The sequence below is a fragment of the Paramormyrops kingsleyae genome, chromosome 15 (assembly GCF_048594095.1).
Source record: "Paramormyrops kingsleyae isolate MSU_618 chromosome 15, PKINGS_0.4, whole genome shotgun sequence".
Classification (NCBI taxonomy): Eukaryota; Metazoa; Chordata; class Actinopteri; order Osteoglossiformes; family Mormyridae; genus Paramormyrops; species Paramormyrops kingsleyae.
In genome coordinates, this window is record NC_132811.1 from 15,459,236 (window position 1) to 15,747,593 (window position 288,358).

At 39.9% G+C, this 288,358-nt stretch overlaps 5 protein-coding genes and 1 long non-coding RNA gene across 19 annotated transcripts; 4 read left to right on the forward strand and 2 right to left on the reverse strand.

Annotated features, from left to right (window-relative positions):
* Positions 1-11,146: 11,146 nt before the first annotated feature.
* dennd1b (DENN/MADD domain containing 1B) lies at positions 11,147-89,654 on the forward strand. 5 transcript variants are annotated; one of them, XM_023794680.2, is made up of 23 exons: positions 11,147-11,453; positions 11,974-12,038; positions 37,919-37,971; positions 44,767-44,816; positions 45,610-45,729; positions 49,883-49,952; positions 53,538-53,618; positions 54,573-54,632; positions 56,023-56,076; positions 56,534-56,644; positions 60,923-61,023; positions 62,415-62,460; positions 63,480-63,581; positions 71,616-71,741; positions 73,429-73,530; positions 75,445-75,535; positions 76,098-76,138; positions 76,741-76,809; positions 76,901-76,957; positions 77,991-78,074; positions 84,113-84,183; positions 84,921-85,131; positions 85,401-89,654. In XM_023794680.2, exons 1-23 carry the CDS (start codon positions 11,437-11,439, stop codon positions 85,941-85,943), a joined length of 2,325 nt encoding a protein of 774 aa, XP_023650448.2. In that variant the 5' UTR covers positions 11,147-11,436; the 3' UTR covers positions 85,944-89,654. The 5 variants fall into 5 exon arrangements, with proteins under 5 accessions (XP_023650448.2, XP_023650449.2, XP_023650450.2 ...); XM_023794681.2 differs by having other exon boundaries at positions 37,919-37,962; XM_023794682.2 differs by lacking the exon at positions 54,573-54,632.
* On the reverse strand, positions 89,629-113,030 carry crb1 (crumbs cell polarity complex component 1). Its single transcript, XM_023794679.2, has 14 exons — positions 112,934-113,030; positions 111,687-111,742; positions 107,057-107,647; positions 105,920-106,115; positions 105,547-105,650; positions 105,099-105,281; positions 103,284-104,222; positions 101,882-102,435; positions 100,943-101,108; positions 99,363-100,269; positions 98,644-98,685; positions 97,557-97,679; positions 97,005-97,131; positions 89,629-90,913 (listed from the first exon to the last, which is right to left on the reverse strand). Exons 1-14 carry the CDS (start codon positions 113,011-113,013, stop codon positions 90,695-90,697), a joined length of 4,287 nt encoding a protein of 1,428 aa, XP_023650447.2. The 5' UTR covers positions 113,014-113,030; the 3' UTR covers positions 89,629-90,694.
* Positions 113,031-113,255: 225 nt separating this feature from the next.
* Positions 113,256-132,837, forward strand: aspm (assembly factor for spindle microtubules). Its single transcript, XM_023794678.2, has 28 exons — positions 113,256-113,717; positions 114,055-114,198; positions 114,287-115,802; positions 115,900-115,992; positions 116,172-116,273; positions 116,513-116,659; positions 116,816-117,055; positions 117,435-117,502; positions 117,590-117,731; positions 117,827-117,957; positions 118,157-118,332; positions 118,579-118,724; positions 118,904-118,989; positions 121,731-121,937; positions 122,052-122,244; positions 122,337-122,476; positions 122,647-122,775; positions 122,865-123,059; positions 123,211-127,344; positions 127,466-127,615; positions 128,330-128,647; positions 128,823-128,972; positions 129,090-129,281; positions 129,401-129,593; positions 129,802-129,956; positions 130,056-130,232; positions 130,323-130,495; positions 132,562-132,837. The coding sequence occupies exons 1-28, from the start codon at positions 113,445-113,447 to the stop codon at positions 132,662-132,664; spliced, it is 9,873 nt and encodes a 3,290-aa protein (XP_023650446.2). The 5' UTR covers positions 113,256-113,444; the 3' UTR covers positions 132,665-132,837.
* Positions 132,838-134,053: 1,216 nt separating this feature from the next.
* Positions 134,054-152,161, reverse strand: LOC111834911 (complement factor H-like). Of its 5 annotated transcripts, XM_072700044.1 has the most exons (18): positions 152,039-152,161; positions 151,070-151,240; positions 150,861-150,966; positions 150,480-150,556; positions 150,109-150,291; positions 148,560-148,730; positions 147,706-147,876; positions 147,235-147,423; positions 146,726-146,884; positions 144,979-145,143; positions 143,909-144,064; positions 141,826-141,942; positions 141,354-141,542; positions 139,459-139,623; positions 136,355-136,495; positions 135,966-136,097; positions 134,776-134,882; positions 134,054-134,596 (listed from the first exon to the last, which is right to left on the reverse strand). In XM_072700044.1, exons 1-17 carry the CDS (start codon positions 152,124-152,126, stop codon positions 134,791-134,793), a joined length of 2,472 nt encoding a protein of 823 aa, XP_072556145.1. In that variant the 5' UTR covers positions 152,127-152,161; the 3' UTR covers positions 134,054-134,596; positions 134,776-134,790. The 5 variants fall into 5 exon arrangements, with proteins under 5 accessions (XP_072556145.1, XP_072556144.1, XP_072556146.1 ...); XM_072700043.1 differs by having other exon boundaries at positions 134,054-134,882; XM_072700045.1 differs by lacking the exon at positions 144,979-145,143 and having other exon boundaries at positions 134,054-134,882.
* Positions 152,162-160,040: 7,879 nt separating this feature from the next.
* Positions 160,041-163,732, forward strand: glrx2 (glutaredoxin 2). 5 transcript variants are annotated; one of them, XM_023794424.2, is made up of 5 exons: positions 161,079-161,403; positions 161,936-161,972; positions 162,084-162,147; positions 162,272-162,448; positions 163,170-163,732. In XM_023794424.2, the coding sequence occupies exons 1-5, from the start codon at positions 161,388-161,390 to the stop codon at positions 163,317-163,319; spliced, it is 444 nt and encodes a 147-aa protein (XP_023650192.1). In that variant the 5' UTR covers positions 161,079-161,387; the 3' UTR covers positions 163,320-163,732. The 5 variants fall into 5 exon arrangements, with proteins under 5 accessions (XP_023650194.1, XP_023650195.1, XP_023650192.1 ...); XM_023794426.2 differs by lacking the exons at positions 161,079-161,403; positions 161,936-161,972 and adding an exon at positions 160,041-160,098 and having other exon boundaries at positions 162,081-162,147; XM_023794427.2 differs by lacking the exons at positions 161,079-161,403; positions 161,936-161,972 and adding an exon at positions 160,045-160,098.
* Positions 163,733-166,106: 2,374 nt separating this feature from the next.
* LOC111834737 (uncharacterized) lies at positions 166,107-195,505 on the forward strand. 2 transcript variants are annotated; one of them, XR_002836064.2, is made up of 3 exons: positions 166,107-166,528; positions 186,478-186,546; positions 195,175-195,505. It is a non-coding gene; the product is annotated as an uncharacterized lncRNA (long non-coding RNA). The 2 variants fall into 2 exon arrangements; XR_002836065.2 differs by lacking the exon at positions 195,175-195,505 and adding an exon at positions 191,027-191,286.
* Positions 195,506-288,358: the final 92,853 nt, after the last annotated feature.

Genomic DNA, 288,358 nt, shown 5'->3' on the forward strand with positions numbered 1-288,358 from the left:
CGCCTAACATTTAACTATTGCATAACTCTGCCTAATTATCTCGATTAAAAAACACCCAGAAAAGGTGAAAAACATTTTCCTGATGAAAGAACCATTTTAATATTAAGCACTTTAGTCTTCCCCTCTAAGCACCGCCTCCTTTCATGACACTTAAAGGAAACAATGACAAAGGCAGAAAAATATGAACATGTTGCCAAGTGGAAATAGCCTGGCTTGCCTGTTAATTCTGGCTGGCTGTTAAATCTTGCCGAAAATATACATAAACACAATATGGATACAAATATGAGACATAGTTGTGAGACACTTATAACATCCTGAAATGCAAACAAACAGTTAGTTTATCCTCTGCTTTTACAACACGTCAACCTTCCAAATCAATTTTTTTTCTCAGCACTTTGGAAGCACACATGTTATTCAAATGGGGTGTGTAGTGAAAACTGAACTCCCTTCTGAAAGTCCTCCCTTAGCTTCTGAGCCTCTGACCTGACCCAAGCCCTGTCCTACTGGACTTCAGCCCACACCCCCCCCCCCCCCCCCAAAACTGACGCTGCCACCCCCACTCCTCATTTTCAGCGGGAGGCCCTCTTTGAGCAGATCTCTTGTTGCCAAGCGGGTTAGCATTGAGGTTCAAACCCATAGCAGCTGCCCCGTTCCCCTGGCTGCGGTACACGATCAGTCCTTCACTGGTACCAGCCACAGGGGTCCATGTGGGACTGGACACAGCCGCCATGTGTATGCTGAACAGCTGCTGCAGAAATCTAACAAAAAAAAAAAAATCCTGGTTATCATCCTCCTTGTGCTGGCAGGGGTTAAACAGCACGTCTGCCAGACCTCCTGAGAGGGATTCCTCCCCACCCAGCCCCCCGCCCCATCCTCCACAGTCCAGGGAACACCTGAATACCCTCCCGTTCTGTCGCCACACTTAGGGATAACTTTTGGGAATATTCCGACTGCTGGCATATTCGATTTTAGAGCTTGCTCATTTGACCAGCTCTGGAAATCTCCTGCTCGGCAGGACGGCTCTCAAGCCTGTCCAAAGGAATCGGTTTGTCTGACTGTCACTCAGTTGCACTTTGAGATGTTTTTGCCAGACGCAGCCACAGGAGCTTGGAGCCCATCTGACCACCGCTGGACCTTTCGGCAGCTCTGCCCGCGGCTGGCTGACATTGTTTCCACTGCGTGACCAGACACCGAAACAGCGGCTGCTCCGATGCCGCTCGAGTGCCGGTCCATAGCGCCATGTGCCCCCTATTTCCCTCCAGATGTTGGGGCCATTGCCTCGATGGGCTACTGCGAGAGGCTCTTCCGTGTCACCTTCTCCTCAACGGTGGATATTGGCCCGGTGCAGGAGATCTGCTGTGGTGCTCTGCATCCATTCTGTCACCGGTTCCTCGTGGCAGCTGGAGAGGGCAGCCCGGCTTGGATTGGGCTGGAGCGGCAATTCCAACCGGATGTCTTTCCTGCTGCTTCTGAAGTGGAGAAGCAGTGATCTTCCATAGCATATGCTCCGTCTGAAGGTCAGCTTGCGAATTCCACACCGTCAAGTGTCCCCCCCAGTGTCTCATCTGTGGGAAGAACCGGTCATGCTGAATTGGCTATGGTAGATTTAGGACTTATTGCTAAATTCTCAAATATGATTCAATTTCATTTTAAAGAAAAAGAAATGGCAACATACATTGAAAATTAACGACATAAATTTGATTTTTGCAAGAAACGTTGGCATTTGATGCTATAAGTCTATGTTAACTAAACAATTAACTAATTAAGCAGCAATATAAACACTAAATAAGGGGTAATTTTAGGTCAGTTTGTGGCAAGTAAATTTGCTTAGTTTGTTATAAACATCATTCAATATTTTGGAAACATTTGCTTAACCTTTAAGTATGGATCATTTCATCTCTGTAGAACTGAAGAAGGTGACAAATGTGTAAACATATTGAAATGGTGCATGGCTGGTCAGTGCTCAGGAGGTGATAGCTTGTAAAAGCTTGCAGCTTTTGTTCCATACTATATGTTTTTTGGGATCTGTCGATTCATTTGACAGTGACAGACAAGCTCTAGACGCTTTAATATTTTAAGCCGAGAATCAAGCAGAATGTCAAAATGCCAAGAGTGTCACATGATATATTGGACAAGAATGAGAAATATTTATATTTAGAGAACCATTAGAGAGAAAAGTCAAAAATGACTTTACATCAAATATTTCAAAATAATAATCAAGATGGTTGGTTTAATAACAGTGTAAAACACTGAAAATGCTCTCATAAAACTGACATATAGGGAAAACGTTCAATATTCCTTGGATTATTTCATTGAATTTCTAAATATCAAATGCTTTGCAGCTTATTGACCTACAGTTCCAAACACATGTAACATTGGTGAAGCTCATTAGTGTAAAAAATAGCTGTCCTCTCCTTTCATCGGGTCCACTGAAATCTGTCAGGAGGATGGCTGGTATTGTGCGCTGCTTGCGTTCCAGTCACGAGTTTCTGACCAGGGAAAAAAAAACGACATCACTTAAGTCAAAAAAGAAGCAGGAATGCGATGGACGTACATGTTGGCCTATTTCATGGTCAGCTACGGGACGGGAGGCCCCAAACGCCGATCCATCTCCTTAATGTGACAGATAGGTCTCCAGGCAAGATCAGCAAACCCGTCACAAGCCGACCAGGTACTTGACGAGCATGACACCGTGACCATTCCGGTGGAGTGTTATTCCTGCACGCTTCGCTGCATTGCTTCAGAGCAGGGCCACAATAAATTTGCCTTTCATCCCTGCCGACCACACGCCTGTGGACCTGTCCTCCTCAGCACTGTTGTGATCATGAGTCTCCTTGTAGATGCTCACAGGGGTTTTGCTCCTGATCAGTAAGCAGTTTTTCTTGCGACCCGCCTGGTGCCGAATTGCGACCAAGCCAAACAGGCGCCAGAGCGACAGAACTCGGCCCCTCAGAGGCGCTTCCCGCATCCGGTCTCTGCCGCCTGCTCATTCAGATGCACCGGGACGTGTGTGGCAGGTTTGAGCGATGGCCTGAGGGGATAGTCCTACCCACATTTGTGAAACACAATTTTACACACACAGGTTTACACATCTTCAGTGTGTAGTGGTGCTGAGAAACGGAACTGCCACCCCTTAAAAATAACATGACACAACCTTCACAACATTTTCTGCTATCAGCAAAAAATCATTAGGAGTCAGATGATCTCATGGGTTAATAATGACCGTGTTTTTGGTCGGTTTTGTGCTGATGGCGGCAGGATGTGATCTAAAGGTCTTACTCTGAAGGAATGAAAAGGACTGCATTGTTAAATACTTCAGAAACATACCCCGGGGACATTTGCAGTACGGCAACTTTGAAAGTTTAATTATTCCATTTTTTAATCATCACTTGTTCATTGGAACATCACTTCAAGGTCATGCAACCCACATCACTCACTGTTTTTGTACACATTTCCTCTGCGCTCCTGCAGTGCTGTGCATTGCGCACGTGATTTATACGTCGGACTCGTTAAAACACCAAAACATCAGAAGCCTTGCGTGACATGGAGGGGTTTGACTCAGAATGAGAGAAGTTGTTCTGTCAGCCAGCAAGGGCCCAGGTCAGAAAAGGGGCGTGGCTACAAAGAAAGGAAGTGAGCAATCATTTTTTTATATAATTAATTTTGCATCAAAATTGTCATAACATGCACTGAGGATTTATGTACATCTAAACATGTTTCTCCACATTTTTAAAGTACTTAAACCATTTCTTGATAAACTAGAATACTATGCATCCCGTATATAACCAGGAGAGGTTTACATACTTCGTTCCTGACTGCTTTTGAAATGGTGTATTAATTACGACTTCTTTTTCTGGATAGGCTGAATGTTATTCACTGTCCGAAAGTGAACCCAGGTCCCTGCTTATAGCTATCACTATTCAGTTATCTAGTCCCTTGTTTAATCGATATTGCGCAAAAGCAAAACGGGCTTTTTGTAACTATATGTTGCTTTATGTATCTGGCAACGCAGCTGACGATATTTTTCTGCTGTAGATACTTTTAACGACACGTTGATTTTCTTTCCAGTATTTTTGCCTTCAGCTTGTATTCTTCAGACATTATTAAATGCTTTTGCTTAGTCGTTGCAAAGAAACAGATTTTTTTTTTCATTTAGCAGATACACATGACTCAGAACAACGCTCTAAGTCGACCAAAACATCGTTTAAATAGGCCAAACAGCATAAGTTGTTTCAGTATAAGGTGTTTCATCCATTTTGACTGTTCAGTATAAATAAACACAGAAATACAAGCAGAAACACCAAAAGACAGAATGTTGTAATTAAATGACATCTTTAGCTATTACATGAAATTACGATGTTGTTCTTGTCATTCTAAAACAACCATCTGACATTCATTTTCGTGTGCACGGAAATCTATTAACGCTAAACCGACGTGCAGGGGCAGCGCGCAGAAGACAGCTGAGAATAACATGTAATCTAGCATTAACTGCGCACGCAGGTAACTGGATGTTCGTGCGACCCTAGGAGGTCGCGGCTGGAAAATAGCCGTGAGTCATCATGAAAGCATATATTAGCGTTTCTTCCTGGATGCAGACGCTTGGCCGCGGGAGCTTCTGCAGGCTGTCCCCAGAAGTGCCGATGTCCGTTTGCGAGCAGCGCAGTGGAGCCCCGCTGCTGGGACAACACGCCACAAGTTCCATTTGCACCACTGGACCCGTAAAATAGCTGTTGCCGAGGTTTACGAGAAATGTTTGTAGAACAGCTCCGCAACGGCACCTATAAACATTCATACGACAGAAGCACAGATGGAGGCAGATTCATGTTTTTGTGCTGTCCCTGTAAATCAAATGCATCAATATCACCTATAAGTCCCATATAATGAATGCATGAAACTACCTAATTGCACGAAATATATTTTTAGAAGTAGGGGTGGCTCAGGTGCGGAATACTTCCAGGGTGTGAGGTTTGACTTCCAGCTCTGCTCTCTATGTGTGGAGATTGCATGCTCTTTCCATGTTGTGGTGGTTTCGCCTCACAACCCAGATACATGCATATAGGATAATTGCCTGTGGCATATGTGCCCCATACTGGACTGGCACCTTGCCCAGGGAGTTCCCCTGTCTTATTACCTATGCTACCTGGAACAGGCTCCAGGCGACCCTGTCGAGGATATGCTATAGGAAAATAAAGGGAGTTTTGTAAGGAGAGTGATGTGTTACCACCCAAGGAAGACTGAGCACTATGTACCATTCAAGAGTCACAGATTAAAATGTAAAACACATTGCTAATTAGAGTATTTTTACAGCCAACCATCATCGTTTTGCTCCAGTATAACCAGATACATGAACTCCATGGTGCAACGAAGTCACACAGGGTTATACGTTTCTTGACTTGATTTATCATGCACTGCTCTCCGCCAGTGTAGAATAAACACATGCTCTTTATGCTACTGCCGCTTGCATTATGGAGCAAAGGGAAGCTGAGGGAGGGCTGAACATTTTAATATTGAAAGCAATACAGTTTATATGTATCTAGAGGTCCTGGGGCCTGTTTCACAAAGCAGGATTCATGCTTAGCCGGATCGCTTGTCAGATTTAAGGTCGTTTGGGCTAAATGTAAGTGAACAGAGATAAAATCCATTTAAATTAGTGTACATTAAATCTAACAAGTCATGCAGAAAAACAAGAAATGCTGCTTTGCGAAACAGGCCCCTGCTTGACAAGACAACAACAACAACAACAACAGCAAAACTGTCTGGACCCATTTTGTACTCTTTCTTTATAGAAGTAGCAGCGAGAATGGTGTTACAAATATCTGTAAACCACAATAATAATGGGAAAATGTCAGTGGAAAAGGATAGGTAAATGGGGTCTGCACTCCCACAATGCCCTGCCATTGTATGTCATACAAATACAATGCATTCTCTTTTCTTTTGAAGAGCCAGCAGCCTGAAACTGACCCATGACATTCACTGTTTTTGACCCCTATCTTTGGACTATAATCTTCTGGCAGCACTGGATGTCTCCTTCTCCCTTTTGTGGCTTAGCTGTCTCATACGAAACCAGCAGGATCTTGCACTGAACCTCTGACATGTCAGTATAGATAGGTGTTATTGCTGCAGATACTGTTCACTGTCTAATAAAATGCGACCAATGAAAAAAATGAAAGTAAGGGTGACAATTCAATAAGGGTGACAATTCAATAAAGGACAATTTTTTTCAGTGGAGATTTCTCATTCTGTTTTTGATTCAGCGTGTATTTAAAAAGATCATACATTGTCACGGTTTATCGTGTGCACTAAATATCCCCACTCTGCATGTGACAATAAAAGAAGTGAATTGCAGTGACTGGACAGTATGCAGTGAGGTGTACATTGCACTAACTTCTACACATAAAACACTGAATTGAATTTTTTCTTCTTAGCTGGGTCTTTCACGTTCACTTGGCCGTAAGGACACTGTTGATAGAGCAAAGAAACAAAAGGTTTACATTTAGTACATCTATCCATTTTCCATATCCACTTTGGCTTATGCAGGGTCACTGAGCCTTACGTGTCTGCATGCACTTCCACAGCATTTTCCCCTCTGAAGATGAGCGAACTTTGTGAACACCTTGTATCCTGTCGCTGGATCTATGTAAATTTGCTCCTTAGCCTTGAAACAAATAATAAGTTTCAACTTAAAATCTAACACAGAGATATAAACTAAAATATTTACTGTAACGTACTGCATATACACACCACCATATGACTTTGAACATGGATATACAAGTTAGACAACTAAGACATGGAACAAATCCATTTCCTGGCAGAACTAATGGTTAGAGGTTATAGACGTAATTATTCTCAGGGCCAGAAGTTAAGAAGGCCCCCACCTTTAAACATCAAACTGCTGGATTGTTGCTTTATCAGGCACCCTGGTCGTGTGACTGGATGAGGCTCACAATCATATACACACTCTTACACTCTAAACCAAGTTCAGATTGCAGGAGAGTTCCAGGATGTGAGGTCAACAAAGATCTGTCCAATTGTAAACAGATAGCTATGTTACAGTGGAGCGATGAACCCCACAACAGAACAATGAAAAGAGGGGTGGAGATGGAAACTGTATTTCAATTCCTTAAAAAGTCTTCTCCTGGCCAGCATTACTAGAATGCCAACTTGTACTGCATATGAGGGAACACACCCCGCACCCCCGCCTAGTACCCACATGACGTCTACCTTCACAAATAAACTTGTCATCTCTATGTGATCCTGTTAGGCCTTACAAAGTTATTTTATCAAGTCTTCGTTCAAAAAGATAAGACCACTTGTTTCAGCTTCGGAAAGCTACTATACAAGAAGAGCCCGAGGCTCTTTTATGACATGACTTGTCATTTCAAATGGCATCTCTTTCTTCCATAGCAAAGCTGGCACAGTCTGTGTACTGGAAATCTTTAACTCTCCAGAACTAAAGACTAGCTTTAAAACATGAATGCTTCACAACACATTACGGTAGGCATTTTGAGGGGTATTTGAGGGACAATCACCCTAATTTGTCCCAAATCTTTGTTTCCAATGGTTTGGAAACAAAGATTAATATATAATGCCAACTCTTTACATTCTCACTTATTGTATGGTTAGCAGAATTTAAATTATATGGGATAGTTAATTTTATTAAAGTAACAATCATTTGTAAAGTCCTGAAAACATAATTTAATCTTACAAGCAAAATAAGGTCTGTATTTGCTGAGTTTTGTGCAAATCGCCTTTACAAATGACTGTTGATCTCAATTATTTCATTAAAAATCATTTTATAAGAGGCCTAAACACTGTGTGTCCGGTAGTAACAAGCTTTTCGTGACCGGTACCTAAGTGGGAGGGGCACGGCGCTGTACGGGTTCCTTTAACTGCAACACCGCAAACAGTCTTACCTCACATGCCTTTTGGTGAAGGAATGCAATTTGTCTTTCATTTTCTTGCATTTGCATTTCTCTTGTATCCGTATCTTCCTTTCTACCATTTTCTGAGTTATTTTGTGATACTGCGTTTGTTACTTGTTCAGTGTAGCAGTATTTTTCGCAAGACGACATAATCACCTTTCGTTTCAGATTCCCAAGTAAAAATGCGTCAAGTCTGTTGAAATTCCTCAGTGACTGAAAATGCGGAGATAGCATGCTCTAGCGATTCTCGTGTGTTATCTTATCAGATTCCTGCATGAGGAAAAAAAATAAACTAATACTCGCGAGCGACCTTGTTCAGGTTATTTGAGCGATATACTTACATATTAACAATGGAATACATATTCCTAAATAATATGTCGCATATACGGGATTATTAACTTATTTGTTGCGAGAGGCAGGTACCGGCTCACGTTCTTACCATTTCCATCTTGTTTTCGCTGTCACGCGCGCGCCTTTGCGTTCCATTCGCCCGAGGCCGGTATTACGGCACGCGATTCTGCTCCTCCTCTGCTTCAAGATTCAAGATTCTTTATTTGTCACATGTAGTTATAGCTGGTACAACATGTACTTGTAGTTCAATATCATTGACCGTGCTTGAAACGACATCGCATTTTCTTAACTTTCTGCACATTACATAAGCAGACGTTAAAATATGTGAAAGCGAAGATGGAAGTTGTATGACTATTTGCATGAATCTTGATTGTTTTCCTTTTGTACATTTAACCTGCCATCAATAGTGTTATAATGTCTGCTTATCTGTTTCAATGATTTTGGATTAAGCGCCTAGGTATTAACTGTATGAGTACTTTGGGTGCTATGGCATTATGTTTATGTCTATGATGTACGCATTTATATTAAACACATGAAAATATATAATTCAGTTGAAATAAATATAATAAATACACTTAAGTGTTTTAACTAGTGTTAAGTTGTAAACAAGAATATCCTGCTGCAGGTATCCATATGAAATTGCAAGGATCCCTGCTATAACATAATGACAGTTTTAAAATCAGCATTATATATTTACATAATATACACATATGTAATTTAGGCTCACATGCAGTGATTAACTACTAAAAATGTTAGCTATGCTCTCCAAACATTTCTGTTTAAAACTGTCTGCCGTCCAGCTAGATTGATCAAATGATACTAATCAGAGTTTGTGTAGGTCTTAACTGGGACTACATGCAAACTCCATAATTCCAGACCAGGGGATTGTTCCATGAAGCAAGATTTCTTGCTTAGCCAGATAACTTGATGGATTTAAGGTAGTCTGGCCTAAATGTAAGTGAACTAACGTAGACCAGACTACCTTAAATCCAACAAGTTACCCGACTAAGCAAGAAATCCTGCACTGTGGAACTCCCCCCCGGGAGTATAAGACAAAACCATGAAGGCATGAAACCAAAGAGACATCTACTGAACCACCATATGGCCGTTTGCAAATACCAAACAGTTCAATAAATATTTATTCACTGAATTTATTTGAATTGTTTGCTGTATGCTGGCTGAAGTGTTGTATCCTAGGAGAAAGAATTATTTAGATGACTTGGTTCTGTTTGTTTTTCTTCCGTTTTCCATACTATATATCCAGTATGGGCTGTAGTAAGCCTGGAACCTGTCACTAAAAACAAGACATAAGGCATCGAAAACCATGGATGGGAATTATTGAGAGACACCAGTTCACCTAAACCACATGGCTTTGGAGTGCTGGAACAAACACACAAACATGATCAATGTGCAAAATCCACGCAAGTACAGCAAGGGCTGGTGATGTCCACAGGTGTGAGACCACCCTCTGAGCCACCACACTGTCTAATGTGAAGCTGGTATCATTTATATAACTGCAAAAATAGCTACATTCATAAACAAATATACAATCATCCAATTTCTCGTGGAATATTTTCATTTTAAACCATAACAGCAGATTAAAGTGACAGCGTGCAAACATGATATTCAGGAAGAAAAAATGCCTTGGGTTTTTTTTTTTCCTGAAATTGACTTTCTTGAGAAGTTAGTGGCTTGAACAAGCAGCATCATCTCAACAAACTTCCAGAATTGCTCTGTGCATAAAAGGCTGGCACATTGCCCCTATGAGTCCCTTCCCAGGATTGGATCTGCGAGTCATATTGCCAGTCAAAGAAAGTTTGCCTAACTACGTTATTATTTACCTGTGGATAACTGCCTCCCTAAATGCATATGGGACTAGTGCAAATGGACGATTAAAAATGGTTGACTTTGTTATCCCATCTTCTGTTACCTCCTATAGAAGAAGCATTGTCTTCTTAGGACAACGCGAAATAATATCCAATTCAAACATTAAAAATTATTTTTTTAATAAAAAAGGAAATTTGCAGTGCCATCTATTCATTACCAGCTAATACAACACGGAAAACAGGATGACTCTGGCCTTAAGTCAGAAGCTTTGAAGTCTTGCAGTGGTGAGTCGTAGGGCATACTTCATTTAATTTGCTTAACTGATACTTGGATTCTTTGCCCACATACCCACTTTGACATGACACACCTAAAATTAAGTTCAGTAGAAAATATGGATCCAAACTCTGGTACTTCAATTTACTAGTCATGTTTCTTAGGTATCATTTTTATTTAGGTCATCCTCTACATTCTGCCCAGTGTACTCCTCTGCTTTGTGCCCTGTGGTACCTGGGTCGGGCTCCAAGCTTTTCATAACCCAGTATAGGATGAGTGGCTGGAAATTAAAATGGATGGATGGCTTCTCCACTTAAATTCTCTGTCATTGTTCTTTCACCTGGTTCTATTATGGTTCAAGTTATGTGTAGTAGCAAACAACAATCTAGCCAAGTTATGCAGTGCTATGTCTCCCAGCAGAGCTACCCAAGTATGTGAATAATAAATGTCTTAACATGTGTAGCTCACCATCTAACAAATAACTCTTAGTGTTCACCTTCATCTTCCACCTTGTGGGCTCACCTTGTGATTGTGAGCCCACCTACAGTATACGACGTCAGTTCACATGACTCAGCTGCATCACATCTGGGTTACGTAAGCATCGACTGAGCGACTGATTACTTATTTCTGAAGATGCTCCTTGTTAGTAGCAGTCATTCGTGGTGGTCTGGAGCGACCCCAGACCCCCACCATCAGCCGGCGAAAGACGACCTTCGTGAAGAGCATCGACCGCGGACATGCAAGCAAGTGGTGAGCGCGCCGATGACGTCACACTGTCGTCTCGTGGACTTCCTGGTTTCACGCTCAGTGAAGAAATCCGTAGGACGAGAAAGAGAGCGAGAGAAAGCCTAGATATCTAAAGACAGACGTTTATACAGACAGCAGGAGGCATGTGGGCTCTCTCTGAAATGCGCACTGAAATTGAGGAAGCGACTGACTAGCGAAAAGTATTGAAAAAAACTCGCGCTTCACCTCCGTGGACGGTTTGCCAGTGTTGGCTGTCCTCCCGATCTCGGACAGCGGTCAGAGCCGGTTTTGAGGGAGCTGCCGAGATGTTGTAACCATGGACAGCAGAATAAAGTAAGTCTTTTAGCTGGGCATGACAGCATTTGCTACAAATAAATGCGTGAAAAGCCTCAGAGAGTCTGTCTGCGAGATACACGTCGGTGATCATACGTGCGCTGACAAGTGCTTTCTTCCTGAGGCGACTTGGGAAAGGTTGAAGCCGGTTTTAATTTTACTTTGAGCAGGGCTGGCTCTGGATAAACACCACGACACGTAGGCCGGAAGCCTTAAAATAACAAAATAAACTCCAAAGTGTCTGGAGTTACGACTGTGTGTAACGTTATTATCATAACAGTTCCCATAAATACCTGCAGCCAGCGAAGGATGGACTTGTTAAATGCTGTCAGTACCGGGTAAAGGCAATGCCTTTGCTAGCCTCTTAACCAGCTAGCTTGATTCTTATGTGTTTTCGGTGCAGTGTATCCGTACGCAGAAACACTTAATGTGTGTACCAGTGCATGTTTTTCTTTTTCTTTCCTTTAAATGACAGATGTCGTCTTAATGGCTTTTGAATGTCCCTCTCTTTTTTCCACAGCGAAAATCCAGGGAAGACGTTTGATCTGGTTCTACAGGTGCGATGTCCGGCTACAGAAAATGAAGGTAGGACACGATTTGCAATTTACACATTTAACTTCAAATAAATTAGCACGACGCCCACCTTATCACGTCAGTCGTCATTTGTGAATCACAAGTTTTTATCAGTTGTGACGGGTCTATTTGTGTATTAATATGTGAACACTTGGAACCGTGTCGTAGAGTACGTATGCTCAGAAAACATTGGAAAAAAATGCATAGGTGACTTGTTTGTTTGCCTTATTTCGAAGTGCTGTTTTGCAGACATTCTGTAATTTAACTTTCCTAAACTGGGGGTGTATCAGGTGGGCATATTAGTTGATGTAGGAGACTTGGCCAAAAGATCACAAATGCCAGACAGTTGTGTGTTCAATTTTTTTTTACCTGCTTTCAGTGATTGTTAACTATAGTAGCTGGTTCATGCTTCAATATCCCTTAAGCACTTTAGGTAATATGTATGCTGCCAAAGGTTGGCCTTTCATGTAATGTTGTGTGACAGACATTGATTGGATAGTCACTGCTAACCTGAGATGATTTCACTGCTGCTATCATATGTCAACTATAAATAGAATTTCTGAGCTAAGCTACTTTTGGCTATTAAGACAAGAGTCGATATGTTACTAAAGCTTAGCGAAGTATGATTATACCGTTTAACTGTGATCATTTGTATTTCCCTGCAGTATTACTATGAAATATAGTACGGTACAGATGGTTTGATTTGCTAAAAGTCACCATCTATAATAGTTAGTACACATGTAAGGAGTAATAGTTCATTGCGATTTTTATTTGGAAAATAAGTTAGAGAGTCTTGAGCATGTAAAGATGCATCGTAAATCATTAAATGTAATTTCCTCCATTATTTTAGCAATTATGTCTTTTAACTGTGGTGCTGCTAAGTCTGAATATTGATAAAGTGTAAATATTTGCCAAGACTCACATATCAGACCAATGCAAGTATCTTGACGTTTAAAGAATATCGAATATCGGCAAGTACCGATACGTTAACCGATATGTATCATGCTTAGTGTATAAACTACTTAACTGTTTTTGTTTATACTTTTAAGTTGCTAACACTATAGGATCATGCCCTTAATTTAGGTGTTGCCGAGGCAACATGGTTGACTTGGGCGTGAGCTTCCACTTAAACCTGAGAAAGAAAGCCTTGCCTCAGGTTTTTTTTTTTTTTTTTGTTCTTTTGAACAGGAAGTCCTCTTGTGTAGTATCGGTTCAGTCATTGTGCATCAAAATGACAGGCCTGTGGTCAGTTAATCATCTGTATTTTAAAAGTCCTAAGGACTGCTTCTGCCTGCAGTATCTCTATTTATATGAAAAGGGGTATCGGGCCAAGGTATTTCAGTACCCCTTATTTCTACAGTATTTCTTAACACAGTTCACAGTTTAGGATCATTTTGTATTTTGTTCCGTTTGCTGAGCTCCACATGAGCATATGATCCATGCTTGAAAACGTGCATTGTTTTTGCTAATGGTCTGCAACTATTTAAATGTGAGCTTAGCTGAAAGCAAACACTGAATGATTATATTAGTTCACCTATGTTGCTTGACCCTTTGCATAACAGAGTAAAGTTTTAGGGGTTTGCATTTCTTAATGATTTCACTGGCTTCATTATTGATCTTTATCAGCAAATAAACATGAGCTATTGAAGTATATTTCTGAGTATTTGCATCTAAATTTCTCATTTGGTGCTGTCACTTGTGTATGTAAAATATATGTATAATGACTTGGGAGATTCTATTTTTGTATTAGTGTGTGTTTTGTGTTGGAATGAGGAGGCAGGAAGGAAGAAAAACTCTGTATTTAAATAAAAGTGCCTTAACTGGTTGCTTAGGGTTGCTTCCATCTTGGAATATGTGCTCTAAATCTCAAGAATATCCTGGAGATGCTAGAGACTGTTTTTCCTCATTCCCACACTCACAACACTGTCAATCTGTGGGTGTGCCATTCATTAAGCTCTGTGCCTTTCAGCATTGTGTACTGCTCTTAGTTTCATGCAAGCGCCTTTTAGTACCTGTAATATAGGGAAAAATAACTTGCTGTAGTTCCCCATTCTGTGATAGTGAAAATGTGCTACCTACTTGTGTTCTGCCAGTACTTTTGTAAGCTTCCTTGTTATACTTATGTGAAGAAATGTACCGTGTATTTATTAATTAAGCTGTAGGAGTTAAAATGATAGATATCTATACTAAAACTGCAGTACTGGGAGTGATAGTTGTTCTATATTTGTTTGCTCAAAGCTGTAGTGCATTCCTTTAAACCAGCCGTACGGTAAAGTGTAAGAACTTAAAGGGGGATTTGGTTAACCCAATGATTTTAAGGTAGATCATCTTTGGTATGTGTAGGTAAGGAACCTGGAAAATTCAAGATCTTCATGTACTATTCCTCACATTCACAGTAGTAGAAATAGATTGCATATTTATGTATGGATTTCCTGAATACTGAAGTAGCACTTTATTTTTGTTTTCTGGTGTACAGACCACAGCTAATACTGAGCAACCTCCTGTTTGATTCCCAGTGGGTAGTTTTTACAGTTTCAAGGGTTTTTGGAAAGCTATGGCCTGAAAACTGGAAATGATCAGAAAGCATCTGAAAATATCTCAAAATAAGAATGCTTTAAAAAGGCTAATTGTGGGACGTTAATATAATGAAAATTCTCTTCTCAAGGTGGTAGAGGGTTGATAAATAGTTGCACTGCTAGAGATGGAAGCATATCTGACTGGATCCCCAACTCAGCCCAATCCAGTTATGTTCCAGGCCGTTTTAGGGCCCTTTTTGCTCAGAGGCCCTTGTGATCGTCTTAACCTCCCCCCTTCCGACATCACTTTTTCACTTTTGATAAGACATAGTATTAAATCGCAAGGTTCTAAAATGGTAATGTTGTATTTTCCTAGTGTGCAATTGTTTATGTTTATAGGTGGTGTGCTAAAAGGTACTGAAAACCATAGAACTTTATTCATATTAACACATAAGTTCTGCGCTAATGAGGTGAAGTCGTCTTGGACGGTACCTCTCCGGTCTGTAAAACCTTCCGAAAATTTAGGCATCTTTTGACTCATCTTCCACATTGATGTTTTGAAGTATCTTTTAAAAGCCTAAAAAGATAAATGCACAATTTTGGAGAGGCCTGTGATGTGTTGAGAATGTGGCTTCACCTTCTCAACTTGTTGGAACTAGCTACAGAAAAACTGTTGTTAATGCATGTGCTGATTGTGTTGACCTTGAACATATTTATACGGTGCTGAATGCAGGTTTACCACACTATCTGAAAGTAGAGCGTTCCTATGAAAACTTCCGTAAGCCAAAATGGGATAAAGTGAAGAAGCAATTACCATTAATTTATATGAGATAAAAACTTGGGTGTCCTCAGACTTAAAAAATAACATGCAACATGATGCCAAATAACACAAACATATAGTAAAAAAATAGGAATCTTATGATAAATACACAGCTTCTATAAAATATAATATGTACATTGTAGTTTCACTTACCTGAATCAATACAGGTTGCTTTGCTTAATGCCTGGGATACGTTCTGAGAAATGCATCATTAGGTGAGTTTGTCATTGTGAGAACATCATAGAGTGTACTTGCACAGACCTAGATAGCATAGCCCACTATACACCTAGGCTATATGGTATAACCTAAATAATGATAAACGTACACTGATTAAACACGACTACCGTTTTATTAAAACGCATCAGTTTAAAAATTTCCTTCTCGATTACTCAGCAGTATGGTGGAAGGAAGTCCAAATAAAAAGCATCATTTCTGTGGAGGCACTTCACATTAAAAGTGAATGAAAATGCAGTCGTCCGTCAGTATTGCAAAGCAGAACTTAAGTGTCACCACAGAAGGACTGCAATGCAAATATTTCTTAAAAGAAGACATTTGATTTTGACAGACTCACTAAATAATGTGAGATATGTGCCATTTAGCCTCACGGTGTAACCTGGCCTGTCTTTGTCATCACGTTGACTTAAATTATTCATTTACTTTCTACGATTCTGTATAGTAATTGCTGCTAAAACGAAGGTTACCCCCATCACTTAGCCACATCATCTTAGGGCTGAACGATATTGGGAAAAGTTCACATTGAGATATTTTAAGTTATTGCAATATTTAGGAGTTGAAAATTAACTACACTGCTCAAAACAATTAAGGTAACATTTAAATCACACATCCAATCTCGAAGAACAAAATAAAGTTGAAAATCTTAATTGATAGTCATTGAGAATAAAATGACATAAGCACAGTCAATAGAAACCAAAATCATTAACCCACTGAGGGCTGGATTCAAATTCACACGGAAAATCAAAGTAAAAAACAGAAATCACAGACTGATCCAACCACTCATAATGTGGCTCAGTAATGTGTATGGCCCTCACATGCCTGAATGCACTTCTGACAACATCTGGGCATGCTCCTGATGAGGCAGTGGATGGTGTCCTGGGGCATCTCCTCCCAGACCCAGATCAGGGCATCAGTGAGCTCCTGGACATTCTGTGGCGCTGCTTGGTGGCTTTGGATGCACTGATACATAATGTTATAGAGGTTCTCTGTTAGATTCAGGTCTAGGGAACGTAGGGGCCAGTCAATAGCATACAGACCCTCGTTATCCAGGAACCGCTTGCACACTCTCACCACATGAGGCTGAGCATTGTCCTGCACCGGGAGGAACCCAGGGGCCACTGCACCAGTGTAAGGTGTGGCAGTGGGTCTGAGGATCTCATCTAGGTACCTAACAGCAGTCAGGGTACTGTTGGCTAGTAGAGGGTCTGTGTGACCCTCAAAGGATATGTCTCCTCAGACCATTACTGACCCCCCGCCAAACCGATCATGCTGGATGATGTTGCAGGCAGCATAACATTCACCACGGCATCTCCAGACTCTTTCATGTCTGTCACATGTGCTCAGTGTGAGCCTGCTCTAATCTACGAAGACAACGGGACACCAAAGGTGAACCTGCCAATTGTTGTGTTTTCTGGCGAATGCCAACCGAGCTGCACGGTGCTGGGCAGTGAGTACAGGTCCCGCTAGAGACGTCACCCTCACACCATCCTCATGGAGTCCGTTTCTGACAGTTTGGTCAGAAACGTACACACGAGTGGCCCGCTGGAGGTTTCAATTCAAATCAATTCCAATTTAATTTGTATAGCACATTTTCACAACATGACGTTGTCTCGAAGTGCTTTACATTATCCCTGCCCAAAATCCCCCAGTGAGCAAGCCAGAGGTGATACTGGCAAGGAAAAACTACCTAGAAGGAAGAAACCTTGGGAGGAACCAGAATCTAAGGGGCAGCCCATCCTCCAGGGGCTTAAATGAACAAGATGGCAAAGTCCTAATTTACACTTTCCAAATATTAAAATATGAGTCTCAGTGTAGGGGGCTGTTTTGTAGGGCTCTGGCAGTGCTCCTCCTGTTCCTCCTCACACAAAGAAGCTGACAGTGGTCTTGCTGCTGGGTTGTTGCCCTTCTACAGCCCTGTCCAGCTCTGCTCATGTAAAGGCCTGTGTCCTGGTATCTCCTCCACGCTCTTCAGTATGCGCTGGGAGACACAAAAAACCTTCATGCGATGGCATATATGGATGTGCCATCCCGGAGGATCTGCACTACCTATGCAACCTAAATGGGCTGCAGGTACCGCCTCATGCTACCAGTAGTGACAAGGCACTAGTAAAATGCAAAACTATAGAAAAATCTGTGAGGAAGGATAAGGAGAGAAATAATCTGTGGTCACCACCTGCAAACCATTCCCTTTTGGGGAGTTTTCTTGCTGTTGTCTCTCCCGGTCACTTTTTTCTTGCTTTCATTTGCACCAAAACAAGTGGAATTGATTCATAATTGCTCATACTTCCTAACTGGACAGATTGATATCCCTAATGTTTCACAGTGTTATATTGTGATAATAAAGTGTTCCCTTAATTTTTTTATAAGCAGTTTATATAGACAAATGGTACTTATCTATCAATAGAGCCTGTCAGATACGTTGATGGTGAGTTATTCTAACAGACACAATTCAGTACTTTACATGCTCTTTCTCAATATTGTGTCTGTGGCATAGAAAAGATTTCCATACACCAGAAGATGCATGTTTTTTCGAGACCTGTTCTTATTTGCTTTTGTCCTCTTCACTCAGTTTTGTTTCATTTCTCGTAAACGTACCACACAGTCTGAGTGAATCCACCAGCAAGGACGAGAATCATAATGAATGACTTGGAGTGTATAATGCAGAGATCATGCAAAAGCAACGATGGTAAACTATAAACTTTTAATTTAATTTTTTTAACATTTATGATAGATAATTGTGAAAAACCATCATTAAAATTACAAAGCTTGCAAAATTCTGTTTCCAGTAACTGAGTAAAAATGTTTTAGCATAACTTACTCATGTTTTGAACCCAGCAGACTATTGCGGTTCTTGTGATGTGACAGTTCCATGTGCATGAAATGCCATGTCTATATTAAAATAGCTCTTCGCACAAGCCAAGGGAGACACAGTTGGTGCAATGTGTATCGCTGTTGCCACACACTGCCGGTGTGTGTGTCTGGATTTTGCATGTTCACCGTGTGTGTGCGTGGCTTTTTGGCGGTCCACCGGATTTCACCCTCTGTCCAAAAACATGAAACTTAACTGAATGGCTAAAGTGGTCATATTTTAACTGAGCATGCATCTTGCAATACTTGGTTAGTTCCTGCCTCATGCTAAATTATATATTATATTATGCTATATTATATACACATGATTAGTCAATGAATCGTCAGATTAATTGGTAGGTTGCTCAATCCATAATATAAACTGGGTAAATTTTTACTGTGTATCTTTAACTGGCTCACGGATAAATGCTGAAACCTATTTTTGAATTTCTCCTTTTTCTGTAAAAGGGAAAATTCTTTTGGCTACCAGGTGCTAATGTAGTTCTCTCAAAAAAAGCAAAGTGACATAAAATGGGGGATACCTGTATTTAGCAATTTGCTAATGGAGTCAACGTGATTTAGGGAATTTGATCTACACTAAGTTTTTCAGACCCTGCCGCTGCTGGGTTTGCTTGCATAAGGTATTGTCATCAGAACCTGTGTATGCACTCAGCTAAGTCTTGTGCCTTTCATAATATGTTAATGTCTGATGCTCATATGCCAAAAGGTTTCCTCTTTGTATGGCAGGAATGGCTGTTTTCTGGAGATTCCCCTGTTAATAAGTCGTCACTTGGATTTTGGGTTCAGATGTGTCCCTTCAAAGTGTATTTCATTCGAAGAAGTCAAGGCTGATCTTGCCACCCCTTAATTTGAGAATAATGATGGGTGGATGGAAGAACTATACCTGTATTGCGGCAGTCTTAATTATCAGTAATAAAAGGTGAATTTGCACCTTGATTAACAGGTTATTCAGGGTGAGGTATCAAAGAACTTTAATTGGCCTTTTATATGCTGACATTTTCCTCTAGTGACAGGAAAAAAAATTGAGCTCACTGAACTTGTAAAACTGTATGTTTCTTTCTACACGTCTTGTCAAATTGTATTTAGTTGTCTTGATTAAACTTTACGTTTACTTCAGTGTGGCTTGTTTAATTTGGGCCTATTACACTCGAACCTGGACTCTGGAGAACTGAATGCTTGTATGTTTGTGTAAATTACAACATCCAAGTCCAAACCTCAAGTAGTCCTTTTCCAGATTACTTGGGGTTTTCGGAATTGTGGTAATATAACATTTTTCCAGGGCTACTTCATATAATGGGTGCAGCAGTGTTGCAAAACTGTTTACCAGTATCACAAATATGTGCTAACCTTCGAATGAGCCTACCCAGTTTTTTGAATATGTAGTTTCTGTGGTAGTTTATTATTTAAATGACAACCCAGCTTCTGATCTGTGATTTTTGATATGCTGTATAACAAGCAGCCTCTGACATTAAGAGTAAAATGGCATTGGCCCTAGGGCCAGCAACATTTTCCTTTTTTAGCTCTGTTGAATACAGTACGCAGATGTAGACATGCCATGAATATTGAAAGGCTGAGGCCTTTCCTCTATATGGGATTTTGGGGTTGGGTAATTGGTTACTTTTGCACTCTGAGACCTAATATTATTCATGCAAAAACATTTTATCTCAATGTGTTAATGATGCCACAACTGTATCTTACATACTTTTTGAGAGAAAGTTCGACTTAAAGTGATCAGAGTCCTCCAGCTGGAGCTGAAATGGTGCTGGAAGGGCTCTCCACAGCTGTGAACATAAAGCTGATGTGTGTTGGACTTGCCTGTATGTGACATGATCAGCATATCAAGTTGTGCCTTTTATCTGCTGTTCTGAAGGCTGCTGGCCATGCATATGTAACTATCAATTCGAAAGGATATTGTGCAACCATTAAACTATCGTATCTGACTACCGCATCCTGATATTTATTTGATCTTGTAAATATAAATCAACTGCTGTGATGTTTCCTGGCTGTTTGATATTTGCAGCACGGAAGATCAGTTGATTGCCCTTTTCCTGAATGTGCTGGTGTTAGAAGTTAAAGGCAAGATATTTTTAGCTCTTTTTAAATTTGAAAATGTATACTGTATGCTAAAAATTCTAATTAAGCATGAGTGTGTTTCGCGTTTAGCATTTCATTTTTCAAAGTATGTTCTTTGCTAATGAATCCATTTGTCATTTGTATCATCTGATGCTGTTGCAGGTGCTTTAGTTTGTTTTGCTCTGATTCTGATAAAATTAAGTGTGTGTCAGTTTTCATATATTCTATTCGAACCCGAATAGTCACATTTTCTTCCAGGGGACTATATTTTGTGATTTTTTTTTTTCTTTCATTGCCAAATATGCCATACCACCCATCCATAGCAAAGATTGCTGAAGGATTTCTTAGCAACAGGGTAACAATATTACAGGGTTAGCATATCCTCTTTAACCAGTTCACTTGTCTCACGCCAGTGTAGTGAGATGCATAAATGCATTTCACACTGTGTTTGCTGGCCCTACAGTAGTGATGTACTTTGCCAAAACTCAATGATGCTCTAAGGTGATTTGCAGGATTTGGCTGAAGGCAACAACGTTCAGCTTGTGAGGCATATAAGGCCCCAAACCTTAACTTTACAAAAAGTTTTCTGTTATTTCAAAGTAAACAGTGAATGAAGTATATTTCTCAAGTTTTGGTTTTACTTTACATTGCAGATATTGTCCCACGCTTTATATACAGATGTAAATGACCTTCTGAAGTGCTGCGGCCTTGTTTGTCTTGTGATGTCCTGTGAGCGACGGCAGTTTTTTTTTTTTTTTTTTTGTTGCTGGTGAAAGGCTGACAGTGTGGTGGGGAACATGGGGGCGGTGTGTGAGTAATTCTAAGTGGCGTAACTGGAAACGTATGCTACGGTAGCATCATTAATTTCTGCCCCTTTGGTATAACTGCAGGCAAAGCTTTGCTTGTTGCCCGAAACCTTGCCATTTTGGTGCAGATGTCTAGCTTGCAAATGGTGATTTTTAAAAATTAATTGCTGGATGGAATTGATGGAAAAAGATACATGAACCACATTTACCAGTCGTGTGTAGGGGATAATGTGTAAAAGCATATATTCAGTGCATGGGAGTTTTGTTGCCAGTATTTGTTTAGTAGATGTATTTTTTTAATGTTAAAGCTATTGCTGTTGTTTTGTTTACCTTGTTGTTGCTTTGATTTGTATCATTTGTGTTTTAGATTTCAAATCATTATTGTTGAAAATTAGCTGTTACTAATAATGTCAAGCACCAAAAACCCCATATATATATATTTGTTAAAATGACCTGTCCAAAACGAGATGTTGCAGATGGAGTTAATAAAAAAACAACATAACAAGAGAGAGGTTCTTCAAATTGAGAAAATCTCTGAAAATTGTCAATGATTTAGATGTGAGTGAAGAAACAAAAAAGAAAGAATAAAAATAGGGAAAAATTTCTGGGTTTATTGATCACCAACAATTTGTTACACTAAAAAGGGTAATCATCCATTTTGAGCTAATAAGACTGGCCTAGCTTGTACTGTAGGCATGATCACTCCATCATGATTACACTAAAACAGTCCCGCGACTCATGCAGCTGGAAGACAATGGAATAGGTGTAGTGTGTAATATTTACAAAATAACACAGCTTACCCTAACTTTAAATAGAATAATAATGTTATGATTTACATGCCTTACAGTGTTAATTATGAAATTAAAAATCAGTTTTGTAACTTAGAAATGTAACGAGAGATGAACAGCATGCACCTGCAGTGGTGGCAGAGGGTTATTAATTAATGAACTTGGAGGGGAATCACATCACGAGATGAACATTAGTATTGTTGTTTCGGTTTCCATTTCAGAACCTTTACACCACTATTGTATGCCTATTATGTTATATTATATAAGATGATGAGGCTAAGCAGTGGGTCTAATCTTAATTTTGGCAGTGATTAATCTGATGTACAAGAAACGTAGAAAGTAAGTTAAACAAAATGGTATGTCAAAGTCATGACAAAGACTATGCTACTCTGAGAGGCTAAATAGCACATATCTATGGCTAACCTGTCTATTTTGTCCTTCAAACCTGAGTATCTTCTTTTAAGGCATTGCAATTGAGCTGTGGTGATATTTAAATTATGCTTTGCAATGTTGACAGACAACTGCATTTTCATTCAGTATTAATGTGAAGTGCTTCCACACAACTGATGCTTTCACTCTTTGCCATCTTCCTTCTGCCAAATTGCCAAATATTTGAGAAGGAAAGTTTTAATCGATGCTTTTTAATAATTGAATAATTGAGTTTAATTGAGTAATCATCAAAGCTCCGTTAGCAACCAATGTGCTGAGTGAAAGGTATCTGGAGGAAGTTTACTTTCCAGTACCACGCTTTGCAGTGTTTGACAGACGTTGACAATTTGCAGATAGTAACAGTAACAGGGCTGCTGTTTTCTCCTGAAGTGTTTATTAAGGAAAACCGAGACACTAATTTCAGAAACAAACACATTTTCCCATTTTCTGTGTGAAAAAAGGAATTCTAATGTTTAATGGATGAGATTTTCTTTATTTTTCTTTGAGCAAGTCACATAATGCCCATCTTCGGACAATATGTGACTGTACAAAGCATCAGGAACAGGAGAATTTGTAGCATGTAGTTTTCTGTTGTGAAAATAAGCATGTTCAGAGGATGTGTTGGTCATAGTAAGTGTTAAGGTACCTCAGAATGATGAAATTAAAGGCAACATTCGGACCTTAAGTTTTCTGCACAAGAGTTTTCTGGTTAGTAATGCCTGACTAACATCACTGCCACATAAATACTTTTAAAAGGAGTTGTGTTGCTATTAATCTACAAGAGAAGACCATTGCACAATCAGTATTTTACACGGCTGCTGCAGAGAAACTGAATGCTAGCCTACAGGCTGTCCCTTTTGTTGCCATCTTGTGCTCTTCATCAGCTGGATCCATCTGTGCATAATGAATCGTATGAATGAATGAATCGTAATGTCAATGTCATGTTGGCATCAGATAACTTGTGCATATCGAATGAAATGACTTTCAGTTGACAAAACTAGCTTAAGTAGCACCAATTTCATTGTCTGCATTTACTTCTGTATACTATACTGTCGTGAGTTTGATAAAGTTTGATTTGATTTGCGGTGCCTGTATCGCAGTGCCAGTGCAGGTGATTAACCCGATTATACATGGAAAATTGGACATCGCCGCAAATGTAGTTTTTACGTTTTTCTGTTCAACTACAGCATAGGGAAACATACTGTAGCGCTGGGTGGACCGAGGCATTGCGAGAGCAACGAAGAACGAGGAAACTTGATTGCCGAGGCAGAACATTTTTATTGTAACTCTTTATTGTAATCCTCAACAGGACTGTTGCTGGCAACTACTAGAACCGAACAGAGTACAAAATCGGGGAAGATAGACACTGGAAGATGCACACGCACATACACACACACATGTAGGGGAAACATATCCTTATGGGGACCGCTCGTTCATTTCAATGGGAAAAATGCTAACGCTAACTATGACAATTTTAACCCCTACCCTGCCCTAACCATAATCATAAGTAACCTAACAAAATATTTTAGGTTTGCATTTTTAGTTTTTTCATAGCAGTCACCGATTTTTATAAAATACAGTTTTCCCTTATGGGGACCAGGAAACCGGGAAAAAAAACAGATATTTATCACGTTATGGGGACATTACGTCCCCATAAGGATAGGTAAACCCGCTCAAACACACACACGGTGGGTAATTTACACAATAACTAGAGACAGGCGAGGATGGAACAGAGTTCACACAAGACACGGGTAAATGTACAAAGCCAGAAATGTACAAAGCCACAAATTATTAACTTTAACAATGCAACATTACAATGAGGCCTATTTACAATAACACGCGGGGCATGCTGGGACATTCACGCCCTGCCGGCGCTACAATACATTTAATGTAAAACCGACTAAGTGCAAAGACATTATACATAGTGCAAATGGTAATCAAAATATTAAAAATAATCTTTATGGTCCATTAAAGCTTTTAATCTTTCTGTTTACATATGCATTAGCAAGAACGCCTTTTATAAGTTGATCCATGCATGCAAATGTCTGACACCTTATTCACCTGTAGCGTAACTCGTGACAATCGCAGATATTTGGAAAGAGGTGACAAGACGTAGTCTTTGATATTGCAAATTAAATTATCAAAGGCAGATGACTCGTCTTTGGCTTAAACGGAGTCAGTGGAATCAGCACTAGCCTTACATACGTTGCACCCTGCAGTGTTTTGCTTTTTTCTTCTTTCAGCATAAAGTACAGTAAAGGTTCGGCGGCAACCAATCGGAAGGTAGAGATGCTCCGCTAAAGAGAGTTCACACTCTTGTGTTCTGTGGAACTTTTGTTCCTACCAAACAATTCCCAAGCACAATGGAGGGGCTAATGTATGGAATGCCGCTGGGGTATAAACCATGAGAGAGAATACATCTCCACACAGCATTGTAACCTCTAGTCACAGTAAAAATGCCCGTGTTTAGGCGGTATTAAGCTACGGGTTCAAAGAACCGTTTAATGACATTTTTAATCAGAAAGACGTTTGAAGACGTGTTTTTGTGTGTACGCAACATTGATAAATGAGACCCCTGGTGTATAAATGCCTCCAAGTGTAGATTGAAGTTCACTAATAATACTGCCTTAAAAGGAATAATTTCTCTAAGTTTCAGTTTACCTGTTAGCTGAGAGGAGATGGTCCTGGTTACAAATAAAACATAATGACTGAAGAAAACGTCAATAGGAAGTTTTGCATCCTGCCTACATCAGTCGCTGGAATTAGAGGCAAGTGTATACTGTTCTGGGACTGTTCTGAAATGCTGGGGGGTGCTTCCTTGATGGGGAAGTATATAGCATGAGATTCTACGATGTGATCAGACGGACTTGCTAGGAAGAATGTTTTTCTGGCGTGGAGGACACTTGCATCTGTGGAGTGGGTCAGTTTTCCTTCATTGACAGGAGCATTAATACCCGGAGTCTCTGAGGATCTAAGGTAACATTGTAGAACTGCTCACATGAAGTCAGGTAATGACGGGTATTTTTCAAAAGCATGAATAAATAAACTCATTGTACTACTTACTTTCACTGGAGGTGTTTGTGCTTGTGCAGTGGTTAGGTCATTTAGTAATTTAGATTGAGCTGTGTCCTTGTGACCGTTGAGCTCAGGAGCTTCTGAATGCAGGAACATAATTGGCACTTCTTTTGCCACATGGGGTTTAAGCACCTTCTCCAGACCTGTCAGATGCCTGCTGGTTGGTGGTCACTAGCAGCTCGAGATGCGTCAGGCTTCCAGTTGGCCCTGCTCCCACGCGAGGGTACTGTGCCACTTGTAATGCGTAAAGAAAGCGATCAGCTTGGCAGAGACAACGTCGTGCAGCCTACCTCTGTTACGCTTGGCTTGTGTCTGAGTCCGGACAGGTAACTCAGTGGCTGGCTGGATTTGGGGAAGGAATCGCTGTTATGTTCCTTCTCTTGGCTGTATTTCTACTGCTCTCGCCAAAGGTTCTGTCAGCATCACGAAATGTATTTTGTCTTGTAGCATGTGAGAGCAGTGTTATAGAAATAAGACCATATTTCTGTTACAAACATTAGAAGCGCAAATAGAATTTGAGGAATATCTGTTGCAGTGCTATGATGCTGTTGATTGGTCATCTGTGATTTCACAATGCAGCTTGGAGCCAAAACCCTTCACTAGATTGGCTGCCTGTTATTGGTGTTTTAGTACAGTGTATGTATCTCACACAGCTTCTGTCTCTTTATCAAACACATTGAAGGAAGTTCATATTTCCTCATTTCAAAGGAAGTTCTCTCTGTAATTTCTGTGCATAAATGTTTTTTCTAACCTAGCTGTTTGTGCAAACCACAGCAGTATCATTTCTATTTTACCTTTTTTGGGATGAGGTGACTTTATTTTGTAAGGATCTGAGTATGTCTAACACTAATTTGTTTAACAGTGGTAGGGCATAGTGAACATGATGTTATTTTGTATTGGATTGTTATTATATTAATTTTTTTCTTGTATGTGTCAGTCAGACTGTCAGTTCTCTGGCAATGGGCTGCTCTCTTCTGTTTATAAAGAACCCTGTGCCAAGAGAGGTCTGTGGCATTCTGTGCCCATGTCCGTCACGCTAACGAGCCCTGGAACAATGGAGGGGGTTTTGGGGGGGTACTAGCCAGACTGGTTTCTGGCCAGTAGCCGTCTCGGGGCCCAGTGCCAAATGGCCGCCACATGAATGAGGTGACCTGGAAGCTCTCCAGGCCCCCTTGAAGCTCATGAATAGTGATGGGGTCGAACACGGATGCCGGGGGGTGGGGGGTCCTAGCCTCAGGTGTTTTCTCCCCTTCCCTTGGAAATTGACTGCACAGGGCCAACAGGCCAAGGGATGTGCCAGCTAATAAGCGCATGGGACAGAGGCTGGCATGGTTCGAGGAATGCCGAACTTGAGGGAGGTCACCGTTCTGGTCTGAAGCAGTATACCAGAGAGGCGTGTACACTGGTGTGTTTCTGAAGGCACATGTTGTAAACTTGATGAATGTCATAAACTTTCCTGATAGTGTCAGAGACATTGTCTGGTCAGACAGAAAAGTAACAGCATGACACGAGAATTGGGCAAGAGAAGTACAGCTTATTGGGGTTTTCAACCCAGGAATACTGGGCTGGAAGGGGTTAATTGAATACAGTTTCTGACATGGAAAATGAAGGAGCTTTGTCAGTGGACAGACGAAGAGAACAAATTTGAGCAGACTTGTCAACGATAGAATAAGTCGAATGGGTCTGATTTCCTTGAGACTGGCATCTTGGTTGGGGTTCAAGTTCCTTCGGGTGAAATAAAAAAACACCGCAATTTTACCTTAAACAGGTAAGGAGGAAGTATGGAAAATAGTTACTAATATAAACCCCCGATACCTGACACTCTGCCCTGAAGATGACAGAAGCCACACCCTTCCCTCACAAACATTTTTTTTTCCAGTTTTTTCTGTCATCTGTTAGATAGTGATAGATACACCAATGCTTCCAATAAACAGGACAAAACATGAATCTCTTTACTGTAAAGGATAGTTATTCTTGACTTCCATAGTTGATTTCCAGCTAGCTAGCTAGCTAGCTAGCCAGTCAGCCAGCAAGTGTCAACTTGGGTCAACTTCCCACTTGCCTTCTTGGTTCCTGGTTGAGAGAGCATGCTGCTGCTCCTACCTTCAGGGTTTTCAGTGGGCTGCCAGCGACCAATCGAGGCGTGAACAGAGGGCTTGGAACCATTCTAGTTTGCATGTCTTTTCTAGTTGGGACCCCACCCCCCCCATACTAGAGCGTACTGCCGTCATTGTGCATTAGGTTGCATGCCTGCCCTCAAAATTATGAATGGTGGTTGAGGTTGTTGGCTCCTGCTGCCCAGCAGCCTTCTGGGTACATATGGTATTTGCCTTCCAGTGTCGACTGTGAGGTGGTGCAAAGCGTTATTTTGCATATAATGACTCCATGGCGGTTCATCCACAAAACCTCATAAATTAATTTTGTAATTTCTTAGTTAACACTTTTAGCTAAGTGGTTTAAGAATTTAAACCCTGGAACACACAACCACATCACATTAAAGGTTTTCTATACATAATTTAACGCTCTATGGAGTATATTTTATGTACATTGTGGAAGTGACAGTAGTTACATTCATCTGTGTCGGCAGATGCTTGAGGAATTGGCTTGTTTTAATATTAGGCTACTTTGCAGATTTTCATAGATGATTTTTTTTCCTTTTTATATCTGATCAGTTGTTAATGTGTTAACTCTGGATGAAGTCCTAAGAGTCTCTTAAGACTGTATGTCTAATAGTAAATTTTCCATACAGAATCAGAATCGCTTTATTTCACCAATTATGCTTCACATACAAGGAATTTGTCATGGTGTGGGCACACGTGGTTAGGAAATGCATGAAAACAAGGTTAAGAGATAAACATACCTATACATATACATATGCATACATATATATAAACAGATTCATGCACACACACACACACACACACACACACATATACAACTACAAATACAAATACCTATATACCTGCTCTATGAAGCTGGCCAGAATGTTTGGTTATTTGCTTCAACATATGCAATTAATTATATAAATGATTAAAAAAGTGGTCCATTCTGCCCTCTTTGTATTAAGTAAAACTCCAGATCTTCCTAACTACACATTAGAAGTTGAATCAGTAACTGCTGCATTCTGTATCACTTTTACAGATTATTTGTATCCAGAGATTCAGTAGGCCTACTTTCCACAACAAACAACAAAAAAGAACTCACTATGAAACACAAAAGGAGATTCATGAAAATGTTAATGATATTTAGCCAGATTCTAAGGAATTATTTTCTGTAAAATGACGGTCATGTTTTTTTGTGCACCTTTTCTGTTTGTATGCAGGCCCCTTTTCACTGCAGCACATCAGTCCCAATAGACGTTTGACTCTGGACATCATGCAGCTGGTCCCGCAGTCTCTCTCTGCATTAGCATACTGTTTGCTCATTACGCGTGTGCTGTTTTATTTATTTATTATTTCATATTTCATTGGCAGAAGGGAAGCCCTATACAGAGGTTCTTCCAGTTTCAACATAGCTATTGTTAATTTACTATGACCATTTCTGATGACAGAATTGCTAACATTGCTAACAATGTTTTTGGTCGTAGTAACATAATTCATAGATAACTTTAGGGTGTCCAACCTGAAATATTAATGTTTTCCTTTGCAGTTGTGCTCGTTTACTGTACATGCCGCTTCTGTAAGCGCAGTTTTGCCGATGGTTGATAGACATGCATCCATGCAGGGTCTGCATTAGGCAGCAGCTCCAGGCTCGATAAATATCTGGCCTCTTCTTTAAGTTTTAGCACCAACCTGCTTCTGGCCTCCTGGGGTGTAGTAGATCTTTTCCAGGTCGCGTGGTACTTGCCTCACCAGTGCCACCCCTTCAGAAAGGGATTTTGGTGGCAATTTTCATGTCTTTGTACAGATAATTGACTTTTACTCCTGTGTGCCGGTGTTGTGTGAAGCAGATGGTAGGAACATATGGCTTTTTTGGTACCTGAAGTAACACTTTTTCCTGTCTCCTGTTTCTCCAGTTGCAAACTTGAATGTTTCTGACCTTTGAATTCAAAATCATAGCATCCATTTCTATATTAAATTCGCTACCTTACCCTGTTCGACTGCATAAGCTAATAGAAGATGTTAATGACATAGATATGAGACATACAATCGGAATCCTAAATATTGTTATTGATATTTTATATATTTATTAAGGAGTGAAAAGAAGGAGCCCTGTGCCCAGTACTCCATGGTGTAAGGTTTAGGTTCACAATGACATTGTCATGGATAAGTGCTATTGAGGATGAATGCATGAATGAAATGTTAGTGTTTATACCACAAATTCATGCAGCATTTTAGATGTAATATAAAATGTTAAACCTAAATGTCTGGGGTTGTTTCTCATAAAGTGCGGTAGGTGAGATGTTGTTTTAATGATGCTTTGCCCGATCTTCAGTTATAAAATTAGGTTATCATTGTTATTTTTGTGTAGCATCTATAGATGGCATAGATGTGATTGTCAGCATTGTATATCAGCGTTTTGGAAATTATCATTGTGATTTTCAGTGGCCATTGTCTGGTACATGATTCTAAAAATAGTGCAGCAAAGTTACTCCCCTGTGGATCTGACTAAAAGGCAAGCATTTGTCATAAAAAAATGAGGCACAGTTTGTGTGTGTCTGTATCCTTGATTCAAATTAATTTATGGGGTTTTTCCAGAAATGATCTTGTCGAGGACTCTTTGAAGGCAGTTCCTTGTGTAGTTGACAGGAATCGTGGTGCACTATGCTAAATCTTGCAGGAATCTGTAACTTATGGTGCAATTAGTGAAGACAAAAATTTGCTTTGCATTGCATTTGCATTGGTTCTATTTCCATAAAATACTGTCAGAGTTAATAGTTAATGTAGAAAAGTGACATAAAATACAGGTTGATGAAGTGATGTAAATTACGTTTAATGTTATTAATGATTTGTATAATAATAACCCACTAAAACTAATTTTAAAAGCTTTGAAAGACCAAATTTCGCGCTCAGGTTTTGTCTTTTAAAATACATTTATTGAATTAGATTTTTAATTTGGCATTTTGTTGTACTGGTTTGAAGATGGTGTGCCGTAGAATAAAAAAATGAGAGCAATAATTAAATGCGTGTTTCGGGTGGCTGCTCACAAATGATCACATGGATCCCTTCGGTTTACTTTTAAGAGTCACACAAATAGACGATGATTGGAATGATACACTTTAAATGGTATATCAGTGGAAAGAACTATATTCTTTATCAGCCCCTTCTTACTAAATTAGCATGAAATGTAATGCCATTTGTGGCTTGCAGCCGGGAGGGAAAAAACATTTTCAAACGATTCTTAGATTTTTTTTTTCTTAGTTTTTTTTTTTTGCTTCTTTTTTCTTTCAACAGATCTTGAAAGATGCCCGTTAATCTGCTTACCCCTTTAATTGTGAGTTTTTCAGGGGTGGAACTCCTTGCAGCTAGAATAAACTTACTGATCCAGAAGTAAAGTGATGACTGCAGTTATTCCATGCTTTTGGCTTCGTAAATCCCCCCCACCCGTTCTTCAGTTGGGGGGGCTGGGCATCTTGCTCAACAATAGAAATTTCTGCCATATGTTCGGTTGACATCTTCATCAGGTTCACAGCGGGTTACCTTAGTTAACTTTCACTTGGCTGCTTGATAGGATTTTCCCCCATTTCTTGACCAGCTAGCTCAAAGTCTAGACACCTTAAAAACAGGCCCCGTTACCAAAGTCAGACAATACCGTCATTGTGAACATTAAGTACAAGCAGCTTCCTCTTAGAGGCAGCTTTTTACACGAACCGCTGGTGCTAGGATAATGGCTTTGTGCTGGGAAAGAGGGGCTAATCCAGACCACTACATACTGTGAAATAAATCTTCCATAGATAAGAAGAGAAATCATTGCCAAGGAGGTTAGAGTTCAGCAGTTTAACCTCTGACCAATGCAGGGAGAAACGAAGGAGGGAGGCAAAGGAAAGGATGGAGAAAAAAAGAGAAACACAAGGAGTGGCAAGTCTGACAAGGTCCTTCATCCTGGGGATCTTAATATAACGAGTGGTGTGAATGGTCCAAGGAGCTCCAATGGCACGTGAGAGGTGTGCGATCGGGGAAATCGACCTTCTCATGCAGCTCCAGCTTACCTGAAGGGTGCAGGAAGACGGTGCATTGTCCTGATCTTCCACTTGCAGACATTATTTTTACGTACCTGAGCAAACATGGTCATAGAGGTTTTGATCTGGTTTTTGTGGGTATTGCCTGGCCCCCCTCTCCCCTTCCGGTTTAAACATCATGCTTTTATAGATAAAGTGTGTGTGTTGTGCCTACATATGACAGAGAGATCATGGCTGTGATGCCCAGCCATATTTCTTTTTTGCAGCTTATATCTTTTTATGAAGTGCTGCTTATCTGTCACAGAAACATCAGACACCATTAGATATTTTTGAAATGTTCCTATTTTTGTTGATGATCTGAAATGAGACGAGGTAACGAGTCCCAGACATCATCAGAAGGTGCTGTTAGGTGTATGTGACCTTAATGACAGACCTTCTCTCTTGATGGGGAAGCTTGTCCTTCAATGCACTCCGTAGTCATGGGTTGATGATACCACATGACGTTTCTGTATAGTGGTTGCGTCAGTTTGATTGGTGTTTTATCTGTTTCTCACATTTTTTTTTTCCATCCCCTTCGCATCTGCTGATACTTTGTAAAGAAAGTCTTAAGAGCCACCCTGATATGGCTACCTCCTGCTCACCTGCTAACCCTGGTCCCCTACCCCTCATGCGTCAAAGCTCAGGCGTTGACATTTCAAAAACAAGCGTCTGTGGATCATCACAACATTGAATTGCAACAGGCCCCATGTCGCCACTGGCTATGGCGGTGTCTGGCCAGGCGGCGGTGTCTTTGTTAAAAGGTTTCTGCTCTGTTCGTACCCCAGGGATGTGGATAGGGTTCGGGGGGCTGATGGCCCCTCACCACTCAGGCCCCTGTAGCTGTGATCACTCACAGCTTCATATGGGTGCGAAGAAAAGAAATTACTTACTCCTGCGAGGTGATTTCAATTCAATTCTCACCCATTTGCCCTGTTTGCTTTACTTACAAATTACTATGTCTCACAGAATATTTTATTTTTTTTGTGTGTGTATGTGTGTGAATGTGTACCTCCCCATAAGCAGATGTCTATAAAACTTATCTCCTTAAGCCTTTTTAGGTATTTTTAACTATAATTAAAATTATAATTGTATTCATTCCTTTTCTCTTTGTCTTTGCCGTGTTTTAGATGAATTACATTCTCTGTGTGAGAAGGGGCATTAGTTTATTAAGCCTGGTAAATGGTGAGGGTTATAGGCAGTCTAGTTTTCAGTAATAATGAAACCGTATAATCAAAAATGAACCATCAAAACGTGTTTTGTCATGGGACCCAATCGTACATATCTGTTGTAATTGGAGGCTGGCTTTTTTGCCCAGTATCTGGTCTTAAATGTTTTGCCATTGAAGTAAAACTTGGGGAAATATTGTTGTGGAGTACAGAATTTAGCAAGCTGGGCTGTTTCCGTTAGCTTTAAACATGGAGTTTGATGGTCACGGAGTGCATGTTGTTTTGGAGCACAGTGAGATAATAAGGAACATTTGGGGTGTGTATGAATATTTACTGTGTTGTTTTTCTGGAGAGATCAAATGCTCTGGTGTGGGTGTGTGATTTTCACGTCATCTTCTAATAATTTTTTTATGAAATGGTCAACATACTGAATTTTATGCATCACTGTATATATGAACCACCAGGCTTTGTCTCTCGTAAACCCTGGTAAAGTGTCATGAGAATTAAAAAAACAATTAAAACAAGTGTCATCTTTGTGTGTGTGCGTGCCTATGTATGTATTACATTGTGGGGATAAAAATAACAGGTTTTTTTATATCACATTGTGGGTACATTTTTCTGGTCCCCACTCAGTTTTGTAAAAATCACTGAATGCAAAAAAAAAAAAAAACGCCGCCCAGTGTCTCATGCAGACAGTCCCTGGGTTAAGAATGTCCGACTTACAGACAACTCGTACTTACGAACGGACTGCCATAAAGTCTGAAATTTGGTTTAAGTTATGAATGCACACACTACTTTGTGACATTCGTGAAAATATGCATGGCTTCAGTGATTCGTTGACTTGAGGTACAATACAGTGCCATGTGTAGTTACTTTTATTATTACTGTTTGTTTTATTATTGTGGACGGTATTAGTTTTCCAACTTGCCTACAAATTCAGCTCAAAGACAGACTTAGAGAAAGGATCTAGCCTGTATTTGGTTACTTATGGTTAAGGTTAGGGCTGGGTAGGAGTTAAGGTAGTCATAGTTGGGATTAGAATTTTGCTCATAGAAATGAATGGAGAGTCCCTACAAAGATATGAAAACAAAGTGATTGTGTGCCTGTATGTGTGCTTGCGTATGCGTACTTGTGTGGCAATAGCTCTCAAGCAGACATCTCTGGGCTTTATAGGACCTGCTGGGAGCAGGATGGAGCTTGGTAGGTAGATCTTCAGTGGGGGTCTGTCCAAGCAAGTGTCGCGAGGTGGGGGATTAGCCATAGCCGGTCTGTCATGGTGGCGTCCGCCTCGTGGCTGAACAGCAGGCCTGGATTTACCTTCGTAACCTTCAACTTCCAGCCATAACCTGTTAATCCCTTTTGTGTCTGCAGACTGCTTTCTTGGATTTGCACAGTCAAAGTGTAACCATAGGAGTCAGTCAATTTACAATATACATGGTTTTTTATATGTATAAAATTTGGTGTAATATTTATCTGGATTTTTATAGTTATTCATAAAATTTTAGAAAAAGTAAACATAATTAACTTCAGAAAAACTTGCAGAAATGCCTCTGGGAATTTCATGCTGGCCAAGCAGTTCTTTGGTTTTTTTGGTCTTTTTCTTGGGAACTGGAGTGAACCCTCGGTGAGCTAATGGCCAGTTACAGCAGCCTCCGAGGGGAGTGTGACACCTTCGAAGAACAGAGGAACATGTGCGTTGCCTGGCAGATGCGTGCTGTGTAAATATGCTGGCCTGGCAGTACAAAACGACTGTTCTGCACAAGGCGCCGTATGGTACAGGAGTTGATTTCCTGTGTTCTGTAGCTTATTAGAACACAGCAAGGGAGTTTTAGTGCCCAGACATTCTGACTGCACAGCTCTTGCAACTTCTGCAGTTGGACTCAACAGGCGCACGGGCCCCCATGTACGTGAAAAAAGTGCCGCGCCTTTGTGTCCAGCACTGGCCTCAGGAGGTGTGGGGTGTCGAGCATCTAGAGAGTGGGATGGGTGGGTGATTTTTCCAAAGCCCTGGCCCCAGCTCGCGCACCAAAACACTTCTATTCGAGCCTATGTAATACGGGTCATAGTCCGGGGTTCACCTAAATTTGTGCTCCCCGCGTGAGCCGTCACAAAAGAGACGTCCCGCGGGGGCTGTTGTTCTTTGAGTGCCCCTCCTCCGTATGAATGCGCATGTGTCCTGTGGTATGTCTGAATGGACAAGCCTTAATTCCCAGCCTTCAGAAGGGGCTGGCTATGGATCGGAGTGCTGTAGGTGTCTGCTGTGATTCCCATCCCCTCACCCATAAAATCGGCATAAAATTGACCTAACTCTGGAGGATCACATGGAGGGGGGATATCCAGGAAGTAATCCCCAAGAGAACTTAGTCTTCGTAATTCTTTTAAGATGGAAGTGTGTGAAATCGTGGAATCACATTATGTAATGCCCCCTCCCACATGCAACAAAAATTGCACTTCATTTCTGTTTTGGCAAAAACAAGTGATTTAAGTATTTTTATTTATTTATTTATTCTTGGGGGGTATAAACTACAGAAATACGATATACAAGCTACTTAAGGCCGACCTGCTACCTAACTCTGTACTTCTCCATCCACTCCCTGTTGTGGCCTTGACGCCTTATAGCCCCCGAAAACAAAGCTCATTTTCATGTCTGGTTATGTTTCCCTTTTTAATTTTGCTTGCTTGCTTGCAGAGCTGACCAAAAGGGAAGTCGTTCTGGGTCTGATTACAATACATCAATGAACTAAATATTTGCAGCATATTGTAGTGTAAAATAGTGCATACATTTTTAACTCATTTTAAACTCTATGATTTCAGGGTTGCTTTGCCCCCTTTAGAAAGTGAACTTCTTAAATTGTCAGACTGCTGTTACCGTTACCTTAGAGATAAATGGGTACAAATGTGGAGTATAAACAAATAGTTATGTGAGAGTGTGGCGATATTGGCCTGCTGTTAAAGCCAGGTGACACAGCCCATCTGGATGGAGCATAATGGAATGACCCATACTGACTGAAATATAGGATAGTTCATGTCTAAATCTTAAGCATTATCACACAGCTGAGCTTTGCCTTGTGTTCCTTAAGAATCAACATACTTTTGCTTCTTGTAGTTGACAACAGTGGTGATATCAGTTCTTTGAGTCTGACACGATCCCTTCTTGCAAGGGTTGTTCAGTGTTTTTGTAATGTGTGGGCTGAGGATTTGCTGCAGTGTTGCAGGCCAAAAGTCAGCTAATGTGGCCATGTACACACAGCTGGATTGCCACAACCTTCACCGGTCCTGATTAAACTCTCTGATGTTTGAGGAGAAATTTATTATTCTTGGAATTTGTCTGGATGTTGCATGAATTAGAGTAGCAGAAAGACCTATGAATTTGAATTGGCTGTCTCTAAAATGTTTGAGGAAGTTTTAAAAATGTCACTTTCATATTGTTAAGCAGAGGTGAAGAAACAATAATGAATTAATGCTTTTGGCTCCATAAATGATGAATCATACTGCAAGCAGATACAGGTATAATTTATTATTATGCATAGATGTGGACAAGGGCAACACAGTGGCTCAGTGGGTGGCACTGTAACCATATACCTGCAGGATTAGGGGTTTTAATCCTATTTCTACTCTGTTACTGGAGTTGGCACATTCTTCCTTTGTTTGCATGGGTTACCTGTGGTTGCTCTGGTTTTCTCACTTCAGTCAGATAATTTGGTGTGTCTAAAGTTGCATCCAAAAACACATAATAGCACTGTATGTACATTAGAAGCCTACTAATAAACTATTAATGTAGCCTGTACTACATGTATGAATGAGACCAATACAAATGCTTTGGGATATACTGTGGTTGCCGTCTTGTAGGTTACCTGACCCTAATGTTTACCAGTGATGTAGTTTGACCCCTGTGAAAGCACTTATGTACATAGGTATTGTTTTCTGCTGACATTTGTACAAAGTCTCCTGCCATCTTGACACAAATTTCTGCACGAACGACTTCTTCATCTCTGGTTGCAGCTTCAGTGATCTAGTGGGACAGTGTAGTGTCCATTGGTTGCACAATTTGGAATTGAGCAGATACACAGATATCTGGATACCATTTGCCTGCTTTCTGATCCATACTGAGGATTTGGACAAACTGCTCACTTTACATGTTATATTTCATCTACTATATAGGAAACAAGTATTTGAATCTGGACGCCCCATAAGTTTCAGTGTGAGGGACTGGCATCTTAACCAAGTTTTTGCACCTTCCCTGAGGCCCAGTCTGATTGGGATAGGCTGCAGGCCCCAATGTCATCTTGCGATAATGACGATGGATGGCAGGACATTTTTCTTTTTCTTGGGTACAGTTCAATACCTGACTGAGCATGAACTTTACTGCAGCAGCTAGTGGTGAGTGTTGCTAGCATTTAGCATTGGTGTGGCCCCCTCCCCCACTTCACATTTAACAGGCGACTGCAGTGGGCCGTGGGAGAGTGGCTAGTGTTCATAAGGACTTCTCTCTGTACGCACCTGGGGGGGTCATGAGTTGCTGTAAGGCATTTCACTACAATAATTCTCAAAACTGTAATAGAAAGCTTTTCCTGAGTAAATTCCAGGGAGAAATTATGTATACAGTGCATCAGACAGTTGCAGTTCTGTGAAACTTTCATTTAAGCTTTGACCTTTCAGGCGTTCTGTTATTTATTTTTTTTTAAGCAAAATAATGAAGGATCCTACTGCTAAAAACCCTTATACTTTTGAAAGTGCAAGTGCTTTGTCTGAGTATAAATATAATCTTACCTATATGTGTAATTAAAGTCAACCTGCATAATCAGGCGCATTTTGAGAGCAGCCCATCTCCTTTTCTGTTTATGCTATGGTTTATTGACTCGTAAGCATCCGCCCCTGCCCCCACCCTCAGCATTAATATTCATGTCTTCATTGTGTTGCGTTGTTCTGCTGATTAATGCTGTCTGTCAATTATTTACAGATCCAGTGGTGTTGTGGAAGTTCCCCCAGGACTTCGAAGACCAGGTTGGCAACGTAAAATGAACTTTCTTTTTATGTTAAAATAAACTCCCCTCCTCCCCCCACCTCTGAGCCAGCCATGCTAAGGCAGACATTAATGAAAAGCATCAAGAGGGTCTTCAGTAACTGACGTACGGATAATTATCACGCAGCCGTGGCAGGAACATGTACCCTCTTGCAGTTACAGTGCTCCCACTGCAATGTGGTTCATGCGTTTGTAAGTCTGGGCACCCACTCTTTCCACTCTCCACCCCATGGTCGGACATGGGACGGTGTCTGCGTTGCATTGGCTGGTCTACCAGTTTCTCTCTAAATATAGATATCATGCCTGGTTTTGCAAGTTGATGGTTGTTAATTAAAATAAAATTCTTTGTATGAGTCATGTTGTCTACTTTGGAGGTGGTGGTGGTGAAGCGTAGGATGCATTTGTGCACCATGTTCACTTTTGACTCACTTTGTGGATGAAAACAAAAACACCTTCCTATCTGTTATTGTGAGGGTGAGGTTTAATTTGCATGCAATGATTAAATAGTGATCAGAGAGACACATTATGATTATAAAACCATTGGAACCCCAGTTCTACTCAATTTCCCAATACTTTTATCTTAGTGTAGTTATTATTACATTAGCTATGTGAAGTATTTCATTGCTAAATGTCACAGTAGTTTATTGCATCCTGTTATTTTTAAGCACTCGAAAGATCTGCATATAGAATAACTTTTTATAGGAATAAAGTATAGAATGAGAAGGCTTAGCTGACCAGTATTAAAGTTTTATTTTTTAATGCCCTTCACATATAACTAATAGTTTGTTAGCCTGGTGGTTTGTTAAGTAGCCTTGTTTTATTTATATTTATTTCCGTGGTCTTGCATTTATGTCCCACCTAGATACTCCCCTTCGTGAAAAGCCCCCACGGCCGCACGCTGTGGCTGGCCAAAAGCGGGGCAGCCGGCGTACTTTTGACAAGATCGTTTTGGGACGAGGTGGCCATTTGCATGGCTTTGTACGGACGGATCGGCCTTTTGCGTGTGAACATAAAGGCTCCCTCCGCTCGGCTCATTATCGGGATTATGCCGCTTCTCGCTTTTTCCTTTTCTCCTTTTCTTATGGCTCTGCCTCCTCTGTAGCTGCAGAGCTCTTTTCTCCCTAAGTTAGCCAGCATATGGCAGCAGCAGACCTGGGCTCTGCAGCCCTCTTTTGTTTGTCTTGTTATTGTTGCTGAATGTAATGACAGTTGTAGGCCGTAGATCGGGGTGGAGGGGTTAGCTTACCCTGGGGAGTGGAGAGAGGGAGACAGAAGTGTGGATTATGGAAATATGAATTGATTTTTTTTTTTTTTTTTTTACGTAAGCAGCACTCCCTACTCCGTTGAGATGGGGCTCAAAGGAGAACAGACTGGGGACTGGAATGTTGGGGTGACGGGATGTGAAATAAGGAGGAGCGGCGAAGGGCTGCGGCGGCCTGGCCGCTCCCAGCTGCCGTGCGGGAGAAGCGCAGGCAGACGTTTCAATTGTGACAGGGCAACTTGCAAATGAAGCAGACAGATGGAAATCCATCCCTTCCCTTTAAGATCCCTTCCTGAACATCAGAAAATCCCTGAATAACGTTGTGCGTGCCGACTGACAGTAGGGTCAAATCCCTACTGTGTTTTTTTGTAGTCCACCATAATCCACATAACGTGCAAAAACAATCTGCACTGGTCAACGTTCAGTCTTTCAACATGAGAAAGAGTGAAGATCCCATGGAGGGTTAAGAAATACTGTAGAGAGCAGCTTGAACATGGAGCAGGAAGGACTGGGGTGCCAGCAGCACTTTCACACCAAACACAACAAAAATATCTTTGTATTTCTGTACAATAAAAAATTAAATATATGCACCACAGTCCAGGAGAAGCAATTGTGGGATGTATGAACAATCAAAAGCAATAAAAAAAGAAAGAAAATTAATTTATCAACAACAGACCACACACTGACCATTTTATTAATGTCAAATTTGAAAAGATAAGATATATGAAGGCACGGCTATCCCAGACAGTATGTGTGGTGTGTGTGTGTGATTTTTTCATATATATATATATATATATATATATATAATATATATATATATATAATATATATATATATATATATATATATATATATATATATATATATAATATATATATATATATATATGAAAAAATCACACACACACACCACACATACTGTCTGGGATAGCCGTGCCTTCATATATCTTATCTTTTCAAATTTGACATTAATAAAATGGTCAGTGTGTGGTCTGTTGTTGATAAATTAATTTTCTTTCTTTTTTTATTGCTTTTGATTGTTCATACATCCCACAATTGCTTCTCCTGGACTGTGGTGCATATATTTAATTTTTTATTGTACAGAAATACAAAGATATTTTTGTTGTGTTTGGTGTGAAAGTGCTGCTGGCACCCCAGTCCTTCCTGCTCCATGTTCAAGCTGCTCTCTACAGTATTTCTTAACCCTCCATGGGATCTTCACTCTTTCTCATGTTGAAAGACTGAACGTTGACCAGTGCAGATTGTTTTTGCACGTTATGTGGATTATGGTGGACTACACAGTTCTTCATGCATCTGTGGTGAAAAGTGCATGTGTGTGTGTGTGTGTCTGTGCGCGCGGGTGTATTTTCCACCCCCATGAAGGCCATCTCACACTATAAGGTTTCCCAATACTATAACATATTTTATCATCATGTATTACCCTTAAAGCAAAATTGGTTTTGGCCTGTGTACTAGGAAGTTCCTTTTTGCATTTGCACTAAACAGGAAGTTAATTCTCATTGTATTTCCCATATCACATAATTTGCTTCTGTCCTTTACATTACTTGTACAGATCAGTTTTGGTTATATAATATTGGAGAGAGTGGTCAATAGTGTGATGTATGGGGCACTGCTTCATAGTTCGGTCCCATGTTGGACTCCGCTTGATTGGTTCCTCTTCATGGTGCAGCAAACTTCAGGTCACTGTTGGGATGAAAAGGAGAATGATTTGGACACAACAGGACTGCCAGTGATGATCCTTTTCATTGTGGCAGTGTGGGCTGACCCATGTAAAATAAACATTGTGATGTTAAAGTAGGAGATCTGTTGTGTCAGTGCATACTGACAGCCATGTTTGGATGTATGTGTGTAATTACACGTTTTGTATAAGCATTCGGGTCATTTTGGAGTGTGACCCCGCTGTGTGGCTCACACAGGTGTACTGAGCTTCATGCTTGGTGGAGATGCCTTGTTGTTCATGGAAGGTGATCATGGGTGATCAGTGGTAGTATGTGTGCAGGGAATGTTTGCACTTAGAAAGCATGTGAAAGGTTTTTATTTGGTTCATCTTGAAGACGAGATTGTTTTGGAAAAACAAAATTTCTCACAATTGGTTCCATTTGGGAATCCTTGTTTATTTCTTTGTAACATTCTGGTTATATTTAGTGACGTGATGTTAGTCACACTCTAGAGAATGCATGACAATATTGTGTGGTATGGAGGAAAGAAGCAAATGAGTAGGAAACTCATGTGTAATCGTGGCACCAATGTGGAACTCAAAATTGTGATGAGGTACCCCAACACAAGGCTATGCACTTGCCGTGAATGAACCCCACCTAATGCCAAATGGATAAAACCCCAGCAGCCATGTCACCATTCTGTTTTTGTGTTTATTTATTTACGTTTGGCTGTTAGTTTCTGGTTTGATGTTGAAACTGTATCTTTACTCAGCATAGAAAAATACCAGCTGTATTCCAAACAACCATATTCCACTGAGATCTGTAAAGTGTTTTCCTCTTTGAAGGGTATTTGTGGTCTGTAGGTACAGAGGTAGTGTTTAGTTAGAACTTCTGTTAATAAAAAAGGAATTTGTATAAATACAAAAAGGAGCGTATTCAAGGAAAATACACTATTTAGCTAGCTGTCGTGAATATTCTGATAACAATAGTAAATGTGGTGTTAGGATAAAGCAGTAAGTCTATCTGAGGGCTGCCTTTCCCAGTATGGTTATATCACAAGGTCAAACTTCCTGCTTACCAATGTGTTGTTCCTCTATGAGCAAGGTGATTTTTCTGGTGCTTGGATTCCATATTCATCCTGAAAATGGACTTGATTTTTCCTTATCTGACAGTGCATTGTCGACACTATCGTCTAGAATAAAGGTTAAGATAGTGCTGTACATGGAAATGTGCTTTTGTTTATTCATTTAGCTGTGCAGCAATGCGGACTACATATTTCTGCAGCAGGAGGGAAGTGAGAAATATGGCGCAGTTTCAAACTGATGCTCTGGCGACTAGCTTAACACTTTCCGTCTTTCTAGATGTTATTTTGATGGCCATGTCAGCTATTTGCAGTACCTCCAGTTGAAAGCCTTTTTTTAACCAAAGGCCACGTGTTTCCCTGCACCCTACAGTAACAAATTATTGTTCTAAATTCACCACGTTTTACATGGTTATTAATATTGCTGCATTGACCATGTTTATCCTTGTTTTATTCTTTAGGTAGAACTGTGTATGTTTGTCGAGTGGCTTCCTCCATTTTGTGTCTAAACATGCAGCCTTTCAAAATGTCATGTAAACTAGGTTCATTGTCATTGTCTGTAGAGTGTGCTTGGCATCGGTAGGAAATTTTTGGGATGGGGGGAGGCATGTTGTCTAATTGGAGATGGAGAGAGATCCTGGTGCCGGTCTGTTTGGACCTAACAGGTCCTATCAGGGGAGCTTTTAGCATTAGCTTCAGCTTCACACTGATACTGACCCAGAAAATGTGTGTGTGTGTGTGAGAGAGACAGACAGACAGAGAGCATTTCCTTTCTACTTCTTCTCTCCACACCTATTATACAGCAGTCTATAGGCCTGCTGGCTGCTTGCATTTTAAAGAGTAGAGGTTTAAAGACAGGAGTCCCAGGGGAGGGTTTTTGCCAGTAGGGAGAGGGGTGAGAAGGGAGGCCGACCTCCCCCAAGCACGTTTGACAGAATGATGAACTGACTATCACTTACCCTAGGTGTACACTCAAAACGCAACTGCGGCTTGTTTTGGGGAACCTGTTATATAGCATATTCAGTTACTGGCCGTATAGCTCAGAGCTGGTGGTGTTCTTCGTGTGGGACCTCTCCATGTGGCGTGTAACGTTTCCCAATTTCAAGATGATTAACTGCAGTGCTGGGGACAGTCTCCAGACAGCTCTGGTATATGAGCTGCTGCATCTCCAGAGGAAGTCCCTTGTCTAAATACATAAATAAGGCAGGAGGGGGTTGTGATTGCAGACCTCTGCTGTGGGGGGCTCCGCAGAACGAGCCGGCTGTCTTGCTGAGTGATACCCTTGTCTCTACAGTAAATAATTAATCCTCATACTTAGCCCTCAGCCTCTGGTGAGCTGTAAATGTATTCAGCGTCTGATATCCTTTTTCCCCTCTCAAGGAAATTGATAGGGAAAAACAAACGGGCGCAATTGCAGCGGTCACGGGAATGGAAGATTATCGATTGTACTGTTTGCCCGTCTCGGAATTGGCAGCTTGATCACCTACCCCTTAATGCCGGCGGCTAGTCACCGGGAGCTGCCGGTTTGAGGAAGGCGTCTTAATTAGTGCCTGATTCACACTCGAAACATCAGCTGAGGTGACGCAGTGCTAAAATTAATTCGTTGATAATGCAGTTAATAACCGAGCTGGGCCGCAAACCAATGAAAGACTGGCGTACCTTTAAAGCCTGGAGTTACCGATTTCTTAACTTTTTTGACCAATGAAAATAGTGCAGTACTCATACTTTTAAATATTCACGCGTTTTACAATCATGTGTTTTCTTTGTCTAATTTCCTCACAGTCCTATCACCATGTTAAAGTTTTGTAAACTGTACATCTCATTTCTCTAATAATGCAAGACGGCCATAGGGAGCACTAATCGGCTGAATTGTGCACGCGGACACTCCGCACCCTTGCAGCTCCGCCGCGCGACTGGCCGCATCCCTTCGCGCTCGCGGTACGCTCGGCGTCTCCAGGGCGGCGCTTAGTGTTAACAAATGGATGGCTTTGATGGTGAAAGAGAAACTGTGATTTTCATCCTGGCAGAGTGTAGTTTTTTTTTTATTTTCCCACAGAAGCCGATCTTGGGCCTTATGTATCACGAGGAGCAGAGCGCCGGCGAACATCTTGGAGCACATGCGTAATAGTTTTTAATAACATGCGTGTGTATGACAGCTTAATAGCCGCCCAGTAATCCAGCGTGCCATACAAGACGCTGATGTACCGCTGAGTACTGCCTCTCTCGGTTTCATTTGCCTTACTCATCCCTATTTTCCTATTTTTCACCCCGATTCTCTCACTCTGGTGGCTCAATTTATTTATTTCTCCAGCAGGGATCAGGCGAAATTCCCCGTGGCTAGGCTACGGTGCGAGTATCGGCAGACGTAGCTAACCCATATGGTGAGGCGCTCCTTGTAAAATCCATATGCTGCTGGTGAAGGGAGTCTCGCTAGGGAGGTGTTAAGAAGTAATACCCTTTAGGCTAGGCCTCTTACTCCCGGCGCTGCCGAGGCATTGTCACCGCAATCTGGCATCGCCACCGTCTTCTTCTGCTTTGACAGTCATCTCTGACACACATACGTAATCACGGCTAATTATTTAGAAACTCATACCACGGAAACGGCACCTTGCTCTTTTTGTCGTCTTTTAGTAGTAGCACTATGTGATCCCCTCGCACCAATACACTCTACTCCCATCAGTCTTTTATTATTATTATGAGTATTTGTACTGCGCACGTGGTTGTGAAATTAGTTTAATTTTTTTTCTACCCCCCACCCCTCGCAGGAAGTGCTGCAGACTGTGCCCAAGTTTTGCTTCCCTTTTGACGTTGAACGGTAAGTCTCCGCCCCCGGTCATGTTTAGCTAGCCGTGTAAAGTGAAATGCCTCGTGTATGTAGATCTCACCAAAAACCGCAATGTCATTGCATTGTGGTCAGTGAATGCTCGCTGCATTTCCCCCCATTTTTTATTGAATAGTGTTCCATGCAAGACTTAATTATGTTTAAATGAGATTTTGCAAATAAAACTGAACTTGACATTAAGATATGGCAACATAAGTTGCAATAAATTAGTATAGTAAAATGGAAAGTCTTTTTTTTTTAACACGTGTAGTTCCGCCATGGGGGGCTGCACGTCTACGAACATAAACACTACTTCTATTGGCGTACTAAACAGGCTTTGCCGAGTACATTTGTCACATAGTAAATAGTCGTTTTAGTACCACTAGCCGTTCTGTGGGGGGCGGGGAATTGCTTTCTGCTAGAGCTTTACTGCTGCCATCTAGTGGGCGCAGGAAAATTCACGCAACCCCTAAGATGTCTTGCTTTATCTTAAGTATTTCCAGTAATAGGTTTTTGAAAAAGTTATGAAAATGATAATGTTAGGATATTTGTTAATATAGGGAAGTTTTGCTAGTTTATTTATTATATGTGGGCTATGAAGAGAATTAGATTATGGATGGAAAATTAACACTGCACTATATGCATTTATGTTTAATGCTTTGGTATGACCATCAAGAGAGTTAGTAGGTTAATATTTTGGTATGATTTTTGAAAATGATGGACCTCATTTCAAGGTACCTTTTTTCCTTTCCTCCCCCTCTCCTGTTAATCTCTTCTGCATTTCCAGGGTTTCCCAAAATCAGGTCGGCCAGAACTTTACCTTTGTGCTGACAGACATTGAAAGCAAGCAAAGGTTTGGATTCTGCCGTCTGACTTCGGGTTGCAAGGTCTGCATTTGCCTTCTCAGGTATGCAAATGAATGAGTCACTTTAATTAGTCAAACTTCAATTCAGAGAAATGTAAATTTGCATGTAATTGTGAAAGTGCTACTGTCATTTCTGGAAATTATTCAAGAATTCTCTGTAAAGCCCTAGTTACACACATGCTGTGTGACTGACCGTTATACAATATCTAGCTCAAAGACAGCTGCTTGACATTAAATAGCAAGCTGGTGGCAAAATTGTTTCAAGTGTGTAAAATTTATCTAGAGAAATAGACATTTCTGTCTGTTCCATCATTTATTTTGTTAATTTATTTTTAAAAGATTGTTAAAAGGTTTAGTGTTTTGCCTAGATGTAACATATAAAATTATTGCGTGCTACTGGTAGACAGATGCCCCCCCATTCTCTTGATGAACTGTTGTCCAGATTCCTTCTCCAAGTCCAGCCAAGACAGCCTTTTATTTTTCCCTCGTTATGTGGTTACTGGCACAAGTGTGGTAGAGACAGTTCGAGGATAATTATGCGCGCGTCTCGCTGCCAATTAGCAGAAGGTCCCCCTCGCTGATTTTTTACATGGTAATTCATTTGACATATGATGTATAAAATGCATTATGCATTTTGAGTAGCTTGCTAGGATTACCAGATTAATAATACAAAATATGCAGGAAGTTATAAAATGCTTTTTGAAAAAGGCATTGAATTTTATCCCCCCCCCCCCCCCGATTCCTTATTTTTGTTGTGTGTCTTTAATTTTATTAATTTAAAAGGATATCCTGACAATATCAATTGTTATTTTTTAGACGTAGCTGATTACTAAAAGGGAAATCACAAAAAAATATGAACAGGGATAAAAGTAGCGAACAATAAAATATGTATTTATAATGTAAGAAATCTAAAATTGCACAAATTTTTATTATGATTTGTGAGTTACCGTAAATTGTGCCAGTTTTGTACCAGTCCTTAAATGCCATTTAATTGCCCTGTAAATAACCCAACGTCTCTGAGATGGGAGGCCCAGCAAAAAAAAAATCCTGTGCGATTCCTCTTTTCTTTGGATTCAGATAATGTATATTTTAATCTCAAAAAAATCTTTTGCCAACAAAATGAAAAAGACAGACTTTTATCCGGCGTAATGTAAATGTGAGCCATTAAAGTGTTCTTCCGTGTTTGATTGTTGAAGCACTGGGGACTATGAACTTGTCACCTGTGCTTCCACCAGGAAATGCCCTAACGAGAGGGACAGTTTTTACATGGGCGGGCCTTTGTGGTGGTTCGCCTCGACCGCAGGCTGAAAGGCTGGGGTCCCTTTAGGCAAAACCGCTTTAAAAGGCAAATGTTTCCATTTTGCACTTTATATGTATTTTTTCTGTCATTCTTTTGCACTGAAAGAAAAGGCCCCCAGACATTTTTAAGTTTGTGGATGAAAAAGCCCCCCCCCAACAATTTTTATTTGATTGCTAAGATTTGGAAAACTGTTACAGATCATCTTTTTGTAAGTGGTCCCGTAGCAGCTTCACATAAAACACCTCAGTTTCTTTGCTTAACATTTTGACCCGGGAGGAAAAAATGTGTAATCGGATCTGAGACGGAATTGGTAACAAGGTGCAAGCAGACTACCAGAAAATGTCCCTTTATAACAAGTGATTTAAAACCTCTTTAAAGAAAAAAAAAGAAAGATGTAAAAGATAATATTGTGTTAAAGACTTTGAATACTTTGTTTCAAGGAGGGGGAGAAGTCACATCTTTAATATTTATAATGTGTGATGCTAAAAATAATAGAATATGTAAAAGTCGCAATACTATGAAACTGACACTGAGGTATTTTAAGTATTTAGCAGGCTTTTGCTTGCATTATTGTACATGCATAATTCAAGTGAAAAAATATAGTCTCTTCTGTTGGGTTAAAATAAATGCTGTTTTTCTAATTGGCAGATATATATATAATGCCAGGCCTTATGAAACTTCACAGAGAATCAGATGCCAAATTAAAACAGCTCGGTCATTTTTAAGCTAAAATGCATAAAGTTTTCTGAGCACCACTTCAAATGGGTGACTTAGAATTTATGGTGTCATCAGGTGGCTGACAGGGCCCCAGAGAGGTATAGGGTGAGCTTGTTTTTGATTGGCTGATAGCTGTTTGTGTGCGCATGTGGGTCATGTATATATCACATTGAGGGGACCTTATGTCCCCATAATTTGATAAAAATCTTATATTGACATTGTGGGGACCACAATAGGGTCCTCACAAGGGGAAACTCAATATTATAAAAATTGGTTACTGCAATCAAAAAACTAAAAATGTCAAAATCTTGTATTTTGTTTGGTTAATTATGGTTAAGGTTGGGGCTGGATAGGGACTAAGGTTGTCATGGTTGGGATTAGGGTTTTTCCTACAGAAATCAATGAATGGTTCCCAAAAAGATATGGATAGAAGTTTGTGTGCATGCGTGCGTGTGTGTGTGTGTGTGTGTGTGTGTGTGTGTGTGTGTGTGTGTGTGTGTGTTTTTTTTATGTAGTTCTGAAACAATGTGTATTTGAAAGTGCAGGCGGGACTGTGGCACCAAACATACTTCAAGATGATAAACGTTCATGATTTGTAGATACAAGTGAATAGTAGGAGTGTTGGAACTTTTAAGCCTTAAAGAAGAAATATGTTACATTTGAACAGAGCTGCACAGCATATTTTACTGTAGATATCTTGCTAAGTTAAGGTTCGCTGCTCATATTCCAGTAATTTATCATTTGTTTCGGCTTTAAAACAAAAGATTTACTACCCCTTCATTTAGGAGTATAATGAGTCAAGGCTTTGAGGCTTGGTGAGCTTATTTTGGGGGGAAGACTTGCTTAAAGACCCCCTCAAAATGAAAAATGAAGGATTTAAATTCAAGATTCAAGAGCCTTGCATTTAAAATGGAGGACGGGGCGGGGACAAGATAATGATTTGGCTCCATTTCTAAACCCTTAGAATCTGGATACCTCTGCATCTTTACATTTATGCTGGTACTTTACCGCCACAGATTTTTAACAAAATTAATTTTACTATAAGCCTGTATGAGACTGATAGAGTAATTATAATATGTATGTCAAAAGTTTCTATATTTTTTGTGGTTTAAATTTTTCCTGATTGGGTGATTTTCCCTAGAAATAATTTAATATAACATGTCATGTATGTGTATGTTTGTGTGTGTACCAAGCTGTCTACCAAATTTTATTTTCATTATTTTAACATTTTATTCAGACTTTCTTAACAGACATGCACCACACAAATCTGAAATAAAATGCTATAGCTGAATAAAAGATCAGTTGTATTTTCTTGATTGTGGGTATAAACTTTGCTTCAAATTAAACCGCAAATTAATCTCATTATAATATCAGCAGTAAAACAGCACCTCTTACCTCCTTGTTAATATAGCAACAGCAGCAAGTAAAATCATCATTATGCTGTTGACAAAAATACCCTCCCCAGCACAAAATATAAGATATGCTTTTGCAGTCTGGGTTCATATATTTTGGGTTCCATTGTGGCCATTTCAAAAACTAATTTAATGTAAAGCGGGAAGTGCTTTAATGTGTTTTAAAATTGAAATCCAGCCTTTTTCAGCAGTGTGTCATGCACAAGTGTGCTGCTTGTGTCGTTACATCTGGGAGCAACATGCTTGTAAACAGTAGAATCTGTTCTCATTTACTGCAGAGCACAGTGGCCTACTGATGTGTTGTTGCAAGGACAAACTGCTCCTCCTTTAAATGTACAGAGATGACAGGAATTCTAAAAAAATACCACTGATTTAACTGTACATTAATAGGGAGCAGTATAGCGTAACTCCTCTGGAATGATCCGATGCCAGGCCAAATGGGAGAATAGCACAGATACGAGCTAAGCCTGTGATACCATCAAGATATCAAATGAAAGATGGTGTTTTGAGTTGAACATTTATGGACTGGGTTGATGCTCTCACACAGTATTATTTTTTATAATTATATGTTTGTTCCTGTTTTTGTTTTGTTCATCCTATACCATTGCAATCACAAGGGTGCTGTTAAGGTGATTATGGAGAGAACAAAACTGATATCCAGCAAACTGGAATGGAAAGGTCAAAAAATTTCTTGTTTGTTTTAAAGACAGAAACTGCTAAATGTGTGTGTGTTTAACTGAATGCAATGTGTTCTCTCTCTCCTCAGTTATCTCCCATGGTTTGAGATTTACTATAAGCTGCTAAACACACTGGCAGACTACTTATGTAAACACCAGGTGAGCACTTTGAGGTTATTTTGATACACAAATGGGTTTAATTGGCCTCTGTACAGTTTATCCATTCAGCAGGTAAACTTCCCTTGTAACAGTAGCTCTGTGTTGCCACTGCAGCCCATCCCCACCCCATGGCAAACACATATAATTTAATTAAAACATTTATTTACATATATCATATTCCAGAATGCCGTTTAGATTTAGCTAAGCCTGCTGCCATTTAAAGTTGTTTTTTGCTAAATTATGTGGCTTAACATGGCAAGACTGATTACGATTATTCATATGACACCTTGGAGGGGAGAAAAAGTAAAAAGTGCAGATAATTACTATTTGAGTGGGGCCTAAATACACGTTTGAGGTCACCAGTGGTGTTGACTTTTCACAGGCCACAGTCAATAAAAGAATTAAATTTGGGGTTTATTGGGAAAGAGAGTATTGGGGGGGGGGTTGTGTTCAGCACTGTTATTCTTCATATAACAAGAAATGTATAACTGGAATAATCTGATTCCATGTGAGTAGTGTGTCATGTAGCTGCATATATGAAATGTCCTGATAATAAAAGGTGTTGGGGTGTAGTAAGAGCTTCATTTCCTTTTCTAAAATCCATTTGTAGACTAACGGGTCGATTCTCCCATGCACTTAAGTGAAACAAGTGCTTAACTGCACTTGTTTCAGTGTACATAAGTGGTAGATACACACTTTGGGCAGAGAAACGCCAAAATATGGGCGTGTGGCTCGTTAATGACCCTTAAGCACATTCTGCCGCTGACTTAAGTGCACTTAGGTGTATTTTTTACTATATACTCTGGAGAGCGGTATTAAGTCACGCGCCTCTACTTGGCGAAACACAATATTGCAGTTTTCAGAAAGTCGAACATGTAACAAAACAAAACTTTCTAACATGTAGCATTTGTTTCTAAATGCATGATACAATTCAAAATGTATATGAATAATTTACATAATTGCATAAGAACATTATAATGCAACAGCATATATAGAAATATAGAAGTATATGTAAACTATATTACCATTAGGCATGATTCAAGTGACATTTGCCTTGTCAACACGCCTAGTAGGTGAATCAACTAGGCTAAGACTGGTCAATTAAAAACATAATTCTTTCAGTTAAAATGAGTTAAAAAAACAGGTTCAAAAGTAGTGTGTCCTTGCAGTAATTAGCTGCAGTGCATGTAGTTGCAGTCCTGCGAGAGTGGAACAGAGACACCTTCGTCTTGACATACTTCTGCTGACCGATACATCGCATGTTTCCAGGTGGATCACCAAGCACTGTTTTGAATTCCATTTCATCCTGTATTTTTGTACACTTACATACAGTTCATACATAGCCTACACTACATACATTAAGACAGGTCCCCGTGGAATTACCTGACTAGGACACTCACCTAATTGGTAACCATAGTATGCTTAATGGGGTAGATGGTGTGGGTATTTAGTGACAGTCACTAACAATTAATGACTCATATTATATTATTGTTGTGCTTAATCGGTTGTGGAGTAAAACAATTAACAATACAAAACAATTGAAGAAATGAATGTACATGTCATTATACTAATTGGTTACGTGCAATAAAGTTGAAAGATTTAAGGGCACTTTATCTAGTTTTGTGTTATTTGATCTTAAAATTGCATGTGATTTTAATTACTTTAACCTATTGGGTATGTAATTTGCTCTGCACAAAATTCAAGCACTGTAACATTTTGTGTTTTGGAGAATGACATAGTAGGGTACTACCATGCTTTCATTTTTAAAACAAAAGTCTTTCTGCTGATTTCAGTTAGGATCACAATGTAAATGAAATAGTCCATGTTCCACGTTCTGCTTGTTGCCAAAATCATTGAGGGTGTAACCCCCTTTTCTTGCTTGATGTATTAATTATGCTTCTTGTATGGCCACGCCTTCTTTTTCGGGTGATGTTCACAATGAAGAATATGGTTTACTCAAAAGTGTGTAACTTTTTAAGTGCTTTTTGACTTAAGTGTTTTGTAAGTTCACAGTTGTATCAGTAGCTTGTGATGTGAAAAAGGTAATCTATACTTTATTGATCCCAGAGGGAAATTCTTTTACATACAGCCGCAAGATACAAAGAGTATGTTACCAATATGCAGAGGTCTGTTTTTTGCTGTCTGTGCTGCTTATGAAAAATGTGTTATGTCAAATGTCCATATTAGTTCTCTTTACAATTTCTTTTTGCTTGTATATGGGCAAACTGATGCAACAGAAGGATTTTTTTAATAAACAAATGGCATTTGGTGATTTGTCAGCTTGGGCGAGAACATTGCCCACTTTATACCTGCTGCTATTAGAGTATAGTGAATCCTCTGTTAGCTCGTGTAGCTTTAAAAGTGTCACAATTCTTCCAACATTTTTATGTTTCAGCTGCAAAATGCCAGTTAGTTAGTCTTTGGAGTGCTTTTAGCTCCCAGCTCCCTGCCAGACAGTCCACATTTTTGCTCCCTCCCAGCTCCCTGCCAGACAGTCCACATTTTTGCTCCCTCCCAGCTCCCTGCCAGACAGTCCACATTTTTGCTCCCTCCCAGCTCCCTGCCAGACAGTCCACATTTTTGCTCCCTCCCAGCTCCCTGCCAGACAGTCCACATTTTTGCTCCCTCCCAGCTCCCTGCCAGACAGTTCACATTTTTTTCTCCCTTTCAGCTCCTGGTAGCTGGGAGGGAGCAAAAATATGGACTATTTGGGGGTCCCCAAGGACCAGGTTGAGAAACGCTGATTTAGAGCCACATAAAAATGAAAGGATTCATTCTGACTTAAATCCATAGTCTATGACAAGTGTTGCACTAGAAGATTTTCCCCTCTTCTTTCTGTTTTTTTTTATAACAGGAAAGTGATGTTGACAGATGAGGGAAGACGTGAGCCAGCGCGGTTTAAGGCCAGGGTTAATTAAGTGTTTCCTCAGGCTGTGTTATTGACCAAGCGTGTGAGCGTCGGGAGCCCATAGCTGGGGAGTCGCAGTATGGGGGCTGTGCTGTGTTAGTGCTCTTAGACAAAGCCAGCAGCCCAAAAAATGCCCGGTGTGTTTGAGGAAAAGTTCTCCACCCTCAGTCAATTGAAATAAGCTGAAGTCAGTCATAGATTAGTACAAATATTTTTAAATCCTCAGGAATTCCAGTGCACATTTTTACAAGCGATTAAGTACGTACAAAGGGGTTCTTTTTGGAATGTGTTCCACTGTTTAGATGCAAATTTTGATAAATGAGAGTATAAATCTGTATTGGGAAAACTTTTAAGAACATTAAAACACTGAGGGAAGGAATTATAACCTGTAACCCAAAAAAATGTTACATTTTCAGTCTGTTTCTTTTGTGGTCCAACAAAATTACATCTATTGACACAATTTTTTTTAGTATGTTTGTTTGGTTAATCGTGTACAAAGAATTTCATTTAGCAGTGCCAGGGTTGTGGATGACAGTAGGGCAAATGTGCAATTTTTGACCTTAGAATTTCATGTTAAACATTTCTGAGTTATTTTCCGCGTGTGTATATGCATACTGTAGACTTTGTAACAGAGCAGTGGTCATGAAATGATATATTGTCTTTGTTCCTTTCCACAGGAAAATGACTTGAATGACATGTTAAAATCTTTGTACTGCCTCCCAGTGCCAAAGCCAAACAGTCCCGTCAGTCTAAGTGTGGTAAGTATTATTATCATTGCCATTATTAGGGCAAATGAAAGCAGTCATTTTGTGTCCAAACAAAATGGTTTTTAAGAATTGGCAGGATAGCATGTGCTGAAGGGCCACTTCTCCGATTCTGCTTTGTGTCCCCTCACTACAGTCTCTTTACTTTGTTTGATGTTTTGTGCCAGCAGTGATTCTGACCCCTGGGAAATGTTAATTGCCCTGGGCTTCTTCGTTTTGTAGATTCTGCCATTTAATGTGTATTTCTGGCATGTAAGGATACAGTTAAAGTGGAGCTGAATTTTTAGTTCTTAATAAAGCCTCCCTTTAGTAGTAACGAGAAGAGACACCTAGTCCCATATTGGTTACGTGTCCTGTAATAAAAGAAGCCGGTAATTGATATGAAAATGTATATTTTAAATGTAGTGTCTTAGCAAAGACAAGACCTTTATATTATATAAAAATCTTTACAGTTTTGGCATTGCATACATGCTATGAGCTTTTAAAATCATTGAGCTCTGTGCTCTTGCTTAATTTCGGAGTTAAGCATGTTTGAAGGCTTTTGTGGTATCGTAACATTGTAACAGCCCCTTAGGGACTGAGCCAGTTTTTGTGGAGACCACTTCGTGGCTCTTAACAACCTAAATGTAGTGTCTGTGTCCCCTGGGAGTGTTTTATCTGGTTTTTAAAACTGGGGGGTGGCGGGGGGGATTAAAGTTGATTCAGAGTCCAAATGCAAGCTGTTGTGTGTGTTTGAAGAAATTGCAGATGGTTTCTCCACAGAAAGGTTACTATAGGAGGGAAAAAAGCTGGTACTACATTTAAATGTATACTATGGGGAGGGGCTTGATTTATAATAGATAGACTAGAATATTGTGAAGCTGATTTCTATTTCATGACGCCAACTAGAAATAGATTTCTGCCCTTTCAAGTATGAACCTTGTTTTGCTCTCTTCCTCAATGTGAAAGAACGAGCAGTTGCACATTGCCACTGGGCAGGTTGCAAAAGACCCCCGAAGCCAGAAGCCGGTGAGTGAGGTGTACGGGGGTGCGCAGTGTCTTTGAAATCCAAAAAGTGCTGCTCTGTTCAATCGTAAGCTGAGGGCCCATCCAGCGCTGCCCAAATCAGCCTCTGTCTGTTAAATATAACAAAACTAACTGTCCTGGGTCTCAGTGTCTGTCTCTCCTCTTTTTTTTTTTTGTTTTTTAGAAGACAATCATGCTTCGTTAATGATTGATGGTGTTCTGACTGCTGCAGTCTCTTTTTGAATATGCTAGGCTTCTTTACTTTGCCAGTAAATGGGGAGGGGAGAGAGATCGGTCTTAGTTATCAAGTCTCCTTGATGCTTGACTCGTATTTAACGTCGCATCGTATAAGGCGGGTTCTGAAATAATGTCTTATGGGCGAGGGAAAACGGGCAACACTGTTATTGAAGTGCAGCGGTATTTAGGAATGATCAGAGTATGCCTTGTGTTTAATTTAAAGTGAGTTTATATAGATTAATATTCCTGTAATGCATTGTTGCCCTTGACTTCACGTAATTTCTCCAGGAGTCCAACAGGAAATGATGTAAAAAAAAACGAAAAGAAAACGTATATAAAAAATAAAATAAGTCCAGGTTTAAGGTTTCTATAAAAAGGCTTTTTGTGCCCCCAGAGAGCTGGTTGATTATTAAGTGTAGGTGTGCTGTGCTGCTCTTGAAACCAGCTGTGGGCAGCTCCTGCTCCTCTCTGATAATTGACAGTCACGGGACAATCGTTTCATTGGTGCGCTTTCACTTGCTTTCCAGGCGGTGGGCATTCACATGCTATGGCACAACCACTAACTGCATGACAAGCCGTCTCTGTTGTTGTTATTGTTATTGCTGTTTCTTGTTTGCGAAAGACCAGTTTTGTTGCCCCTTTAATGCAACTCTGGTTGTGCAGAAGAAAAGAGGTGGGTGTGTGTGTGTGTGGGTCATGATCAGAGGTTGGTTGCTCCCTTGTTTTCAGGTAACTTGTTGTGCTTGTTATAGACATTCGGGTTGGTGTAATGGGGAAGGTTGTGGAGAGAGACAGAAAGGAACACATGGTTAACGCAGCGGACTTTGACAACGTGCGGGGACTGGTGGGCATGTGTGCGCACTACAAAAGGTGCCCCTGCAACTTGGACCATGACTGTCCTGCCTTACGCTGCGGTGATCCAAGCACTTAAACATATGTTGTTGTCAGGAGCTGTTGCCCTGTTTGTATGCTGCACCTTAACCTGCAAAGAAGACTGTGCTTGTGTGGCCTCTTGTCAGTTTATGAAAGGTGTAGGCATGATAAAGTTATATGGTCCTTGAGACAGGGGAGAATGAGACGTATGGAATGTAGCCATGTCCTTTTCTGCCGATTTATTCCATTCTTATTTTTCTCTCCCAACCCCCCCCTCCCCCAGCATTCGTACTTCATAGCTCCTGATATTAATGGACTTCCTACCATTCCTGAAAGTGTAAGTAGTTTTGCCATTAGAGAACCTCATAAATCAACGAAATCACTCTGGTAATAAAATACCATTTTAATACATTTATTTTTTTTATTTTAGTTCATTTGTTTGTTTGTTCATAAGGGTTTCAGTGATACATTATGAATTACCAGAATCATTGTCTTTTAACTTATTGGTGGTTTTTAACAACCCATTTGGGGTAGCAGAGTAATTGGTGTCTGGCTGCTTTTTAAAACTTTAACTGTTCGGAAAACTTCCCACATTTTTTATAATTAGCCAGGAAATGCATGTCATTATTTGTTTGTCGGTTTGTTTGTTTTTCATTCATACATTCATTTATTCATTTACCTATTTTTATATAGTTGTTTGTTTATTATTCTTCTACCATGGTGTCAGTCTCTCCTCCCATGTGCTGTGGTGTCCTGAGCAATCCATGGAAAATATTATTCCATTTCTTTTACAGAGAAACCTGACTGAATACTTTGTTGCTGTGGATGTGAATAATATGTTGCAACTCTATGCCAGTATGCTGCATGAACGACGAATAATTATTACCTCAAGCAAGCTTAGCACTGTGAGTACCTCCTCTCTTAACAGCCTCTTATTTAATTATGTATTTAAATTTGTTTCCTTGGTAATAAAAGCGTGTTGAGTGGCACCTTTTGTCTCCTTTAACGTGCTTCAGGAGTGTCAGCTGGCTTTCAAATGTGCAGTATGCAGAAACTTTAAAACATGAGTTTTTCCATTGCATCTTTTTTGCTCATTTAAGTTTAGACTCGTTGAAGAGGAAAAGCCAATGTATTGATCGAAAGCAGAACAAGGGAGGGATCTTATTTTTTTTTGGTATGAAGGGTTAATAAAAAATACACATTACTCAAAGGTTGAATGAGGTTATTTGTCTCTTACCTGCGCTGTTTTATATCTGGCAGCCCATAAATGAGGAGTTATGATTTGCGGCAGGTCAGCTTTGCCTGCATAGGGAGTCGTCGCTTATCTCCTATGCTGGCTTCAGTCCAAATGTTTATGACAGTTCGCGGCGGCGGGGGGGACCGAGCGAGTGATGTCATCCGCACGCTATCTCATACCGTTCCAGTTCACTATCTCAGAGCAGAGGCTGTGGTCCAGCAGGATCTGAGGACTCCCCGAAGGCGATGCCGTGCTGGGGGGGTTTATGAAATTCACCCCTCTCACATTTGCTACACCCATACTTCACATTCCATGACACTGGAGCATAGAGTATAAGGTGTATGCTATTTAAATACTCCTCCTGTTATTTTTTTTAATGCAGGTACATTAAAATGGTTATATTAAGCTAATGTACAGATGGATTGTAGGAAAAAGCCACCTTTACTTTGTATTGGTTTGAATAAGGTGTGTGTGTGTGAAACCTTGGGATGTGTGTATCTAGATCGGTGTAATCTGTACCTATACATAAACATGCACTTTGCTTAGGCAATAAAGTACGCAGTGAGGTAAAGTAATAAGCAATACTGTGAATACTCCCCCCTCCTTGGCTTGGTTTCCCAAGTGAATGATATATAAGAGGATTCAGTCCTGGCTGCTGTATTGTCCAGCTGGACAGGCCACCGTCGTTCCAGTGAGTTGCCTGGATGTGGAAAAAAAGAGAGAAATTTAAAAAATAAATAGCAGAAAGTGCATTTATTATGCATGCTGTGGGCCGGACCTCAAAGTCGAGGCCCCTGGTGAACCTGCTGTGCCAGTGTAGCAGAACATCACTGCACGGCTGCGCCCATTCAAAGCGGAGGCATAAATCATGATTTTACAACAATGCATCAGTTGACTTATTGCTGGTCTGTGACCAGAGGTGAGGAGTTACCACTCTGTTTATACACACACGCACACACACACGCACACACACCTTTTAAAGATGTGTCGTTGGCTGCAGAGGCAGCCAAGCGTGCCGGCTTCTCGTGTGCCAGTATAATTGTACTGCATGAGATTTCCCCTAACTAGCCGACTGGGGCCCGCCACACGTTTTCTTGGTGGGGGCCCGGCTGGGCCCGGGTCTGACAGCAGCCTTCTCATCATGCTGTCAGTGTTATGCTAACGAGAACTGATCCTCCATGGCCTGTAGTGGTAGCCGTAGAGGTTGCTCTGCTTCAGACTTCTCACTTTTTTGTTTTTTTTCCCTTTAAACCCCCCTTTTCATTCTCCCCTCTTCCCTGTGGAGTGCTGTCTACAGGGCGGCGTTCTCTTCCCTAAGGTCTCCTGTGAATCTGGGTTATTTTCCGATCCATGCCACCTCGCTCGCGGTTCCTCCCTTTTCTCGTGTGTGTGTGGCCTCGTCTAACCCAGAGTTCCCAGGCTTGCACCTCCTTCTGGTCGCTTTAATGCCACCTACTTGTTACTGGGCCCACCTGTGTCGGTACCTGGCTGGGCGCAGGCATTCGTCAGCGGAGAAAGAACAGTGGTAATTGGAGCCTCAGAAAAGACTAAGCGGAAATGTCTCTCCTCTCTTGAAGTCGTGTTTGATTGCGATATTGTCAAGCTATTGGTAGGAATTCTTCCTATTTACCTTTTTTTTTTTTTTTTTTACATTTTCTTCCAAAGAATTTTTCTTTTTCCCTTTTTACTCATTTCTAAACCCAAGAATGCCATTTTGTAAATCAATATGTTGTGTATTTCCACTTCTTATTCAATGGGTTAACTGTTTCTTTATTTCGTAGCAAATCTCCCCGTTCTGCTCTTTCGCAAAACAGGTTGTATTTATTTGATTACAGAAAGATGTCAGAAAAACATCTATTAGTTGTCAGTGTAATACTTTCTCCATTATAATTAAGATTTGCTCCTTTGGAACTATTTTAATACTTAATATTTCCCAAAAAAAAAAAAACCTCTGATTTTCACGTTAACATTTATGAGGTAATATCATTCATGTTGTGCATCTGTTCTTGTGTTCAGTATGGTAGGTATATAGATTTGTAAATCAATGTGTATAATCATACAAGGCTTATGAGAGAACAGTATTTGTATTTAAGTAGTTGATGTGGTGTAGGATTGACCATTAGCTTTTGATAGCCTAATAACTCATTTTTCATCATTTTTTCAGTGTAAGTTGTATACCGTTTTGGCGGAAGAGTAATCCGCTTGTGCAGATATCTCGTTAATGTGTAACTCATCTCAGCAGGTGAAATCTAGCCAGTTGTTCCAGTGAATTGTTTATATAATTCTTTACTGAAAGGAATCTCTCTGTGTGGAACATACAAACTATTTGACTTCCAACATTCATTATTTGTCTGGCAAATCCTTTATCAAGATACTTGTGCTACTGGATTTTAGAAAATGTGTTCGGGGGGCCAGAAAGTTACCAGATTGTCTTATCTTTTTGTCTTTTGATTCAGGCTTTACTAATTAAATAAAATGCCACAGTTGAATTTGGTTACCTTCATTGAAATTATTTGTGCTGCAAACCAAAGCCTTACCCTCAAGCAATGGGTTTTGGAGTGGGTGGGGGGGGGTCTAGGAATCAAATGCATGATGTGCTTTTAACTGTATCTTGGTTACACCCCCACCCTGTTATCTGAAGTCCAGAATCCCTTTAAACCTCTGAATAAATCAAGCCAGTTGGCCTAGCCTCGGTGCCGTGGTGAAGGAATTGGCGTTAGTAAGCAAGTGTTGCGGGCCGTTACTTCATGGTACCAACCATTGAATTATTTCCTCTGAGAGATGAGAGGCAAAGTGTTTACACTGTCATTGGCAAGATGAACGTGTGAAGCTTTTCCCTTCTTTGTTTTTATTCTCTCGTTAAATTGCAGTGTTCTTAAGATCAGAGTTCTTCACGGGATTAAAAATAAAATATTTATTTTATTTATTCTTAATATTTTTTTGTTCAGATATGTCACGTACGTTGTTTTTATATAATTGTGTTTAGAATTTAATATAGGTCTGTATTACTAACGTGACAAAAAAACAGAACATGATCTTTGCTTGAAAATTGCCCCAAAAGAATATGTCATAGGTAACAAAAGTGTGCATATGAAAAAAGACATCAGTCGTCATAAATGTTTAGCAATTATGAGGCTGGAGCTGTTCTTTCCTGGAAAATGGCAGCAAAAGTGAGTGATTTCCCCCCCCCCCCCCCCAAAAACATACATAAATATTCAGTCGGCGCACCAATGGGCAGGCAGGTGCTGAGGGTGTATTTTGCTTACTGCAGCACAGCATTTAGCTCGGCCAGCGTGCCGGACAATCGTGACATTGTGCGTGTCAGAGAGTCGGGTCTCCTGATAGCCCGAGCTGTAGTTCGCACATTACCGGCGCTCCAACTGTCGAACATACTGGTCCCCTGGTATCATTCCAGTTTGCAGTCTCTCTCGGAGAGCTCATGTTTCATTCTTTGGCAATTTGCCCTAATGATATCCCTGAGGAGCCTTCAGACCTCTGTTCTTTTTCCATATTTAATCATGTTATTTTAATCTGGGAGATGAGCAAACAGAAGTGCGCCGGTCATTAGGATCCACAGGGCGAGGGGGAAGCTCCCTCCAAGTACGAGGCACAGGCATCATCGATCACACTGACATGGTTTACAACTCTGGGTTTATTTGTATATATCAACATTAAACTCATTTACAGATATATTCATATTTTGAAAGCAAGTGTGGTATTTTAATTTTGTTTTATGAATGAAGTTCTGGCCCATTCCCTGGTACCTGCTCGCACAGGGGTTTATATTTTGTTCTGTATATTGTGTTGTTGTTGTTGCTGCTGTTTTCCGTACACCCAGTTTCCCTTAAAGCAGTCTGTTTCATGTTGTAGTGCATTCCTTTTTTGACCCAGAAGTTGCTGCTTCTCCAAGCGTTTTTTTTGTTGTCCTTTTGCTTCCATCCTTCAGTTAACTGCATGCGTTCACGGGTCCGCTGCCATGCTGTATCCAATGTACTGGCAACACATTTACATCCCTGTGCTTCCGCCACATCTCCTGGATTACTGCTGGTAAGGTCACTGCTGCCTCCTCAGCGGCTTTCACGTGCCGCGCTCTGCCGCTCGAACAGAGCCCCGTAGTCAATGACTGTGCAACGCGCAGGAGAGATCTCATGGCCTGTTATAAATATTCATCTTAATTCATGTGTTTCGCACATGCTGTTACTGTTAAACCACGTGCTTAATACCTGCTCTAGCTTGCCGTGCATTTAAGGACAGACTTTGGTTATGTAAGTCAGTGTATTTCTTGGATTTTTTGCACTTGTTAAGCATGACGTTCAAGCTTTTTATTTTTTTTATTTTTTTTAATCAGTCATGTCTCTAGAAGGCTGGTTTTGGAACATACAGTACCTTGATGAGATGTGCACTTAGAAAACACATGCACGCCACGTGCACCGTCCTTCACTGCAATTAGTGTTGACGTCTACAGCTACGTAATGTCAGATACAGCTACTGAGACTGCTTGTGGATATGACAAGGGGCTGGTTCTTTCGCCAATTTAAATACTTGATTTTTAAGCTCCTCTTTCTCAGTGCACTATGGCTATGTATCAAAGTGAAATATTTATACATTTTTATATTACCACTAAGTGTTTGAATTCAATTATAATTGCATAAATCTGCTCAACAAGCATGACCAGTTTATATAAAAGTAATTCACAATAAAATATTAAATTATTAAATAGAATAAGCAAATAGTATTTAAATTTCTATATCCTTACAACTGAATTACTGCCGATATTTCAGAAATTTCATGGCAGGGTAAGGCAAAGGAGGCTGTTGAATACGGTCCTTTGTGTACACAGCTGCGCAGATGCTACCGGGGACTTGTACGCATCTTATTTACAGTGAAACCCGATTGCACAACCACAGCAACAGCTACCACACCAACTGGGCTACACAAGGCACATCTAATTACCGAGTCCAGCAGCCTCTGCGCACAAACATGAGAAGTAATGCTCTATAATTAATTGCATTTAGAGCGTAAAATAACGATTTTAGGAATACTGCATTGGGCTAACAAAATTTCATTTTGCAGGCTGCCTTGCTTATGATTCATTTTGCCCCCAGAATACACATGGATTGTTTGTTCAGCTACTGTCAATGGATATGCTCTTTCTCAGTTGTTGTAGTTTTATTTACTCATTTCCAATCCTCCTCCACCATCAAAAATAGGCCTGAAATACACTAGTGCTTTTTACTGTAACAAAACCCAGTCTTCCCATTAAGATGGCAGGAAACACATGCGTTTAAATATTTTGTACACTAGTAAAATTTGTGAATAACAGAAAATATGTAGTCAAGTGAAATGTGCTATAATGTTTCTTTTATCAGTAGTGGTTTTAAGTCATTAGTGTATTTATAGAGCTTAATTTTTTATTATTTTCTTTAAATTACCCGCAGTGCCCCCATGCCGTATCTCATTGGAGTTCATCTCAGTTTATTGGAGGTATGTAGCTATTTTACAACATTGAATTTTTAACAATTTCTTCTTATCAGTAAATTTTCCTGCCCTGCTTGGCACTGCCCTCGCATGTTCTCCGCCCTCGCATGTTCTCCGCCCCTCGCATGTTCTCCGCCCCTCGCATGTTCTCCGCCCTCGCATGTTCTCCGCCATGCCTGTTGAACGGTATTCATTGCAGTGTTTAGCGAAACCTAATTTTCATTTCTTTAGTTGTAACCCCAAAACCATTCTTGAATGTGAAAATTTTAAATTACTGTATGCATAAGAAATTATAAACATATTTAAAATGAACGATGAGGTTTCCATGGCCATAAAACGTGTTTAGAATTGAACCAAAGCTGCCCCCCTCCAAAAAATGCTATTGTTTCATTATTTTGAGACACTGCCTTGGTTGGCAGTTGATTTATGGCCCTGTTCTTTATGTGAATTTGATACACCTGACAGTGCTGGCGATGGCTGTGTTTATCCCACGTGCCATTAGTGACAGTCCTCCTATCTGAGTGCATATAATTAAATGAGATCTGCATGCACGTCTCCATAGCAGTGACTGTCAGAACGTGTCAAGCCAGGAATTTGCACTCTGCTTTCTTCCACCTGCAGTATAAAAAATAATTGTTGGATTAGTAGCTATAGGAATAAATACATAATGATTTTTTTTTCTTCTTCTTGGGTGCATTGAAATATTTTTGCTTTGAATGAATGACAATAGAAATCACTCTTCAGCTTTGTGGTTGCATTTGTTCTATATCGTTCTCAATATTTATCTTTTTAGCTTTCATCACTTAAATTGGCATAATAGATTGATATAAGCTGTGGTATCAGATGGTAGTGGTTTAATAATTTTGCTTTTAACCTGAAATATAAGTTATAATTTTATGGAGAGAGAGAGAGAATATTTGTTGTAGTCAGAGGTAGTCTTGGGTCTATGAAATAGAAAAGAAAATGTAACATTGTGTTTGCACAGGAACAGAAACCAGCTTAGTATTCTTATATTCTTGTTACAGAGAGTTAAGAGTAGATCCCTGGAAGATGTGGTCATCTTAAACGTCGATACAAACATGCTGGAAAGCCCCACGGATGACCTGCAGAACCTGCCAAGTGATGTGGTAAGTTCCTTGAATCTGTCATCTTTCCTGCTCATCCAACATTTCATATTATTCAGTGGTTCTCATGCAAGACTCCACTGATATGTATTGCATATGCACACACTGTATGTATATATAATGTGTACATACAGTGTGCATGTATGTATCTACTTACCTAAAATACACGCACCTTTGGCTACACAGCTGTGTTGTGACTCATGCAGGGAGTATGACATTGACAGTTTTGCATCACTGTAATAGGGGTTAAATATTATAAATATATACAGTGTAATAATAATATGACATTTATTGTAATATTTACGAACTCATATTACAATTATTCTGCCCATGATAACAGCATAGTTTAATAAATTGTCATGCTTGGAAATATCTATTAACCCTTATTTCTAAGTACATTTCCAATCTTAACTTGGCATAAGAACCAATTTTGGAAAAATGCCACTGTAAAGTAGTTCAGTAAGTTCTGAAATGGTAGGCACAGCTTACTATACTTTAAAGGAATTATGTAACGTGACAGAAACGTTACAAACAGTAGCTTTTTCAATGGCTTACTTGGTCTGCTTATTTGTGTGTGATTTCCATCCAAGACGCTGTTTACACATCCAAGGCCAGCTCTGCAAGTGGGGCTGACAAATTTAAGCAGCGTTTTCCCAAAAACATCTCCAGCACTATTCAGCTGCTTAAAAAAAAAATGAGGGTGTGTGTGTGTGTGTGTGGGGGGGGGGTATCCAGTCAACTGCATATCGCCTTTTCTTACTATTAAAATGCTGCCTCGCAACATCAGTAGCGCATTCCAAATCAGTGCTTAGAAGTCGTGTGGCATGTCATTAAAAGGCCAGTGGTATTCATTAGCCAGCAAAGCCACTGAAATGCCGATCTCTTCATCTTCATATTAATCATTATATAACAAAGTAGGCATATTTCTGTCTGCCTAGTGGCCTGTCTCTCTGAAGAAAAGAGCCAGAAATCTGAAAACAGGAGGAGGAAGGGAGCCAATTACTAGTTCTAGCTTTCCAGCCACCTGCCAGCACTTTTCCCTTTAATTAATGATCTGATGACACCGGTCAGTAGAATGGGAAATGGTGCTACCATTAGGGTCAAAAAATGCCTGTCATCCATGCGCAGACATAAAAAAGGACCCCCCCCCCTTCCCTATACACACACTCTTTGCTGTGTGTGTTTTTGGATGGATTGGTTGTATTGATCACCCGTGAATTTATTACGAACACGCTGCCTCTGCCGAGCTTAGATTTTGTTTATAAACTATTTTGCAAACTGCGCTGTGAAAGGGAAGGGAAGCGAAGCAGGGAAGAATCCTTTATTGTCACCATTTTAATGAATGAAGCAGCAGCCGAATGCTTTCTTTGATCTCGGGTTGCCGTCATTCACCAGGTAATGATAAAACGTACCCTGCACATCATGTTAAATCGTCAGAGCTCATCACATGCAAAAAGGCGCTTAGCTGTTTGTGTGCATTCCTTTTCAGCTTTCAGGTAAAGTTAATTAGCAACTCAGTTACTAACCAGGAACAATGCAAGGTTATTTCTTAGCTTCCAAAGAGAGTGTTGCTAATCAGTTTAATTATGTGCCTAAACTGCGATTTGAATTATAATGAACGTGGTGTGTTATATTCTACTCTACTCCTTTCCTTTGGCCCTAAATAAGATGTTTTTTTTTAGTCAAAGTCCAGTGCTGTAAAAGATCCTTTTAGAATATGATATTGGGAGAAAATTATTCTTTACAATTCCAGCATTTTCCTTCCTAACTGCAAAATTACAAAACAGGACCCTGAAGCAATTGATATGCTTTTGAAAAGGGAAGAAAAAAAGAATTTGCCCATATATTAATTTAAGTAAAAGCTTTTGAGATCGGGCTAATTATGAGCTGGGCAGGTTCGTCTCCATGTGGATTGTGTTAAGATGGTCCGGCCAGTGGTCCTGCTTTTAGAAGGGTCAGAGGTCACAGTTGTCCTGAATTACGTGCCTCCTTTTTAATGCAAGTCCCTACACTAGGCTGCGGCGTGCCAGGCTTAATGGCCATTTTTCCGAAATTCACACATAATATTTTAGATTTATTGACTATTAGAAATGCTTCCACGCCAGTAGCGGTTCCGTTCTTCAAAATCCTAAAGATTTACAAATAGGAAGAATAATTGGTCTGAGCTCGAAACGGATGCGGCCCTCTTTTGATAATTATTTCGGAGGTTCTTTTTATTGGAAACAGAGCATGCAACATGGTTTAAGTACACTTCTAATTGTATTTTTTTGTTAGAAATTTGTATTGGTACACATTCTAAGAATGTCAAACCTTGAGAGTAGTTGTAAATAAATTATCTGTGTAAATCTTTTGGGGAAAGAGTAGTTTTACATTTTATTTGAATTGGTATTAGAATGAAGTTTACTTAGTGACACGAAAAATTGCCAAAAATATCCATAACTTTTTTTTTGTGAAATATGTAAATCTTTATAGTGTCTGTGTTGTAGGACTTTTTTTGTTATTTCATATAACTGCACATGGTTTTTTAGAGTTAGTATTTAATGCAGTATTTTTAATTTAAAAAATATTTGTAGAACCCATTTAATGATGTGATATAATTGATTTAAGAATCAATACAGACTTAATTTTACAGTTTAAAGTTTAAGTTTCAAATTTTTATGATTAGTGTGACTTCAGTATATTGCCTGTGTATTGTTGATGCATTGGGATATTCGGGATTATACTTCTCATAGTAGGCAAGTCAATTACTTTAGCAGTGTTTTTATTAAAAGCCATCAAACTTGCCTTGTCCGACAGAGATTAATACTACCATTTGGCTTGTTCCATAATCATCTTGCCAGACTGACTCTGAGCAGATTCCAATTTTTATGCTTTTGCAATCTCATTATGAAATATACACGTAACTTTGTATATCTCCTGAACTCCCAAAAATTAAAGGTATCTTGAGATTTGTATAGTATGCTGAATTTTTAAAGACATGTGCATATACAGTGAATTTTGGTATAATAAAAAACGATTCCTTCTCATCTGAACATCCAAATTGGTAAATGATTCCAACTGATTATTAACATGCCTATTAATGAGAATAAAATATATTTAATCAATATTTATAAGCTTTGTGCATGTTAACGTCTTAATAAATCTTATAAAATTAATACTGGTTAACCCGTAGTGTATTTTGTTCACTGATTTTAGATTTTTAACAGACCTATTTGAATCATATTTGAGTTCTTTTTAGCATTATTGAATTGTACGAAAAGAAACTTAAAACCCGAGATCATCAATCTTTCCGTGCACGGACAAACGTGTCTGTGGCAAGACTCGTCTATGACTACTGCAGAATGATCTGCGTGAGGAAAACTGTGTAGGTTACGTTTTTAATTACAATGTACGTGATGAAAACTGCATTTTGGTCAAAATGTCCGTCAGAATCCACCATGGGGTTGATCACTATTTAAACCCATAAATACATTTTAAATGGCATTGTGCTGCTAATTTAACTATAGAATTTAGTTCACTTATTTCCTGTGCGCGATCCTGATGATTGTAGGCTACAAGAAAATCATTTAATTTCATCTTCCAAGTCAGTAATTCTCGGATTAATCGAGTTACTTATAGTAAATGAAGGTCATACAACCTTCGTGAAAATGTTATATATAGGTTACATATTATAACACGACATTGTTTGATATTTGTTTTAGTCGTTTGAGTACAGAAAGTACAGCTTTCCATTATTAAGTGAGAATATGTCGCAATCGCATTAAAACCATTCAAAAATTGTCCAGATCACGGTGCATGACGAATGTATTTGTGTTGCTGCAACTTGGAGTTCGAATTTGAATTATGCATGATATGTTTATTAAGAGGCTAAAGTTTGCGTTTTAAACTGGATTTTATAGATGGGTCTCATGGCTAAAACAGTACCAACGCCTGGTATTTTTAATATATATGATATTTAAATAAACGTAACTGAAATACGTATTAAATCATCTTTGGGTGCACACGTTTAGTTTAATTCCTTGAGTTGAAGTTGGCGAATATATGCATATACACACAGAATTCCCATACGGCTTTTAATGGTCGCATAAGTCAGTTGTCATCTTTACAGCGGAAATGCACCGAAACGTCGTATTTGTGTAACATCTCGACTCGGCGGCGCTACACAAAACGTCATTCTCTCAATTTCCAGTGACGGTGTGTGAAAGAAGCGGCTGGGAACATGCTGTGCGACTCCGCTCAATGGCGAGCTAATGCTGCACCGAGGCGCTCCGGCGAACTTAACGCCGAGTGTAGACGGCAGTTTGCGGCCGCGAAACAGCAGTTAGACGTGCTGCTTCATCTCTCATTGAAGGTTTCCTCACCTGTTGCACATTTCTGGGCGATCTGCAGCACGTACATCCGGCGTGGGAAATCCGGCAAAAGCCAACTCTTTTTAGTTAATGTGGCCCTTTAATATTTAACGTGCACTTAAGATACAGAAAGGCAAAAATAGCGTTTGAGTTTCTCCATTTCAAAGGCCTTGAATTTTTGCCTCCCTATCCTGCAATTTCTAAGCAATAAAATGATTTGTTTTCATGAGCAGAACTCATTTTCTTCCTTCTAATTACTGTAATATAGACAGTTTTGAATTGCAAACTATAAATTCACATATCTCACCAGAAGTCTATGTACATGTTTTTTTGAGTGTGAGTCTGCAAGAGGGCAAATTACAATATAACAACTATATATATAGATATATAAACACACACACCACCAATTGTTAATATGTGGGGGTTTTGTACTTGTGCATTTACAATTTTGGAGATGAATGTGTATGTGCAGGATAATGGAGATTGCTTTCGATAAGCAACTGGAAGACGGACAGAAGTATATATGTACAGTTTGTACTTATTTTCAGTAGTTATTTAATTTTTCAGCTACTATTTACAGTAGCATTGTGTTGTAATTGTTCCGTAGCATTTTATCTTAAATTAGCGATTTAAGGTAAAATTGTATAGGAGAAAGCTCCCTTTACATTTTTATTTCTGTTGCTGTTGAAATCACAAGTGTTATTTTACAGTGTACATGTTTCTCCCACTAATTTTAACCATACAGTATTTACCTAGTTTTTGATGAACGTGATATGTTTGCTATATGGCATGAAAGCAGTTTCGTTTGGTTATAAATACAGGATATCAAGGTGAACTGATAAATTGTGAAAGTGGGTGTGTCTAAAAGTGCATCGTCAGCTCTTTCCTAAATCCACGAATGCCACAAATACTGCAGCACAAATTAATGCTGTAGCTGGTAGACAGTCTGAGTAAGACACGCTAGCTGCCGTTTTTTTGGCCTGTTGACATTTCCACTGACAGACAGCGATGAGTCACCGATCCGAATAAGAACATTGCAGCAGGTGACGGCGTTTACAAAGGTGGAACTGTGTCCGCTGGTCTGTCAGCATCTGTATAAAGATTAATAACTAAACGAAGGATTTGCAATAATATTGAGAAGGAGAATATCCATCCATTTTTAATACTGATCAGTGTTGTATGATAGATGGGGATGTGGTGGAGTACAGCCAAGATGCTACACTGTTTCTGCACTAGCGTAGAAATACACCACCCAGGCTTGCTGGATGCTGTGGGTCATCTTCAGCAGTCTCCTATCTGTCCTGTCCCCCACAGAAACCTCACAGCTATAGAGGAGTTTCTCAATGTATGATTTTTCATTTTAGCATTAATGGAAAAAATGACTGAATATGCAACTTTTGCATCCAGTAAATAACTTGGATTAAAAAACAAACCAGATTAACAAATGGTTTGTGTTTGATCGTAATTTAAAATGTTTAAAATTGCTAAAAAAAAATCAGCAAACCCCGCATGAACTTTTAAATGTAACACTTGTTTTTTTTTGTTTATCTTTAAAAGAAATCCAGAAAGGGGTATTTGTTGATGTACATTTTGTGGGTATCTGTAGCTGCTTTTCAGAATTGTATCAAGCAGTGGCTGACATCTAGTAAAACCCCACGGCAAAAACGCCTGATATCCTTTAAAATGACAGTGATGCACCTGCTAATTACCATCTCCAGCTGGTGAGTTAAATGGAGATCTGTTTTCTGAGCGACCCCTGACCCGTGATCTTTACGTGGTGCACTTCAAACCCTGTTCAGAAGTTAATGGAATAGAGTTTAATGAGGCTCAGTGTATGCCCTCCACGGGCTAAGCGAATTGGACGGCAGGCTTTTATCTGGCTCCGTCCTCCCTTGATGTAAATTGAAAAGATCACAGCTATGGGGAAAAGACCTATACTGGAAAGGCCTCCCTGCATAGATTATGAATATCATAACTCAATGATCCTCCCCCCCCCCCCCACTTCGATACCGTAGTTATAATTGGACCCAATGGGGGGAATCTTTCTTTGATCAGATCATAGCTGATGTGACTTTACACTAAAAAAATGTCACTGCCAAATAGGTTTATCACCTGTAGTGCTAAGCTTCTCTCTGATGCCTCGTTTGTGTCTTGTTAGTATTATTCAAAAGGTAATATTTAATTAACAGTGCCGGCGGTAGCACTGCATGCCAGATAATATACACGTGACGTTGTCAGAGCCAAATCGTTGGTTTTGATTTTTAAATGTCAATGGTATTACAGTTTTGTCACTTTTCACTCTGTTTTTAATTGGGTACTTTTTTTTCTGAGACAAGTCTTTTTTCCCACCCACCTTTACCTACATATGATATCTCTTTATTCATTGCCTGGTGGTCGGTTCTGTTCAAAAAACAGTTTGTTCTTTTTACAGTATGATTATATTAGAATGACTTTGACAGTGGTGAATTTTATTCTCGTTGCTCTGTCTTCCCGTAACGTGACTCAGATGTGTGCCAACTGTGCTCAGATGTGTGCACGTGATATGAATGAAGGCTTTCAGAGGATCTTATTTCCGGCCCCCCCCCCCCCCCCTCTGCTTGCACACAAATCAAGCCCTGATGGAGGCATCACACTTGAAGTGCGTTTCAGTTTTCCAGTTTATTCCGTATTAACAGGGATCCCTGTATAATAAGAAGCTAGTTTTGAAAGACGCATGCAGATGATCATAATTACAGATTCATCGGTATTTTCGGTAAGTTACTTATGAATCATGAAGTTAATAGTGTTTTTGTCTCCTTCTGTCAGCTCATGGTTAACCCTCACTGGAAAGTGACTTGCACTGGTTGTCCAATCAGCTCTCCTCCAGTGAGAGTCATATGCTCTGAAAGCCACGCTGGTCAAATTCATGGTGGAGTGGCTTGGATCAGATTCAAGGGCATAGGAGAGAGTTTGATTGGGGGGGGGGGCAGCTTAATAATTTCGATTCAAAGGTCTGTTTATTTAGCAAAATTTCCACATTAAAATCTATACAAGTGAATCCTCTGCATTATGCAGATAATTGCTTAAGTTTCTTTTTGTGCTTATAATGATTATTTGCACAATTTCGCCTTGGACCTGACTGTACTGTTTTTGCTACCAAGGTAGCACAACCAAACCAGACTTGCTGTCCGCCTCGACTCAAGCTGTATAACAGGCAGTGTCTGACAGCACCAGCATCTAGGAAGGAAGCCCTCTGTTACTAACGAGGAGAGCCGCTTCCCTGTGTACTGTGCTTGCTTTTGTTGTAGTACTGATTCTGCGGCAGACTGCACTTGAGTGGCAAATGGCGGACGTTATAATTAGTGCTTTATTTATGTTGGGCTTATTTATGAAGCCTTGAAGTGCTATGGACTATGCCCCCCCCCCCCCCCCCCCCCCCCGTCACCACCACATGCACTGCAAGCCTCCCCTTTCACACACACACACACATACACACACGCACACACAACTTCGCCTCAATTAACAGACCAGCAGGTGCTCCCTGCAGCACAAAGGATAAGCTATCTGGGAGGAGGGAGGCTTTTTTGGCTGACCTGCAAATGTGACACTTCACACCCCGATAGGGATTTGAGTCTTTCCACCAATTTCAAAGGTGTTAATTTAACTTTTCTCTTCTTCCTCTCTGTCCCCATCCTTGTCGTTGGCCCAGATCTCCACGCTGAAGAGCAAGCTGAAAAAGCAGTCGACGGCGACAGGCAGTGGGGTGGCCCGGGCCTTTCTCCGGGCTCAAGCTGCCCTTTTCGGATCCTATCGGGATGCCCTGCGATACAAACCTGTAAGATTTCACCTGCTTGCTGTCAATCAATGAATGCATTTGTTGGAGATGAATTAAGGCAGTTCAGGCAGGAATAATGTAGGTACTTCTGCTCCTGGGCTCCAGTCATACGTACATAGCAGGGCGCAGTTAAGGAGGAAGAGATCCAGGGCAAGTGAGATTCCAGCACAAGGCAGACAGCCTCTCTTCTGAATACCTTTATGGAATAACTGCATGGTCCAGTTTCAATGTCAAGATATGTAGTGTATCAGAAGGTCTTTCTGAGCTGTTTATAAATTGCCAAACACCATATACCTCTTTAGTATTCAGTATATTGTTTCACAGTAATGGAAAATGTCAGCTTTACCACATAATTAGAATTAATGTTTTGCTCACGCATTTTTTTTCCTTTTTCGGTGATATAAGTTACGTAGCTACTGTTCAGAGTATGCCTTTAAGTGGCAAGCATGGTATGCAAATGTTCCGGTTTAATAGGGCCAGCTCTGAGACTCATGGAGGAAGAAGATCAGATATGCCCAGAAACACAGTTAATAAGGTACTCAGTCAGACCACGGCTTGAGAGACGATCCCTCACCAGTCACACGAGATACAAACCGATGCCAAAGTTGAGAGATGCTCCCTACTAAATATTCTGCTGTAGAATTTATTCGAATAATCCTTTTGTTGTTTATAAAAAGGACACGCACTCCGCTTTAAATTGGCTAGTTAAGATCCAGCTGAAGGAATGAATAATGTGTTCATATAAAGACATAGGTAATTACTGTTTACTGTTGCTCATTAAGTTCTGCCCCTGGATGTCATTGTTAGGTCTTCAGTATTGACAAACCTGACAGCAAAATTTGATTTGATTGCTGTATTTTTATTTTCTGTCCCACATGTTTAACATTCATTCATGACTGATTTCTGAGTATGAGGGGTGTTTTCAAGGGCAACCTTCTCCTAAGTCTGCTTGAGTTTACTAAGTTTTTGTTGAGTTGTTCCATTCTGTGCCATCATCTGAGTCGCTGCTATTTATCAAAAGGTATTAGTGTTCCATGCTTCCACAGCCTGACGACTGTGAGGTGTTAAGGTAGATGTTTAGAAATATAACATGGAATCAGTTTTGAGCTGCCTAAAACAGGGGTGGACAATCTTATCCGCAAAGGGCCGCTGTGTATGCGGGTTTTCGCTGCAATTCCCTAATTAGATAACTAATTAGAGGACTGATTAGCTGAAAGAGTCCTCAGAACTGGGTTTGAACAGCTGACCTACAGGTTATCCCAAAAACCTGCACACACACTGGCCCTTTGCGGATAAGATTGCCCCCCCCTGGCCTAAAACCAGTGCATAGGGGGAGAGCACAGACTGGAAGATCTGAGGTTTAGCTGGTAATCCAGTGCACTTGCAGATGATCATGTCCGTCGCCATTTGATATTCCATGGGCATCAACATTTTATCGGATTTCTGATTGTAAATCTTGTTTAAACTAAATTAAGTTTTCCCCTAGGAAAAGGGAATATAAATAACTGTAAAATATGTAAATAATTGATTAAATATGAATGGTAGAAGTTTATCTGCACACTTAAAAGGCAGCGCCAGACATGAAATGCAAATCCTTTCGCCTAATCACGTGTGTGAGGATTTGATATTGAAATTTAGATTGTCATGATTTTGTTGTTGTCCCCTCCAAAAAAAAAAAAAAAAACAGGGAGAGCCGATCACCTTCTGTGAAGAAAGCTTTGTGGCACATCGCTCCAGCACTATGAGATGCTTCCTCGAAATGGCCGTCAACCTCCAGCTTTTCAAACAGGTATGCGTGTATGTAATATATATTTACATGTAGAGAATAACTATTTGTTGTGTGTCAAGGAAATTCATAGCTGTATGTTTACTTTTATCTCTTGCTGGATTTTCTCACAGTGCTTCATGTTTATATTTGTGTACTGGTAGTGTGAGGAGTAACACGAAAAATGATTAAAAATAACATCGACAGCTATCTGCATAATGTAATGCTCACATTCTGGACTTCTACTTGATATGTTTGCTAAAGGCTTTGAGGGGGGTCTAGTGTGTAATGGCTTTGATGGAGCTATAGTCAGCCAATTATTTCCTGTAATATCATTTAGTTCTAGACTCATCTTCGGAAATGTACTATCAGTGGGAACTGTCACTGATTGTGGATGCAAGCTGTCAATGCGTCTTGGCAGGCTGACGCTTTGAGAAACTCTTCCTCCAGTAAAGCGTGTAGCCTTAAACCGGATGTACACCAGATGCGCCTTTGTGCCGGGGAATGAATTCTGCAGTTTATAAAGCTGTGCTTTGACACTCAGCACATGCGTAACCTTCCCGGAGAAGATAGTGACCGGCAGTTCAAAGATATCCCTCTTCTCCCCCTTTTCTGCAGTAGCTCGGGGTTCCTTTATCATTGCTGCCTCCTCTTTTTTCCTTCTTTATAAGAGAGAAACATGGCCGCTGGTTACCATAGACCGATCTGACCATGAACTCTTTAGAAGCAGTCCTGCCCAGAATAGACATGCCAGTAGCAGTCTGCTTTCTTTGCCCCCCCCCCCCCCCCCAATTTCACCTTTGCTCACATTGTCAGGAACCATCTTTCGGCATGGCGGTTGGTTATAGATGCTGAACCAATCGAAGGCACGGTTTCACCATTGCTTCCCTTGAACACACGGTTCTGGTCATCACCAGCCTGACGTTTCAGCTTTTTTTTACGTTATATTTTGTAACCTCTTATTCTGATTTTCTTGCATAAAATAATCAAGCACATATTTGTAAATCCAAAGAAACACATGAAACCTTACTGTGTAGTTACATCCTGAGTGGCCTGGCCACTCTGCTCATCCAAAGGGATCATTTGTAATGTCTGTTAAACAGCTAGCTCTACCAACTATTGTTGCTTTATTTCATTGCCTGTTTAGGATTTCAGTCTGCGATATGCACGTTTTCCTGCTCATTTTTTTATTTGTGTGTGTTCTTTGTCCTTTAAAGCGCAGTTGACCTTGGACTGTGCCATGTGGTTTCTGTATCTCTCAAATTCTGCCGTTTCAGTAGCCTGCAGACACACGGTAATCGCTGGCACTGGCACTGTAAAACAAGTGACTGTTATTCCAAGAGAAACGTGCCATATAGTCCGTTTGACTTCCTCTTCACTATTTTTTTTCCCGTCCATCAATAATGTCTTTCAGCTTAGTAAATGTTTCAGTGAGGGACCCTGCAGTGGCTTGTTCCTGGTTATACTGGCCCACTCTATATTAACCTTAAATTTATCAGTCCCAGGTTTAACCCTGTGACTTGCAGCAGAACAAATCATTCTTAATATTATTGTAATACCCAGCAACCAATCAGAAAGGGTTTCTTTTATTGCCGTGGTAAGGCTTCATTTCAATTAAAGTGTCTTATTAAAAGTTAACGGGTCAATGAGTGTGTAATAATCCATGTGCAAGTCTACATTTTAAAGGGGAAAATGCTCTGCGGTAACATCTTGTTTATTTCATGGGGTTTTGTCAGCTCTCCATAGCACAGGAGGACATGAGACCTCAGAATGCATGGCGGGCTGTCTGGAAACGATGTCCTTAATCTGGCAGCCGTTGTGAATTTTGATGTCTGTATGTATGTGTCTGTGTGGGACCCCCTCAGTGTGTGTTGTGCAGGTAGAATGAAAAGTCCTCCTCCCAATAACATTGGTCTTCATTTTGTTTCACGGCTGCAGTTCATCGATGGCAGGCTGGCGAAACTGAACGCAGGACGAGGCTTTACGGATATCTTTGAGGAGGAGATCACGGACGGGGGGTTCTGTGGATGTGAGTGACCACATTTATGCTGCTTTGAAACACACAAGCTTGGATTTTTTCCTTTACCCCTTAGTATCTCATTGCCTTTTTTTCCCTCTAAGAACTCGTTCTTTCCAAAGTCCAGTATTTCCATGATTTTCACCAATTAAGGATTTGCTCTGCACACTGCAATGTGATGACAGGGTAGTAACATGGCTGCAAAATCAGAATCTTTTTTTTTTTTTTTTATCAGAATTTTTTTTTCTTTGCCAAGTACAGATAAGTACAAGGAATTTCTTTTGGTGCGGGTGGTGTCATGACATAAGCCAATTAAACATACAACTAAACATTTACAAAAGATACAAGGACAAATAAGTATAATAAGGTGAAAGATAATAATTACTACTAATTACTACTTTGAACGTAATATTAACAGTAGTACTGCATTTTATAGATACTCGTTCCATTCAATTAGATGAAACTGCATTATCAAATTCCTGGATGGCTTTTGGTGTCCTGTTCACAGACATTCTCACATTTTGTGTAACAATATTTTGTATCGCAATATTTAATTGCATTAATTGCATTATAGCTAATTCAAGATCGTATCAGCAATGGATGCAAACAGTGAAGGTAAGCAATCTGGTCTTGGTAAATGTTGTATGTTTTATACATTAGGTAAATTTTTGAATTAAGTATTAATATTATATGCATGTATTTAATTGTTGATTAATATTAGCTTGGTACCCTTCCTGATGCATAGTATTGTATAGTAATGTGATACATTTTGACATGAATACTCTGTTTATTGTCTGATACACATTGTAAATACATTGTATCACATATATTGTAATGTGCTTCAACAATTGATTTGGTCTTTTATGGCCACAGACATAAATATGCACATACTCCTGACAGGCAGGTGGGTCTTCTGTTGAAACAAAAGCATAATCCCTCGATTAATGGTTAAACAGCGAGGGCACACTTGGGTCTCAAGCTTCTCACTCACAGGTTCCCTTCCCGTGGTAAAACAGAAGTGTGTAAGAAAGTGTTTTCAGTAAGAGGTGTTGCTGGGGTGAGAACATGGGGAGGAAGTCTGGCTTTGTTTCCAATATATTTGAAAGAGAAATCCTCGGGTCTGATTGTGCTTTACAAACTTTGGCTGGTGTTACCTTGTAATAGCTAATGTAAGATTATTTTTCCTCACATACAATGTCATTTTTTTTGTCCCTTAGAAAGGGGGTGCTCTCATAAACACTGCTGTCACAAAGGCCAGTCCAGCTGTAAAAACTGTTTACCGATACGTAAGTGCCTCTGCTAGTCTCTGCCACACCAGCCTGGGTTCTGTTGTTTTGTCGACATAGCTAATTGTATTTACTTTTCATTGGAACAAAGGCCAAGAGCCACGCCAAGCAAGGAATAAAAGAAATGAAGAGCAGGCTGAAACAAAGGGTGAGTCATTTAGATCAGACCGTTTTTGGGCTGAACTGGGTACCAGGGCACCTACATAGAATCTTACACTTTGCCTAGTGAAGCAATCAGGCTTTCAAATTTGGAGTATGCGTAATGCTGTTTTGTCTGAATGTAGGCCCCTGGCTCTAGTCTGTCATGTCGTCCTGACCCTGCAAGGCCTTTTATTGTTTGCATATTTTATCAGTGAGCTGTCAGTTCTTTCAAAGCTTAGGTTTTCTTAAAGGGCTGAACCATTCGATAAGGCAACTGCAGCTCGAACTGTCAAGTGAAAGGGTTGCCTTTCACATTTAATGGCACTTTAATGCAAGATCTTAGAAGTTTGTTTTATGGAATAAAAAACTTGCTGTCTGGATTCACTGTAAATACAAAGCACACTTTTTTTTGTAAGTGGTAACTGCAGGTTTTATCACTGTTTTTTTTTTTTACATGTAGGTTAGAGAAATTATACAAACATTTGATACATTAGATCACTGTCTTAAACTAATATTCCCTGTTATTCCCTCTAATATCCTCCTGAGACCCGAGGAAAAAAGTGTCCTTCAATTTTAGGTTATTTGTCTTTGGAGGAAATAAGACATCTTACAATTTACATTTTTTCAAATTTATTTTTATTTTGAATTTCACAGCATGTCCTCTTTAGTGTACAACAGGAATAAATACATTTCCATACATAAGTGAAAAGATAGATGCAAAAATAAAATGTAGATTTGAGTTGTTGGCATAATTTATCATTATCAGTCATGTGATCCGTAATTATTAGTGAAACAATTTGGTCATCATAATCAGAAAAACTCAAAACCACCTGTCATATTTTGTGTTTTCCACATGTGAATATTAGAATATCAAGATAAATATGGATATTGTGAACTTCTCTGACAATAATTTGGTATAATTTTTATGGCATATCACCCAGTCCTACTGTGAATGATGTTAACCTTGGAAATGATCTAGAGGCGAGGTTCATGCTGATGAAGGGCCTCACCTCTAACCTTTAAATTCTCTGTTTGTGCAGGATGAAGAAGAGGGTACTGTGTGTGCAGGCTCTCCCACCAGCACAAGGAGCCTCTCGCCCAAGAGGCTGCAGAAGCGGAGTAAGGTGAGCTTACAAAGAACTGAAGATAAAAGGATGAAGAGAAGATGCGTATGTCACGAGAAGTTTTAGGGGAAACAAGTTGTCTGCTGAAAAAGCAGCTGGAGCTTAACAGCAGTTAAATCCTTCCTGGGGACGCGGCCTGACTGACAGCTCCTGCTGAGGCGGCTGTCTGACCACCCGGCCTGATGTAGGTTGGCCTATCAGGCACTTAATACGGATGGCTTGGGTCCGTGCTTTCCAGAGCCATGATGGATGTTCAGTGATGGCGTTTCACATGACAGACAGGTCGTCTCTTCCTGACAGACAGTCTTGCTGCTAGTGCTTTAACTGCTGTTTTCATGTGTTTTACCAGTTACAATATTTTGACTCTTGGCATCAAGACTTAAGTCCCCGAGTTTACAAAGTGGAAATTCAGTTCGTTTTTGACTACATAGCACTCAACCCTAGAACATTGCCCACAAAGTGTGACAGAAACATGGAAGCAGGTGCGATGACGTTAAAATCCGGTAAACTGGATAGTATGAGATCACGGCTTCCTGGTTGTCTTATCACGGGTGTGATGTTAGAAGCTGAAGCCAGCTGCGGGTCAACGGTGTTTCCTGGCGAAGCCGGGTTGAATTGCACCTGTAAACTGGCCATGTCCTGTGTAGCTGCTCCAGGCCGGCCAGGGTAGCTTTGTCTGTCAGCCATGCTCTGGTGGTAATGGGCTGATCCCTTGGTCCTGCCCGATGTCGCAGTTCTTCTCTGGCAATTTTCTCAATGTCACGCCCCTCCCCACAAAAGGTGCTGTGGTGTGACCATGCACTAGGGAATGGACCCCTCCACCCCCCCACCCCCCATCTCCATAAATAATTCCAATTCTCAGCTCACGCGAACATCGACGCAGCCTGAAAACGTGGGGTGTCTTGTTGGAATTGTTTTCTCTTCACCTTTGTTGTCGAGGGGGCCGCTGTTTGTCGATGTAGGTATTGGTGTGTTTGGACATTTGTATTTTCACAATACTACATTTGTGCATTTTGGAATAGGCTGGTTCTGTTATGCTGAGACAGAAGAAAACCGTAATGTAGACACAAATAAAGAATCTCCACAGGAGCACTACACATTGGCAGATATATTTTGGGCAGTAGGATAGACTTGACTGAAAATATGTCTGTTCCTTAGTGGGATCTGTCTGGAGCTTTACTTGTATCAAAGACAGTAGTTATAAAACCAGCTGTTCGGGTAGAATCAAATTCAGGAATATGGCCCAAATGTCTAGGTATACCAGGAATATAGTTGCAACTAAAGGAGATTGTCAGCACAACACTCAGTAGAGTGTGTGGCATAGAAGATGTACTGTATGATAATGACATATTTAAAGCAGTGTTCCATATTTTATTGGAAGTATTCAAATTAACAGATGCATTGTCCTTAGGATTTAATAGGCAACAGAAAACAGATCAGTGGATCTCAATAACCTCTTCCGGAACCACTCTAGTTGGCTATTTGCGAACAAAATAACACCACTAGCTGGCTAAAAGGCTTGTAATATGTGTCTCTTTGGACGACTGCATTAATTATGGATGAATAAAGGCTCTCGATCAGAGGTGATGTTTGCAGGGCAGTCTTTGCTTGGCGTGTGGGGATTGCAGGGAGGAGTCTTGCTTGTGCGTTTCCTCCAATTGTAGCCTTCAATTGTATCATAGTGAATTACTGGACTTGTCTCTTAGCATCAAAGCAAAGGAAATATCTATTTCCCCAGGCTATTCTGCTATATACAGTATTACAGCAGAAATTGTAGTTTTACTGAATTAGTATTTAGTTCTCATTATTTTATTTCACCATTGTAGCGGAGTGAGCCCTAAGTGTAGCCGTTCCTTTGTTACGTGTGTGCCTTCCCTGGCCTGGGTTGCTCTCCCTCTGGATACATGACCAATTCCTCCCCCCCCCCCCCCACCCCCGCCGTTCTTGCTGCCCTGATGTAGAAGTTTTCCCTCTTAATTAGTCCCGTTATTGCCTGTGTTGTTGATGGCGCTTAAATAAATGCCAAAAAAAAAGCGTAGCTGCAAAGGTCTTCCAATTAGGCTTTTCAGAGGGGTGACCTGAGCCCTCCTCACTTATGCTGTGCTGCGGCAGATCGCGGCCAAACGTAGCGGTAACGGGGCCCTGGGGATTCCGGCCGGAGAGCGTCTCCCATCCCCGGCTCCCAGGGCCCCGTTTCTGTGTACATGGTGCGTTAGGTGTGTTTCCTGGCGATGGCAGAACCCCACTTGGATCGAAATTGCCTGAATGAGTCACCTTTGTTATTTGTCTTGCAGCAGCAAACCTGATAGACCCAACAGGCATCTGGAATTTAAAAGGCAGAGAGATTGCCTTCAGATGTAACCCCCCCCACCCCAACTGAATATAAATACAAGCAGGTTTTTGTAGCATTGTGAAGATTCCCTTTCAATATATTATTGGCTGAACATCACTTTTTATTATACAGTACTTTGCTTAATTTTGCATACTCTGTGAGGCCTAGGTTTCCAATAAAAAGCCATGTTGACATTTTTCAGATGTGCATCATCTGTAAAAAAAAAAAAAATCAGTCGTGCTTTTAAATATTGTAGCATTTGATCCTGCAAAATATGCTCAGATTATATTATAATTGCAAAATGCATTCTTATTGCCAAGTTCTGAGGTAAGACCTTAATTATGAAAATAATTTATTTTATTTTATTTTTTTTGGTGTCCCTCCCCCAGAACTGGCAGTAGTGTTTGAATCACCGAGGCCTTTTCTTGAAGAGAGAGCCGTCTAAATTTGAATCCTGTTAATGAAATTATCCCAGTGGGCTCCTTTTAGTCCCACACCACCCGTGGGGAACGGCAATATGTGAGCCCGAGCGGGACGGCCGCAGTGGGCCACTCCAGCTTCACGGAGGCACTGTCTGAAAACAACAGATGGATCGCCCTGAGCCAGGGCCCGCACACCCGCTCTGCATATTAAAGCCCTCAAGCTCGCTCGGCTCACTATAATTCCTACAAATTCCGTGTCCTGCCCCGAGTACAAAGCATCGTCCGGCACCAGGAAACAAAAAGCGTACGTTTGCTGTTCATTCACCATTTGTTTGCTGTATGCCGCTTGTTTGGCCTCATATTTCGTCTGTTTTTGCCAACTTGTGTAGTGTTACCATTTAGTACCTGAGGTGTAAAGCTAAGGACCAACTATCCTGTAAATTGTTCTTGTGTTTGTGAATATCCATCATTTAACACAAGATATATCTGGAGTAAGAAAATATTTTACATTAAAAGTAGTTTGTAGTGTCATTGATTGGACAAAGAGGAATGGTTGTGTGCATCTGCATATACATATAATGTGCTTAACATGCATATGTAGTTCCATTCCAGCAATGGACTGTCTTGTTCCCTGTGCTTTCTGGCAGAGGGTTTGGATTCACTCACAAGAGCGGTTATGCAAAATGGATGGATGGGGTGTAAAATCATTACTTAACAGCTTGTTATCAGTCTTCATATTTAAGAAAATAAATAAGTTCCCTCTAGTCTCCCGTTACCTTTGAATCGGCAAGATGTATATGCAACAGTACAGGTCCGTGAGCAAAGCTTTAGTTCCTTCTTAATACTTAAGGAATTCTAGATTGGGAGCTTGTGGTGTAAAGGCCATTTTTTATTGCTGAACAGCATTCCCATGTTATTAGCTGCGTTTTAGTCACGGGAGGTGTTCGGTAGTGACGCAGCACTGCGCGGAAGAACTGGGGTGGGTTCAGGCTGACTGTTGTGACACAAAATAGACCTGGGAGGACTGTCACTGCAGCGATGAGTCAGCTGGGTGACAGGAAGCTGTGACGCTGGCACACAAATGAAGATCTGAACTGTGTTTAATGCCCTCTGGTGCCAGTGCTCCAAGAATGTTGTCTGAGATGTTTCCTGAAGCTGCACACTTGCGAGGCAGTGATGATCTGTGTAACACGTCTGTTTGCCGCACGGATTTAGGTGGCTGTTTATCGTTTTTGATTTGGCGGGTGCTTTAAGAACAACTCTGGATTTGTGTCAACACTGCCCTCTGCAGGCAGTCGTAATTTACTACACCATGCTGGTCCCCTTGTTGTTGTTGTTGTTAACTCTGAGTCTTTTCCCAAAGTAACTGAAAAATCATACCGCTTGCAGAACTGACTGCTTTATGGATGTGTCTTGAACTTGAACCAGCTACTGTCAGGCTGCGATTTGGGTGAAATGCTATGGCACCTGCTTCCCCTAGTCTTCTAGGTTAGTTGTGGGTTGGTTGGTTTGCTGATCCAGCTGAATGCTCAGATCAGTATTGCATCTTTACTAAGACCTATTTTTTCTGTGTATTTTTATTTTGCTATATATCATATCAAAGTTTTGTTTTCCTTAAGAAAACTAGCCAAATGGGAGCTGTCTTTAATATTTGTGTATTTTATTGTAAAGCTAAAATTATGGCCAGAATCAATCAATATCTCTGGCTTAGATCTTCTTAATTATACTGTCAGTCTTGCATTTTGAGTTTTTTTTTTCTACATTTTTTAGTACCTTTTTAGACTCATTTCCTGTCACTTTTCCGTTTTCACCATTCATCATTAAATTAATCCTAGCATGAAAGAGGGGCCCCCATTCACTTCAGCTGACTGTATTTTTACACCGTGCCGTCGCCAGTTACTCCAGAGCGTTTAATAAAGATTTAATGAGAACAGCATCCTCAGACTGGCATAACCGTTAATGTTATGTGCTAGTAAAAATCAGATGGGGCGGCAAAGGCAGAAGACGACAGCGGAGAGGAATTTCTGATGAGATTAAGCCGTCTTACTCTCAGCCTCGTACTGTACAGTGTGTTGTTGTTAATAAGCTTGTCATCTCATTAAATAATATTTAAGTAATTAGAACCAACAATACGCTCTGATCCCTATATACAATTAAATTATATTATTCAGTAGAATTACCTTTAGAATAAAATAAAGAATATTACACATTAATGAAAAAAATGCTTTTGAAACTGTAATGGATTTCTATATATTTCTGAGAATGTATCGGGACTTTATACTGCTTATGACAAACAACACACTGCAGCTGTATGAGTAATCCTCTACATTGTGGCATGATGCTTTGAGCAATATGGTTTACAGTTACATTAATGAAACGTACATGGGGGGCTTCTTATAATAACCAGCCCTATGCCGTCTCTTTTGTGTCCCAGGCCAGAAGTTAAGAGCGTAAATGCCTACAAACGGAGCGCCATTAGGGTCGCGAAAGACCTCTGGCTAATTGAAGCCGACAGCTTTTCGCAGGTGCACTTCCAGCGTCTGCTTGGAACCGAGAGTTATGGTCCTGACACAGGAATCCATTAAAACGATTCTGGGGTCTGGAGTCTAAAGCCCCCCGTAATCACTTTTCATTATAGCTTCCAGCTACTGCCAATGAGTTTGGAACATGTGTTATTGTTTACGTGAGTGGCGAGAGCCGTGAGTGCCCTGTGCACACGTCCCCCAGCTATTTTAATGGGGGGGGGGGGGCACCGTTAACCCTTCACACGAGGCACACTCCGCGCATGCCGCAGTCCGTCTTCGCTGTTCGTTACTGCGGCCGCCACTCATGGGGCAGGATCTTAATCACGGCCGTGTTTGGGTGTCGGCTGACCGGCGTGGCGTTTACCCCTTGGCGTCGCTCATAATGGGGGCCCCCCCCAGATCAGGTGGTGGAAACGGCCCACATTTGGTGATGGCTTTTGACAGTGCGCTGAATTGCGGTTTGTCGGCAGGTTTAGTGGCTGCTCTAACTCGGGTGTGTTGGTGATGTTTGTTGTTTGGTGGGTATGTTTGTATGGTGGGGTATGAATTACAAGCAGACTTCTCATGTCTGTGTCTTGTGCTGCACTCTACCTGTTGTGTTTAAGTAACTGGGCCAGAGATGTGGAATTTTAATTTTCTTTATGATAAATATGGATGTCTACATTTTCTAAGGATCTATTATTGTTGTTCATATATTTAAAATGGCAGATTCACTTTTTTAAGACGCACTTTTTTTCTCCTCCCTATTTCGATTCCCAGCATTACTCAAAGTTCCCCATGGGCTGTTCCGAATTCGCCCTAGATGACGATGAACTGGACACGGCCAGCAAGTAAGTGTCTCTCGCAGCCCCACGAGAGTGCAGTCGCGAAGCTTGCCTTTACCTCCTCTAAACAGTTTTACCAGCTGGGTCTCTTATGCTTCAAGGCTGGATTAAAACCTCACGTGTGAGGCTCCGTCCAAGCTTTCACAACTTGCAGTGTGAAGGTGCATTATGACATGAATGTGTCTGCGTTATTTATATGCTGTAAGGTTTTTACTCCACAGATAATGTTTGACAAACCTAGATTAGAATCCACATTCTTATTTTAATATGCCTCTAAAAATCACAATCTGTTTGACTTAATTGACGTTAAATTTCAGGGTCATAATTATGCAATTTCGCAGTTGACGTGTAAAGTACAGTCAGCTCAAGTATTCCGCTTTGTATTCTGTTGGACTGCAGCAGTACATTTTTAACCTCAGTGTATGATCTCATATCCAGTGCCTTGTAAACTGACAAATTAAATCAGTTTTGGTTTGTTAAAGTATCCTCTAGGGGTTGTAAATTCATTCAATACAAACTTTTAATCCTTATAGTTTCCTTTGTCATCTATAAAAAATCTTAACTAATGTCGCCATCTAGTGGCCTGTTCCCTTGTATTCAGTAACAGATACAGATACAGATGCAGATACCGGCTGGATTTGGAGTACGGTAGCATCATGTGTTACTTTGCTTGTAATTACTGTGCAAGTGAATTATCAAATGCATGAGCGGCCATGGCGTTCTGTATGCGTGATGTTCCCTAGGATCTCCTCTGAGGATAGTGCAGACGTTCCTTCGCAGGACAGTGACGACTCGTACGAGGTCCGCTCCGACTTGCAGGATACCGGTCAGATGAACTTGCTGGAAGAGATCCTGGACACCCTGAGCAACACCAGCCTTGACCAGGGCAGGCTTTCTGGAGCCAAGAGTCTGGATTTCTTCCGGTCTATGGATGACCTTGACTACAAGGCGCCGGTGAGCCGTTTTCCTCCTTTCAAATAGCATTAAATGCTAAAAATACACAAGTTTTGCTAATTTTGCAGTAGAGTAAAATTTGACAAGTCGTACGTTTATTATGCTTTATTGTGCTTACTGCACAATTCAGTAATTATGACGTGGTATTTATTAAATATACATTTTTGTTACTGTGATACTTATAAATGATTGATAGAGTAAACTTCAGGGGTAAATTTGTGTGAGTGCATGCATCCAGATTAAACTAAGCTTTTTATTTTTTGGTTCAGAACAAGTCCAACCCCCCCAGTGAGGGTAACCTGGCTCAGCTCTGTCCCAGTAGTGGTGAACGAGAGAGCTGGAACCTGGGACAGGACGACAGCTCCATCCGCGGGAGGCAGCTGCCCCCTTCTCCTCGAAGGCATACCAGTGCGGGCGCCAGTTACTTTTGCGACACAATCCTTCCAGTGGACCCCGCGCCTCCGGCCGATGCGGCCAATGAGAATAGCCTCCAGGAGAATCCAACGTCGGATGCCCCAGGCTCCGAGCTTCAGAGGGGGAGCGGGGTCCTCCTGAGGCGGAAGGTGCTCTCCAAGCGGACCCTGAAGCAGTACCAAGATCGTGCGCCGCTGGAGGACGGAGCCCAACCGGCGCCACGACAGCCTTCCATGCTGGTGGCCTGGGAGAATGTAAGCGGGCAGGGTAACACTCCAGCTGAGGCTCTGGACAAGGGCCTGCTGGAGGAGATCCAGGCCGTTTACCAGAATAGCGCACCTCTCAGCACTGGCCCGCACTCCTCTGAGGTCAAGAGTGATGTCTTCCACAAGTCCTGAAAATGTTAGGGGGGGGTGGGGGCTTAGGGTTAGCGTTATTCTTGATCACTTTCTTTGTCCTTTCTATTTAATTAATCGCTTTCGTTTTTTTTGTTAATAACAGATTAAATGTGTGAGCATGCTGGTGCTCGCGCTAATTTCATTTCCTGTCCTTACACTGGCAAAATTTTAATGTCCCTGTTAAATTAGGACTGCAGTCTTTGGTAACACTTGGGGATGATACCTTCCAGCAGAAATGGAAATATTGTTTCGGTTCAAAAGGGTTAAAAAGGGATTTCTGTCATTGACATCGTTATTGTACAGATTAATTTTTTTTCTTTGCCCTTTTAGTTTACGTTGTGTAGTACTTGCACTGTAGGGTACTGTTGTCACTTCAAAGGTACAGATATATCACTGTGTTCATATGAGCAATCAAATGAAGGCTTTTAACACCAGATTATTCATTTAAAGCTTCTGTAACAGCTTCACCAGGCTTTGAGTCTTGCATTAGAACTTGTGTCCCTTTCCTGTGCAGTCGTGTAAAATGCCTTAAATAGATCACTGTCACTTAATATGCAGCAGTTCTGAAACAAAGGAGTAACCAATCACTTAATATTTGAAACTTGTGCATATGTAAAATTTCCATCTCATCCCGTCTGCAGAAAACCTTTTGTAAAGACATTTTTATTGACTAACTGATCATGTTTCTATTTGAAGGTAATTTTAGTGTCTTTCCTCAGGTCATATTCGTGCTTGCACTGTGGGGTGTAGGATTTTCCGCGTAGGTGTGGAAATGCAGATGTGATCCAAACTCACCAAGGATATGGGGCGAGGCAGAGTCCCTTTGTGGGACTCTCCTGTGTCTCAGGAGCGCGGGGGAATGGGTGTGCGGGTCTTTTGGTACGCTGGCTGTAGTCTTGGTTTTGTAGGTTTCTTTCTTTTCTTTTTTTTTTTTTGAGTTTTGCAAATGATACACCCCTTATATGGCTTTCCAAGCTGCTGCCTACAGCTAGGAAGCGTTCAAGTGCTTGAATATAACATGATAAGCAATACGTTTAAAATGACTTGGGTGTCTTGCACAGGTAAGGACATGGTCTTGGAAAATGATGATGTTCTCCTATGGAGAGGATGCAACCTAAAGCAGAAGTCGGTGATTGCGGATGTTATGCTGTGAGCTATGTAGCCCACACTGTTCGTGGTTGTCTAAGAGGCTCTCTGTCTAACCTTTTATATTGCATTTAATTTCGAAAGACACTTTAAGAGTAGCTTTTACCATTCTTATGCTGTAGTAATGATCTGGTCGTAAAGCAATAAGTGTGTCATTAATGACTTAATTTGAACTGATTAATCACCAGATGGACTATTTTCCTCAGTTGTTCACTACCTTACTCATCACCACCAGCACCACCAATGAGCGTTAAAATAGTACCGTTGTATCTGTATACTGTCTCGCAAGAAAATGGCTGCATTTTCAAGTAATAAAAATGTAATCTTGTTAAAGGAAACAATGTTTTACCACCCCCCCCCCCCAATTAGAATAAGAATAGAAACAAGAATATCGTTATTATATATGATGTTTATGGACATACATGAATTTGTGTGACTAAAGGAACCAAAATGATTATTTAACATCCATCATAAAAGTTAAAATGAGGCAAAATTAAAATGCAGAGTTATCTGTATTACCTTATAAATAAGTAGCTTTGGCATTTTGAAAGTCATTTGGCATAATAACTAATCAAATGTTAAGCATCTCTGTAGGTCACAGGAACGTAAGCCTTTAATTTATTCCAGTGGTACCTGGCTTTGTTTTTATATGTGGCTACACTAATGGGTATTTTTATTATAATAAATGTAGCATTTTTTGACTGTAAGCATTGCAATGCTGGGTAATGTTTGAGTGTTAAAATGTTTTGTACTTGTGAACGATACTGTGTAAAGCATGAATACTGTAAAGTGTTGAGTTCAAGGCTGAGAGGTGTGCCTTACATACATGCTTTTCTTGACCAATAGCAAGTGTTTGCCAATCAGTTCCCCAGTGATAATCTGCCAGAAGAATTTGTGTAAACACAAAAAAGTATTAACTAAAATGTTTTATTGCGCTTTCGACTCTGTGTCGGTATTCTTAAAGGCAGTAATTTCAGTGTTTTATGTTTTTTTTTCTTCTTTTTAAAAATTGATCTGCCTGAATATATTCTGATGGCATATTCCTGATGCTGCTTTTAAGAAATTCAAAATATAAGATATCAAAGACAGAATAACACACATTGAAAATGCCAACTGAAAGTTTAAGTTTTTGTTTTTTTGGTAAACCGATTAAATTAACCATTACCCATAAAGCAAAGTAACACTATAAAGGAGTCGTGTTACATATAGTCTACCTAAAACAAAAATGTAGAGCAAAATAACGCCTAGTTTTCCCTTAAGTATTTTTTTCCGCCTTTGTGGTATTTCCAGCATTACACAAGGGGGGAATCCCATGATGATGTAAAAGCAGTTAATTTTATTTGTTTTTACCCCATGTCCATATCATTAGCAGTCACTGTTTACATTGCAAGTTAACCAGGTTGTCATGTACGTATTTTATATATATATATTTTCCTGTCAAAAAAATGCAACGATACATGTCCTGCTCTTTTTGCTATATTGATATATGTTTAAACCAATCAATAAATTTGAATGCCTATAATTAATGTCCACATTATACTTTAATAGTTGATAACGGTGTTTTTTTAAGTATCTTAATGCAGCATCTACTCGTATAGTGTATGATTTTTTTTTGTTGACATGTTCATCGTACCATCATTTGTATATTTCCATGTTCATTTCATTTGCTTGAACTCTGGTTTGGTTGCTGTAAATCCTCGTATTTACAGAAATAACACATGGCCCTCTAGGGTGGAGGGACAGGCTAAGATGTTTAAAGGGTGAGTGAAGCAATTTTATTACTGACGTTGCAAGATCCTCATTTCTCAGTATGTTTCCATAACAGGCTTATATTTGCCAGTAAACATTCCCTCAAATGATTGGTTCCTCATTAAAACTTAAAGCAGCAGCAGCAGCAGAAAACTCAGACAATTTGGGCTTCGTAATTCACCAGGAACATTTTACTACTTATAAAAATGAATTTAACTTCTGGGACGGTACATTATGCATTGTGGACAGGGATTGTTCTCTCTGCGTTATATTCCAAGTGCTGTACAGAACATTGGTGATATTGTGTGATGCTCACTAGACTGTTTTTTCATTTTTTTTTTGCCATTTTATAAGTTAATTTAAATTTTTATTTAAAATTTTGACTTTAACAAGAGGTTGCATTAATCATTGAGCACTGTGGTACGGATGTTGAATCAAAACCACTGTGAATTTTAATTGTATATGCTGACCATATTGCCTAATGGTTCTTAGTCATGTGTACACATCCATAAGATGCAAGGTTCATTCCATAAAAATTGACAGTACCGGCAGATTACAATTTTTGTCTATACTGTGAGTGTACATACACACACACATATATATAAATAACAATTCATCCATCAAAAGCCAGCATTCCAAAGGCTGTTCTGTTCCTCTTAATTACTGCATAACTTGGTTCACACTTGCATGTCCTCCAGAAATAACTCTGGTAATACAACCTGACAATACATAGTGTTGTTGAGCAAATAGAACAACTGAATATGTGGTAGCTACTCACTGTGAGAAAATAAAAACAAAATATGGATGTTTATTCAATTTTTGTTGGTTTGTTTTCCCTCCTCACCAACAGTCATTCTGGACTACAGACTAAAATACAAATGACTAGTTACTACAGAGCAAAATGGCAAAATAAATATAATCAGTGGTTGGGTTTAGTAACTGCTCTGCTAAGCTTTAGAACAGCTAGGATGCTCCAGCTGAGAGATTTTGAATGTGGTGCATTCGTTGATGCCAGACGTGTTGGTTCTGCTTTTGAATATATGGCCACCTGCATTCAGCTATCCTGATTTAATCGTATTTAGTTGATTTTAATACCTTGAGTAGGAAATGCAGATCTAAACGTTTTTCCAGGAAGTTTACATAACTTTCTTTTGTAAGCAGGTGACATTTGGGCGGCTTTTATAAGCTCCTTGCAGATCTGTGAAACTGAGAATGCATCATTGAACAATTAAAATGGCTCTTATCAGGAATCTTTGAATCTTGTCTGCGATATGAAGTTCCAAAAGAATAAGAAAGTGTGGGTTGGTGGCAAAGTGCATTAAAAGGCACTAAGAGTAAATCAGGAGAATGAGATATCAGATATTTATAATTTACAAATATACAAAAATATCTAAATATAACTAATTCGCTAAAATACTATTTTGTTTTTCTAGTACATCATAAATTAAACCACAGAGAACAATATCACACAATTTAACACAATCCCTTTTAAGTAGTAACAGATAAAGTATTACATTATACCCAAGTGCAACGTACCATCAGTAATGATATTTTGACCCATTAAACAAATACAAAGACTGCACTTATCCAAGACTGTGGTGTCTAGTATCCTTGCCAGTTTGTCCAGATGCATCTCAGCCATTTGTCTGTGGTGTAGTTCCTGGGTAAAAGATCCGGGTCGTTTGCCATTTTGTTGTAGATCGCGTCCGCTTCCTGGCTGCGTATTCCCTTTTGGCGGTTCCGGCGGCTTCTGAACGTCCTGAGAGCTTGCCGGCCATACTGAGGAACAGACGCTCACTTTGATGCATCTGCCCGGCAGGCCGTACCATCTTGCGGGTGGCGGGGGTGGGTGCCTTTTAAATGAGTCTCTCCATGGGTGGAGGCTGTACCATGTTCCACATCTCTACCCTGGAGCCCTCCTTCTCCTGCCTGCTGGGGCTGTAGGCGCCATGGGACGCCCTTCGCTTCACAACCACAGCGAGGGCAGCAAAAGTCAGGAAAATGGCGAGGAGCAGTGCCACCAAGACCAGGCAGGCAGACAGCAGGAGCTGGGACGTCAGACCATCGCCGTTTAGCTGAAAGGTGTTGCAAATCAACTCGTGTCAGCACGGTTACGAATGATTTAGCATCTGGTAGCCTCTGAACAGTTATCCATCTTTCTTCTAACCTCTAATCCTGGTCAGGGTCAAATGGCAGCAACATAGTGTTCTGGGTGGAGGAACGCCCTAAACGGTTCATCATGCCAGATTGTCAAAGGGCACATGCATGCTCACACACTATAGACATCAGCCTTACTGCACATTTTTTGAGGTTAAATCCATATGACAGGGAGAACATGCAAACGTCACTTATGGGTCAGAGGTGGGACTCAGAACTCCAGCCCTGGAGGTGTCAGGCAACCAGACCCCCCACTTAACCACCATTACAGTTACTGTTTGTGTTATTTTCATGAATGTGTTATGCATTATGTATAATTTAAATTCAAGTCTACTTTCCAAAGTAGGTTAGCGCTAGTACTCACATGGGTCTTTTTCTACTTTAAAGCAGAGTACACCTTTCCGTATTTTTTTTTGGGGGGAGGGGGGATTTGTATATACACACACACACACACGTCTGTTCTAAAATGTTTGTGAAGCCTGTAGCGTGGCCTAAAATTGTTGCTTCAAAATGTTCCTTTCATTGAAACAGTAAGACATGTTCGGAAGCGTATTCAGCGGACAGTCAGGCCCCTGTGTCGCTTTGCTCTGCCTCGTTCTCACACGAGGCGTTCCACCTGCGGCGGCTTCCCCGCCCTGCTTCCCGCATCCACTGCAGCTGGCTGTTCCGGACTCCGAGGTCGGAGTGATCCCTCTATCTGACGCTTCTCGCGGATTTTGATGAAGGTAACGACTGTCGCCACTATTATGATTATTACTGCTCCGGTGACACATGACGCAATAATAGCTATTATCGGTGACGTGCTCTGAGAGAGCCGAGGCTGCAGGAAATCACAAACACGAAATTAAACCCCAACAAACATCCCCAAAACAACTAACATTTCAAATCTCTAACGTAGACCTATGCCTCATTTAGGGCAATAATAGTGATATGAACACAATTCTAAATATCATAAAATATACTTGCTCATCACAAAGTAAGACTGATTAATATTATTATGTGTTTGGGCAACAATAATTATATTTAATGCTTTTTCTGTTTTATAGACATTATCATATCATGACTAATGTAATGTAATAAATAATAAATCATAGCAATACATAAAGATTCCTTGCCCATTAATTACTGTAATAATAACATGTCATGTATTGCTCCTAGTGTAGAATATTCAAGGCAATTGTTATCCTTTTATCTTAAATAGGACCAGCATAATTTAAACTGCTCACTTCAGTGTATGGATCCGTGTCCACTGACATTACTTTAATGGTCAATGTCTTACATTGTTTATAAATTCCAAAATGATAAACCCTAACAGTTAACTGGACAATACTTAAAATGTGACTGCATCTCATCTAATCTGAATTTGATTTAATATTCAGCAATTTTTTTAGGAAAAATCATGAAAGTTATTTTGCAATACAATATCATTCAAAAAGGCAAAACTATTGTAATTGCACTTACAATTGTTGTACTGATTTGTGTTGTGTTATTGGCAATCTGAGCTGTTGAGACATTGGTATATTATGATAAGATTAAGTTAACCATGACTTACATTGACAGTTTTTGCCTCTTTATCATTACTAAAAAAAATAAATATTTAAACATTTATCTTAAAATGCTAATTTTTATATTTCACATTTGATTAAATTAACAAAAGCAGCAGATTGCAACTGAAAAATAATGTAACTGTATTCTAAAAAAAAATCTATTTCTCAAAATACTCACAATTCAACATAAACACGCTCTTAAGGAACAGTTTTGCATAATCAGGTTATAATAAAAAGAATGGAGACTTGATTACCTTCTATTAAAGGAAAGCAGCTTTGCAAGAGTAAAATAATGTAAATTATCCACAACATGCTGGAGTCAGTTTTTCCAGGAATTGAAACACAAGGACACTTGCAGAAACAACAAAGCCCAAAGATAAAAACTGTTCTCTACAAACAATTTAAAAAGCCTCACACTTCAGTTTCTGGATTTCTCTGAGTTAATAACCTTGTCTTGAACTTGTTTGTCCCACGTTCATTTGCCAGAGAGACACCAGCTAGCTATATCGCCCTGCCTTCCCCCGAAGGAAGGTGTGTGCTTAACTTTTGCTGACTAAAAACTTTCAGACTCCATGCAGGAACCATACACACCAGCGAAGGCCACACCACTCAAACCAGCAACCCCCACATTTAACAGTGGGAGATTTTTCCTCCTATTTTCAGAGAAGCCGTACAGATGGAAAACAAATACTTTTAAAATCAAACATGGCATTACAGCCTACTTCCAACTGGATTAATTCTCTTACCATCCTTCCGCCCTTAATTTAATCAACAACACTACCGGCCAAACAAACTCACAAAGTATATCATAATCTCCTCTACTCATCTTTTCACTGTGTTCAAAAAAGGCTAATGTAACAGACCATGCATAAAGAGTTAATGTAAATTTTTTTGACAGCAGGTTTTATCCTTGCATTAATAAAAAATATTGGACTGACGATGGTTCACCCAGTGGGAAAAACATTCCTGTAGCAGTAGACATAACTGGTACCTTTTTAACACAGTTTATAGTAATAATTATTTTATTCATTTTCCATACCCACGTCTGTTATGCAGAGTAACAGGGAGCCTACCCCAGAAGCAGCGGCTACAGGCAGGGATTAACCCAGGAGGGGTGCAATCCCATAATAATGAAACAGAATCAGTGTGGTAGAGGTGCAATGATACCGGATACCCACGGTTCAATATGTATCGTGGCCCCAAAACAACAATACATATTGAACCATAGGCATCTGGTATTGTTACACCTCTAGCACACTGATTTACCCTTATATTTAGGATACTCTTTATTTATTATCCATAAACCACTTAATCCCAACTGGGGTCACCAGACCCTATCCTGGGAACAATGGGCACAAGCAGGAACCAACCCTGGCCAAGTACCAACATACCACAGGGCACACACACACAGGGTCAATTTAGACTCACCAATTAACCTATCCTGCACACTTTTGGACCGTGGTGAAAACCCACATGAGCACAGGGAACGTGTGCGTACTCCACACAGAAAACCAAACCCAGGACCATCTCACTGTGAGGCAGCAGCACTAACCACTGCACCACCACTGCACCACCACGCCACCCCTTTATGTTTCCAAATAACTGTATATTTAGCTTGGTTGCAACATGTTCATCAACGTAACGGTACGCAGTATATTATCAAACCGATGGTTCGATACACACACATGAACTGCAGTTTTACGATATGCCTGTCATTTTCCCATACATACTGGAAAAAACTGTTTTTTCCAAAAAATACATCTAGAAAACTTAAAAGTTATTATCAACAGCACTGAACAGTTTAATTAAAAGGTGATTTTCTTTCTTTTTTTTTAATGTATCTTTGTCAGATTTTTTACCATTTCCATGGGTGCAATAACACAGTACCTACCAAACTGTGAGCAGACAGAATCGTTACACCCCTAGAGTGTGATAGTTAAAATGCTAAACTTGCCAGACTAAACCTTGGTAAGGTCATAAATATTAAACATCTTGTTCATGCTTCAGCCCATTTAGTAAAATTATAAGATATGGCCAAGATGTTTTATGGAATCACAGCTGATTCTGAAGACACGTTCTACTGATACATTATTTACTCAGTTACACTTGCTGTGGTGCAGAACGTCCTACACTAGTGAGCTAACCTTCAAAATAACTTTGGGACACGTATCTGAAAATCTGTCAGCATGCGTGTTAGACGAATGAACACGAATACACTTATGCCAGCAAATTAAAATACCCGGTGTGCAAGCAGGGTGTAATGACAGAGCAAAAACAGAAAAGATGGACAGGACTTTATTTTGATGACAAACACAAATGGTACAAAGATGAGGAGTGACGTCTGAGAATTTGGCCAATCAGGATAAGCTCTCACAGGTACGTCATGAGTAACTGATTAACAGACAGCCAGACGGACAAAGAAACAGACCAAAAAAAAGACTGCAAACATGTGTGGGACATGGTGGCTGCACGTTGTGATGACAGTGTCCCTTCGTTCATCCATCATGCAAGTGAATTAACATCTCACTGTAGCTGCCAAGTTAAAGAACTACATGAACTATAAACAGCAAAAACATAATCTGGCTAAAACATATTAATATAAGCTACTTGAAGGTACTTAAATTGATAAATAAGAAATGTAAATTGAATATTAATTAAATTATTTGACATTCATTTCCAAAAAGGAAAGGTTTGCTATTTAAAAAACGTTCTCAAATTTCCTGAAACTGGTTCTGCATGCAAATGCTACCTTTACGATGATATAGGTACATTTTTCCTGCTTTCATTTGAAACCAATTAAACACATTTATCTATGATATATTCCAGGTTCAAAGTATTAATTCAAGTAAGCCCTTTAATAATGATAAAAACAGATACCATACTGTCCTCTCACAAAAACTGCTGACAGCTAATGTTTAATAATGGCCCTAAGTTCAGGTTTTAATGACTAAATTTAACGTTAAATTCCTGTTCCATACATTTTTGTTGCACATATTTTTCCAAATATTAATTTGCAAAAATATATACATAAAATTCAAAAAATCAAATGAAGTGCAAATAATGAAATTTAACACGCACAGCCCTGAAATGCATGAGGGCCTCAGGGTAGCAAAGAAAATTTGTTTTCTATGGTCAGAGGTGGATAGTTGAGATCCAGAAAGTAAAAATCCAGTTCAAGATTTTGTTTCAACCAATCAGTTGAGTACTTTGTGCCTGTGACTCTTTATACTGAACTGGTTGATTGAAACAAAATCTTGGTCTGGATTTTTACTTTCTGGACCTCAACTATCCACCTCTTCCTACGACGGCCATGTACAGCCACTGTGATATTATAGCTGTATATGAACATTAGTGAAATGTCCAACAGTGGCTTTTAACATGTAGATAAAAAGCTATTCATGTGCAAATTGGAGCTTTCCACCTCCCTATCTCCTTCCCATCCCACCTCCCTATCTCCTTCCCATCCCACCTCCCTATCTCCTTCCCATCCCAGTCCCCCCCCTACCTCCCTATCTCCTTCCCATCCCAGTCCCCCCCCTACCTCCCTATCTCCTTCCCATCCCAGTCCCCCCCCTACCTCCCTATCTCCTTCCCATCCCAGTCCCCCCCCTACCTCCCTATCTCCTTCCCATCCCAGTCCCCCCCCCACCTCCCTATCTCCTTCCCATCCCACCTCCCTATCTCCTTCACATCCCACCTCCCTATCTCCTTCCCATCCCAGTCCCGTCCCCCCCCCACCTCCCTATCTCCTTCCCATCCCAGTCCCCCCCGGAGAGCCACGTCATCACATAGCTAGGTTTTCTGCACACACATATTTTAATTTCTGATGATTTCACAAATGTATCAAGGGCATTCATTTACCTTATTTAACAAAATGTACTCACATTGAGGTGGCTTGGGCTTTCAGAAATTTGATACAAAAACAACCTTTCATGTAAAACACCCGATAGGCACTTTAGTCAGCCTCCTTCTGAAATGAAAACATTTTTGACTAAGTTCTACCATTAGTTTATAAAGCAGACATGTACATTGTTTACAAACTGCTTGGATAATTTTTTAAATCCTAATAGAAAAAAAAACAAAAGTAAAAAAGCAACAAAGCTGTTTTAATGGATATTATTAATTTGTTTGTTTGTTTATCTATTAATTTATTTACATGAAAAAAATCATGTTTGACACATTTTAAAATGTGATATATCTGAATTGATAAAGGTTATCAGTAATACCTAATGTTCCCATCAGATGCCCCAGTTGCTGCATATTTGATTGCAATTAACTGACATTCCACCTCAAAGGGGTCCCCTTTGTCCCCATTACCTGATGCACGTCACCTGCCTCCCCTACTCCTCCCTACCCTCACTCATGTTCAAGGTTCCTGGTCCAGCCACAGAATCAGGCAGGACAGCAGCTGGAAGAGATGTTGCCACAAAGGCATGAACACATAAAAGCAGATGTCGCTTACATCAATCTGGCACGTCTCCCCAGCGAAGTTGATGGGACAGTTGCAGTAGAACTTGTTGATCATGTTCAAGCAGAACCCTCCGTTCACACAGGGGTGGGATGCGCACTCGTTAATTTCCACCTCACACCTGCCAACAAAAGGGGGGTTTGGGAGCGCAACACACTTGTGTACTGGCTTATATTTAACCCCCTCCCAGCATGATTAGATTCAGGCCTCAAAAATGTCAACAAAGTCTTTATTTCATGTGTTATTTCTTTAGCAGATGCTTTTATTCAAATTGGCACACATTTTTGAGAAGACATGGTGGAAAAAGTCCCTGGAGCAGCTGGGAGTGAAGAGCCTTTGCTCGAAACACTGGAATTACTCTGCTGACACAGGGACTTGAACTGGATACCTTCTGATTCTAGGCACTGCATCCTGCCGACTAAGCCACAATGCCCCCCTTAGGGTGATATCGAATGTTGATTATAATTGTCATAGTGATGGTTACGAGTGACTGTAGAGCCTAGAAGCACCTGTACCCCCAGGGACACATCAGAGAGTGGTCCTTACCGGTCCCCGACGAAGCCCGCCAGGCAGTCGCACATCATCCCGGTCTCTGAGCAGTTCCCACCATTGTAACAGGTGTAGTTCTTCAACTTGTTCCCGCAGATGGACACCGGCAGCCTGGGACGACTGTGAATTCACAGGACGGCGTGGAGCTTTGAACGCTAAGAGAAGCTGTGAGTCTTCTGAGAACGGCCCCCCTTCCGGGGGTATTTCTTTGTCAGATTTAAAAGTGACTTTATTACTACGAGGCTGCCTTCTATCCAATGGCTGCTACGTGTTATATCACCTGTTCGTCATTCAGATGTCCCTTCCCTTCAAAGGCGAGTGAAGTGAGGGAATGAAACAGGAGGACAAAAATGTCGGCTTTTTGAAATCTACATTTCAAAACAGTTGTCCTTAATTTCTAAATGGAAGTTTAAAACTTTTTTTTTCAACTTTGCATGACATCCCTGTTTAAGCTGCAGTGCATTTCAAGGTTCCTGGAAAAAACAACCAATGTTTCAATTACAGTATATGCTAGAAATGTACTGAACAGCTACTTTTATTAAGCACACATTGCAGGTACCTGGTGGGAACTACTTTTTTCCACCAGAACCACATCAAAGAGAGATGAGTTGTGTGCACAGGAAAGGTGATCTGTACACTGCTGTTGCACTGAGCTATTGTTTTTTGCATGTGTGGTCTTCCTGTTAGGTTTATCAAATCTGGCTTTAACGAATTCTCCTCTGACCTCGCTCTTTTCAGCCAAGGAGCTACCCCTGACTGGATGTTTTCTGCTGATCACACCATTCTCTGCAAACTCTAGATACTGCAGTATGTGAATATCCGAGAAGGGAGAAGGGTGCCAGAACCACCATGTCTGGTCCCAGCCATCATAGAACGTTTAAAATCGCTTAGATCAGGCGTGATAGCCCTTTTAATGTTTAGCCAAATGGTAACTGAACCTCTTGATCCTGTCTACATGCTCTATATCAGATATAGCTATATTATTTGCAGTTCACAGGAGAAGGCTGTTCACATTAACAAGGAGGTATACCTAAGTGACTACTTTAACTCAGAAATATAGAAAAAAAAATCACAGAAGACTTACTGATTCTGGACTATATGCCAGGGAATCTCTTCAACTGGCTCACTACAGGAGAAACACAGAATATGTTAAAAAAAAAAAAAAAAAACCTTTAGAAACACCACTTACTTTCAAGGCAATGCAGTTTATTTTGCGAAAGGCCTGTGATCGCAGTGTGTGACAGCATCAGTATGAAAAACATGTTCACAGGAAACCGCCGTCGATGATCCCTAGATGAGGCTTCAAGACACAATGCAGATCAAGTTATCAGTGTGATTATGAGATGGGTGTGGCAGGCAGACGTCACCAAAGCCACTTCAGGAGGTAAACTATTTGGTAGTGACATTTTGAGAAATTGTACCATTAAATGAAAGCAGATTTTTTTTCACTAATGATGCAACATAAAACATTAAGTTCTTTGTAATCAGTCCCTTTGTTTGTCGTTATTTTGAAGTTAGCTAAAAAATCAACTGAGAAATACTTCTTGGATATTCCTCATGGTCTGTAAAATTAGCCATCCATCTCCCCTAACCTTTTGTCCGGTACATGTTTCTGGACTGTGGGTGGAAGCCGACATAGACACGGGGAGAACATGAGCTGGGTTTGGACTCAAAGTGTATTCGGCAACACTGCTACCTGCTGAGTCACCCTGCCACCCAGAACAAGAAATGCACTAAGCTTAGAACAAAAGTCATTAAGCCAAACCTCTCTGGGCACTGTTGCTGGATTGTGGTAAGACTCACGTGCAATAAGGACCATAGTAGCCATCTGGACAGAGGCAGGAGTACTTCTGGACCCTGTGGAGGCAGGTGGCACCATGCGCACACTTGTTTCCCTCACAGAAGTCCAATTCACCCTCACAGTTGACTCCCGTGTAGCCTGCCTCACACACACATTCATATCCCAGAGTCAGGGTGCTGCAGTTGCCGTGGACACAAGGGCTGGAGAGGCACCAGTCTGTGTTGACTTCACAATGCTTCCCTGTCCAACCAGGGGAGCAAGTACATGCTGAGAGATTAAAGAGGTCTTCACATATGCCCCCGTTCACGCAGGGTGTGGCCTCACAGACACTCTTCCCTGTGCAGCCACTTGATACCGGCTCAGTGGTCGTTTTGATGAACTGTTCTTCCTGGGACCTTGGATGGTTCAGCTCAGAGTCTCCATAGTAGGGCAGCACGATACCACCGATTTCTACCGTACTCAGGCACCCAACCAAGTTCCCGGCTGCATCTGGAACTGATCCCCCCAGAAGAACATCTGCCCTGTCCTTGAGGAAGTCCAGATTCCCAGCACTGTCACCAGAAATGGTGGAGTGGCTTCCTTTGTCTATGACCATGGACCACTGGGAGGTGGGAGACGAAGGAGTCACCATGGAGAGCTCCACTGAGTGCCATTCTCCATCGCTGATCACACGCTGACTCTTCAAATTCAGTGTGAAGGAGCTGTTGCCACTGCGTAGCTCCAGGAAGAGGAAAGAATCTTGGACAAATACAGTGAAAATATCCGGCTCTTTTACTGCATGCAGAATGGTTACGTTGTACTTCCTTGTCCGAATGCTGAAGGAGACATTTGTCAGATTGCGAATAATTTTCCCATTGGTTCTGTAGACCATAAGACTGCTGCCATCCTGAAAGGTCGCATTGGAAATGCCTTTAAAAAAAAGAGAAAACATTATAATCATGAAAACATGTGCTTGTGTGTGTTTTCTGCATGTAGAAGTGCCCTACTAGGGACAGGTATCTGACCCTGGACACTTTCATTCTGAACGTACCAGCGCTTATAGATTATATGTGAATAGGTGTGGAGTGTGTAACTCTCAAGAGAAGGGTGGGAAAAGGGTGGCAGCCTGTTTTGTGGATGTTTTGCTCTGACAAGGTAGAAGAAAAAGCAGACACTTTTATCTAAAGCAATATACAATTGAAAACACAAGCTTAACCAGTCCTTGGAGCAATTTGGGGTTAATGGCTTTGATCAAGGATCTAATGGCCAGACGTCGAACCACAGCATTCGAACCAGCAGCCTTTGTTCACAAGCACAGCATTTTTAACTGCTGAGTCACAGACCAGCAACACATATATAGCACCAAGAAAGAAGTACAGGTGTAGGAGATCGATGCAGATCCATTTGGCCACCCAGCTCTTTCTCTGATGTGGCTGATGGTCAGTACCTAAGACTAGATCATCTTTTCTGAGGGACACGATTTCAAGTGGTATCAAACAAAGGAGTCATATGTATAACACCTGAAAAGGTAAATTGAAGCCTGTTTTCTCTGACATTTTATGCTTTTCATAGCTTTGCTGTAAAAAGGTAGGGGTGCACTCACAGTCGAAGCCCTCGCCACTGGGCTGACAGACTGCCGTGGGGGGGCACGGTGTCAGCTGGCACCACCGCACACGCTCACAGCTCCTCCCGGTGGCATTTGGTGGGCAGGTGCAGGAGAAGTCGTCCCAAAGGGGATGACACATTCCCCCATTGTGGCAAGGCTTTTTCTGGTCAAGAAAGAAGTGGCCCCGTAACAGTCATCGCGCCCTTGTTAGACAACTTATTACATATAATAATTTCGTAAATTTCCAAAATCAGCCTTGGACAATAAACCTTTTTTAAGGTTGGTATTCTGTCTTACACAATGTCTTGATTTACAATGAAAGGCGCGTTTATCCAAGAATTAATAATTGAATAACAAATTAATAAGTTATGAAGATTATTTTGCTCATTAAATATATTTTATCAGATGCATTTTATTGATCCCAGAGGGAAAGTTTAAAAACATATTTACTTAAAAGATACTTGTGTCCAAACTGACGTACAAAAAGCCTGAGATCAGAGCGCAGGGCCAGCCGTCACCCAGCCGTCACCCAGCACCCCTGGAGCAGTCAAGGGGCCAACAGGTATTCAATTACTCTTCCAGTCACAGGATTTGGCACCAGCTCTATATAGTACTGTAGTAATGGATGAGCAAGTTTGGCCATTGTTCTTGTGATTGGAAGATCGCCTTTTTAAATCCCAAGGTTGGAAGACTGATCGGATCACTGTTGGCCCTCTGACTGAGACTTTTAACACCCAGTTGCTTCAGGGACTGTCTTCTAAAGTCTATGTCATTTCTGATAAAAAGTGTCTACTAAGTAAATAAGATGTAAATTTGAACCCATTACCTTCTGGGCACAATCCCCTAACCTACTGGGCCACAGACCACTCCAGGACTGCTGAGGTCTCAGGCTAAATTTTAGAGGACATAGGAAAGATCATGTTCATAATGTCTTACATTGCAGATGTTGTCGCTGGTGCAACCGCGTGTAACATTAACAATGGTGTCTAGAGTATAGGAGCTTATTGGTGTTCCAACTGGATAAAACTGCAGGTGCTTGGAATTTACACGCAAATCCTGAATACAGCCTTTAAAATAACCCCCAAACAAGGAGGAGGCAGGTTGATCCACCAAGCCGCCCAGGTGCACCTTGTCTTTGGGTCGGATTTGTAGGGTTTGTATCGTTGTGGTGATACCATGTTTCTGACCAGACTGAAAGAGGGACATCCGGTCCTCCTCTGTCTCCACAGTCACGAGGTGAAAATTCCCGTCACTCACAAACTGCTCCCCATGGAGCATCTCAAAATCGTTGGCTTGAACCTGTACGAATCCACCGTCCAACCAGATCCTAAGGTACTGGTTAGTGCTGTTTGCGATAACCAATAGCAATCCTGCATGTTTCGTGGTGCCAATGAACATGGAGATGACATTGTTAGGGCCAGGATTGTCGTCGACGGTAAAAACAGCGTAGCTTGGCCAGTTATCATTTCCAAACCTAGCTGGGATGTTTTCTGCAGCAAAAGGAAAAAGACACAGAAAGAAGTTAGGACTGGAAATATTGAGATAACATATTGCAGCTTTGCAGTGCACTGTGCAGTTGTGCATTCACTGCATTGTCCTTCACTGTCAGGTAAACATAATATTCTTTCTGCTTATTCAATGTTATATAATATAAGAAAGATCGTCATGGCTGCATGTGAATCATCACAGTTATACAGGCACCAGCATATACGGCACATTTTCCCGTCAGCATTTCTCCACCGCTATTAACTTGCTGGTTAGATGACCTGCTGAGATACTGGCCAGAGGGAACATATCTGATCAATCAGGAGAAAAGGGACTTTTGAATTCCAGGTAAGTGGCACAGCTTGTGCTTTCTGAGATTATGTGTGGGGCCACACTCACAAAAACTTAGTTAAAAATTTCCATCCATTTTCCAAACCGCTGGTGGCAGCTGCAGCCTCTGACATGCTGTGCAGAACTCTGTGCAGAACTCTGTGCAGACTCTGTGCAGAACTCTGTGCAGACTCTGTATGGGACACTAGTCTATTGCAAGGTGTAAACCTCTACATACAGTATGTGTATGTAGTTCCATTTGTATTACAGTACTTTTATTGCTTTCATTTCCCTTTTTCCTTGTCTACTCTTCCTTGCTCCATGTGAAGTCGGAAAAGTATTTACATATAAAAGTATGTATATAACATAGCAGTAATGATAAGATTTGTATCTTTTGAGTTATAATTAATTATAGCCTAATTATAGAATTCCTTCAAATTGCAACTTCAGCTTTGTGTTAAATAACCATATTCCCGGTAACCAAAAGAAGGATGGTGTACATGCTTCTTTGCCAACGTCTTACCCTCTGAACAGTTCTGACCCACGTATGGCCTGTAACACTCGCACTGTCGGTTCTGCCACAGGTTTATGCAGCGGCCTCTAGCCTCACATGGATCGTCTTTGCACATGTGCCTGTCTCTGCATCCAGGGCTCACATTTACTGCCACATCGCCGTCCCGTGTATCAGGAAGTAAGAGCTGAGAGTTCAGACGCACGTCTCGTAGACAGCCAATGAAGTGAGGGGGTGTGGCCTCTGCTGGCCCACTGCTGGTTTTCTCCACTCCAAGCCCTCCGATGAAGGTTCTCTGAAACGCAGAGCTCCGGCCCAGCTGTCTGCTTTGTATATAGACCTCCTCCCCACAATGTTGGTGACACATACCATCGAGCGTCCTCATCTTCAGGGTTTCTCCTCCGAGCGTGACTTCCACAGAGTGCCATTCTAAATCCGCCATGTGGTGAGGCAGCTCTAGGACCCCATTCAGAGAACCGTTTCTCTGCAGTTCCAGGTGTAAATGGCCATTCTCCAGCTTCAGCCTGATTAGAAACTCTCCATCCTCCCACTGAAACAGGACAGCGTTGGCCAGCACCGTCCTGAAACTCAATGTCATGTTAAAGAAGCTCTCAGAGTCACTCGTAGGAGACACCAAGTGAAGGTAGCCACTCCCCTCAAAAGAAAAGGTCGTCGATTTCTGGCACTCTGAGCCGCTGAAGCCACTGGGGCAGATGCAGACGTGCCCGTGCCGATCCTCGCTGAAGAACGGAAAGCACGTGCCTCCACTTAGACACCCATGATCCTCACAGCCAATCAGAGCCTCGGTGCAGTTCAGGCCTCCATACAGGAGTCCATCTTGGCTCTGTTGTAAGCACTGGCATGTGTAACCTCCATGATTGTTTACACATATACCGCCATTTTTGCACGGGTCCTGGTCACATTCATTGATGTCCTCTTCACAAAAAGTACCTATAAAGAAAGATATTGAATATTTTGGACCATGTGACATTTAGCAGAACCTGTTATTGCTCATTAATGCCCACAGTTGTTTGCTGTGTATATTTTGTCCTTCAACCAATCAAACAACACTGAGTACTTAAGACTACACCACACAGCTGACTCACACACCATAAGCCAACGTGACCCAACCCGGTCCTGGGGAACCCACAGACGGTCCACGTTTTTGCTCCCTCTCAGCTCCCTGCCAGACAGTCCACATTTTTGCTCCCTCCCAGCTCCTGGGAGCTCCCGCTCAAAAACGTGGACGGTCCGTGGGTCCCCACGGCCCAGACTGGGAAACGCTGCATTAGGCTGTTACTTCTGTGTCATCTCCTTCCTGACGCTAAATAATCCACATACTGTATCTTGCCAGTAACAAGATTTGGTAACACATTTGCATATCGACCATATGCAGTTTTTTCTCTATGCAACTACAAATCAGCTGAGATTTAAATATTACACTTGTGGAGAGTGCAGACCTGCTTGGGGCATTGTGGAAAGTGCAGGCCTGCTTGCGGCATTGTGGAAAGTGCAGGCCATTCCTCCCCACACAGCGGCATCTACCCTACCCTCCTTATGTCTCAGCTCTAGACTGTGCCCAAGTCAGATATGTAGGATTAGGCTAATACACCTTAACCATCTTACCCAGAGAATGCCTGGAAGGGTCTATTTATATAAGAGAACCTGGAACAACCTCTAAAAAGCCTTACAGACTGTAGCTAAAAATGTTAAAGAACAGGAAATAGGAGCCATAGCATTGTGTTTGAAAGCTTAATGTCCAAAGAGAGAAGAATGCTTAATACAAAAGCAAACACCATGCACAAATGTCGTCGGTTGAAAAGATACCTTTCAATCCAGGTTTACATTTGCAGACAAAGCCGGCAGCTTGCTGGGGGCGGAAGCGGCCTGGCAGGAGAGGCTCCCTACCATACATCACCTCCCAGGAGAGTTCATGGCACACGCCGGCAGAGAGACAGGGGCTGCTGCTGCACTCACTGACGTCCACCTCACAGTGACTGCCCTGGTACCCTGTGTGGGAAACCCCGTCAGCAAAATATCAAGTACTTTCACAGAGAATAAGCAGGATTTCTGGGAGTAAACAGATTATAATAACCGCAAAATATTACTCCGTATTGGAGAATAAATAACCCGTGTTAAGTTTAGTTTAGGTTGAGCTGTGGGTCAGGTCTTCTAGCTATGCTGAAGCCAGTGGCTTGAGTGGTTCATTTCAGAAAAGAAAAACAAAGGCCACTATAGCAGATAAAGGGTATATTTTGGGGGTGGGATGTTGTACCTGGCCAGCAGTTACATGTGTAGTTTCCGTGCTTCTCTTGGCACAGGCCGTTGTTGAGACAGGGCTGGGATGTACACGGCATTATGGGAGCTTCACAGCTGTAACTGGGAAACAGCATTTCACATTAGCATACAACGCTACTTCACGTCAGCTAGGCTACCAACCATCGCAAATGAATTTCAACATACATATTTATGAAGTACTTATTAAGGAAGTGTAATTCTGCAATTCATATTAGCCCTTGTTAGCTAAGAGATGCTATTAGCAGTTACTCTGCACGTCCACAAACATTTCAGAAAAAGTTCAACTGAATGTCGTCTCAGGAGACGCGACTGCAGTTGCAGGAAATAGGCATGAATATTATATCCTGTACCCATTTACTCCATCAACACAGAGGGCCCCATTCTGACACGGCTGGCTTCGGCATTCGTCAATGTTGATTTCACAGAAGTCTCCCTGGAAACCAGCCGGGCATAAGCAGGAGAAGCCCCTTAGGTAACCATGACAACTGCCGCCATTCAGGCAGGGCCGGGACTGGCACTCGTCAGTCTGGAGCTCGCAGTTTGAACCTGAAAGGGATTCATTCTAAGTTGTGTCATTTCTGAATCCATCACTATAATAATCAGTTATAATTTTGACTCATTCAAAACTGAGGGCATGACTTCAGGAGTCAGTAACCAATGAAAAATGTACAATAATATAAAAAAGCCAAACATAAAGACACAATGTGGCTTTGAGGTTGTCTATATACCTGCACAGAATTGTCTAGCAATGGAACTTACTAATATTATTATTTATCATAAAGTGTTAATGTAATGTAGTAATACATAATGAGTCATCCATCCATCCATTCATCCATCCATCCATCCAATTTCTGTACCCGCTTGTTCAAGGTCATGGGGGTCTAGAGTTTATCAGAGTAGCTACAGGCACAAATATATACACTGCATAAGTAAAATCACCTATATACAGTAAATGCTTACACTACTTTTTCAAAGTTGTGCAAAGATCAGCACAATAGTATTACTGGCAGGGTAGAGCTGGCTTGCTATGAACAGGCAGAAAAGTGGAGGCATTTTTTTAACTGTAGGTTTACACAGTATGTAAAAATGACACTTCAGTTACAGGACTGGCAGTAGAAGAAGAACTGGGGGTGTGTGGCTCAGCGGGCTACAGCCGGGCACCAGGTATCAGAAGGACACTGGCTCAAATCCCAGGGTGAGCAGAATGATGTCACCATTGGGTCCTTGGGCAAGACCTTTAAACCCAATTGCTCCAGTGACCCTCTGACCCTGCTCTGTGAATTGCTTTGTATAAAAGCATCTGCAAGATAAGAAGACTGTCATTCAACAGTTTGAAACATGTCTTAGATTTTTAGTAATTATTGAATTAAAGCCTTTGTGTTCTTTACCACTCCATTTCCATTTTTCATTCCAGTTACAATGTTATGCCTTTTTTAGACTGGTCTTATACTGGTCTCTGTGAAAAGTGCTGGTTTCTCACCACTCACCTGTGTAGCCCGGCTTGCAAAGGCAGGCGTACCTCCCAATCCTGTCCGTGCAAGTGGCTCCATTCTGGCAGGGCTGGGAAGCGCACTCGTTTACCTCGATCTCACAGTGTTTACCCTGGAAGCCTGGCACGCAGTAGCAGGCATATGCGTCCCCCTTGCTCCTGCAGATCGCCCTGTTCCGGCACGGGTTCGGGACGCAGTGGTTCACGCGGCCCTCACAGTGGGCACCCGCATAGCCTCCCTTGCACTTGCAGGTGTAATTGGGCTCTTCGCGGAGGCGGGGAGAGCGGTGACACTGTACATCCCCGCCGCAGAGGCGCCGGGCGCAGAGCTGGACCTGAGGCTCGCAGTAGCCCAGGTGACACTGGCAGACGAGCTCTCCGGAGCCCGTGGGGGGTGGGGTACATGAAACCTTCTCCTGGCAGGACACGGGGCGGCACGGGCCTTCGGACTCCTCGCACCTCGTGCCGGAGCGAGGAGGCACGTCGGAAGCACACCAGCACAGGAAGTTCACTGGGGCTTCCTGACAGAGCGCCCCATTTTGGCAGGGATTAGACAGGCAGGCAGAAAGGACCTTCTGTGAAGATTCACCTGGAACAGTGGGCCGAAATATCAGCCAGTCAAACTGTATTCAGGAGGACAGAAGCTCGTTTTTACAGAAAGCTTCACAGCAGAAACTAAAACAATACCAGAGAAATAGGCATAAACAAGTCGCTTGGTTCCTATGGTTTTATTCTCTGTAGAACAGCTTCTACTCTATCTTCAAACTGCTTACCCATTATTTGGGGAATGAAGTCCATGACAGATGCCAGCCAATCACAGGACACGAACATAAACGATGGGCAATTTAGAGAAGTTAATTCACCTGACTGTTTGTCTTTGCACTGTTGGAGGAATGACACTGAGCACACATGCAACACACAGCAAGGGTGGGATTTGAACCCCCAACCCTGGAGGTGTAAGGCCACAATGCCCCCCCTGAAAAGCCAACATTTATAGAGTAATATACATTTAATGAGCAATTTTAATTTACCAGTTAGCACACAGTAATTCCAGTTAAACAGATGATTTAAGGAGCAGGAGAACTGATAAGTAGTGAAAGTAGATGTGTCTAAAAGTGCATCGTCAGCTCAGTGGTCCTTCCTGAATCCACAAATGCCACAAACACTGCAGCATGAATTAATGCTGTAGCTGATATACAGTCTGAGTAAGACACACTAGATGCCGTTTTTTTTGGCCTGTTGACATTTCCACTGACAGACAGCGATGAGTCACCGATCCGAATAAGAACATTGCAGCAGGTGACGGCGTTTACAAAGGTGGAACTGTCAGTCCCTAAACGTGGGAGGTCGTGAAACACAACCACCACATGTGGAGTTTTAAGCAACTGCTCAAGGTTTTATATGAGACTCTTCTGGTATCAAATGAAAATAAAAAGTGCACTCAAGGATCTTCTCAACACAAACTGCCTGACAGTCAAAACTACCTATCCATCTTCCAGTGGCTCATCCAGTGCCAGGTCAGAATGTGACAGCTACATGGCAGCACTGCGTGCTCAAAAATATGTTTTCAACTTTGTCATAATACCACATAATTCTGCAGACTGTTTCACCACCCTGCCAAGTTCCTGACACTACTTTGCCTCACAATCATCTAGCTGTGCTTGCTGACTATGAGTTGTTGCTCTCCGTGAACAAGTTATTTAAAATATCATTTATGATATTTACATTTAACCTGGCAAGAAATTGGCATCCTGGTTGCCCCACTGCCTGGTGCCTTGGGCTCCATTGGGTAGCATCTTGGCACTGCACTAAATAATGGTTATAGAAGCTGGATGGATTCATAAATTTACTGATTATATTTTCCAAGAATGCCATCAGTCCAACACCTTTTTCTATTCTTTATATATCTGCTGGGGGAAACTACTCTATATGACTACTTGTTTATGAAAATGAATTAGGCTAAATATTCATGATCATCACCTTGTCACTGTTGCCAGCAGTGAATGATAAACATGCTGGGTCAAAGCAGCCAGAGCTGAAATCTTAGGACATTTCTCTGTTTGTTGACAAATGTAATGATTTTACCTGCCTTACAAAAATGAAAAGCAAAGACTATTCCTGATACAAAGTTAACTTCTTATGAGCTATATTAGTAGATGCAGTACTAGCTACAGAAACAGCCACAGCAGGATCCAAGCACAGAAACGTATACAGTAATTACAAGAGAGTGCTATTTTTTCTTGTCCAAACCACTCCTATTTCCTTTTTTGGGCACAATGATGCTGGCAAGATGTTTCTTCTAACAAAGCACGCATCATGCTGCCATGACAACCAGCTGCATGGTTCTGTCTCTGAATCCGAAGTATTTCCATGGCGACCGCATGCTGATGTAGTAGTCAGTTATGCGAGGCATTTACTGTATTTTTGAATAGTTTGTATAGCTTGCTAATATAATGGTGTTACCTTTCAGAAAACAAGGAGAAATATGTTAGAAAAAAACAGAACAGATGTAAAAATATTTCATACATGTGAACCAGTTGTGAACTAGCTACAGAGAGAGCAATGACAATTGTACATAAAATTCAATCTGCTGTGTCTTTGAAGACTGAGGATTTTAGTGATGTAAATCAGATACTTCATATAAACGCTACAATAAAAATGACAATTATAGGAATAATCTTGTCTTTTTCATTCAGATAAAAATTCTAAAGTATGGATACTTTGTCAAAATATGATTACTGGTATAACTGAAAGCATCCTTTCTGTAGGTGTGAAATGTCTGAATGTTCAAGACAGAATGAAAGTAAGACATGGACTACAGGACTTCTGGCTTTTCACTACAAGGTGGAACAGTGGATACGTCATGTTACTGCAAGTTCATCAATGTTCAGGTCGAATTTATATGCAGTTTTATACCTTTTTAAAGAAAAAATCTCCTGGTTTTTATCAAAGACAACCCTTTCCTGAAATTTCACTCTTGGTCTTCTCTTAAACATAATTATGGGTAAATCCCATAATATTTTTTTCAACTTTTTCTTTCTAGTGTCTGTGCTTTCAACTTAAAAATAAACTATTTATCTTAATTTTTAAAGCAAAACCACTATCAGTTCATTGTCAGTTAATTGGTTAATTAAATTAATGTCCGGGATGAGCTATCTCAAATGTTGGTTTATTGCTGGCATGTGCTAGCGATGATCAGGCAGTAAAGCGAGGATAGCCACGTTCCTCAGCTTCACACACCTGGTGCACATCAAACACTGCCCTCTGTCTCTCTGCATCCAGTCTGAAACCTTAGATGACATCAAAGGGGGGTCTAATCTTACAAGAGAAACACAGATTCTCACTGCTATAACAGAACAAATTTGCAGAACAAATTAGGCTACTACTAAAATAATCTGCCATGCAAGGGCTGGAATGTCTGAGATGAGTGTAAATGTATTAAAAGGCTTCACACAGAATTTGCTTCTCGAACAAAGAAGATTTGTTTCACTGTCAGCTAATTTAAAACTGCTTGTTTCCTCATCTTTCAGACCATGTATCTGCAAATGCTGTTCTCCTGTCATCGATTGGCTGTACGGCAAGCTTCAACAAGGTTCCTATTATGTAAAGGTGTTCAAATGTTCATGTTTAGCTGTCTAGACCCAGACATTTAGACTAAGATTTCTGAGTAATGCAGAAAATTTCCAAGACACCTCAGGTTAAGCACTGAGCACCCATTAGGGTCAAAGGGTCATATGTCTACAATGACAGATTTTTTGGAATGTGTCTAACCTGTGTCCTGATTTAATGTTTTAGTTAAACAATCGCTGGTCATTTCATTTGTCATAACATTTATCAAGATGTAAATACAATGAACACTCTTCTGCCATGTCCACATTTTTTAATCCAAGTCAGGTATGTATTTACATTATTTCACATAGATGCCATTTAACTCCAATTATGAATAGTGTCTTGCGTGTAACTGATTGTATTTGGACAGAAAATTAATTAATTAGGTTGTGGTTTGGGGAAACATGCACTGAGCAGTTTTACAGTATGATATGAGCATATTAATTGTACATTTACTCGTGAGTTAGTAACAAAGATCAAAACTTAATACCTAACATATAGCAAAACGTATGCTTACTAACATTATACAATAAGGAGTCTAATACAGCACATCATAGTTTTCTTAAAACCGATTTTCTCGTTCATTATACCATCCGCTATGCTCTTCCCGAAAATAGTCAGTTCAGTAACTGAAGGTAATCAGTATTTTAATTTCTCGCCATGATGTAATTTAACCAATTGTAACGAAATATTCCTTTAATTTTACTTCCAGCATATGTGAGTTTATAAAGATGGGAAGTATTTACATATTTATTTTTACACGAATTATATACATTTGATTAACAATTTAACACAAATGCCGTTAAAACAATTCATTTAAAATGCGGTATAATTAATAACTATGCACACAAGGAAAATCCTCACTGTATAAATTAATATTTATAGCCTAGATAGAGGAAAATACGGTATACAACAAACACTATCATTGCATTTCTAAACTGAAAGAGAAAATCACCAGTTATCAACTAAATAAAAATAGTACAGAAATACAAAAACTGTATCATAAGACTGACGCTTACTTGCTGTCGAGGCCGAAATTGCAAGAAACAGCAGTACCCAGCCCTTTGCCTTAAATCTGCCAGACAAGGAGAGAGCCATGTTCGCGATTAGAAAGCATCCTGTTTGCGGGCTGTTTCGTATGACGACGGTGCGCTTGTCGGGTTCAGACGTCGGGGTCCCGACTCAAGCTGCAAGGTGCAAACGGACTTGTTCCGTGAATCGACACCAGACGGCGCTAGTGAGCCGTTCCTGGGTGCGCAACAGGCAGCTTGGGAACACCGACGAAATGTCGGCGAGTTAATTAGCAAAATGAACCGGAATTACAAATGCAGTATTGGTAAAGAAATGTAATGGAGTTAAATTACAATTAAGAGTAAATGATGTCGTTTACTATTTTCAAGGAATAAACGTGTAATAATACTTTCTGTTCGATACTATTGACTGAGAAATAAGAATGTCGCGTCATTTTGATGTTATATATAGCCTACAGTTTCGAAGTTAAATTAAGTTTTATTACAACTTCACGTAAGTCATATTTGCATGAAAATGTTTCCATTTCAAGCCGATCTGCGTGATTAGCAGTCTGTTTTTACACGAATTATATACATTTCATTAACATATGTGATACAGGGCCCAGCTCATACTGCCCCTGCACTGTAAATGCAGATGTGTAAAATGGATGGATTGATGGATGAGCGAATTTTGAAATCGACACTATTAGTGATTAAGCCAGTGATTCTCAAAATGAGTCATGATAGGTGGGGAAAGAACTAACGTCGGAGTCATTTTCAAGGCGGTACCGTTAGCGACCTACTCATTCACTGCTATCATTAAGAGCCCTGTCTATTTTATGCTTGAAATCTTTGGCAGCTGACAGTATGAAACCTCTCACTAAATGCCTTTTTCACCTCTCTTCACAAGTTTCTGCATTTGTTCTTGTTTATACAGACTGAATTTTATTGTATTTCCGGAAATGTGCAAATTCTGCTTAATTTGCCTTTTTTTTGGTTGAAAAAGTGACTATTGAAGCAGTGTAGTGACGAATGTCACAGAAAGTTGTTTGAAATTAAAGTTGTTTTTTTTTGCTTAACAAAACTTACTGAAGAAATTTATGTTAATGAGTTTGATTTTACCTAAAGTTACACCTAGGCTTTTCTGTCATTGTTTTGCTGAGGTGGGATGTGAAAATATTTCTTCCTGCCAAGTAGGGAATGATAGAAAAAGTTTGAGAACCACTGCATTAAGCGATGCCACTATTTATACTGACCGACTGGGACCCGCTGCCTCCTTATATCCATCCCACCCGTGTATCTTTGTATCTGCAGTGATTTTCAGGTATATGGACATACATATGCTATGGTTACACAGACAAACTAATACACTGCACGCTGCGCCGCACTGAGCTCACATACCGAACAGGACGGAAGTGTCCCAGGAACAGAGCTCATTGGTCAATTTTAAGCATTTTTATTGCGTCCTCAAATTTGAAGAACGTCAGCGCCTCTGATTGGCTTTCCTTTGTTTATCTTGCAGCGATTGGATGGCTATGCAGGAACCCCGCAATTCTACTGGTCGGGGCGGAAAATTCAAATAGAGAGGCGAGGCTACTGGTGTGAGCCCAATTCTTCGGCTGTGTCGGATGGTTAGGGCGTAGATGCAGGCGTTGTGTTTATTTTTATTCTGGTATCTTCTCGCGGTGGCGTTTATATAGTACGGTATTGGGGGTATATTTTGACACAGGCGTTGCCCGGTAGCTGTTTTTAAAAGGCATGTAAAGCATGTCGCTCTCTGGGAGCACTTTCGTGGGTTTTAGTCCGAATGGCTTCCAGACCGGCGATGGAAACAAGGAGAACCGGAGGGCGACGGCCGTGCTCAGTTTGGTCCAGTTCACACGGCCCCCTTTCCTGGGTTTCGGGACTGTTAAGCTGGGCTCCTCGAAGTCGGCCCTTCTGTGCATCGAAAACCCGAACGAATACTCAGCGGATGTCAAAGTGGACCGTATCCCCTCCACTAAGGGCTTCGCTGTTGATCAGACCCAATTCACTGTCCAGGTAAGGGGCTGATACTCATTATAACTCGGTATGTAACTCTAACCAGCTAGTTAACTACTAAGCATGTCGATGTGTGTTTATTAACTTTCGGCATTTATCAGCTGTTCTTTTCAGGCATTGTGTTTAGTTTACGTAGTTGCATTGTTCTGGTTGATTTAGCAATGCAGCCTGCAGTTAATGCGCTTTTCGGTGAATGTTGTCATAGAGTCTGTAGTTGGTCTAACTTAACTGTCTTATCCACACCGAAATAACTTTGTTGATAGTTAAAAGCAAGTGTATCACGTATGAACGAGCTTTTCTCCACATCAGCGATGAGTAACATTTTGTGTTCATGCAGCCAACTGGAGATGTGACTTTGACAATTACCTGGACCCCGGTGGAAGAAGGTGGTGTGAGGGATCTTGTGGTCATCACAGTAAATGGCATTGTCAAGCATCAAGCCATTCTGCTCGGGAAAGCAGAGGCTCAAAAAAAGAAAAAGGTATTGACTGTAATTTTTAGTTCATTTATTGTAAAGAAATGCATGATATGCAGATAAGCATTTATTACAATTTTTTTGTATCTTGTAGAAGAGTTTGTGGGATTCCATTAAAAACAAGAAAGCAAGTGATCTTTCAGCACCACGAAAAGGAAAGGGAGCTGATCTTTCTCTGAAAAGAGCAGGCAACAAAACTTTCCATGTGTCCCGACAATCTCAGTACAAGAAGACTCGGGTGCGAGGGCCCCTTGAACCTTTTAACCAAGACCCTGTGGTCTCTGTGGTTTCCAAGAGGGTGCCAGTCCTGCCACCATCTGTGACTGTCCAAGATGACGAGGTGCTACAGAAGAGCCTCACGCCAACCTCTCTTCAGTCGCCTTGTGTGAAGTATGGCAAAATGAACCAGGAAAATCTTTTCCCGTTCAACAGAGACTCACCAGTAGTTCTTCTCGTCCCTGCTGCCACCCTTGTTGATGTTGCGAATTCGGGTGAAAAGCAACTGAAACATGTACCTGATTCAGAAGAAGACCCTGTCTGCGGAGATGTTACACAGGTGTTAAACAGGACTCACTCACCTGTTAAACCAACACAGTATGTTGTGAACAAGTCAATACCATGCATTGAGTTTTGTCCAAGTCCAGCCTCTAATTTGAACAAACAAGGGTCTGATATTAACCAGGCTGTTTTGCCAAGGACTCCGGTCTTGTCTATGAGAGATGCTTTGGCAGTTATTCAGTCAGATCTAACGCAGTTGGAAAGTCCCCCAAATGCTTGCTCTAGCTTTGAATTCTCGGATTCTCTTGAGTCGTTGAAGGGAAGCAGTGAAATCAGGCAATTTCATGTTAACTCTGAAGCAATGGGACCAGACATGCTTAATGACACTTCCTTGGAGTTCACACCTGCAAAGCAAAGACTGACTTTCTTCGTGAAGTCAAGGCCTGTCTCAGGCAGTAGACGTGGAAATGAGGAGAATGACAGCCAGGCTCCCCTGGTTTCCAGCAAAGTTCCGTTCACATCTGTCACCGTAATCAAAAACAAAGGTGGTAAAATGCAAGAAACTTGCCCAGAAACTCAAAAAACAGGAACCTCAAGGCGTTGCCTTTTGGGAAAGACTGTTGAATTACCAGAGGGTGACTGGGTGAAACCAAATATTGATGAAAGAAGTGACATTTGTGTTCTTCCTATTATTGATTCAGCTGTTAGCTGTGATGGCAATACAGTAAATTCTCAATCCAGGACGGTGATACCTGAAATTTCTCCAATCAGGTGTGTTAGCACAGATCTGTCTGTCTTGTCTCCAGTGGAGGCTATCCAGTCTTGTAAATCCTCAACTCACCCTTCCAGTCCTAAAGTCAAAACCAAGTCTACTGTAAGACCATTGGTAGTTCAGCCAGAAGGATGTGCTGTCAAGCCAGCGGTCTGTACCACTCAGTCTGACACTGGCCACAAAAAAAGGAAGAGTGACGAGTTTTTGAAGGAGAACTTCGATGATACAGTTTTCCAAGTGAAAAGGGCCCGTGCGTTTCCAGCAACCAAGGAGACAAAACCAGTGGTAGAGAAAAGGCTTGGCTCTAAATCCTCATCACAAAGGCCACAGGCAGCAGCGGGTGAGATTATTTTTTCTTAATATACACAAAGCTGCTTTTTCCCTGCTTGTAAGTACCGGCTCATTTGCATCATTCTAATATCATGCTTCTGTTGCAGCCGCACTGAGTTCTCGTTCATCTGCATCTGCAAAATCCACTGTAGGCATGAGTCGGCCCAAGCGTTCAAAGATTTCGAAACCGGTTAACCGGGGTAATACTTCTTATCTAAACTCTTAATGAAATTGAATTGACTGGAGAACATGTAGTACATAGCTGTAAAGGGAAATGGATGTAGTACTTTCACTTAATTGTTTGGTAAAAGATCAGTCATGGTTTGCATTGTTGCCTAGCAAATTCTTTTGTTTATTATTATTTTTTGGATCTTTTAAGTGTCGCAGCCTGTGAAACCATTTGGTGTCTCATCACTGAAGACTTCTAAGGTTGTGGCGGTGGCCCAGTCACATCTAACATTCATAAAGCCAGCACAAACTGGTATGTATGGAGCCGGAATAGCTGATGTGCTCTAGAACGGCATATAATTTGTTCGCTTGTGATAATTCAGCTGGTTATTCTGCTTATAAATGTACCCGAATTTTACCTAAATGGACACAAAATAATACCACAAAATCAATCGCAGGTATTTGCAGGTTTCCAAGCGAGTGTGAGTTTAGTTGCTGTCGTGCTGGTTGCTTTTTTTCATAATTGTCAAAGTGAACACCCTTTTTTTGCAGTTATACCACGACACCCATTGCCGTTTGCAGCCAAAAACATGTTCTATGATGAAAGATGGATGGAGAAGCAGGAGAGAGGGTTTACAATGTGGATGAACTATGCTCTCACTCCCGATGAGTTCAAGGTCAACACAGAAGTCACCAAAGGTAGCTTGGAATTGTGATTGACAGCTGCTGCAGGTTCTCTCAAAGAGCAGCCGGTTATCAGTCCCATGTCAAATCGCTCGGTGCAGTTTTCACACAATGCAGATGTAAACTCCATTACGTTTCTGTGACATCTCAATTTTCTTTTTCTCCTTTAAGTGAACGCCATGTCTCTGGCGTTTCAGTCCAACCAGCCTTTTAACATTTCAAAAGCCCCGACGAAAGAGGAGGTGTCCTTCAGGACGTACACAGCCCGGAGGCGGCTGAACCGCCTTCGCCAGGCCGCCTGCCTGCTCTTCACTTCTGAGTCGATGGTCAAAGCCATACGGAGGCTGGAGCTGGAGGTGGAGGCCCGGAGACTCCTGGTGCGCAGGGACCGGCACCTCTGGAAGGACATCGGTATGTCTGGGAGTTTGACGGCTCTTATGTCTCATTCTCAGGTCTCCACTCATATCTGTGCTTGACTGGTAACCTCCTTATGTGTAATTCCTGAAAAAAAATTATGGTTTATGTTTAGATCTAATTAGGTAAAAAGCTGTTATAGAATATAACTTAGACTCAATAAATTCAGGGAAGGACTTAAATGTCTCTTTTTGAAGAAGTTATTTTTAGTATTGCGCTGATTCTGCATTGTAAATATTAAATTGTATATTGTAGTAGACTAGACTTTACATCCTGTAACATCTGGTGGTTTCTGCTCCTAGTGTTCAATTTTAAGATCAGTTTAACTGTATTATGTGGACATAATTCAAGATCGCTTGAAATGTGCTTATTTTAGGGCAACGTCAGAAAGTTCTCAACTGGCTTCTTTCCTACAATCCTCTTTGGCTGAGGATTGGACTTGAGGTATTGTGTGATACATTTTCTTTGTATTTTTAAATGAAACGATGATTTTGGAAGGTATATGTTCTCATTCTCTTCACTCATTTCCAGACCATTTTTGGAGAGATGATTCCTTTAGAGAGTAATAATGACGTCATGGGACTGGCTATGTTCATTCTCCGCCGTCTGCTGTGGAATCCAGACATTGCTGCCGAATTCAGACATCCTAAAGTTCCTCACCTGTACCGTGATGGTAATGTGTACAGCGTGTTGTTTCCTTGGCTGAAACACACAAGTCGTTTTGTTGAGTCATGCTGTTACTAATGCCTGTTCATTGCTATTGACCAGGTCACGAGGATGCCCTGTCCTCTTTCACATTGAAGAAGCTACTTCTCCTAGTCTGCTTTCTTGATAAAGCAAAGGAATCCAAAATTATTGAGCATGACCCGTGCTTATTTTGCATGGATGCTGAATTCAAGGTAGGGAAGATCTGTGTTTTATTGGATGTTAGCTAGCTACCTAGAGTAAATTTTTTTTCTTTGAGTTTGTAGAAAGTTTGTAGATAACTTGAAAAAAAACTTGTAGCAAACCACTTTGACAGTTGCCTACCTTCTCCTTTCGCTAACCTATGATTTCCTGTCTTTTCTACTTTTTTTTTTAATCATTCATGTCTTGCAGACTAGTAAGGATCTGCTGTTGGCATTTTCAAGAGACTTTCTCAGTGGTGAGGGAATTCTTCCTCGGCATCTAGGATACATGGGCCTGCCTGTTTCCCACGTCCAGATGCCCCTGGATGAATTTGACTTTGCGGTGAAGAACTTGGCTGTGGATTTGAGATGTGGAATACGGCTGGTGTAGGTGTCTCTGCTGTAATGTCGGTTTGATTCTGTTAACCCTCATATGAAAGTCATATTGCATAATTCAGTACACTTGTATTAGGTTTTATACATTGTTATATTTTAGAAATATATTTAATGCATTAGCTTAGCACCAGTTGTAAGATCATGTTTTCTTAATAGATGAATATTTACAAAATGTGTAAAATGGTTAAATACCATGTGATCTGCTCATTTCTAACCATTCCCTGTTGTCATACATAGGAGAGTTATGGAGCTGTTCACCCAAAGCTGGAGCCTGTCTCAGAAGCTAAGGGTTCCTGCCATAAGTCGCCTTCAGAAGGTGCACAATGTTGACATTGCGCTGCAGGTGCTGAGAGACAGAGGCGTTGACCTGAAGGACGAGCATGGTACATATGGGCTTGTTTCCTTGGGAGGGTGTTTAGCCTTCACAATTACAGCTGCTTTTAATTTTGATTTGCATGATTTTTATTCATCCAGTTTTTTTTTTTTTTGCGTTGTATTTTTTATTTTTGTGAAAATGTCATTTAAATTGCTACAGCAAACCATATGACTGCCATAATTGCAGGTGGAGCCATTGACTCAAGAGATATTGTGGATGGACACAGAGAGAAGTCAATAACTCTGCTGTGGAAAATCATCTTTGCTTTTCAGGTATTATACTGATTTCTATTAATTTATTCCCTACCGATTCTGCAGTTAGCTCTTTAAACCAGCTTGGGACACTGACTGGTGAAACCTTTTTGCATTTTACTTACTTTTGTGCTAGATTATTTATGCCCAGGCGAATAACTGCTTCAACTTGTAAAGGGAAGCTGAAGGTTCTTCTGATGGTAGTTCACTGTGTGTGTGTGTGTGTGTGTGTGTGTGTGTGTGTGTGTGTGTGTGGTCAATTGTGTAAGCATGCATATTAAAATAGTCTGTAAAGTTATTTCTGTTGTTGAAATCGGGAATAACACTGTGTGGTGTCTGTTTATTTGCACGTGGTTTATTACTGCTTTTGGATTCTGAAATGTGTAAACTAGTAAATAGGCAAAGGCAACGAAGTACATTATATGGACAAAAGTATCGGGACACACCTCTTAAACATTGAATTCAGGTGTATCATTCAGACCTATTGCCACAGATGTGTAAAATCAAGCACCTAACTGTACAGGCAGGTTAAGGTTAATTTGTGAAAGAATGGGTCATTCTGAAGAGTTTAGTGAATTAAAATGTCATAGGGTACCACCTCTGCAGTAAGTCAGTTTGTGTAATTTCTTCTTTGCTAGACATTCCATGGTAAACTGTAAGTGGTTTTACTACAAAGTGGAACAATTTAGGAATGACAAAGTCCCATGTGAAATAACAGAGCAGGGTTGCCGTGTGGTGAGGTGCATAGTGTGTCTGTGTTGACTCGGTATCTGCAGAGTTCCAAACCTTCTTTGGTGTTAACTCCAGCACAAACTCTGTGTGCCGGGAGCTTTGCGGAATGGGCTTCCATGGCAGAGCAGCTGCTTGCAGGCCTCACATCACCACATCACATCACTAAGCGTCAGAGTTGTGTAAAGCACGCCACCACTGGACTCTGGAGCAGTGGAAATGGTGTTCTGTGGAGTTACTAATCCCACTTCTCTGTCTGGCAGTCTGATGGACATGTCTGGGTTTGGCAGATACCAAGTGTAAAGTTTGCTGGAGGAGGGATAATGGTATGAGTTTGTTTTTCAGTGGTTGGGCTAGGCCCCATAGTTCCAGTGAAGGGAACTCTTAATGCTTCAGCATACCAAGGCATTTTGGACGATTTTATGTTTCCAACTTTATGGGAACAGTTTTAGGGTGGACCTTTTCTGTTCCAGCTTGACTGTGCCCCAGTGCACAAAGCAAGGTCCATAAAGACATGGTTGGGTGAGTTTGGTGTGGAAGAACTTGCCTGGCCTGTACAGAGCCCTGACCTCAACCCCATCGAACACCTTTGGGAACAGAGACTGTGAGCCAGGCCTTCACACCCGGCATCGGTGCCTGACCTCACAAATGCTCTTCTGGGTGTTTGCATCAAAATTCCCACAGACATGCTAAAAAAATATTGTGGAAAGCCTTCCTAGAAGAGTCGCACAAAGGGGGAGACTGACTCCATATTGACGCTTATGGATTTTGACTGGGATGTCATAAAAGTTCTTGTAGGTGTAATGGCCAGGTTTCCCAATTCTTTTGTCCATGTAGTGTATCGCCAGGGTTTTAATGCTTTCTGCTTTGGTTCTTATCACTTGAAATACAATTGCATAGAAAATTACATGTACAATGCAACATCTGAACTGTTTTAATGATTATATTTGTAAGTCATTGCGAATTCAATATCAGGATACTGTGTCTGATTACACTGGATTAGATATTTGAGTTACCTGGTACCTCAGTTCTCGAACTCATAACTCGAATTTTTTAAAAGTCGAACCAACCAGTTCGAAAAAAATTACCTAGAGCTCGATCTGAATCTCAGAAGTCAAACCGTGAACGCCAACCTAAGATAACTTGTGTGCGCGGGGAAATGAGTCACGCAGCACGTCTCTGAGGGAACATAGGGTAATGCTTCAGTCTCAGCCTCGCATTTGCTGTGATAGCACTGTGCATGTTTACACTAGCTGAATACATGTATTTAGACAGTAAAAATACATTTAGACAATGATAGACAGTAACAGTTATTATTATTATTATTATTATTATTATTATTATTATTATTATTATTATATAATTACATTTAAAAATAAAGATTTCTTATTCATTATTTTAATATTAATAATAAACCATTAATATGTTTATAATAATATTGTTGGGCCGAGCGAGGACGGAACGGAGACAAAGGCGCAGACGTCAGGGTATCGGGGAATACGGGGTTTAATTACAGGTAAGGCAGGCAAAACGCAGACGGACAATACAATGAGTGGGGAAACAAACTGAAACGCGGACGAAATACAGAGGATTAATGACAACAACCAGAAACAGCTGATCACACGGGGAATCAACACGGGTTTAACGAGGGGGCGTGGCACACAGAAGGAGCGGAGGATCAGGGCAGGACACATTGTTTGGATACATTTATTTTCTTACTTTACAAATTACTGTTTTAATAAATGTGCTTAGATGTGTTTAGTACAGCATATGCTCTTCTTGTTTTGTCCGGTTCATTTTGTGTTTAAATGCTAAAAAAAACATATTTAGGTGTAATTTTTTTGGGGCCAGGAACCAATTAATTAGTTTTCCATTATTTCTTATGCGGAAAATTTTTAGGATTTTTTTCAGTTCTGAACAGATTAAATTCGAGTTCTGAGGCACCACTGTACTTCCAAAATATTGAAACTTACAAGAAAATATTTAGACTCTGTGCTTCTGTTATCACGCTAACTCTGTGTAATTATTTCAAGGTGGATGTTTTGCTTGATGAAGAGAAACTCAAAGAAGAAATTAGTTTCCTTCAACGAATGTGGAGAAGCAAACAGGAACTAGCCGCATGGAAGCAGCACAGGAATGTGGTACCAAAGCCCCAGCAAGCCAAATCTGAAGAGAGTGCTGCAAAACTGACACTGTTGATGCACTGGGTCAATGCAGTTTGTGCATTTTACAACTTAAAGGTACCTTAAAGGTTTCACATTTTCACTAATGGGCCAACTGTACTCTGTACAAAACAAGCGTGATCCAGATGAGCAAACTAACTAAGCACTTGACTGAATTCTAACTGTTTCCAGGCAGAGAATTTCACCGTGTCATTCTCAGATGGACGGCTTCTTTGTTACCTCCTCCACCACTACCACCCCTGCCACCTTCCCCTGGAAGCCATTTCCCAGAGCACAACACAGACCGTAGAGTGTGACCAACGTGGGAGAGTTGGGTTGAACTGTTCATTTAGTGATTCAGACAGCTCTTTGAACAATGGCCCTGGTATGTACAATGGTAACTTACACTTTATAATATTCATGCTTTGCTTGGAATATAGGCATGTCAACGCAAGTGTTGTATCATTTTCATAACAGGCACCTCATTGGATTACAAAGAGCTTCTGGAGAATGAGAGAAGAAATTTTGAACTGTTGCATGCTGCTGTGACTTCTCTGGGAGGGATTCCAGCCATGATAACGCCAACTGATATGTCAAACACGATTCCAAATGAAAAAGTTGGTATTTCACTGCGCATCATTCTGGTCCATTTTGGGTTTTGAATGGCAACTGTTCCTTTCACTCCCGTATATTCAGTTTAATTTTAAGAAGTCTTCATAAATGTAATATTTTCGATAGCTCTTTTCTTAAAGTCTTTAGGATGTAAAGCAAGCTTATCTTTTTTCAGGTGGTGACCTGCTACCTTTCTTTCCTTTGTGCCCGGCTCTTGGACCTGCGAGCCGAGAGCAGAGCTGCGTGGGTCATTCAGGGAACTTGGAGGAAATACAGGCTAAAAATGCAGAGGAGGCTCCTCAAGGTACCTCAGAGCTACAGCTCACTACTCTTTGAGGAACCATTTATTCAGCTTGATTAAACCTCTGTTTCTCACTTTGACCTGCCTCACAGGAAAAGAACATTGCTGCTGTCAAGATACAGGTGGCTGTCAAGAGGTTCCTATTGAGACGCCGTGAGGAGAGACTGCAGGCTTCAGCAATAGTCCTTCAGGCTGCTTGGCGTGGCCACTTAGTAAGGCAGGAGATTAGACAGCAGAGGATGGAGAAGCTTCGGATCCTGCAAGATTCTGCTGCGATAGTCATCCAAGTACGGTGAAACTGATGTTGACCCTTCAACAAAAGTCGCAAGGAAAATTTTCCGTTTGCTACTTTGTCCTTTTGATAAGATACTTTCTGACCCTTAATGCAGTCACTTCTGTGCTCTTCCAAACCTGGTCTTTCTCCTCACTTTCACACAGGCAGAATGGAGGAGGTATTTGGCTGTGAAACGCTTTCAGAGGCTGAGGCACCATGCCGTTGTGATCCAAGCTCGTGTGCGGATGAAGGTTGCTGTGACTGCCTTCAGACGGCTTCGCTGGGCAGTGATGACGTTCCAGCAACGCAGAAAGGCCTCTCTGCTCGCAAAAGAACACCGCCAGCGATACCTCTCGTTAAGGAATGCGGCTATTACCGTTCAAAAAAGCTTCAGAAAGTGGAAGGTTCTGTCGTCCATAAGGAGGAACAATGCGGCTGTTGTTATACAGACTGCTTTCCGGAAATGGCTGACACAGAAGAGGACCTGTCAAGCTGCAGCAGTCTTGAGAATACAGTCGTGGTACAGAATGCTCGTGTGCTGTCGACGGTATGCAAAAGTGCTCCAGAATGCAGTAATCATACAGGCATGGTATAGAGGTTTCAAAGAGAGGAAAATCTACCAAATATTAAAACTGCAGCATTCTAGAGCAGCTATAATCCAAAGAACATTCAAGGCTTTTGCTCTGAGGAGGCGCTTTTTAGAGGTCAGACACGCTACGCTCATCATCCAGCGTTGGTATAGAGCTTGTAAACAGAAGCAGAGGGAGAGATTACAGTACCTGAAAATGAAAGTTGCTGCAGTTACCCTGCAAGCAGCGTACCGTGGCTACGTTGCACGCAAAGAGAAGCGTGTACAGCACAAGGCAGCAATAGTAATTCAAGCAGCGTTTAGAATGTCTTTGACCCGGAAACGATTCTTGTTGTTGAGAAGAGCTGCCAGAGACGTACAACGACGCTATAGGGCTAAACTTTTGGGTGAGAAACAAAAAATGGAATATGTGGCTCTTCGGCATTCCGCAGTTAAACTTCAAGCTTTGTGGAGAGGCAGAGTTGAAAGAAGGAGGATTGAGAGGTTGCACAAAGCTGCAGCCTTGATACAGTCACATTTCCGCAGGTACTCCGTCCAGTTGCAGTTCAGATTGAAGAGGAGGGCAGCATTGGTGCTACAGGATAAGTTTAGGGCATACGTCTTTGGAAGAAATGTGCGACAACAGTACCTGAAGAAGAGAGAAGCGATCATTACTTTGCAGGCTGGATTCCGTGGAATGAAGGTCAGACAGGAGATGAAGGAAAAGCATAGAGCAGCCAGCCTAATTCAGGCTACATTTAAGGCCTTTATTTATAAGCGCAATTACATGTTACTCAGAAGAGCAACTATAGTTGTCCAGCAACACTATCGGGCACATCTATTGGGTCAACATCAACGGCGTCAATATAATCGACTACGACAAGCAGCTGTCAAGCTCCAGGCGTCTTACAGAAGGTGTAAGGTTAGAAGAGATCTAATGCACAAGCAAAGAGCTTCAGCTGTAATTCAAGCATATTTTAGAATGTATAAAGCTAGGATGTCGTTCAATGCAGCCAGATTTGCAGCTGTTATTATACAGCGACGTTACAGGGCTTGGATGGAAGGAAGATGCCAACGTGAGTGGTACTTGAGGAGAAAGGAATCAGCCCTTGTGATACAATCATCTTTCAGGGGCTTAAAAGCCCGTCTCAAGGTAAAGGAGATGCACAAAGCCGCGACTGTCATCCAAGCATGTTACCGCAGACATAAGCAGGTCACTCAGTTTAACAAGCTTCGCTGGGCTGCATCTGTCATCGGACAAAGGTTCAAAGCCACACAGCTGAAAAATGCCCAAGTTCGGAAATATGAAGCCATGAAAAATGCAGCAGTCCGCATACAGTCTGCATTCCGTGGCATGAAAACTAGGCAGCAAGTGCGAGAGATGCAAAATGCTGCCAGAATAATTCAAATACATTATGCCGCTTACAGCATGCGCAAGAGGTACCTTCAAGTAAAGGCAGCGGCTGTCAAAATTCAACGGCAGTACCGGGCTCATCTTGCTGCGAGACTTCAACAGCAGCGCTATCAGTCTTTAGTAGCTGCATCAGTCACTATACAGGCTGCATATAGAGGAATGAAAGTCAGGAAGGAATTGCAAAGAATGCGCCGATCGGCAACTCTGATTCAGGCTTATTTCAGAATGTACCGGAAGAGGATGCCCTTCATAGCGGCTAAGTTGGCTGCAGTGGTGATACAGCGACAGTACCGGTGTCATCTGGAAGGAAAGCGAGTCAGAGAAGACTTCTTGAAACTTCAGCACAGTGCTGTGGTGATCCAGGCGGCATTCAGAGGAAAACGAGCAAGATGTGAGATTAGGAGAATGCACTCCGCTGCCCTTGTGATTGAAGGCTGTTTCAGGATGTGGCAGTGTTATACCCAGTTCCAAAAAATGCGTTGGGCTGCAAGAGTCATTCAGGAAAGATACAGAGCTTCCAGAATGAGGAATTTGCTAATGCAGGAGTACAGGGTGAAGAAAACGTCAGCAAACATAATCCAATTAGCGTTCCGTAATTACAAAGCTAGGCAGCAGATTAAAACCATGCACAGAGCAGCCACTTCCATCCAGAGAAGTTTCCGGACCTTCAGGACACGGAAACGCTTTGTATCACTCAGAGCAGCTGCTATTGTTATCCAGCTTCGATATAAAGCTTTTATGGCTGCCAGAAGGATGCGTGCAGAATACTTGGCGAAGCGTAATGCCGCCATGACAATCCAAGCAGCCTTCAGAGGAGTGAAAGCTCGCCGACAGCTGCTGAGGGAGCGCAAAGCAGCCACAGTTATACAGGTTGCCGTTCGAAGGCACCAAGCCAGAACCTTTCATAGAAAGTTGCAGTGGGCAGCAGACGTGGTCCAACGACGCTACCGGGCCAATAAACTGATGGTTAAAGAGAAGCACAACCTAGCATTAAAAAGGCAGGCTGCCATTTGCATTCAGGGTGCTTTCCGTGGCATGAAGGCTAGGCAGAGGTTCATGCGAGTGCGCAGTGCTGCCTGCACCCTGCAGACAGCATTCCGAGCGCGTGCTGCCCGTAAGCAGTACCTTTCCTTGAAATCCGCTGTCCTTGCCATGCAGTTGCAGTACCGTGCGGTGGCTGCTGGTAGAAGGCAAAGAGAACTCTACCTCCATGTGCGCAGCGCTGCCGTAACTTTACAGGCAGCGTACCGAGGGTGGCGGACCAGGCAGATGATTCGCCGGCAACATGCGGCAGCCACTCTCATCCAATCACTGTTTAGAGGACGCAGAGAAGCAATAAAATACCAGGCAATGAGGCTGTCTACTCTCATCATTCAACAACATTACAGATCGTACCTGCAAAGCAAGCGAGAAAGAGAGAGATTTTTACAACTGAGAAACGCAGCCATATCTATTCAGGCAGCGTTCAGGAGGCGAAGAGTCCAGAAAAAGCTGGCTAGATGGCATAGAGCGGCCACACTGATACAAGCTACCTTCAGGATGCATCAGCAGAGGGTGGTTTTTGTGAGATTACACTGGGCAGCTACAGTTTTGCAGCGAAGGCTGCGAGCCCAGAAACTTAGAGATGTTCAGTTGGAGAAGTACATGAGAATGAAAAGGGCCGCCACTTGCCTTCAGGCCTCATTCCGTGCTGTGAAAGCAAGGCGACTAGCGAAGAAAAAAAGAGCCGCTCGTGCAATTCAGTCGTTCCTTCAAATGAGTGTGGATCGGCGCCGGTTTCTGCGCTGCCGGAGTGCTGCGGTGGTCATCCAGTCGGCATTCAGGGGTCACTACATCCGCAATCAGTTCAGAAAAATGCAGACTTCCTCTCTTTTGATACAAAGATGGTACAGGTCTTGCAGAACAACCCAGAAACTGAGGGCTGACTACCTCTCCATTAGGCAAGCAGCAGTTATGTTGCAGAGCGCTTATCGTGGCCTGCTGGCAAGGAGAACGGCGAAGTGTGAACGGTCAGCGGTGAAGATCCAATCAGTGATGCGCATGCTCCCATATCGCAAGAGTTTTTTGCATCTCCGCTCAAATGTTGTGAAGTTACAGGCCAGCTACAGGATGTGCATGGATAGAAGGCGCTTTTTAAGCTATCGAATGGCGGCAGTGACTCTCCAAAGGCGTTTCAGAGCCCGGCAGGAAATGCGAGCGCAAAAGGAAGTCTACCTGAAGACTCTGAAGAGTGTCCAGGTCATTCAGGCACAATTACGAGGACACGTCGAACGCAAGAAATTCCTTAAGTGCAAGAAGAGTGCCATTACTATTCAGGTATGTCTTTAAAATCTTTTCTGAAGCCATCGTAGTTAACTGATTCTGTGTTTTTAGAGGAGTTTTGCTAGGCAAAGTATCTATCAAATAATTACAATTTCTGATATTTTTTCTTTAACAGGCATTTTATCATGGAATGGTACAAAGAAAATATTTCCAGCAGCAGAAGGCGTCTGCTACAAAAATTCAAGAGTTCTACCGGGCCTATACACTGGGCAGAAAAGACCGGGAAAGGTACATGCAGATGAGGAAATCTGCTGTCCTCATACAGGTGAATATTATGAAACACCTTTGTGCATATTACAGTAAAGGCGATAAGCATTATTAAACAAATGCCACTTCACTGATTAATAATACAGTACAGTTCAGATGGATGCACTTGAGTAAGTTGTATATACAGCTCAAGACCAAAGCAACATTTTTAATTTCACTTATTTTGCAGTTAAGAATGCATCTGGGTAAAATGTACATTTTTTACAAACTCCAACCTGGCTCTTCACTGCTTCTCATTAAAGAAGGATTCCTTCCTTGCTTTCTGGGTCTTTAAGGGCATCTTGGAATTTTAGCAGTCCTAACTGTCCTAGCAGTACAGTTCACATCACTTAATGTTTCCCATTCTTCTTGAAGGTCACTTGAGGTCATCCTGTGTTTTATGAGGCACTGCCGGTTAAGTTGCCGGTCGTCACTGGCATTAGAAAGTTGCTTCTGCCCTCTACCTGTCTGGTTTTTGGTCATTCCCAGTGTCTCCTGCGTCACCTTGTTCTTGGGTACTGCTGTTTTACAAACTTTAAACCTGGAAGCAGCCTGCCTCGCAGTGTAGCCTTCTGCCAGCAGAACCAGGATTAAAGAATACAGATTTTTTTTTAAATAGTGTTCTCTTAATTTTTTTCCCACGAGCTGTGTGTATAAATAAGTATTTTATACTCGTAAATTCATATATAATTGTTGGATTGTGTTGTAATCTGGTCTCTTGGTCCCTTTGCAGGCGGCGTATCGCGGCCATCAGGGACGACAGCTTGCCAGGCGAAGGCAGGCCGCTGTGAAGATTCAGGCCTGGTTTAAAGGGAGCCTCACTCGTCGGAAGTTTAGCGCTCAGAGAAATGCCGCCGTAGCGATTCAGTCGGCCTACAGGGGGCACGTGCAGAGACGGGATCTCAAGCTACGGAGAGCGGCTGTTCTGGTTTTACAGAGACGATTTCAGGCGCTGCAGAGAGGGAAAGCAGAGAGAGATGCCTTCAGGAAGATGAAGATGGCTACGCTGACCCTTCAAGCATTCGGCAGAGGATGGCTCGCAAGAAGAAGGGTATATTTCACTCTTTGAATGAATGACCTATGTGTGCATCAGTGGTATGTGAAAACAGTATAATCCATATCCGAAATGGAATTTGTTCGTTACTGGTGATATTGATTATATTAAAATGCATGACAAAGCCTGTAATAATGAAGACCTATAAAGTACGGTTCCCCTGCACCCATAGATGAAACAGGAGGCCCAGGCACGGAGGGTGAAATGTTTTTCAGCAGCGGCTTACCATCATCTTTGCGCCATAAAGATCCAGCGGGCCGTCAGAGCGCACTGGGCCCTGGAATCAGCCAGGAAGCAGATGTCCTCCGTAATTTGTATTCAGGTATTTGAGAAGAAGCAGAAGCGGCTGATTTGGGTGCCCAGGTCATCTGTCTCTGGTATATGTGAATCATTATTTTCCTGAATTTTGTCCCTAATTTTTGAAACCTTGTTTTTTCAGAAATGGCTCAGAACGAGGATACAACGGAAACGGTACCTCGAGGACAGAGAGAAACTCATTAAACTGCAGAGGACAGTGCGAATCTGGTTATCTAGACGCCATCGAGCTAGCACTATCATCCAGCGAGCTGTCAGGAAGTTCTTGACCAAAAGACGCGAACAGAGAGTGCAGCATGGAATCATAAAACTACAGGTGCTTTTACTGGAACTCAGACATTATTGGATTTTAATTGAGCAAAATTCTATTGCAGCTTACTTGAGCAGAATGTCATATTTTCCATATGAATGTTACCCCTGACTCCTTTTCAAAAGGCTTTGTGGAGAGGACACCGATCCCGACAGCTCCACGATACATCAAAGGTTGCTGCCATGAGACGTCGCTTCAGAAAGATTAACTCGATGGTTAAAGAGGAGGACAAGCTTTGTAACAAGACCTCGACTGCAATCGACTACCTCCTGAGATACAAGCACTTCTCATACATTTTGGCAGCCTTAAAACACCTGGGTCAGTCTTCATTGGTCCTTTTATGAAGAATGAAAAATGAATGTGCAATCTGAAGCTGAGGTGGTCAGCTTCCATGTTTGGAGAATTGTGGATTGGATTTTGTGGCTAACTAGGTAGTTCATAAGTTAAGCACTAAATTATGATTTGAGCATGCATGCACTTTTGAGAATGAGTTAAACTGGAAGCCCCTTAATGTTTTCATTTTCAGAAACATCAACAAGACTTTCACCTGAATGCTGTGAGCACCTGGTCAAAAGTGGGGCTACCTTTGTTATCTTCACTCTCATAAGGAGCTGCAATCGCAGCGTTCCTTGTATGGAAGTTATCAGCTATGCAATCCAAGTGCTCCTGAACTTGTCCAAGGTAACTTGTCCAAGTGACCCCTAGGAAGTATGTGTGTGTTTCTGTGTGTGAGACCGTATTAATCACATGGCATATGATGGTATAATTTCCCTTTTTCAGTACGACAAAACTACGGAAGCAGTTTACGGAGTGGAAAATTCAGTTGAAACCCTTTTAGAACTGCTGCAGATTTATAGAGAGAAGGCCGGAGACAAAGTGGCTGACAAAGGAGGCAGTATTTTCACCAAGACGTGTTTCCTCCTAACCATTTTGCTACATGACAGGCAGAGAGCTTCTGTAAGTTACTTGGATTAGATTTCTGATTTTGTTTTTTTTTTTTCCCTCTTTAGATGCTTACCTCAACCTTTTTTTCCCCCCCGTCTTTAGGAGGTAAGAAAGCTACCGAAAACGATAGACCGAATTAGCAGCATCTATCGTCTCACCATTCGGAAACACAAAAAAGACGCCGAACGGACGGTCATGAAACAGAGGATGAACGCCTCCCTCAACGGCAGCTTCTTTGCTCATACGCCGGCTCACAAAACGAAACCAGTTCCAAGGTAAGTGTGAAACACATTTCATGGTTAAAGCTGTCAGGACAGTTTTTGGTCTTGGGTCTATCGCCAGATTGCTCCTGGAGGTGTTCCATGGACACTGCATTTTGCACACTGGACAGAGCTTGCTCCTTAGGTTTGGGTTTATCGCCAGATTGCTCCAGGAGGTGTTCCATGGACACTGCATTTTGCACACTGGACAGTGCTTGCCCCTTAGGTTTGGGTCTATCGCCAGATTGCTCCTGGAGGTGTTCCATGGACACTGCATTTTGCACACTGGACAGTGCTTGCCCCTTAGGTTCACCTGCCAGTGTTATCTGATGATCCTTCTTTTCAGTGTTATTCAGGTCGGTCACATCCCAAGGCCTGATTTAATCCCCCCCCATTTGTTTAACAAAATTCAGTCTGAACTCTTAAATCTAATGTGAAAAGGCAGCATTCAAGTAACAGATATTGGAGCCCCTCCCCATTTAGATGATTACATTTTCCCTTCCATTTTATTTTTTTGCTCTTAATCACTCCAGGGGTAATGCTGTCATGATTTTCGTGTTTCATTTGCATGGTTGTGATGATTCTGTAATCATTCACATTTCTGTTCTTCAGTCTTTTAAAGGACTTATGTCTGCCATAGGGTTGCAGCAGTATATGATGATATCAGAACTGGTCATCATACCATGTACATTTGCTGATTAGTGGTATTGAAAAAATGCAACCGAATGGAGAATCTCACCTGCATCTGAATCTCCTGCATGTGTGCATATCTCCTTTCAACCAAAAAATCCTTTGGTTTTCATTACTTTCAGGGTCATTGTAGTTAATAATAATTGTGAAATATTGCATACTGTGAAACTATGATCAGTCTTGAGACTGTTATCATACCGTGAAAATCTCATACTGTTCCAATCTTAGTTTGTCAATTCACAGAATCATTGTCAATGTAACAAATTCATGTAAACAAAATTAGAATTCTTTGACCCATCATCACTATTAAATCTATTTTGATATAAATGGCACACTTTAGATCAGTGGTTCCCAAACTTTCTCTGCAGGGCCCCCCTTTTCTAGATAGGAACATTATTACAAAATGCAATTACAAAATACAAATGGTGCAATTTCACCACTGTGGGAGAAAAAAGAGCAATCAATTAAAAATAAAAGTCCAGTATAACTTTGAAATTATGTTAATGCAGATTTAACATTCCTGTTAATATTCATTGGCGTAAAGTTTCTTACGTTTACCGCATTTTGTTTTTAATGATAACCGCAGGTTTTAACCTATACTATAGCACAAAACAACACTAAATCATACCCATTAATTGATAGTCTCCCTGAACTTCATGTAGAAAATTTTAAACCTAGTTTTTCATGATATGGTTAGATTTTTTTTTGTCTGGCGCTGCAAAACGTCCTCACGCGTCACCATATCACATGGTACAAAAACCTTGCACAAGCAAGATGACTTAAGACGGATTGTACAGCACCTCTCAGGCGGCTGAACAAACTGGAACAGCCTCCGTGACGACAGAACTGCTCTTATTGGCTGAAGAACGTGTCGTTTGTATGACGTTTGTATCCCAGGAAGTTCCGATGCGTTATGTATTTCTCCCAAATATCACGTAAAGCAGTGAGAACTGGTTTTCAGTTAATTTACCTGGTAAAATAAATTTTAAATAAATTACATAAATGCTCTAATAGTACACGTAAGTTAGTGGTTTGTTTATTGTTAGTTACTGTAATGTTGCGCTGCTTTATTTGTTTAATTGTCCAGTCTGTGAAGAGATTTTTTTTAGGGTGGCACATGCCCCTGAGGCGATCCCATTGGTGCGCCCCTCCGCAATACCTATGCGCCCCCCAGTTTGGGAACCACTGCTTTAGATATAGTCCAGTTTATGTGGTAAACTAATTAGATGTCAGATGTAGTAAATTGATGACATTTTGTTTTCGGGATTATTTTTCACTGTGAAGTATTACTGCCCTCCCACAAGGTGGCAGTATTTTGAAAAAAAACAACAAAAAAACTGAGTGTCCCACATTAACTTCATATGCTGATTTTTCATTCTTTTTTTTTTTAGATTTGCTCCTGATTGGGTCTTGGGAAAAGGGAACCTGAGAGAGATAATGGATCCTCTCCGTGCGATCCAAATGGTCGCGGATGCTTTTGGCATTATACCTTGAGGTTTTAAACAGGAAATTTTTAAATGGTTCTGTTTTTTTAATGTATTTTTTTAAAATATTCAACATGATTCAAAAATGCCAATCCAGAAAATTAAGATGTTGCTTTTTAAAAAATGTCGCTAACTCATTTTATATGTGGCCTCCTGTATATAATAAATGACCTTTGAATTTTGGTTATACATTTTTTTTTCTGCATTACTGATCACAGGAAAAAGTTATTTGTGATCAGCCTTTTACATCTCCCTGCTCCTTTTAATTATTGGGTTACTTCCATTTTATGGCATAAACAGTTATTCCTTTAATTACCATTAAAAGAATTTACTTTAAATTCAGTTTGGTTTATTACACCACAGAGCAAAGCTTATTCTGAGAATGCCCCAGTGATTTCAAGAATGGTCTAAACACAGAAAGAGTTCTAGTTCAGCTATCTACTGATTCAGGTCGGGGCTGTGGGGTGCTTTCAGCCTTGGACATCTGGGGTTGCCTCGAACCCAACTCGACCTTCACCTAAACCACCATGCCTCCAACAATCGCCTCCCCTGGGCTACTAACTGCTGCCAGGCATCACCAGTAATTGTGGTGGCTTAATGGTTAGGGAAGGACACTTGTAGTTGAAAGATTGCTGGTTCAAATCCCCGACCTGTAAAACACCACTGAGGTACCCTGAGCAAGGTACCGCCCCCAAGCACTGCTCCCCAGGTGCTGAATTAGCTGCCCCCTGCTATGTCATGACATCACATATGGGATAAATGCAGAGGACACATTTCATGGTTGTGCCAACACTGATCACTTAATTCTAATTGTACTCAGGGTATAAGCCCAGCACTTTAAGAATTCTTGGAGTATTGTGTGCCTGCAGTTTACTGTTTCTTATGCCTATTAGAGCCTTTCCATGTGTGGTCTGTTTCTGACCTGGTGCCTGTTTCACAAAGTTGGATTCCTAGCACACTTCGGATATGGTTGATTTTTATGTGGTAAACGTATTAGATTTTTGATGGTTTTCCTCTTTGCGGGGAAATTGTAATTGACATTTCAATGTTCGCACGTGCACTTCATGTTCATTAGCTGTCGCTCTTACAGTCACTGGTGGTGAATGGACTTGGTGTGATTATTAATCAAGATGTATAGAGATACATAATCTGAAAATCAAGTGGTGTGCATTGTCCCCCATAATCCATTCATAAAAACATACTCAGTATTCCCATCTCATTTAGTTTTATGGTCATTAGTGCATTTATTCTACCCTTTCCACTATGAATGGTGTAATTATATAAATGAACATGGATGATGCTCTCCTAAGATATGGTAACACTTGACGTCTTCCACGGACACATACCCACAATGTATGTGTGTCAGGAATGAAGGAATGCTGATTAGGTGACCGTTTATTAATGAATAACAAACTTGCATTCAAAAAACAAGAATAATTACAAAAACCACAAAGAACATGTTTGGAAATAAAGATAATTATCTTAATGACAGTCAAACTGTACATTTCCACTGTCAGCAATCTGTTGCATCATGCCTTTCTATCTCTGGTGGCAGGTACGGTGTTGGTCTTCACCATTATTATACTTCAGAATACTTTGTTCTTTACCATAACTCTGTTCCACTGCATTGAAATACATAACCGTGCTGCAATCCTTGCTTAAGTGATTGGCTGATTGTCGCATATGTCGTGCTTTTATGTGCCAACTCTGTGATACAGGTCTCTGGACTTAAGATTCTTGCCCGTGTGTTTTCCTGGTTTTGGCTGCATCATTGATTGCCTTATTACTGACCCATTGGCTATACATACCTGCATTCTCCCCTTTGGATTATGTGTTCGTATCGTCTTGGGTCTCTGCCCTGGTTCTGGCCCCGCCTCTCTCTGATTTCGATTTGAACTTCCGAATTAAAGATCCACACCTCCTGCACTTGGATCTTCTCTGTCTGATCATTACATATAAGGTACTTTTTTGTTATTGGAATTAGTCACATTGCAAATTGGCCTATTAAAAGACCACTCTTTATAAACACATTTCCTTTAATCAGTAAAACATGATTCTGAGATTATTAGAAATGGCAATTGTACTGTAGATCACAAAAAAATAAAACAAGGATATCATTACACAGTTATGGAAACTTTATTTTATTTGTTTTGCGATGCTTTTCTTCAGTTCTTCATTTTCCAACTGCCCATCCTGGACCATGTCACAGGGTGAATCTTTCACTTTATCTGTAACATATATGGTTATTTAATGGTTATTTACACAATTTAAAGGTGCCATAGAATAAAAATCTGACTTTACTTCGGCATAGTTGAATAAGGATAGTTCAGTACATGGAAATGACATACTATGAATCTCATATACTGTTGTTCCCTCTTTCAAATATAATTCCTACATATGTAAAATAACGTGGTAAATGGATTGATTTAAAAATCCTAAACTGTTATGTAAATCTAAATTACATAACAGTCTAAGCCCACCATAATAGGGAACATGGCCTGTTTCATTCTAGGGCCAAATAAAAGGATGGTCCATGGGCCTGTAAAACTGCTTCTGGGCATTTTTTGACCAACTCAAGTTCACATACCTTCCATGTAGACGTTAGAAAACACTTTAAAATACTGAGAAAATGCATTCTTTGGCACCTTTAAAACACAATCAATGTCTCAACAATCATAAGAGCCACATCTGGTGAATTTCTTCCAGAACTGGACTCATTCTGTAGTTTTAGGTGGGATTACTGTTAGCTTTGTGCATTATCAATCGACTTTTAAATGGCTTTCGACATGTACTGTATAAAATAAAATTAGTATAATTTTATTGTCCAGACAAAAGTAAGAATATATAACTCATTAGTCAAATGATTTTCCCCATTTCCCCACAAATGTGACCTCATACCTTACTAATTAAAATAATTGTAATTAATATAATTAAAATAATTAATATTCAAACAATACTTATCTTAAACATATAGCTAAGATTTCATGCATTCTTTGGTACCTTTAACAAGTGGGCAATTTTGGATATTCTTAATGAGAGTGTACCCTGTTGGACAATTAAAAACTGCACGGTCTGAATCATGTTAGTCAACGGGTCATCAACAAAAAGCAGCTAAACTTCAGTATAGCCTTAAAGGCTCATCTGTAACTATACCGAATCCGCATACAGGGCACCATGCAATATCTTTTATCTTACCAAGAGATCATACACGTTTTGATGAAATAATATCCACGCAACCCCTTTATTTCTTTTTAATATATGTGTCATGTTTGTAAAATGAGTGCACTGTGTGTGTGAGAGTTATCACTCACCAGAACACGGCGGAAAGGTCCACTCTCCATCTCTGCATGTTGCTGAGTAATCAGTCTGGCATTCAGCTTCACAAGTGCCTCCATCCTCATCCATGCTGCCTTTTCTTTCATCATTGGATCTTGTGCAGTTCTCTTTAGGTAAAATTACATTTTAAAACATCGTATGCTTCATCCAGAAGCACAATTCAATAGTTATTGTACGATTATCACATCATCCGTCCAACCATCTTTAAGTTGCTTATCCAATTAGAACTACCTCCTTCTGTACTGTATATCTAATATTTTTGTTTTTGTGTCTTGTCCCAAAAACAATCTTTTGTACATATCTGATATTCCTAACATATTTTAATTCTTCTAGCTGCTAAGATGCATTGCAAACTGCTACTCACCGGTGCATTCCAATTTTACATCGATGCATTTAGAGATTTTCCCCAAATAACATTGAATTTCAACCTTTGCCCCAACTGAATACTCATTCTTGTGTGTCGTTGTATTATAAACCACAGGCAGAGCCCTGCAGCTGTTATTAGCTAAAATGAAATAACATAATAACAGTATTAATAAAAACACAATCAATGTCTCAACAATCATAAGAGCCACATCTGGTGAATTACTTCCAGAACTGGACTCATTCTGTAGTTTTAGGTGGGATTACTGTTAGCTTTGTGCATTATCAATCTACTTTTAAATGGCTTTCGACATGTATAAAATAAAATTAGTATAATTTTATTGTCCAGACAAAAGTAAGAATATATAACTCATTAGTCAAATGATTTTCCCCATTTGTCAGGATGGGTACATTTATCACAATGTAAGTAAAAATATGATTGTGGAGTAGGGCTGGACAATAATTCGATATCAATATATATCGCGATATAATTTTTTTCGATAACGGTGATACGATTTTTAAACACATTTCCGATATTTCGATATACATTTGAATATTATATATATTCACCGGCTTTTAAAAATGTATCACAAGTGCTAAACAGCGCGTATTCAAATCGCATTCGCATGGTAATTTGCTGAACAACGCAGCTGTGAAATGTGATCCAGGTAAAACTTTTTTAGACAGCATAAATAATATTGAAGCATTTGTTTTCAAGCAGACTGGTAAAAGCAAAAGCAACAAAGCATTTTAGACTTTGTAAAGAAACCATAGTAACCACGTGTATGATACTTTTCAGAGCTGCGTCAGAGGGAAATGACTTGTGAATTTAATTTTGACACTGGTTAGCTTTTTGTGAAAACGAACTACAGTACACCCCGCAGGTTTTTTGTGATTTTGTGAGCGATCTTTGTGTTTTCAATGTTGGAGAATATAATTAAAGGTTTGTATCAAGAAACGACGGTGGTTTTTATTGTATACTGGTAAATCTCTGCTGTCAGTTGGTGGTATGCCTTTTGTTAGCCAACATGTATGTCGGGGCCGGCTCTACGCTGGGGCAACGCCCCCTTAAGCAAACGTCCTGCCCCCTTAAATCAAACTTTTAGAAGTTGAGGAAGAAAATAATAATTACCCACAAACTGAATATGGACAAGATTTACTACAGTAGCTGAAAAATCCACTGAAAAAGGCACAAACGAGATGATAAGTTTCACTTCTTGTTCGCTCTTTCCCTCCGCCTTCTGTTTGTGCACGGGCTCACGCAGCACTCGGCAGATCCCCCACTCACCCTCCCCCCAGCTAAACATCCAATCACTGTTAGTATGCAAATGAGCCAGTTTCTCAGTAGGCAGGGCAAAGCGAAATGAGCTGCGTGATTGCGGAAGGTTTGGAGGAAACAGCAATCTCTCTCGTCAAAATCATAGTGACTAGTGAGATCATGGTTCGAATTATTTTTGTCTATTTGGGGGGGTCTTGATCGGGGGGTACTGTACCCCCCAGTACCCCCCGATCAAGACCCCCCCCAAATAGACAAAAATAGCAGTTTGGGGGGGGGGGTATTAACATTTTTCTTGTTGTTTTTTTTTTTTTTAAGAAAGAACCTCACCTTGTAGGAAAATTTTATGTAAAACGATTTTAGACACCCCTAGTGTGGATCGTACCATTTGAACCACCTTGGCGCTAGAAGCAGCTTAGCCAGTCGGTTACGTCATTCATTCTCATTGAGCGACTTGTTCGTTGTGATTTCAAGATTCTTTATTCGTCACATACATAGTTATTACAAGTACAACATGTAGTGAAATGAACCCTGACCGATCCTATTTTTCAGTTTTATATTTCAAGACTCGGTGAATTGATTTTTTCTTTTTCATAACTTAGCCTACCCTTTTTAGTTTTGGTAATATTGGCAATAGTGAAAAGTGTTTTGTTGGGTTCAAATATGTTTGATATAGGCCATCCAATTAAGGTAAACGTCATGTTTTTACTTGTTTTAATCTGATGAGGAATATTTTATTTTATTTTTTGTTGTTTTACTTTTCAGTTTTCCCCCTGAGGGATTGCCACCTTACTGTAGTCAGGGGCTTTGCGTGCCTCAGTGACCCTAAGAGCTACACCAGCAGAAGCTTAGCCTTCAGGTGGGACACCCAAGTTGGACAGGTCTTAGGGCAGAGGCCTGACAAAGTGCAATCCAATTACATGACAAAAACAGTTATCCAGAGCACCACCCCACCCCTTTCCCGCCTTTGTCGCCACCATGTGCCCCCTTCACATTTCTGTCTGCCCCCTCATATATGCATGTCTAGAACCGGCCCCGATGTATGTACATATTTATAGCATGCCGATCGCGTCAAACAAATCGCGGCAATGCCAAAAACCCGTGCATGTACATTCTCAGTTATTAACGCACATAAATACATTTCAAGCACATGCTAATACTGTATATTGCTGCCATATTGGTTTTCGGTTATCTCGATCATCGGTTATCTCGACGCTTTTTGGCAACCCCCTAGGCCGGCGACATAACCGGGTTCGACTGTATATGAATAATCAGCCTGTTCTAGTTTAAATGGAAATATATTATTGTTAATAAGCTGAGTCTGAGAGTTTTATTTATTTGATAGTTTATTTCACATTTCTTGTTTGTAAAGGCTAAATACAAATAAAAAGTGAACCTTTTTTTTTTTGTACTGTTTTTATTTAAAAAAAAAATTATATAATTTTAATAGGAGGAGCCTGGAGGTATTATAGACTTTGCAAATTCAGTTTGCAGACAACCATTGTGCGTGTCCTCGGCAGTTTTTTCCTGAGGCTTTTTAATATTGTCCATATCGATATCGGAATTATATCGTATCGACCAAAATTTAAAAATATATCGTGATATAAATTTTTGCCATATCGTCCAGGCCTATTGTGGAGACAGCTGGTGTTTGTCCAGCTTCCGTCATATTGGAATACCCCGAACAGAGTGGCCATAGCTACACTACTGTGGGTGTAAATTTCCCATGATAATCCACCTGTCTAGTGCACATCAATCTGAATTTCAGCATTAAAATAAATAAATGATTTGATGACATTCAACAAAAACACATCCTAATGCTTTCTTACCAATACATTGTGGAGTATCAGACCATTTTCCATTTGTACATGTTATGTAGTCCCACCATCCTTCTGTTTTGGGCTTATAACGCTCCACACATGTATATGAAATGGCAGATTCATCTTTTGTAAGGACCATGTATCCATTGCTTAAATTAGGTATATCACATTTCGCTAGAAATGATGAAAAAATGGTGTAATGAAAACATCTTCTTAATGCAAGATTATATTTCAGTGCTGTGACTGCTGCAGCATTATATCCATTGCTTAAACAGGTATTTCTACTTTGTAAGTTTAGTCATTAGAAATTATGAAAGAATAACGTTAAAATTTGCATTCTTCATGGTTTACTTTAGTTCATTAGATCAACTGATTATTAGATGGGGCCAAGTTTTTCTGGCTGGGAACGTAGCTAACGATGTCCTCTTAGCATATAAATATTACACAACCAGTTTAATCAGACTACGCAATCAAATGTTCTCGTCTAAACTTTTATACCCAGGCTAAGGATTGTATATAGCTTCAAAATTAATTTTTGTTATTTTCCCTCTTAATATCCGATTTATTTGGAAAAAAATCACTAACATCTCATCAGTATTATTTTAACAGTTTTGTAATGCAGCAGAGGCATTGGGAATGAACGACTTTATAAACATTAGAGTAAATCTATCAATTGACAATAAAATGGTGTACTTATTTTGCACATATTTTATTGTATTTATTCATTTTAGTACATTTAAAGTTAAATTACCTACCAGTTTCTAAAAGAATAACACAATAATTGGTTCATAAGTATTTATCTTTAGTCTGTGTGATTCAGATGTTTAATGAGACAGTAAAATTTAGCACCAGGTTAAATTATTACTGGATTTTAGTTGCAAAACTATTATTACTTGACATTTAATATGTCAAGGTAGAATATCCATCCATCCATCCACTGGCTTATCACATACAGGGTTTTTTACTCAGTTATTCAGAGCTGAAAGTTTCTTTGTTAGGCCATATAAATCATTTTGATGAAAAATAGAACCAGTTTTCAAAAGTCTGTTGCTTTGATACTTTGATAATCATTTGATTGCTTCAGAATTACTGTTACTTCAATCAGTGGTATATATTGGAATTCTGATAAGATTGTACAGTGGCACTGAGGTGCAAAACACAACATACTATGGGGTAGTGTGTGGTTCTGCTTGTTAAGATTGTGACTAAAAAGTTTGAAAACCCTGGCAGAGTGATTTCATCATTGGGCGTGAGGAAGGCCGTGACCCCCAAATGATCCAAGACTGGTGGACCCTGCTCTCTGACCCTCTGCTGTGTGTCACTTTGGACAAAAGCATCTGATAAATAAATGCTAATTAAGACAAAAAACATTAAGGAAACACATAAGATTGTTTAAAAAATTGTTTTGTTATATTGGTGTTGTTGCATTTTCTTGTTGGTTTGTGTTCTCCTAATATGCTGCAGTTTTGCACCGGAAAATCGTCTGTAAAACGCAGACTTGTAAACAAGCATTACAAATATGTCTAAACACCAAGTTTGTGTTCATGTTCAGAATGTTAGCCGAGGTCCATAAGGTAACCAATGAAGTGGCTGAACACACAGGTCTATACAGGCTGCTATAGAAAGGAGAGGATAGTGTTTGAATACTAGTGGGTTAAGTGACATCTCTCTGGCTCCACATTCTACCTATAATGGCTTCTTTAGTTTGTTTCAGTTTTGATTCATTTATTAATCAAATTACCAATTTGACAATTAATTGCAGGGTAGCTAATATTAGGCAGAAGATTTTTAGGTTTGACAAAGATTAAGCAAAACAATTTTCTGTGCCATTACGCCTTGTTACACAATTTGTTAGGCACAATATTAAGAGAAGGGGAATAATTTCACATAAATATATTTATTACCTTCACAGGGATTTTCTGGAGCCCAACCATGTGCTGTACAAGTTGCTGTAGGTTGTGTTTTTTTAAATCCTTGATTGCAGTCATAGTTATATTGTCCATACGTAATGTGGTGTGGCCAATTATAGGGGGACCACCCAGCATGTATATGCCTAGCAGAGTAACCATTTGGAATCCTCTTGCAAATGATTTCTGCAAAGCAAATAAAATTTGATATGTCAAGGTAGAATATCCATCCATTCATTCACTGGCTTATCCTGTACTGGGTTGTGGAGAGGTTGGATACTATCCCAGACAGCATAGAGAACATCCTGGCAGAGATGCTGGTCCATCACAGGACAGTCATATGTCACACTCACATGCAGATTTTTAAAATTCATTCCATAAAGAATACAGGCTGCTCTGCAGTCATAAAGGGATCCTACCTGGTGTGCAGGTGCCCACTAAGTATGTTTTAGGTATATTTAATACTCACGAATGCATTGAGGTAACTGCCATTCTCCATTGACACATTTTGCCACGCCACAGTCATCAGAACCAGCATCTTTATTTGATTTACCAGTTGCCGTTGTATTATCACAGCCCTCTTGAGCTAGAACGACAGAGCAGTGACACATATCAGATGCTAAATGTCAGAACAACAAAATACAACAGTCCCAAAAGGAAAAGAGGTGTCCAATAAGAGGATTGATCAGACAGGGCCCCCCTGGTGACTGCTGGGCCCTAAACAGCAGAGGTGGAGATTTCGGGTCCAGAGCATTCAAATCCAGACCAAGATTTTGTTTCAACCAACCAGTTGAGTATAAAGAGTCACAGTCAGAGACAACTCTACTGGTTGGTTGAAACTAAATCTTGGTCTGGATCTGTACTTTGTGGACCTGAAATCTCCACCTCTGCTGAACAGTCTGTGCCATATGTCACACTCCTTGTCACACCCATATTTGGGAGTGTGGGACACAGAAATTTCAACCATCCATTTTCCATACCACTTTATACATTATAGGTTCACAATCAACCTGGAATTCCCAGGAAGCATGGGGGAAGGATCAGAAGGCTATTGATCTGTTCGACTTAAATTACTGAAACACGTTATATTGCATTATGAATTACCGAAAACCAAACGATATATACACCCTTTAGGGCTGCACAGCATTGAAAAATTTTCACAAATTGTGCTGTGATCACAAAACAATTTTTTAACAAGCCCGTTTACGTTCGCAATGTGAAAAGTATCTAAAGATCTGTAAATATCAGTTATGTCAATAATTAAACAGTTTCAGTACTGATTTATTATGGTATTGATTCTACAAGCTGGGCAACTGGTTCGTTCTAACCACTGAGGCTCATAGGCTACCAATGCCCCTCAACCTCAGTGCAGTCTCACAAATTACTGCCCGAATAACAAAATTATAATTTCTTGCAATAGCTTCTAGGCCGTGGGATCCAGTCACCCAGGGAATTTTTTCTGTTCTTTTCAATAGCTTCTAGGCTCTGGGATCCAGTAAACCAACACCAGTATCGTAGAAGTACTACCTAAGTACTTTTTTCCTCAGTAAAACTTCATACAAAATACATAATGGGTTACAACTGTGTCCTGTGTGTCTACAGTAGCACTACAACATGCACCTGGTTTTTGGTCTCATGAGGAAGTGTTGATAAGTATTGATCATTCAGATACAATTGGAACAAGTGTTTGTGCTTTGAGACACAAGATAAAGAAGGCATGTAAAACTAATGAATACCTGTTCTAAGATAGATAAGATTAGATAGATCTTTATTGTCACTATTACAGAAACAGTGAAAAACAGTTTAGCAGCATAAGTTAAAGTAATAAATAAGAGAGATAAGAACAACATACAAAAAGAGACAGTCATCCTATTACAGTGTGAGTGTCTGAGTACCTTGTGTACAATATGTCAGTTGAGGTAGTGTGTGCTTAATGACCTGCCCTAAGCATAGAGTTGCATAGAATTACATCTATTATGCATTGTAATAATAATATAAAGTAACATCCAAATTTTAATAGTTTTTACTGCTCGTGAATGTCCCTGAATGTGACTACAGTGCAATTACATTGGCTACTACTGCACCTGAAAATATTCTTTGACTGACAATGTAATGTGACATAAGTTTACAAAAAGTTTTTACTGCAAAGAAAATTAGAATTGAAAATGGTATCAAATTTCAGTACTTTTCTCAGTATCGTATCGAAGTTTGAAATTTTGGTATCTTGAGCACATTGAAATGTGGGAGGAAATCTACCTGAGAGCATGCACAGAGGTGTGTGGTACCGTGGATAGACTACAGCAGAACAGAGTAATTGTGTTATGACCGCATGTTGCTGACTGAGATGGACCCAGTTTAGCACTTCAGACACGGTATATGAGGTCTCTGTCACACGGACGACTGCTACCATGTGCCGATTGGAGTTTGATGGTGTACAGTCATAGTGTCGGCTGTTCTTAACCCTCTGGGCTACAGATTATATAGACATGTTCTCTTCTTTGCTTCTGGGTCTTTGTAGCTTGTACACTATATATCACTAACACATTACTCACCGGTGCATGCTGGTACTTTCAGACTTCCGCTGATGCATTTTGTAGAATAACCTACATCACATTCAACTTCAACATAATCTCCATGACTATACTCTTTATTGTTTTTTTCGGCTCTTCCATTTGCGATTGCTGGCAGATCCCTGCAGCGATTTTTATCTACAAATGAAAAAAAATCAAACAGCCATTAAGAAGCTCAAAACAATCACGTAGTGAAAATGGCAACACAATCCAAAGGTCAGATGGCATGAGTTAGGAGGGTAACTTGTAATTTCAGATCTGGATTAATTTCTGTTGAAATTAATGATACAAGTTGAATATTTTAACATTGCATCCCAGTGAAAATAGCCAAATTGACATTTTGGGGTGGCACATACAGTATACTATATGGGGACACTTGGCATTACACCTACAGGAACTTTTATGACATCCGGTTCTAACCCTAAAGCATTAAGAGTTCACCGAAACTAAGGGGCCTTACCCACTCCCAGAAAAACACCCCCATACCATCATCCCATCTAAATGGTAAATGGACTGCATTTATATAGCGCTTTTTACCAAAGCACTTTACAATGTACGCCTCACATTCACACACTGGTGGCGGAAGCTGCCATGCAAGGTGCCAACCAGTTCACTGGGAGCAATTGGGGGTTCAGTGTCTTGCTCAAGGACACTTCGATGGGGTCAGGAGGACCCAGGGCTCAAACCTGCAACCCTCCGGCTGCCGAACGGTAGCACTACCTCCTGCACCACCATCGCCCCATCGCCATCAAACTTTACAGTTGGCATAGTGCAGTCAGGCAGGTAACGTTCTCCTGACATCCGCCAAACCCAGACTCATCCAGCAGACTGCCAGACAGAGAAGGGTGATTCGTCACTCCACAGAACATGTTTCCACTTCTCCAGAGTCCAGTGGTGGTGTGCTTTATAGCACTCCATCCGAAGTTTGGCATACTGTATGGTGTAAGATGAACTCTAACCCCTACCCAGCCCTAACCTTAACCATAAGTAACCAAAGAAAATGCATAACCATTTGGACCAGCATGCATGAACACACCCTAATGCTTTCTTACCAATACATTGTGGAGTATCAGACCATTTTCCATTTTCACATGTTATGTAGTCCCACCATCCTTCTGTTTTGGGCTTATAATCCTCGTCACATGCATATGAAATGGCAGATTCATCTTTTGTAAGGATCACGTATCCATTGCTTAAATTAGGTATAACACATTTCGCTAGAAATGATGAAAAAATGGTGTAATGAAAACATCTTCTTAATGCAAGATTATATTTCAGTGCTGTGACTGCTGCAGCATTATATCCATTGCTTAAACAGGTATTCCTACTTTGTTAATTCAATCACTAGAAATGGTGAAAGAATAACGTTAAAATTTGCATTCTTCATGGTTTACTTTATTTTTTCATTAGATCAACTGATTATTAGATGGGGCCAAGTTTTTCTGGCTGGGAACGTAGCTAACGATGTCCTCTTAGCATATAAATATTACACAATCAGTTTAATCAGACTACGCAATCAAATGTTCTCGTCTAAACTTTTTTTTTTTTTTTTTTGTTATTTTCCCTTTTAATATCTGATTTATTTGGAAAAAAATCACTAACATCTCATCAGTATTATTTTACCAGTTTTGTAATGCAGCAGAGGCATTGGGAATGAACGACTTTATAAACATTACAGTAAATCTATCAATTGACAATAAAATGGTGTATTTATTTTGCACATATTTTATTGTATTTATTCATTTTAGTACATTTAAAGTTAAATTACCTACCAGTTTCTAAAAAAATAACACAATAATTGGTTCATAAGTATATATCTTTAGTCTGTGTGATTCAGGTTTTTAATGAGACAGTAAAATTTGGCACCAGATTAAATTATCACAGGATTTTAGTTACAAAACTATTATTACTTGACATTTAATATGTCAAGGTAGAATATCCATCCATCCATCCACTGGCTTATCACATACAGGGTTTTTTACTGTTATTCAGAGCTGAAAGTTTCTTTGTTAGGCTATATAAAACAATTTTGACGAAAAACAGAACCAGTTTTCAAAAGTCTGTTACTTTGATACTTTGATAATCATTTGATTGCTTCAGAATTACTGTTACTTCAATCAATGGTAAATATTGGAATTCTGATAAGATTGTACAGTGGCGCTGAGGTGCAAAACACAACATACTATGGGGTAGTGTGTGGTTCTGCTTGTTAAGATTGTGACTAAAAAGTGGCCAGTTTGAAAACCCTGGCAGAGTGATTTCATCATTGGGCGTGAGGAAGGCCGTGACCCCCAAATGATCCAGGACTGGTGGACCCTGCTCTCTGACCCTCTGCTGTGTGTCACTTTGGACAAAAGCATCTGATAAATAAATGCTAATTAAGACAAAAAAACATTAAGGAAACACATAAGATTGTTTAAAAAATTGTTTTGTTATATTGGTGTTGTTGCATTTTCTTGTTGGTTTGTGTTCTCCTAATATGCTGCAGTTTTGCACCGGAAAATCGTCTGTAAAACGCAGACTTGTAAACAAGCATTACAAATATGTCTAAACACCAAGTTTGTGTTCGTGTTCAGAATGTAACCAATGAAGTGGCTGAACACACAGGTCTATACTGGCTGCTATAGAAAGGAGAGGATAGGGTTTGAATACTAGTGGGTTAAGTGACATCTCTCTGGCTCCACATTCTACCTATAATGGCTTCTTTAGTTTGTTTCAGTTTTGATTCATTTATTAATCAAATTACCAATTTGACAATTAATTGCAGGGTAGCTAATATTAAACGAAACATATCCTTACGTTCACATAGATCTGCTCGCACTAATCCATTCTCTGTACATTCGACCTCTGTGGAAGTTTCTCTGTATCCAACCACACAGCTATAACGATGTTTTCCGCGACGGACAACATTCCCACCATCAGGCATTATAACATTAGGAGGCTTAATGCATGGGATTTCTGCAAAGACAATGTGTCAGCATATCAGTCTACAATAATCTTCTAACCACTCAACCCGATCAGGGTTGTAGGTTGACATTTATACATGTGTGATATATTTTAAAAACAAGCTACAGTCATTTTAAAACCAAGAATCGACATTGCTATGATTATATTTGGCAAAAATGTAATCACTTTATATTAGATTATCATATATTGACAGTGATTTAAAATTTTATATGAGGCAGAAGACTTTTAGGTTTGACAAAGATTAAGCAAAACAATTTTCTGTGCCATTACGCCTTGTTACACAATTTGTTAGGCACAATATTAAGAGAAGGGGAATAATTTCACATAAATATATTTATTACCTTCACAGGGATTTTCTGGAGCCCACCCATGTGCTGTACAAGTTGCTGTAGGTTGTGTTTCTTTAAATCCTTTATTACAGTAATAGTTATATTGTCCATACGTAATGCGGTGTGGCCAATTATAGGGGGACCACCCAGCATGTATATGCCTAGCATAGTAACTATTTGGAATCCTCTTGCAAATGATTTCTGCAAAGCAAATAAAATTTGATATGTCAAGGTAGAATATCCATCCATTCATTCACTGGCTTATCCTGTACTGGGTTGTGGAGAAGTTGGATACTATCCCAGACAGCATAGAGAACATCCTGGCAGAGATGCTGGTCCATCACAGGACAGTCATATGTCACACTCACATGCACAATCACACCTTCAGTGACATTCAGATGGCAGTTCTGGTAACTGCATGGAAGCTTTACTTGACTGACTGACATGCAGTATCAATAGTACAGTAGCTAGTAAAACTCCTACCTTCACACATTGTTTGTGGTCTCCAGTTGTTCAGTGTGCATGTGGCAAATGGTTCTCGTTTTTTATATTTTTCCAAACAGACATAATTAACCTTTTCACCAACTTTATATTCAGTGGCATGGAATGAGGTAAAGTTCAAAAACTGTCCATCGGGTACTTTACATGTGAATTCTGCAAAGGAAATCACTGAAATGAATCTATACACAGGTTTATGCCATGAACAAAGTAAAATAGCATTAAAACAACTGAAAAAGTCCAAAGGTCTTTCAGAATAAATTAAATACAATTAATTCATTAAAATGCATGGCACCAGTTATATACCTTTATATTCTATACCACCTTTTTAAAGAAATAAATGATACATTGTTTTCATAACATCACTGGCTCTGGTGTATTGCATAGAAATAAATAAAGTCATAAAATTTAGATGGATTTGGGCAAAATAGCTTAATGAATGACCTTAAACTGGTTACTTTAAATGAATTGTAAGCTGTAATACCTGTGGGATTGTGAGTGTATTTGTTACTACTGAGTGAATAATACTTAGAAATTGCTATTGTGTTTTTTAGCTTGGTTGTCCTGAATGTGAAGTTGTTCTCTTTATAACATTCATGTTAATATTAAATGTGATATTTCTTTATAAGAAAACTATTTTTATTGTTGCTACTGCGGCCAGGTGTTTCTCATAAAAGAGGTCTTAAATCCCAATGGGACTAATCTTGTTAAGAGGAGGTTTAATAATGAATAGTAATAAATAAAATAATGAATTACAAAGAAATAATAATGTTTTCCCAGGGGACCCTTGACTCAACCCTGAGGCACTAAACCAGTGTGGTTGCATGGACTGGGGTTACCTTCACAACGGACTGACATGGTCCAACCGTCTCTGCTGCACCTGGCAATCCCACTTCCAACAGCATTGTAGTTTTCCACACATTGAAATCTTATAATGTCGTCTTTCTTATATACGTTGTTCTTACCGTCGGGTATACTGTTTGGTATTTCCGGGCGTGTGCATGTTATTTCTTAGGGAAAAAAGCCAACTGTTAAAATGACATCATCATATCACTGGCGACTTCCTTATCTACACTTGCTAATTGAAGGTAACAGCCTCCTCCCACAAACGGAATCATATGTCTGTGACTCAACACACCCAACACACCAAGACAGGGTTTCATTCACTGTGTGTAAAACTGGTGCGACAAACCAAAGATCCCGAAGACGAGGATGGTTGGAGGGAAATGACTAAACTCATTAATGCCAACAGGAAGGCTACCAGTAAAACCTACATATAACAAATCATGGCCCAGACTTTAAAGGGAAGGTTTCCAGCACCTTGTCCTTGAAGAGTTTAGGCTGATAAATAGATCAAATCATGCAGATACAGGTCAAGAACTTTAGATAATGCTCACATAAAACACCAGAAGGGGAACAACGGTGATTTAAGTTAACGTGGCATGGTTGTCGATGCCTGACAGGCTGATATGAGTGTTCGAGAAACTGCTGATCTACTGGGATTTGCACACACAACCATCTCTAGTGCTTACATACACTAGAATATGCTACAAAAGAAATGTGCTAAGTGTGAGGCGGTGACTGTGCAAGGGGGGAACTTAGGTCCGAGAACGGGAAGTTGATAGAAAGGCAACACTAACTCAAAAAACCACTCATTACAGCCCAGGTATGCAGGAGAGCATCTCTGAAAACACAACACATTGAACATTGAAGCAGACAGGCTACAGCAGCAGCAGACCACACCAGGTGCCTCTCCTGTCAGCTAAGAACAGGCAACTGAGGCTACAGTGGGCACAGGCTCAGCAAAAATGGACAATGGAAAAACGTTGCCTGGTTAGATACATCTCAATTTCTGATGATAGATTCAGAATTTGGTGAAAACAATATGAAAGCATTGATTCATCCTGCTTTATATCAACAATTCAGGTTGCAGCTGCTGGTGGTGTAATGGTGTGGGGGATATTTTCTTGGCAACTTTGGGCCCCTTGGTACCAATTGAGCATCATTTAAATGCCACAGCTTGCCTGAGTATTGTTGCTGACCATGTCCCTCCCTTTATAACCACAGTGCGCCCAGCTTCTAATGGCCACTTCCAGGATAACGTACCACGTCACAAAACTCCTATTATCTCACACTGGTTTCTTGAACATGACAATGAGTTCACTGCACTCAAATGGCCCCCACAGTCACCAGATCTCAATCGAAAAGAGCTCCTATGGGATGTGGTGGAGCAGGAGATTCGCCGACAAATCTGCAGGACCTGCATGATGCTCAAGGGCGATGGTACCAGAAAGCAAGGGTAGGCAGTTGCCTAAGGCCCCGACAACACTGGGGCCCCCGACAACTATCTGTCTGTCTGTCTGTTTTCATTATTTACAATTTTTTTACCTTGGCATGTTGGGATTTGTCCGCTCCAATCACCAGTGTCAGTGCAATATATCTGTCTTGGTCCATTGAGTTTCTCTGCAGGAGAGTTGCATTCAAATTCTACCACATCACTATACTGGGGAGCTTCAAAATTTCCCGATACATCCAGTTGCTCAGATGGATTCAGTGGCTCACATTTCACCACTAAAATGAAGAAGTTGGAGTAAAACAATTAAGAAATAAAAACATACATGTGTAAGATACATATAATAACCAAAAACTTTGGTATAGTCAACTTATCTATTTTTCCACCCCCTGAGAAGCTTATCAAATTATTTACTGTTACTGCTTGTTGAACTACTTTAAAAAAAAATTAACAATACATTTATTACCTTCACAAAAAGGCACAATATTATCCCATCCACTGAGGAGGCACGTGCGATGACTTATCCTGCTCGCCATCGTGTACCTAAAAACCCGAGTAATAAAATATAACGGTATGTCATTTTTGTTACCTCACACTTACACTGTTTAAAGTATCATCACAAGTCACATAAATAATTTCTTTCTGAATGGATGTTATATAACAAAACAGCAAAACAACTGCATGAGTTACAAATTCAGATATTAATGGACATCTGCGTTTAACCTCCGTTTTCATGAAAATTCAGACATTCAAAAAATAAAGGTTTGATGAATGTGTATTATTTAATATGTAATTTATGCAGTTGAAGTTTAAAAGAATAATTTTGGATTCTTCTACGCCCTAATACCCTTTTCTGCAAGTGTATTGAACCGATGATCCAAATACAAAGTCGTCTCCAACTATAAGCGTGAAGTCCCCATTTAATGTATCCCCAGGGTGGCCACACTGCTTTGCTAAAAAATAAACAAAAAAAAACGGGGAAACGGATCATAAATATGGCAGTTGAGGCAGCAAAATATTTACAAAACACATCATCATCAAAACGCTTCCTCTTACCTTGGCACCGTCCGCTTTTTGACCAAACGCCATCTCTGCATGTTACTCGAAAAAAACCCACAAAGCCAGTGTTACAAGCGAATCGCACAGATTCTGCGTGAATGTACTGGTCCTTCAAATCTGAACGGTTTTCAGCATTTTGAAGTTCAGGAATCTTTCTAGCAGGGCAACCTGTCAACGAAAAAGATGGAGATCAACAATGACAGAATCAATGAAGATGCTGATATGAAAATGATGAGTTGAATATTGGGGAGGGGAAGACAAGCATATGATACAGCGAATGCAACATGAATGTGTGCGTCATTAAATAAATATTTAATTGGAAAATATTTAATCGAAATACAATATGCACACATTTCTGCAGAGGTGAGAATCGTGCTGCGAAACACATTTGCTATTTCCTTAGCTCCTTTTGCACATTTTCCAGTGAATGCAAAAAACTCTTTAACCAAATTCTGTCGATAAAAAAGCCCACGTAAATAAAGTTGAAGAAGGTGTACTTCATTTATTTGTCCTTTCAGTCATCTTATAACTGCTTTTCCTGGTCAGAGTTACAGTGGATACTGTACTTAATATCAAAATAATTATTGCACCCTCATAGTCAAATGTGATTGAGCCATCAATGGCTGGAGCTGAATGTTTCCCGTAGCTGTTAGCCAGGGTCTTACGTACATTAATTTGGAGAGATTTCAGTTCAAACCTCCACGCACAACTGCTTTGGCTCAGAAGCATTAGTGGGTTTTCAAAAACAGATATTTTCAGGCACCGCTGCGGTCTCAGTGAGGTTTAGGTTTCAGACTTTGATTAGACGTTTTCGCAACGTTTTTAACAGCCTCATTCTCAATCCTCATTGTTTAGAAAAACATTCACATGGCTGTCTCAAGCTTCCTTGATATACAGTACTACTGACAAAAGGATCTAATGAGATCCAGTGTAAGACAATAAAAAGAAAGTAGTTAGATCCCTTACCTTTCTGTGCTGCAACTCCAGTGAAGTATATACATAATGAAACAATGAAGAATAAATGAAAAGCTGAAAAAGAAATGAAAAATGGCATGTTAGGAACCTAAAAATGTAATGGAGTAGAGCAAAATGCCTGATTTTATTTGGCAAGTGCTGAGCTTAAATAGACTTTTGGAAGTTAATTATTTCCAGAATGGATTTACTGATGTTTAGTTCTTCTTTCTTGATGGTAACACTGCTTTTCCTTATGGTCGCCATTGGTTTATGAACATCAGTTAGTATGCAAACTTTTAAAATTTCACTGTATCTTAGACATATGTACTTTTTTTGTTTTTAAAAGTAAAAACTGAAATAGCATAAAATGTTTGGTTTTGGAGTCACAAGTGTAGATCTAAAGTTACGTCAGAGAGGACATTGCCCTGCCAAAGAGTAAACATTTCAGCCAGTGAAGAGGGATAAATAAGCACTGTTTTTCTTCATAGAATAGAATAGAATATCTTTACTGTTAATTTACATATACAATATAATTTTGTTTGCTTTCCCACCAATGCTACAAGTTATAAAAGATAAGTAAAATAAACTATAAATAAATTAAAAACAAAATGACAAGCAATAATACGTACAATACCGCTGTAAGGAATCTAGCTGAATGGTGAATCACCATGCAGTAGTGTAATCACTTATGCTTTTTAGCAGAATTAAATATTGTAGACTCTCTTTTAATTAGCAGCAGTCATGTGGGTCATTTTATATCATCTCTTTTTCAATGCTCATAATTATTCCATCTTAAACAATGTTTCTGAACATTGAATTGCATCTGTAATATGTGCTGAAGTTAACCTTACTAACTGTGAAAATGCAATGATACGTATCTAATACGTAGATGCAGAGTAAACACTCACCTAAGGCAGGGTCAGTACTGAGCCTGAATCTTATCCCAGGAAGTACATGGGGTGTGGTAGGGATACCCTGGTCAGTAAGAGGCCACACACTAGAAGACATATGTCCACCAAAACCACTCATATTTGGACTGTAGGAGGAATCCCACACAGACAGTGGAAGAACACCCCAGTTCCATGCTGGTGATGGTGGGTGGAAACTGAGCCCACATCCCTGGGGGTACATGATTAATATTCCTTAACATCAAACCCCCGAAGGTGTTCGATGGGGTTGAGGTCATGACTCTGTGTGGGTCAATCAAGTTCTTCCACACCAAACCATGTCTTTATGGACCTTGCTTTGTGCACTGGGGCATAGTCACAATGGAACAGAAAAGGTCATTCTCCAAACTGTTCCCACAAAGTTGCAGGCATAGAGTTGTCCAAAATGTCTTGGTATGCTGGAGCATCCCTTCACTAGAACTAAGGGGCCCAGCCCCTGAAAAACAACCCCACCAACCCAGACTTGTACATCAGTTTGCTGGACAGAGAGAGGTGGAGATTTCAGGATCAGAGAGTACAAATCCAGACCAAGATTTTGTTTCAACCAACCAGTTGAGTATAAAGAGTCTCAGTTATGGAGTACTCAACTGGTTGGGTATCTCCACCTCTTTCTGTCCAGCAAACTGATGTACAAGTCTGGGTTAGGGGGGTTGTTTTTCAGGGGCTGGGCCCCTTAGTTCTGTAGACAGAAAAGTGTGATTTGTCACTCCACAGAACACGTTTCCACTGCTCCAGAGTCCAGCGCTCCATCTGACACTTGGTGTGGAGCTTGGTTATGTGAGGTTTGCATGCAGCTGCTCGGCCAGGGAAGCTGATTCCACGGAGCTCCTGCCTTGCCAGGGTTAATGCCAGAGGAAGCTTAACTCTGCAGTTATTTAGTAAACAGAGCGTTGGTGATTTTTATGCTACATGCGCCTCATCACTCGGCAAGCCTGCTCTGCTACTCTACACGGTCTGCTACTTCATGGCTGCTTCTGTTGTTCCTAAACGATTCCAATTTGCAATAATACAATGTACAGTTGACCGTGGAATATCTTCACTGAGCTCTTCAGAATGATCCATTCTTTCATAAATGTTTGTAACCTGCATGGATAGATGCTTGACTTTATACACCTGTGGATTCATTGATTAATGCTTTTGTCCATATAGTGTATTTAACCCTCAGCCACAGCTGAATATAACCATTTTTATATTTTTTGTCAAATAGTTATTTTCTATTTGAGTATCCAGTTCTCAGGCACTTGTTCATCTTGTGACTAGACTACCGCATCTCTCTTTGCAGTTTATCAGCTTGTGCTGTCAAACCGCTCCATATGATTCACAATGCAGCAGCACGTCTGGTATTCTACTCGAACGGGGGGATGATGGAGTGACAGCACTGTATTCCCCGGACAGCAGTCACCTGCTCCGTCCATCTGATCTATGTGCCCCACATACTCACCAACCTCTACAATTTCTAGAAGTACTGGGCAGATCAACTGAAAATGTGAAAGCCAATAAATATGTTGTTAACTTAAGGCTCCAAGTTCTTCATGTAACATGCTGGTGTGAAACTATACCTATTCATTTACTGCATATGTCTTAATGTCAATGTCTTAAAATGTCATTTATATTTTTCTTATTTTTATATGTCTATCTGTCTATGCATTCCTCATTTGCACTTTGACCAACATTTTCTGTGACATAACAGTAAGGACTATAGAATAGAATAGAATAGAATTCAACTTTATTGTCATTGCACATGTCACAAGTACCTGGCAACGAAATGCAGTTTGCATCCATCCAGAAGTGCTTTAGCCATAATATTTACAAAATATATATTAGCAATAATATAGATATATAGATATATTTCAAAAATGGGTCTATTATAGATATTAGGGTACAAAAATATGAGTCTATTACGGGTATATTACAATGTACACGGTATAAGAACTATACAAACGAGAGGAGGCCATTCGGCCCATTCGGCCCACTTTATACCAAAGTTTGGTATAAAGGTATGTTATGAATATGCTATAACTATAAGTATAATACAAGTTATAAACAGTTGTAGAATTATAATAGATACACTATTGGTATGTACATGGCCATGATCCATTAAATCGTACGCACAAATGTGTTTAATGTTCTCACAAAATACTACATCACAAAATCCTTAAAATGTGCACATGAATTAATTTTTTTTGTGTCCTCAGTTTGATATTTTGAGCCCTCAAGTTATTTTTAAATTTAAATAAATTTAATGTTTTAGTTATTTGTGTTCTTGCTTAAAGAAAACATGGCTAAAAATCCAGAAGCTGGAGTGAAGTGTGCAAATACGGTTTCATAATGAATAATATAGCCCTCAGTTCAATTTTTGTTTTATTCTGCTAGATCTGGCACTTGTCCAAACAAAGCTTCATTTTATTTATATGACAGCAATTAAGCATTATGTCATCTAATTCAATAAAAGTCCTCTACAAAGTTTGAAAAAGATCTGTCCAAAACTATTTGAATTATTGTCTTAACAGACTCAGTGTCAAAAATGCCCTTTTTGCTATCACTATGTGACACTGCTTCAGTTTTGGGGTGATTCAGTGAATCAGTACTAGTTTGTCACCCATACAATGGTTCTGCAAAGTTTGGGAAAGATCCAGAAAACTGTTTTTGAGTTATTGTCTTAATAAGCAAAACACCTGCGTCCGTGGTAGTGGCAGATGACTGGTCCCAGAACCGTATGTGAATCAGTTCAAAAACTACTGTATGTGTCTAAACATCATATACAGTGTGCTGGTGGTGATATTTAATGAATTCATGGAATGGGGGGGGGGGGGGGGTTTGATTGCTGTGTTCTGCTTGGCATCCAACAAGATTGTCCTAACAGAATCAGGCTGGGAATTACTTCCACATGCACAGAAGACTGAAATGCTCATCAAAAAGTTTTAGTTTTCTAGTTAAATCCTTTACCTTTTTACCTATTTTCCATTAATTTTCTTATTACTCTTCACGCACAAAACTCACAACACCCACCAAAAATATATATTCATAATTACAATTTTCAAATTGAAAAATACTTTAAAATAATTGCTTAAATAAAAAAGTTCTAAGACTCAGTTCCAGATACTGCTGTACGTATCTCAAAATGACATACAGTGACCATGATGCCTGGTTGCAATTTCTTGCTAATTTGCGTGAGTGAGTTTTCTGTTACAGCATTTTGAAATAAAAACCTACCCAGTTCAAGTGTATTCTTACAGTTTATATAGTGCCTCTTTTCAACTAAACAAACAGCATATTCTGGTAAAGTGCTCTGTTTGCCTGAAAGTGGGGGATATCTTGCCAGGTTGTTTCAGGTAAATATTAAAAAACCATGGTCAATCATCCAAGGAGTTATTTGCTTTCAGGACAGTTGCATTTGAGTTTGACATACGTAGGATCTAATGTCCGTCTTTGGTCCTAACTGCCTATTGCTTCTTTTTGAAGCCCCTGTGCCCTTCACTGGTGGTGGAGCAATGAAGCCCCGATCGCACCCTTATACACCTGGCTAACAATCCATTCAATTATAATGGATTAGTTTAAATTTGGAGCTGTGAAACTGTTTTCAAATATTCACCATCTAAAGGCAGTGCCATGCTGGCTCAGTGAGTATACAGCTTTGGGGGGTTGAATCAGTTCGGTGTGTGGAATTTTCATGTTCACGCTATGTTAGGTGAACCTCATAGATGGGATGCCAGTCCATCGCAGGGTGCATACAATAAGACGTACACACACTACTGGACTACAGGAGGAAATCTGAATACAAGAAAATCTCACAGTGTGGGGAGAGCTTGGAAACTCCGCATAGAGCAGAGATGGGATTCAGACAGTACTACCCACTGAAACACCAGAGCTACAGAACAGATGCAAAAAATGCACAAACGATGAAATAATATATTTCAATGACGGGTAGACATTACCAGTACTTAACCTTTCTGAAGAATGTGCGAGACTACACTGTACGCCATGTAGAATAGTGATACTTTATTAAAGAGAAAAGGAAAATGGGCAAGCAAGCTCCAGCCTCAGACTTAAAACTGTTCTCGTAAAGGGATGGAGCAGCACAATTTCCACAAGAACCTTTTAGGAAAGTTGTCGGGAGTGGAGGGGGCTTTCAGAAGGGGTGATTGTCACCCCACCACGTCACACCCTCTGGGAGATACGGCCTCCTTTCTGACCGGCTCCTAATGCAGGGTGACAGGGGCAACTCTGTTCCTGAGTAGTACTGCGCTTTTCAGTATGAAGGCTGCGTTGAGAAAATGGAGAGAGAGAGAGTAAGTTCCAGTGAGCAGGTGGGCCAGTGAGTTTATTAATCCCTGTGGGGAAGTCCTCCTTTCACCCACCCCATCTTGCTCTCCATGATGACACACGGACAGGTGAGAATAAGCTTGGGGAATCATAGCACTGGGTCAGCCAGCATGCAGCAGTCCTGAAGCTGGGGGTTAAGGGCCCTGCTCAAGGGCCCAAAGACATGCGACTACTCTGCCAAAGACCAGGGCTTGAACTGCTGACCTTCTGATCACAGGTACAGAAGCTTAACATGCTGAGTTATCCCATTTAAAGACAATGCCACATTCCTTGGTTACACTACACTGCTGTGGAGATTATGGGAGTGGTTCTTAACCACCACTGAAACCTCACTTCCTCCAAAAGGAAAATAACGTAAAAGTGGTGAAAACAGCTATTATATAAAAAAACAACTTCTACCCTCTGGCAAAAAGGCCAATCAATAGCTAAGCAGGGCATTAGTATGGACTAGGGGTTTAAAGCTGCTTCGAGGCATGGTGAAGAATCGATTATTAAGATGGTGATTTAATTTATCCGTCTGTAACGTCAGAATTGATTTTGGGGTAAAATAAAGATAGTCCTATTTCCGAGTTGTGCAGTTTTGCATTGACGTGCTGCAAGCAGATTCACGGTAGCTGTGGCAGCTCGCAAATTTCCAAAATGTAGGACGGCAGGGCATGGCTCATTCATATCCTCTCTCTAATTGTTAAGTTAATCTTTGTACTACAATGTTTTTGAGAAATGTCTCTGTTCTGTAGCACAAAAAGCCCTTTTTTGCAAGCTACGGCAGTGGCCAAGATTATGGGGTAGCTAATTAGCTAGCCAAGTAAAAAGTCTTAGTTAGAGATATATTGTTTAACATACACTCACCTAAAGGATTATTAGGAACACCATACTAATACGGTGTTTGACCCCCTTTTGCCTTCAGAACTGCCTTAATTCTACGTGGCATTGATTCAACAAGGTGCTGAAAGCATTCTTTAGAAATGTTGGCCCATATTGATAGGATAGCATCTTGCAGTTGATGCAGATTTGTGGGATGCACATCCAGGGCACGAAGCTCCCGTTCCACCACATCCCAAAGATGCTCTATTGGGTTGAGATCTGGTGACTGTGGGGGCCATTTTAGTACAGTGAACTCATTGTCATGTTCAAGAAACCAATTTGAAATGATTCGAGCTTTGTGACATGGTGCATTGTCCTGCTGGAAGTAGCCATCAGAGGATGGGTACATGGTGGTCATAAAGGGATGGACATGGTCAGAAACAATGCTCAGGTAGGCCGTGGCATTTAAATGATGCCCAATTGGCACTAAGGGGCCTAAAGTGTGCCAAGAAAACATCCCCCACACCATTACACCACCACCACCACCAGCCTGCACAGTGGTAACAAGGCATGATGGATCCATGTTCTCATTCTGTTTACGCCAAATTCTGACTCTACCATTTGAATGTCTCAACAGAGACTCATCAGACCAGGCAACATTTTTCCAGTCTTACAAATGTCCAATTTTGGTGAGCTCGTGCAAATTGTAGCCTCTTTTCCCCATTTGTAGTGGAGATGAGGGGTACCGGTGGGGTCTTCTGCTGTTGTAGCCCATCCGCCTCAAGGTTGTGCGTGTTGTGGCTTCACAAATGCTTTGCTTCATACCTCGGTTGTAACAAGTGGTTATTTCAGTCAAAGTTGCTCTTCTATCAGCTTGTCTCAGTCGGCCCATTCTCCTCTGACCTCTAGCATCAACAAGGCATTTTCGCCCACAGGACTGCCGCATACTGGATGTTTTTCCCTTTGCACACCATTCTTTGTAAACCCTAGAAATGGTTATGCGTGAAAATCCCAGTAACTGAGCAGATTGTGAAATACTCTGACCGGCCCGTCTGGCACCAACAACCATGCCACGCTCAAAATTGCTTAAATCACCTTTCTTTCCCATTCTGACATTCAGTTTGGAGTTCAGGAGATTGTCTTGACCAGGACCACACCCCTAAATGCATTGAAGCAACTGCCATTGAACAGGTGTTCCTAATAATCCTTTAGGTGAGTGTATAAGTATCGGCCAATATTTGTTAAAAATGAAGCCATTGGTATCAGTCCAATGTATCAATCATGGTGGCTGATATTGCTGGACGATGTTTAAACTTTATCGACATTCAAAGTTAGCAGCACCTGAGCTAAAAACACATGTTCTAAACTAATGGAGACGATTGCATTGGACAATCAGCCATTTTCCATGGTGGAGGACGAGGGATTTCATGGACTCAATCACCACTTAGAAGAGGTCTCTAAAAACCAGCCCGCCGCAAGTTTATAATTCATTATTTAATCTGTCCCATGGACCAATCTGTCATTTTGCACAGAATAAAGAAAGCTGCCATGTTACTCCTCTAATCTGTGCTGTATCTGACCTTTTGACAATTTTGCACTAGCATGTTTGACCTGTTTAATAATCACAATAAAAAAATTATATTCTGAGATTCTGCTTTCTTTGTATTCCACTGACAGTATGTATAATTACATTACCATGGTACCATTTGTGATATTGTCACACATACTGGGAAGGGACGACCCACAACACAGCCTATAAGAGGTGAAACCCAACATAGGGGACTTTATTCAAGATGATAAACAATGACCAGACTAGCAAGTGCAGGACTAGGGAGCACTTATATACATGGGGAACACTGGACCTAACACTCAACAGCTGGGAGTAATTAGCTAGGGGGCAGGGACATGTGATGAGGCTAATAAACCCCAAGTGTGGCTCATTAGGGCAACACCCAGGAGGAGACCTGGGGGGCCAGGCTGACCGGCACGGCCTGACAGGTATTTTTTTTCCATTAAGTTGAAAAAGGTTTTAATTTAGGCTTTCAAAGTAATCAATTAGTTGAATCGAATTGTGATAGAAATTAAAGATTTCCAATGCATGAAATAATTCTTTCAGTAGTTGTAATCAAATTGGGTCCCCTTGGGGCTAACGGTTTACGCTCCTGGGATGCCTACGGTCAATTTGCATATTTCTATTTTATAACTATTGTTTTTAACTATTACAAATTTACTAATTTATTTTCTTTACATATTTATTTTACTCACTATAGGGGGCTCTGAGGGAAGCTCATTTCATTGCCTGCATTTACTGCTATTTGCTGTACTGTTGTGCATTTGATAAATTTTGATTTAAACTGCACATTCATCTTGTTCTTGAACAAAGACCAAACTCATTGCATGTTTGCCCCCAAAATGAATGAAATTGTACTTGACATGACTCGCGTTTGATTGTGGAAATTGGTGTTAACACAATGATTTATTTTTATTTTGAATGCCCTTGCTGTACGTGTTGCATTGGCTTGTGTGCTGTGTGTGTTTAAAGAGATAGGGGGTAACGGTCAATAGAGCATTGACAGGTGAAATGACTTGTATCTGCGAAGTAGTTTTCGACATAAAAGCAGACACGATATCTTTCTGTATTAATTAACGAACAAGTTTCAGGTACAAATTTTCAACAAGTATCAAGCAGTATCATGAGTATGGGAAGAAATGCAAGCACTGTCTTCACACATTAACTCTTTAGTTGTGGTGTACGGTTCAGGGGTTTAAATATGTCATTGCACCTTAGGTAACGCTTGGATGTCGTTCACTTCATAGATGGTAAACTGCACTCACAATAGCCATTAAATCACAACCGTTCGCCGCTGATCTACTTCCGAGCCAGTTTGACAGACGCTAGCGGCACTTGTATCCTCCACGCCGCTAGATGGCGGCATCCGCGGTCGCGTATCTGATATGTACATTTTGAATCTAAGTAAAACCCACTCTTCTGGTTTACAGCGTGACAGAAAGATTGCTTAGCAGCACCTTGGGTGACCGGCATAGTAAACTTCTTTTTTTGTATTGTATTTCAAAAATCCCGCATACCCACGAGAAACATTTTACGTTATGGAGGTGGACTGCGCGTCGCTGCTTTCTTGAGCTTCCTGAAATGTTCGCGACAAGACCTACTATTTTCAATTTAAATCGGCTTTTTCTAAGGTCATTAAGCTTGCAGCTTCGTGATTGCCAACTTTGGTCAGCTGACTGTAGTGAGATTTTTAATTTCGAGACAAGTCTGCACACACATGCCCACTTATCCACGTATGTAACAGTTTTATTATCCTGTAAATAGTCTGTAGGTTTTGCGAACTACCCCAATGCTTTCGATGTAACTAACTTTAGGTTTTTTAATGGAATAATATAGATCTGCCATGAGATTTCTAACATGAGCGTGTCATGCCAGAGTTGGCAACCTTGCAACTTTACTGCTTCTACTTTGGCTATTCTACCAGCTGAGACATAAGGCATTGGTATTTCTGGGGAAATAGTGGGAATTTAGGAGGTATTTCTGGGAAAACCATGAAGTGGTCACCTTCGAAAGAAACATACTTAATGCTTAATTAATATTAAACCATTGTGATAATTTTAGCCCGGGCCGTTAAGTCGTTTAGCTACTTTTCTCAGAAGCCCTGAAGACTAGTCATCCAGAGATTAGCTGACCTCGGCTGTCAGCATGGTGAAGTAGCCATACATACCCTGTATGTGTCCAGCTAAGGTTGTTCGGAGAATATGGCAAAACTCAGATATAGCGTGACGTCTCTCTTATTTATGTGTGTGTGTTTTATTGAACCAGGGATTGCCGTCTTTCCTCCAGCCGTAATTATTTTAAGGTAGTGACACTGCATGAACTATGATTGTATTTCTTATACTGTACGTCTGCAAATGGATTTGACTCTCGTCTTTGAATATTAGGTGGCTAAAGTGATCTTTAATCTTAGCAGGATGGGGAACTTTTCGTCTTCACCGGGAAGCCTGTCTAGCGCACAGTGCACCCAGTTAATCGAGGTAAGAATGTTACAATGAAGCCGCGTTTTTATCTAGTCAGTTTTTCCTGTATAATGCATTATATCGCTCTTTCCCTTTTAATTTAGCCAAATGTTTTGGCTCCTCTTTTTTAAACCATCTGCAGGATGTGGTGTCTCATAACTGTGTGGTGATCTTCTCGAAGACCACTTGTCCATACTGTAAAATGGCCAAGAATGTATTCAGCGAAATAGGGGCAGCGTACAAGGTGATTGAGCTGGACGAGCACCGTGATGGTAAACTGCTTCAGGAGGCCCTGACACATATCACAGGTGCAAGGACGGTAAGCGAATGGTGCAATTTTAAGGTGTTGTGAAGAACACAATACTGTATGTTCTCATATTGTAAGTGTTTTGAAACATGCGATGTATTGAGCATCGATTGCAGGATAGGATAGTGAGATTTTCGCCTTTGTGTGGGATTCTGTCTGCAAGAAATACCAGGCCGACACAGAAAACACCACCTACCTGAAACACCCAGCTACTGCCTCACTTATCCACGCGTATTATCCTTCCGGTGTTTATTTTGTATTCTTCTGCATTTTTACTTTTATAATTTAGAGAAATTCTCATTTAATGCCCCAAAATATGTCTAAGGTTCAAAAAAGCCAAGTAGTGAGTGCAAAAGGAAAATTTTCGATTTTGTGGAAGCTTGAACTGATATCATGAGCGCAGCAGACAGAAAGGAATCGACTTTGCACATATTCATTGTAGGATTTATATATTCGCTAGCTATTTCTGATTTATACCAGATTTTTTTGCGTAAATTAGCCTTGACCCCCTTTCCTTTTATATCCATGGCGGCAATTTGCTTATTGTGAGGTTTTCCAGGAAGGCAACTGTCACATTATAGGACATATTGTAAATAAGTTAAAACTTCATTGATTTCAGGGGAAACATTTTGACAAATTTGTACATGTAAGATGTAAACTTGAGAATGTTCACTATCGTTATTATTATTATTATTATTATGCAGAGGTAAAAGTGATATGTCTTCCCCTTCAGGTGCCAAGAGTGTTTGTCAATGGGAAATGTATCGGCGGCGGCTCTGATACAAAGACACTCCACGAACAAGGGAAACTGGCCTCCCTAGTTGAACAGTGCGCCCCCTGCTGTGCAAACAGTGAAGGTTCAGGCAGTGGCCATGGTCCATAAAGCTCTTGTAGTTTCTTTGGCAACTTATACAATGTTTTATTTTTATTGTTTGAATTATTAATTTATTCCATTTTAGTTTGGTTTGTCAGTATATTTACATTTTTATGCATACCTGGAACTTCTGGATCATTACTGGGTACAGGGAATAGCACATTTGTTAAGGTCTGACTATTTAGATTTAGTGTGTTTTCCATATTTTTTTTTGTATCCAGTTCTTGTTCCACAAATGGAAAAAAGCATGAATTTAACAAACAGTTAAAATTCACTTGTGAGAGTGATGTAAGTGTTTGGCTTGTTCACACAGTTATATCTTTGTATAAGGAAAAAGGAAGGTGGACTTGTCTCTCCCAAGTGTTTCCCAAGGTGCTATGGTTAATAGCTATCAATTAAAATTCATGCACTTAAATATTGTACATTTTTTCCCGGAACTGTTTCTGCAGTGTATGGTGACTGGGCATGAAACTGATCCTAGATAAACAGAGCATGGTTAACACAGGGTGGGATTTTACCATGAGTACTACAAATGATTTAGACACCTTATTGCACTGTGGGAGGAAAATTGAGAATTTAAACACAAACGAGCAGATAGGGCTTGGCTGGCAGTCAAACCTATGACCCTGGAGATTTGAATCTGTAAAACCACAATTTTTTGTGCAAATGTGCCTTGTTACACAATTTGTTATGTGTAATTATTAGTGAAGAGGAATAATTTCACAGGTAGGCATACAGTGGAACCCGGTTATAGTGATCAAGCACTTATGTGGATCAAAAAGCTTGGGACAGAATCATTCCTATACTGTTCAAATAATTTGCTTATAGTAATCAAGCAGTCCACATATAGTTCATTTTGTGTCTTTTTATATGTGACAACATACAGAAAATTAAAAGTATGCTAATTCTGACACTAAGGGCTACTCTTTGATAGATAGGAGGCAGGTAATACCTGTCTCACTAGGCAAGCTTCAGCGTGAGACCTTTGCCCCCCCCCCCCCCCCCCCGCCCCAGCAAGGGGCCATAAAGGGACCAGTTCCAAATATTGGTATTGAGATAAAAACATTGTATTGGAATGAAAATAAGTGGTATCGTCCATCTTAACTAATTGGTCAAAGGGGGACTCTTAAGTTTTTAGGTGAAAGGGCTGGCTTATGTCTATTTTAAGTAGATAGCCTGCACTTAAATCTGCTCAGAGTAGGTTAGGCACGCAGCATAAATTAGTGTTGCAATATAATCTGTTTAAAAATGAGCTGTGATATGCAAAACTCAGAAGTAATCCTCTAGAAACCTTGCTAAGCCAGTAAACCTGCTTCATAGTACACCTCTTATGTGCCCAGTTAAACCAATACACTAATATCTCGTGTGTGTCCATGTACAGTATGTGTGTGTCTCTGTGTGTGTCCGTGTGTGTGTGTCTCTGTGTCTGTGTGTGTCCATGTGTGTGTGTGTCTCTGTGTCTGTGTCCATGTATGTGTGTGTCTCTGTGTCTGTGTCCATGTATGTGTGTGTCTCTGTGTCTGTGTGTCTCCATGTATGTGTGTGTCTCTGTGTCTGTGTGTGTCCATGTATGTGTGTGTCTCTGTGTCTGTGTGTGTCCATGTATGTGTGTGTCTCTGTGTCTGTGTGTGTCCATGTGTCTGTGTGTCTCTGTGTCTGTGTGTGTCCATGTATGTGTGTGTCTCAGCGGGTTAAGACACTTCTTTCATGATTATAAAGCTGCTGGTTCACATTCTGTGGGTGGCAGGATGGTTTCTGTATTGGGCCCTTGAGCAGGAACCTTAACCAGAGTTTCACCAGGTACTGGCTGACCTGCTGTCTCAACTGCACGTCACTATCGGTACAACTGTCTGCTGAATAAATGTGAATATCAATAGAAAAAGGAATTTTCCAGTTATATGTGTGCAGGATGGTTCTCAGCTATACTGTAGAAAGCAAATAAATCTGTACAATGAGTCACCATGCTTGCTGTTAGGATGTTATTGAAGTGTGGGAATTAGCCTGAAATCCGATGTACTTCAACGTAAGCAGCTTTGTCACCAAATGTACTTAGACATGTAAGCAGGACTAGCAGCATATTTATTGCAGATGCTGATCACTAGCTGTGTCACTATAAAATCCTGTATGACTTAATATGCGGAGGCCTGATCTCCCATGTGCATAAATGAATATGAATATGGTGACCTTTGATCTTATACTAGGCTTGCCCTGGAGAGGGGTAAATTGGACCTATGCCCTCTGACTCTTTTTAAAATGGCTTCAGACCCTTTCTCAAACCTTCGGTGACTGAATGACTCCCTCAATCCTGCCTAGAGATAGAAGATGACATTTGACCCCCACCCCCTCCACCACAGTGCATTAAATGAGGGGTTGCGAATCAGTGATTGCTTGCTAGCTAGTAGGCTGCTGTCATACTGTAATTCTGGCTTGAAGGAGCCTGGATTCGGGGGTGGGGTGTGAATCCATGGGGTTTCCCTCTGTCCCTGCGATCGGAAGAACGCTGGTTCACTTCCTGACCTTGGTAGAATAGTCACGTTGCTTCCGGGCCCTTGAGTAAAGCCCTTATTGTCACGATCGTTGGTGGGCGAACAGGCAAGCAGGGAAAAGGAGCCAGGAAGTCGGGTAAAGGGGGTTTATTCGGGGTAGAGTCCACAACACGGGGTAGAATCAATGACAAGTCTGGGGAAGACAGGTGAGAGCAATCAGGTGGAAACACGGGGTAATGAGGGGGGCGTGGCACACACAAGGATCGGACGGAGCTGGACGTGACACTTATCCTCTTCAAAAAACCCCAAGTGTGCTGTATAAATGACCAACCCTAATGTCTAAAAGGAGAGCACAACAGGATAATTATGTATACAAAGCATCATTTTATCAACAAAAAAACTTAACATAACTACAAGGTTCCTTATTCTTACTCTGCAGTGACGCCAGAAAATCCATGCTGTATGCTTGCTGGCATTTGGACATACCAGAGGGTTGAGTAGCTTCTAATTGTCATGCTCTTGAGTTCTGGATTCACACGCCAGCTGTGGCTGGGGAGCTGACCCTGTCTGTACCGGCTGAGCAAAGGGAGACTTGATACAGGTGGAAATAATTGGGCCTGCCCATGGTTCTGGCCCAGCTGAAGTCTGAGCGTGGTGTGATTACACTGCGTCCCGTGTTCCTGGCTCCAGCCACCAGCGTTGGATCTCTGAGCACAGTGTGATGTGCTGAAGGTATGTTATTCCAAATATGATGTGATCTTGCTGTAGGGAACTAGGGCACACATTTCTAAAATGCGCTAATAAAAAATGCATGCAACATAAAACCGTTTGACTGGCTAAATATCAAAGCAGTTGCTTTAAAAATATACTGAATACTGGATAAGCAATTAAAGGAGATAGATGAATAAAACATAAATAGTTTTGACCACACAAAAGGTCCTCTAAAGTAAGTCTGATGCATTGTTATAATTAAAGGACACTAGAATTTCAACTAGGTGGAAATTTCCAGGTACTACAGGTGAAAGCTGTTTGATTGCTCGAAAACATTTTGTCCATGGTAATGATACTGCTTCTAACTTAGCACACATAACACATACAGTCTTTACTCTTGACTCCAAAGCAAAGCTTCTTTGTATGCCTCTGTTTCAGTAGGAGAGAAAACTGTTCAGCCAAGGTTAATAGTACATGATAAAGCACCTTACTGCATATAGACAAGCAGACAAATGAAAGGTAGCATGTGCTGTTCACCAAACGATCTAAAATGCTCCACAGTGTATCAAAGCTGACCGGATAATGAGCTCTGAAGTAAAGGCCCTCAGGGTAAAATCTAGCCCTTGGGAGTCTGCGTTGAGGTATGTGTCGTTAATTAACCTGAGTGCAAGTGCTGCCCGCAAAGTAAACACACTCATTATTTAACCGTAGAAGATTCTGGAACTTGGCATCACTGTAGTCGTAGCGATGCTCCTAAATCAGAGTATGTATCACAATGGAAATGGCATTGTGTAGCATCACCATTGGGTTAAAGTATCTGCCTCAAAAGTCAAGAAGAAAACAACACGCTTAATATATACTGTACACAACTTAAAATATGCAACTATGCAAAGAACAGAGAAAAATTAACATACAGTATACTAAAACAATTGGCAAGAACATAATACAATAATTGATGATACACACTTCAGGCCATGTTATTCGTCACTTCAACTGTGAACAGGTAAAACAGTCAATCAGTTGCTGCTTTTGAGCTTGTGTTTTACTTGCACAAGAATGTTCTAAGGGCAGAATGAAAAATGACTGGTTTACAGAGAACCAATCGGATTGTAGAGGAGGTGAGTCTAAGCAAGTAGAAGTGGTGGGACCAAGGCATCTAATTGGTTGGTCCCACCTTGTCTACAATCTGGTTATCTCTCTGAACCAATCATTTTTCGTTCTGCCATCTGAACATTTTTGTGTAAGTAAAACTCCCATGAGCTGAAATCTATGACAGGGTGGTATGCAAAGGCAGTTAAAATGGGTTTAGTTTTGACTTTTATGGAGAACAGCAGTCAGTTGTTCGTCTAATGGTGTAAATATATTGAATTGTAAGACCAGATGATGTGTATGTTGTTTGAGATTAAGACTATGATTAAATGGTCAGATGGAAAACTGACATTTTTGTCAAAGAATGCAACACTAATGTGTTGGAGCTAATTTGTATCCAAATAGTTTAATTAAAGTAAAAAGAGGTTACTCGAGGACTTCTTGTGAGTAAATATTACACATGGTCCATATAGAGACCACAGCATGGGTAAATACAGCCTAGGATGCAGGGGGGGGCTCAGTGTTTCCTTTCAGATTCGAGACAAACATAAGTCATGCCAAAATTAGGAGGTACGTAACCCTAATTCCTATAATGGACTGGCATCCTGGCCAGGGTAGGCATGAGCCTTGTGTCCTGTGCTGCCTGGGATAGGGTCCAGAACAACCCTGTCCAGGATAAGCAGTCTGAAGGTGGATGGCTGGATAACCCATATCTGGCATTTTGGGAAAGAAGCTCATCAGTGTCTGGCTGACCATTGGCTGTCATGCATTTGATGTCCACACCACTGTGAAGGCCAGGAGTTTGTGCTTGGCATGCAGTGGGCAAGGTGGCTGGTTCACTGTGCTTTGTGAAACTTCTAGTTAGATTTGACTCCAGATGGGGTTAAATCTGACTGTAGACAAGGTTTTAATCTTTCAGGGACCTAAAGATAAATATTTTCCTCTTTTTATTCATCAATGCTGTCAATAATGCATGGTCAAAAATGTGTGGTCAATAGCTAGCTACTTAGATACTGTGCAATGTAAATGAAATTCTGATGTATACATTCTATGCATCTGGGATGTCTATCCGAATGTCTCATGAACGTCCATACATAGTCGAAGTTAGAAACTAAAGTTGTGTTGTTAATCTTGCATACAAGCAACTAGAGAGAGTACTTGCTGTTTTGAAATGTTGGTGTTTATTTTTGCGTCGCTTTAAAATTGTACCAGTACTACTTGCAAAAGGCAAAACCCAAAACCATCAAAAATGAACACAACTAAGTAGTTACCACTGTACGTCAATCTGAAAATGACTCCAATTAATTAAGGATTTAAAAATTAAGGATATAATTTTTTTTATAAAACCTAAATGAAAGTCCTGCCTTGTCAAAAGTAATAATAGATTCTAAATTATATAGCCCAAATTGGTTTAAATAAAACAAATAAGCAGAATAGTCTCAATCAAAAAATAACTGACCACAGAGTAAATTGTAATCTTTTTCTGTATGCATTTAATATTGATTTTTAAAAATAAATGTAATACAATAGGATAAATTATAACTCTGTCGTTACATTTTTACTGCATTGAATATATATTCAGTCAGGGTAGAAAAAAACTGTTGATAATGTATACACTGTATTTTTTGTTGTTGATAATGTATATACCATATTTTTTCTGTTAAAATGATGTGATTAAGGATTGGCAGGAGCCTAAACATAGGAAGCACAAATGATTTAGACGCAAGACAAAGTATTTGGAATGAAGGGGAAATTGAGACGAACATTGAGGGAATATTTCCCCCACCCACCCTACAGGAATCGAACCCACAGCCCTGGAGTTTTGTCGCCAAAAGTGTGAGTTCCATCACTCCCTAGCTTGGTACTATATGCAATTACATTCTTATAAACAATCAAACACAAAGGAATTCTTGAATATTATGAAGTTTTTTTTTTTCCAAAAGGATAAGTTAGGATTGAAGGACAGCAGGATAGCTGCTTGGGTAGCACCGGTACTGGGCTGGGCTGGGCTCTGGGTGGCTCTGGATATCACCTCTGCTTGGTGTGCATGTGCAGCGTTCATCTTCTCCCTGCATCGTCACCAACCACAAGGACTCCAGAAACGTGCTGTTAGACTGTTTGGCTTAATTGTCCATTGTGTGTACTTGGGATAATCTCCACCCCTCCCCCATAACTTTGATTAGGATAAGCAGTCGCAAGATGGATGGATATTGTGATTGAAACTTAATTTTAAATTTCATGCAGGTAAGGCATTTAATTAAATGGAATATTAAAAATAAGATTGGTAATTTTCAAAATCAGATACAAGTGAAGTCTGGCTTAAAAAGTTCTTTTGGATATAAAACTGATTTATGCGCATAGACTTTGTGCATAAATTTGCAGCAAGCTCATTTAATGGAAAGTACTCAAGCAAAGGTATTAAATTGTTTTGCTTAGATGGACCAGGGCAATCTACTCACATAACAATATAAACCCCACTGAGTGCTAATTGGTCAAGAGATACTTCATATGATAATGTGGAAAAAATACAAAGTAGCTTTTATTTGAAAAGCCTTCTAATCTTTGATGCCTCCAGAATTTTAAACAGTACATCCAATTGCACATTTTTACTAATAAATATAAAAAACACTGAAGAAGGTGCCATGGTTCTGTTGGTAGCCCTGTAGGCTCAGGTCTTCCCATGTTCTTCCCATGTTCATCCCATGTTCATGTGACCTGTGTTAAAATTATTAGAAAAACACAACTACCTACCCTTTTCCATGGAAGTACTTCAGATACAACACTGCATTAACTAATGAGGGCCTTACTATTTTATTTTGAGATAATAGTAATAAAACAGTAATAACATCCATCCATGCATCCATCCATCTTCTAACTGCTTATGCCTGTCAGGATCGTTGAGACTGGGCAAACACACACTAATGGAAGTAATCTGAAATATGGCTATGGCTATAGCACCACTAGATGGCAGTGTTCATCTTTTAAAGATGGAATCTGGAATTTTGAAGGAAAAAAAGAGCAAACTTGCACCCATCCATCTTCTAACTGCTTATCATAGTCGGGGTCATGGGGGAGCCTGGTACCCATTCCAAGAAGCATAGGGCACAAGGCTGGGGTAAGACCCTGAACGGGATGCCAGCTCATGACAGGGCACACATGCACAATCGTACTTTAGATACGCCAGTTAACCTAACTACATGCCTTCGGGCTGCAGGAGACAACCCACACAAGACAGGAAACGGATGCCAACTGCACATGCAGAATGCTGGCGGCATTCAACCCCCCAACTCTGCGGGAGAAACTTAGCGGGCCGCAATGGCGGCCATGCGGACAACAGGAAACATGATTCGATCCGAACTGACTGAGGATCGGATGGTCATACTGCTATCTTGATGATAATAATAATAATAAGTATAATAATAAGTATAATAATAATATAGTAAAATTATTATTATGTGATACACTGTGTTCTAAACCATTTTCTCATCAGTCTCTCCAACATAGAGAATGACGTGTAGCAAAGCTGATTTATAGGTAGCTTACTCTGTTTGTTTTCTCTCAGATGTCAACAAAAAAACAGGAACCAATTGACAATATACACCTTTGAAAGCTATGTAAGACACGTACCACCCCCAGTCTCTGTGTTCCCAAGATCTTTGCCGAAATGTACTTTCTATGGCATTTAAGGAGAAACTTCATCTTTGAGGAATACAGTTTAATGATGAGTACAGGTGTCTCATCCAGGGTGTCCCTTGTCTTTTTTCCTTTGGTTCGTGGGATAGTCCCTAAGCTCACTTTTAAACTGTACTCACTAAGCACTTATGGGAAAAGGATGGGTGTTTAGAGGTTCACTGTGGATATTCATTCACCGTTGGGCTCTTGGGGAACGCCCTTAATCCCCAGCTGCTGTAGTGACAGGCTAGTCTGTCCACTGAATGTAATCGTAGATGTAATTTTATGCTAAGGCTACAATATAAAAATCCGACATTCATATCTGTACTATTATTCATTGTCTTGTTGGTTGTTCACAATATATATATATTCCAAAGCATAACACTTTATTTATCATTTTTAAATCCTCCACTCGTATTTATTTTTCATGATAGAACATTACTTATACAGTATGCAGCAGCATAAATATATCTAATTTATTTTTTATTTAACAGCCTGTAATTTATGCAAAGCTCATTCCTCAAAGTAATGGCTTATTAGCCTTTTTTTTTTTTTTTTTTAAATTACTGCAGAAGTTCTGGCTTAAAAAAAAAAGGCACTTTTTCTGACTTATAACAGCAAGTAGTAAGAGGTAAATTCCATTACAGTGAGTGCTGCATTCTTTAAAATCATCTTTGAAGCTATGCAACATTTTAAAAATGTTTATTCAAATATATTTTTACACATATACTAGCACCGATGTCAATATATAGCTAAGAATGAAGCTGCTGGGGACTAATTAAAGAACAGCAATGAAATTAATGAATGCAATAGGACTGGTAATTAATTACTGTGATGGATAATTGCACGGACTTATAACAAAAGACCTGCTAGCTCAGGTACCAGTTACGCCCCTGTAGCAATACTTTTCAGCAAAGTACTTTACTTGATTTGCTCGGTTGAGTATATGGTCATAAAAATAGATATGATGTAAAATTCATATGTGAAAGTCATTTTGGTCTAAGTTATCGGCTCAGGAGTTTCTGCAGAAAATACATTTCAGGTTGAAACTGTGTGATATTACAAATGGAAGAAATCAATATTGTTACATTTTTCTAGAAAACAAATACAACTAAATTAATTTAAATTTACTTCATATAGTTATATTATTCTTGACATTCTCAAGCAGTCAAAACACTGATACATTATGAACACAAGGGATATCTAATAATAATAATAAAAACCTAGGACTCTTTTGTTTTTCAACTTTACGTCATGTTTTAACCAAAAGCTAACATTCTGCATGCTAGAAATTTCTATCATTAACTTTTAATAAATATTCCCTTGAGCATCTTGTGTCTTCAAAAAAGATTACATTTTGTACATTTTCCCTTGTCCATGAATGGTGGCATTGTTTTGATGTAACAGATGATTACTTTAAAATAAGTTTGCATCTTTTCACAAATTGTTCCCACATTTTATTATTATTATTTAATAAACTAACATAACAATTCCCTACTGTAATATTAGCTTGTTAAAGGCGGATATTCTAGACTCTAATGTGTGCATTTCTATCATTGCTTGAATGATTAGTTTTTTGATGTAAAATCAGATGTATGTATGTGCCAAGTTATTTCCCCAGTGAACAACTTTCAGACTGAATAAAACCACCGTTCTCCCATTTTAATAATGGTACTAATAATGTTACATACATGAATATCATTCAATAGGCCATAAAACCAGCATGATTTTTCATTTTCAATAAGCACTCGATTACAGTGATTACAGCGACCTGCCTGGGGTAGGCCAGCTCACTAGGGCATGGAAATAAACTGTAAAAATTGCATACCAAGTTTTATGTTTATGTCATTGACCACCAAAACTTACAAATAGCCTTATAAATTCAATGATTCCTGCAAATAATTAAATTATAGTAACATATCTTTTCTATCTTTAATTTTTTTTTGCATCTTGATCTGCATCACCATTAGTAAGCCATGACAAAGATAATATTTTCTTGAATTGCGGTAACTACAGTATAGTGCACTTTCGTACACTTTACACAACGGCTTTAGTAAATAATGTGTTCTTATTGGTCCAGACATGTCACATGGGTGTTGATTATTTTTGTGCAACCACACAGGTAGTTCTGACAGCCTAATAACAGTTCTATATATTAATGCACACTAATTTCATTAGTGGTACAAAATTTGTTTTATTAAATATGTTAATTCAAAAATTTGTGACATTTTACTCATAAATAAGCAGTCATTCTTCACAGCATAATTTTCATTGGTTTTTAAAATGCAAGTGCCTGTCTGTTGACGGTTTCTATGGTAACTTAATGAACTTTCCGCTTCCAGTGAGTAGCCTGACCAGATGATCTGACCGCACATTGGAATATTATTGACTGCTAATTTTCTTCTGAAAAATCAACTGTAGCTAGTTTATTCTAATATTATTTTTTGTTTGTTTGCCATGGCATAAGCGGGATAAACCGGGTGTGTGGTTAAATGAAAATAACTCCAAATTGGTTAGCGGCCCTCCGCTTCACGTTGAGCTGCATTACACCAAGTTTTCATAAATTATTTTCATATAACTGAACACCTTGTAATACATAAAATCCTACGATAAAATAAAATCATCCCGGTGATAAAATACAGCAGTGGATCTTTGTTGTTGTTGACATCAGAAAAACAGGATGCCCTTGTCTCGCAAGTGCAAAAACATTTTGCTAAAACACCTTCTTGTCTCCACAACGTGCATAGAGGTTCTGTCAAAAGGATCTTCCATACAAACAATGAACTAAAGCATCATAATAAACCTGGCAGTTTGATCTTTAATTCAGTACTATAAAGCTCTACTGTGCACTTACCACCCATTACCCATATCCATATGATTCTTGAAAGCAGAACGTGAGATTTTACTGGGAAGCACGTAAATGCTGGGGCACGTGGCCCAGCAAAAGGGCTCTAGCGACGCCTATGAACTGAATGCAGGTCGACTGGAAAAAAAAAACTTAAAAGATAGCCATATCTAGAGCTAAACTGTCTGCAAAGCTACTACACTGAAAATTTTTGGCCAAAAACTTTAGCATTGCATCCAATTTATCTTTATTTCATATAGTTTGCAGTGTCACCATGGGATGAGCTAGGGAACGGCATTATGGATTGGAAGAAATTCCCCTGGATCCACCTGTCACCTAATTAAGAGCCATCCAAAGGTCGAGCTGAGCTGCGGAGTTAAAAAAGCAGACTGCAGACTTTGAGGTTATAGTGACTGAGCAATTACTGAGGCATTGTGGGTAGCACAGAAACCTTGACAGGAACAGATGCTGCACTGTGAAATTCCACTTTGGATGGGAAACTTGAGAACACGTTCCCTGAATTGTAGTGGTAGGACAGAGAAGAACAGAGAAGCTTTAATTTGCACGTGTTGACTTTGTAAAATAATAGGCAGCCAGGTAGCAATAATGGGCTGGATAATCCAGGTAAAAATTCCAGTGTTTTTGAGTTTTTTTCTAGTCCCTAGATTGCCTATGATGCAATGCTGTCCGTCTGTCCAACGAGTATTGAGGATCATTACTTTTTTTTTTTTTTTTGCTTGAGACCTGACATTAGATGTTCTGGGTCACTATAACTTGCCAGAAAAGATCTGAGTGCACCTTAGAACAGATCCTACAGAACTCCATGGTACCTGACATCTTTCTTCCAAATGAAACTGTAATATGTGCTGAGTGCTGATGGTGATAGGAAATCTATCCCAGACATGCCTCCGCACATATTGGCACTTACTGTACCTCTTATAAAGGTAAATGGGCTTAATCCATGCCAGTATACTGACAGCATAGCAGCCTTCACCAAGCCATTTGTTCTGGGAATCAAGAATCCTAGACTATAGGTGTCCTCTGGTGTGCAGCACACATGCATTAGCCTGCTTGCTGAGAAAAGGGTGATGATGAGTCTCACCATCACATCTTTACGCTTCTCAGCACGCCAGTTCCTGGATTCTTTCCACCCCTCTACTGCAGAAGTGTATTTTTATGCTTAATAAGGGGTTTATCTACAGTAGTAGCACTGCCTCTTTAAAGTACTTGGATACCTCAGCTGATTTAAAATGGCTTGAATGTTTAGCCTTTACTTCAAACCAGTGAGCAGATGCTATAGTTGATATTAATAACGGGAATCTGGGCTGGCCCAGATATTTTACATTTATAGTTTCTTGCCCACTGGCTATTATGTGATGGTAGCTGGAACTAGTAGCAATAATTCATTATATGCCTAGTTTATTTTATAATACAACAAAAATAAATGTAACAGTGACTTATATGAAACATTCCAACCATGACATCCTTTTTGCAGATTTTTGTCTATGCGTTTGTCACTTCTGTCCATAGAGTTGATACATTTCATGTTGCTGATGATATCTTTTGGGGTAAGTGATTTATTTAAGAGGCGTGGAGCTTGATGGCTTTACAAATGCAGCATTTTGTTGTTGTTGAATGAGACATTATTGGTTCATGCTTAGTGAACTGTTTCCGTGGAGATATTACATCTACAGAATTCATTCATACTTCCATCGACACTTTTGACATGACATTGTGTGATCGGTCGCTCTGTGGCCAGTTTATTAGGTACAACTTCGTAAAGCAAACAGCCTGCTCTTCCAAACAGTGAAATGTATGGCTGCAGCTGAATACAAACAGCACACAGAGAGGGTCAAGGGCTTCAGTTACTCTTTGGCTTAGCATTAGAATAGGTGCCAGACATGGTGGTTCAAGTATCTCAGAAACAACCAATTCCTGGAGATTTTTGTACATTACACTCTCTAGATTTTACAGAGAATGGTGTGATGAACAAATATCAAGTCTTTTCTGTGGATGAGAACACCTTGTTACTGAGAGAGGACAGAGGAGAGTGGTCAGACTTGTTAAAGCTAACAGAAAGAGTACAAGTGCAAAATAATAGCTCAGTACAACAGTTCTGTGCAGAAAGGCTTCTCTGAACACACAACTTCTCTATCTTTGAAGTGGTTTTGGAGGCAAAAGTTCCTACCGACTATTAGCTTGGTGTACCTAATAAAATGGCCAACGAATGTATAGCATCTCCACCTGATAACTAGTAATCCACAGGAGGAAATTCCCAGCTTTATTAGAAGTTTACAAATGCTCTGTCATATCAACACTATCTTACTCCCTTAATCCTGTACAAAACCGGAGTGCGTTACAAGATAATTACATAAATGAGCTAGCAGCCACCTCAGTAATCAATAGCAGGGGCCTCCGGCAATCTGCTAAATGGACATACAGCAGTTTCCCTAATTTTGGCAGAGAGCTTTGATACAATCCAGTGTTTAGGGATTCAGCATCTGACAATATTAACGCTATCTTACTCAAACTATTTTATTAATGGCAGCGTGCAGAACCCAATACGCTGCAAAATTTGCACTGTACTGTATATATTAACAGCACAAATGTGTTTGAGATTTATAACCGTAGACAGTTTAAAATGTAAATGAGCTAAAGTGTTGAAATGAATGCTGGCTTTCTTGCACGTTTCATTCCTAATAGAGGTCATTTTTTTTTGTTACATGGTCCTCAGTGCTGATTGCGTTGATCCTATTGAACCACACTGTAGACATTAATGTCAACACTGTTCTGAAATTGGAATATGTTTGAGGTATCAATGCATATATTGTCAATTACTAAGTAAGATATTGTTAAAATTGCTTATAAAATTTGCTTACAAGAGATTGGTAGAATAATTAGCATATGTAAAAAACAAACACTGTAAACACGGCCTTGTAAATAAATTGACACACGTCTGCCTTTTTAGTACCATTAATGAGTTAAAATATTATTGTTTACCTTAGATTATGAGCAATTTAATCCCACCCTAATGATTTGCATATTCATATTTCATAGCTGGGATTATCATCTTCATGAACAAAAGCTGTTTTGTTATACTTTTCATTGGAGTATACTTTCAGTAGATAACAGTAATCTGGATTTCAGTAATGAATTCAGAGAGCGATAATAGGAACTGACTTCAATCTATTCAGTTTCACCGATATTAATTTCAAATGCCCTTTGCAGAAGCAAATCTGGGGTGATGTCTACACAACGGAACTGGAAATGGAATAATCAGCACATTGGATTGCAGAGCGAGAGAGAGAGAATAAAAATCTGTGCAGTTTAATTCTAATGATGGCTGAAATCCCTTGTTCAAGTCACATGGGTCTAAATTTAATCACAGCCTCTCACAGCACTTTCTCAGTAGAATTACAGCATGCCTGTTATGCTGTTGTATTTATGCTTTAATTACGCAAAGACTATACAAAGCATTGTTACACAAAATACTGAAACTTTAACTACTGTAATTTGCAAGGACTAAGTAAAATGGATAATGATAAATGATCTGCACACCAATTGTAATGATGCAAGGCATTTACAATGGTGCAAAAAATATTTTATAAAATTAGATAGTGTGAATGAAATAAAAGACAAATAAAATAAAATAAAAGTTATCAGTACAGATAATCAGGCACAAAGCTCACGGCCGGAAGGTTTGCAAAGGGGCTCGCTCGCTGTTACTGACTGTGGTATAATGGTGAACTGCGCATGAGCAGGAAGAAACTTCTTCATCAAGGATTTTGTATCACGTTTGGTGGTTTTTACAGTATTCTTTCTTGTTTTTTACATTTTTCATCACCCATCTACCTTCCAAATGCTTTTGTAGTACAGGAATACAGATGCTGGTGTCTATTCTAAGCAGCATAGGGTGGAAGGTAAGACAGCCCCCGGGACTGGATTCTGGTTCATCATAGGGTATCCACATACTGTCACATGCTGAGGGCTGTATGGGCCAAACAGAGACCACAGCTTACCGAGTACCTGCAGGAAACTCACACAGCACAGGGAGAGCCGTGCTCACAGGGCTGAGGGAACTTTCTAAAGCCTCGACCGTAGAAGGTATGAGGAAACCATGTTATTCATGAAGCATATGTGCCTTTTAAACCGTGAGTCCCTGATTAACATTACAGTTATTCAATAAACTCATGATTTTGCTTGCATAATACAATGGCCTTTGTGAATAACATCTACTAAAATGCCATATGTCCATGATTTGGTAGCATGCTAACATCCATCCATTTCCTGTAACTGCTTATCCTATTGAAGGTTGTGGGTGGTCCAGAGCCTATGGGTGCAAGGCAGTGAACAACCCAGGATGGGGCACTGACCATCGCAGGACACACACACACACACACACACACACACACACACACATACAGGCAATTAGGTAACTGCAATTAACATCATCATGTTTTTGGACTGTGGGGGGAATCTGGAGCACCTGCAGGAACCCCCCAGGACAACATGGGGAGAACATGCCAACTCCACACACACGGAGCCATGGCAGAGACTCGAACCAAGGTCCCAGCGGTGTGAAGCAATAGTGCTAATCACCATGCCACCATGCCACCCCCTAGTACGCTAAAAGTACTCATCAATTCTTAAAAAGAATACAAATTAAGTAGTAGTGCACTTTTCCGATGTGCAAAATATGACAAATGCTATCATCAGATCTTCATTATATATAAAGAACATATCCTTAGATACATCAAGACATAATGCATTTTGAACACTAATGCTTTTAGCTTTTAGGATAATGAATGTAAAGGCATATTTCGGTATTTTGGTTAATGTGTGAGGGCCACTTTAATCCCAGTTACAGAAATACATTCATCAGTTAAATATAATGAACACCAGCTCTTTCATCTTCCTGTTCAATCAATAACTAAAAGACTAAGTGAAGTCAAATGGCTGAATTAGGTCACTTTCTGTACTGTGAGAATGTGTGATTGTGTGTGATTATACTCTAGAACTTCATATTCTTGAAAAAAAATTAAGTTATTTAATTATATACAATTATTACTGCATAATTGCTGTACTCAATTTGCTACACTTAAATCTCTCTGCACCACACAAACTCTCCATACTTGCTTTTCTCAGATGATAAATCTCTGGTATTTCTGAAGGTGTGAGGATGGTATTAGAACAGTAACTGCCTGTTGGAGGACTGTTAATCTCTGAAGAAAGTCCAGACATCAACAGCTGCGCTGGGAAACAATTTACGGCACTCAGCTGAGACACAGACATCTTATCTGCTCGAGTTCGTCTGCGACGGCTTCTCCAAGCCAGAGTCCCCGGGAATTATCTCTGTCAAGCATACCTGCAGGGCACACTCAGTTCCAATGCGGAGCCGTCCCTCATCAGCATCCCTGACCACATGGGTTAATCAGAACCACACTAGGGAACTAGCTTAGTTGACATAAGCTCTCCAACCACAGACTGTTTCCAACAAAATCCTTATACAAGAAGTCATCCCTTTAAATGCTAATTCTAATAGAAAAAAATTTGAAATAATAACACAAATCTCCTATATATGGAACCTATCACTTGTAGATTCATCCATCTTCTAGCCCCAGGAATGGATGTCAGTTCATCATAGGGCACATACTACAGGTGACAGGAGACGACAGTATAAATGCACGTTTTTGGACATAGTGACATGGGGAGAGCACGCAAACTCCACATACATAGACGAGGTGGAACTCAAACCCCCAACCATGGAGGTGTGATCTACCGTGACACCCACTCCTATAAGCTCGATTTAGGTTCATTTCCTTTATGTCAACAGCTTCAACCTTTGCTATTTGGATCTTGGAATTCTGGATCTTGGAACATGCATACAGCTAATGAACAAGTTAAAGCCACGACTTACAGTACAGGCAATTCCCAGGTTATGAATGAAATCCATTCACTAAATCTGTCTTTAATTCGAATTTGTAGGTAAGTCGGAAAAATATTAATACAATACGTAATAATGACGATAATTATGCAGTAATAGTAAAAGTACTTTCATATGGCGCTATATTGCACCTTGAGCCTGTGACCTGCCAGTGTCATGCAATGTTTTCATGAGCGTCACAAAGTACTGCGTGCATGTGTTACTATGAATGATGGCATTTAATCCAGATTTTTAATGCAACAGGCTTTATTGACAGTCCTCTAGTAAGTATGAGCTGTCCGTTTGTCAGACGTTATAAGGACAAACATACAGACTCCGGCTTCCCTGGAATATATTCACAAGCTTTACAGGGCTGGTGCTGTAGCTGTTAAATGAACATAGCGACCCCTCCCCTGCCCCCCCTTCACAGTTAGACTTTTTGATGATGAGCATAACCCTTTGACAGCACTACATGGGAAGCAACATTTTGCTTAACACTCCCAACAACATCACCTCAGGCAGACATGAAGGGGGGAAGAACCTAAAGGCGCCTTTGCGAGAACGTCACTGTCAGCACATTAAAATGGGAGGAAAACACATGACACAGGAATCTGGCAAGGAAACACTTATTTACAAATCTGCCTTTCCAAGTGGCAGGGACAGGCAAAAAAAAATACGCAGGGCGGATGTGAAAGGAGCCATTTATGGGTCTTGGGACTGACATTAATTGCTATCCAAGATACCAAAAGGGACAAAATATGTCCATTTTCCAAACATTTGGTCAGGGTTACAGGAATTGATCTTGGGCAGCACAGGATGCAAGGCTGGGGTACACCCTGGATGGGATGGCAGGTGTACCCCTGTCCTGTACCCTGCAATGGACTATTGCAGGGTACAGGGCAGGGGTACACCCTGGATGGGATGCCAGTCCATTGGTACATGCCTAAAACCACTATGGACTATTTAGGGACACCTATTAGTCTGGCTGCAGGTCTTAGAGCTGTGGGAGGAAACTGGAGAACTCAGAAGAAAACATGCAACCTCCACACATACAAAACACACATCTATCAGGGGCAGAACGTGCAACATGTGAGTCTAAATGACATGCCAAGCCCTGGTCACATGACTCTCCCTCAGCGAGAGCTGGAAGATGCACCCACCCACTGGTTAATGACATCATTATCACCACTGCTCAACAGAATCATGTCAGATCAATTGCTGAACGAAAACCAAGCACTCCGTGGTTAGAGGAGCAGGCTGTTTCTGCCTGAAAAATGGACCTGTTCTGTGTACTTTTTTTATCAGAAAGGAAGCACAGCAAAATTTTGTTATATAAATGCAAAATCTCACTCCTTGGGCCAAAACCCCTGAATGTAAGGGCTTAAGGTAATTCATAAATGTTTTATGGAGGTAGTAAGGAAGCAGTTAATCAGGGCTGTTGTTATGATTCCGAGTAAAATATGCTGAGCAAACATGATCCTATGAGGATGAGGATTAGAGTAGCTGGACTGTTTCGCTCCCAAAACTCCTGTAGGGGGTGGGAGAAAAACAAACCAGGAGAGATTAGTTTGGGCACAAACAGACAGGGCTGGATCTACCTTTTCAATGGCCTTAGGCAAAGCTTTACTTGGGAGCCCCCAACCAAAAAAATCTAAGATAATTTTACTTCCTCCACTGCTGAGGTAATTCGAGGGTTTTGCCTATAGCTAGAGTTGACCATGTATATAATGTATATATTTTATGACTTTGTCTGAGCCCCCGTGTGCTGAATGGATCCTAGACAGCTGCCATCTTTGCCTATGCCTGGATTAGGTCCTGTTAACATTTTGGGAGAGGGGCAGGTATAGTTACAAACTCTTAAAGTTTTTGTGTGTATTCTCCAGTAGCTAAAAAATCAACTGTTTATCTATTCTTGTTTATTCAACCGTTGTCAACAAGCTAAACGGCGATCGCATGTAATGAGCCACAAAGAGGAAACAGGTGTGAGAGATCGAGACAAAAGACTAGGAAACATTAGCAAAAGACGGGATGGCCAGTGACACCTGCTGGCCAAACGGGAACATGATGGGATGGTAGGGACAGATCCTGACATCAGGTGAGAGACCGATGAAGTTCACGTCAAATTCTTAAAATTTCGTAGACCAAAAATATTTCGAATGTCTTCGTATTTTTAGGCCTTGAAATCTAAATTGGAACTGATTTAATTTAACTAGTTATGCATAATTGTGGAAAACTTTTTAATGGAACATGGAAACTTTTTAAAGAGGATAAAGATATTTCAAAAACACCTGAAAGGTGCCAGCTAGTCTTTAAAAGCAGCAGAAACGGAAACGCAGTTCTGGAAACAGGAGGAGTTAAAAGCTAAAGTATAAATGACTCAATATATTAATTTACGTTAATTTTTAATGAATACAGATCAATCACACATTGAGCTAAATCAGAAAGTGACAAGTTGCTCAATTATACAATAAAATACCCTTACCATTAGTTTATGGGACAACAACAAATATTTGTCTGGGTATATTTACTGGATTATAATATCTGCAGAATAGGATTTAAACAGTTAATCTTTATAGTGCAGATTCAATTAGTGGAAATGCTTTCTCAGTTGCTGAGCATCTCATATTATGCAAAAACCTCTGGCTTAAATCAAGCACTGGACACTTTCCAGTCTAAACTTCCATTTTTGACTCAATCCAATTTGATTAAATCCAACGTAGCACAGGGATAGAGCAATGGTGAGACTTTCATATGCTGTTCACATTTGGCAGGCCATCCAATTGGGTTATCTGACAAATTTATGTTTTTGTAAGAATGATCAAGAGCCAGGACTGATCGTATCTGATTTCTGGTTTTATCTTCTCTTGCTTTGATGACTCGGTCCACTCAAGGGCAGATCTCTACTTTCTTCATTCCAGAAGTTCTTTTGTTCTTGTGGTAGTGGTGAATTCATACTCAACCCTTCACATTGATCAAATTCACCTCATGAAGTTGTCTCAAGCTCTGTATTCCCACCCGATGCTCTTCATCTGTTCTGGTTATGGAAAAAAATAACTTCAGTAGTTCCTTCTATTCTTTCAGGAGGCTTTACATTATTTTTACTGTTGCCAAGGTGCGGAGTCTTTTTTCTTAGCAGTCCCTGTACGTTAAAAACTTTAAAAAGCATTACAGTTACTTTTCAAACAACTTGTGATTATAATATTTTGAGCCTTCTCCCTTCCCACTATCTTTGTTGTGTGACAGAAGTAAAAATATATATACCCACAATTACGGTGAAACTAAAAACATAGATAGTGACATAGCTTTTGTGTCGTTTCTGAAAATGCAGTAATTTAGATATGGAATGAGGTTAAAATGCAGAATACCGGCTTTAAAATCACCCAAATGAAACTCTTCTTAAAGTATAGGATGTTTTGCATGTATTTCTCCAGCATTTTTGGTAATTGCATAATTACATCATGCTTTTTGTATATTTCTAAGCGATTTAACGTAGTCAGACAACCAGCATCACAGCGGTGTTTCCATTGTTAGTTTATGCAAGGGAGCTATGAAAATGCTGAAAGAAAAAGAACAGTTCTGGTACAGCTAATGACTGGCAGGCAGACATGTACAAAGAATGACATGTAAACACACACACACACACACACACACACGCACATGTAGGGTAAACATATCCTTATGGGGACCGCTCATTCATTTCAATGGGAAAAATGCTAACGCTAACTATGACAACCTTAACCCCTATCCTGCCCTAACCATAACCATAAGTAACCTAACAAAAAACAAGAGTTTTTGCATTTTTAGTTTTTTCATAGCAGTCACCGATTTTTATAAAATAGAGTTTTCCCTTATGGGGACCAAGAAACCGGTCCCCATAAGGGAAAAAAAAAACGGATATTTATCACGTAATGGGGAAATTATGTCCCCATAAGGATAGGTAAACCCGCTCACACACACACACACACACACACACACACAACTCGATAGAAGACCAAGAATGCAGTTCTGCAGATAAGCACAGATGAAAGATGATTACATATAGATGGTTATATGAAATAAGGAAGATACATATAATAATTGTACTTATTGGTGTATCAATATAAAATGGTATACATGAGGAATCTCAAGATGCAAGCCACCGGCAAGTCTCAGGGACAGAAGGTTACAGGTTGCAGTTTTGCTTAAAAAAAAGAAAAGAAAAAAAAGTGGTTTATGAGAGGGATGAAACACCATCTTCTGTGGATGAAACACCATCTTCTGTGAAACGTGCTTGGGCCCGTGTGCCTGTCACTGGAACTGGCTTGTCATTGACGTGGCTGCATTTGGGAGCAGCAGGATCACTTTACAGACCAAACGCTGCCAAAACTGCCAGATTTCCCTTTCAATAAAGCTTCTCCTCATCGCATGTTTATTTAAAAAACACAGAAACTCATAAAAAAACTGGCAAATGATTTCACAAATGAAAACGGAGTTATATCACATCATCCGAGTACAAACAGAATGAAAATCACACTGTAATAAAGACATTTATGCTTTATGTTTTTCTTCATTTTATTTTAAATATAATCCTCACTTTCCCATGAGTCACTGGTGCTATGAAGATGATATGATCAGTCTAACAGAAGCAGGAATTTTCTGCCAGGTACTAGCACAAAAATCTAAAGTGGCAATTTCACAATACACAAGAAACAGTATACAGATTACCAATAAGTACTCATGAAGAATAAAAAGCATCAATTTGTGAGGGAAAATCCATGTAATTTACAAATTCAGTTTTCAAGTGTGCAACCCTGACAATTACCATTCATGATAACAGATAGAGAGTGAAAAAGTCCTTTTGCTATTTTGAATGAAATCCAAGCTTGTCCCTGAAAAAAAATCATAATAATTTGCACCTACAGTAGGGAACAGAAAAAGTGACACTTTGGTCAAATGATCTTATCAACCTTGCTAATGAAGATTAGCTTAAAATATTTTCTCTCGGGTTCCTTGTTCCACAGTCATTGATGAAGTGCAATCTGATTAGGAACTAAGGGGCTTATCTGTTGTGCACTGAGACTCTCTCTGAAGTCCAGGGACACCAAGAAGCAGGAGCTGTCAGAACTTAATGTGACAATATTGCTGCAGAGGACAGCCAAAATTTGTTGGGTCTGTACTTCATCTTCTGAGTTCTGACAGCCTTCTGGGTTATTGACAAACACACATTTGAGGAGCTAAAACTCCTCGCTGGAAAGCTCACTCGACCCAACTATAAGGATAAAATGTTGAATATTTTGATTGGCTAAAAAAATATCTGTACATCATTTTGTTAAACAAAAAAGCTAATAAATCGCAATTAAAATAACAAAACCAAAATAAACAGAGAAATACTCGAGCAACATTAAATAGCCTTTGTTGTCTTTTTAGTTTAAAATGTGGTAAAATCCAATATCCCTAAGAGGAAGATACATAAGTTAGTACTGGAGAACTATTTTCCATGTTCTTTAATTTATAGCTATATTGCACCAACATGTCCTTAAGCAGCTAGGGACTGAGCTATATGCTTAGGCATTGATTATATATATTTTTTTTATGTTAATTAAACCTCAGGCATTCACTGCATTTCCCAATAGCGGGGAAACTGAGAACAGTTTCTTGGTTTCTCTAAAGGAAGTGCCCAAGTTATAATCTAGGAATATGGTTCCTCAAAAAATCCCAGAAATAAATATACGAGACAAATAAGAGAAATGTTACTGTAAACAAATTGCTTCTTCTGGACTGGCTTGGGGGATTTATAACTCATTACCACTCCTCAAAATCAACCTGCTTCCATCCATCCATCCATCCATCCATCCATCCATCTCAGGGTCACAGGAAGTAACATACATTGACACCTAAAATTGCCATTTTGGCTCTAACAAATGATTAACAGGCCTGGACAAACAGAGAGAGGAAAGATAAAGAAGTATAATCACAATCCTGCTGTGTATAGAAGACCTGCAGTGTCTAATTAATAATTAGCAACTGATTGCAGGTAAGTGGAAGGACTTGCCCCTTGACTGTCCTGCTTCCCCCAAAACGTCCATGCCCCCCCCCCCCCAAAACCTCCATGCCCCCACATCGCACAGTCATCTAATCAGGAATGATAATCACTGGACCAAGGATCGTGGTTAGATTATTATCTTATGTGGCCGTGGGAGGAATATTCTTCTGGCACAGCTTAATTTCAGCACTATAGGGAAAATCATCAAAAATGGTCACTTTGGTTTACTGCTCACTGCAATCCAACAGCCCTGACTAAATCTCCCATGCTTGTAAATGCAGGATGAACTTTATTAAACTGTTTTTAATAACATTGTTGGTTTGCTGCAATTTCTATGACTGAAAAGTATCTGTTTTTTTGTGCCATTTGCTAGTCGTTGTCAGGTAGGATCTAAACTGGGCCTTGTAACTGTTTTCCAGAACATTGCAGACAGAGTGCAGGATGGAAGGAAGAATGGAAGGATGGAATGAAGGAAGAAAGGAATGAAGGTAAACTATAAGAAAGTGGGGCAAAGGTATACATAGTATACGATATAAATGTATACAGAACACTATATTTTATGTATAAGTTATGTATACTGTTAAAAGTTAAACTGAAGAAAATCGATTGATGGAAACTCCGTAGAAGGATGCATCAATAAGACTGCACTTTTCTAAAATACAGTACAAATACAGTATATGCTATATACTCAAAACAATATTTAAAGAATATTTTATACATTATAACAACATACACTGAAGACAAGCAGATTTGATACTGGCATATGACAAGCAAATATTGAATTGGTAAAACCAGGAGTTTAATGAAGAGAATATACAGTTCACTATCTAATTTTTAATCTCCAAAGAAAATAAATGTCAGGAATCTGTTTTTCCCCTCACAATTTTACATAAAGTGAGTTATTCTGAGCTACTATATGATTTTACTAACTTTCAGTTCTGGCAAAAGCACCCATAGATACACAGGTAGTGTATTTGAAATCAATATCATTGAAAAGGTGCAACTCCAATCCTTCTAGATATAGCTGCAATTCTATAGCAAAGAAAAGTTGTGGAGATGATTATTTTGTCCAAGAAAACAGACTGCTTCTTTAATAACAATTTATTGGATTCCTTGTAAAACTTTCGAATGGTCAGATGATACTCGAGCAGTATATTGAATTTCTTTGAGTATGCATTTAAAGCCAAACAGCACGAAAGCTTAATACTGATTTAAACTTCCAAATCTCATTGTAAGACTTGCTACAGGTAAGAAGGCAAAAGCGGCCATGAAACGTGGAAATATGAGAAAGAAGTAGGATTTGTTTGGGGACACGAGAGAAGGTGGGTTTACTGAAATAGAGGGAATGAATGGAAATGAAATACAGCAGTTTCAGCTTCAACACAAAGGAAACTAAATGTGGGTTGGGTAGCAAGAAGAAAGGCCATTAACCTATAGTGACCTTGGGCATCAGGGTGTAGACAGGTGTTATGTAATATTATTGGTAATAAGACACAGGTGAAGTCATTGAATGACCTCATCACTTTACCATTCTGGAACCCCCCCCCCCCCCCCATCCACACACCCTGTGAAAGACTCTTCTAAAAGTTCCACATGAAAGTGAGGAATCTCATGGGTACACAACTTGATGTCAAACAAACATGAAACACACTATAAGCTTCTACATTTGGCCTGGCAGAAAACCAGATAATTCCACGTTGACACCATAACTCTTTGCTTACTTTCATCTGTGAAAATAAATTATTCTGGAATGTTCAGATTAGTTATTCCTGGGGAGGGTAAGGAATCTGACATGTGCAGACACAACGACAAACAGGCCCAGTCAAACTTTTGGAGTAAGCAGACACATAGCAGATAAATTCAAAGTAATTCATTCAGAAAGAAGAGAATATGTCACATGTTAGACACAGTATCACAATGGTGTTTTAAGGGCTTTGGTGTTTACATGGGTCATTCTGCTTCCATTATGAATATATCGTCAGGAAAAGCCTAAATGCTTGTGGTATGGCTACAAGAAAATGTGTCTGTAGAAGACCAAGGAGAACATCCTTACTGGGTACTAATGCATTACAGTTTAGTCAAAAGCAAAATCAGTAATTCCAGATTTTAAAGGTGACTATGAGATGCTAACCATATTTAGCCTGAGATTTGATGGGAGAATAATATTTAACTGCATGAAATCCTCATAGGAAATGACAAGGTCAACCTAACTGACTACTTTACTCTTAGCGTTGCTTAGGAAACCCACGGCTGTAAATGAAAGCCACTTGGGGACCACTTTACTAGCTTTGCTATCATCAGGGATGTGTCAGGGTGATGTAGCATTAATACTCTTACCTTCCTGGTTTCTTCTTCTTTCTGTCCCTGGAGAAGAACTCTGCACAAGTCATTAACAATACTATGCTCTTTCTGCACACATCCGATCGCAGAATTCTGGGTTAGGCCATCTGAGGTACTCGTTTCCCTGAAAAAGAGTAAAGAGACCCACAATGCAAAGAGTAAGTGACAGAACCTCTTAAATTAGAAGTAATTCATAGCCCTTCCATGTCCAAGTGTAATTCTTCACAGCAGCCTAAAATATTCTTGACACACACACAAAAAAAAAAAATCATATTAGTGTCATTGTCCTATTAGGTGTTTAGTGTGGCAGAACTGGTTGACCCTACCCTGACACCTTTAACCTTAAGACCAGGTCATAGGTAGAGCAGGGGCTTACACCTATGCTGCGTTGAAATTGCCGCTTGATCTCGGAAGAACAGCGTTTCACATGAGCCGTCGATGCTAATTAAACAGGCCAGTAATACCACAGGGCCACAACCTCTGATCCCTGCATTCAATTTTATGCACTCCTTAAATTCTGGAATGTACAAGCTCTCAAACATTTCATTTTAAATCAATGTAACTGACAGTTAAAGGGATATTTAAATATTATGTTTAGAAGAAGGGGCAACTCCCTAAAAATGCTTAATTTAGAGCAAGTCTCAAGTCAGATACTTTCCAGCTTTGACTCTTAGGCCCCGTTTACACTGTCTGTTAAATGCGACCTAATTCCGATTTTTTGCTCATATGTGACACAGATCGGATCTGTTCTGTGACAGTGTAAACGGGAAAAAAACGCATGCATTCGGATATTTCTAGATCGGTTTCAGGCCTCATTCATACAGTATGTGGAAATAAATCAGATATAAATCAGATATGGGCCAATGCGACTGTAATGTAAACAGGCAGATCGGATTTTCTGAGGCATTGCGTTCTGTACGTCATTAAACTGCGTACGTGAAGCGTACGTGAAAAGTACGTGGGAAGTACGTGTGGAAGCGTAACATTCAAGAAACACACGAAACATGGAGGAGGAAAGTGTAGGGCAGTGGTCGGCGCCTGAAATAGCCTACCTTCTCACCCTGTGGGGAGAAGAATCCGTTCAGGATAAAATTAAAGGTTCCTACAGAAACAAATCTGTTTCTGTTTCGGCTGCAATGATGGCCCTTTTCCTCCTCCTTCGCCTCAAAATCGTGATGTTGTTCGGCGAACTTCGCATACATCGCAAAGCTATCATAAAACAAATTTCGCGTTCGTCCGTCTTGGCTACGGTGTCGTGCAAAAACCCCCGTTCAGCATGCGTGAAATTATAGCAAGTGTAAACACACGAATCGGATATGGGTCACAATTAAAAAGACCGTGTAAACAGACGGTCCAAAAAATCGGATATAGGCAACAAATCGGAATTAGGCATCAAGACCTGCAGTGTAAACGGGGCCTTAGTATGCACTGCTTACTAATAAGTTAATTTTACATTGTTGATTACAAATAAGCTATGTTAAAAATATGTTATGTCAGAAAGAAAAGCATCTTTACGGAACTCTCTAGTGCTTATTTATTGTTTTTATTTCTGCTTTATTCCTACTCAGTTATTGTGTTGGATTGTGATGGATGTGTACTGCCTGCATATATTGTCAGAAGTCATGGGAGCATTGACATAAACAAAGTGGGTTGACTAAGTAAATTGTTTTTAAAACAAAGACACCAATCAGCCATAACAATAAAACCACTGACAGGTGAAGTAAGTATCATCGATTATCTCATTACAATGGCACCTGTCAAGGGTGTCGTTATATATTAGGCAGGGGAGCAGTTGGTTTTTGATGTGTTGGAAGCAGAAAAAATGGGCAGATGTAAGGATATGTGCGACTTTGACAAGAGCCAAAACATGATGGATGGATAATTAATCAGAGCATTTCCAAAACGGCTGGTCATGTGGGATGTTCCTGTTATGCACTGGTCAGTACCTACCAAACGTGGTCCAAGGAAGGCCACACCGCTGAACTGGCAATGGGGTCATTGGTACCCAAGACTCATTGATGCACATAGGGAGTGAAGGCTGGCCTGTCTGGTCCGATCCCACAGGAGGGCTACTGTAGCACAAATTGCTGAAAAGGTTAATGCTGGCTATGACAGAAAGGGGTCAGAACACACAGTGAGTTGCAGTTTTCTAGGTATATGGGCTATGTAGCTGTAGACCAGTCAGAGTGCCCATGCTGACCCCTGTTCACGCCCAGAAGTACCTATGATGGCACGTGAACGTCAGAACTGGACCATGGAATGGAAGAAGGTGGCCGGGTCTGATGAGCCACATTTCATATTATATCATGTGGACAGTGCATTGTTTTCCTGAGGAAGAAATAGCACCAGGATGCAATGGGGAAAGAAGGTAAGGTGGCGGAGGCAGTGTGATGCCCTCGGCGACGTTCTGCTGGGGAACCTTGCGTTCTGACATTCATGTGGATGTTACTTTGACACATACCACCTACCTAAACATTGCTGCAGACCAAGTCCTTCCCATCTTGGCAACGATATTCCCCAAGGCAGTTGCCTCTTTCAGCAGGGTAATGCACCCTGACTGCAAAAATTGTTCAGGAATTATCTGAGGAACATGAAAAGAGGTCAAGGTCTTGACTTCAAATCCCCCAGATCTCAATCCAACTGAGCTGTGGGATGTGCTGGACAAACAAGTCCGATCCATGGAGGCCCCATCTCACAACTTGCAGGATTTAAAGGATCTTCTGCTAAGGCCTTGGTGCCGGATACCACAGGACACCTTCAGAGGTCACGTGAGTCCATGTCTCCATGGGACAGAAGCTGTTCTGGTTATAGCTGATCAGTGAAAGTCTCCCTTTTCCCATGAAAACTTCCCAAGGAGCCCAACCTAAGCCGCAAAGATGACAAGGCATGAGAACTTCAGGGGAATTGTTTTTTTTTTTTTTAAGTTTTACATGTCATTCAGTGTAACATAAAACAATTGAATCCTGTTCCAATTGTTCAACTTGTTTTTTTTCTTTTTTAAGCTCTAGTGGGATTTAATACATGATAAAATATTTTATCTCTGAACAATAGATACACATCTCTCTGCCAATGACATTTGTGCACATCACAGAAAGCTGCTGAGAGAAGACAATGCGGCATGCAGCACTGATTCCATTCGAGATTCCAGAACACAAAATGACACATGCTGTTAGATAACACTCATAAATAAAGGTGACCTATTATAAGAAGAAATTGATTCTGAATCCTTTTCATGGATCCCAGTTATCCACAACTGCACATAAGATCTCTTACGAACCACATATTTATGTCATGCAAGCCCTTGCATTTTCAAATCATCCACTGCATTTGACACTTTTGCATTTTTTGCTAATGAGCATAAATCTCCCGCATCCCCATTGCATAATCCGCCTTTAATACAAGCATTTCTGTTCCATTACTTATGAGAGGTAAAGCCAAAGCTGTATAAATATTTGATAATCAAACCAAGTGTAATGCCTTTTACGCTTGTCAAATTAAAATGTCATGGATATACTAATTAAGGTTCTTAGTTCATTTATACATTCACTTATATGATCAATATTTTATTTTCGGGTATTATTTCTGTATATACTAATTCCAAACTTATGCAAACACATTTGCATGATAGGGATATGTGAAGGTTAGAAGTGATATATAGTTTGGATTTTCCCGTGTAATAAAACTGCCACATCGACTTATACACACATAGTTATGAGACAGGGTTAAATTCCCTCTTACTGTGGACATAAAAGACTTCTGCTCCAGAGATTAACGTGGGTATAATTCTTAATATGTATTTAACACCTCCCTCTTTAACTTCTCCCTAAGAAAATGTGCACGTCCTGTATGTACTGTAATGCAGTAAAGTATTTGTCCTGGCTTTGGGCAGAAGAGATAAGGCATTTTATTGTGATACCATATTCAAAGAAAAAGAGTTGCATAACCCAAATTGTGTGTTTTTATATATATATATATATAAAATACACACACACACACACACACACACAGGGTATAAAATATATAATATACCCTTTTGGTTGCAAACATTCACTCAGTCCCCTGTGAGGTAGGCATCCCAGAAGGGAAGACCCCCTCAAAATTTGTTAGAGGACAAAATCCGGGAGTTGACTTATGACTGAACAACCCTCTTCGTTGTATACAAGGAGAGCAGCGTGCCCTGTCTGGCCCTTTCACATCGGACTTGATTTGTGCCTTCTCTATTGCCTGTGTGCAGCCAGGAATGAAAATGAGAACAGGTGCAGCTAAACACCAGAGCGACAGGGATTTGCATCTGTAATGACCAATGCGGCAAGGATGTGAGCATGAGCTCACATTAATCTATAAGAACATAATTGGTGCAGAAGTCCTCTTCGGGGCCTCTGTGCCTTCCTGCTCACTGTCTACTTTGTTAATTTCCATAGGTCCTCCATACCGCAAAAGTAGCAGTAAGTCATGTCAACGTCTCGCCGTTCCTTTAAGATATATTCCGCGCTGTTCCTCTTTTTTGAATTAGGTCATGGCGGTTTTCGGCGGAGCAGGAGGGGGCTAATTGCCAATCAGAAGTGATATTTAAAATAAATGCCATTTTGAGCTGCGTGAAGCAGCTGTCACTCATGCCTGACCGTCCTTTAGCCGAGGTAAAATATTTCAGTTGTACTTGTGGTAGTTAATGGGCTAGTTTTTGGTTATTTGGATGAGGCTCAGGGGGAATAAAAGAGCTAGAACAAAAACATGTAAAGAGAGTTAATGAAAGCGGTAAAAATACAGGAGTGTTCTGCTGGATTGGGGTGGATAAGCATCATGGTGGGGTGGTAGGTGGCACTGTAGCCTTATGCTTTGGAGGTCTGCATCGTTTGGATGCTGCTTGGATTTTCTCACACAGTTAATAACATGCAGTTATATGAATCGGTGACTCTGAATTGCCAGTAGTCTGCGAGTGTGTGCACGCCTGTGCTTTCCAGCGGACTGGCATCCCATCTAGGGCGGTGTCTCTCAATCCAGTCCTCGGAGACTCCCAGATGGTCCACATTTTTGCTCCCTCCCAGCTCCTGGTAGGAGCAAAATCATGTACTGGCTGGGCGTCTCCAAGGACCAGTCTGAGAAACTGAGGTCTACAATGTAGCTCTACATTTTGTCCAGTGCTGCTGCATGGCGGATCCAGGCCATTCCCATGACTGTACTGATTATATGATTAGAGGATGCATGGATGGATGGATGGTTTGGATTAATTTCTCCATTGCCCAGCAAGGCGTATGGTGTGTGCTCCATATGGCTCAGGTCATTTAATACAGTCTCTATTAAGATAACTAAGTTGGCGTACACAACACATATTCATTGGTAGCTATTACCACAATACACCATTGCAAATAAATGATGATTTTGGTCACCTCTGAAACCTCAAGCTGGGAGTCCATCATTTTTCCTCCAGGATGCAACTAATATCTTGCTGTCAATGAGAAAAGTAAATTGCGTATATGGCATTTTTAATGGAAAGGGCTTTGCACACTGACAGCGCACTAATTTATTTATTTCTTGTGAAACGCACGAACCCTGACGGCGCACATCAGGCAGGGCCACGCCCCCCCCGCCGCTGCCCAGCAGGCTCACCTGTGGGGGGACTCATTAGGCCTCAATCATGCTCAGTTGTGCTCGATTAACAAGAGTCATTTACGTCCTTCTGTGGTGTGAGAGAACAAAAGGAGAGTGGAAAAGGAGGGTTTTTGTTTGTGGGCCTTAAATTATGTTTTTCCCAAAGGAGTTTTTCCCCCTTTTTCTCGTTTTTTAAGTGGATAATAAAGCTACTCTTGCTAGGATTCCTGCTCCACTGCATTTTGGTTCCTTGATGATAGCAGATTAAACAAATGCTAATGTTTAACAAAAGAAAAAATGGATAATAGAGTGAAATTGTTTTATAAATGAATTCATTTTTATTGGGGGGGTTGATGTTGGGGGTTCCGTTGTGTATATTGGTGCGTGACTACGGGTGCCCAACCCAATGGATCATCTGCCCACCCAGACGGGACGGCTGCCAGCCTGACGGATTTACAGTCTTACTCTGGGTACTCTGGTTTCCTCTTGCTGTCCAGAGACACGCAGTGTGGGAAAGTGGCATTAATAAATTACCTACAGTATAGTATGTGATGTTACTGTAACTATAGGTGATACACAGCTGGAAGCTGGATGGATAAGTGATTAAAGCGCACAACTTATTTTAGTAAGAAGCAGCATTTAGTATAGAGATTGTATACTGTATCTATCCCAAGGTCTCCTTTAACATGTACTCTATTGGCTTTTATGCTTTTGCCACTAGGTGCCACATAGATAAAAACACTCTAATGACACATGCATTTTCTTGCATTACATTTTCAATCACTTTCTTCTTTAACTTTGTGATAAATAATGGAGACACTGAGAATAAAGCCAAAGGAGAGGTTGAAATCACGTTGTTATAATGTTGCCTGAGCTGGTGGAGAACTTGTTCAGATGGGAACTGTGCCGATGGAGCACAGGCTAAAGTGGTACCCCGTCCCCTTAAAGTGGTACCCCGTCCCCTTAAAGTGGTACCCCATCCCCTTAAAGTGGTACCCCATCCCCTTAAAGTGGTACCCCGTCCCCTTAATTAGATTAAAGATTAAAAATCTCAATATCTAAGGAGTTTCTAAATTGATCAGCATTATATAATTAAAAAGAAATTTGTCATTTATTCTTAATTCTGATGCAGCCCATCACCATATGAAATTGCGAAACTGACCCCCATTTTCTTTGACTTGTACCAGCGCTGCATTGATTACTTCAGCTAGCAATAACTGCAAAAATAAGGAAAACACAGCATGAAGAGGTTGGGTGATCCGGAGCCACCTTGGCGTAGATTTCACAAGTGCCTGGACCTGGACTTCAACATCATTCTTTCATGCGAAAGTGTAACATGTGGCGTTATGCTGATGGTGCTGGAAAAGCTGTCTCAGGCGTGCGTCCAGAATCTCCCACAAGTGTTCAATTGGTTTGAGATCTTATGACTGGGACGGCTATGCCATATGGCTTAGACTCAATCCGCGTTCATTAAACCATTCAGTGACCACTCATGCCTTGTGGATGGAGCTGATGTCACCCTGGAGGATTCTGGTCCCAGCAGGATAGAGATGCTTAACCACTTGGTTGGATGTGATCACTCAGAATATCTTTGTATTTGTTGCCATTTGTTGTTCTTTTCAAGTGACTGAACCTCAACTCCCCCCCCCCCCCCTCCCCGCCCCCCACACCCTTTGCTGTAGGGATCAAGTTCTCCAGCTTGTATAGGTTTACTTTAATATCTGCTACACATGGACAGGTTGGAGGATAACATATCCGACCGTGACTTTTATCTCCTTTCTCTGTACACCACAGCCTCTGTTCTTTGTACTACTCACGAAAATGCGTTTTCAAGTTTATTTAATGTAAACAGATCACAGGATCCTTCACTATGAAATACTTGACAGACTAGATCCTTGTCTGTGACATACTCAACAGACTGTTTCTGATGAAACTGATCCCTCTTAATCAGCTGACTCCAAATTGATTGGCCGTTTCACCTTGAACCTCAAACCAATGAACATAAATTATGGCTTTATAATAATAATGGACAGCAGGGTCTTCTCTGGCAAATTTCACAAACGACCCTCAGACTAATGGGATGTCAGCTGTTTACCTCAGGGACCATGCCTGTATGAAATTGAAATTAAGATTGCATATAATCCCAAAAATCGCTTGATGTGCAGCATTAATGTAGGTAAACAAAACACATACTTTGGATAGCTATTATGAGCATGTTCAGTAATTTAAATGGATTAAAAATGGATCTTCTTCATAACTCAGAACTCATTTTATTGCCAATATGTATGAACATACAAGAATTGTTTGTGGTCTGGTGCCAAACATGTTGTACAGGACAAAGAAAGACAAGGCATACAGAGAAACACTTCACAGGACATATTTGCATAAAAGTATAGACACTACAGATTAGCACAAGATGACAAGATTAACAGAGCACACAAGACTAACACATAATAAATAATATAATTAAGGCAAAAAGGTTGCCATTGGCTTTTGCAGTGTTTGCAGATTTTTATCTGCTAACAGGCAAACATCTGAATTTGGTTCTGCTGCATATTCCTTCCAGCCACTGAACTTGTACATGAAAAAAATCATATTATTGTCAATACAGTGTTGGAGAGCGAAAGGTGTGTAAGCTGCCACGCCTCCTATCTGACAGCGTCTCCCCAATTAGGCACAGCTGTCTCCTGTCTCCCCACTGGAATAAGGACTTGTAAAGGCCTGCAGCGGGGGACAGCCTCCTGCTATGCCACAGAATTTCAGGGTGCTGCTATAAAATCTGTGTTTGTTTGGCTCTTGTAGTTCTTACTAGAACACTGTCTGAGGTGCTGAAATGGAGAGTGCTGCGTTTGCAGTGGGTGGAATGTACATCCACCATTTTCTCCTTTAGCTTAGCAGTAGGTTGTCTAGTACCTGTTTATCTATATACAAGACGGAATGTACCAACTACTCTAAAAATAAGGGGGAGAATGTTTCAGACCCGCTTTAAACTACTCTGAATCCCAAACACTAAGATATTTTAACACTGCACAAATAATATATTACACTATTATACATACCCCATCTGCAATAAACAGGCAAATATTAGCATAGTTCTCTAAAGTGCCTCAGTGATACACTACCTATCAGGCCCTTTTATATGAGTTAACAAAATTGTGTTGGATGCATGCTGAATAACTCTTTTAGATGCAATGCTGCTTTTGTCCACTGCTTTGGTCTGGCCCATCTGTTTTCACTGTTAATTGGCTTCTTTCCTAGAATACACCTCACAGAAGTTAAACATCAGAGAGGCTTAGAAAAAGTGTCGTATAGATTATTCTCTTAATTAACTTTTGTTATTACTATAATTAGACTGGGATTCCGGTATCTCATTTACATTCTCACAATTACACAGCCTGATTAAAATACCATTGTCATTCAAAGAGCCGATGCATTAAATGCCTACATTTCAATGTTACCATAGTAGTATTCTTCATGCAATTAAAATACTGAATTATATACAATAGTTATGATTATTAGGCTGCTTAATGAACAGGCTTCTGAAGCCACATTATGAAGATCCACACTCCCCTCCATTTTAACAAGATCATTTCTATATAGTCTTTGTAAGATCTTGAAATAAAACTGGTCTGTCTTTGCACCTTTTTTTGCAGTGATTCTGTGAGAAATGCACTGCTCCGTTTGCATGCAGCTGTCACTGCAGCAGAAGGGCTGGCGTGCCCTGAAAATCGTTCGCGGCCACAGGGTGGCGCTCTGCCTCTTCCGAAATGTGCCACCTGCTCTCCCATAGGAAGCCATGGCTGTTTCAGTCTGTAGCCTTCATTTAAAAAGCTCTAGGAGGAAGTGGTGACTTTATACGGGGCATGGGGTGTTTTATACAGTATTTGGACGTTAGTGCTGGACAATCTACCAAGACGATGTGTATTTTTGTTTCTATTAATGCCATTTTAATGAGCAGATACTTTTCACTGTACTTGTGCCATTTTCACGAGCATCACTTTCTAGCCTCGTGTGGTTACTGGTATCTTTACACAATTACACTGTGAGTTTCATCCAGATTGATTCCAGTTTGAGCAACTCTGGGGGAAAAAAAGTGTTTTGCAATTTGAACCTATTTTTTTCCCAGAAATTCAGACCGGGTCTTTTAAGTCAGTGTACAAAACACTTGGGAAATTCTTCAAAACATCTGAAAGGGGGTCATAGTAAGTCTTTAATGCACGAAAGGGCCCCTTTAATGTGCTACAGCCGTCGAGGGTTGTCAAAATCAGACGGCAATGATGCTCTGTCAGAGTAAATTGGACTGCTTGACATTCCAATTGCTTTTATGTGCAATAAAGATGTCCATGTTAGTGACGTCCTACAGATGTAAGCAAATACACGTTTTGACTACTATTTATTTGCATGGGGCACAGAATGTCCTGCATATATTTACTGTATCTGTGTAGTAGGAACTATGAAAGATGCTCTCTACACATCATTTGGATCGACCAATGACAGCAAATTTGAAAGCTGAATAATTTAATAAGTGGCAGATAATATCTAAAACTACACCAAATAAAACCATGTAAACGGTGAAGACAGAGGACAGCAATGATGAAAATTATTTCATTATTATAGCATCAAACAAACCACATGGGGATTCTACAATAATTGCAGCCATCTGTGTGTGAAATTCTCGGGCCATCTTTATTTGTTCTTCCTGCGGCAGATTTGTTTTCTTGTTGAGACTTGAGACAGATGCTAGTTTTCCTATAGGGCTGAATAAGCAGTAGGTAGGTAGAAAACACAGCCCGAAAGTCAATTTTCCAAAGCTGAAGCAAAGAGAATAAAGTTTGTGATAAAAGCCCATTCAGGTGAGTTTCTGTATTAATCAGGTTCTGCTTGCACTGCATTTGAAATTCGGGACAGGATGTGATAGGGTAATTGAAGTATACAGTGAAACCGAAATATAATTAAAGATGAATAAGCATCTTTGGTGTCCTCCCCTACAGTTTAGCACTTAGAAGTGAGGATAATACAGCATTATTCACTTTTCATGCATTTTCAACACGAAACAGCGATGATCATTAAATGATATAAAGTAATTTTGACGACATACGGCTCGCTCTCCCATCTGGTGCTTGTGCCACAAATAGAGGAAGGGAATCTTTGGAATACAAGTACAGTGCCTGTAAAGGAAATGGGGGAATATGGGCATGTGCAAATACATAAACCACATTTTTCAGACCCGTATCAAATCCATAGATTTTGCGAACAGGAAGATCTGGTGCTGTTTTTCGGCACTTCATTTCAGAATGTGATGCAGCCCAAATTTCCCACATAAAAGGCCATGTCCTTTAAAGCTACAATTTCATAAGGATATATTTGTACATTTGTATTGTGATGTTTGTGGTCATCATGTCTGTAAAATGTTTTAACAGTTTATGAAACGGAAATTAAGCTACAGAAATATTGCAGCCAAGCATTACAAGTCAGGGGAAAATTGACAAAATTTAAGCTTCTCAAAACGACCATAAAATCTTAATTTCTTCTATCACTAAAATGATGATGATATTATTTGTTTTGCAACACTTTTGCTTCTTACATTGGTAACCATGTGAGAGTTGCTTTTTTGCAGTGATTCATTATTACTGAAAGCCTAAAGTAACATCCATATATCCTAATTATCATTTGCCCTCACAAACACATTTGCATATCCTCCAAAGTTATTTTTATGACTAACTGCAAAATAATTTCTTATGTGGAGTAAGCACACTGATTTAGATTAAAAGCACAAAGTAATTAAACATTGTAAGAAGCACGTAAAATTATTTTTTCCCCATCATTAAGGAAATCTGAATGCTTAATCATGCAAATGGTTTTGAGGTTTTATTAAAATCTCGATTGCAGGAAATAAAAAAATAAGACTTTATAATTCAAGGTTGTGTTTTGTAAGTAAATCAAAAAGAAAACTGAAAATCTGCTTCTTTTTTAGTTGACAATGAATGTATAATGAAGTTTATCACTGGTGGAAACTCACTTTTAACAACGAAACAGTTGAAGCTCTTCTCTTTACGTAAGATACATTTAGACATCATGGCCGGTCATTTTAGAAAAGCAAAGCTGCGTTTTTCTTAAAAGGAACAACATATAAAAGCTAAAACTAAGTGATATTTTCACACGAAGCTCATTAGCTCTGTACAACACATCTCTCCTAACTTGCGAAATGGTCTCTGAAATTTGTTTCCTCGCTTTGCAGTTGTTTTGCAGAATACATTTTTGCGCGTTTATGCTTCACAAGAACATGAGCAGCAATAAATAGGGAATTAAAAGAAACCACATATATCCATTAGACAGACATTTAATGAATTGGCTACTGTGTCAGCCAGATACAATGTGACATAGAATTACTAAGATTCAGGGAATGTTCTGATCAAGAAGTCAGGTATACAGGCAGCAACAATAAGTCATTCAGGGTTTCTCAGATGCTTATTGGCACCAGCTACAAGCATTTAAAATTTAATAACACACAGAGCTCTGCCTCTAAATATTTTCTTGTGTAAATCTTTGCGCTTGTATATTATCTCTAAATCTTTAATAAGCACTACATGATTCTGTTTATCTACAGATTTTGTTTCAACATATTCTGTATTTCCGAAATTTAAATTCTAGCCTTTAAAAAGCAGGCCTAAGCTTGATTTTCCATTTGTTAAATTATATGTTTTGCAACCGACTCACTTATTCATAGACCTTCTATGATGAAAACAGCTTGAAAGATGAAAATTTCACCGCTCTCATCCTTCTGGTCTGACCCTGCTGCTATCCGTCTCGGGATACAGAACCTGAATGGAAACTCTCAGGGACATTAAAGATCAAGTGAGAAGATTGAGTGGAGAATGCAGGCCGCTAAAAACCAGTCTTTATCTGCTTTTCACCCTGCTTCAGATGGGTCTTTTCATGACAGGTGATGTCTGATGTTGGTCCAGGGATCCTGAATTCTGTTTTTAAATGAAAACCTGGTCGAATTTGTAATGAACAGATGCGAACTAGAGATAGACTAGCTTTAAGGAAAATATAAAAAACAGTTGAGAATGTAGAACCTCGTTTTTTTAGATTGTTACCACGTAATAATCAGATTTCCTAGATATAGTAGAAGGAAGGTTACTTGTGAGATTCTGGAATATGCATAAATTATTCTCATTCGCTTCTCATTCAATTCATTGTTTACGAATTCCTACCACAAACATCTTCTTCACCTGGAAAGGCTCATTGCTTCTCATTGTTTTGGAAACACTGTAAGCTAAAAAAACAAAGTGAAACTTAACAAATGCCAGTTGGCCCTGATAGGGGAGACTGTAGAACTGGGGAAAAATGAGGCAAGCACAAATCTGGAAAATTTGACTTTAAGAGCCGAGAGCATTTGCTCATTGGTTGACGGTGTGTTTCCTTGTACTTTTTTTTGCTTGTTTTTGTGTTTTTTATTTATTTACTGCTTCTTTATCCTACAACTTGGATTCAGTTCTTAATCACACTTTGCTTCTTTAATTTAATTAACCTTCCTGCTGGTTTCTGTTTATTTATATTCCCAACGATATAAATTCCTAATTTTTATTTGCACCCTAACTGTGGTTTTGTTCAGCCCAGATGGTAAAACTCCCTCAATACACCCTGCTTCTTGTTTTAAGGGGCAGAACTGTCACTGAGACAAAGGTTTATTTTTAACATTAAAATTTCAGATTTGGTCCCCAGAAACCTTATTTAATAAGTCACAAGATTTCAGCATCATCAGTGCTGTCTGACTCTTGCTAGGATAGTGATTGGTAAACAAAGCGATGTGCATTGCTGAATTACAATCACAGTCTAGCATGTTGCATATTTTCAGCCTGCTACCTTGATTAACTTTTAGTTTCAGTATCCAGGAGCCAGAAGACAAGGCATGCATATTCAGAAGCCATGTACAATGGTGATGAGATTAATGACTGCAACTTGGAAATATTGCATATGGCCTTGTTTATCTTGACATGTCAGATGGTGCATATATCATTATAAAGGCTCCCATAATTGTAAATGTAAATGATCAAACAAAAGACAGTTCATATTTCAACCACAGACAAAAGAACACATAAAATGTAGAATCATATTTTCATCCAATGATGATTATTAGTGTTTACATACACACACACACACACACACACACGCACACACACATGCACACACACACACACACTTTTTGAATGGCATGAAGAAATCATCCTAAACATTTTGCAATTTTTTTGTCAAATATAATTTTTTTTTAAATCGTTTAACATATTATTAATGCAGTAATAACTTTCTGAAGGACTTTCACCAGGGAAATGTCTACAAGAGGGTGTAAGAGCAGCCAATTAAAATGCACAAACAAGCAAACTATGCAATGCGACTAGTAGCCTGACTAAATTTCATCTTCTGAACATTTCATTAATTTACATCTAGTATATAAATTAAATGATATTTCTATGCATTGGATTCAGTTCACATTTGTTTCAGTTAAAACAATCACTCAGCTCATCAGAAGGCAGCTGGCAAAACATGTTTTGTGTTTGATGGTTTATTTGTACCTCATAGTGTCACATTCAGAGCAACCCATATATACTTACTAAATTTCCAAAGAACTTTGAGGGACTACAATATCTCTGAGCACATCAGGTCAGGTCAGGTCGGGTGGGGGAGCATACAATGACACAACGCATTGCCGCACCCACCACAAGATGAAGCACCTCAGAATCCCGGCTGCTGACCCCCCAGGCAGACACACGGTGCGGTCCCACCCTCCGGAAATGGCCATCTATCTGCTGCAGCCAGGTGTTACACCAAAGTACATCCTGTAGATTTAATTTAACATCAAGTTTGGTGTTGGATCTTTACTGAAATAATATGGTCTCATTTCAGTGTTGTTGGTGAATAAAGCATTCACATGTTTAGTGCCGGAGTCACACTTACATGCCTCCGTATGAGCAAATGCTTCTCCTAACGGACACGGCATAGATGCTGAGGTCCAGTGGCAAGAGTCCTTTTGCTTATGCTTATTTGATCATTTTATTTTATTTGCTTCCAGTTCTTCCAAACAGTTGGTATGAAGATGCATATTAATTTCATGAACAGTAAAAACAAAAAATCAGTCATTTCTGATATGTACTTTAGATCAAAATGATGTAGTTTTTCCTTTGAAGGACATAAGATTTTTTGAAAACTGTTCCTGAAAAACATGCAATCCTATTTATTTTCTTTTTGTCAAAGGGCCTTACACATCATTGCATGGCATCTGTGTAAAATATTTTACTATTTTTTAGATATTTTAATAAAAGGAAGTCATGAGAAAATGGGATTTATACAATGGGGAGCAAAGACAATCCATCATCATAAATATATTTACTTTGCGGTATTTTCTTGAAAATGCAGAAGGGTTAACAAGGAAGCAACAAGGATTGAAAATCAAATTGAAAGAGATGCTTGCAGTGTGTTTGGGTCCCAGAGAGCATTCGCTTGAGATATTTGTCTCAGCTAGACAATAGAGATTTCAAACTATCAGGCATGAAACCACGTCACACTCATTAATTATAGAAAAAGGGAATTTTAGATAACACCTGTTGTTGTTCTAATGGGTTTTGGTACGAATTCAAGCTGAACATAATTGCATTGGATTTATACACTGATTGAGAGTGGCATGCTCCAAAACATTTTGTTTTGCTAGTGCAAAACTTGTCACCAACATGTAAAAATAAATGATAAGCTTGTGCATTTCACCGAAGCGGTGAAAAAACAGCCATTTTTCTCTGGCACTTTATTTTTGATTTATTCAGCCATTTTTTCCAGAAATCACTTCTGTAAACAAGGAAACCAAATTATCCATACTTGTCCTGACACCTGAATGCACAACACTGCACTTACCACGGCAAACATACATTATGCAATACTTTGCTAAAACATAATTATAAAAAATTAAAGGGAAAGCCATAATAATACATGAAAACTGACTGAACAATCACTTTTAATATAATAAAACATTGAAATATGAAACATAAAAGCAGTGTTTTAATTTTCAAGGGTAATGGGCCACCACTGGGAGACTCAAAACAGTGTCCGTATAATATTAATACAGTTTGTCTCAATCAAAAAACATAAATAAAAACAGAAACATAATTATGTAAGTTTATTGGACCAAAAAGTCTCATTCATTTATTTCTCTACTGACGATGGACAAACAGTGGTATGAAATTACTGGGCACAAATTTTCAAATTTACATTAATATTGTGCCTTATACATTATGCATGTCACTCATAACTAGCAAGTACTAATCAAGTACTAACAGAAAAAAACAACAGAACTTCCCCCATTCTAAAGTTCAAAGACGAAAGGAAAATATATTTAAAAATTAATCAAACTCATGAAACAATTATGGTTGGCCTGCTGACTCAGTGGGGAGCAGTGTGGCCTTACAGATTCAGGGTTAGGATTTCAGATCCCTCTCTGTATGTGTTTGGAGTTTGCTCGCTCTCCCAGTGTTGTGTGGGCTTCCCTTGGGCCCTGTGGTTTCCTCCTGCAGTCCAAAAACCTGAGGCTGAAGTTAATTGGTGTCTCTAAATTTCCCATAGTGTGTGACTGTGTGTTTGCCCAGTGATCGACTGGCATCCTGTCGGGCTGTCGCTCTGCCCTTTGCCTTGTGCTGCTTGGGAGAAGCTCCAGGATCCGCACCTGTGATGGATAAATGGGTAGAAGGTGGAGAGATGAATGAGTAAAAAATACTGCTTGAACTATAGATGGATTACTGCAGTTTGAATTCAGAAATACGGGAAATCTCCAGAGTAATAGTGAAATACAGTGTAAGCCACTGTTACAGTGTAACAGTGTTCTTTTCATGGCTTACTTCTGTGATATATAGAAAGTGTAAAATGTGAACATTTATTATGATAAACATGTTAACCATATATCACTCAGCAACATATGCCGGACGTTAAATTTAAATCACTTTAATTAATTAGATTTATTTTTCTTTCATAATAAAATTGCCACTTTTCAACTTTGGCATGAAACACCAACAGCTGGCAAGGATGAGGTGTTAATACAGACAACATCTATAAATATACTTAAATTAACTGATAAATTCTTAATAATAACGTTTTAGCATGTTTCCTATCTTTTTGAAGTGATATTGCCACATTGTCGAATCCTGTTTCAATTGCCATCATTAAACATGATTAAGGAGTTACACAGAACAAGTCGCACAAGGTTTTTTAAAAATGTATCAGACGATTATCTTATTTTAGTATTATGGCAATGTGATAAACATGGCAGCCCATCCAGGGTGCCCACACACACCCCAGTGTTGTTTGACTGCTTATGGGAAACAAATAGGTGGGATTAGAGGGTCATGAACATATGGAACCATTAAAGCCTCTGTCTGTCTTTTTGTGTATGTCTTACACCAATTTCGGTTAAAAAAAAAAAAGGCTCCAAATTTACCTGTCTCTTTCGTTTGTTTGGTGTGCAAGGTAAATGATCAGTACACGCGCCAAGGGGTTACTGACACATGGCCAGTAAATAATTCTTGCATTAAATCAATCCAAATAATGAGATCATTTGCATCAGTTACTTGAAAACTGATTCGGGGTAGTCCAGCCCAGTAAGGATCAATTTCGCTCTCACTAGATTTGACTCTTATCTTCAGAGTGACAGGCAAACAGGTGCCTAGTGTTATAGCATCGCACATTTAAAAGAATGTTCTGGGACCCCATGAGGAGGAATCCTTGATGTCTATTAGCCTGGAAATGGCCCCTTTCAACACACAGCATCATACTGGCTGAATATAAAACAGTTTAGGTCAACTATCCTAAGAGTTACCATCTTGCCAAATACAGTTCTTGAAAAAATTGAGAGACCACAGAAAATTTTTCATTTTCACTCCTCAGTTTATGGGTATACATTTTTTTTTGCAAACTACAGCTTGGCTCTTCACTGCTTCTCATTGATGAAGCACTTCTTCCTTGCTTCAGTCCTGCTTCTAGGAGCCTGTTATGAATTATCCTAGCAGTGCACTTCACACTACTTAATGTTTCCCATTCCTTTTGAAGGTCACTTGAGGTCATGCTCTTATTTATGATTTTGTGATTTTCTGCCGGATAAGATAACGGGCATCTCTGGCATTAGAAATTTACTTCTGCCCTCCTGTCTGGTTTTTGGTCATTCCCAGTGTCTCCTGCTTCACCTTGTTCTTGGGTACGGCTGTCTTACAAACTTTGAGCCAGGAAGCAGCCTGTCCTGCAGTGTAGCCTTCTGCCAGCAGAACCAGGATTAAACCAGGACTTACGGATGCAGATTTAAAAAAAAAATTATACAGTGGTCATATTTTTCCAGAGATGTAACTACAGAGTTACTATGCACCTTGGAACAACATCTATGCCTTAGTAAGCCACTCTCCACAGTAAGCTAACACACTGCGCTGTTTGTGCTGTTACAAATATTGTTTTTCTTAGCAAATTCTACAGAATAATGTCAGGTAGTCTGTCCTTCATTGGTGATCTGAAACAACTAGCAAGTCTGCATTCATCCATGTTGTATAACCTCTTGTTCTTTCCAGGGTCATGGGAGGGTCCAGAGCGTATTGGCATGAGGTAGGGAACAACCCAGGATGGGGTGCCAACCCATTGCAGGGTACAGTCACACACCATTCACTCACACAAACACATCTATGGGCCAATTAGCCTCCGCATGTGTTTGGACTATGGGGTGGGGGAACTGGAGTACCCAGAAGAAACCCCACGATTACACAGGGAGAACATGCAGACTCCACACACGGAACCCTATCAGATACTCAAACCATGGTCCCAGAGGAGTGAAGCAACCGTGCTAACGGCTGCACCAGCTCTGCAAGTCCATGTCAGAATGGAAAACAGTCACAGCCTATAGCAGCCTAGTCAAAGTCCAAATCCCAGCCTGAATACCACAGAAGTCCATAAATGTAACTGTGCTATAGCAGTTTTACATGGAAGGCTCTACTTCACAGGCCTGAACAATAACTACAGGTTCATTTATATTTCTATGGTCGTCTCTATAGATTAATTGCTGTACTTCATAATTCTTGTACTTATTCTCAGCCTAAATTGAAATAGAGAGTCAAAAATGAGAGTAACTGTAAATTGCTTTGCAGTGAAAAAAAAATTCTATTCTCTGGAATCCATTTGCTGTACATTTTTAAGGGACATTTTGCTCTAAGAAAAGAAGCACCCAGTTTTGCCAGATTCCACTTTTCACTGGCTGATCCAGATAAATGTTTCACTTATTGCTATTAACTGAGTGGTAGCTTTCAGCTCCTGGGTGGTTGTCACCCCCCCGTCAGGCATGGCTCTCTGTATTATAATGCCTAAGCGAATGTGACATCTATTGTATTTATCGGACAGTTTTCTCAAGCAGGACGAGGAGCTGCTTTAAAAGGCATCTGTCCTCTTCCCCCTTGTGGCATACAGATGTGGCATCCTTCTTTAACCATGCACAATACCATTTTTTACAGACCAAGTATAAGTACTAATTCTCGCTTTCTGGTACTCACCGATACCAATAACAATTGGGACTGCGCCATGTCTAAATAATAATATGCAATATTTTGGCTTATAAATATTGAGATAAATCATCATATTGAACCCCTCCCACAGCACCAAGCAGGGCACTTAAAATGGGAAAGCCTGAACAAAACAATATACACAGTCCACTAAACAGCCGGCATTAAGACTTGCCATCGGGAATTGGGGCTAATCACTGCTGATCATCATTTTTCAGTCTCTGTGGAAAACGATGGATCAGCAGGTTAATTATGATTTAAAAACATGTTACTCTGAAACCTCTAGCAGTGGTTCACAAGCTTTTTATATGGAATAAGACTTCAGAAAGTATTACATACGGCATTGTGCATGATCAATACTGGGTAACAGTTTCAACTTTTTTTTTCCCATTGTTTATCACTTGACATTTTCCTCTTTCTATGTTAGTGTTTGCTGCACATTTGGTTGTTGCAGAGTGTTGCTGCTGGTGGCAGTTTTGTCATACTCCTTCTTATGTTTAGTTTTTAGACGTTTCACTATGAACCTGATTTCATACCTCCTCTTGATAGTTTAGTACAGCACAGTTTGCAGTCCAGTATGAATTTAGTATTTGCACATCACAGATATTTTGTCCCATTTATTTTGCTCGTTATTTGTATCACTGATATGTTATTATGTGGTATTGGATATAGGCAGCGGCACATTGGGTGTTTCTCAACACCAAGAACACCAAGACTGTATTTGTGATCTTGACAAGACCCATCTTGCTAACTTGCCTGCCATGAATGAACTTTGGGCGCAATGAATCATGGGATTGTTCTGGTTTGGCAAAGATGCAACCCAAAGATGTCTATTTACTAGACATGATCGGCAAGTTTCTAGCTATATACCAGTAGGCATAGAGCACAATGTCATTTTGAAGAAGTTGCTTCATTCATTGTATGTACAGTATGTAAACAATGTGACACGAAATCATCTTGCAAGTATCATACAAATGAGACGACCTACAGTTATAATGTTACATTAGACCACATTTGAAGACAACATTTTAGTTTGGTAGATCACTTGCGATAGAGTCTGAAAAATTACCAGAACAAGGTTCCACATCAATATAAATGCATATAAGTTTTCTTTTTGAGCTGTTCAAATTAGTTTTAGGAGTCACATGTTCAAGTTTCATCATTGCTCTGTTAAAGAAAGTAAGTTATGGGTAATGAATTGTTGTGTCATACAGTTAGTTTGTTAATAAGAAGAGTATGTGCAGCTGACAGGGGTCCCCTCTCAATACACTCTACAACAGCGGCAAATAGTGCTTCCAGCATAACAATACTACATAACATACTGCCAACTGAAGCCTTAGAGCTGTCGTTTCCGCTAAGATACAGAATGGCGGTATATACAAAAATCATACTGTATGGGAAATTAAGACTGGTATTCCAGATGAACTGGTATGCCACTCAGTGCTATTCCGAAGATTGCAAAATGTATGTTTGCAAGGGAATATCATACGACTTTCAGTATAAAAATATACAATGATCAGGATCCACACCTACCAAAAGCTTCAAATTGTGAAGACATTGCTTTGACTTCTCCAGTATGGCAGTCAAATCACTGTACTTGCAGTCATGGGTTAGCAGGTCTAGTTAAAATATGTCTTTCATGCAGCCTTGGCATTTGGAGCTGGGCAAGAACAACATCCAGGGGTTTTTACTGTCCTCTGTACTTCTGTTCATGGTACTGGAACTGGTCTTCAGCAGTGGAACATGACATAAAATGAGTAAGCGAGAACACAAGTGCAGTCGAATTTGCATATTGAGAAACACTCATTGTCACAAGGACGAGAATGAGGACATGAGCATGGTATTGGACCCAATACCAATACTGGTATTGGTGTATCCCGATCCTTCTTTGCCACCAGAAGAAATATTTTTTTGCTATTCAAAGGGGTATTGCATTTTGTTTCATGTTGTACAAATATTACTAATGCTCAGCAGTATTGACTGATTTAGAACGCTGACGTTCTTAAAAAGCAGACTCACATCACAGCAGGGAGCTCACACGCGTTGTTTGTTATCACATCCATATACAATCTCCTTCACACAAGCCTCAAAGGTGGAATTTAACAAGCTGATTACTATCATTCTTTTTTTCTCGCATTTGAGGCACGAACACCAGCACCCTGGCCGATGTCATCAGTGCTCAGTGTTTTCAAACTCTTATAGCTCCATAAAGACTCGCTATAATTGTGTGGGCCATGAGCTGTGTCTTCCCAACCTACACACCTATTTCAAGATAATATTTTCTCTAAGATCAGTCTTGTGAAGGAGAAGCAGAAGAAAATATTAAGACACAGTGCTCCTAAAGCTGTTATCTTACCTCTCACTCGCTCCATCTCAATGCTACATATTTAAAGTGCTTAAATGCATGTGATCAATTGTTTTTACAGTTATTCACACTTTTAGAATAAATATCCTTGAAAGAATTTATTGCAGGTTACTGTGGCGAAGCACAATACATTACGATCTCACAGTACCAAGAACCTTTACAATGCTTGTGTCAAATGACAAGAAATGATCAGCACAAGCGCCAAGGGGTTACTGACACATGACCAAGTCACGGCGTTTGTCAAAAGTGACTAAATGATCCTGAGGGCCATTCGAGACAGAGGGAGATTTAGTGTGAAAAGCTAAAGCTAATCAGCAAAACTGTTACGGTTTACTGAGAGGCTTTGAAGTCATTACTGGTGCTCGGATAAATATTTACGTTTATAATGGAACAGGTGATGCACCATAATGGCACCTGCAAAATGGTATTAAAAAAAAAAAACAAATAAATAAAAATGTGGAATTACAAAGCTTTGTCTTTGTCCTTCAAGATTTATTTTTAGCAGCTATTGAAATGTGGGAGTATTGAATGTTTATTAGTATATGATGAAAGGGGAATGAACAGTTTGTGGCTCTAGTACCATAGATGACTAGACATTGGTCTATGAGGCACAACAATAAATATGTACATATTCAAAATATTAAGCCTCATTAAGCAGCTTTTTCACCGCTCAGCTTTGCTGTTTGATTGTTCATTACTGTAAAGAGGTAAAGCATTCCTTTTTAAGGGTTTTAAAAGACCAGGTAAAAAGCATAATTTTTATTCATGAGGCTCACTTTTTAACGAGTGCTTGAAAAACTGGCATCCTTAATCCTTTAGTAGGGTTTTCCTGTTTTTCTGGACAATGTCTGGTTGTATTAAAGAAAAACAAAAACAAACAAACAATAAAAAAACATATGGAAATCATAGACAGCACATGCAGAGATAAAAAGAAACAGATATGTGTGTTTGAGTATCTGCTTCTCTCTTCTTCAAGGGGGCTCAATGGAAAATAGATCTCAGATTATATGGCTGGTAATAAAGCACAAGTTACAGGAATTAATTTGCTAATCGCCAGATATTGGCAAACCCCTGTCCACCCTTCATAGACTTCTATGCATTTTTAATCTTTTATCTGATTCAGAGTTTGCAAAAACATTAAAATTGCTAACAATTAAAATCAATTCCCCCATTTCGAATGAAGAATGAAGTACTTCACTAATATGAACTGTAGTTAAATTTAGAAGTTGGCTTTTTAACCTGCCAGTACAAGATAGCTACATCTGTGAACTCCCTAATGAGACAAAACACATTCATCTTTTAATATTCATAGGACAATCAGCACATATTTGTTCCCTTAGGAAGAAGCAGGATCCCAAGACAGCCATCCAGCATAAAACATATTCTGTTACCCCATATGGATATATCGGTGTAAGCTGCTAATTTCAACATGAAAAATATAGCAGAAACACCTGCATTATATTCAGTCTATGAACACATATTCCGTTACCATTCATAGTATTCATAGCATTGTTGCAAACTATGGCAACTCATGACAGTTTATGAAAACAGTTGCTACAGTACTGCTGTGGCATCTGTCATAGCATGATGCACTGACATGATGTATGAAAACATTATGCAGCAGTGATGATTTTCTGCAGCGTACTGTGAAATTTGTGTTTGGGAAATGTTTTTGTTAGGCAACCTTTCAATATACTGCACACCCATAAGGCCACATACAGTACCTTTCCATGTACCTATACCTATCGCTATTCTCATAAACCACAATGTCCTACTGTACCACACGAGGTCCAAACAAACTGTAGCTTACTGTAATGTTGTTTGTATGTACAGTAGTATGCACACTGTAGAATGTATACTGCAGAATGTATACTAGTATACATGCTATATAATAGAATTCATGTAATTACTAACTTGGGTGCTTATGTAAAACATGAAAACTGTAAATGTAATAACAGAATAACAAAACCATTCAACTGTAGTTTTGAGAACTAAATGCTAAATGCTTCTAAATGCTTCTTCATGGTCAAACACCTTAAACAAAAATAATATTAATACCTCAAAAGTTTATGATTTTAAGTTTATGTTTATAATTAATGATTCTACTTATGTTGTGTCAGCCTTTTTTTTCCTTTTCTTGCACGAATGACACCAAAAAGCTCCATGGTATAGTGTCCTGTATGTTTCATAACAGGCCATTTTCACTAAAGTGCCAACGATGTAGCGTAATCACTAATAATGTGTTTTATCTTTTCAAATACTTTTCAGTGAAAAATACACATCTCCTTGATCTGCGGAGTTCACCTACTGTTAAGCTGTAACAATCAATATATAATCCGATACGTTACGCATCACTTTTCTTTCAGTTTCTGAACGGGGCGAATATCCGACAGGCTAAGGATGGTATAGACCGGCAATGCACATTTTTCCAGCATGAAAGCAGATCTCTGTTCCCACATAACCCTCTGGAAAGCTCAGCATTCTGGCTTCCCTCACATTACACCAATTCTGTGAGATCCTCCTGCACACCGCATGCCTGGAATGTAGCAAGGTACCTCTGAAAGACACGTACACGGGCAGCTACATCAGCATTATCTCCAAGAGTCTACTTATCAAGCCTCCACATACACAAAGGTCCAAAAACAGCTGTTAATCATGGCCAAGCTTCCCTTTAGCGGAGAGAATGCGGTATCAATTTAACGTGGAACAAGGGCAACATTTAAACTGTTAATGTGCTATGGTCAGGTGTGTGACACACCTGTAGCAAAAGAGACATTGAAATAAGGTGTTTGATGAACCACATCTCCATTGCTTGCCCAAGCACCAGCGAACCTGGTATTACCCTCACTCCACCGCAAAAGATGTCCAGAACATAGCATTTGTGGCTTATGTTACATGGAGAGTTGGAATGGAAACCGGATCTAACAATCCCACTACCAGGTTTGAGGTTAAATACCTACCATCAGAACATGAATGAAAGGGACACAGATTTTTAGAGTTGGGGGGGGGGGGTGGCAATTCCTTGTAAGGGGAGAAGGTTGGGTTGGAGGTCTAGGGTGCAGAATGTGGCTCAGTGAGTTCGGAAGCTGTACTGTAATCGGAAGGTTGCTGGCTCAAATCCCAGAATCAGCTGAGTTATTTCATTGTTGGGCATTTGAGCAAGACCCTTAACCCCTAGTCTCTCCAGGGATTGCATTCTTTCAGCAATGTACATCACTTTGGATAAAAGTGTCTGGTAAAGGAATAAAAGAAATACAAAATTCTGACAAGGTGAAATTTCAGATGCCTTCACAGGCAGGTTCTGTAACTGTGGAAGATATGATTGTTTCTGCGAGTTACCTTCGCTGTTTAAGTCATAAGGCTGTAGCTTAAATTGAAGAGAGCGAGTGCTGGTCTTCATTTTTATGATTAGAAATACAAATACAAAACTTAATCCTGTATGCTTCAGCGGAATGATTTGACAAGGTTACTGTTCTTACATTAAAGCTATTCATTTATATTCTTAAAGTAAAAGTGTAATAAAAAAAAGAAATTTAAAAGGACTAAAAAGATGATTCATTCTTCATGTTTTGTCATATGTTACAGGTGGACGGTGAGAAGTGCTGTTGTCTCAGCCCTGCAGGGTCAAGGGTTTGAATTCTGTGTGTGTGAGACCTTTGCATGTTCTCTGTGTGCCGTGTGAGTTTCATCAAGGTCCTCTGGTTTCCTACTGCAGTTAAGCTAATTGACTTCTCTAGAATCTCCCATACAGTGTGAGCGTGCCCAGTAATAGACTACCACCCCACCAAGGGTGTACCCCATCCTTGTGCACATGCTGCTGGGATAGGCTCTCTTATGCTGCTGGAATAGGCTTTCTCATGGTGCTGGAATAGGCTCTCTCATGCTGCTGGGATAGGCTTTCTCATGGTGCTGGAATAGGCTCTCTCATGCTGCTGGGATAGGCTCTCTCATGGTGCTGGGATAGGCTCTCTCATGCTGCTGGGATAGGCTCTCTCATGGTGCTGGAATAGGCTCTCTCATGCTGCTGGGATAGGCTCTCTCATGGTGCTGGAATAGGCTTTCTCATGGTGCTGGAATAGGCTCTCTCATGCTGCTGGGATAGGCTCTCTCATGCTGCTGGGATAGGCTCTCTCATGGTGCTGGAATAGGCTTTCTCATGGTGCTGGAATAGGCTCTCTCATGCTGCTGGGATAGGCTCTCTCATGCTGCTGGGATAGGCTCTCCCTTGTTGCTGGCCAGTATGGGTGATTAGCAGATGGATGTATGTGTCATATGGACAGATCTCCATTTGGTGTGTCAGAAATTCACTCTCAGAATTAATAATATTAAAACACTATTAGATTTACATTGATTTTTTTGCATCCAAATGAAGTTAAACTAAAGGGAACCAGACAGAAGACATCCTGGAGACGTCAGTGGGCAGAATTCCCACTCAAGATCCAGGCAACATATTCAGTTACAATTTTAGGCAGTTTTAGAACCCCTGCATAGTATAGTAACACTTTAGGAATAAAATGATTTAATCGACGAAAAGAATCTGAAACAGTCATACAGCGCAAATAAGTATGACGTGAAGTGATAATTGGTTTTTGCTTCAGCATTATTTTCTAAATACCACATCCTGATGGAGCAACATTGCCCTGCCATTAAAAATGGAACTTATCTCCATTGCTAACCTTCAGCGAATAATGTGTCTTGGAAATGCCAGATAATTGTTTACAGGGATGTGTGGCAAGTTGGCAGAGCAAAACCTCCCAAAGATACGATTTCCTGCATTGAATCCAGAGTTTTAATGAGAGGGTGATTTGCATCACCTAACCATCTAGTCTTCTTTGACTTATACGATTTAATTTTAATTTTTTGGGTTGCCATAAAGTCGAGCTTGCTCCAAGATATTTTGTCGGAAATTTTAATTTATTTCCTATTGCTGTCAAAAGTAGTTAACGACCAAAAGTATTGTCTGGCATATATTTCTAGTTGAGCAATTTATGTTCCTCTGTTAATGTTTATATTTGTCATACTATTTCATATTTTTTTAAGTATTATGTGGCCAATTGGATTGAGTTGTACTGTCACTTGCTAATGGAATCTGACTAAAAATCTCTCTGCACTTATAAGTTCTCCCTGGTTTTCCTCCCTTGTGCCAAAGATGCGGCGATTGTGCGAATTTGTTATCCTGAATTGTTCTCAATGCATACGTTTGAGTACCATTTAATGAACTGCCGTCCACCCTGGGATGTAGCCTGCTGTGAGCTCAGCGGTTCCTGGAACCAGCTCTGAATAGCTGGGGCTCTAATTGGATAAGCGGTTATTAAATGATCTTTTTTTACTATTATTATTTTTTGGGTTGACTTAAAGCAGCCTTGAACTTATCAGCCTGATTTTTTTTTCCATCTACACCATTTCTGCTAATTACTGCCAGGAGTGATAAATTGTTCCTATCATAATGTTTAAGTTAATTTATATTCCAGTTTGGTCATGCAATGCTCAGAATTTTATATACAGAACAATACTTAGAGACTGTATTATACAGAGCTGTTGATTTAAGGTACTACCTTGGCTAATATAGTTCATGAAAAAAAATGCTATATGCAGCAGTAGCATGGAGCAGGGTTAGCTACCATTCTGGGGCCTTGCTCAAGGGCCCAGTGGTGATACGATTACTCTGATGGCCAAAGGGTTTAAACTCACAACCTTCTGGGCATGGGATTAGATCCTTAACTATCTGAGCTACATAAAACTTTTTATTGAGTAAAAAAGTATAAATTCCTTTAAAAAGTGTGAAAGTATGGATGAGATTTTTGGAAACATGACTTGTGGTAATAAACTCGGTGCATAGTTAGGGATTTTATCTTGCACCAACTTTTTTTACCCCAGCCATTATATGAACATGCTACCCCAGATTCTGCCTAAGTTGTACAATGTTTTACTCTTCTTAAAATAGTATTTTATTGCTTCCTTATAATAATTGGCTTTTCAATAAAGTTTCTTTGTGGCACAAATAAGATGGCACAGAATGATTTAAGTTTTAATTTTTAATTAGATGTCTTATTAGGGTAACTATCACTGAAACATCCAGAAATGTGAATTAAAAGTACAGGATTTCGATGTGAAAAAGAAATAATGAAGTTCCTTATCACATACATTTCCAGAGGAAAAGGCACTATGATAGAACATAATTTATTGCTTTAGTTAAAAAGAACATAGATAAATGGTATAATATAATATGAAAAATTTACACATGGTGGATTTTGCTCATGCATCTTCCTCAAACTGCCAGAGCGTCTGAGTGGAGCTCTAATCCTAAGAGTCAAAGCCAATGCTTCAGGTAATGTTACCATGCAAGCTGTTCTATGTACATATTCAGCCGTACCTTTTTTAACCCCCACGAGAGGCCAACGGGCACCTTCTAACGGAAGGGAAAATAACCTGGGGGGGAGGGGGGGGTTGCATTCTCTCCCCTGGCAACCTGCCCACGACTCCAAAGGCCCAGAAAGTGTCTCATAATCGTTAACCGTGGCTTTGGCTTTACAGCACCTGCTGACCCTTGCTCACACTGTACAGCAATCCTTATGTAAAGAAATGTCGTAAGACCCATCTCTTCCCAGAACACCTCAACTAACCCCTCCGGCTCTCCATCTTTGTCAGCTGTTTCACTGAAATGGTTTCGCTTGGTGCTGCTCGATGCCCTGTTCCGGTATCTTCCACTTAGACTTAGTTCCTAATAGATTCTCTTGGTGTTATCTGGGTACCTTTTTCTGATCGTAGCTTTTAGCTGAATTTCGTATAGCTCCTGTTCAAATTTCTTGCACTTGTTATTGGTTAGTCATTGGGAAGTTACCCTAACAGCATGTATACCTCCTTGACAGCTGTACGCTTACGATATATTATTTGCTTCACTTGTACGTCGCTTTGGACAAAAGTGTCTGCTCTAAAAATAAATGTTGTGTTGTTCTGGTCTAGCACAGACCTTGTTCTACTGTTCTTACTGTTGAACCTTTTGAACGGTGAGGTCCAGATTTTCCTTTCAGGATAGGGACTGGGAATTTCAGAAAAGACGGCACATGACAACAAGACAGAACTTCACCCAGCCATGTTCAATAACTCCTTTTACAGTAAAATAGTTACTTTTCCTAAGAATTCCCTAGGAACTATAGGGCAGCGGACACCCTAGATGGGAACGGCAGTCCGTCACAGGGTGCAGACGCATCCTAAACTGACGTTGCGAGGAAACACACATGGGCACAGGGGAAAATGCCAACTCCACATAGAGAAACAGACATGCAGTGAGGGTGGCATGTTAACTCAGTGGGTACCCAGCTAAACAGGGAACGTTCCCCAAATTTTAGCCAAAGTTATGTGATGGTCCTCTCAAAGTTGGCAGAGAACGTTCTTACTGTAACATTAATGGAACATTATTTTCCACATTTTACATTTTAACAAAGGTTATGTGAATGTTAGCTAACGCAATGACATTATTACCTGAACACCCTCTTAATGCAATTAATATTGAAAAAATATTGTTTTATAATAAAACATTATTTTACAAAAATGCTATATGTGTATATTGAGAACATACCATCCAGCCTTGAACTCATGACCAGTGATGTGTAAGACGACAGTGTCACCCACTGCCTGACCATACCCTTCATTTGCCTTTCTGTTACTAGCCTTAGTTGTAGTTGTAGCAGTAGGACAATGTTCTTGGAACATCAAGAAAACTGGATACTTTGAATGTTTCCATACCTTTATTGTAACATTCAGTAAACGTTCCTAGAACGTAAAAATGTTAGCTGGGTAGCTTCTCTATTCTAGTACTGGTTTCCACCCTTGTTCTGTGTGTGCCTGAAGTTTGCATGTTCTCATGTTTTTTGAGAGTTTCCTCTGGGTAATCCGAAGTCCTTCCATCCAAGCCACACCCCTGCCCTCTGCTGCCTGGGAAAGGCTCCAGGCGCCTCTGGAACCCTGTTCAGAGTAAGCGTTTGGAATATGGATGAATCACGCAGTGAGTCTATCCATACAAGTGATTTTTTTTCTTGCTTCTTTCCCAAACTGTACAACGGTTTCCTCTGTATTCCCACTGAGTGAGTTATGTAGTGCTGAGTTATGCTGTGGCATAATCCTGCCTTTCTCCCTCCGGAATTCCCCGTATTGTTCTTCAGAACTCTCACACCTAGAACATCTGTATCACATTTCTATAGTAGCCCTGTTTAGAGAGCTTACGTCCTGCTCTCTTTTGGTTACGCCATCACTTTTAAATGTTGGCTCCGCTGAGATCTCATTTCCTTTGCGTTAGCATCCAGCCGCGCCTTTCGGTGCAGAGATACCGAAGGTTTCCGGCTCCTCGCTAAGGCTAAATTAGAACTCCTGGCCTCTCGCGTTTGTTTCCCATTTCTTAGCGGCCCCCGTCTGTTGTGGATGAGGGGCTTCGCAGCTCTTTCCCCCCCGAGATCTCCTGCTTGACGCTGCATTTTGCAGTCCCAACGGAGCCTTACCTACGGCTGCTTATACCTGGCCGGCCAGATCGCAGAGACGCAGGATGTCAGCGCTGGCATGTCTGTGCCCGTGGAGCGTGCTGTCGGCTCAAGTTAATTGTCACATGCCCTTCATGGGGCTACGAGCGTGTTATTGTTCTGTAACCTTATTGTGTCCCACATATAGTGACTTTCTGGAGCTCCGGCTTTGGTGATGACACAGTTGGCAGAGCAAGGGCAGCATAAATATCACGCTCCCTCAAACGTTTCTCAATCAATAAGACTTCTCGGGCCTGTTGTTACGAGTGCTCTACAGCTGATTTCCCACAGGGAATCAAATAACAAAACACATAAGCTAGCAGGGAAAAAAATGAAATAAAAAACTATATTGCATTCTCTGACAGCTGTGAGGAAGACAATAAAGAAACGTTTGAAAATAATAACACTGTTTCTATGTGTATATAAATTGCGGGCCACGCTTGTAAGTTTTATGGAAGTCTCTCACAGGAGATAATGGCTGTGGTTTGGCAACTATGAACTGATGATCCGGTTGCAGGAAGAAGGGCAGTGGGAAGAGAATTGGATGCAGAGGACTGGATGTGGCTAAGGTGCTGGACCCTGTTTCTGGATAATGCTGCAAGGTCAATTTTTTGGGTACAGTCAGTGGTCTGTGAGCACAGGACCAGATGGTCCTGGGTGGCAGGCAGCGGTGAATGAGAGGTTTAGCTATTTAGCATTGAGCTGCTGCATTCTGCATCGAGCTGCTGAAGCATCGGTATTAACTATGAATGCATCACTACAGTCGGGTTCTCTGGCCCGTGTCAGCACCAATGTCCACTTTAAAGAAATACTCTCTAGAGTTACTTGTGGTTGAGCGCAGACCTTTGTGCTTGTGGAAAATTACAGCTCTTATTTAGGTATGAATTAGGGAACTAACCAAGGCTAGTATGTTTTACCACAGGGTCTTTTACCAGGGTGCTGGTCTGTTTCAATGGTTACAGGAGGACTTTGTCAAAGCTGCACACTCAAGTCACTCTTATGTACCATTTGGTAATGAGTATCAAAAGGACACATCAAGGAGTTCAGACAGACTATATATAGCACAAAGGCAGACTTTTATCATTTAATAATTTAATAATTTTAGTAATTCTGAACTCAAAGCATTACACAGAAATAAATATTATAACCAATAGGCAGTAAACAAACCAGCTTCATTTGTCTGCAAAATCAAGGTAGTAAAAGTGGGCCCAACAGTAAATTTAAAATATTATTTTAATATAATTTTTATGTAGGAAAGGTTAAAGAGTTCTGCAAAGTGGAGGTGGCATTCAGGTGCCCGATAGTCAGGTTCTAAATTCATGCTTAATTTTTGCTATTGATTACAGCCTAAAATTGAAAAAATCTAATTGAAAAATATTTATTACAGATTGTGCTTCCTTTTGTATATTTTTATGTTAATTTGAATTGCAGAGTGTTGTATATGTTCTCCGGAAGAGCAAAGGAGTCTGCATTTGCTTTAGTCATTGAGTCAAAAGACAATGCATTAATGTTATAATGCTCGATGTCTACCATAGGGAGACAGTGTGGGCTTTGCACACCTTGAGTTTGTAAAAAAAAGTAAAGCACAGAGCACATACTGTACAGTAACATAGCTTGTATTAGATTTTTTTGACTAAGTTCTTATATGTTGGTGAATAACAAAAGAACTAAAAAAAATCATTATTCCTCATTAGGTTACCTGCCAATCAAGAATATAAATACAAAAATTAAGAAAAAAATAACCACAGGAAGCTCCATACCTGGGTAAACAGAGATATGAATAAACCATTCAGAACATGCCGTTTTAAGGTTTCCTGATATTCCTTTTATGATTGCTTTCTGTACTTGTCATGCTCGTCTTTGTTCGCATTCTTGTGAACAGCTTGTGCGATCTCTGACCCCCCGCTGCGATGGTTTTTATTAACGGCACAGTTGGGTGTGGCTCTCTCGCTGAAGTGCAGCTGTTTGCCAGATGTTTTGGGGGAGTCTTGCTGTGGATGGTCCCTCGCTCCTGCTCCGCGCCCGTGAGTGACTATGGTCACGGTATCACCTTCTGCTGCAGCCTGGCAGTAGTGATATCGCCACAGATAAGCTGTTTTGTAGAAATAAAGGTCTGCAGATGATAAAAATAGCACAGTGGCAATGATGATGTGTAATGGGTAGTAATGAGAGATGTCTTGAAAATTTAACTGTGATCTAATTAATATTCCTGTGTGATTAACAGTTATTTTGGTCTTTAAAAATAGACTGATTTGATCACCCACTTATGCAATAAAATAAAATATTGGTAAGACAGCATTTACAACATCCTCCCTGAAAAAGCTGCTTTTTTGCATTTGGAGCAAATCATGTTTTAAAGGCACAACTGCATTCATTTGTAGTGTGAAAGTTAATCTGTAATTTTTATGTTTAAATTATTGGTTTTTGCTAATTTGATTTATTAAATCATGACCCGTGACCCTGACCAGGACAAGCAGAGGGATGATGGATGGATGAATGGATGGATGGGTATTAAATCAGGAGTTCATCAATAAAAAATAAGAACTCATTAATTACATGGGGGCTGTTTTAATTGTTAATCGTGTCACACCTCTCTGAGAAGGGGGGTAAAAACTGTGTGGATGTGTGAGTGTTTGCTGGGTCCGGATTAGTGACACTGTTATTCTGGTTAAGTGAGTGAGTGAGGGAGCAAGTGGGCGAGGAAATGAATGAGTGAAACAGTGAGGAAATGAGGAAGTGAGTGAGGGAATGAATGAGTGAGACAGTGAGGAAATGAGGAAGTGAGTGAGGGAATGAACGAGTGAGACAGTGAGGAAATCAGGAAGTGAGTGAGGGAATGAATGAGTGAGACAGTGAGGAAATGAGGAAGTGAGTGAGGGAATGAATGAGTGAGACAGTGAGGAAATGAGGAAGTGAGTGAGGGAATGAATGAGTGAGACAGTGAGGAAATGAGGAAGTGAGTGAGGGAATGAATGAGTGAGACAGTGAGGAAATGAGGAAGTGAGTGAGGGAATGAATGAGTGAGACAGTGAGGAAATGAGGAATTGATTGGGGAAATGAATGAGTGAGACAGTGAGGAAATGAGGAATTGATTGGGGGAATGAATAAGTGAGACAGTGAGGAAATGAGGAATTGATTGGGGGAATGAATGAGTGAGACAGTGAGGGAATAAATGAGGGAGCAAGAGAATGCATGAGTTTGTCAGGGAAAGAATGAGTGAAACAGTGAGGAAATGAGGAAGTGAGTGAGGGAATGAGTGAGGTAGCAAGTGAGTGCATAAGTTAGAGTGAGGGAATGAATGAGTGAAAAAGGTAATGAGGAAATGAGTGAGTGAAATAATGAATGAAGATTGAGTGAGTGAATTAATTACTGAGCGTGAGGGGGAGAGGGTGAAGGAATTCAAATGAATGAATGAGTGGGCCTGCTTATGGCAAAATGTGATGTAGCATTTGTAATGTCTATCTGCACAATTGTGGTTTATCAATCTGTATGTGAATTCATCCATTTTACTGGACATGTGGGTTCCAGCTCATCCAGATTAGTAACAAAGTAAAAATAAACATCTATTAATAACAACATCCCCCTCATAGAAAATGAGAATGTTCTAGAGGGAAACCCAACTTTTCCAACACATCTTATTACACAACAGTTCCTTTTCTGAGATGTCGCAGGCGGGGCCTGGATCCCCAATAATAGGAAACTATTCAAATAAGCTTGCAAACTCATTTATTTAAACAATTAGGTTTATGAGTTTGGGTAGCCCTGCGTACAGCCCAGCTCAGGAAAGCTGATTAAAACGTTTTGTCAGAACATATGGTGCAGCTTTAGTCACTCATGTGGAAAATTTAATTTCTTTAGGGGAATGTACACTTTGATTATAAGTAACAACATGCAACACTTTAAAAACCAGGAGATGAATAATGATTACGTGCATCGCTTGTTTGTTTTATTCTCACTTGGTTAATGATGTGCATAAACAATTCTTTTGTATATTCAGGTATTTGTGCACAAATTAGAAATTCATATTTTACAGATACAGTTATACGCATCACGTTGCATGGCAGGAACAACATATAGGCCTATAGACTACTGGTGAATAGTTATGGAAATTACATTGTTTACTGAAAAGGTAGGTATATATTTTAGATGTTTAGTGCAAGATGCAATTAATCAGCAGGCCTCCAGCAGAAGATGTACTAAATATCTTCCCCTGTACATATAGCAAATAACCAAATAGGTTTTGAGTTGAAATTTGACCTTTATGTGCTTGGGTTTGTGATGTTTTGGTGCTCCCTGGTCACTCAGAAAGGTTTCACAATGCACTCTTTCTTCAGCCCTCTGGTTTCTGAGGTGCCTACATAGGTCTGACAGCAGGGGAGCAGGTCTGCCGCTCCGAGCCGAGCACCTTCACCGGGGACTGGGATTGGGAGCGAAAGGTGTGCCCGAATGCCAGAGCGTAGCCCAGTTTTGATGCATAGCCCCGTTCCTCAGATGCCCTGAGTGATGTGGCTTTAAAGGGTTTCAGACAGCTTGCTTATAATGCGTCCATAAAGCTGTCAGGGTTTCTCGGATCACCAGCAGCAGGTGCCAATAGTGAGTGATTCCCCTGCCTTAGGGCCAACGTTAGATATATAGCATGTACACATCTGGTATGTACACATCTGGGCTACTCATCTATATAACTGCTACCTATTTCTTCATGTATTTACAGTACCATTATCTGTAAACCTTAAAAACGTGCATGGAAAATATCAAAACAGTTCATCATTTTAGATTGATGTTTAAGGATAATGATCTGCCGCAATGTCAACATTTACTTGAACCAAGTTTGACGGACTATGCAGATATCAAATAAAATTATCTAATACAATTTTTGGGTCATATATACATTTAATTGTTGATATGAAAGACTGATATTGTAATATTTAATTGCCAAAGAATAAGCATAATATAGTATTTTAGCAACAAACATCTTCTTGTCCCTCCTACCGTAATTTGGCAAAGATATTAGACGAAATGTTCCCAAAGAGGGTTATGATGCCAGACAAAATTCACCCAGCCTTCCACCTAGTCCTTTTATGGATATGCATATAAGTATTTGATAATCCTACATTAAACCATGACACATAAGCACATACTATTTATAGGGAATGAGGACACATTGAAATTTATTTTTTCCATAATATTCGCTTCACTGTTTTTTTTTTTTTTTTTTGACCAGGCAGACTTTGACTGAGAGAAAGAAAATCCACCCTTCTGGCTGTGTATGGATTACATGTGTCACATTATACACAGTTAGGGCTGAAGCGAAAAGTCAAATCCAGGCCCATCCTTTAATTTCATTCACAATCCTATGCTACAATGGAACTGAAAATGCCACTGGAGACACAAAATGAATACCTCCTATTGTGCTCATTTTAATTATTCGAAAGTGGTATTTTATATACTTTATCTAGACTTTTTCTCCCAAATGCCTACATGTTTATCAAATGACAAATAATATTTGATAACATTTGAGCAACGCAATGATTTAATTGCATTTCTTTAAGTGCTAAAATATTTTCGGAACATGAAAAGTATCATCAAATGATCTGGTTGGCTGAGCCCATGCAAAAATCATAAACCATAAAGAAGGATCATCTCTTGGCTTTAGTACTCTGCAGGCCAGGGGGAGCACACCCACCTGATGCCCTTATTAGATATTAATTACCCACCTAAACCAAGGTAACTGATTCCTTGATCAGGGCTAGCAGAGAAAATAACGTGAAGCAGAAAAGAATTGGAAGCGGACCTTCCTTAAAGCAGACCAATACAATAGAGGTTTACCTCTCAGTCCACAGAAGGCTACGTCTCTGTAGGTACCAGCTTCAGCTGATCCTCTTAATTAACTTTTCATGTATTATTTAAAAAAGAAGGTTGATTAAAAAATATTCCTAATAGGCCTATGATTGAGACTCTGCATGCATACATTTATAACTCTTGTGTATAATGCTTTATTCATATTTTTTTTGGTATTATAGCTTGACGTATAACACACAGTACAAAGTCCATAACTACCTCTCGACAGAATTACTACACTGCAGAAATTAGTTAAAAGTTGGAATGTAACATAAACGTATCGGCTTTTGACGCATATCAAAGGTCAAATTCATATCATCGCCACAGCTGGCGATAACTGCTATAAGTACTACTGTTTGAAGCTAATTTAAAGTAGCTCCGCCTAATAGTGGACATGTGACCTTACTGTGTCTACTGGGTTTAATTAAGCTGAAATTAATTAAGCCTGACTGAGCGGTATCCAATGCTGATCTTACTGTCACATCATTTCATGGTTCAAAGCCCCCTTTATGAAAAACGCTCATAAAGATGGCCACTTGTTTTTCTCAGTATAACACTGTATAATCTTCAGGTCAGTCAAGATGTCCATTCAACAAGTGGCAGATAGAGGTAACATTATTATCTTGCACTGTTTTAACATGTTGGTTCTTTTGAAACTACATAAATATATAAAAAAATAAATAAATGTTTACCTGTTATGTCTGTGCAGTACAGAATGATCTTAACAGATGGTGAAAACAGTATGAATTTAAAAGAGATTTATAGTTTATATTTTTTATATATTAAATGATTTATTTACATATTTATTACATGAGTACTATCTTCAATCATGTTTCTGACTTTCTCTCCCCTTCCAGTCTGGTTTCAGAGCTGAAAACTCGATTAACTCCTGACTGTTGAGGATCACCCTGTGATCTGCAAGAATGGCATCTTGGTTGTCATCTGTAGTTATCTAGACTAGTGTAATCTGCAGACTTTGACACAGTGGAATACCAGATACTCATAACAACCTTCTTTCCATTCTGCATCTCAGGGACTGCTTCGAGATGGTTTCTTTTTTCCTACCTATCAGGTAGATCATTCCAAAAGTGGATCAGGTAAAAACTGGTGTGCCCCATGGGTAAATTCTTGGCCCACTTCTCTTCTACCCTTCTACTGTAGATCTGACCATTATGTAGCCTCTTCTACTACTACTGCAATGATGACATCTAGCCCTGCCTGGTCTTCTTCCCTGAGAATATCACAGTCTCTGATTGGTGAAAAGAGCTGGGCATGAAAAACCTTCAAGAAATGCCCCAAAACTCTTCTTTTCTGGGAAAGCCTCATAGCTCATCCAAGCACTGACCAGCTCTATCCCTCGATTATGGCCTCTTGGTAACACTGGATGCTCTTGTATTTTGCACTTCCCTCAAAGGAACCTGGACCTCATCCTGTTTTTGGTTTAAATTTCCCTTCTATTACATTCTTGCATTATGTTAGTGTGCACCTTGTTTGTGTGTCATCATTCTAGGTGATCTTCTACTTCACAGACCATCCAGTCCAGAATCTTCATGCTGCACCTTACTTACTGTATGTCACGTTCACACTACAAAACTTGTTACCTGTCTTGTGTATTCCATAAAAGTGCCACAGCGACTAGATTCTGGCAGCCTTGTTGCTTTCTACCATTCATTGTTGCTTTCCTGTTCTGCCTATCTGTGTCTTTCACTTATGCTTGGTTGAATTCTGATTTGCCCTCACCTGACACTGATTGCTAGGTTTTGTCATTTTTTACGACCGATACAAGCATTAATAGTTGTACATTTTGTGTTTTGTGCATTGTTTAGAGTGCCCTTCCATTTCTGGTGTTACTGTTTCACTATAGCTACAAATAACACTGCACTTTCCCTGTTGTGCATCCTTTCCTGATCCCTCACTTCCTTTCCTCCCCCACACCTTTACCGTTGCTGCTGCAGTCTTTTGCGAAACTGTTGCATCTAGGAGTAATGCAGTGTGTGGCTCTTGCACCAATACTAACTTGTACCTGTTACCGGTCATCCATTGGCACCTCAGTTTAGCTGCACTTTCACCCAGTTGGCTCCAAACCAGCTGCATACTTGTGATGTACAGTACTATCTGCCTCTGGTTTATCTTGCTTCTGTTAAATAAATACATGTAAAATGGAAATGGAAAAAAGGAAACTCACCTCACAAATCCATAGAGGATTTGAAGCCCAGTGAAGCTTTAGTCTAACCCTAAGGTGTACAATGCCCAGTAACATCAGATGCTCTTAGATGGCCCTGTATTTTTCACTGTATTTGTCACTTTGTGATGCCACATGTCACAGGTTTATCTCTGAATGTATGCAGTCCACTGCATGGGGGACTTTTATTAAAGCAGTCCCATTTTCTCTGCTTTCTATAATGTTAGCATTCCAGGGGGGGGGCAGTCGACCTTGGAACCCCAGATTTTTGGTTCCTTTCCTCAGTTGTCTTCTTTCTTTTATTTTGTCTTCTTTTTTCCCTGTTTCAAGTACCATTCTGCATAAATTATGTAGAAATGTATTGCTACACACCCTTGTCAAGTGCCTTGGGGTGACTAAAATCCCTATATTTTGTGTCTTGCACTGTCTTGTCTTTCATTGCACTGCTGTCTTGTCCTTTCTTGCACTGTTGCTTGTGCTATTGTCCTCCCGTGCACCTGTCCCCTCCCCCACGACTTGGGCACAAGAATTTAACTGATTCACAGAACACATGGTAATAAAACTATATTAAAAAAAGAATTCAAGAAAGCAAACAGTTGCTTTGCACAGAACATGCAAGCACACAGACACACAGACATACATGTACTGTACACACACGTGCGCGCACGCACACACGCACACACAGTCATGACAATGTTATCTCGATCTGACTTTCCACTGTTTTTCCCGTGCAGTACTTCCAGGGAGTGCAGTGCAATGTAGGGTGAGAGACATCGCGGGCAAAGTGCCAGTGTATTACAGAGCAATGTGTGGATCTGCATTTTTATTTTTGAAAAACATAATAGAAAATTCTAGGTACACATTAAGGATGAAGACAGCCGAGATTCCACATATTTGCTTTCCCTGGTGAATAATTTTACATACTGTACCATCTGACTTGCCGAGACAGCTCTTTGTCCAGTGGTATCCACTGCAATCGTACGTGCTGACCTGTAAATGGAGCTGGAGGAAGCTTCCAGGAAATGAGTCACTGCAGTGGGTTTCTAGGAATTTGTCATTATCGTGGGAGTATACCAGCTAATAATGCAGTACTTCAGAACAGAGCGTCTTTCCAAGCAGATCGTTTGAACGGGGTGTATCTCCCCATTAACGATATTGAGGAAGGATTGATGATGACTGATGCCAGGTTAGTGAAGTCTGCATATCGGCCCCCAGATAAATAAAAAGTAGCCAAGCTGTGGCATACCGCCAGAATGAAACAGATGACAAGTTCCTGTAAATTTAACAGATGCTGTCTACAAACCACGTTATTCCAACGGTTAAGACATTAATATGCTGGTGATTGTTTTTGCCCAAATTCAATAATATTTCATTAATTTTTATAGTGCCATTCCCCAGGTATTGGCCTCAAACTGCTTAACACAGATTTAAACAGAACAGCATCATACAATAGCATGTGAAATTACACAATATACAATGTTATATATTGCTTTTTTCAGACAGGGGATAATAATCCACAACACAATAAAAGCGTTTCAATATAAATTATACTGAAGTTCGAAAAAAATAAACAAACATCAGAGATTAATCATTAAGTAACTGGCCCAGTTCCCTGGGTGTATGTATGTTCCTACAGAATGACGGTTCTCCATTCATCCCTCTGCTGAGCCGCTGCTTCTTAGTGGAACGGCCGGCGATCCCCCTACATCTGTACCATGCTCAGATGCTGTTTCTCCCCAGGCGAGGATAACGCCTAGGCATGGAGGAGTGAATGGGCAATGGAAAAACAGATTAGAACTGATACCGAGAGATAGAACACATACATAAAAATATACAGCAACATATACAGAAGCACCGGCAGCAAGTTTATAGGCCAAATATGTTTGGTGGAGATGGGGGTGTGGGTCCCCACAACATCGAAATAATATGTTTATCACACTGTGGGGACATTTGGTCCTTACAATGTCATCTATGCATAACTTACACACACACACACACACACACACACACACACATATACACACGCAGGGAATTTGTCTTTGGTTGTCAATGACATACAGTAGATACATTCACAATTAAGACAATGGTGAAATACAGTCTGGTTGATATGTAAGTCAAGCAGATACTCTCAATATACATACAAGTGCAAGAGTGCTGTGCATGGAATGATGGAATAAAAATATATATATATATGCTGAAATCAATATAATATTTACAACGATGCGGTGAAATAATAGGTGTTCACTCGAGATCTGAGAACAGGGGCGGGGAATCCCTTACACAGTCTAGCAAGCTGTTCCATAAAGTAGGAGCCTGTGGGAAATCTAGGGTTTCTTGGAAACAAGGATCATGTGACATGGGGATTCAGCAGCAGAACCAATGGGGTTTTTTTATGTGTTTCCCTGAAAAGTGTGCTGGGTGGAGGCTGAACATAGCAGAAAAAAAACGATTACAAAACACTGAGAATGCAACAGGGGTGGAAGAAAGAAATGTGATTAATTACAGATTATTCATGAATAACTGTTGATAGGCTCCCTCTTGAGATTGCCCCCCCCCCCAACTGAATAGAACACTATTGCTAAAGTGTGTACCATCAACAGTTCTGTCATTTAATCAGGTAATTGCAAAAATAGCCATGCAATGTGATCTGAACTCTAAGCATTAAAGACTTAGATAAGCAGGAGTCTGTCCTTTCTGTCTTATGAGTCAACAGAAGGTGAGTTCTGACTTAAGCAAAAAGGTATAGAAGAGACAAGTGAGGAATCATCCCCACTTCAGGTCACGCCTCCTGTGTTAGCAGTCTGACCTCACTGTAGATCAGCAGACGTGCAATGCTGTCACTGAAAGTAAGACGCTGCGTAACCTCGGTTTGCTGTCAACGAAGGCATATATGCACGTATGCTGGTGGCTCTGTGCCCGTGATCAGAAGGTCGCTAGTTCAAATCACAGGGTCGGCAGGGTGATTTCAGCATTGGGATCTTAAGCAAGGCCCTTAACCTCAGTTTCTCCAGGTACAGGCTGACTATGCTCTCTCAGATATATGTCGCTCTGGATAAAAGTGTCTGTTAAATAAATAAAAATGTAAATGTCAAATGTAAATGTGTGCAGGCTAATTCACCTTAGTCCTTCTGAGCTATAAAAAGCACATCTTGGATAAGAAGTTAACATACCTATTGCAATAATTTGAGCTGACTAGGCAAAACAATAGGAGTTGACAACAATGCTCTCTTATCAGTATTGTTTGCACCAATTTTTCATTTTCAAGATTTAGAGACATCATTTTTTGCTTTTCCTTTTATTGTGCTGCCTAGTTGTGCACCATGTGTCATCTGGTATGAATGGAAGGCACTTCTTTGTGCCATCAATTTTATGATTGACATCAATTTTGCATAATTTATGCTTTTGTGTAATTGAAGAGCTCATGGCCGCGTTAGGATAGGAGACGGAGGTCATTGGTGTTGATTCACTCTGTCTGGCTCATGTTAATATCTCACGATATTCCATTGTTCTGTTCATTCTCGGCCCAGTTACCCAGCGCTGGTCCCTATGCCTGTATCAACTTGAGTGTTGTTTAAGTAAATTGCACATTTTCCCTCTCAGAAGTGGCACTCTTTCATTTGTTTCCCTTCCGTCTTCGAGGACCCGATCCCGGCCCAGTCCCTCAACTGTGAGCCCTAAAAATGAATTCCTAGAAAAAAAAATACCTGCAAAATGTTATATAAAGGCAGGTTACACCTGTTGATTCACAGTAGAAATTCAAATTAGGGTCTTGCAAGAAGGGGGGGGGGGCAGCAGCTCTGTGTTCATTCAGCAATGTGGATATAATATTTTGAATACGCGGTTTAACATGTTGACGCTGACAGCATAAGCACCATCTTAGCTAGCTGAAAAGGCATGAATCCGCACTGTATCACGGCTGCACGCTAACCAGGATAAATATTCCTTTATGAAACACGTAGCAGTGGTTATGTTATATTCCACCCATTTATTCTCATATGAATTGCTCATCCAGGGCATAAATCGAGACACTCGTCTCCATATATTTCGATTTGTTGTTTGTCTTCATGAATAAAATCTGCCACACGCTATGCTTGGGCATTCCCAAAAAAAAATTGCTTGGCTCTAACTACAAAAACACAAATTCGATCTTGTTTTGATTCATTTACAAATGGCCACGTGTGCTGAAAATACAATAATCAAGCTATTGAAACGAGCTGTCGTGGCATAACACGCAAATTTGATTTGTCTCACTAGATTTGATACATGTTTGAATCTTATCTTTTTGCAGCACTATATTGGCACAAGGTAACTCTGTATTCAATTGGATTAGTATAAAATTGAATTTGTTCAAAAAGGCATGAAAAAAATCACCTCTGCCTGTGCTTAGTGTAATTTGATTAGTCAACAGTATATGTACAAACTTTGTTCTGCAAAACATTAAGGATGCAGGTTGTGTTTCATGCCAAAGTGAGGAAAGTAAACAATCATTACTTAATTTGTTATGATCCCAATTTAAGAAAGGTATTACACTATTCAGCTTTATATTCAGGCCATATTCGGAACCATTCTTCACTATGAAGTTATAGGACAGTTAGATGAATGTTGTCCTGTGTTTTGTCAACCATACAGAATCATTCATCTGTCTAATGAATGAATTGAATGAATTTACTCAATATTTTAATAATTTTGTTTCTTTATATCTGATTTAATTATTTGTAACTGGTCTGTTTAACAGTTACAGAACCGCTGATTATTCGGGTCTAAATAAATGTCCGCGTTTAACGATTTTAATTAAACTTGACAATGCGTTTAAACGTTTAGAATGATTTCTTCTCACAGCGTCACAATGGGCTCTTGGAGCAGGAAGGTGATGCATGTTTTGCAGATGTGGCAGCAGTTGGGGCCGTGTGACTTACTGTGCCATTGTCTGGGGATGGCACCCTCCTGGTGAATTATTTCAAGTGTTCAAAACCATGCAGTTCCTAAGCTCCGCATTCCACATTCATCTTGTTATGCAAGCTATTTTAATGCATTGATATGTTTTAATAATTTCATTGTTCTGGTGCCACTCCTTTGATTCAGTTTGTTGCAATACATATTCCAAGGAATGGGAATGCAGCAAATGGGAATTCCCTATAAGGAAAACATTTCTGACACTGTAAATCTCGTATCAGGATGGCATGCTTGCCTTCAAGAAGTTGTGAAAGACAGCAGCTCCTGGTTTTCAGATGACAGCATTCCGGATTTGGTCTGACACCACATTCAGCACATACAGTATACAAAAGCACACAAGCTACAGCAATCACTATGGTCAGTGAGTCAGGCAGTAGGACCCAGTGTTCCCTGGCACTGACATGGGAGCTGTTTTAGAAGAAGGGTGGGTGCTGGAAGGGCGATTGCATCACGGGTGCTGAAGTTGTGACAGGTGGCTGCTGTCTGTGGTGCTGTGGATTGTATATGTCCAATTGTCAATCAGGTAGAGTATAAAGTGTGCATGGGTCCCCCCCAAGAGCTACTCCGGACCACTAGACCCTAAGGTACAGAAATATGAGAAACCATTGGTGTTGGCATGATCCCTACCTTACCAGTGATCCAACTGGAATGAGTACTCATGCAGGGGGAGGAAGTACCAAGTAACTGGGTCATTGTTGTCTTTCATCCAGGCCATCCACTAAAATGCTGCATGATTGGTGACCAGCACAAACATGCTGCCTTTGATGTACTACTTGAGTGCAGTCACTGCTCTCTTAATTGTAAGCGCTCTCTTTTTCACTGCAGCATACCATGTCTCTTCAGGATTCACTGCACCGAGGTCATTGTTGGATGCATCCTTCTGGACTACAAATGTCTGTTTGAAATCAGACGTTCTTAGGTTCTGATGTTCGGGTTATTTATAGGGCCTGGAGTGTCTATTCCCTCTCTGGTTGGAAGGATGAAAAAATGGAAGGCATGTATCTGTTTTGGCATTGGTCTCCTGTTCCTATTGATGGTGGTGATATTCTCTTCTTGTGATATCAAGAGGCCGTTTCTGATTCAATACCCAAGGTATTATGCTCCCCAACAGGCACTTTTTTGGAATTTGCAAGTCTAGATAGGCAGCAGACGATTTCTGGTAGGGCCACTGCATTCTGGTTGGGGCCACTGCATCCATCAGGTGCTGAACGGTGGCTGGGGCCCCATGGAGCTCAAAAGGGAGGATTGTATACTGCCAGTGTCCACCTGCAGTTCTGAATGTTTCTGCCTTTCTCCAGGGTTAATGGTACCTGCCAGTAACCCTTGGTGAGGTCCAAGGTGGTGATGGATTGGTCTCACCTCAACCTTCCATCCTAGCCACAGGATAGCCATCAAGCAGAGATACCTCATTCATCTCATGGAAACTGTTGCAGAAGTAGGACGGGGGCGTCTAGTTAGGGGCCATTATAACTCCAGTATATGGGTTCACTCTTTGGGGTTCCAGGCCTCCTTTTCATCCACTGCTTGAAACATGTAAAGGTCTGTGTCTACATCAGCTGTCACGATCTTTGCGAGAAACCAGCACATGCTCCTATGCTCAAGGACGTCCGCTTCACAGCACCTTACTGTTGCCTGATCACTATCACAATTAGTATGGCCATGTGTTGGAATGGCGGCCGCTTGCTCAGTCCACTCTTCCATTCCAGTGAGATGAAGTCCCAGATTGAGCAGCTCAACCAGTGTGGTGGGTTCTAAGCATAAACATATACAGGCAATTGTAGTTTCACTGGATTTGGCCTAGGAAAGGCAAGTTTTATTCCACACAGCCAAGGCGGGAAGCAGTGAGTAGGGATGAGCAAGAGAGAGATAAAAAAAAGCAATTTCATATAGAAAAGGGAGAAAAAAATCAAGAAGAGTTTTCCCACAGCAACAAGAGGGCTGGTCAATAGCTATGGAGGTGGAACCCAGTCCTCAGCTGCATTGTCGAGGGAGCAGTATTGAAAGAAGTGTGAACGCCACAAGGGGGGTCGCAGCTGTCATAATCAGTCGTTACCAGCCGTGCCGTGTTAGGGGCGGAGCATCAAGGCCGTGTGCTGCCCGGCTGTCCGAAGCGCAGGGGCTGCAGATTTGCCAGGTGGCCGCTGTCTGTGGTGCTGCAACTCGTGCATGGCCACCTGTCAAACGACTGGAAAGGCTCCCAGAGGCACCGCCGTGGCTATATATAGCTAAAATGACATGAATACAGAAATGAAAATGCACATGTGAAAAGGGTGATTTTAGTGGCTTTTCTGACCATTCCATCTAAAGCGATGTATAATTTTACCCTCTTAAAAATTAATATAATCCAAAATGATAAATATAAGGATAAATAAGAAGTGGAAGGAGTAGATATTTATTATAATTTTAATATGCTGCCTGAGGCATTCCAATTAAGGGTTTTTGGTTCCAAAACGTTCAGGAACAGCTGCTTTTCAAAATGGCTTGAATCATCCCTCGTTCTCCTCGGACTAAATAAGAGTAACACGAAGCTGAGATGTTGGCAGCTGAGGCAAGTATGGGCATGTTGGCCCTGCTGGGTACCGCCCCAATTATGGGATGCACGTTGTCTGAGGAGCTGGCCAGATAGTCTTCTAGCTGTTCGGTGTTTCCTTGTGTGCAAGTAGGCTTAACAGAAGCAGTAACGTTTTCTTCTCTGAGGATACTGTTGTGCGGCTTCAATTGGTTCTGTGATGCCTCCATCTGTTGCGTGATCTTGCCCAGACTTGTGTTAAAAACTAATATTCTTTCTTCAAAAAACATTATGTAAAAGAAAATGACAGTTTTGATAGAATACGTTTGATTTCTCTCAGTGGGAATTAGAATATGTACAAAGAGCTACATAATCTATTCTCGCTGTATCTACCAGTACTGCAGTACTATTACTGTAAATAGTTATTTTTGCACCCATCTATAATGATTTTAGTGGTACGTTATCAATATAATGTTACCTTTTTCAAGGAGGACTCCTCAGTCAAGTGGAGCCGACTGTAGACTGTTGTAAATGGATCCTACAGATGATACACACATCAGTTACGTCTGAGTGACTCCTGTCTGGGCGAGATTCGCTTCAGCAGCTCGGGGTGAAAGGGCAGCTTACGCCCGGCACCTGTGCCAGAAGTACAGAGCTCAAGTTAAAATTGATTCACCGAGAAACCGGTGCAGAGCGGAATGACAGGCTAATTGCTAAGTAAGCAAAAATAAACAATCAATCAACTTTAAGGATGTCTGAATATGGTGGATGAAGAGTGCAAAATGTAGCATGATGGTATAGTTAGACAAATAAAGAAAAACGAGTATTTTACATTTGTTCCTGGCATTCATTCAAACTATCAAGACCAATCAGGTTAGAGAAAAAATTGTCGTTCCATCCATCCATCCATCCATTACCACCTGTCCTATTTAGGGTTGTGGGTGGACTGTGGGGGGAAACTGGAGTACCTGGAGGAAACCCCATGACAACATGGGGAGACCATGCGAAGTCCAAACACATGGAGCCATGGTGGAGATTTGAATCCTGGTCCCAGAAGAGTGAAGCAACCAAAAAAAAAATGAAATTTGACTTTATTATTATTATTATTACTATTATCATTATTACTACTTCTGCTGTTGCTGCTGCTGTTATCATTAGCACATGTGAAATGGAAGCCATGGACGACTGTTCATAAGAGCAACGTCCTAGTCAACTGATGAAAGAAGAGGCAGCCAACACACTGGTTGAGGAGAAGAGAAACGGGAGCATTGACACGGCCCCGGCAAGGAAAGGAAACAGGCCTGTAGTTGTGAATTCTACAGGGAGCTAAAAGAAAAGCTCAAATTGCCTCCTAAGCCATACAGGCCCTGGCTGCCAATCACCCTCTTCCCACCCCTCCCCCCCCACTTACTTTCCATGTAAGAATTGATAGGTTATTTTGAGTACTTAAATTTTTAATTTATTTTTTGGAATGGAAGTTCTGGTTTGAATTGTCCTTAAGAACAACTTATCTCACCTGGGGGGGGGGGGGGGGGGGTGTCACATCTCCAGGAAGCCCATTACCACATATACAAGGAAGTTAGCAATGCAAACACTGTAAACATACAGGACATCCACTGTATAAATTACACCAGCTTTTAATTTCTTAACGTGTGGCACAGTATGTTTTGTGGGATTTAAGGGTTGCTATAGTAGCTATATAAAGCAGATTTCGTGAATGAGAGCCCAAAGATTAGAACAAGGATCCCGTAAAACATGCCAATGAACCAAACTAAACTCTGCAGATGGGCGGTTTGGAGGCTGATGCTACTATTTTCCTAGAAGAGTGTTGCTATTGAACATTCACGATTTACCATTTAAACTGAGGCGGGCTAATATTTCAGCCAACTTTTCCCAGCCCCTTTATCCATGGGTTAACAGCATTGTCTAGGAGCAATGCTATTATGGTATAGTCTATAATAATAGCATCTGAAAAGTGTAACTTGTCATCCGGTTATTATGGTAATTAATGAACCTCACTGCCCATGCATACAAAGATTGGATTATCCTGGCAGAGACAGAGCAAACTTGTTCAATTTTCATGCCCTTTGCATATCTCGAGGTGGAGGAGCATGTTACCAAGTGCCATTAGATTGCAAACTAATTCTGCATTTAAGGCTGACTGAATTTCAATTCTGCGTCTGCATTATTGATATATGGAAACACAGACGATGTCATAAAAACTCCTTCACTGATGTTCTCAAAGCTAGAGGTGCTTTTTTTATTTATATATTTCTTGACAGACAGTGAGTTGTTTCTGATGCAAAATTGGTTGCATTTTTTTAACCTTTCCTGCACTAATCATCTGCATTTTCAGTCTATCTGTCAACAGCGTCAACTTGCATGTTGAGCTGCAGGCAGGACAGGGTCCCCTCTGCTTCAGTTATATATTCATATGTCCCACAGATGCTGTCTGCTGCAGACAGCTCCCTGCAGTATCCTTACAGGCAAAAAAAGGCTGTAATGAATCCCGCTGCATGCTTGCATACCCTGTTGTAATAAATCCCATGACGGCGTTCAGAAGGTCCACTTGCATGCATACGCATGCGAGGATTTTACGCTTAATGAATCACATTTCTGATAAAACCTTCATTAATCAGATGTTGTGGTAACTTATGAGAATTACTTTTGCGAGCACTTTCCCTGTGCCTATATCGTAGTAAACACTGTATGTCATAGTGTGAAAGTTGAGTAAAAAAAAACCAAAACAAATTCAAATACAGTCTTCCAATCAGATACCCAGGGGGGAGGGGGGGGGGTCTCAGTCTACCCAGGCTGCACAGATTGTGGTACACCTTGGAAGGAATGCCAGCAATTCAAAACTCCAGTCTTAATTTCAGCAATGATGTGCTGTATTACAGCAAACTTATCATGAGTTAACATACACTACTGACCAGTATTTTACAGTCGCATCTAACTAAACAGCCTTTTATAAGCATGTGTCATTTTTTCCCCATGAGTTCGCATCACAAAAAGCATACTTTGATATTTAATTTTTTGTCCTTAATGCATAAATAATATATAATCTTTAGGAATGAAGAATGTTGTTAAAAATCCTCTTTTGGTAAACTAGCTACATTTTGCACATTTGTATGAAGAATTTTTGTTATTGAACTTAATGAAAACCCAGAATTTTGCCTCCAAAAGCATTTATTGACTTAAACAATCTAGCTTTGTTTGAAAATTGGAGTCTCTTGTCAAGAATAAACATCTAAGTGTCTGTTCAGTGACAGCATATGACAGCATTTGAGCTACTTTTATATTCTTTATGTAACATAAAAGAATCCTCTGAAGGTCATGAGACATGACAACACATCTTTAAGGAGAAATTGAGTCATTTAAAGCCAGCATGACGAATCTTAATAGAAGTTTAAAAAAGATGAAACAGTAACTCGTTTTCCCAGCTTTGTGTCCACAAGCAAACTTGTGAATGGCTGCACGGAGAACGTTTCCCTGAGATCCGTTACACCGGAGCATCGCTACAGTCTTTCTGGCATGCTGGTGACACTCGCAGGTGAAGTCTGCTTCCGGGCCTACGAGAAAATACGAGGGACCGGAGGGATTGTCTGCTCCTGCCGGCTGCCACGTGTTAAAAACTGCCATTGTGGCTCGACTAGTGAAGCATTAGAAAGTGATGTGTCTGGGCTGCAATGCAGCCAGCGCTGAGGGCATTGCCAATGCCGACGTTCAATGGAAAATTAACTATGAATGGTGATGCGTCTATCCATCTTCCTAGAGCTGCTTAGCTAGTGCAGTGTAGAGAGTGTGGGGCCTGTCCCAGACAGCACAGGGCAACTGAGATTCCAACTGAAGGCCACACTGAGGGCAACCTACTTAACATCTGACTTTCAACGCTGGGAGGAAACCCATGCAACTACAGTATCAAGCCTCCCCAAATGCAAACCAGCTCTGCAGGCATGAGTCTTCAAGCCTTCCCTTGAATTTCAATTAAAATTTTCCTCGTTGTGCCTTTCGTGAGATACATGTATTTTTTTTTTTTGTGCAAACTATGTATTTTGATTTCACACTACATCCCTCCATTTTTGTACGAGACAGTTTGACACAGATAGGATTTCGACGTGTATGAGGTGGGGGCTGCCAGCCGTAACCCAAATTTAAAGTCAATTTTAAAAGGCATTTCTGAGGACAAAACCTTCCACAGTCACCAGTGACGAGCAGGGAGAGTGACAATGGGTGTCCTTCAGTAACACAGGCTGCCCTCCCACCTCCCCCCCCCCAAGTTTTTGTGAAATCGGAATGAGACAGAGTAGCTGTGGATGTCGGAATGACTTTGCACCTGCCTTATACCCCTCAGGTGTGTCATTCCGCACCTCAGTTCATGCCGTGCAGCTATGAATGCGACCAGAGAGGTATGGTTCATATTAATTTACCTTAAATGCATCCGGAACCCTAGCATACATCTTCAATGAGCTGTCATCTCTAAATTATTAACAGAATTGCTTCAACGCAGCTAAATCCTTATCTAAAACATTTCATTCCAAAACAGCTGCGATAAGTCGTATTAATTACCAAATGGTGCAGATAGTCATCTTTTCCTCCTTGCTGATTATTTCCTCGAGTCTCCCCTCATGGGTACGGCTTACCCTATTTTTTTTTCTTACATTATTGATTCATTGCCTAAACTCTGAAAGCGTTGGAGTCTTTAGTTACACTTCTGCTGCATGCCTTCAGCCAGCCTGCTGAATGTCATTTATCAGTATCTTCCTTTATCGCCCAGGGATTGTCAGGGAAATGTTATCTGCTGATGTCAGGATTGCATATAATAGGACACACATTTATCTCCCAGGCTTTTTTTTCTAACGTCCCATAACCCCCCCCCCACCGGGTTTGGTACAGAGGAGCAGCAGTGGGAAGAATTACATCTGCCTGACTAAATGGTACGGGCGATGGAGAATAAATGACAGAAGTATGCATGAACCTCGACTTGTGAATGTATGCGAACAGAACATCATGAAAAGCGGTTCCTGGTGAACTTCGCTATATAGAGACATGAGCGATTGGGAAGTTCTGCACGTTCACATTTGGGTTTATTTTCGGGCTCGCACATCTGCCCGGTTACCTCCCAAGCCTCGTTTTCTCTTATGTGCCGCTCGTGGCAACCCACCTGCCGTCGAAGCGGAATCGGATTTGGACAATGACCATGAAATCCTAATTCAAATTTGTCTGCGTTGGCAGAACAGCCATTTGGCTAAATAAGGACATTTAACAGGGTTTGAAAGAAGAGCCTCATGCAAAATTTCAATAACACTCAGGTGGGATCGGAGAGGGCGGGGTCGAATATTGTCTTTTTTACATAAAAATGGAATCCTTGATACAGTTAGAGACAATAAAAGACCTTCAGAAAGTGACAGGAATTCTACCTAACCCACAATGTAAGTGGAAATTGTGTGCTATACAACTGCAAATTAAATATAATTATTGCCATTTTCAATGTTTTTGTAAGAAAAAAATAGCTATAACTTCAGGTCCACACATATTGCGATATCTTCTGCCTAACAATCAAACTGCTTCGATATCCTGAGTACATCTGCGTGTTTTTTTTTACCTATCAAAATAGTCTATGTTCTTCTTAAGGTGAAGCTACTTTTTAGCTTGTAGCAGAAACGACACGTCTGTGAAATCGGCCAACAAGGCAGAAAGCAACTTGACTGTCACGTCACCGCCGCCCTTACGCACGATGTCCCATGGGGATCTATCCTTAGCGCATCGCTTTTGTTCTTGTGCGTGCTTGGTGGATCCGTCAGGCAACGCTGCGTGTGCTTTCACAGCTACGCAGATGAAACGCCGCTGTACGTCTTTGTTCTACCAGAGGTGTGTGAGTGCAGTGCGCTCTGTGGTGTCAGACATTAATTCGTGGATATTGCAAAACTTCTACTAAGGTAAAATAAGGCAAGTTATTATAACTTGATCACAAGCATGGGGAGGAAAGATGTTTCTAAGCTTGCCAGGCCAACTGCTGTAAATGTCAAGCGTTAAGCATCTGCGTACGATTCCAGCATGCATATCAGAAAAGGAATGTAACATCAACCTATGAACTGAGACGTGTCTTAAGATTCAAAGATTCAAAAAGTATGTAGGAGTTCAGCAGTACCTCTATCTTCTAGTCTGCCTAAAATAGTGATGTGCTACAAATTGTCACAGTACCAATAGACATAAGATGGTTATGGATGCTCTTGGTGGTCTACAGTGCAAGTCTGAAATAGATTTTAAAGTGGCAGAGTCAGCTTTACAGTTTCTGTACCTACCTTATTGAACAGGCTACCTAAACACGTGAGACCAATTACCTAGTCATGCAACCAAGAGAGGCACCATCTAGAATTTGAAATCTACTAAAAGAACATCTTTAAGATAAATTTTTCATGTCATTTTCATTAATTTACCAATATAATCTTTTGTGACAATTTCTATGAATGCAATACAAAGTATCCTTAATTCTTATACCAACCATTATAATGCATTACGAAGCTATCTATTATGCATTATAGATGAGAGCCTCATAAAGCATGCATAATAAACATGGCTATAATGTGTTATACCTTTTTATAAGTATTTATAGTCATGTTTACAATGCTTTATGAATGTATTATAATGCTTTATAAATGCATTTGTAATGTGTTATGAATGTATTCATAGGTTCTTATACACATGGCAATCGTAGCAAGTGTCACCGAATCTTTTACTCATTTCTACAATTTTGTCATAATTAGTCATAATTCAGTGTGTATTGTCTTGTTATGGCTCTTTGCCAATAGCTGGTCTTCTGCACACGGAAGGAAACAGGAATGTTCTGGGGTGTGGGGCCGTTGACTGGGCAGGAGGTTCCAGGATGAGGTCTGCATGAGAAGGTCTCAATTAGTTTGCTGTGTGAAGCTTCTTTACATATTTCTAACTGCTCATACAGATCACAATATTTTCATATCTACACAGCTGTTTTATAACCACTTTGCCTTTATGTCACATATGATGTCAGCTAACCCAAAAAAACTGTTTCAAGTCTACAGAACCATTCCATGGAGTCACCAGAGTCAAGATCTAACCACCAAATTGAACTACAAACATCAACACAGAACCAATCAGAGAGCATCAAAGTCCCACACTCTGGGAGTGCCAAAACTGAACCCTAAGCAACTTCCTGTGTTAATTAAGTCTCAGGCTACACAGGTGTAACACATATTCACCATATTGCACATTTTGCATATAATGGTTTTACGAAATGTGCCTTATTACTGTTATGCTAATAGTGCAAATTAACAACAATAACCATGTGTAATATCAACCTAAGGCAGATTTAGTATAACACTTGGAACTACTTAGTAATTTTTCGTTTTATTTTTGTACATAATAGAAATTGAGATATTCTGAAATAGTGTCATCTCTGTCTGACATTAAAGCTCAATCTCACATTAGAGCCAGGAACCTCAGCAATTGAATGAAGAAAACAAGTACAGAATGTGCCTAGCATCCATTTTACCGTGTACCTAATTTTCATATACAATAATAAAGAGAAAATTGCATTGTTAACAAAGCAGCATAACAGTAAATTGGCTAGTGCAAAAATTGAACACCGATATGCTGTGATTGTGCTGCTCCAAGAAACTCACGCAGGTATTATTAAGTATTTAAATGCTGGACTCCACACTAATAGAAGTGAACTATTCTTTGGAGGTTTTCAGTGTAGTTAAGATAGAACACTGTTTAAATATGCTTAAATATGGTGTCATCGACAACGTTCTCCCAGGGAAACTATTTCTGTTCTGGTTGACTTCATTAAATAATGTGAATGCATGTCCAAACATTACATTTGAGTTCATATAATCAGTTGTGCAATTCTCTGAAAAGGGCCTCCTAATTAATGTGAAGTGTATGTAAACAGAGTCTTTGAAACCTGCTCGAGTTTCTCTGATGGGAAAATTAGGGGCGTAGGGGTTAGCTTTCCACTGCCTTTTTTGTTCCACCTGGAAAAAAAGCTAAATTAATAAGAAAATCGCTTAAAAGTAAAGCATTGTCCTCTGTCTGAGCGGTAAATATAGGGCTGGTAACCGAACACTAAAACCACACTAATCACAGATAAAATTTAGGAATTAATTTATATAAATGCAGAATATAAACATATACAGCATCCATCCATATAACCATCATCTGGTATGTGGTTATGGCGTCCATGCGGCAGGGGAACGCCCTACATGAGATGCTAGTCCATCGTGATTCATGCACTACTTACAATTTATATACAATATTTAAACTCTTTTCACAGAGAGCTTGGAGCAAGAATCAAACCCACAGCCCTGAGGTGGATAGTATAAGTAAAAATCCAGACCAAAATTTCAACCAGCTGGTTGAGTACTATGACTCTTCATACCCAATTGGTTGGTTGAAAAGTACTTTAAAAAAAAAAAACACTTACATGCATGATGCAAATTTGAAAATGGTGTTCCAAAACATTTGTATTTAAAAAAAAAAAGAAGAAAAAAAAACATTAATCCTCATTGGCCCAGTACCACTGGTGTAGCAGGTCTGCAGCTGTTTTCTTTTTCTTTTTTTTTTTTTTAATCCGGTTGCTTGGAAATGAGAGGCAGAAGTTCATAGCCAGCGCTGGAACGAAGCTGGTCGAGGGAATACTATCTTAAATGAGCATCTAGCATCTCTAAAAATGACATACACAGGGAACTCAAGCTGTTCATCATTTTGTCAGGACGGAGAAGGTTCAAGTCGGATGGGCTACCTTGAGCGACCGCTAGGTAAGCACCACCTTCAGACCTTCGAGACACCTGTAGGCCGCTTGCTGCCAGCATCATAGACGCCCCGATCCTCCCCCACTTTGCCGAAGACAGTGATTTGGCACAGGCTTGAGGGGGCATCTGCCAGCTGCCTTCTGTGTCCTGGAGCATGCACTTAAAGTCGGGAAATTGGAATCTACCAAACAGAAGCAGTAATGGGGGTATACATGATGTTAATAATGTTACTAAAAAGCATATCAGTGATAAACCCACAATAGATACAATCTGATTGGATGTGGAAACACTGCCCTCCAGTTCAAATTGTTCGTCCTCTGTTAGAATGATATACAGTCACTGCGCATCTCATTAGAAACCCCCCTGATGTCTCACACAAGCCAAAGGAAAACCACCTATCAATTATAACTTGGGCTGATGAGAATCACAACACATTTGCTGCAATTTAATTCAAATCTTTTACTGAAGCATAGATTGCTGGGCAGTGAGCAATTTAATGATTTCTTACATAAAAGAAAAAATGCATCAATTATGGAACTATGTAACTGCAGAATACACCATGGGAGTGATGCTGGGAGATGCTGTTCTAAGATCCACGGTTCTGCATGTACGTCAACATATGAAGCTCTGCTTGATATATCGCTTTATACATTTTCATATAATATTCTTCAATGTAGAAGTTTATTTTTTTCTTATCTCAAATGGCTATAATTTCAATAATTTTAATCAGTATTCATAATTTGGAAAGCAAATATATAATTCTGTTTCATTTGTTTTTGTTTTCTGTTATCTCTGTTACTTCTGAATGGGTGAAAACAGTTAGAGACTCGATGAAGACTAACAATGGTACTCTATGCTTTCAATAAGTAATAAATCAAAGGTAATCAAATTTGAAAGTTATTCTTATTTTTTACATATTCAATTTAGTTCATATGCTGTCACAGCATCAAAGAAAATATACCCTTATACAGAATTAAGCATTTTAAATACATTTATGAACAAAATTTAAAAAAAAAAGAAACAAATTGAATGTTGCAGTTATAGTATAAAACGTCTTTGATATGACTGTAGATTTATGCCTATTTCCTTGCATATTTTTGCATGCTGATTATGTAGAGTTTGTATCTTGTTGCTTAAATGTATCTTGTATTGCAGCAAAGTTAGTATTTTATATACCTACCAAATACTTCTATTTTGATGAAAAGTAAGCTTTGAAACTATTAATAACCTTACCATTCTGTCCATGTAGCTCTATATCTAAATGTAAGGACAATGTCGTCATTATAATAATTATTATTGCACATATATACATACATACTGTACAGTATCTCCATCATCATTAGAAAAAGGGTTTCAGAGGTATTCAGCTTGATATATTAAAATGGAGTCATTTAAACATCATGAGATAAATCATGTTGTTTTAAAATGTAATAAATGATTAGTAATGCTAACCCTTCATTCTCAGGTCTAGATACTATTTAGCATGCACCCTTGATGCTGATCTTGTGTATTGTCTTGTCAGCCGGCTGAACAATGGTTTCTGCTCTCACGGCAAAACATTGCAGGGCACCCTTGGTTCTGAATTGCTGCCCAGGTTTACCAGGCAATGACCTCCAGCTCTCTGTAGCTGGCATTGAAGACACATTACTAAGGTCTAGTGCCAATTGTAGAGGAGTTGCATTTGTAGGTATTTGCACCAATTTTCCATAAAATATTAAGTAGCTGCCTGTACTTTAGACTGTTTTAAATCGTTTAACATGAAATTAATAGAAAATTACAGTTTTTCTCAGTCATTTTGGTACATTTCTCGAATCATCCTTAACATTGGCAAAAGTAAGTGCATTTCTTGAAACAATTGGTACAAACTGCACCACACAATGGATCACTGCAAAAGCCTGTAATCCTTTGTTTATCCCTCAAAAGTAAATATTTATGTAAATGAACTTGTCAGTGATATCAGAATGACAAGTCCTTTTATTACTGTGTTATTATTCATGAACAAGATGGTCAAAATGCTTAGCCATGCTGGCAATAGAACAGTGCACTCTGTAAGTATTTTCTCATGTAAGCTATGGCTAAGGTTTTGATGACAATGATTGAAAATACAAAAGGACTTTTTCTGCATGGCATATCAAATTATACGGTACAAAGTTACACATACTATACATACACTGTAACACACACTGTAAATATGTATGTACACACTGTAAATATGCATAAATATGTGTGTATGTGCTATAGTATATGTCCAGTATGTGACTGTATAAACATACCTGTTGTCTCTATGAAATGTCTGAATACCTAACAGCACAGTTGTTCTCCCAATATTTGGCTGCACCCTTTGACCAACCTTGGCCATTGTAAGGCCATGATTGAGGCCATGGTCCACAATTGTGGCCCTTTTTTCATCAGGAACGTGCCTCTGTTCAACCATTTTGCATGTAATGATTACAATGAACTAATGCCTAGATGTTTTGGGGGTTAAGACTATTCAACAGAGTACTAGTATAATACATTTTGGCCAACATGACAAAAACAACGGATAATTTAGGAATTAGCAGATGAAAGCATTTGCAATTATACCAAAAAGTTGAGACTTTGCATTTACGATGTGCACAAGTGACTCGATGAGGTGGAGGTTGTACAGACAGTTATGAGAATTTCTTTTCTGATCTGAGAAATGTACCAAAGCAACTGAGAAAAACTGTAATAAATTTTCTAAAAAGATAGTATAAATACAATAGTAATGAATCATTAATACTCCACCACAGAATACCACGATCCAACCCAAAAGATAATAATACTATTTAGTTCCTATTGATAAAATACCCAAGAAAAATGCAATGTATATTTTTATTCAATATTAAAAAAAAAATGTTTGGAAAGACTATACTGGCTATGATAAAGTATTCATGAATTCAGAATTACTGAGCACATGTCACTTCAGATGGTAACAATAACAAAAACATAACAGGTCTGTGGCAGCACAGAAATTGATTTTATGTTTTATTTTGACTGCAATTTACTACAGAAAGCCAGTGTGACTTTTATTACAGCAACAAATATATTTTCTTTCTGTCTATATTAATCTGATTTAATTCAAGGATTTTACAGTACTTCTCATAGTTTTGCACAAACTTCATTAAATAATGTCCACAAAAAAACAAACATATTATGACACCCAAAAACCACATGAATTATTTGTTTGGGATACACTGCCTTTGGATGATGGCTATGATCAAATAAGGGGGATGGGACTAAAATGTGCATGTAGCACGAGAAATATCTTCCGACACAATCTTTTAGGGCAATTTAATTTCAATTACCTTTCATGCACTGGAATTAGTTGTTCAGTTAAAATACTGCATAGATCTCATAACGTATTCAAATCGTGGGCTTTAAAAGCAATTTCCTCAGCCACCTCAAGACACTTTTCTTTTACAAGCTATAACCTTCCTTGGATGTCTAGTCCTCATCTGTGGAGTTGTTTGTATTACAGGGGCAGTGTGTTGTTTCGCTTGGCTAGAATTGTGGATTGTTCCATTTGATTCCAGTCATTCCACCTGCTTCTGAGGTATGGCAAGAGGGAAAAAATAAACCATATGCATAGGACTCTGGGAAAAAAAACAAATGTGAAAAAAAGATGTCACAAAGTCGGAAAAAGCAAATGCTCAATCCAGAAAAGAAAACAGACTATGCAAGGAAAAACTGACAGTCCATCACTAATGACCATATAACTGGCCAAGAATGTTTTGCCCATTTTGCGTCACGTAAAATGAGATTTTGTTGCATAGTTAAACTGAATCAATGACGATTCTCTCATACATTTACAGGCCAGGAGGCTGAAAGGGCATAAACCTCCCTGTCAGCTAAATGACATAAACACAGATACACAGATATGAATATGTTGAGGTCCCTGCAGTAAATGTGCTTCAAGTTAATGTTTTACTAAACCTGATTTTACTTTTGCTACTCATGTCCTGTAAAATACCCTTAACTGCGAAGTACATGCTAATTTGTCACGTCCCTCTTCTCAAGGAGCCAATTTAAGAAGTTATGTGGAAGAAAGTTTCACTGCGTGAGAACTTCCTTAATAAACCCCAGGTAAGTTTCATCCATTTATTTATCCAAATTCATATATCAGACCTAATTACATCCCCAGATAGATCTATGACTTTGTTTCGTTATTCCTCCGTGAGACTCCAGGAAAAGTCCCCCTAGTCCAGCTGTCTATAAATAGTCCTGAACAGCTTTTCCCCCCCTAATGATCATTAGGCTCTGGCTGGTCCCTATATTGGCATCTGAACCCATTCTTGCTGGTGTAACAAATAAAACAGGTGCCCGCAATGGAGGCAGTTTGCAGATGTATGCAGATGCTCAAACAAATTAAGCTCAAAAGAAAAAAAGGCACAATTAAACACATAATTAAAAGTAAAAGTAGAATTTCAGTAATACAATTTCAAGGAGCACAGAATGAGATCCAAAGCAAAGTATTTAAATAAGTAAAAAAACAGTTATTGCTACAGCAAAAACTGCAAGCAAAGAGTTAAAATAAAATAAAAACACTCTTAGTAGTAGCAATCATAGTAGTAGCAGTAGTAGTAGTGGTGACAGTTGTAGTAGTAATCATAATAGTAGCAGTAGTAGTAGTAGAGCTTTATTGTTATCTCAACCATATAAATTAAAGCACACAGGGAAACAAAATAACGTCCTCCAGGGACCAAAGGTGCAACGTACAACACAACAGGACAAGAGCAGACTCAGAGACATCGACAGTGAGGATAATTAGGGGCTGGATGGGATATATAATATCTGCACATATATCTCCAAATATACATATACACATATCTAAAAATAAGATAAAACTATCTAAGAAGACTTTTAGGAGGGGGAGCACATCAGGAGACTGTGACAATACTGTACAATACATGTCATACAACAATAGGCTATAGACTATGGACTATGAGAAACAGTGCTTAGTGTAGATGTGTACTGCTGTGCAATTTTTTGTGCAATTACATTGTGTAAATATGAGCAGTTGTGGAAGTATGCAATGAGAATAAAACATTTGTTCATTATAAGGGGGGTTAAGTAGGGCAGAGCAGGATGTTAAGGAGACAGTCCAGTGTGGAAGGGGGCAGCATGGTGTTCAGAAGCCGGACTGCTTGGGGGAAGAAGCTAATGCAGAGTCTAGCAGATCTGCTCCTGGTGCTGCAGAATCTTCTTCCAGATGGAAGGGGGAGGGGGGGGACAGTCCGTGGGAAGGATGGTGGGGGTTAGCCACGATGCTGGTGGCCATACAGATGCAGCAGGAGGTGTAAATGTCCTGCAGACTGGGTAGAGAGCTATGAATGATTCTTTCAGGTGTCCGCACAATCCTCTGAAGGGCTCTGCAGTCTAAGGCGTGGCAGTTTCCATACCGGACTGTAATACAGCTGGCCAGAACGCTCTCGATGGTGCCTCTGTAGAAGGTGGAGAGTACAGGCCTGAGGAAGTGCACTTTCTTCAATCGACGGAGAAAGTGCAGGCGTTGCTGGGATCTTTATGTCAGGGAACTGGTGTTTATGGTCCAGGAGAGGTCCTTTGTGATGTGAACACTGAGGACCTTAGTGCTCTTCACTCTCTTCACTGTGGCACCGTAAATGCAGAGCAGGGAGTGGCCAGTCTTAGCCCTTCTGAAGTCAACAATCAGCTCTTTTGTCTTACCAACATTAAGAGATAGATTATTTTCCTTCACCCGGCTGCTAGCCGTCGCACCTCCTCTCTGTACCATGTGTCGTTGTTGTCCCTGATGAATCCCACTACTGTGGTATCGTCTGCAAACTTGATAATATGGGTCAGCAGTGTGAAGAGCAACGGGCTCAACACACAACCCTGGTGGGCACCTGTGCTCAGCGTGTTGGTGTTGGAGCTGGTGTTGCTGATCTGGACCGACTGAGGATTCTCAGTGAGGAAGTCCAGAATCCAATTGCAGGTGGAGGTGTTCAGTCGAGCAGCTCCAGCTTACCGATCAGCTGCTGAGGGATGATGTTGTTGAATGCTGAACTGAAGTCGATGAACAGTATTCTCACGTGGGTGGTACAATGTTCTTGGTGTTCTATTACATGCTTTTATGCCTGCAATAGAAAAATGGTAATTCATCCATTCATCTTCTAAGTGCTCCTGTTCAGCACTGTGAGGTGAAAAAACAATAATTAAGGGAAAAAAAACAAGGTGCCTAACCTTTAGCCTCAAACCCGTTAGTGGTTGTATGCTTGCCATTAAAATGTATGTGCTCATGTTTTTTGCTTGTCTGAGTACATTCTAAGAAATAAATTTTTGCTCATCTGCAAAGTCAGCTGCAATAATCAGCATTATTATTGTCATCATATGTGAGAGTAATTACAACATAACAGCTTCACACTACGTATTAGCATATAAATGTCCATATCAATCACTGGATGACGGAAAGCTTTCTCCTTCAGCTCCCCTTTCCCAGTACCAGGGCAGTTCAAAGGCCTGTATGGGGTTTGATGTTGAGTCAACTCTCCGGGCTTCTAAGCCTTGTCAGGGTCTCGTGAGATTTCAGCCGTTCCTAGTTCTCCTAAGTGCTCTCACTGCTTTTAGATACGATTCTAAACAAGATCAATTATAATAAACAGACAAGACGTGCGTAACACACAGCATATTTGCTGCTAATTATTTGCTGTGATACATAGCCGTAGGAAATATTGATTTCGGCCTTGCTTCCCAAATATTCGGTTCGGTTTAATAGCTAGCTACCTTTGTTACCTTCAAATACCGTAGAAATAAATGAGTTACACCCCTTATCTCAGTGGCTTTTTTCTTTGTCTCTTTTACAAAAAAAAAACAGGACCAAGCAAATTTACGCCAATGTGATGACCTTACTGTTCATTAAAATATCACCAGAGAGACCAATTAATCAAAGCATTTCTTTTCATCCGTCTAACTGGGATGAATGAAGGTGTGCTTGTTTTAGAGATAAAAAGAGTCATTAGCACTTTCATTTCATTTTTCACCCGCTTTGTGCATAGGACTGTTTCTCCTTTAATCCCACAGGAAGACTGAGCTTTATTATGTTTTCAGTCAGTCCAGCAGTTGGCATCTAAATTAGCTCCTGCAGCGTAATGATAGTTAGTGAAGCGGAGTCTTTGAAAATACTACAGTTTGATGACATATGTTTGTGTGTCTATGTGTGTGTGTGTGTATACACACACACGCACACACACACATATACATGTACATATGCATATATGTAATGTCATTATAAAGTAAATAAAAAGTGAATTTACATTTATTACAATTGCAAACATTGCATTATTGTGTGGAATATAATGCATTAAATCATACAAAATACAGTAATAGGTAAGGAGTATGATACTTATAGAGTGAAGTAATCCTTAAGATCATTTTTAAAACTTGGTTTTACTGTATTGGTCACTTGGGTTAATTCAACAGATCATAATAGTATATTCTGGTGGCCATTCTTCATCTTAAAGTTAATGGATACATAACTTTCAGTTCAGTTTGTCTACCTCGTACTAGGGCAGCATTAGCAAGGTAATAGAAATGTCAAATTTGAATTGACTGCAAAGGAATCGTGGTGGGTGTATTACATGCTACACACAGAGTGTTGCTGGAGAAGACTTTGAAATTCCCATAACTTTAGCTCGCAGTTCTGTGCTTGCAGTTCTGCTGAATCTAGGTCAAAATGAACTCCAACCAACTGAGATTTACCAATGTATCCTTTCCGAAAAAAAGCCATTTAGTAATATTTCTTTGCCAAACACATTCACATCTAAAGTCTCCCTGAAGTTGCTAAGGTATATAAACCAAGTTGTTTATACCACTTAAAAAGATGTTGAATACTGTTCATTATACTGCTCGTTATGAAATACACCAACAAACTCTCTCTCAGTGGATACTGGTTACTTTGTTGTGTCTAATGATCTGCCGTCTGATTCGTTTTTTTTCTTATCCTTTTTACACCTATTGTCTAAGCTAAAACACAAAACAGACAGCCTTATGTTTCTCACATACTGTACTGACTTCCATATGCGCATTTGTCAGTGGGAAGTACGGATGTCACATTTGCAGTTTGATGGTATTTCTGAAGTTCTTTTCAATATACTACAAATTTTGTGAATAAGAATTACATTTTATTGCTGAAATACATTTCACTAACAATCAGTGGTTTTGTAGTGTATGAAACATTTTGAAGTTCTATTTATTATGATTATATATTTCAAAGCTATGTTCCTTCGTTTTTCAGCTACCTTCCCTAATCAAGTATTTCACTGTAACACTGAAAGCAAAAACAACATAGATTTAAAAAACAAAAAACAAACTGCATTTCAAATTTGAAAATGTAAATAAATGAAATAAAAAACTAATGAAACTAATGAACACTGCTGAACTATAACAACCACAGCATGTACATCTGGATACATAAGAACAAACTGAAAATGAACTACGATAAGAAAGTTCCCTACCAATGACAGCTTACATATTTATTTACTGTGTGCCTGCTAGGAGGTAGAATGAGAGATTGACCACACAGCATGTCCACTATACTCCAGTGAAACTGGCTCATTTATATCTCTGATATGCACACTCATCCCCATTCTGTCTGCTGACATGATCCTCTAAGATAAGATGCTTCAATCACATCAGCTGTTTGGTATTGGACTAGTGTGTAGAGGGACCAGCAAATTCATACACTGTCATACAATTTCATTAAAATGATTTTATAACAATAACATTTCACAGTAACACTATATACGTAAGCAGACCCAAGCCTAAAACTGGATTCCCGTTATTGGTCTTTATTCTTGCAGTGCCTTAACATATTTAAACAGTGTAAAAGTACATCTGATCTTTATTTCGTATTAGATATTTTATAAATAATAAGAACACAAAACTGATAACAACAAAAGAGCAACTACTGTACGCCAATAATAGAGTGGGTGGAGATTCTGCCTTTCTATGCACACATCAGTTAGGTCTTTAGCAAAAATCAAGCCTTGGTCCTTTCCTCCAGGTCATCCATATTTATTTTAAAAATAGGCGGGATTTACCCACCGATCCACCTCACCAGCAGCTACCAGATTCTGCTTCATAGGCAAGAAGGACAGCAAGCTGAAACCTCAGACTGATTACCAGGGACTCAGAACACAGTAAAAAACTATTAGCTGTTGCCACTCATTCCATTATGTATCAAAAGGATTCGTTCAGTCCATATTTACATCACAGTGGATCATTGCCATGTGTACAGTACATATACTTTGGTTGGAAGGAGATGTGTGGAAGTCTGAATTCCAAATGACTACTGGACATTATGAGTATTTAGTTACAGTATACCTTTTGGGCTCAGTAATGCTCAGTCGGTTTCCTGTGCATCTGTTACCGATGTACTCTAAGATATGCTACGCATTATTGTCTACCTAGATGAAATTCTTGTATATTCTACAGGTATATTCTCCAAGAATTCCAGTGATAAACAACTGATTCCAGCAGTTTACCTGTGTTGCCTTTAAGTGACTAAAGGAGAGTAATGCTGTCCAGGCTCACAGAGGCAACAGTTATGGAGCAGTAGTGCCGGCATACCAGCCTGGTAGGTGAATTGTGGCTGTCAATGCAGGACAATTGTCTGCAATCCCTATGCCGTCAACGGTATTTTGGTCCATTCCCCATTAAGTGCTGTTTCATATGCCCTCATTATCAGCCATTCTCTAGTCCTGTCAACCCAACAAGACTGTTGTATGGAGACGCAATGTGCATTGACAAGGTGTTACTGGACTTCTGTCCTCAATGAGCCTGTGTGGAAGACCACGAGAGACTGGCAGGGCTATGGACTAGGGCACTGCTCCTGGGTTCCTGCAAGCGACAGTCCTGACCCACCCCTCATCCAGGTATTCTATCTGAACTACTCTCATCCTCCTACACCTGTTTCAGAGGTTGCCTGGAAAGTTTGCCACATTACAACAGTCCAGTCTCTGTCTGGTTATGTTCTTTTTGTAAGACCTGTTCTGGGCATCAATAGGATGTTAATCATTTAAAGAAAAATATAGAAAAAAATAACAAAACAACTTTAAGTTTATGTTAAATTAAAATTAGATACTGAAATCGTATAGGGCCACCTATATTCCAGCATGTATAGCATATACGGCTGTTATTTTCAAAATAAAATGTTGTCCCTGTTCATAGCTAACAAATGATGAATGACTCATTCCTAGTCCATCAGAAAATAGTGCTGTTGCAGTAAAGCAAATTGTCATCTGCTGGCATGGGGAAAAAAATAATAATAAAAAAAGTCATTGAAGCAGGTAAGACATTGGTGACAGACTTGTTTACTTTTCATTTTCATTTCTGCTCCACAAATGCTGTGTGTTATTCCCACTGCAGCTACCAAGGTTACAATCCTTCTATTGTCTTTTCAGATCATTTGTGACTGGAGATCACTTTTTGCATGGATTCTCTTCAAAGACAGTTAACATGCATCATACTGACCATTCTTAAACCACACAATGAATGGGTCCATCACACAGTACATGTTCATGCATAAAATCAAAAAGAACATCAAAACCAGACTATTCTTCTGTGAAATGGACAGTTTACACAGAAGCTTAGCCTGCTTTGAATGATTTCAGAATTGAAATCGTTTATATAAATATATACAGTATGAATGGAAAAAAAGTGTTTTGCAATAAAAAACAATACAAGTTATATGTTACATTCTAGGAGACTTTATCATAGTTCAAAAAACAAAACCTGAAAGAAAGATGTGTTATCCTGATGTCTGCATTACAGTCATGACACAAAAATATGGATGGTTACTTTTTCATATTTACTGAAACTATCTGATTGTAGATCAGGAGTGCAGTAAGGTTTGCAGAAGGCTGAAAATCTTACCTAAAAGTTAGAATGGACACCTATACAATAGGTAAGGAGCTAACTATCAGTCTATAACTCTTCGCTTATAGCTTGAGATTTGTGACTCCAAAACTCCAAAATATCCTACCAATAAGTTTTCTAAAAGTTCTGCATCTAATAAATAATTTCATTTCCAATTCCAGGTAGATGGTTATGTCAAATTAGCCAATTTATCAGTTTTAAGCTCTGCATTTATATTATAAATGCAATTATATTTAATGACCAGTTAAACTCTAAGCAGAAATATGATAGGAGGAATGAAGAATTTTGCTTATTAAGTTAACTACAGTAGGTAATTAATGCAGGAAGTCATGTCTGGATAACTGTAAGCATGTGCTACTTTCTATAAATGCTAATACAGTTATGAAAGTAAATTAGTATTAATAAAAAAATATAAAGGATGGATAAAATACTTTGTTTTTAGTTAGTTTCATTTGGCTGGTTCCAACATTAATTGCAACATCGAATATCCAGGCTACCTTAAAGAGGAATCCAACTCATTTAGTAAAATTCTTTGTCAGGGTGAAAGCTTGAGGAACATTTACATTTACGTGCCTTTTGTTCCTTTAAGGGAAAAAAAAATAGGTGCAAATTGATATTGAAGCTTCTGTTTGGTGGCTTTGAGGCAGAACTTCTATATGCTACAGTACCTAGCTGGACTGTCACCAGTGACTGCCCTGTACCCAAGGGAACAGGAAGCAGATGACTTATGGCCTCAGTGGTGCACCAGTATATACTTTATTTAAAGCCCAAGAATATAAGATCAAAAAGGGGGTGCTGTGCAGCTCAGTAGGTTAGGAATCTTTACCCGTATCCTAAAAATCGTGAATTCTTTAGCTGGCACCGTCAGCATATCACTTTTAGGACCGTGAGCAAGGAGCTTAACCCCAACTGCTCCCGGGGCTATGCACCCTGGGTGACTCTGCACGCTGCCCTCAAGTGTTCTCTCACCTGTATATACATGTGTGTCTTTGTCTCTTTGGATATGCAAAAGAAATTGAAGGAAGTACCGCTATTGTATTCTAAATAAATGACTAGCAGTAACAAAGCCGGTTCACTTCCCAATAATCTGCCCCGGCTCCCAGCTGCCTTTGCAATGTCCAGTCAACCAAGGCTGTCTTGCCCCAGCCTGCTGGGATAAGAGAGGAGCAGGCAACTGCTTGTGCACAACAGAAACACAACAAAGAGAAGGTGTTGAGGAAAAGCCTGTAAGCCCTCTCCCCAGATTAAAAAGCTACGCCCTTCTGACCACACTTTTCACGTTTGTTAGTTGACTTTCTACGTTCAGTTCACTGCCCCCAGCACCCTATCCTCTCCCTCCCCCTCCCTCTCCCTCCATTTCCATTCAAGGTTCAAGATTCTTTATTCGTCACATACAGAGTTAAACAACTACAACATGTAATGAAATGGCTAAAACGAAGGCAAGGAATATATATAGAAAAAATATATCCCAAAATAAACATTATAAGTATAGACAATATCTGTACAGTGTGCTATGTAATAGTACATACAGCTGCGGAAAAAATTGAGACCACAGCACAATTTTTTGTTTTACTCATTTCTCAATTTATAAGTATGCACCTGTCACGCCCAGCTCCGTCCGATCCTCGTGTGTGCCACGCCCACCTCGTTACCTCGTGTTAATTCCTGATTGTGATCACCTGTTGCTTGTTCAGTTCAGCCTGTCTTTAGTATTCAGTCCATGTCTCGGTCAGTATTCCCCAGTTCTGTCATTGTATTGTTTCATGTTCGTAGCCTGTCTGTCCCGAATAAGCCCCGTATTCCTGAAATCACGGCTCTCTCGCCTACTCCCTCATTCGCCCGTCCACGAACGTGACAGCACCTGTGTAAACTATACATTTTTTTTTGCAAACTGAAGCCTGGTTCTTCCCTGCTTCTCATATATAAAGGGCTTCATCCTTGCTTTATGGGACTTATGCTTTATGGGGCTTCTAGGAGCCTGATACACACTGTCCTAGCAGTGCACTTCACACCTGCACTTAATGTTCCCCATTCCTTTTGAAGGTCACTTGATGTCATCCTGCTATTCATGAGAAACTGTCGGATAAGTTAGCAGTCATCAGCATTAGAATGTCAGTTCCGCCTTTTACCTGGCTGGTTTCTGGTCGTTCCCAGTGTCTCCTGCTTCACCTTATTCTTATGTGCTGCTGTCTTAGAAATTTTGAACCTGGAAGCAGCCTGCTGCTTAGTGTAGCCTCTGCCAGCAGAACCAGGATTAAACCAGGGTTTAACAATGCAGATTTGTTTAAAAATATAGAGTGGTTTCTTAATTTTTTCCACGACTGTATAATGTGGAAGGGCACAATCGGTTAATTAGCCTAGCCCACATAACTGACAGTTCCTTCGCTAAATGGTTCTTTTAGGTTTTTCTTTGAGTAAATAAATAACCCAGCACAAGTTCTCTAAACATGCCAACATGGAGAAGCAACTTAATGCTGGTCTGTATTAAACCGTGTTGCAGTTATAAGCTCCAAAAGACCAGGGAGGGCAGCTGGGGCGGGGTGGGGTGGCTGGGGGGGGGAAGAGGGCGAGGCTTACCTCATCTGCACACAATTAGTTACACAGTTCGTCATGCATCTCATGGCTGATCAGACATATGTTATAAAAAACTGAAGAGTCAACAGATGGTCTTAGGATGCACTGTATCACTGTCTAATCTGATCAAACAGGCCGTCCCTCCAGCAAAACTAAGGTGCACAGCAATTGCTTTTGACGTGCGGAGAGTTTTCAGGAGATGCTGCTGTATTTCAGGCTCCTGCTGAAAGTGTTGCCCAAACATGCTCCATGAATAGACATTTCTTCTTCTTGGGTGTCTGTCTCACAAATGAGCTTCCTTTCATTCTATGGGACAGATACACTGATTTGTAAGGTGGTTGTCTTGGTCATGCTTATGTAAGTGAAAATCAATTTTTATATCAGGGTTTTGATGGAAATTTCTGCTCAGTCTTCACTGCAAGGCACTGAATCAGGGCTGGTCAACCAATTAGGTAACATAGACGGCCGCCTAGGGCAACACCTTCTGAGGGGTTCTGACTTAGGAAACCTCCAGTGCCACCCCCCCTACAAGCTTCACTGCTGGAGCCCCCTCCAGAGTGTGGCATGAACTTCGACCGGCACTGCACTGCGTATAATGCTCATCTATTAACTTAAATGAATGGCGTAAAATGTGACCTATACATTTCATGCATTATTTCAGGTTCTAAGAACCATGCAGTGTTTTAGAACAACAACTGCATTTAGTCCCTGTAAGCAACAGAAAATACAACTTTGAATTGCATTAAGGTGACTCAGAAGGGCCGTACTAAAGTAAGGCCCCGTATGGGCCTTGAGTTCATCTGGATGTGCAAACCCATATGGGGTCAGCTAACACGCAGCAATCAAACTGGGGCCTGCTTCCCAAAGGCATTTCAGCACTATCATGGTCATAAATTTGTCTAACAGGGCTTGCGGGCATCCTAGTGCTGCAATGCTCTTGGGAAATGGTACCTGGAGGGTTTTTCTTTGGACCATCATCTGAAATGAAAGGTTATGGAGAATGTCCAGGATGATAGGGACAGTACATGTGGACCCAGGTACAGATTCATATGCGCTTCAGTAGGGGAGGTGTACAGCTTTGTGGGTTTGGACTCTAGGTGGTAATTGGAAGGTTGCGGGTTCAAATCCTGCGGACAGCAGAGTTCACCAATGGGTCCTTGAGTAAAGCCCCTAACCCCACAATTACTCCTTTTTCAATTGTACATCATTTTCAATAAAATAATCTGTTAAATAAGTAAATGTATGTAGACATGCATTTGGTACAACCTCTTGTTATTGCGAACAGCAAGCTCCTGCAAAACAGTGAACCACGTGGCTACGACTAAATACAGCATACAGAGAGGTTCAAGGTCAAGAGTTTCAGTTACTGTTTGGCCAAGCATTAGAATGGCTAAGATGCCTGATCTAAGTGATTTTAAACATGTTATGATTGCTGCCGCCAGAAGGGTGTTCCCGGCATCTCAGAAACAGCCATCCTCCTGGGATTCCCACACGCTACGGCGTCTTGACTTTAACAGATGATGTTGCAATGAAAAAAAAAACACCCAGTTTGATCCTGTTCTGTTGTAGAAAACAGTCGGTTAATGAGAGGTCAAAGGAGAATGGCCAGGCTCGTTAAAGCTAACAGTAACAGAAGTGCGAAAATAACAGCTCAGTGTAACGGCAGTGTGCAGAAAAGCATTTCAGGACACACAGCTTGTCAACTCCTGAAGTGGTTCTGGAGACAGATGGGGGTCCTGCCTGCCTCTTTGTAGGGGTACATAACGAAAAGGCCACTGAGTCTATCACACACATACACACAAAGTTCAGCATAACAAAAAGAACACATTTCCTTTTTAACATTTAAAAGCCTCCAAAAGGAAAAGCTTTCCCATGAATGTGATGCGATGTTTAGTATACACTGTAAACTCTGACATATAGACATTACTGGAACTGGCAATAATCGTGAAATCCAGTTTGACGGCTTTGCCCTCCTATCTTCTTATTTTTTGAGCTCTGTTTATGGATTTGTTAATACTGTCCTCCTATCTGCGGAGATCTTCATGCACGGCTGATAAAAAGGCTTATTTGAAAGCCGTCTTCAAAGTCCAAGAGCTTCTGAATTGTGTATTATGTCCTGCAGTGACCCTCTTGTTCCCAATTTTGGCAGGGTTCTTCATGTGAATGCCATAGATAAAAAAATGCAATAATAAATAGACAAACAAATAAATAATTACCCATCCCTTGATATCTGTGTTTGTGCTCAGAGAAATTTAAATATATATATTTTTACAAGTAATCCCTGGGTAAGTCTGATTTTATTAGTGGTATTAAAACAAATCCCAAGTTTTGCATTAGAAAAGGGATAAAAAAGACAGTCCACATAATTCCACAACTTTACTGCAAAGAATCTTCTGTTTTTCTTTGGAAATAGAGACCATAGTAAGACATGGTTTGATCACAAAATCTTGAGTTTGTTATTATTTTTACTTTCATATAATTTTTCAAGTATTACCTGAAATTTAAATACTAAGAGTAATAAATATAATCATTAGACATTATGTAATCACTATGCATGTAATTATGTTTAATATTAAATGCATATAAATTTTCAGACTGTGCCTATATTGTACCTATACATAATGTATTCAAAGTTTTACTTGTAATTTGAGATTTCCTGGTAAACACGCTGGTATAGAGATATTCTGTTCAGATTTAAATCTCGCTCTTATCTGCAAGGGTGTGTGTGCGTGCGTGTAAGTTTGCATGATTTTTCCCACATTTCCGAAATTGCCTTCTGTGTAGGAGTATATCAGTACAAGCTAATGGACCAGTACGCCTTACCATGAACCTCCTGTTGACTTCACATTCACATGTCCAGTTTAATTTAAATTTGCTCAAACTAACGTTACTTTATTTGATATGACACTGGATTATGGGTGGTGTTTAATAACCAGACTCACTAGATCCCTACATTGGGATTCAACACTCAGCATCACATCCCTACACATAAATGAGCTACACGGACTGTTGTACTTTGCTGTTCTGGCTCAGTGTTTTGAGAAGCCAATTTCTTTGTGTTACTTTTCTGTGCACTTTCCATGTACCAGAAATACCTGAAATGAAATGGTGGTATGACAGACACAACTGCAAGAGGCAAAAAAAAGTACATTGTGTCAATACTAAAACTGAGAATAAGATATTTAATTTTGTACTTGTTCTGTGTACAGTCAGGCGCATACATTCTATATGGAATTATGATGAGTTTATGATTCCATATTTATGGTTATATGATCATTATAAAAAGTTATGATAGTTGTAAAATGTTTTGTTTAACACTTTAACTCATCATTCTCTGAGATTATGGATTTGCTTTTTAATGCTTGCGTGTGTAATTTGCCATAATGGGGGATGCAAAAACAAAAATCGTTGGAGTTTCAGAAAGTTCCGAGTTCTGCTCTAGTTACAGGCACATACTGTAGGTGCAAACAGTTCAATTAAAATGCCTTAAGTACAGTTTGCATGGTATGCTTGGTTTCCCTGAATAAACCTGAATGCATTTAGGACATTACAGTGCAGAAAATTTGAATACATTTTAAGAAGTTGACATTTAATGGTCAAAGTGAAAAAACTCAGCCAGGCCGTGCTTCTTCTCACCTGCAGATGTAAAAGAATATGGGAAAGGGAAAATAAGAGTAGGAGTAGGAGAGTAAATGGCAGAGTGAAGCCAGTTTATGTGAGGTGAAATTCTCAAAAGGTTTTGGTAAGAATAGCATTAGATGTTCAGGGTTAGTAACAATAATTCTTATTCTTTGAGCCAATAAAGTGTAATATGAAATGCAAACGTTTTTCTCAAAAGAAATGAAGTTTACCGAAAACATGTAATCTTTTTAATAAGATAAAAAATTGTTGTACTAACTAATGTCAGAGCCGTGCAGTTTGGCTGTAGGTAAATTAAGACACACATATTCTAAAAATTACAGCGCGTGAAGTGTGGGGGTGGATTCCAGGTGTCAGGATGGAGAGTCAGGTGGCCAGGGATATTTATTTCAGTTAGGTCAAAGTGCCCCCCCATTTCCTCAAGGTAATGTATAAAGTTTTTTTATGTTATGACCTCATATATCTGTTGATATCAGGTCCAAGACCTGCAATCTCCACCCCTGCAAACCTACAATCTCCTACAATTGTTTTTAACCATAATTACCAGTAAACCCTGCGTCTCGTCTACATGTCTCATTAGCCCATTCTGAATCCTGCGGACTGTTACAAGAAAAATACATGTAAATACATGTTGCTTATATATAAAATACAGCCTCTCCCCAGATTACGATGGGGTTACCTTCCGCTAAACCTATTGCAAGTCGAAAGTATCGTAATGCGAAAATGCATTTTAATACATTACACCTAACCTGACTAACACCATAGCCTAGCCTAGCCTACCTTAAACATGCTTAGAACACTTACATTAGCCTACAGCTGGGCAAAATCATTAACACCAAGCCTATTGTATAATAAAGTGTTGAACATCTCATGTAATTTGTTGAACAATGTAGTGAAAGTGAAAAACATTTACTCGTCGTAAAGTCGAAATATCGTTACCCAGAGAGCATTTGTACATCTGTTTTCAGTGGCCAGGACCCTCTGTCAAGTTCTGTTCATGTTATATAACTAAATATGACAAAAATCATCAGTAGCTAGTGAAAGCAATTATCTGAAATCTGAAAACAATAATGATACAAGCACATTATTATAAATAAAGCAGAAGTTACCAGTATTCAGTAACACTGCTACAGAGTTAACCTTAAATTACTGACATACTTTTCAAAAAAAGCAAAAATTATATTGCCAGCTAATTACCATAGCCACAATGTGCTCTCCACAGTCTATGCAAAGTGATTAAATGTCATGAAACTATAGGAGGAGACAGAGCAAACTGTGTGCACATATGAGCAACATCAAAGTGCTGCAGGAGTGAAGGCCAAAGAATTTGGTTTCTAAGATTTCTTCACAGCCTCTGGAACCATCGTATCGCTGCATTGCGGGTCCCAATGTTTCAGTTTGTTTTGTTTTGTTTTGCTTTTTTTATTTTTTAAAAATAAAGGAAAGGAGGCTGGCAACGTTACAAAGCCCCAAAAAGGTTTTTATTTCACTTTTTATAACAAGCTAAACCCCTGTCAAGCAGGATCACGTCAAAAACAGAAATCCTACCTAAAAGCTCAAGCTGTCTCCTTAACTTCGCTCCTGAACGGAACTTTTCCGTTTTCCTGGTGTCAAGACACTGACGCTACGTCACATCAACTTAGCGAGTAGCCTTTCACTCCCTGTCTTGTTTTTGTTCTTCCCTCTTCGAGTCCAGGAAGTATTTCTCTACCCTTTGGCCACCTCTGCGTACTCCGGGGAACCACATAGTTTATACAATACTAACAGTCATTGTGCATCAATAAAATACAATTACAATTTCACTGAAAACTTCACAATTGAGTTAACACAGATGGAACGTAAGAATGGCTTGTTTTGTTGTTTTGCTTTTTTTTTGGTGACAAGAAAATGTTAATCCATCAGGTTTATTGAGATATTTAAAAATTGAATTTCGATAAACGTTTTTTAGTGCTAATTTTAATAATTCTAAGGACTTTTCTCCTCCCCGTGACCTTCACCAGGGTAAATGTTTAGGTGATAGATTGATGGTTGGAGTAATACACTACTATCTTACTTCAATCCTCTCAACTTTATCTAGTTACCCAATACCTTGAGTTGGTGTAGCATATTTGTATTACTACTGAAAGTATGCACTGACAAAACTTTGTCCATACTCAGATCATGTTCAAGATGAATGACATTTACGACGTATAATTTGTACCATAAAACTCATTGTTGTCTTACTATAAATTTTGCAGACATCATTATCTCACACAACAATAAGTTGTGAAGCACAAGTATGGTGGCAAACTCAGACATTAACAATGTCAATATATAGTCAATGATGTGAGGTAAGATGTTCCAAAACATAACAGACATGCTTCTACAGGAGTGTCCTGTGTCAGTGGCTTTGAATGAATACTGCATTGTGATCACATTTACCCTTTGTGCAAATTATTTATAGATCTGTTACCTTGAAATAAATATGAATTGATCAACATAAACTATTTTTTTTTTGTGTGAAATATATAAACAAAATTAAAAAATAATCCACAAAACTCTGCATCCTGTACAGAGTTTGCCCTTGTCTTGGAGCCTCATGCTGTCTGAGATTAGGCTACAGGCCCCTGCCCAGGGTCAGCAGTTGGAAGATGGATGGATGGTCAGAAAGCTGTCTGTATTTCCAACCATTTACTGTAGATGAAGTTATGTTATTAAGGAACCAATATGTCAATTACGTGTATAAATATAAAAACAGTAACTGGCTGTCTACTTGGGTGTTTGCTGCTTTCAATGCACGTCACTCTGTCCCCTGCTCTTTCATCCTTTGTCTGCCATTAGCCGTTAGCGTATTGACGTTACCAGGTAAAGCTTGGAAAACGAAGAAAAGAAAAGAGGGCATAAAATGAGGGCAGTTCATGGCAGCTTAGCTGAAAAATTCTTTTGGAATAAGTAAGCTGAAAGCCCCCTTGAAGGAAGAAAACCTGAGGGAACCAGACTCAGTGGGAGAGATTATCCTTTTGAGGCGCACGTGAGTGGCCAGGCATGCTGAAATGCAATCTATAATCTCTGTGCGTGTGTGTGTATGTGCGTGTGTGTGTTTGTGTGTGTGTACTTTTACATTAGATTACTTCTGTTATCTCCAGCCAGAATATGGTGGCAAATCAATACAGTTGTCAACTGATTCATGTTACAGACATGTTATAGCATTTGTTTTTCTGCATTCTGAAACGTCAAGGACAGTATAGTATTTAATTTAAAAGTATCAAATATTGGAGCCACTTCCAGAAACACTTAATTAGGGGGAAAGATTCTTTCCTTGTATTACACAATAAACCAACGTGATAAAATGCAATAAAAAAACATATTACATACAGACACATATTACTGACCACTGAGCGAAAAAGGAAAAAGAGAAAAACTACTACTTTTCTAATATCTTTACCCTATTTTTTTGCAGCCTACATTTAGTGAATGGAATGTTTCTATTGCATCATTTTTGTGTATCTTAGCCAACATGTTTAGCTGTTATAACTGAGATAGTCAGTTTAACACATGCATATTTTTCTACATTTGATCTACTGCTGTGTGCATAAGTTGAACCCAGATATTTTTTGAGCCCTGATCAACATTTCAAAGCTGTTTTAACAGTGTTCTTCGCTTCAGGCAGCCTGGTTCAGAATTCAGAATTCATTTCACAACTGACACAGTCTTGTGCTTGTTTATACAATAATGGATTAATTACAAGAAATCTGAGTGTGATGAGTAGAAAGCATCAGTGTGCATTGTTTGTGATGTTGTATAATTGAAGTCCAAAAGAGAAGGATTTTCGTTGTTTACTGGCTGGATGAAGCACGCAAATTAATTTATTACTGCTCCTGTTTTTGGACCAGTATTATTTGTCATTGCTTGATGAGAGCAAATAATCACAAATATTACAAATGATAAAAACATGACCTCAATATTAGTTATATGGAGAATCACTGTGATTTTGTTTTCATAAATAATAAATGAATTGTCCATGCAAACATATGGCATGGCAATTGTTTGCACTCTAATTGTCTAACGAGGATTCTAATTTAAGTCTACTTTAATGGCTCAAAGGTATGTAGAAGTGTGATTAATAGTGAATGATGTCCTCACATACACTATACTAGACCAAACAAGGGTCCATTAATTACTTCTCTGAAACCATGGGAATTGGCTCTGGTACTGAAAATTGGAGTTTGGAACAGTAGAGAAACTGGGAACAGATACCATCCATTGATTAATGTATGTACCATCATTGACTTAAATGTATGTATTAAAGGTAACTGGCATCTAATTCCACCTGCCTGACATTCCCTTTTCATGGACTTCTGAGCCACCAATGAACCACATCAGAGAATATAAAACGGGCAGTAGAGGCCATCCAGTTGTGATGTTTGATGATATCGGTGCTCTAATTTAAACGTCCAAGTGATATACATATACCACTCAATAGAACATTTTATAATGGGCCAGTTTTATCTTTCATAATAATAAGTATATTAGTGTGTATGTGGTCCCACAGCTAGGTTCTTTATAAGGAACTCTCTTTTACATGCAAAACCAGTGGTAATGTTATTGGGATTAGTTGCATTTAAGGGATACAGTTTTTGGCTTTGTATAGCTTCCAACGATAGCTATCATTTAGCACTGCAGTGATTTGCTAGTGCTAAAATGTTTCATTGCACTGAACACATTCTTAAGTAATGAAGAGGATACTGTCCCTAGAAAGTACTGGCAGCTCCTGACTTACGCAAAAAAATATTCAAATACATAGAGCTTACGGAAGCACTAATGCAAAAAGGCAACATTGGCCTGTAACCAAATACACACTTTGTTTTTTCATTTCTTCAGTGTTTTCTTTAACATGTATTACTAGCATATTTCTGTTTTTGCTGTAAGGTGTCTAATAGTATGGGAAGGTAAATCTGACTTATGTAAAATCTGACACTGCATAAGGATATGTGGAACAGATTACTTATGCCAGTCGAGAACTGCCTGTATCCTAGCAAAGGGTGTGGATGGGAGGAGAAAATCTCCAGGCACTGCTGCCATTTTAGAAAATCAGACCATTGTTAATTAACTGTGGGGGTTCAGAGGCAATGTGACAAACACTGCAGTTGCTCTTCTAGTTGTGGGAGTATTGTGACAATGTAACAAAAGTCTGAGCCACCAGACTACCTGCAATGAGATGAGGAGGCCACCTCACTGAACTGAACAACATGTTTCTCAGAAGAGGTCTGCCAAGACATGCTGAACCAAAACCTTTAAATGTAGAACACAGCTATGGTACTGTGCAAAAGTCTTCATTAAATTTCTCCATCAACCCAGTTAATTAAATAATGAAATTAGTTAAATAACTCAATGAGGTTTTGATTATCCAAACATGCTTTGCTAATGGTCAAGTCAAAACTACATTGATGTTTTGAATGGCTGCTGCAAATACCATGGTGTTTTTAGGAGATCTAAAGGCAAAAGCTAAAACATTCAGTAAAATAATTTTATGCCAACATGAGTATCTTTTAAATATCACTTTCTTTGACCGCCAAGTCAAAGGACAAAGGATCATCTTTTAAAAGGATGCTGATCCTGTGTATTCAAAAAAAAGAATACACACACACACACACACACACACACATACACTATGTAAATGGTTCATGGCTGCCACAAGATGCATCCAGTCAATCACTGAAACGACCTGAAGCGATTTGCTCTCGGAATTGAAAGTGTGCATAAAGATGTAGCAGGTGTTAATGTTTCTTTGTAGTCAAGATGGCGTCTTGTGTGACTGAAATATTTATTTTGCACATTTGCACTTTTTGGATAAAGAATTTCAGCCTTTTTTCATAATTGACCTCTTTGTAGTTTGTAGGCTGTGTACTGCATTTTAAAAGAAAGTGCAGGGGTTGTTTTCTCAGACACATGAGGTATTTAAATATTATATAGGACTTATATATCATATACTGTAGACTGTAAGTAATGCTGTGACTGTTTATTGTGTTATTTGATCTTTCTTTGAGGAATAAACCTGGCCAGGTGCTACATAACCTCACATATCACACATGACAATTAGAGATTTTAAATTTCTTTTAAAGTCATCCATCCATCCATCCATCCATCCATCCATCCATTCATCCATCCTTGTCCAGTACAGCACTGTGGAGAGCAAATAGCCTATACTTGGAAGGAGACAATACCAACCAGAGTATCCTGGACGGGATGCCTGTTCCTTTAAAGTCAGACAAGTGTAAAAATACACCACATCACTTACAGGCAGTCCCTAAGTAACGAACAATATCCGATCCCTAAGTTTGTCTTAAAGTTACATTTCTGGTGATTCAGAAAAATAATAATACAGTACATAATAATAATAATAATGCTAATAATAATAATCATAATAATAACACAGTAATAATAAAGGTACAAAAAAGTAGCTCACAGACCGCTGAAGCTGCACATTGATTTCACAAGAGTCAAAAAGCACTGTGTGCATTTGTTATTACAAACCGTTGTATTTAACCCAAATTTGTAATATATTAGGCTGTATGGCAGTGTGTTCGACTAGTACGAGTCATCCGTAACCTGGGGACTGCCTTTAGTGAGTAAAAAGATTTAGCAAACATAAAGTCCAAATAGTCTAATACTTTCTCCAGAAGCTCCATTTGCTGTCCTAATATGCTAATTTACACATACATTTGAAGTGATATTTTATCTTTACATCTTACCAACTTTCTATTAAAGATTTTCATATAAATAAATTGCTTGCTGAGAACTGCATGGGCTTCACGAGCAAGCGGGAAATATTATCAATCAATGGGCCTGGTTTTTCAAAGTAAATCAAACTGCCGAAGTATTTTCTCGGAAATTGAATTACACACCAAGCACAACCATCTTGCAGCTCCATAAAATTGTAATAGGCAGAAATTATATTTGTTTTCTATGGTTGAGTTGTAAATAACTATGACCCTTCCTTGTGCATCCACTGTAGATTTTCACCAATCAGTCATAGGATGGCAGCATACATGAAATAGCAGACCACTGGCCTCTACTGCATATCTGAGCTATTAGTATGGAAAATAAGCTGCATCCAGAAGTGAGTATCTGCCGATGATGTCTCAACATCTACAATGACCATCTTTATTTAAAAAAGAAAACTGTTATCCAACAGATCTAAAAATATATGGGTGTGTCAGTTATACCATTTGGTCACACCATGCTGGTTATTTTTAAATTGACTAAATAATTAAATAATAGACTATCTGTATTTATATCTGTAAGCATTTCCGCGAATGTTATGTATTTATGTGGAAATCAGAGGGTCTCGCAAATGTTGGAGCTGAACAAGTCAGCAACTCGCAGACACTTAACCATCTGGGTGTTGTAGAGAGTCTTTGATTTATGAGATCTCACCAAATATGAGGCAGATTTTTCACGCTTGTGGGTAACAAGCGTGGGGGAATTTTCAAAGTGCGTACTGACAGCCTCACCTAATTCACTAGTGGTACTGCCACCCGTTCCTGCTTTCATTTCAACTAGTGCTCAGTGATTCTCATGTGCGATCTTGTGATCTCATCTCAGGTAAAAAAAGTTTTCCCATTGAAATTAATGGTCTCTGACTGACAAGATTTCACATTACAAGGCGATTCCAGGAATACATGAAGCTCGTAATTAGGAGGGGACCTATATCTGTTTATGATTTAAATTACAAAAAAAGAATGCCACAAACAATATACGATACAAAAGACATATGATGCCAAATATCTTTTTTGTACTCTGACATCAATATGAAGTCTTTAAATGTCCATCCATCTTCCAAGTTCTAAACCTTGTCAGTGTCATAGGAGTCCTCATATAACAAGAACCCAACTGAATACAAAACTTGAAGAGAGATATCTATCCACACATTTTCTGTAACCACTTATCCCATTCAGTGGGGGGTCCGGAACCGATTCTGGAGTCTATGGGTGCAAGTCAGGGAACAAGCCAAGATGGGGAGTCAACCCATTGTAGGGCACACTGAAGATAGACATCCATCCATTCATTATCTGAAACTGCTTGTCCTATTCAGGGTCACAGGGGGTCTGGATCCTATCCTGGAGGCTATGAGTGCCAGGCGGGGAACAGCGACGGGGCACCAATCCATCGCAGAGAACACTGAGGACAGACGTGTCATACAATTAGTACTTTAACACTTGCACTCTGAAGGAGCTCCAATGAAAACCCAACATCAGATGTCCAACAAACCACCTTAATGTATATCTCTTTGTTGCTGGAAAGCTCTAGAATGTTAGGGCTGAGGGAATTGACTATAGATAATTATACCCGGGCCAGTAAAATGCTTTTCAGCAGGGAAAACAGTGCATGGAAAGGATGAATGCCGCAATTATAATAATTACATGTTATTTTGTGATATTAACAAAAGGTTATATTACTATCGTGTTGGCTGGGATTCCCAGCCTTGATATATACTGTCCAGTGAGGTTGCTTGGGGTTCAGCCTTGCTGTTCCTGCCTTGTCTGTCTCTTATCAGTATTTGTAGCTGTGGTTTTGTAATCTGTTTGCTTTTGGTCTTTCCCCCAGCCATCTGTATTTCAGCCCATCCCCAGGACACCTCCCATCCAGTCAGCACCCCCAAGGGCTTGCCTGATTCTTGCAGTGTTCTGTTCACCAGAACTGAAGTTGTTTTATGCAAAAAAAACCTGCCAGTTTGGGTGGCATTGTGTTTGGGTTTTTCAAATGTCCATGTTACGACAAGTTAGTTTTGATTTTTGATTTATTTTTCATTAAATGGTTTAATTAGTGGAAGTTTTCATATTTTAACCACACTGAAAATTGGTGTTTAAAATGCATATCTTTGCATATTTATTTGTCTATACTTTGTAAGAAAGAGTTTAATTTGTTTTAAATGTGAAAATGTCACTAATTGGATTTTCAGTTATGAAAATGACTACAAATTGCATCATTGTCACTTCTTGATTATTTAAGTTGTGGCAGGTCATGATTGAATGTGCTGGTAATCAGTGAACCTACATTAAAATCAATAATTAAAATCAATAAAAGGGGAAATAACTCAGAACCTCGATGTTAGTCACCAAGCAGTTATTCTACAAGTTCATGTAGTGTTTTTGTATCTCTGTAGCTACAAAAGAATACAAGGATCTGGAATTGCAGTTCATGAAAGAGCAAACAACTGATCGATTGTGTACCCACCTAATCCTGAACCTACTAAGTTAAAATGAAATAAAATCTTAACAAAACACAAAAATATTGTTTTGAATAGGTAGTATAGACATGGCCTGCATATCGAGCACTGATGCCTGGATCCATCCATCCATTCCTGTCCTATGCAGTGTTATGGAGGTCCGGAGTCTGTTCCAGAAACAATTACCACAAGGCAGGGAATAACCCAGAAAGCCCATCGTAGGGTTGATGTCAGGATATATTTACAAAAATATGCCTTAAATACATTTGCACACATAAAAAGTGCATAAAAAGTGCTACATACAATTGTATCCTTTACTGCTATTTGTACCACGTTTAAATTGGAGAAGTCTTGTGAATATAAGGTAATTAATTAGCCTGATGCTATTTTGAAATGATACATTTATATCTATCTGTTTACACCAACAAACAAACAAATACATTTATTTATTAGGTATATTCCTGTTTTATCCATCCCTTGTATTATGCATTACAGCAATTTCCTTTGCTGAAATATTAAATCAGTATTAGCATTCTTGAAGTTATTACGGCCTAAGGGAAATTTTAATATGACCCTAGCCTGATATGGTAGGATAAGACAGTTATTAAGTTTGGTCACAAAATAGTATTCCGGAGCATTTTCTCCCCTGTTTGAGGCCAGTTTTAGACATTCTGTAACTTTCATAGAGTTTTATATGAAATGCTGAATAAATATTTTGTTAAATTGTTAGATGATTTCAAATCAAGATGCCAGGCAACATGTAATGATGCACTACATATATTTTTACGCTTATTGATATGATGTAATTAATCTATTTATTCAAATGTCACATAGAGTTTGTGTACCCTTTGGAATTTTCTGGATTTCTGCATGAACTGTTCCTAATATGTGGTCTAATATTCATCTAAACCATAATAATGACTATTTTGGCTTATTTAACAAACATTATTTCATACTGTCATACCTTTACTGAGCAGATGGTTTAACCAAGCAAGGCACTGATGGAAAAGTAAACTTATGAGATAATATATTTGCTTGTGTTCTTTTACTACCTGCATTACTTATTAACTTTTTTATTGTTTCGTTCTTATATTGTGTATTGTATTCTTATTTATTTTATCTTGCTTGTTCATTGACATTTAGTAAATTAATTAGCTTATTTTTGTTTTTAGATGCTCATTTCCTCCTTTAACACTTTCTTTTACCTGTACCGTAGTTGTGTATTTTATATAGCTTCTCTGTTATTGTTTTCTATTTTAATCGCATATATATATATATATATATATGTATATATATATATATATATATATATATATATATATATATATATATATATATATATATGGAGCACTTTTAGCTACATTTGAAGTATGAAAAGTGCTATATAAGCAAACCATTATTGCTATTTTAAAGGCTTTTTGAAAAATAGACAATTGGAGACAGCATTGTTGCCTCGGCCCTCTAGGGGGTGTGTAGAGCGTACATGCTCTCCGGGTGTCATGGTCACATGTCCCAGACAGGTAACTTTGGTTACCTACTTTTCAAAACAGAATTCTGTTCAAGCGCAATACATTTTGATCAGAAGAGATTTGGGACGACCTCAGAAAAAGAGTTTTTGAAGCTCATAAGCCTGGAAGGGATTACAAAGGGATTTTTTTGAGGAAGAGCTCGAGCCTCATTCAGTCAAGGCAATGAATATAGTGACATATTCAACGCCCTCAGAAATATTACCGTCCTCTAGAGGGGAATGGACAACCCGAGGTGAGGGAAGGTCAGCTTCCCTTCATCTTTACCTTAATACCAATCATAAGCTACTGATCATTTTTGTTTGCCCCACATCATTTGCCCGGACCAGGCAGTAGCCTGTTCCACAACCTGTTTAGTTCCCGAAACTCCTGTTAGTTCACCCCTTACCTTTTTCTAAACCCCTTACCTGTACCCCGACAAAGTCACGATTCCCCTGAGCAACATGTTACCGTTTGCAATCTTGCAGCGGATATGTCTTGCGTCAAAATTAACTGCCACTTCATTATATAAACATCTGTGCCCTTTAACTCCACATTCACTCTTTCGGTGCTATCTGCTTAAATTATTTTTAAATTGTATTTGTAAAAATACAATGGATACAATACACATATACTTAAGCCCAAATGAAATGACTAAATATACCTTTAAATTTTAATGTAACTGCAATAAATATAATGGCAAATGATTTTCATTTTACTGTCAAAAAAGTGTTTTGAATAATGCACTGAATTTTAATTTCTGGGGGAAAAAACATTAGTGCGAAAGACATGGATTATCCCTGGACATTTAAGTGCCTTCTGTATGGACATACAGTACAGAATAGGGAATTATATAAACTCCAAGGTAACAGTTCAGCATGACATATTTTTCTTTCACACTAAGCTTAAATGAATGTGCTTTACACAGTAAAGACATTACAGAGATGAAAAAGATTAAATCTTAAGCTCTCAGCCATCTATTTACAACTTAAAGGATTTTAGAGATGTTGTACAGGGGGCTGTTTTTTGGGATATATTCTGGACAAAAAGGGAAAATTTAAAATGTGCACATGACTAACATATCAATCTGGGATGAAACACACACTCCAGTGAAACTCATGTTGTTTGAATTTGCTAAATAGTTGCAAAACCTAATTAAAAATTTTAATCGGAACACTGACCAACACATCAAACAACAACAGAGAGAAAATTTTCCCAGTGTTTGTTAAACAGAAGAATTGACACCAAGGAGTTCTCTAGTTGCATTTCTCAAACAGTCTTATTTTTAACAGTGATTCTTCTCCTCCAAAGAGTCCCCGCCCATATTTATCTTTTTTGTTGGTTTCGTTGGTTCGTACATTCTGACATGGCTGTTTTTGCGCTATTTAATAGAAAATGAAGTAGGATTGCAGTGTGAAGATTATATTATTTGAGAATGTGCCTGTGCTTGCCGTCAGTCTCAGCTGCTCCCTCGTAGCTCAGCCCAGCCTTGCATATGTATCAGTAACTTACTTTGCTGGTCATTATTGGCTTTGCAATGATGTAGAGTTTTGCCTGTAAATATTTGGGAAAGTATTAAAATGCAATAGAAAAAAAATACGTATAGAATCCTGGTTGTGCATATGTAGTTTAAGTCTACCATTGTATTGTAATATTAATTGCATAATGCATAATTTATTTTTAAATTAAAGTTTAAAGTATTTAATTTGATTTTGTATAGTCCGGATTTTTGTGCACAGTAACCAGTTTGCTGGGTAATAGACACTTACTGTACAAATGCAGTAACCATCTGTACGAGTCACTGTACCCGTTAGCAGTGATATTGGCCATCGGGGCTCCTGGAGTGTACACTGTCCAACATCTCAGAGATACAGTGAAACAGAGTCGGGGGTGGGGGGGAGGGGCACAGACATTGAAGCGTCTTGCTGTGCTAAAAGGGGACCAGTACGTACGCTTCAGCAGCAGAAAGAGGGGGATAATGGATACTTGCTTTTCAGCTATAGATTTAAAAAAAAAAAAAACTCATAGTCATACACTCTCATTTTTAAACCAAGAGCACAAAAAAACTCAACATGCACAGCATCTTACTATAACATGCTAATGTCCCGATAACCTTACTACGTATTGTTTATGCGGCATGTCCTGTTCACCACGTCTGCCTGGCCCTCCTGCCTCCTCCCTCGTACTGTATGGCCGATGGGTCCCACCTGGTGTTGGTTACCCCGGATACTTCTCATTAGCTTATGTATTTAAATGCCTGTTGTCCCATCATCGTTAGTCTGGTCATTAATGTCACTTCAGTCTGCCTGTGTCTGTCCCAGTTCTAACCCTCTTGCCTGGATCCCTTGCCATTCTGTGTCTTGTCAGTCTCTGTCTGATTAGCTTTGTGCTAATATAACCCTTTTGTTTTGCTCAAACGCCTGCCCTCGAGTCTTCTGTCCTGCATAGTGTGACATCACGCAATGCGTAAGCTACTAAAAATTCATCCACAAGAGTTCATTCATAAGTGGATACCACACAAGAAATTAAAATCAGTTTTGTAAGTGTTTAAATGTTTTGTATGGAATGGTACAGTATATGAAGTATTCAGCTTATCGTGCAGTTAATAGAATCACATCCAAATCCGAACCATACACTATAGCTTGTGCATTCTATTATCAGAATCAGGAAAACTTACACGTCCCGCAGATATCGATATTTCTTGCATCTGGTGCTAAATTTCATTTTAAAACTAATAAACATTTAAATGTTTGTGAAGCTCAAAATCCATCTGTCAATCTTCTGTGAACTCATCCTGGTCTGGGTCTAGGAGGGGCCTGAATCTTTTCCCAGTCTGGCGTTCACCCTGTATGGGATGCCATTACAACCTTAATGTGTCCTTTGCATTTGCCTCTATTACAGTTGTCCTAAAACAATTTCATGTGTCATATTGTAGTAGCAAAAGGCAGTAAAATAAGACCATAATTAACTTAATCAACTTCAGATTTCTTTTTCTAGGAAGAAAAATTGCTTAATATTAAATTGCCTTTAAATATTGGCAGTAAACTCAAATTCAATGCAATGACCCTTTCTTTCAATTACTGTTAATTTTTTTATGCCTACAGGTTCATAATTTTTTAAATTACCTTGCTATTCATCACTATTCAAAGTCATAATGTTACTGGCATTTTGTGCTCTGCGCTGAATCTCTGCATAAATTATAATGTAATTACACTGCAGCGCAACGCTCTCGGTGATACAATAACACGGATTTCTTGCTGCTTGTACCATGGACGGCATCGTTTGCGTGCGAGCTGCAGAAAGCAGGGTGGAAAACGTGCGACACAGAAATCTCAGTAAGGCCTGGAGAGGGAAGAATGTTCCGGGCACTAATACCTCCGGCGGTGCAATGACACACGAGCGCCTTTTTGAGGAACAAAGTGAGATGTGCTTCCATGTGGCCACTCCAGTATGAGACCGGTTGTGCAGATACAGCTGGATCAATGGGTGGGGATTTAGCTGCAGGAAGCCATTCTGTGACAATGTGTTAACTCAGTGGGGGTATCTGTAGATACAGACTTATATATCCCATAATTATTCTGGAAAACATTATCATGGAATGAAGTGATGCTTTCTATTGCATATCTTATCTTATACTCAGGGATGGGGTGGGGGTGTTATTTATCCCACTCCAATAAATAGACCTTTGTTGTTAAATTATCAAGTTGCCCCCCCCCCCCAAATATCAAACTCTCTGTTACGTCGCTGCTTATCCTAACTCTCCATTGCAACATAAGCACACAGATACAGATGAAAGTGAAACGGGGGGTCAGAGATCAGGGTCAGCTGTTTAGCCGGCACCTCTGGAGCATTTTTCATGGGGGGGGGGGGGAATCTTGTTCAGAGGCACAGCGGCAGGTCTGCCAAGCATGGGATTCAAACTGGCAACCTTGCGATCACAGGGTCAGAGCCACTGAGCTACATCACCCCTCATCAATAGGAAACTGCACAACTAACAACAGACCAAATTACTGTCTTACAGTACTGTAGTTAAACTGCGCTATGAACATATGATGAAGCAAATGGAAAAAGCCATGGATATCTTAGATAGATAGATAGATAGATAGATAGATAGATAGATAGATAGATAGATAGATAGATAGATAATTTAGGGTCTTCTTGCTTTTGTTTCAGTATGTTTTATGACAGCGTATTGTTAATTCACTTGTGAGATTTTGGGTTATGGGATTTCAAAACCTCTGTGCCATTTTTCCATTTTTTTTATGTCGTGTGTTCCTGTCATAACAGACTGTAAAGAAGCATTCAGCTAAAGCAGAAGTCACTGTCAAATCCTTTATGCACATATTTATGGATCCAGTTATATATACCCACAAAATCTTTTCCAAATCACCATGACAACTGACTCAGAATTATTATTTATAACGGCTACCATTAAAGAGTATGTACTTAACACAGTACGGTGTTTCAAGTTCCTGGAAATTGATTTGTCTAAAAAATATGATATCCATGATTACTAAAAAAAGCTTTTTTTCCACAAATGTTTGATCCAAAGTCCATTAGTGATTGGATAGTCTCATGACTTTTATCACACATCCTAGTATTAAAGCTAAACCAAGAAATACTTGAGATTAGTCATATATAATTGTCATCTGCCTACCAGTTTGCATCCAGTTCAAGCGAACTTGAAGTGATGCAGGATATGTAGAAATGGCCAAATATACTCCCTCCTCATGGCATTCAAAACTGGCACAAACAAACCTTATTCGCTAATTTGAGTCACCTTGTTCGTCAACTCAATTACCACCCTTCCCGTATTTTCATGCCTGGAAAAGATGTCGGCCAGGTGTAGGAATGAACCCTAGAGACATTCACCTGGAAAACATGATAGGAATAAGCCCATTGGTAAAGGCATGCATAAGATGTGGCAGAATGTGTATTTTTGGGGAGAGATGCATAAAATCAGGACATAAGGGAAGGAGATGTCGGAGAATGAGGGGAAGAAGAGGTTAAGTTAAGCTGGAATCTTGTGGGTGCTTTATTTACACAAAAATGTTCTGAGGGCAGAAAGAAAAAATGATTGACTCAGAGACATAACCAAGCTACTACAAGAAGCGGAACCAAGACACCTGATTGGTTGGCCCTGTCTCCTCAAGTAGCTTGGATCCACCGCCTCTACAATCTGATTGGTTATCGCTCTGAACCAATCATTTATCTTTCTTCCCTCAGAACATTTTTGTGTAAGTAAAACTCCCTTGAGCAAACTGGAACTTAATCATAGATGCTGTGCTGACGGATCTGTTGCCTTGTACTGCCTCCTTTCATGGCCCCCGTGTTGCATAGTGGGGGTGCGACTAAATGCTTGTGAGGGGAGGGAGGGGAGGGAGGGAGACTGCTATTCATGGCAGTGAGCAGCCACATCCACTCCGCCTCGATCCTTTCCTCTAAGAGGAGATGCAAAACATTAATCAGGAGGCAGGGGCTGAAACGAGCCAAAGTGCTGTGAAACGAGCCCATTTTTGCATTCACGCTGCAGCTGTGCAGCGCTCATACGGTGCTTAGGTCTCTGCTGATGTTTAAAAAAGGTTCCCGTTAGGGGGTAGGATGTGCAAAACATATTTACACTTCTGTCAGTCCCCATCAGTGACTCGTCATGCCCATACATGATGTGTCCTCTGTAGCCATTTATCGCCTGCGATGCTGTTTTACGCCTCATCGCTCTGATTATTTGCCTCGAGACGTGGATGAGGTTTAGGGCCCTATCGCTCCGAATGGGATTCCCTGCTTCTTCCGTAATGCATGGACAATAATAATCAGGAAGTAATATGAAACATAATAGCAGATTTATTCGATAGACTGGAATCCTATCAGCCCTGTGTCCTGTGCTTCCAGGGATAAGCGCCATGACCCTGCACAGGGAAAGTCATTATGGAGGATGGATGGATAGATGGATAGATGGATGGATAGATGGATGGATAGCAGCAGATTTTATACACAACAGACTTAGCTTACAGCACATAATGTTTTCCATATTCAGATAAAACTTGAAATAACAAGAGACATAAAATGGTAATGAACAGGAATTTAAAATTTGTGGTAATAAAAAGAAAACAAAAAGACATTGTTCTTCACTGTAAAAGTTTATCAGAAATTGTCTTGGTGTTCATTATGATGTAGAATTATATGGAGAAACAAACCATAAACTATAAATATAAATATGAAGAATTCAACAAACATCAAACATAAGTAACATAAAATTTAATAAAACTTTTTTAAAAATGTAGACATTAGGTGACGCAGTGGTTGATGGTGTTTCACATCTCTGGGACCAGGGTTCGAATCTCTGTGGAGTTTGTATCTGCTCCCCATGTCGTCATGGCGATTTCTCTGGCTGCTCTGGTTTCCCCCTGCAATCCAAAAACATGCAAAGGTGAATCGGATTTAACAAATTGCCTTTAGGTGCCAGTGTGTGAATGTGCCCTGAGAAAGGTTGGTGCCCCAAGGCAGGGTTGTTCCCTGCACCCATAGCTTCTGGGATAGACTCCGGACCCTTTGCGACCGAAAATAGGACAAGTAGATACAGAGGATGGATGGATGGACCGATTGACCGATGTATGGATGGAATTTAGACACTGACAATGAACATCAAATTATCATAGGAGATACACTATAGCCATTCTTTCCCAGCAGAAATTTCTTGCCTTGTCACACTGATACTTTCTGTTACAGCCTCATTCAACTGTATCACCACCTTTCTCAATAATCCCAATAATTTAAAGCAGTCGACCCTTCATGTGCTTCATCTCTCATCACGTTTATGGTTTGAATGTTATTTCAGGAACTGGCACACCGTTCCCATTGAGCAAGCTAGCTGTTCATCACTAACGGTTCTAATGTGTTTTTCAGAAGTCAATAAGCTCTTTCTTCCCTCTACACTGTGCTCTAAATAGTTGTTAAAGCACCATTCTACCAATCGCCCAGCCTCATCTGTCCAGCAGTTTCATCCCTCTCAGCATTTTCATTCATAGAGTTTAACCCCACAAATCTTGTGTTATAAGAAAGGTCTGATAATTCTGTCTTGAAAACAGATTAAAAAGGGAAGAAATATATGAATGCTTTTCTGGGGTGAGTTTCCCGACGCTTTCTCATTGCTACGTCATTCTTAAATTCTGTGTTAAAAGATAGAACTTAGGAACGACGTAGCGTCAAGAAGGCGTCGGGAAACTCACCCCTGAAGAAAATGAATAGAATTCCAATGTAGGCAGAATGATAATTCCAGAGAGTTAAGAATAAAATTCAATTCCAAAGTCAATTCATCATGCGCTGCTCTGTTTTAACAAAATGCGAATGACCTAAGTTTTTTATTCATTCTGATGAGGAATTAATATACCTCGGAGATACTGTGATTACTGCCACAAGCCTGTGCCACACTAGCCTAAGTATTTGGCTGCCATCAGGGACAACAAGAGGGCTAGGTTACCCTGGCAGATTCAGGGGACCCAGCATTTTTTTAAATGAAACTTTTAAATAGGAAAGTCATTAAGAACAATTTCTTATTTACAACGGCGGCCTGGCAAAAGGCAGACAAAACAAGGGTCATAACACACACGTAGTAACAAACAAGCCAAAGACAATACAACCACAAGGATCAACAAACAGCAACCTATAAGTATACATGGCAGAGCAATGAACAGAAAGCAAAATATTCATCAGTTTGGAAACAATTCCATGTGTCAGTGAGAATATTTGTTTATTGCGTTCTTGAAATGTGACAATGAGTAAAGATCTATTTACCTACTTTATAGGGACCCCTGAAAAAAATATTATGTATATGGTGGGGAAAACTCTACTATGGAATCCCCCTCCCTTTCTTCATCTTGAAAGTGGGGGGGCCCAGAATTTCTAGCTATGCTCCTGACTACCATGACGGTACATTTAATAAGGTTAGTACACTTTACTACATAGTGATCTTTAAAAGTGGCCACTGACTAATCAGTGTCAGTAGATGTCTTAATATTCATTGTGAAAAGGCAATTCTTATCCTCAGATACTTAAATAAAGAGATCAATGTGCCGGCAGTTAGTTTCCAAACATACTTATACTTTCTCCTAAATATCCTCTGCTGTTTCTTAGAGTATGTAGCCTTGACTGTGTTTCTTTAAAATTCATGTTTATCCTTTTTTTTTTTAAGAAATCGAGCATTTATTTATAATTGCTTCTGCCAATAAATCATGGTTTTCCTGTTATCATAAACAATTGCAATGTGTTCCCTCACAACAACGTCCATAAGATTTCATTTTTTTAAGTATAAACGTGCAAGTTATTACAGTCATATTTAATATTCTTCAAGTATATAATCTTCTTGCAGCCTCCAGCAGCCATCAGTGATGCACAGTACTTTGATTTAGCATTTTTATGTGAGCTAGATGTCATAACAATGATACGAAGATTTCCAAAATCTGGACACAAACCTGAGCTGCGGCCCATAGGCTGGGAGATATTTCCGCAAATTGCTGTGGTTCTGAAGAACAGGAACGACAATTCGGGTGTGTGCATTTATTACCTAAAACCCATAATCAGAGATTCCAGTTTCTAGGTTGCTATGGTTATGGTGGCTTCAAGTTAAAAAGGGACAGTTTAAAATAAATAAATAACGGACGGAAAATTCTACAAAAATTAAATAGCTCTCAATTTATGGTCAAATCAGGAGAGCAACAATTACAAAGCAGTGTAATGCTAATGCAGCAGTGCTGACATGCTGAAAGGCACAGGCCCTCTCTGAGTGACTCATCAGGTGCCCCGGCAGCTCTGACTAAGGCAAACCCTTGTCGTTCAAATGCTAAATCCTATACAAAATTATCACACAGAGCAGGCCGAGAGTCCCATCTATACAGCACAATCCTGCTTTTTTCAGTGATGGAATGGGTATTAGAAGATAACATGCAGCATAAGAGTAACTGAATGCCGATTTTTCCTTAACCCATCTGAATTTTTGCCCAGTTTTTAATTTACATCCGCCTGCCTCTTTTGTTAGAATTTGGATACACTACTGACTTATTGTGGGGGGGGGGGGGGGGCAGGGGACTTCTCGATTAGGGTCCAAAAACTACAAATAGAGACAGATTGTGTAACCAACAATAAGACATTTGGCACACAAAAAATAATAAACATCTAAAAAACAGAGTAATCTACCATTAAGCAGAACCATGAAAACATTCCAAAAGTAAATTAAAAAATTATCATCATAAAAATGTTTTAAAACTAATATCCACAGGAAATAAGTAAATATATAAATATATAAATAAATTTAAAAACCCTAAACAAATTATTGGTTTCTGGTCCACCACTGGACCAGTAAGCTCTCAGTGTCTTCACCAAGTGTTTCATTAGAAAATTGTAATGGTTTATGCTAACTGCTAACTGAATCATCTTCCTCTACAGCAGACTTACTGGGGAAAAGACTCTCCCATTCTATCCCACTAAAAACACAACTGAAGGAATTTGTAATTAATAAAATGTTATTATTCATGATTATTTATTGTCTGCTTTCACTTTCACTAAGGAAGGAGCTAATAAGTAAAATAGTAATTGCATAGTAATTTGCGTGCTTCTGGTATGAGCTGAATTCTGTTATAGGGTCCATTGGAAAGATATTTCTCTTCAATTACATCAGTAATATTCATACGAGCAGAATAAAAATGTCACTTTCATTGGAAAATATAGACTGAAATAAGAACAAGACCAAAGTGTTTATTGCTAACTTTTTAGTCTTATAACAGAACCAAATGTCTCCACATGCCTTAGGTCTGGCACAAAATCAAATAATACCAGGTGTTAATTAACACAACTATTCACCATTACCAGCAACAGAATAAACCAAGTGGTCCATTCAAAACTATATTAAACAATGAAATAGTGCTGATTGTGCCCATGTGCTCGTCCACCCATTATCCATAACAGCTTGTCCAGTACATGGTGACAATGAAGCTGATGCCTATTTCCAGGAAGCCAGAGCTTGCGGTGGGTGACATAGATATCAGGACGCCAGTCCATCACAGGCTGTACACACTGTTTGCAATACAGAGACACCAAATCACCTGATTGCAAAATGTTTTTGGACCACGGGAGGAAACCCACACGCACAAGTAGAGCATGCAGCTGGGGATGATGAGCAAACCCAGAAACTTGGAGATGTGATGCTGACACAGACCTCACTGAACCACCATACTGCCTGGGAATTAAACTGGACTGTCCTTGTGAAATTTATATATTTATATTAAATACTCTTCCATTCTATTATCATGTTTATCAGCTGTACTATCACAGATATCAATATTTATTTTCTTCTCTGGAGTTGCATGTTTTAATTTTAAATACATTTAACTATTACAAAACCAGGCTACCGGTTACTTTTGAGATTTGAGCAACAGAAAATTGACACGACGAGAGTCAAAGCAAGGAAATAGCTAAATAATGCCACTGGGCATACAAGACTTACAACACTCCGCCTCCTTGTCAGCTAACTCTCTTTTCACTGGACTCCCATCTATCATAGAGATGTCATAATCAATCAGTCTTTGCCAGCAAAGAAGTGGGTACCACTGGGAGCCGAGTCTATTCAGGAGTTAGATCTATAATGGTGTCACAGTGGGCACAACAATACACAAAACAGATATACTGAGACATATAAATTCTTAATCAGAGTTGAGAATCAAGTCTGCAGGTATTATAAGCTTCTGGAATGTGAGTTTTGTACAGCCCCTCAAAGAAAAGCAGGATTTCTTTGATGATTATGCAATTAAAATTTGTGTCTTTCAGGAGATGTCTTTCATCACTTAGATCACAAGGCATAGGATATTCAGTCATAAAACGTTAAGCGGAATCCAGCGGCATGTGGCCTTTGTGGTCATCTTCTTGTTTAGTGACATTTCAACTGTGAAATGACTATAACTCAACAGCTATGCACAATAACAGTATATATCTGCACACAAAGCCATGAGGATCCCATCTCCTATGGCAAGTCATGACTTTTAATGTCATCTCGTGGATTTGATTAAAAAAAACAACTATTTTTAATATAGATTCAGACAAGAGCAAATAAGAACACATTATATAATATATAAACATGGGTAACACTTATGGTGTTATAAACACATAAAAAATAATAAAGCATTATAATCATATCTGTTTTATGAAGCTCTCATCTATAATGCACTATAGATACCTTCATAATGCATTATAATGGTCTGTATAAGCATTTTGGATGCTTTGTACTGCATTTATCAGGTATCAATATAGAAGAGAGCTTCATAAGGCCAACATAATGCATAATAATAATGGCTATAATGTGTAATGGCTTTTTTTTATAAATATTTGCAACCATGTTTATGATGCTTTATTAATGCATTATAATGCATTATGAAAGTTTTTAAAAATTACTAAAAACAACGCCTTAAGTAAAGTATTAAACATAAAAGCTAAATAAATTCTCTTCTACTAGATATAAATTTTACTCCAAAAACCTTTTTAATAAACTCAACTTACTATACTAAATGCATCAGGCTTTGACAAGCCAAATGTCCTTTCCCCCGTTTGACAATAAATACCACTAGTAAATAGCCTTCTCCAGTTTTCCAGTCCTGACTTGTTGAGCATTGTTACTATTAATAAATTTACAAACAAAACAGACAAGACCCTGTCAGGGAAAACTTTCATCAGCACGGTGATTGTCACTAGTACCAATTAAAGTAATACATCCAATGCAAAGGCAAAATGAGACGGAGGCACCAACATGACAAGGAAAATACGCCATCTGTGTTTTAGCAGAATGAAGAAAACAGTTGAAATGTCGTCGGCAAAAATAATCCCACTTCTGCCTCATTTGCATCCTGAAAATGGCTGTAAACTTTCAATGAATAGTGGCTTTGAAATTGTCCAGAAATTGTGTTTATATGGTAGCTGACTTTGGCAGAGTACTCAACAGCAGCTTTGCAAAAATATTGGCAGACAGTTTCTTTAAAATGGGAATGTGTGGTTTAGTTGTTGAACAATAGGCCAACAATAAGTCAGTTAATGAATTAAGATAATGAGCCAAAAGCAGACCTTCTGGACTGCCATAATACCGTTAATAAAAACAGCGTTAGCTTGCTAGTGACGTTACATCGATCCATCTGTCTTCCATAATTGCTGGTCTAAGGTCACCGTGAACTTGGAGTGTATCTTGGGAAGTACAGTTGACTAGATAGAAGACACCTGTGACAGGGTGCCAGTCAATTGTAGGCCACACAGTCACCCATTATGGAGAGTTTAGTGACACCGGTTTGACTAACCACATGTTTTTGGATTGCAGAAGGAAACCTGAGTACCACATAAGTGCCCATATATTCAGGTTGGCAACTACAAGGGACATATCACATAATGGAATAATGATAGGGCGCTGCAACAGTCAGCTTCAGTGTGTGCAAATTACGTGAGCAAAGAGAAGATTCAGCAAACTCTTGAGTCTATGCTACTGTAGGTGACCTGAAGCTGTTGAATTCAGCCTGATTTAGATATCCTTTATTTGAAAAGCTTAAACAGTCATTAATGCCACAGAACGTGTACAATGGGCATGATGTTCCTCTGCATCCTTTGATAATCCACAGAAGGAAGGTAAATCATTTAGTCACTGATCTTGAAAGTGGACATCCTGAAGGTAGAAGACAGAAAAGCTATAGGACAGCTATTACTTACATGACACTCAGTTTGTCAAAAACACAAGTTATTAATGTAAAAATGTTCTGCACCGTTAATGGTGGCATCATATACATAAGCAGAAAAATATCAAAATTGCTAGAGAAGTATACCAAGGCTTACCATTGCTTCTGCTGCAAGTGGTGTTGCCAGAGCAGTAATATAATTGTCAGTCCTGTGTTGGGGATGCCCTTGTGTATGCGGGCAGATCTTCCAAATGAACTTGTAATTAATTCAGCATAGCTAACTTGCCAGCTGAATTCTCACTATTATTTGAGCTGCTTTGTATGCTTTTCAGATTAGTTGTGGAGGTTCGTTTTTACTGATAAGTGCAATAAAATGTATTGGCCCTCAGAAAATACTACTTTGTCATTTGAATAATGATCATTTACTTAAATACTACCTAACAGCTATTAGCCTCTGAATAAATAAGTAACTGAATGGCACGGGCTCGTTAGTCTGCTATTGTGTAGGAAGTCGATCTAACCTTAATTAAGTGTGTGGCCAGAACAAAAGTCGAGGACCAGACCTGAAAATCACTGATACAGGTATTATTAAACTGAGATATTATTTGGAAAAATGAGTCCACAGAAGCCATGCATGCATATTAATATTTATTACAATGATAAGACTAGTCCCATAGTGGAAAACGGTTTTAAAGCAATTGCAAAAAAAGGAATAATTTCTTTTAAAATTACTGAGTGGACATTAGGTTGCATGACCACACTGTAGACCAAAATGAAATCTCAATGGCTAATATTAAGAAAAAGATTAATAAAAGAAGACCATGTAGACTACTTTCAATATTAAAAAATAATAAATATTAAATATTTCCAGTGTCAGAAATTGGCTCATTAAAAGCCAGTCCAGTCCAGAATAATAAACCAAATATTCATTTATTTTTCAAGTCAAACATGGTGCAGTGAATCTAATATGTATTCAGTGGAGTTACGCAACTGCATTAAATTTAGCATTGCAAGTAACCGTACAAGCTAGGAAATTGTACTGTGATATCAGCTCTGTTGTGTTCCCATGGTATTGATGGATCTATTTTATGTTTGTGTTGAAAGCAAATTGATGTTCTGTCTAGATATATGTGCACATTGATTAATAACTCAGTTGCAATTCTTTGGCAGAATGAAAACATTCAGTAGTGGTATGATCTAATGCCTCGTCTCCCTGTCTCTGTCTAAATTATTTGCGCAAACAGCACGTGCATAAAAGACACTTCATTGTTGGTTTCCTTTCCAAACTAATACTGGTATAATTCAGTCAGCTGCACAGCATGGGAAAGCCGCAGCTTCTAGCTGTAATGTTTGGAATAAAGGAGTTTTAAGTTTATGAGTTCCTACGATAAAAAGGACACACTGCGACATCTTTTATTTCACATCTGATACTGGATGCTAGGAAGTAAATGGGATCCTACCGTGTTTTTTTTTTAATCGTCTTATCTTCCATTAAGCGGTTCCTAAGGGCAATTTTTAAAATGTTTTCAACACTAGGTTAAACATGCTCCTCACACTTCACATCTGAGAATAATTTAAGCTGTGCACTTCATCAATTAACGCCTTTGATGTAATCTAATAATTTATGCCCGCTTATTTTTTGTGAATTCAGTCAGGACCTTGAGATGGGAAGTGAAATTGCCAGAATTTAGCATTATTTTGTTCAAAATGCATTACTAATTAATACTAAACAATTCTGAGAGTACCTTGTCACTTTTCTTTGCTCTCCAAATCTACATTCAGAAATGAAAGTGCATATAGTATAATGCATAATAATATTTTATAATATCATTAACATTAATAGGTACAGATTGCAGTTAACTCATTATGTCTATCTGAATTCACAATTTTGTTCATCATTGAATATATTTATCAAGCTAATTTGCTGGTTGTAGTCCTATGATAATTCTTTAAAATCATTTAACTGGAAAATATTTAGCATACCATATACTGATTTATCTATTTTCCATACCAAATTATCCAGGGCAGGGTCAAGTTGAACCTGGCATTTCTCCCGCTAAGGAAAGGGCCCGAGGCTGAAGACACCCGGAACAGGAAAGCAGCCCATTAAAAGCATTTAAACTCATCACATGTACCCACTGAATTGTTACATTTGATATATGCAGGCTCCTGTTTGACAAGGACTTGGACTGTCAGGTTCTAAGACAATTGTTAAATTAGAATGGCGTTCGGTGGTATATTTGAAATCTATTTTTTGCCGTTCATCATTATCACTGATAGTGCCAGGCTGCTAATTTGCACTTGCTGGAATGTCTAGACATATATAGCAGATTTGTGTGACATTTTCATTATAAAAACTCCACCTGTTTTTATGAGAAAACGAATCCCTTGTAGTGCAAAAACATATAGCTGGATTAGCATATAGGTGAATCGGTAACTCTACATTGCTGGTTGTGTGGGTAACACTTTCTATGAATGCCATGTCTGGAAGAATCTACGAAGACATTCATAATGCATTATATTAGCAATGGCACTTTATTGATCTGTATGGGTAAATCTTGCTCTCCATGACACGCATGTTGGTGAGAGCAAGCTGGCCGTGAAGGGCAGCCACCTGCAGTGGTGCCCATGGAGCTGGGGGATAAGGGCCTCGCTTAAGGGCCCTCAGTCAAGATTATTCTGCTGAAATCAGGCATGAACTGGTAACCTTGCAATCACAGGCACAGATGCATGGCCCACTCAGCCACATGCTGCCCTTAAGAAAAAGAAAACAGGACTATAAATATTTATATAAACTCATAACACATTACTGCCATGTTTATTATGCATTATGAATGCTTCATGAAGCTCTCACTTGTAATGCACTATAGACACCTTCATAATGCAGTACAAAGCATCCTTAATTCTTATACTGACCACTGTAGTGTATTATGAAGGTAATGCATTGTAGATGACAGCTTCACGTAAAGTGCTACCATTGTGTGTGTGTGTGTGTGTGTGTGTGTACGCTTGCTTGTTGTGATACACTGACCTATCACCTTGGGTGTCCACCCATAGACCCCACATTTGAACGTGGATGGCATTCTATCTATAGTTAAATTAATTATAAATTACTCATTTATAAAATAATTATTAATAATGTATGATTGTTAATTGTAAATAATAAATATGATTATTAATTTGAATTAATCAATATGGAAAGTAAGGCAAAACCCATGTTAGAAGGGAAAAAGTAGGTTCGCTGGATTTTGCTGCATGAAAGGCAGTAATAGATCGCGATAAAACTGACTGATCTGCTTCGTTACCAGATAATGGACACAGCTTGACATTTCTGTGAAGAAGTGACTTTTTGTAGTGGCCCTAAGCAAGGATTTAGATTACCCTAGAGGATGGAAGGAGAAAGGTGAACTGGAATTCTGAATGAGGACCACAACTTGGGCTTTAATTCCCTGCGGACAACGGTGCAGACAACACCAACCATGCCCAAATGGAGAAATAATCAGGAAATTACACGGCCGAAAAAAAAGAACAAAGACAAAGAACCTTGCAATGGTTGAGCATCCATGTGGCACTGTACCACTGCACCACTATGTTTTTAATTCTGCTCCTCCATCATCTTCCTCACTCCTCACTCCTCCAGTCACGGCCTCCATGACGAGATTGACATCTCTTCAGTTTACTTGAGAGCCATGTGTTGCAGTAAGTTGAGGCAGCGTGCAGCTGTCTAGATCACTGCCAGGTCCCCTGTGTGTCAGCCCACGACAGGAAGTGTGATAAACAGTCGATCGGCAGGTCTTGAAATCGGAGGAATGCACACCAGCTTCCTTGATGCCTCCTGGCAAGCCTCGGGTTAAAAGGAGGACGTGGGATCTGCTGAACAAGTTACAATATCAATTGGGTATGTGATAAAGAACAACAACTGTAAATTATTGTTATATATTTTTATTGATTTAACAGCAAAATATACAATAGTACTGCACACGAATACAGCTGTCCCTGACTTACAACCTATGCGACTTAAGACGACAGGCTTTTTTTTAATTAAGTAAATGTGAAAATAAATTTCGGGAGGCCATACGCCCAACTGCGCCACGCTTCCTAGTTCATGCTGCACGCCATACGACAGGCTGCTGGAAGGTACTGCACTGTACGGCAGTGTGACCATCCCAGCCTCACGCGCATCTCCCAGCCTCATTCTCACACCTAAAAGTCAGTGCGATTATCCCAATCCAACATACGCCCATTTCAACATATGACCTGGCTGTCAGAATGGAGCCCAGTCATAATTTAAGGACAGCCTGTATATAAATGGCGGTTCAGAAGGTATATGCATGTGCATTGGGGTTTGCAAGATACCATGACCTGTGTTTCCCAGGATAAGCATCAGGCTGACTGTGACCACATGCTGAATAAGTATGTATGAGAAGCGGATAAATAGCAGCAAAACATTATATTTCATTACAAACTTGTATGACTTTTTGTATTACAAAAATCTAAATCATGCTGTTCATTTTGTCTTATACTACGACCTTTCAACGCTGAAGATTATTATCTAAAAGATTTTGTAACCAGTAGCTATAGAGAAATACTCGCAATGCGTGAAATTCTGATTCCCCAGAGAAACAACTGATCCAGAAATGTTACAATAAATAATTTAAATATATTGCTAAAGGTTAAGCTGCCTCTATGGCTCTCTGAGTTTGTACTAAACAATTAAGCATTTAATAGTCTGTACAGCTACTGAGACGTGACATTTCAACCTCAAACGCTGCTCAGTGGGTGACAGCTGAGAGCTCTTTTTAATGGTGAACCTACAAGAAGTTCATTTAATCTGGATCAGGGTACTGTTCAGAGGGTCGTGACCTTGCTGTTGCTATCATTTATTAATGGGCTAATGGTGTAAGCAAACCCTAAAGGTCTCTCTGCACTTTTCATGCATTCCATTTGATCAGAATCCCCATAAATATTCAATAAATTAACGCATTTTGTAAGAAATATTATATAAGGAATACTAAAGTCATCTTTAATACAAAAGTTACTTGTTTATGAACTTGTTTACATACAGTATCTTTTGTTGACACTATGAAGTTCTTGTTGAAATAGTAAAACTAGA

Coding starts and splice junctions, on each gene's coding strand:
- crb1 (XM_023794679.2), bottom strand. CDS start 113,013: ATGTCCATATACCTGAAAATCACTGCAGATACAAAGATACACGGGTGG. Junction 102,436..103,283: donor GGGTCAGAACTGTTCAGAGG/GTAAGACGTTGG, acceptor CTTTTGCTGCAG/AAAACATCCCAGCTAGGTTT. Junction 101,109..101,881: donor CCAGCGACAACATCTGCAAT/GTAAGACATTAT, acceptor TTTCTTGACCAG/AAAAAGCCTTGCCACAATGG.
- LOC111834911 (XM_072700044.1), bottom strand. CDS start 152,126: ATGCCATTTTTCATTTCTTTTTCAGCTTTTCATTTATTCTTCATTGTT. Junction 145,144..146,725: donor GCGAGCAGATCTATGTGAAC/GTAAGGATATGT, acceptor CATCATTTCTAG/CGAAATGTGTTATACCTAAT. Junction 139,624..141,353: donor TCCAGAAAATCCCTGTGAAG/GTAATAAATATA, acceptor CATCATTTCTAG/CGAAATGTGATATACCTAAT.
- aspm (XM_023794678.2), top strand. CDS start 113,445: ATGTCGCTCTCTGGGAGCACTTTCGTGGGTTTTAGTCCGAATGGCTTC. Junction 117,056..117,434: donor GCACCTCTGGAAGGACATCG/GTATGTCTGGGA, acceptor TGCTTATTTTAG/GGCAACGTCAGAAAGTTCTC. Junction 129,957..130,055: donor TGCTCCTGAACTTGTCCAAG/GTAACTTGTCCA, acceptor TCCCTTTTTCAG/TACGACAAAACTACGGAAGC.
- dennd1b (XM_023794680.2), top strand. Junction 49,953..53,537: donor ACTACTTATGTAAACACCAG/GTGAGCACTTTG, acceptor TCCTTTCCACAG/GAAAATGACTTGAATGACAT. Junction 76,810..76,900: donor TAAAAACTGTTTACCGATAC/GTAAGTGCCTCT, acceptor ATTGGAACAAAG/GCCAAGAGCCACGCCAAGCA.
- glrx2 (XM_023794421.2), top strand. CDS start 161,252: ATGTTCGCGACAAGACCTACTATTTTCAATTTAAATCGGCTTTTTCTA. Junction 161,404..162,083: donor ACACATGCCCACTTATCCAC/GTATGTAACAGT, acceptor TAATCTTAGCAG/GATGGGGAACTTTTCGTCTT. Junction 162,449..163,169: donor ATATCACAGGTGCAAGGACG/GTAAGCGAATGG, acceptor CTTCCCCTTCAG/GTGCCAAGAGTGTTTGTCAA.